This window comes from Colius striatus, chromosome 20, assembly GCF_028858725.1.
Source record: "Colius striatus isolate bColStr4 chromosome 20, bColStr4.1.hap1, whole genome shotgun sequence".
In the NCBI taxonomy this organism is placed as follows: Eukaryota; Metazoa; Chordata; class Aves; order Coliiformes; family Coliidae; genus Colius; species Colius striatus.
Genome location: NC_084778.1, coordinates 8578542 through 8795805, shown reverse-complemented (window position 1 = coordinate 8795805; position 217264 = coordinate 8578542). Strand labels below are relative to the sequence as shown.

Here is a 217264-nt window from a genome sequence, read left to right as displayed (position 1 = left end):
TCAGGTTTTGGCTGGGACAGAGTTAATTTTCCTCCCAGTAGCTGCTACAGGGCTTTACTTTGGGTTTAGCTGAAGGGACTGTTGCTAGTACAGCATTTTGGGGTTTGGGGTATTGCTGAGCAGTGCTGCACAGCATCAAGGCCATTTCTGCTCCTCACTCCGCCTACCAAGCAAGTGGACTTGGAGTAGGGGGAGGCCAGTGTGTGCACCAGAGCTGGGAGGGAACATGGCCAGGAGAGCTGACCCCAACTAGCCCCAGGGCTGTTCCATACCATAGGCCATCATGCCCAGTATAGACACTGGGGGGTTGGCTGGGAGGGGGGTGGCTGCTGGGGCATCGCTCAGCGGGTGGGGAGCAACTGCTCTGGGCAGCACTGGGCTCTCCTTGGGTTTGGTTTCTCTTCATTACCATTATTATACTTTATTCCTCTTACTGTTATTATATTTTCTTTTAATTTAGTTATTATACTTACTCTTATCTTAACCCATGAGTCTTGATTTTCTTTTCCAGCTCCACTCCCCATCCTACAGCAGCTGTGAGGGAGCAGCTGCATGGGGCTGCACTGCTGGTTCACCTTAAACCACGACACAGCTTCATGATTGCACAAAGTCAGGCTCAGCATCCTTTGGAATAGTTGACACCATCTCCCCATCACATATTTCCATGCAAGATACTGCATTCTCCCGTGTGCTACCAGCCTCTTCCAACACCACTTGAACTCAATGAAGTGCTGCATCTAAAACCATACACAAGCAACAGGGAAACCACCAGCAATGCTCTTGGGCAAACCCCAGTATGATGTGCCATCACTGACGCTAACTGAACAAACTAATCATAGAATTGTTTTGGTTGGAAAAGCCCTTTAAGCTCCTGCAGTCCCAGCCCTCCCCTCACCCTGCCCAGCCCACCACTGACCCACAGCCCTCAGCACCTCAGCTCCACGGCTTTGGGATCCCTCCAGGGCTGGGCACTCCCCCAGCTCCCTGGGCAGCCTGGCACAGGGGCTGACACCCCTCTCAGGGAAACAGTTCTGCCTCAGCTCCAACCTCAACCTCCCCTGAGGCAACTGGAGCCCTTTTCCTCTTGTCCTGTTGTTCATTACTGGAGAGAAGAGACCAAACCCCAGCTCCCTGCAGCCTCCTGTCAGGGAGTGTCAGAGAGTGCTCCTGTCTGCCCTCAGCCTCCTCTTCTCCAGGCTCAACACCCCCATTCCCTCAGCCCCTGCCCAGCCCCCTTGTGCTCCAGCCCCTTCCCCAGCTCTGTGCCCGGCTCTGGCCACGCTGCAGCCCCTCAGTGTCCCTGTGGCAGTGAGTGAGGGGCCCAGCATTGAGCACAGCCCTGGAGCTGCAGCCTCCCCAGGGCTCAGCACAGGGGGACAATCACTGCCCTGTTCCTGCTGGTCACACTGTTGCTGATACAAGCCATCAGTTTTCTTGGCCACCTGGGCACGCTGCTGGCTCCTGTTCAGCTGCTGTCCATCAACACTCCCAGGTCCTTTCCCACCAGACAGCTTTCCAGCCCCTCTGCCCCAAGCCTGTAGCGTTGCAGAATGAAGCAGATGGGGGGCAAATCCACGGTGGACACCTGCCCTTTGCACCAAGCTGAAGCCCTCTCCAAAGCAGCACCATGCCAGTGTGGCTCACCAGTGTTTGAGCAAACTCACCCATCAGTGGCTCAGGAGCAGCACCTATGAGAGGAGCTGGCTCAGGGCACAGGCTGTCACACAGCCAGAGCGAGGCATGAGGATAAATGTGCACAGGCTGGAGGGTGGACAGTGTCAATAGGATTAGTTTGTTCTTTTATTTATCACGCCATATGCCCCAGAACTGGATCCACAGATCTGAGCCATCAGCTGTGAACACCTGTCAAGGAGCTGAGTAATTTTCCAATTTCTGAGAAGAATAACTGGAGACAATGAGGCTGATTCAATCAGCATTACTTAGCTCTAGAAACTCAGTGGCTTAAAAGAAAAAGCTCACTATGGGGTTTTATTAAACCATGAAAGCCATTTTGCATTAGAGATAACCCAGAAAACAATCTCTAGTAGGTGTGTTGCAGTACCATAGCAAGGCAGGTATTAGCCAAATGCATGATGCAAAGGAGACAACACCACACAGTCTGTGTCCTGCTCGTCCACAGGAGACAAACTCCCCATTTAGGAAGCCAAATGAAAATATACTTCTTTTATAACAACTGTATCCACTGTATATTGTTTCTGTGAGACACCAGCAAAAAAAAACCCCAAGGAAGTGACTCTGAAGTCCTTCAGTGCCATCAACAACATATTTTTCTTCCCAAAGTATCTCATAAGTAGCAAAAAAGGATGGGAAAAAAAGCATACTGAGTGCTACCAGCTGAAGCAGATGGTGTGCTGTGAATCCCCACAGCCTCATGGCACTGTGAGTCAAGGCACTCTGCAGAATGGTGAGGGGAAAAAAAGAACTTAAAAGAAAGGAATCCATTTCCAAGCCTATCAGGCTTCTGAGAATCCATTTGGACATCCCAACAAAAACAGGAGGGTTTGGTTTGGGCTCAAAGCCAGAGTGCCCCTTGCTCTCACATCACGTGCATGGAGATGGTCTGGATGCATTTTCATCAGCACAGTCCCACAAGATGTTTCCCAGGGAGGAGGGTTTTACTCTAGGATTTTAGTAAGGATCCTTTTACCCTTGTAAAGACTCCCAAGAAACATGCTGGTTGCTGGTCCCCAGCACAGCCCCCACTGCCCACCCTTGGGAGCTGCCAGTATCCCTCCCACCCACCTCCCGGGTTGCCCGCAGCCCCCTGTGCCGGCTCACCCCTCACCAGGAATGGTTTGAAATGAGAAAAGCACTTGCCAGGAGGGAAATTCTGGTTGTCTGCTTCTCTGCTGCTGCTCCTCCTTCTCCCCAGGAGAATCATCCCCTCGACCACCTTCATGCTTGGGCTGCCCCTCTCCACGCTCTTCGATCAGCCCCATCAGGCAGATGAGACGGCAGGTTCTGGGAGACGTGTGAGCTCATCATGGGGACATCAAAGCTGGAAGTGTGACTCTGTAAGGAGAGGACAGAAACTTAACTGCATGCACAGTACCCATTTATCATTTATTTAAACTCAATCTTTCAATAATTCATGCCAGCCTTTCACTGTGGAGCAGGACAACAATGGCAGGAGCACAGCGAAGCAGACAGTGAATAACCACATCTGGAACAGATGTTCAGTTCTAAATAAAAGCTGCTTTTGCAGAGAATGTGAAATGCCATGGGAATAGTGTGCTCTGGGACACAGCTCTGCTCCTTCCAGGGGGCAACAGCGATTTGCTCATATGTTTTGCAATGCAGTGTTGGCACAGATGGAATGACACATCCAGGGCTGGCTCCAGCTGCAGCCCAGTGGTCGCAAGAGAGTGGAGCTGCCCGGCTCAGGCACCTCCTTGGTAGCACCAGGCACACGTGGCACCATGGCCCTGCCTCTGACCATGCAAGGCTGTGAGCCCTCCCCATGGCAGGCACGTTACCAGGGTCCCTGCACGCAGCCAAAAGCGTGCCCACCTCCCTGCCATGGGGATGTTGCTGCTGTTCTCGAGTGAGCTGTGTCCAGCTGGTGCTCCTGTCTTACAGGGGTGAGCACCTTGCACAAATAAGCCCTTGCCAAGAGCCATGAAGGTATCTCTGCAGGGAATCCACCACAGGTATACCCAACCTGCAAGCCCCCAGCTCTAGGTGGGGTATGCTCTTCAATGAGCATCTCTCCTCCAGTCATGACACACAAGACCTTATCTGACCAACACCTTCTGCACCATGTCACTAAGCTCCTGCCCATGCCCATGTGCCACCTGCTGCAGGACTGCTATTCCAAATGATGCCTCCAAAAGTCATTCCCACCACTGTGGGCACACCTCTCCACACTGTCTCTTCTCCACCACATCCAAGACAAGCCAGCATCGTCACTGCCAGCACCTTACAGGCTTGAACCTGACTGACCCACTGTCAAATTACTATTGTGATGTCCATCAACCACAGGCTTGAGGGCAGGAAGGCTCTGCAGAGGGCCCTGGCCAGGCTGGAGCCATGGGCTGAGGGCAATGGGATGAGGTTCAAAAAGGGCAAGGGCCAGATCCTGCCCTTGGGGCACCCGAAGCCCAGGCACCGCTCCAGGCTGGGGCAGAGGGGCTGGAAACTGCTGGAGGGAAAGGGCCTGGGGGGGTTGGTGCCAGGGGCTGAACAGGAGCCAGCAGCGTGCCCAGGGGGGCAAGAAGGCCAAGGGCATCCTGGCTGGGATCAGCAGTGGGGTGGCAGAAGGAGCAGGGCAGGGATAGCTGAGGTTATTATCAACTGTTATTATCAACTCTGAGGCTCTACTTGGGATCCTCATACAGTCCTTATGTTTTCTGGGCTACCTGGTTTAGTCTGTGTCTTGCCACACCCTCTCTGATAGGCAGGTTCCACTCTTGGTCTGAACAATGTAAATCTACAGAGGGCTTTCAGGGCAAATTTCCTTGCTAATAGTGTCTTGCTCTTACTCTTAAACATGAACCTTGCACTATACCCTGCTAGCCAGCCACTTAATGCCAGGGAGAAACTGCCTTTTTATTCTTCTAGATAATGGCTGATCTTCCAGATTGGTTGGATAATGAAATAAGTAATAACATTAGGAGCCCATTAATCAGTAGCAAGCAGTGAATAACACAAAGTGCAAGACTGTCAACTGCTCCTGGAGGACAAGCTAAGGGAAACTGTGGGGAAATGGTGAAACCACTCAAAATCTGGTCCACACCTCCTTATTTTTTACTATCTTAAAGTGGCTGACAATCAATTCTTCACATGGGGGACCTGGAGTTGTGCCAGGTAGTCTGCATTCAGATTAGCACTCAGGAGATCCCCATTGTATTCACAAGCCACCTGAATTTCACACTTAGCAGGAACTCACTCTCAGCAATTTCTTCCACTCCCTGGTGCAGGACATGAAAAAAAGACGGAAGAAAGAAGCCAGGAGGGCCCTTCTCTGCAATTGCATTAATGGTGGTGGTGGTAGGACACAGCTCACACCTCCAACAGCACTTTCCCCCTCTTGAGCATGTTCTGACTTGAGATACATTTCCCCAGAAGCATCCCCAGGAGGGAAGGGCACGTTGTGCTGGAACAAGCACTTGCAGTTGTCATGCCAGCGGGTGTGTAACAGGAGATGCTAGAGCAGACCTCGGAAATAAGTGTCTGAGCAAAGTCACCCCTCAGAGAGCAGCCAGCAGGGTCACAGCCAAGAGCACAAGCATCTCTATCAGTGCAGAAGTTGATTTATTAGTCTCACTGTGTGTTTACACCCACAGGCAACGTGGTACCCTTGGGGCCCAGTGTCTTCAATCCACTCCCAAGGGACTGCTCATCCGTGTTACATGCAGCTGATGACAGCTTCCCTCTGTCTCTATGAAAGGTACCAAGAGGCATGAGACAGGGATCCTAGGGGAAAAGCCATCTTGCTTAAATGCCATCCTGAGCTGCTGAGGAGCACTCCCCACATGAAGCCACGTTTCCCCACATGAAGCCACGAGCACTCACTGCAGGACAGAGGAGGATGAGGAACAAGACCACCTTAACCCAAAGGGAGCCAAAAAGAGAGAAGAAATGAAACCCTTTATAATCCTCTGCCTAGGACATGTCCTCATGGATGGGCCTTCAGCACATCTCCCACTACCCCAACGAGGCTGTGAGCACGTCTCTGCCTCGGCAGCAGCTGCATCACTGAAATGGTTAAGCAGGAAAGCATCTGTGCCCCATCCCCCCTGGCTGGCCAAGCACTGCAGTGCTCCTGGCCTCCAGTTTACTTTCCTCTTTTGCTTCTGGCTCTCTCATGCCAAGCCCAAGAGCCTGGCCTGCTCAGCAGCCCTCTCTGCCAGCACGAGCACACTGACTCATTCAACAGCTCTTCATCACAACACATTCTTTCAATGGGGCTTCGTTTTGGATGGCACTTGTCTGCAGAATCCAGTGCGAGGGAAAGGCAAGGGAGGCACAAACACTGGTGCAAAGCAAACAAGGGGGAAGACTGGGGTTGGGTCAAAACTGGTGGGCTGATCCTGATTTTGTTTATACCTCTAGGAGCAGATAAGCAATTTTGCTAATAAGAGGAGAAACTCAGCTCAAAGGAATAAGAAAGGCCCCTCACGTCACTTCTTCCATCAGACTGACACCTCTTCATCTTGGGGAATTTCACATCTGTTACATAAATCAGAGTACATGTGGTTATTTTTCCAGGCTTATTAATAGCTCAAACCCTAAGACTTCTAATGAAAATCAGCAGCTGCTCCAGACTTCATCTCCCAGAGAAGTAGGTGAGAGCAGGTACAATGGCTGGCTGGGGGTCAGGGCTTTCACTCACACCAGTGCTCCTCATTACAAGCCATAAAGGACACAACTTGGACTAGTGCTGAGACATCTGCATTGCCAGATTTTCCTCTACACTTTTTTCCTTTTACATCTCAGTTTTCTTTCCAGTGGAGGCAGAGGAGAGGAAAGAGGATCACAGATATGAGAGTGGGCTGAAAGAGTGCAATTGGGAGGGGAGGGAGGTACTGCATCATTATCCCCTTCATACACAAAGCACTTCCATTCATAGGGTGCTCAGCAATGCCCAGGATGACTAACACTGTTCACAGGCACTTGCATGTAAGGGTTTGTTTCTGAGTGCATCTGCTGCCCTCAAAGTTGCAGAACAGGCTGAAGAAACACACTTGGAACATAAGAGTAGTGAGAAGGTTGGTTGGAGCTTGGTGTGCCCTGATGAGAGTGGAAGTACATCACCATGAACCTATCTCTCCACTCAGTAAGAAATGCTTTAGATGCTCTCTGGGTAGGATTCAGGTCTTTGTAATGACAAGGCTGTGACTGATATACACACACATGTACCTGGCTGCTGCCAAAACACAGAACCTGGAGCTTGTAACTCACGTCAGACAGCAGGAAAGGCAAAGTCCCCCAGCCCTTGCCATCCCTTCAGCCCACCAATGACTACACAGGGTCATCCAAATGATCTTATCACTCTCTTGGTCTTCTCAAGTTCACCCTGATTCAATCCCAACTACATGTGCTGCTTTTAAGCCAATGAAGAAAAATCAAGCCTGATAAAAGACAGTGACTAATGCAAAACATCTCATTTTCTGGCACTTAGTAAAGGCCAAGAACATTTGACAAGAAAGACTGAGATCCCCAGGCACCACTGGCTGCTGCAGGGAGGAGGTGCTGTGATGCTCTGAGCCCCACTGCTTTCAGACAGCCAAGCAGAGGTAGGTGACCCATGCTCAAGAGCTCAGTCAGAACAGAAAAGTGCACAGCTTGAATTTCAGGCTATCAGAAATCAGGAGTTGCTTTGGCTCCAGTTATTAGAAATGCTTAAACAGAGAGCAGAGCTCACCCATCTCATCCTACCAGGAGAAAGAGTTATTCCTCATGTCCAGTGAACATCCAACTATTTATACAATGCAAAGCAGCAGTAGAATATCAGAGAAAGCCATCCAAAGGCATGATACAATCTTGGAGGCAACTTCCCTAGGAGGAAAAAGTCCTTGGCTCAATACTTTCTCTTTCAAACTGAGTAGAGAGATGCCTCCAGCCAACACATCCCACCTTCTGACTCACTGCTGGATCAAAGACTGGAGTGCTTCCCTCAGGCTGCAAAGCACAATCTTCACATGGTCAAGAAGCACAAGACATCTACTACACCCTGGGAGATACAGGGGAAGGGGCCTGAAGCCAGGCTGTGTTTGTGGCTGACACAGGCCTCTCCAGCAGATCTTGCTGGCTTCCCTGCTTCCAGCCCAGACATACAGATTACTCAGCTCCTCACTCCACCCCCTGGAGAAGTTCCCATGCAAACTGAAATGGTGTGCTGCAAAAGAGAAAAAGATGAAGTAAACCATTCCTTTAAATCCAAATTCACCAACTGCAACAGACTTCAGCTGATCCAAAACTATGCCTTCAGGCCAAAACCCAAAGGTACCATCTTGCCAGAGGAAAAGAGCTGTCAGCTTCATTATGACTGGGAGCTGCTTCTTTCCTCCCTGTAGCTGCCCTTTTCATCCCCATCCACCTGAAAGTTCACTCATTTTACTTTCATGGGCAGCACTTTGTGTTTTTCCTGTCCACCAAGCCATGTTTATCTGAACACATGGATCTGCAGCCATCATTTCTCAGCCCTCTCTCTGTACCTGGGCTGATTCTGTAAGCTTTTTTGGGAGGACTTTCTCCAACATGCTACTTCTCTATAAATCCAGACATCATAGGATTCTTGCACAGGATATTCCAGTCCATCTGGTCCTGTTTTGCTTTCAGATACTGTTCTCCAAACCTGCAGGGCAGCAGTTCTGGGGTCCATTGCACACAATTCAGCTTATTAACATAAACACAGAGCCACAGGATATTTGGGAAGCAGCATGTTGAGTACTCCAAAAGCTCTTGAAAATTTAGAAAGCTTCTGATTGTGACTGTCCAAAGCTTTGGTACAATGTTCAGAGTCCTCAGAAAAAGAAACTGGCAACATCAGAAACGTTATAAATGGAGGAATGACCTCCTGTTCCTATGATGCAATTGCCATGGAGTGAAAGGAAAACAGGAAAGAGTCTTGCCAAGGTATGGGGAGGATAAAAAACCCAACAAACATGAAAGAGATTCTGTTGGCAGAGCTTGCAAATTATTTCTGCTCCCTTTCACCCAACTTGTGTAACATAATTGCTGTGTGTCTCAGCCAACTCACCAGAGATGACCCTGCTGCAAAGGTGGAACCACAAGCCTGTCACCTTGCACAGAGCAAGATGCTCCCATCCCCAAAGACCCAACTGGGGGTGTGGGCAGCAGCAAGGGAACCAAAGAGAAGTTGGGCTCAGGTCAAAATGCAGCAGGTTTGGATCTAAGCTGAGCTTCAGCAGGTGTTTATCATAGAATCATAGAGGTTGGAAGGGACCTTTAGAACTCATGTAGTCCAATCCCCCTGCCAGAGCACTGTGGGTTGTGGACTATAAGAATGGCTAGATTAGAAGGCCAAGGAAATAAATGTGGGACAGCAAATAGTTACTTGGAACTCAAGAGCTGCAGACTCTGTCAACCAGAGGTTACACAAATCAAGCCCCTGAAATAGAAGAGATATCCAGACTTACTCAGATGGTGCTAAGTAGTTATTTGAGCACACAGATGTGCTCATCTATCCAGCAAAGGAACCCTCTCCAACCACATTTTCACATCTTCCTCCTGATCTCCACAGCATCTTCAACAGTGCTCCTCTGAAAGCTGCCCTGTGCCACGGTGAGGGTAAGATGGTGCATGTTACAGCACAAAGCAACATGTTCCTGTTAAAATCAGCTGCAAAGCAGAGACCTGTCCAGACCCACACATACACCTGCTCCTTATAAAAACACCAATGAACTTGCTTAACCCCAGGATGTGCTCATGTGCCACTGATTTAAGCTGATGGGGGTGTAATTCAACAGCAGCTGAACAGGAGTCACAGAGTACCCAAGTGGGCAAGAAGGCCAAGGGCAGCCTGGCTGGGATCAGCAGTGGGGTGGCAGCAGGAGCAGGGCAGGGATTGTCCCCTGTGCTGGGCCCTGGGGAGGCTGCAGCTCCAGGGCTGTTCAGTGCTGGGCCCCTCACTCACTGCCACAGGGACACTGAGTGTGCCCAGAGACAGCAGCATGTGGGAGGGGCTGGACTTGAGGAGTTTAAAGGTCTTTTCCAACCAAAATGATTCTATACACTGTATATATGTAGGTATACACACTATACATCCCATACAGTGTGTGTCCATATGCACACACTATATATAAAGTGCATTAAAAACTTCAGAAGCTGTTTCAAAAGAAACTGTTTAAAACTCTGTGTTGGAAACCTGGAACCATCACCCACTGCCACAGCAGCCAGAGGTAAAGGGAAAAGCTTTGTGCAGCTACCCAGCAGAGTGGCAGGGTTAAAAGGTGCTTCCCAAAAAGCAGAAGTCATGTTCAGGGGGGAAACAGGTCCCTGAATGTGACAAATTGCGTGGAGAAGAACAATATGGCAGGCCACAAAGGGTTTTGAACAACAACTTTCCAGAGACATAAGAGGTAAGAATAAAACCTGTTCAGAAACATGAGGGGAAGGAAGTTTGCCAGGGAGGTGCTGTGGCTGATGGACGATCCCTGAGTAAAAAGTGTGCTCTGGAGAGACAGGTCACAGCAGAAAGGTTAAGTGGATTGTTTGCCTTGATTTTTCATTATGAAGGAGATGGCAAAAGAAGGCAGGAAACAAAGATAAATACTCTGTTTTCACAATGAAAGCAATTTCTTACTGCAGTCCCAGAGAGACCTGTGAAATGGATCTACTCATCTATTAAGGAATTACCTGGGGACTGGAGGTGTGTGAAGAGTGAGGTGACAACATTTATTAATGACACAAAATTCATCAGGATAATCAAAACCTGAAGCAGTGGCAACAGCTGCCAAACCAAAATAATCTCACTAAATCCACATCTGAAGAATAAAGCAAGAGCTGAACTCCAGTGCAAAACCATGCACAGCAGAAAACCAGCCTGCAGTCTCCCTACCAGACAGAGCTCTGACCCAGCTGTTACCATCCAGGAGTGAGCTACAGGGAGGAATCACAGAATCACAGCATCTTAAGGGCTGGAAGGGACCTTGAGAGATCATCCAGTGCAACCCCCCTGAGCAGTGTGGACTGTGCAATGATTCCTCTTTGGAAACATCCACTCCAAGCTCTGCATGGCCATGGGTAAATGTAATGTGAGACATCTCTGGCAAAAAAAAACCCCAGGGAATCAAATGGAAACTGTTGTGTGAATCCATTGTGCACCTTCATGACAAACATTTCTGCTCAGTGCACTCGAGAAAGGTGATAACAGAAGGAGGGTGAGAGGAAGGAATTGAGCTTGGATGGAGAGAGGGTGGTTGTGCACAGAACCAGACTAACACATCAGGGCCCTTCAGCCTGGCAAAGAGGAGGCTGAAAGGGATGTAGGAGACACCTGTTAGAGCCTCTGCACATTCTCAGGGTGAAGGTGAATAGGGAACACTTGCTGTTTCACACAGCACCAGACCTAAGAGCTACCCAATGCAATCACCAAGAGAAGATCTAAACAAAGAGCCAGAGGGAGTACTTTTGCAAATAATGCACCATTATGTGATTGAGTTTTTCCTGGAAGACCTCCCGTTCCCTAAAGCAGAACTGGGTTCAAGGAGGAATAAAACAATGCACTGAGAGACACACACAGCCTTTAGCTCAGGAAGGGTGAGCTCAGCTGAGTGACTGAGACAAGCTGGGAGGTTTGAGGCAAAGGTGTGTGCTGCACTTGCCCTCCTCCAGGATATCAGGTGAGAAGGGAACTTGTCCTCACTATTTATAGAGGCTGTGGTAAGGAGCTCCCATGCCATTGCCCTGAGCCTATGAGGATGTTTGTCTGCTGACAGGGAAGAAAATGTTTCCTCCTGTAGCTGCTGGCCACTGAGAGCTGGAAGACATCCTCCATCACACTGCTGCACTTTTATGTGGATCTCATTTTTGACATAAATTGTTCAACTAATGGTCAAGAAAAAGCCTGGTGAATCATCAAATGTGACCCTGTGCTCTGCACAGAGCAGCTTCTTTCCATAATTCACCCTATTAAATGCAGCTAATCCAGTCTTTAAAACCCTCTCTGGTGAATCTGACTTAGGCACATTGTCACAGAAATAACTATCTTCTTCTTCAGGGACTTTCATGGGCTTGTCTTCAGGCAACTGCAATTCTGCCTTGTCATGTACTTCTGCTAGCATTGTCCTTACTGATCCATGCTCCCAATACAGCCAGGTGCCCCTGGCAGGCCTCAGAAGCTGTAGAGAGCCTGGAGGAGCCAGAAGATGCCTTTGTCCCACCAGCCCTGGTTTCTCCCAAGTCCCTCCTGTCTGCTCCAACCTATTGCACGTGTGTGGTGGTGGCTGGAGGAGGTGGCAGGAAGGGGAAGAGGGAAGCCACCATGGCAGGCTCTGCCTTCTCCAGGCCCCAGAAGAAGTCTTGGTGTCCTATCATTAGATCAAGAGCCTGCTGTGCTGTGCTGTGCTGTGCAGATGTGTGGTTTACAGCACAGCACTCTCTTCTCCACCCCTGCTTGGGGACACATCTCAGGAGCAAGGAAACAGCAGCATGTGCCTCCAGCTTTGTTTCCTTCACAGGCTCCTCTCACACACCCTACCATGGTGTTTATAAGCAAACCCTATGTTTATCAAGGTTTTTTGCTGTAGCAGCACATGAGACCACAGAAAGGGCACACACAGGGGGGACAGCCCATGTGACACGGACAGAGCCACAGATAACCTTGCTATTCTTCACACAAAGCCCACTGCAAAGCTCTGGTCTGTGAAATGGGGGTTGGTTTCATTTAGAAAGCAAGTATTTCTGGAAAATCCCAGAGCAATCTCCCCAGCCTTCCCCTCTCCTTCCACCCTGTACCAGCAGTGCCCATCAGTCCCTGCACTGCCCACTTCCCTCTCCTCAAAAGCCAAACCATCAAGAGAAATCAAAGGTGGCTTTGGGAGATCCAAATGTCCCTCAGGTCAGACCAAACCAGAGGTGTTCCAGCACTCAAGAAGATGACCAGGGGACCTATGCCAACACACAGCACACTAAAGTGCAGGAGACCAAGCTCTGCAGCCCCAGACCTGCTCCCAGGCACTGCTGTGCCATCTCATTCATGGGTAGTGGCTGCTCTCATGCCATCCTTCCTGGGACTTGCTCATCTGGACACTCAGCATGTGATTGCCAAAGCTTGTCCACTGGCAATTTGCAGCTGACCCTGGAGTGCCCTTGAGCAGCTCAGGAGGTCCATCACTGACCCAGAACATCTGCTGGGGTTCCAACAGCTGCCATGGGGTAACAGTGGGGTCAGTGCTACCAAAGGGATCAGCAGGAGTGTTGAAGGTTTCTTGATGCCTCTGGCTGCTCTCAGCCTGTCTAGAGCTGTAATTGTTTTCTCAAATGAGACCTGAGGTGGAGCCCCTGCTGTCTTTTGTGCCATGAATGATATTAGCCCTTAGCACTTCATCATAAAACCTTACTGAAGTCACACAGTTCAGTAGGTTGTGAAGAGCAGGGACAGCGTTGTCCACAGATCCATCTTCTCATACCCCAGAGACAGACCATACCTCTCATAAATGATGTTTCAGGAGGGAATAACATATTTACCAAGCTTCCCAATGTACAATTTAATCTCTTCAATCAGCAGGTCACAGGACAAAACTGCACCTTCAGTCTGTGGCCCAACCTGATGGAGAAAAGAATCAACCTACTCTTTTGGCTTGTTTTTCACAAGTAAGGATTATCCAAAATGCCTGAATGTCCTTTCCCACTCTGTGCAGTCATCAGAAGCTCAGAAAGCAAAACATCCCCAAGGCTGGGCTGCATTGGATGGGAGCAGGGAGTCTCCTGGCTGTGTCTCACATCCCAGCTGCCCTACTATGGCCCAGGGTGGAGTGTGTGCTCTCCAGCTGAGATGGGTCCTGCCCCATCAGGCTTTCCTCTGGATTGTTCTCTGACGCCAGTACTAGCTGGGATTAATCCTACTGCTGTTACTAACACTGCAACACGTCTTTGATTTGCAGATTTTGTTCCAGAATATGGAGTTTTGCACAAAAGGTACCAGAAAGGGACTTGTAAAAAGAACAGAGTTTTTCATGGAGTGCCTGTGTAAGGAGCAATGGCACCCTCAGAGCACTCAGCACCCTCACAGCTCACACATTGTGGTACATTGCCATGTCTGATACTCATGTGTTAATCACAGGATCATTCTGGTTGGAAGAGCCCTTGAAGCTCCTGCAGTCCCAGCCCTGCCCTCACCCTGCTCAGCCCACCACTAACCCACAGCCCTCAGCACCTCAGCTGCACATCTCTGAGATCCCTCCAGGGCTGGGCACTCCCCCAGCTCCCTGGGCAGCCTGGCACAGGGGCTGACATCCCTCTCAGCATTACAACATCATCTCCACCACCAGCCTGTTGGCCACAGCAGAACTTCTGCCCTTCCCAGGAGCCGCCAGCCTGCAACCAATCCTTCCCTGTGCTGACACACTCCTGCCTTCTCCAGGGCACAGCTGCACAACTGGAGTTGTTCTGTGGGGCTGCACATGGGTATGAACAGCAACCATCCATGTGGCAGCCAGGCTCAGTACCTCCTCCATGCCAATGCCTGTCCCAGAGCAACAGCAGCTTTCTCATTCTTAAACCTTCAGTCTCCTCAAGTTAATCCTTTCCCACCTTCACAGGCTTCTTTTGCCACACATTATTTATGAGGGAGCAAAAAGAAAAACACATTTTAAGTAGATTCCCATTTCCTTTACTGTTCCTGTCTTTCCTCTTGCACTAGAAGCTCCAAGAGAAACCTCTGCAAAATGACCTGGGGGCACTCTGGCAGCTGCCAGCTCCGAGGGGCTCATTAATCCACTTGGAAACAGTGCCAGAGGCTCCCAAAGCACTTGGGCAGCTCTGGAGCTGCAGTTAATGCTCTGGTTAGAGCCCAAAGTAACTCAGAGTAATTCAGTTCCTGAGCAGAGCAGCTCACAGCACAGATAGATTTAAAGAGTGAAACTTGTATCAGATTGGGCAAAATCTGTCCATGGCTTCCTTGAAAACCTGCTTTCAAGGATCTCCAGGGCTCCTCATACAATTTGGCTTAACTTTCTTTCAAATCCAGCCTCTAGCAGGCAATTGATTTGTGGCAGTCTCTGGGTGGCCACACAAAACAAGGTTCACATTGTCTACAGCTCTGACCTCCTCCCATCCAAAGGTAGCTCTGAAGGAATACACCACGAGTAGCTCACGTTCAAAGGGGGGGAATCATGTCCCAAAGGGAAGGGGAGGAAAAAGATCCAAAATCAAAGCAGAAAGAGATTAAAAATCAAAGCAAGAAAGTCCCAGAGCAGATGGTGGATCAGCCTGCTCAGAGAGGCCACCTGAACCAGCCAAAGCACCCAGGTGACCAGCAGGGATGATCATCTGGATGCTGCCGAGTGCCCTGGCTGTGGCTGCTCTCATCCCTCTGGACTGATGTGCTAATGATGTTTCTATCCCAAACCCTTCCCTTCAGAACTAGGCAATTCCATCCCTGGGATAAAGCTTTTCCCATTCAAGATGTCTGCTTTTAATTTCTCATACTAATTCCAACTGCAATATTCTGCCAGAGCTGTAGTGTGCGGTTGACACATGTCCCTTGCTCTGAATAGAAAGATATATCAGGCTCCAGCAGCTAAAGGGAGTAATTTGAGGTTTTATCTCAGTCAGATCCATTCTGGTCCCTTCCTGGACCCTTCCTGGTAGCTGGCAAAGAAAAGGCAACAGTGAGTGCTGTGCCTTGTGTATTTGTGCTCCTTCAGTGGATAGAGCATGGGAAGTGGGAGAGGTTGTTACCTACAATCAAACCAGAGTGGTTTCTCTGCTTGTTCTTCAGTGATTCAGGTCTGGTTTGTAGGAGGAAAACCTTGTGTGGTTGGTGACTGAGGAGCAGGGCAAGATGGAGCAAAATGCCTTTGGGGACTTTTCTGAAGCTCTGATCTTGTGCTCACCTGGTATCTCATGGTGTTATCAAGGTGTTCCTGGAAGGGAGGAAAGGGCCCTGGGATTACAGAGAACCTATGGCCTGGATAAGTTGTGCAGGACATTGGTGCCTGTGTGTCAAAGTTGCTGAGAGCTGGCTGCTCAACGTTCCACTTGTAACATCCTCAGTGCCCAACTCAGCTGCCCAGATGGGCACAGACAAGCTCAGTGCTACTCATCATTCATAAGTGGGGGGGGAAACAACAAAAAGAGGGAAAAGAGGCCTTTTCATCACCTCAGTGTCACAAAGAGGAGCCCAAACTCATTCTTCTCAATTTAGCAAAGGAAATCTTATGCAGGTCAGCTTTAATTTGAGTGATGCCAGGTGAGTGGTTCCCTGCCCACAGCTCCCTGCCAGTCCCTCTAATTCCTTTTGTCATCATAGTTCAGGGGCCTTAGTGAAATGCAGGATGCAGAGCTTAATGCCTGAGGACAAAGCACTGAGTTACACTCACCACTGGTCTCAAAAATGACTTCTTCACACACAGCCCCCTTTTAATCTCAGTGTTCAAAGAATTAGCATGGTAAAGCCAAACCTGGTCACCCACCCCTCCCCTGCCACAGAGTGCTGCTCCTCTCAAAGCTCAGGCTGGCGTCAGGAGGCTGGCGCCAGGCTGTGCTCAGTGATGGCCAGTGATAGGACAAGGGGCAACGGGCACAAGCTGGAACAGAAGAGGTTCCAAAGAGACACGAGGAAAATCTTCTTCCCTGTTGAGGTGAGGGAGCACTGGCAGGGGCTGCCCAGATGGGCTGTGGAGTCTCCTTCTCTGGGGACATTCCAACCCAGCTGGATGAGTCCCTGTGTGCCCTGCTCCAGGTGGTGCTGCTCTGGCAGGGGGGTTGCACTGGATGAGCTTTCCAGGTCCCATCCAGCCCTTTATGTGTGTGACATAAATCCAGGCTTGGGCACCAGAGGCTAAAGTTGGAGCTGACATTTCAACTCCATGCCCCAGGCAGGCTGCAGCTCCTGGGCACTCTCCCCCTGGCCAGGCTTTGCTGGGTGTCCAGGCTGCACACTCGGGAGTGCTGGAAACGCAAAGGGAAGTGTCAGTCCAAGCCAGGATGCATTCCCTGAGAGTCAGCAAAACTTTGCAGCTCTTCATTTCATTCTATTATTTCTGCTGATGGCATACAAATAATGACTTGCCTCCCTCTGTCTGCTTGAGAGGCGTGAGTCACTTTGCTGAACCGAGATGTTAATTTTGTTCATCTCTCCTTGCCCCACTTGTATTTGTCAGTGGTTTGCAAATCCTGCTCTGAGTTTTCCAGCTCTGCAGGGTAGAGGAAACGGATCTCAAGGCTTTCACCCAAGAAGAGTTTGTCTGCAGCCCTGCTCAGACCACAGGAACAGGTTTTTTTACTTTCAGGTTTCGTGCCAGGTCGCTTGCTCTCCCACTGCAAGCTGGAAACAAGGGAGCTATTATCCCACGCCTCAGTCACAAGGGCCAAGCTCCTTCCTAATGTCACCAACAGTCACAAACAGTTAATCACTACCAAAGAGATGGGAGCCACTGGTGAAAGCAGCAAAGCAATAAATGCAAAACCCCAGGGTACACATTCCTATCCCTTGGCAGCCCCACACCCCTGTGAGTTCACCACGGAGCTCGTGCTGCAGATCCCACTCTGCCCTTTGCTCTTCTTGCAGGCACCACACCTCCTCCTCTCCCAGCTTCATTCCTTCGACCGTGGACCTGCTTCAGCAAGGGGGTTGGACTAGATCATCTCTAAAGGTCCCTTCCCACCTTTAGCACTCTGTGATTCTGTGACTGCCCAAGCTGAAATATCTCACTGCCCACAGACCACCTGATCCCTCCAGGTTCCCTTGCCCAGCTGTTCACACACCAATACAGGGCTCGTTTGCACAAGGGCCCCGTCCCATCGCTCGCTCTCTTACACCAAACGCTGTCAGGGAGAAAAAAGCCCATGTCCCTGGCCCTGCTGGACCCTGCTTTGGGCCACCTGAGCTCAGAGCAGTCCCCAGCCCAGCTCACTGCCCTGAGAACTGATGGCACAGCAGAGCTTTTGCTGGAGGATTAACAGAAGGGGTATTTCTGCTGTGCTAACGTTTCCCCACGCTGTACACAAACAGCCTGTCTCCTGATTTACTGAGCACGCTGGCCACCATCTAGCGCTTCTCAACAAGATTAGTGGCTGCTTTTTCAACCCTATTTCAAGCCTCGAGGAGATCTGCTGGTTGTCAAAAGTGTTATTAACTGCAGATAGGCACCAGGAAAACTGTTTGGCTGGCAGAGCCTCTGTTCCCCTCCAGGGATCCATGTGGGAGAGAGGCTCCCCGGGACCAATGCTTACCTGGGACCTGGCTGCAGAGAGACAAAGGGGTTCTCATTAAGGTCAGGGCATCCTAAGGATGCACCAACCCGAGACAGCCACGAAGGAACAGCAACACATCATGTAAAGAAACTGCTGTGTTGCCTGAAAATACAAATGAAGAGGTCACTCAGCTGGGAGCAGAGGGGGAGAGCAAGATCGATCAGTGAGTGGGATAGTTAGCAGTTAAATGTTCTCTGTGCACAATGTTCCCGCTGAAGGGCAATTTATAAGGCCAGATAAAGCTGCTGAGGGTTACAGAGCTGAGGAGATGAGAGTCCAGAGTGAATACAACGGCGTCTCCCCGAACCCCGGTCCGCGAGGCTCTGGAGAAGCGCGCTGCATTGAGAGTGCAATGCGCAGGGAAGGATATGGCTAAACCCTCCCAACCTGGTGCCCTTACAGGGGGAGGCAGAGGGGAGAGGAGCCGTGAGCAGAGCTGCTGGGGGTGAACAGCGGTGAGAGAGCGACAGGGACCAACTTCTCCAGTGATTTATGAAACAAGCATCCCAACTTATCTTCTGAACAGCACCTCTTGGATTTAAGCAGCGAGGGGGGAAAAAAAGCAGAAGGAACAACTCTAGATCATGCACTTAGTTATTGGGAAGGGAAGGAGTGGGGAGGGAAGAGAGTGGCGGTGGCAGGACGGGCAGCCCCTTGCCCCCAGGTAGGCTGTGGGGCTGATGCCTCCTGCCACCATCCCTGCAGCCAGCACTTTCCCTCCAGCAAATGAAAACACATGAATAAAGAGAAAGAAATCAAAAAGAGGGAAAGCCTGCAGCTGCAAGCAAGGAGAGGGGAGAAGGAGAAGCCATGCACGCAGCCCTGTCCCTCCACACATACCTCCTGCCGCTGCTCCCAGGTGAGCTGTTGCCCACGTCCATGCCGCCGAGCCGCCGGCCGTCCGGAGGGAAGCGACAGCGACTGCCGACACTTGGGAAGACAGAATATGGTACAAGCTTTAATTAAAAGAGTCTGAAGGCTCTCTCCTGCTCGCTCGCCCTTTTTTTTTGCAGTACTGGATGGGATTTAAAGGGCTAGAACCCCAATTTGGTGTTGCTGCTCCCCCGGGGCAACGCTCTCCCAGCCCGGCCTGCCAGCTCCAGCGGTGTCTTGTTGCCTGTTGAGGGCATCCTGGCAGCCGAGCAGGTCTGTAGGAAGCTGCAGCCGGAGTTACAGCAGCAACAAACTGTAGCTCAGTGCCCCAGGGAGCAGGTACAGGGGGTGGTGAGTGGGGATGCCGTTGGCAGCTGGAGGGTGAGGGCACCCCGAGCGCTCCTGCCGATGCGGGGAGGAAAGGTTTGTGCTCTACTGGTGAGCCGGGAGGAGGGTCGTGTCCCCTCTGTCCTGGTGCTGCCACCACTCTGTGGCAGGGCCCAGAGGCATTGCCCACACGCTGCCAGCTCCAGCTGGGTGCTGGGGATGGGTTGTCACCTCAGCTCAGCTCTGCAGGACGGGGTGCTCGGCCTTCTCCTGCCTATGGCCAGCGAGCAGGGCAGTGGCTCCATTCGCATCTGGCGGCTGCTGCACGTGCCGGGGCAGCGGGGACAGGAGCTGCTGCAGGCAGCTGTGCAGGCAGCTGTGCAGGCAGCACTCGTCCCTCCTTTGGTTTCATGATCCTCCAGCCATTGTCCAGACCTCTATCAAAACATCCCTCTGCAACAGTCCAGGCTCTCAGAGCATCCTGGGCTGCTCAGCATGGCAGCTGCAGCCAAGACACGCTGTCAAGCCCGGACAGGCTGCTTTCCCATTCCTCTGCAGCAAAGAGCTACTGAAGAGCGAGTGCAGACTTTTTACTGAGCACTACTTGGTCCAGATTTTGAGTTGAAATGATACGAAACAAGGGGACCAACCAGGAAGGAAAGAACCTTACCTCCTCCTCCTTTTCCCTGTTTTGGCCCCAAAATGCAAGCCACCCTTGCATCCCAGCCACAAGCTGCGGCGCTGGCTGTCCCTGCTCAGTCCTACCCCGTGCTCAGGGCTGACCCTGCATGTTCTGGCTTTCTCTTGTCTTATTCATTACACCAGGCAGCTGATGCCAAAAGGAAAAGCTGGGTTTAATTCCATGCTGCAACCCAGTTCCAAGCTGCTGAGATAATTAGCAGGTCTTTAATGAATGAGAAGACTATCAACATGGAGGAAAGAAAGATGGGGAGGGAGGAGAAGTGCAATTTGTGCCTGGTTAGGGAAACTGCATTCAAGTCAAAGACTTCTTTCTTCAATCCAATGCTTTGGGCCATCTTCAGCATCCACCCAGATGCTCCAGGGCCCGGTGCTGCCAGTGGCTCTGCACTGAGGGGTTTGCTCAGCCGGGGCGCTGCACAGTGAGCAAATGGCTCCAGCTCTGTGTCACAGCTCGTTGCCATCAGCCTGGCTCTGGGGAGCACAGAAGCAGCAGTTTTGGACACTGCTTGTTTGCAAGTCTTTGGCAAAGCAAGTTGCAAAGCAAGTCAGGTTTGCCAGAGCATCATCATCTCACTAACAGGGTTCTGCTGGCTGCTGAGAGGTTTCACCCCGAAACACATCAATTCAGATTGGTTATAATCAATACAAGGGCATCCACATCCCCCTTTGAAATAAGCCTGATAACAAGCACAGATACAATTTCTCAAGCTAAGGCTGAGGTTAGCCATCAGCTGCAAACTGCTAGGTAAGAAACTCCTGGGCAGAGGTTGGTGGGAAAGTGCTTTTCTAAATAAGGAGTTATTCCAGGCAGGGGTGAAATGCCAACAGAAGCCCCTGGAGCCTCCAGCCTCAGCTGCTGCTTCCTTGTATGTATCTTAGAGACATGTGGTTGTCAGTCCTTTAATTATTCATCCTTGCACTGACGTATCCAAATGTGCACAGGCTTCTAAAGGATGCTCCAAAGAGAGAAAAGGAACACCCCCAAGAATCAATTTCCTTCTCCCCCTTAAAACTCGCCTCAAGGCCGTGACCAATTTCATTGCCGTTCTGCTCCAGTTTTAAATCTAACGAGAAACATTAAGGCTTTCAATTAAAAGATGCCTTCCTTGAGAGATTGGAAAGTAGCCTGAAGTAGAGACCACGTGTGGCATTTTTCATCGGGATGGTGTGTGCTAGATCCGATTCCCACGTCGAACGCCTTGGCAGCGCGACACGGGCTGGCTCAGCCAGGCTCAAACGGCGGCGCTCAGCCCTTCAGCTTCTGGAAGATCCTCAGCCTTGTGGTGGGTTTTCAGCCACAGACCTGTATTTCTCAAACAAACCTTGCCTTTATCTGTTTTGCTCAGCCACAAGTCTACAGCGAGGGGTAAATAAACTCTGTCACTCTGGATTGTAGGATTTCTTGGGGGGCTCTTGACTGCAAAATATGCATCTCTTCCCTTTTCTTTACATCAGGCTGAGCCATGGTCACAGCACAGGAGGATCTCCTTCTGCAACGAGCTCAAAACCCCTCACTGAGCTCAAAACCCCACCTTGAGTGTTGGGATCACTGATGCCATTGAGCTTGAAGTTTGGTTCACCGAGGACTTTCTCACGTCTTCTTTTCTCCAGCAATCTCAATCTTGTACTTGACCTCATTTGGTCTATCCCTGCAGGGCAACAAGTCTCCTGGAAAGCTCTCAGCTAGGCAGATCCTTGATGTGAGGCAGCAAGCAGCGTTTGCAGGTGTCTGCATTACTGAGGAGCTGCCAGTGCTGGACTCAGCTGGGCTGGTGAGGCTGCGGCGGTGCTCGGTTCGTGGTGCAGCAGCTCGTTCCACTTCTGGTGGGTTGCTGCTTTCTTCATAGAAGCAGTGTCACTTTGATTTCATTGCTTAGGAGGATGTTAGAGGAGAGCTTCCCGTGACACTGGGGAAAACAGCAGGTTCCTGAGGATGAGATGAAAGGATAAAGCCGGGTGTTACAGCAATGTGTAGAAAGCACCAAGGCAAAGGCTCTTGAGGTGAGGGGAGCTGCTGGACTGCTTCAGACCCTGCCCCCAGAGCACCCAGACTCTGCAGCACGTGGGGATGCTGCTTGTTCTTGCATGGGGCATCTCTCTGATTTACACCAGCTCACCTGTCCTTCCCCACAGCCTTGGCTCTGGCTGCAGTTGGGCAGAGTGTGATCCAAGCAGTGTGGTGGCAGAAAAGCTCACCCGCCAGACGCAGAGCTGTGCAGGAACTTGTCCCAAAACCACACAGTGTTGCTGTCAACTTCCTTCTCTGACTCTTGGTGAGGATGCCTGGAGAGCCAGGGATGGTTGAGCACACTGGTGAGCTGACTACTGCTCTCAAGCCATAGAGTGTTAACTTTTGCCATCCCTCCAAGCTTTTGAAGTATCTTGCCTCTCTACAGTACATTTTCTGAAGAGCAAATCATCTTCTCACTTGCACAGGTTCCAAGGCTGGGAAACCCCCCCTCCTTGCTCTTTTCTCATTCAGAGCACTGATATATTGCCACTGGACAGCTGTGCTGGCCAGAGACCCTGAATGAATTCATAATCCCAGGAGGACTCTATATGATAGCACTTTTTCTGCTGACATGGCAGTGGGATTTGGTGTTATCTGCTCTGAAGAGACGAGTGTGTTAGGCCAAGAAAACAGCCATATGCATTTCCAATTAATCACACAAATTACAGCCCTTTAATAAAGATAAAAAGCAAAGAGAATAAAACATGCTGGAAACCTACAGGCAGAGTTTTGCTCTCCTGATTTCAAACACAAAGCTTTGAAAACCTTGTTTGCTTTCACCAAGTGTCACTGGGGATTATTTAGAACTTCAAAAGGAACTTGGAAACAAACAAAAAACCAAGTTAACCATGGAGGAGCTGATGCTTAATCCACTCTTGTGTATCTGCCCCCAATCTATTTGTGCTGACTTTCCAAATCCCACTTGGATATTGATGTCCAAGCTCAGGCCACGGAGCAAGTTCTCATCCATCTCTCAGAATAAAGGGGTACTTAACTAATTTAACCACAAATCATCCTTTTAACCCAGATCTGCAAATGAAACCAGATCCATGCCACGTGGATGTGCATGTGCCCACCTGTCTCAACAGCTTCTGCATCCCTGGAGGCAATTTAGCTACATTCAGCAGGGACGTGCTCAGCTGAGGAAAGGCTTCAGTCAACCCTGATACGTGCCAGGCTGTCCCCTGAGCAGAGGGCCCTTCAAGAGGTGCAAAGATAAACCCTTCACCTGGGATCCTGAGACAGAAATCCACAGGACACTAAGTTCTACTGGGTCTAGTACAAGGGGAAGATGCATAAAAGAAATCTGTGCTCCAGGTAGTGGCTGTTCAGAGCTGGAAACTGAAACAAGAATTAGTTTCCACAGTTAGTGGGTGGTTTTGGGCAAGACACACTGACAGCAAGGGCTCAGCAGGACCCTGGGAAGCACCTGCAAACAGTGGGAATCCCCGTTTCACTGGTGAACAGTCTGAAGGAAAAAGGTGAAGGAGACCTAAATCATCCTGCTTCAGGACATAAATCAGCCTCTAGCTAACAGCACAAACCACAGACACCTTATTGATGGGCTGGTTTAAGTTTTCAAAATACAAAGGAAAAAATGGGAAACTGTTTGCTGACAGCTTTCATAACTGCTCCTTATTTTATGGCTGTTCTGAGCTTCAGTGTAAGGAAAAGCCAAGGTCATGGAGCCTGTGCAGCCACTCGATTAACTCTCCATCCTTCTTCACTAAAAGAAATGTTGCAAATATTGGTCAACTCAAACACAACTTCATCCTGGAGCAGAGATCTCAAAGATCTGCTCCCCCAGCAGGTTTCATGGCAACTAGACAGAGCCGAATTCAACTCTGCCCTGTACTTACTGTCTAAGGCAACACATCTCCTGCCCAGCCCAGCAGCAAACACACAGCTCCAAAAAAGCAGCAGCACCCGGTGCCACCTGCCTTGCCAAAGCACTGCCAAACTGGGGACAAAGGAAGGAGCTGGGAGTTCAGGGTAAAGAGTTTAAAGTTAGAAATCCATAGGAAAGCAGGTCCTGTTGATTCTGATGCTCACTGAATGAGTGAACTGCTTTTTTCCATCTCGACTTAGATACACAAACTTCAAATTGCCTTGAATCAGGAAAACAGTTCCAATGAAACCCACCAAGGCTTGCTCCACACAATCTGCTCTGCTCCTGAGCGTGACCTCTCTGTGCATGACCTCTCTCTCCTGCAGGACTGGATGGATTTGCAGAGCTCATCCATCACAGCAATTCCTACCTGCCACCCTGCTCTGCGGCTGTAACGTGATCACCGTCTCTTTATCACACAGATTAGGCTTTGTCCAGTGGAGAGGAAAGCCAGAGAGAGCCTCTGCAACAAGCCAACCATGTCTTATCCCCATCACATGTTTCATATTGTTGTGGTCATTCTGTTCTTTTCTGCAGAGAAAAGAGACAGAGCAGCCTGCACACACACGTCTGATCAACAGCAGCTGAACAGGAGCCAGCAGCATGCCCAGGGGGGCAAGAAGGCCAAGGGCAGCCTGGCTGGGATCAGCAGTGGGGTGGCAGCAGGAGCAGGGCAGGGATTGTCCCCCTGGGGAGGCTGCAGCTCCAGGGCTGTGCTCAGTGCTGGGCCCCTCACTCACTGCCACAGGGACACTGAGGGGCTGCAGCGTGGCCAGAGCCGGGCACAGAGCTGGGGAAGGGGCTGGAGCACAAGGGGCTGGGCAGGGGCTGAGGGAATGGGGCTGTTGAGCCTGGAGAAGAGGAGGCTGAGGGGAGACAGCAGCACTCTCTGACACTCCCTGACAGGAGGCTGCAGCAAGCTGGGGGTCAGACTCTTCTCCCAAGTAACAAGTGATAAGAGGAAACGGCCTCAAGTTGATCCAGGGGAGGTTGAGATTGGAGCTGAGGCAGAACTGTTTCCCTGAGAGGGGTGTCAGCCCCTGTGCCTGGCTGCCCAGGGAGCTGGGGGAGTGCCCAGCCCTGGAGGGATCCCAAAGCCATGGAGCTGAGGGCTGAGGGCCATGGGGTAGTGGTGGGTTGGGACTTGATGAGTTTAAAGGTCTTTTCCAACCCAAACGACTCTGTGATTGTCCGGAGCAAGCCAAGACACTGCTTTTGTTACGAGACCACATGCTTTTACCATGTGCTGTTTCAGCAGCCTTACATCCAGCGTGGCCAAACTCAGCTCTTGAGCAGTTCCTACCCTGCTCCAGAAACCCTGTCCTGGGCCTCCAGTCCCACTGAGAACCAAGAAACAGGCTTGGTAACATGCTGGAGAGGACACGAGCAGCAAACGGGTGCATGTGTCAGCAGCCCCTGCTCAAGCTCCCTCACCACTACAGACCTGGTCTCAGCATCCTACTCTGCCTGTCTGAAAGTGTTCCCTGAGAGACTTGAGAGACTTTGTCTCCCCTCTTCCTGAGAGAACAACAACCTTGCAGCCCCTCTGTGCATGCTCTCTGCTGTGGTGGTACCTGAATCCCTGCACAATCTCACCTGCTAAATGGTGTAACCTGCACCCAGCAACTCACATCTGCCTGCTCCTGTGCAGCTGGAACGGGAGAGGCACCAGGCAGGAACAGGGGAGGTTTTGGCCTGTGCTTGAGTATTCACATCCCTTACAGAACTGAGGTGTTTGCTTAAAATAAAAGCCCCAGTGCTGGCTCCTGTGAGTGATGGCACACTGTGTGTGCAGCTGGGGAAGCGCCTTGCCCCGCTCTCCCCCGGCAGATGCTCCTGCTCCCAGGAGCCGTGTGGCTCCTTACCTTGGCTTTCTGTCTCCATGGTAATGGCTCTGCGTCATCTTTTTAGCACAGCAACCTCAACCTATGCAAAATCTGGCCTCATTTTGGGATCCCAGGGTGGAAACAAGCACAGCTGAGCTCTCACCACAGCACGCTGGGTGGAAGGTCCTGTCCCGCCAGGACGCCAGCAGGTCCCAGGCTGGGGGCACACACGGGAGGGATGGCCAAACCCCACAGGCCAAGGGGGTCTGCAGGACCCCATGGGGGGCTGCAGTCACCTCCAGCATCCCCTGCTCTCACCCCACAGCGTTTGCCACCCTTTACACCTTGTTCCCTGCAAGAGCAGTGCCTGGAGCTCTCTCTCAGTGGAGCTGCTTTCCAGTTCATTGAGCCCTGCAGATCTGAACCTTGTGCTCACCAAAAGTACAAAGTTACAACTGGCTTTTTTTACCTCTACCACATGCAAAGAAACCATCCAATGCAAAAGCAAAGCAGCAGAGACCTGCCTGACCTGCAGCCAAAGGAAGCCCAGGGGCTGTGCAATGGGCTGTGCCATGAGATAAGCCCTGGGCATCCACATTGCCCCTTCCCTGCAGCTCTGCCTGGGACCGTCCCAGGTACCACTGGGTCCTTCCTGCTCCAGCACCTACCAGGAGATGCAGAGGGGCTTCTCAGCACAGCTGAGGAAGTGTGGGGCAGCAACAAGGATGGGATGATGCTCCCTCATCCTGCACCTGGCGTGCAGGCAGATGTGGCAGAGGTTTCTCTGCCTCCATCCATATGTCAGTGCAGCCCCAGAAGAGATTTCTGCTCAGGCAAAAATAAAAGGGGGAAAAAAAAGCTAAAACCACAAAGTTGGGAGGAAGAGCTTATTAAAGGGTCTTGGAGGGGAGAGGAATGAGAAGAGAAACACGTTGGGCTTGTTCAGAGCAGGTATCAGTGACTGCCATGGTTGCCCCAGGCCACATCAGCCCTCAGGCTGCTGCCACCCCTCATCTGTATCCTCTCCTAAATCACCTCCCTTCAATCACCAGAGTGGTTATTTGGAACACATTTTAGATTAAAACCAAAGAGTAAGAGATTCCCCCTCCTAAACCCTCGTTTTGGGTTAATCCTGTATTTATACTAAATGTGAATGAATCTAATCATTGAAGGACTCGGACACACCATCACACAGAGCTTCCCATTATTGTATGTGGGATTACAGCGATTCAATTCAGTCCTGGAGAGAAAAGATTAACCCTCACCTCCTCATCAGGCCTCTGGGAAACCTCCCTGATGGCTGCCCTTCACTGGCCACCCCAGAGACAGAGGGAGAGCAGCCCGTGGACCCCCAGCTCTCCTTTCTGGGGTAGGGCAGGGGCCAAATTGTTCTGCTGGATCCTGAACAGGAGCAGATGGGGCAATAGGATGGCAATAAACTTAAATGACTTGGGGAGAACAGGCAGGTGAAATGGTGCCCCACTGACACCCTTTGCTCAGCCACTGACCTTCTGGCCATGCTGCAGCCACCTCAGAGCTCCTTGGGGATGGAGGACATAAGATGGACTGTTCTGTAGGCAAAAAGGCTTCAAACACACATTGACTTGCAGTTGTGGTAGAGGAGCTGGTCAGAAGAGACATCTAAGCAGGGGCAGACCCCACTGTGGAACCAGCTGGGTTGGCTGTGCAGAGGAGCTCAGAAGAGGGACCTGCACAATGAAGCCCCTCCAGCCTGGTCTCAGACTGCCAGAGGGACCATCCTCAGCTGGGAGGAGGACTCTAAAGAAAGATAAGGACAAAAGGCATGCTGGAGGCGATGGGGAAGAGAGGGCACCAGGAACAGCATAGTGCAATAAGGCAGGAGGTGGGAGACCCACTTGATGGGTTGATTCCTGGGCCAGCTGTAGCTGCTCCTTCCCAGCCCACTCTCATGGCACAGACTGAGCCAGATCACTTGAGCCAGGCTCACCTGAACGGCCTCTGCGGGGCCACTGCGCAGGAGCTGCACAAAGGCCTGGGGGCTTCTTTCCAAATGGATTTCCAGGCACATGCACAAGCATCCCCAGTGCATGAGCACATCTTTCCATGCAGGAAATCCCCCAGCTAGGAAGGTTCTTAGGACTAATCCCTTGGCCTCTTCCACGAGCAGAGAAGGGGGGGTCCCACTCCTCTCCCCGTAGGATTATCCGAGGAGACATCTGCAAGTCAACCCTTGCAAACACCTCCTTCCCCAGGAGCATTTTTCCTCCCATGGCTGTTCAGCAAGTGACTAAAGGCCTCGAGATTTTGCCCATGAATAATATAACCCAGGTGCAGGAGTGGGGGTGGGTTGCCAGCTCTGTTACTCCTCTGTAGCTCCTGCTGGTTCCAGAAGCAGTCTGGCTTCGCACGCTGCAGGACTGTGGTGTGCTAAAAATGCAAAGCCAGTCCTAGGGGGTTTATTTGTACTGCAGGAATCCTCAGGGCCAGAGGAAAAGCTGCAGCATGCAGCTCTGCCAGGTGACCTGCCCCAGCCCCTGCAGCAGCACAGCCCTGAGCCACGCAAACACCAACCAACACGGCGACCCTGGCATCAACAAGCAGCACACTTCCCAGACAGAACTGCCAGGGCATAGTTCTGGGCAGTAGCCCTGTTCCAGTTTCCCACTTGCAGTCCTGATGGCATTGCTGTTTACAGAGGCACTCTGCATTAGCCTCTTACTGACATCCCCACAACACAGTGCAGGCAGCCTGTAGCCTGTGCTGGCAGCGTGGCACGGCTCTGTGTTACCTGTGCAACTTCCACGGAGTGATTAAGGGTCAAGAAAGGCTGCTCAGATTCCTCAGCCTTGTCATCTTGCTGGCACAAGCCAGGAAAGTCTTCCCAGTCATGTCTTCAACACTACCAACCACAGAAACACCTCTGCTCAACTGTCACCTCTGCCCAGGGCTCACACTGGTGCACAACTAGTAAAGATCAGAGAATCACACCAAATCTCATCAATGGGGGTTGGAAGGGCCCTGCAGAGCTCCTCCAGCCCAACCCCCTGCTAAAGCAGGTTGCCCTCAATCAGGTGGCACAGGAACGTGTCCAGGGGTGTTTGGAAACCTCCTGAGCAGGAGCCTCCACACCCTCCCTGGGCAGCCTGGGCCAGGGCTCCCTCACCTCAGCACCAAAGGAGTTTCTCCTCCTGTGCCAGTGGAATCTCCTGTGTTCCAGCTTGTGCCTGTTGCCCCTTGTCCTGTCACTGTCCCCATCCTCTTGTCACCTGCCCTTTAGGTATTTGTAAGTGTTGATGAGGTCCCTCTTCACTCTTCTAGGCTAAACAGCCCCAGGTCTTGCAAAGATGGAGGGCACCAATTTAGAGGAAATGATGGAAGTGGTGGCACATCACATGTGAGCTCAGCAGCTAACAGAAAAAGAGAAAACTCTGGAAGAAATGAAAGGGAAACAAATCCCAGACCTAGGGCTGTGGCAGAGGTGGGCACCCAGAGTGATGGGCAGGCACCTAATGAAACTGCAGCAAGGGCAGGAATGGGGTGGCAGTGTCAGCAGTGAGCCCGAGCTTGCAGGATGGTGCTGGGGGGAGGCTGAGTGCTCAGAGGTGCCCTCAGGGGAGATGTCTCCCACAGACCATCCTTCCACAACACCCTTCCTATCAGCTCTCTTGGGGACATGGTGCCACAGCAGAAGTGCCCTCCCCAAAAGCTTTTGCTGGAGCAGGCAGCAATTGCAAGCAGCTGGCTCAGTAGAGGGGAGATGAGACTTAGAGGCACAGGGTGAGAAGGGGCCTCACAAAGCCCTGAGGGGATTTGGCCAAGCCAGCCCAGGACAGCACCCTTCCCTCAGCACAGTGCCAGCGTGGTGAGATGCCTCCTGCCAGCAAAAGCCAGTCCCACTGTGCCAGCATCCCTGTCACACGCTGGGGCAGAGCAGGAGCCACCACAGCCTGGGGCTGCAGTTTGTGCCCTCGCTGTGGGACGGAGCCTGTGGCCACATCAGGGCCAGCAGCTGGGCTAAAGCTGCTGTGATGGCAGCATCAGCCCCGGGGGGATGAAGCCCTCTGCCACCTCTCCCCAGAAGGGGAGGCACATCTCCAAGTGTGAGTACAAATGCTGCCTGAATGCAAAAGCACCCCAAATCCTGGCGAGAGGCAGTTGTGTCTGTCCTGCTGCCAGTGCATCGTGCAGTGCCCTCTGCTGCACACTCCAGTGAGGGAGCTTTGGGGTTTGCAACACAACCTCCCACTTCCAACACCACTTCAAAACCAATTCAACCTTCATTTAAACTGAAAAAAAGGCCCCCACCCCAAATCCTAATCCAAAGAGCTGGGTTTTTTGCAGGAGCTCAACTCATTTAAGACAAGAGCTGTTCCAAAATGACAGAAACTAGTCACCATTAACAAAAACTGTGTCAGAATATTTCTCCTGTTCCTGATGGCATTACAGGCACTGAGAGAGCATTAGACACCACATCACACACTTCTTAAAGGGACAAAGCCCCCCCTGCTCATTCAGCAGTACAAGACAGGGTAAGGAACCCAGCTGCAGCCAAATTGCTCTTGGCTTCTGTCAGAGTGATGGGGGCTTTTCAGATACATACAATTTCCTTTCCCATTAGGTTAGGGCTGGAGAGAGACATGGTGTCAACATCCACATCCAAATGACCAAGCTCTTACAGAGATAGCAAAGGCTTATCAGCTGGGGCTGTCATTTAGCCAACAGCATCCCTCAGGGAGCAGAAGTGGGAGAGAAGCTGTGCCCTGCTGCTCCCTGAGCTCTGCCCCCCAAACCTCCTCCACTCCCATAGCTACCTGAAAAACCTCCCCTGGGAAAGCCTTATGTGACTGGGAGAAACCCCACAGCAGTTCTTGCCTTCCCTGATCTCTGGAGTTAGCAGGAGGCAGCTGAAGGCTGCTGGTGCTTGGCAGCACACTGTCAGTTAGATCTGGGATATAAAGCACAACAAGCCAGAGTGAGCATCACTGTTTGATGGGAGGGAAGTATAAAAGAAGGGTGAGCAATCAGGCTCCTCAGCCAGGGGGTAAAGAATTAGCACCTAAAATGAAAAGGGGCCAGAAGCTGAAGATGCCAGGAGAGTTAGAAAAGAAAACTTGCTCAGGGAAATAGAAATAAAGATGTCAGTAGAGACAGTGCCATTTCAAAAGTGGTTTAAGAAGCCTAAATTCCATTTTCTACAGAGCTTTTAATTTCTATGGGGTACCAATGAAGTCTGAGCTATGAGAGGCCTGCCTTGAATCATACTTAAACACCTAAAACAGCCCCGAGCTCAGGGGCTGCAAGCCATTCCCTACCAAGTCCCTCGGTGTGACCAGCAGCTGTAACAGCCTCTGGCCAGATTCATGCAGATTGATTCCACCCCTGTCCCAGGAGCCTCAGCCACTTCAGAAATGGAATATGTGACAGTCTGAAAACTTCACCCCAATTCCCACTTCTACAGGCAAATGCTGCTGAGAGTTTGGCTCAAGTGTCACTTGGGAAAACCACCCCAGGTGGCTCCAAGCCACAAACTGAAGCCCAGCACAGTCTGGGCAGTGGTGTACTTACAGCTGGTCAACAGAGTGCAGGAGCAACAAACAGCCACAAAGGATTTGAAGGTAGGGAGCTACAGATGAGCTCATATAACATGAAAAAGGAGAATACAGCAAAGGCAGAGAGGACCCAGATCCTGCCCAGGGACATGTGAGCATCGTGTCTGTCAGTGACAGCTGTGCACCATGGGGCAATGCAAGATCAGAGCTGACCAGCAATTAATAATGGCAGAGAAGATGTTTAGAGTGCATGAAAAGGAGGGATGGCAGGAGAAAAACACTTCATTACTGTGACTCACAAAGTGGGTGCCCAGGGTGTGATCCAAGCACAGCTCCTTCCTTCAGGGCCCCATCTGTTATCTGTCCATTGCTAAATCAGTCTCACAGCAGAGGCTGTCTGGTAATGCTGCCTGATATCCCAGGTACAGACAGTGAGTTGAGGTGCTGCTGTCAAGGAAGCTTACTCTTACCCACTTGATCTCCTCTTAGCCACCCAGGACACAGGCAACTCTAGAAGTGCTGGCTCTACATTTCACTCCAATTTGCATTCCCATTCATCCAGATGTTTTCTCCTCCAAAGGAGCCCCTGGCCTACCAGGCAGCAAATGCACAGGGCACCCACAGGGTGTTTTGTCCAGAGATATCCATCACTGACAGTCCCCTGCCACTCATCTCTTCCCAACCACCTGCAGCCAGCTCAGCCCAGCACCAGCATCCTCAGAGCTCCACACCAAGGGCTTATGGGGATGCTCCTGGCTGAATAAACCACGCTTCCAAACATCCTGGCTTGAACGTGACACCCTGATGGGTTATTAAATCCCTTCCAAAAGGCTACTGCACACACTCAGTGCAGGTGAAACCACCCTCAGGCACCACATTTTGAAGCCCATCACAGCTTCCACAGACCATGGACTTCCTCAGGAGGCTCCATCACCCAGAGCCAGCAGCAGTGCAACATGTGAGGGGCAGAGAGGGCAAAAATAAGCCAGGTATGATTCAGCTCAGGGCCTTCAGGATTTTGGCTGGCTCTCACTTGGAGCTGGCACTGGGCATTTCTCCACCTTGTCCTGGTCCCTACAAAGCTTTCTTTTCTCATGCCAAAGTTACAAAATAAGAGAAGCTCTAGAGGACTGAGGCTTCACACACCCTTGTGTGGCTGAGATGTTTGAAGCTGAGGAAGGACTTGAAGGAAGGTTTATTCCATCCTTTCACAGCTGATCTTGAAAGAACTTTCCCTGCAGCCATAAGGCCACATTGCCTCCTGCTTTCTGTCTTTAGGATACTTAGGAGTTATATCCAGGGCAAAATGAGACGTATGCCCTCTCCTGACACTTCCTCAACCAGGCACCAACTAAACCAATCTCCACACTTGAAGGTTTTATTCTGATTCTTGTTTTCTGTTGGGAAATTTGGGATGCACCTGAGGGGCCTGAAGTGAAGTCTTGATGTGCCAGACTCTCCACACACCCATGAGAAATAACCACCTCCAGCTGAGCAGCTCCCAGCCTGTGGTTACAGAGCCAAGGCTTCCAGGGACATGATGGGCAAAGCTCAGTCTCACGGGCACAGAGCTCATCAGACAACCCAGCAGCCTCCCTTCCCTCTCCTCTCCAAGACTTCATATTTTCTTGCCTTCAGGTGAGAACATAACACCTTGAGTCCATCATTTCCATCAGAGGCAGGGATGATGTGGCTGCAGCCCCAAACTGTTACTCAGGGAATGGTGTCCATGACTCAGCTTCTGGTGGGAAGCTGGACAAGTCTAGAAAGAGCCTTCTGTCTCAGTCTGCTGCCTGCAAGAGCAGGACAGGCAAGGGACTGGTTTTCTCCAAGTCTCTGCTATTCTTCTATATTAAAACTATAAAGTGCCATGGTCAGAGATGGTTCAGACAATCACACCACCTCCAGGCTTTTCCTTAGTGCTAATAAATACTTCCATCATGGTGGTGGTAATCCAAAGCTCAATAATGCTGACACAAGATCAATAACAGTGCCTTACGTGGATGAATGTTAGAGTTTAGGATGTTTGAGCAGCAATCCCTTATATCAAAGCTCTGGGATTTAACATACCCCTCTAAAAGAGCCCCAGTGAGGACCCTTAGCAATCTGTGAACAGGCTGACAGTGCCTGGTAGCCATCAGTGAACTACTTGGGTTGCCATGTGTTTGGGAACCACAGACAGACCTGGCAATTCTCCTTTGATAGGTAAAGGTGTCAAAACATCCCACCTGATCCAGTCTAGCTCTGTTATTACAAGTGTAACAAACAACCAGGTGCATGCAGGTAGCACCAGGATGATTTATGTTATTACTCCTACAATTATTATTAGAGCTCATAAGATCCTTGGGCACAGCAAAACCATTAGAGGGTAAAATGGGGAAGCAAATTGCAGAGGGAGGCAAAATAAAGCAATAAGTGAAAACACACAATGCACTAGAAGATACTGTAATCCACCAAGGACTTTCAGTGATGTAAAACTAGAAGGCTGCCATGAGAAGAAAACCAAGGAGCACCCATTTAGGAGAGGCTCTATAGTGCACAAGTGTTTCTGGGAGCTTCAAAGCAAGCAGTAGAAAGTAATTCCAAGCTTTGCCAAGACAGAAGGGTCACAGGTGAGGAGACATCACCTCTGGGTCTCTGCTGACTCACTCAGCCTCAGGGCAGAAGCAGGAGGGATGCAAACCTGGCCCTGCAACCTTCCCCAAATTCATGGTTTCCACTGGGGCCCCAGTTACACCAAGGGGAGCTGCCTGGGGAGTCCTTAATTCAGTCTGGGGTGAAAACATCCACACACATCTTACCTTTCTGCCCTTTGCTGCTCTCCAGGCTTGCTGGGCTCCTCCTCAGTTCAGGGACCACAACATTCTCCACTTTGCATCTGATCCTGATGATTAATTGTCATGGTTGGGGCTTGAGAGATGCTCTCCCACTGAGTCTCCTGAAGAAGCAGCTCAGCCTGGGTTGTTAAAGCACATCCCTGTGGCCTGAGCAGATGCTGCAAAGCAGCTGCAGGCTTTGCAGTGCCAACCTCAGCAGTGCTGACACTCACAAGGAAAGGTCCCCACAGCCTCTGACCTTGCTCCAGCTTTTCAATTCCACCTGAAGCAGGTCTCAGGCTGCATCATGCTCAACACAGGTTCCCAACAACTCAGAAAAGGAGAAACACCCAGGGCAGAGATGAAGGACTCACTTGTCACACCTGCAGCACCAGGTCTGCAGTGGTTATGGGTACAATGAGTCTATAGAGCAAGGTGCTAAAAAAGAGAGTAAATGAAGTAGAAGCCAAGAGCTGTGTGAGTTCCAGGTGGAGAAAGACACAATTTTCTCTTCACAGTGGAGGTGTCTCTGAAGATTTACTGCCATTGCCACTAATCTCTTTACTAGTAATGGTGTGGCACTTCAAATGATGGGACAAGAGCACCTCCTGGCATTTTAAGGATCATGCAGAGAGACTTCTTGTTCTCCTGGGGGATTTCTTCTCCTCCTGTCTCCAGGCAGCAGCAGGCACAGCAGTATGTGTGTCAGGGTTATGCTCACAGGTTTTGCAACTGCCACAAGAAATCAGAAACAAATGCAGCTTGGGCACCTTTTCCCAAGGACACTGATGACATCTCCTCTGCTTCCACTGCCATCAGTGGCACTGGCAGGGGGTCACAAGCAACCATGCAAAGAGCACCTAGGAGCAGGTAGGAGGCTGGTGATGCTTTGGTTCTGCTCTTCCCAGATGCTTTACACCCTTCTACATGGGACTGGAAGGGTTTGGTCTTGGTTTGAGCTTCACTTCATTTTAAGCCCTCCAACTCTCACCTACAAGAAAGGACCAGCAGCATGCTGTGGGGCTGGGGGAGTAGGTGGTCTTGCCTATTCTGAGGTTCAGGTGGCACTCCTGGACCCCATGGAGAGCAGGCAGAGTGATCCCACTTGGTTATACTCCAAAAAGGCAACCTGTATTTTAATCACAGCTTTGCAATGCAGGTAGGATTCCTGAGTTGACAGCAAAATAAGCTGTCCTGGCTGAGTTCAAGCTTGACATTAAGTACTTCTTTCAACTCAGTGAGGACTAGCATTTGCTCTTGCATAAATGTTCTTTGTGATGAGTACAGGGGGACTGGGTTTGGTAAGAGGTGAAGTCAGCATCCAGCAGTCCCTAAAACCTGCTCTGAATATAGAAATGAATCCTCAGGGGGTGTGTGGGGTCTCTGCTGCCCAGTGCCAGATGGTGACAGCAGCTTCTTTGCTGGGAAGGTCCTTCTTCCCTTCGTTACTGTGGGCCAGCAAGACTTCATTTTAACAAAAAAAAAGGTTCTAGATGATATCAGAGTTCTTCCTCTCTTCTTGGCTTTGTTGGTTGGATTTCAGGGAGTTTGCCAGTGTGAAGTTATCAGCAAAGCTTTGCTAAGCTTACTGACACAGTGCTGAGGGACTGCTCAACAGCAGGTCATCGTTTCAGCCCTTCCATGGTGGCTGGTCTAACAGCAAGGCAGAGGACTCCACAGAGTGAGTTTCTGCACCTACCTCTAGGTAGGTCTTTGCTCATTGGCTCAGTCACTGCTGCTGTCTGCACATCAACACACAGGCTTGGCTGGATCATGGGCTGAGCTGCATCAGTTTCCCAGGAGAGCAGGTCATTTCTGGCACAGCTGCATTTCTCAGGAGCTGCAGGCAAGGACACAGGCCTATGCTCTGAAGGGCTAGAGGCATTTTGCCTCTTGCTACAGTGAAGATGGCAGTGGGCACATATGAGCAGGACTCTGGGACAACTCACCTTCCAGCCAGGTCTCCAAATAAACCTCACTTTCAAACAGCTGTCTGCCAGCCTCTGATGGGAGGCTCAGACAGATGTTCCATGTGCAGTATGTGCACCATGTGCTTTTGGAAATCTGACCTTTCTGGGTTTAATGGGGTTTTTTTGGTGAAGAAATGAAGCAGAGGACAAAGGGAGAGCAGTCAAAAAGTCATTTTCCTTAAGATACTGAGAAATGTGAACTTTCCAGTGATGATGGCATTGCAAATTGCAGTGGGAAGAATGAAGTGCAGGGACTGAGCCTGACTCCTTCCCACAGCATTACAGTTATAAACAAATCACTCCTATTTTCTCTCCATTCCCTTTCTGTGATTCCTTTGTTGCTGGTGTTTTGCTGTGACTTTAACTGCAGTGCCTCTTCACCACCAGCACACAGCTTCCCAAACTCTCTTGGAGACCGCTGTGAGATCCACAACAGAGGAGTGATGAGCATTATCACAAGGGGCTTTGCATTTTTAATCAAGGAGCAGAGCCTTGGCCAAGCCTCAAGTGCAGCCTGCCTGCCTTTGGGACCTGGTTTTTAGAGGTGAGCTTAATTCTGCCATCATTCATTCCTGCAGAATATGCTGTACCTGTCACTCTGGAATACTGGAGTTGACACCTCAAACTCCCACCCAGCCAAAGCACCAGAACTCACCCACTGTGCAAAATCTACAAGAGCAAGCCATGCCCAGCCAGTGCTCTGGGACTGCTGGATGCATTCAGACAGCATTTGCAAAGTGAAGAAGTGCTGTGCCACCCTCCTTCCTAGACAAAAAGGCTGTCGAGGAACTACTTAATAATTAATGTGGTCTCTTAACTCCACTTAACTCCCATCGTTAATATTTACAGCCAAGACAAGACAGGCCCTGGAGTAGAGCTGTGCAGAGTCCAGACTGGGCTGGGGTTGCTTTACTGGTGCCACACACAAACTGGGGTGCACAGACTGAGAGGCAAGTGCTAGGCCCACCACCAAAAGGCAAAGCCAGGTGTAAAGGTCCCAGAGAGAGCAAGAGCCAAAGATCCAGGAGGCCATGCCCCAAAGCACGTGTCCCAGATGAGGCCACTGTGCACCAACCCTGCGCAAAGGGGCTTTAGTGTCAGAGGGGTTTGGCAAATCTTAACTGGGTGCTCAGGGAGAGGGGAAGGATCAGACCCAGTGACTGCAGCTGTTCCCTCGCTGCCCACCTCACACACAGTCATGGGAAGCAGAGCCCTTGCTCCCAAAGCCCCTTTTTAGTGTTTAAGGTTTAACATCAGCAGAATAAATCAACAGCCATCAGCCAGCCAGCGAGTGCTAAGGTCAGCTGAATTCATCCAGTCCAGGGGAGTTCAGATTTCACAGCAATGCTCTTTTGGATCCATTCCCTTGGCTGCAGCACAGCGGGGTCACAGCCCCCCAAACCAGCCCAGGCAGTCATCCAGCCACACACCCTGGTGCAGGCTTCAGAGTCAGGGGGCAGGGAAAATACCCCCCTCCAGCCCTGACACCAGGGCACAAACCCAACACCAAATCCTGCAGGAGCAGCTGGAACCCCTCAGAGATGGGGCCAGTCAGGATGTAAAGTGTGTGAAACGTTTGATAACCTGGAGGCCAGTAGCACAGAGGTTTATGATGACAGAGTGGCTCCTGCAGCACAGTAAGGGATGTGATGGATATCCTGTAGCTACTTCCACTTGCAATGCACACCAGATTTACAGCCTCATCTCCAGACATCCCTCCAAGGAGACCAGCTCTGTGTCCTACAGAAGGACAGCCACTGCCTCTCCTCCTCAGGCACCAGCTCCTTCCCTGGCAGTAAGAACCCACTGACACAGCCACAGCCCAAGCTCTTATCCCCCCTTCCCTCCAGTTCAGCTTTTCACTGGTCCTGATAAATCCTTTTCACTAGTCATCCTGAGCAACACCAGCAACACTGTTTGCTCTTGCAGCCCCTGCTTCTCTCTTGTTTTCACCTCTCCCTCCCCAAGGCCCCATCTCACTGCTGTACCTTGCAAACCTCTTGTACCACATCCATGCCCACAGGCATCTGTCTGCATCCTCCCTGCTTGAAGGAAAGGTGACTTTGGGAGCCCTTCCCTGAACTTCACCTTCTGCACTATACACACATCTTTAGATCATGAATGCTGATGAGATTAATTGTTTTCAATCTAGCAATTTTCAAGGGCCTGAGGGCTCTCAGCTCCCTTTATTTTCCCTCCCCACCCTCACAGCCCAGAGGAGCCCATTTAGAGATCTGTGTGCTGCTGGCCTGGCTGGGGGCTGGCACCTGCAGGCTGCCCCAGGCAGGGCTCAGCAGAGCTCATATGTGCAAAACAACTGCAAACAACATCACTCAAGCCAGTTTATTGAGCCCTCATCCCACCCACCCACCCTCAACGATGTTCCCCAAGGCTCAGTGGAATTTTTACCACCAGGTGTTTAGTTTTGTGGATTTTCTTTTCTGACAAACGTGAAACATGCCCTGATAAATGACATCTCAGCTTTTATGGCTCTTCCCCTTGTCTCTCTCATATGTTTTCCCCATTGACACAACTTTCTTCCCCCTCCCCACTGTCCCTAGGCTCTTCATCTTATGCATCATTCATCCCAGCTTACTTGTCTTGTAAAAGGCTTCTGGGAGATGCATATCTCCTTGAATCCCTTTTCTCCTTCTGTCTTGCCCTGATTTGCACTCACACACACACACTTTCCCATCTTTACAGCTGCCTGCAGCCTTACTGGGAGCACTACATCCACCAAAGAGCAGAGGGGAGGAGAGCAGCCTCAAAGCACCTTTCACCAAACCATGCCAGAGCCCAGCCCTGGTTTATCCAGAGGGATGAGCTGCTGCTTAGCACCATCCACCAGCACCAACACGTGGGTGATGGAAAGGGGACAAGGCAACAGAATGGGGTTAAGTGTGGTGAAAGACAAGGTTAAACTGGCAGGAGAGCTGCCAGGCACATCTCACCAGACTCTGGGTCTGCTCTGACACCAAGGGAGAGTGCAGCAGTGCTGGGGAGGGCACTGCATCCCCCACTGCAGGGAGATGCTCTCACCTACCCCCCATAGCTGCTCCTTGCCCCAGCAGCATCTTTTACCAACAGCCACTGCAGATGCCATCCCTGAACCTGCCAGCTGGGTTTAGAACTGTGGCTGAAGCACCCTCAGACCCCTGCAGTGCCCACCACAGCAGTGCCCATCGCAGCACACGCTGGTATTTCCAGCCTGGCTATTTCTAATGCACCTCCCTGTAATTAAACAGCTCTCAGCAAGGGACCACCCAAGGTGTGGGCACAGCTCTGGGATAGCTCAGTCCCTCCTCTCCCCCTTTCCCTGTGCTCCCATTCAAAACCATGGCACAGATTTGCCAGAAAATCTGAGTCTTCCTTTGGTGACATCTGCCACACTTGCTGCCTTACAGCTCACATCTCAACAGCCCAGAAAAGCCCCTCAAATTCCCCAAATGCTCTTTCTTCTGAACAAAAATTACCATCTTGGGTAGCATGGACTGAAAGACCAAGGCAAGGTCAGAAGTAAAAGCTTGAGAAGTGATTTTGAGTCCTTTTGTGAAGCCTCTCATTTTTCTGTCAGCTACAGAAGCCTGTAAATGTCCCACCTCCTGTTTCTGACACTGGTTGAAAGGGTAAAAGCTTCTGAGAAATTACCACCTACACCCAGGGCTGTCAGGAGAGCTCACAGCTGGGGATTTCACCTCTTGCTGGTGAGAAAGAACAAGACAGAGCCATCTCCTGTCACCATCTCCTGGCCACCTCCTGTCCTGGCCCCAGTCACCACGCAGGGTGTTTTGCTCCAAAGGGCCAATGCCTGGAACTAGCATGTGGCCAGCACCTCCCTATGGGGCCATCAGTGCACATCAGACCTTAGAGGCAGAGCACAGCAAACTACTGCTGAGGAGACAGAACAGCTTTTCAGATGCTTTTTGCCTCTACTGAATGAGTTAACACAGAAAGTCCTTCTCTCCAACAGCTCTTCCATGTACCAATAACTCAAGAGTCCTTTCCCAAGCAAGTCCATCACTCTCGTGCCTTGTGGAGCACCTTGTAGTGTTTGTGTAAGTACCTATAGGCAGGAAAAGGTAAGTGTAACATGGCTTTCATCATTTCTTTAGGGTAAGGCCTTTGACTCTCAACCTGCCAAAGCAGAGACAGCAGAACCCCTCTCTCCCAGCCCCTCGGGTGCTGTGGGGCAGAAGCAGAGTTGCATCAGTGAAAAGCATCAGTGAAGCTGGATCTGAACGTGGGGCAGCTCAATGCCAAACCACTGCTGGAGACCTTCAGGGAGGGATGGACCTTCACCAGGGTGAGGAGATGCCTCTGGAGGTGATTAAGCCATACCCCATTGCAATTCCCATGGCCTCAGGGGATCAGAAACACTTGGGCTCCTCCCAAAGCAAAGCCATCAGGATTTACCCAAGGCTTGACATCCCACTGAAGGAAGGAGGATTCCTGCAGCTGCTTCAAAGTACATCTCAGGAGAAAAGCAAGGGTAACCAGCCACAATGGACACCAGGATTCATCCAAGGGCTGAACCCACCTGGAGCATCCCATCCAGGCATGAGGTACACAGCTGAGTGGGAGCCCAGGCCACTGATCAGCTCACAGTTCCCTTACTCAGCATGTGCAAAGTGCAGTTCACTTCTGAGAGGATTTCACATTAAGCTCTTTAAGCAACAAAGCAACGTTCCTCTTTTAAATCTCTGTTTAATCACATAATCCTGAGGGAAGACCTCTCCTCCACTCGGGGAGAGAAAGAGAAGTGGATTTGCTGAGGGAGATGAAACTACTTTATCCCCATCTAATTGGATGATATTTGCTGATTACATGTAAAAGCCTTGGGGACAGTTTGATTTTTGATAATGGATTAAAGATCTTTAAGAAAAAACAGATAGTCTCCCCCCCAGAAAAAAAAGACCCAAGTGAAGAAGAGACAATGAAGAGGCTGGGGGAAAAAAGGAGTCTTCTGTTTGCAACGGAGTGCAAGCAGCAAAGAATGTTCTGTCTTTGCTGCAGGAGGATGCAGGAAGGACTCAGGATGACTCCTGTTACTGTCCAATGTGGTACAAAGCTAAAACACCCCAAACCTTGTCTAGCTGTGGTGAGAAGCAGCAGGGCTCAGCACCAGGGAGGCTGGGCTGTCCTTCTGGATGACCCATGGCAATGCTCAACTCTTAGATGAAGAGATCATCAGGTATTTTGGGTTGGCAGGTACCTTGGGAGCTTTCCAGCCCAACGTTCCCCTCAGGCTCCAAGGAGATGCCTGGTGACTCCCCCAGAGCCACAGCCTCTGCTGCCACCGTATCAGCAGCACTCCTGCAGGTGATCCCTGCAAAGCCCCTTCCCTCTGCCTGCAAACCTGTGTGACCTGATCTAGGTGGGAGCTGCTTCTGCAGGGGGGTTGGACTAGATGGATCTCTAAAGGTCCCCTCCAACCCTACCATTCTATGAAACCAGGTGGCATCAATGGCCAGAAAAGTGGCACCCAGGGACAGAGGAAGCAGAGAGGAACCTCGTGAGTATCCCGGGTAAGTCAGGACCTCTGCTCCCCCTGCAGCAGCAGTCAGCCCCAGCACTGCACCAGCAACATCCCACCCCCAGCTTCGGTGACCCCTTGCAGGAAAACCTGCACAGCATCATTTACAGCAGACACCAAACAGGGCCTTTGAAGAGATCAGAGCTTTACAAGGATAGCTCAAAGCGCTTTGGATGTTCCTCACGTTGTCTGTTTCGAAGGAGGAGAGAGAAAACAGGGAGGAGAAATGCAAAACCAAGAAATACCTGCTGCACGGGCTGCGGGGGTAAGGCACCGGCCTCGGTCCATCTGCAGTCTGCCAGGCAAACACTTCCCATCCCCTTGCCACCAAACCAATGCCCAAACTAACCCCCTGCCTCGGCTGCAACTGGGAGAACCCAGCCCCATCCCTCCTTGCTCTCGGTGTGTGCTGACCGAGCGTGTTCCAAAGCCGCCTCAGCACAGCGCGGGTCGGCTGCTCAGCGCTCGCAGCTCCGGCCCATGCAGGCACAAAGGAGCACAAGCACTCCCCTACCCAGTAACGACGGGCTGGGCTGGGCTGGGGAAGGGCACCTGAGGGGCTTCGGAGGCCGCTAAAGCCAGGGAGGGCTCAGCCGCCCCTGCCCGTCCCGGGCGGCACAGCCGCGGCTGCCCGACTAACGGGAGAAAAGGGGCTGAAATGAATCCGCCACCAACCAAAACCTGAACAAACAGCAAACACCAGCAAGAGGCACGATGATGAAAAGGCACAAACAGCCCTTTCAGACCACCATCCCCCCCCCTCAGGCACCCGATGCCGGTGCCGTTCCCTGCTCCCCTCAGCGGTGCCGAGGGCGGGAATGGCGGCGGCGGCAGGAGGCCCCTCAGCGATGGCTCCTGCCGCTGCTCTCACCTCAGGGCGGGCGGCTCCTGGCCTTTGCCCTGCTCCAGTGGGTCCCTCACACGCCGGACAGTCCCTCACGGGCCGCTCCCTGTGTGTTCATCCCCAGGGCTGCAGCTCCTCTCCCCTCCCGTGTGTGCTTGGGCCCGCGGGCTCTGCAGCACGGCCTGCACCATGGCCGCCTCACACAGTCCCTGTCCGCCCAGGCACACTCACCCTCCCTGGCTCGGGGTCTTCCCTTGGCAATTACCCCCCACGGGGCCCTCAGCAGTCAGCTCCTCACCCCTGGCACGACCCTGTGTCACGAAGGCACAGCTGCTGAGGCCTGAGAGGGGTCTGGCACTGCTCCTCTGACTGTGGGGTCCCCATGGCCGCCTCCATCTCGTACCACACCTTCACCTCCTTTCCCACTGCAGATTTCCCTCCTTAATTAACGCTGGCAGGGCCCAGCCAGGCCAGAGGTGGGTCCTGTCAGAGCTGGGGTAGTTTTGAGAACTGCTTATGGGGACCAGCACTGCAGCCCCCTCCTCCTTCCCAAGCAAAAAGCAGCTCCACACAAACCCATCACACCAGGCTGCCAACACGGGCAAAAGCCTTCTTGACCCTTCCTCACACTGAGGAGACCATCTAAAACTCATCTGAAAAGCTGTAGTACCCAAGGCCACTTCAGAAAGACAGAGCTGGCTGTACAGAGCTCATGATAGTTATGAACAATCATCAGTTTGATGCTGTTGGTTGTTAGAATATTAGCAAGAAATACACACCTGAGACAGGCTGGCCACAGTGAAGCCAGTAAGGGAACACTCACCTAGAAATCATCGTCTGAAACTCAAATGTTCCACACAAACATTGGCAGCTTTGCCTTTTTTTTCTTCACTGAAAGCATCACCAGTGCTGATGTGCTGCCAGACCCTGAATTTGGGCCAGGTTTTGGAAAAACAGACAATCTGGTATGTCTGGGCTGAGGTCAGAGGAGGCCTTAAAACTGCATTTGGTGGTGGCACATGGGGTGGGTGTGCCAATGCCACCACAGCCCCAGCCTGAGAGCCTGACTGCTGCCCATGGGGGAGGCTGAAGTGTTGCTGGGGGCTCTCAGCATCCTTTGGGACAATTGCTTACAGGCTGGAAAGAAACACCCAGAGCCCAACCTTGCAATTGCCTTTCTACAACAAAGGAGAGCAGCACGAGCTGCAGAGTGCGAGCATCCAGATGGGACAAAGGGAGAACCAGCAGGATGAGATGAAGCAGTGCCAGGTGTGGGAGGGATAAATAAGAGTTTAAATACTCTAATATACACTTATATAGACATATATAACCTCACCAGATTGTTGGCTCCATCCCCCACCCTTTTGAGCGAGGCTCAAAGCTGGATAATAACTTCAGTTTCTTTGGCCTTGCTTTCTCACTGCTGCTTCTCCACGGTGTTTGGCAGCTTTTGTAGCTTATTTGTTTAAGGAAACTAAAGAGCTTTGTTCTGACCAGGTGTTGGCAGAGCAGCTGCACAGGTATTCCAGTGTTACCCACATGAGCTGAGCAGAGCTCAGAGCAGCTTTTCTTGTAGCACTGTGAGTCTGAAGCCAAAGAACAATATTTAATGATGATCTGGTGTTTGTGCCTCAGCTCCTGCCCACTGAGCTCACTGCAGCTCCTCCTTCTGCATCAGTCTGGAGAGGAGATTTCCATAATGCACTGTACCTTTCACAGGGTGGTGTGCTGGAGGAGACCAAAGCACACCAGGAATCCCTCCAGGAACCCCACGCTGTGCTGAAACACACCAGGCAGCATCAATCCTGTGCAAAGGTACCAAGGTGGGGGTTTATTTATTAGCTCTCTGGCAGGGACCAACAAACCCTCCCCTCAGCAAATGTTGGTGAGGACACTCACCATATAACCTGTATCACCTGATCTCCAAGCACAGCTCCTGGTTTCAGATACCTCACCAGCCCCTGGTCAGATTTGACCATGGCCAGAAGCAAAACCAGACCTTGTCACACAGCATTTCACAGGCAGAGGGCTGGATGTTAACCAGAAATAGGACAGATGGGTTAAGGCTTTACACACCAAGCCTACACCTGGGCAAGAAACAAAAAAGGAAGGAGGAGAAAGTCCAAGTTAACTCCCCAGCCTCAAAAAAATATCTTCACTTCTCTGGCTTGCAAGCATAGAGAGACTGGAGCTGGTGAGGGATGGAAGAGCTGTGCCCAGTCTGGAGGGGCTGGAGCGAGGATGGGAGCTCCCCAACACCCAAAGGGTCCCTTAGAAGCATGGAATCATTTTGGTAGGGAAATATCGTTAAGCTCATGGAATCCCATCCCTCATCTCACACTGCCAAGCCCACCACTAACCCATGTCCATCAATATGCTGACCTTCTCATGCTGGCAGTGATGAGGGGGAAGAGGCAAAACCTGAAGCCAAAGACTTGTCCCAAAGTGGCAAATGGAAACTATAAACCACAACTAATTCTCTCTGTTATTACTGGGTTACTATTTATTGGTTCACTGTATTGTTGCTGTTAATTAAGCCTATATTCTCATTAAAAAGGACTTGCAGGACCTCAGTAAATGATACATAACCTTTGACTTACCAACAAACCCAAAGAGTCAAGGAGGGTTATTTCCTTTCATCTGTGCAGCCTTAATGCCCTTTATAAATGCCCCCTGACACTCCTTGATGCCCCCTGAGGTGCCTGTCCCACAGCACAGGCACAGGGCTGGGCCCTCACATCACCACCACCCACCTTCTGCCAGGCAGCTGGTTTCAAAGCAAGAGGTCCAGTAGCAAATACCCCTCTGAAATCACTTTCATTCTGTGGGACCACGCTGCTCATGAGCATCACCTGAGGGATGGAATAAATATGGAGCTAGTGGGGGCATCACTGCCCATGCTAAGCATGTGTGTCTCTATGTGCTGGTGGGTCTCTGTTTCTGGGCTGGATTCCTGCTTTTTATTGAACATAAACCTTAAATGAACATATTTCTGCTCCCCCCAGAAACCTCCCCCACAACAAGGGGCTGTTCCTCAGCTGGTGCAGGGAGCTGGACAGGCTCACACCTGGGCCAGCCAGGCTCCATCAGAGCCAAAAACCAGCACCACATTTTCAGGGGTTTCTCCCATCAACAGTTACCCCCAACTTTAGCCAAGCAAGTGCTGCTGTTCTCACATTTTTGCAGGTGTTTTGGGGCTGGATTATACCCCCAGGCCCAGGGGAGTGCTCCCGGCCCCTCTCTGACCTGGCCCATGCCAACACTGCCAGGATAAGGGAGTAGCAGCTGCAGCTTGTTCCTGTCATGACAAACCCTCTCACACTGGAGATCCAGCAATCTGGGGCATCCTCTGTGTTGCAGCAAGCAGGTGCTGGTTCGTCTTTCTTGGCCAGGGAGGTGAGCAGACAGAGATGGAGCAGAGGAGGAGGAGGGAAAGGAACTCTGAGCTCCCACCTTGGGGAGAGTTCAGCTCCAGCAAAGCAAGAGCTTCCTGTGAACTATCCCAGGATTAATTGCCTGCCCTGCATCCCAGGCAGCTGCCAGAGCAGTACACGTGCTCAGGGCTGGGTCAGCTCCCCTCCCACAGGGCCCAGTGTGTAGTTGACAAAATGAGAAAGATGCCCTTCTCTCAAACAGCTCCCATATCTGCTGCCTTCCCCCTCCAGGCACAACAGTGGCTCTAACATCATAAATGATTTAGGAGGCAAGCCAGACGAAGGCAAAGTTGATGGATGACTGTTCTCTGTTTGGGGGATGTTTTCCTGCTGGAGAGTTTTGGAAACAAATATATTTGTCCTCCTTCAAAAATGCAAAGCAACCCCTCTCCCCCAATGACTCACCCCTGAGTCAGGATGTAAGGCAGAGCCAGCCTGTGCCCATGGAGGGGCAAGCAGCAGGGCCAGTGTTGGCTGAGCAGGGGAGGAGATGGGGCCCCTCCAGCTTTTGCCAATGTTGCCTTTGGGGTGGCTGTGGAAACAACAGGTCCCACTTCACTGGCAACCCAGGAGACACATCGTGCTCTGGCTTTGGGCAAAACCACCTGAAGTGGAGGAAGGGCTTGGGGGGAGGGTCCTGGGGATAGTGAAGAGGATGGAGACCCCCCTGCAGCCCGGCAGCACCACAGGCACATGCTGCTGGAGGGTGGCTCTGGTCCAGTTTGAAATCTACAGGAAGGGGTTGGCATGAGCCAGTCCCTCAGTCAGAGTGCCTAAGCTGCTGCTGATCTCAGCCCAGCCCAAGGAGGTTGGCAACAAGCAGGCAGTGAAACACTTTCAGACCTTTATTCCTTATGACATGAACAACTTCCGTTCCCATGGTCCACACTTTGCAAGAGATCAGACAGAGGACCAAGGATGACACTAGTCCCACAGCTGACCAGAAAACAAGGAAGATGACTACCTGAACACGTCTGGTGGCCTGGGAGAGGCTCTGGGACAACTGCCTGGGCTGGCAGATGTGAGACAGGTCTTCCAGAGTCTTGCAGAGCAGAGCTGATGGCTGGAGAGGTCTCTGCATCTGCTAAACACATGTTCAGGTCACTCACCCCTGGTTTTCTACTGAACCTGCATTAGTTCTTCAAAACAAGCCCAGAACACAACAGTCTTTAACTCAAATGTGGTTGAACACTGGGAATTTCGGAGAAGTCACCTTCTCCACACAGCATCAGAAGCAGGAGTCAGAGTACAGGTCTCACTAGTACATGTATTTTCTCCTTTTAACAGCTTTAAGTCTTTCAGCACAGAGCATCTGGGCTTTCCAGCTGCTAACCTTCACCCCAAAGCCCAGATAGGACTTAAATGGTGTCAAACGTGGCCTAGAGAACAGAGGAGTGACTGAGCAGAGGGTGGGAACACCCCTGCTGAAGCTGTACTGGGAACAGGACAAATCCTGCTCCCCAAAGGGAAAGGAGAGCATCCTTTTCTGTTGTATCCAGTGACAGGACAAGGGGTGATGGGAAGAAGCTGGAACACAAACAGTTCCATTTAAACATAGGGAAAGCTGTTTCAGTGTTTCAGTGAGGGAGCCCTGGCCCAGGCTGCCCAGGGAGGGTGTGGAGGCTCCCGCTCAGGAGCTTTCCAAACCCACCTGGACACATTCCTGTGTGACCTGATCTAGGTGGGAGCTGCTTCTGCAGGGAAGTTGGACTGGATGATCTCTAAAGGTCCCTTCCAACCCCCACACCATGCTGTGATTCTGTGAAGCAGCACTGACAGCCCAGAAGATGGTGGTGACTCCTCACCACCTCCAGCACCTTTAGTGGGGAGAGGAACCTCGTGCCTACTCTGTTGGAGAAGCTTCCCATCAGCCCAACCCTTGCCATTGACATGCAGACAGCCTCCCTTCCACAGATCTGCTATCAAGAACAAAAAGATACCGTGCAATGTTTGTCCTTTTGATCTCCTTAAAATCCCCTCACAGCATCCTGTCCTGGTTTAACCCCAGCCAGACACCAAGCACCACACAGCTGCTCACTCACACACAGCCCTCCCTGAGGGGATGAGAAGTGGGGGGAAAGAGCACAGCCCATGGGTTGAGATAAGAACAGTTTACTAACTAAGATGAAATAAAATATAACAGCAACAATTAAGATGTACAATAATAAGTAATGAAAAGAAACATAACAGAGGGAGAGAGAAAAATAAAACCCAAGGGTTACAACCCCAACCCCAGGGATGCCCAGTGCAACTGTTCCCAAGTACAGCCCCAGTGCCCTCTGCCTGCTCTCCCTGAAAGGCTGTCTGGGCACAGGGAGGAGGGCAGCCAGCACTGCCCATGCCTTGGGGGCTGCCAAGGGGTGGAAGCCTTGGGCAGAGGCACAGGAGCCAGTTGGGAAGCAAAAGCCTCGTAGCCTAGTTCAGCCATTGGGTAAGCAAAGGCCCAGCCAGACCCCAGGGCTCTGCCTGGCTGGAGCCAGATCCTCTGCAGCTCACCAGGGCCTGCAGCTCATGGGGATGTGCATGAACAGAGAGAAAGCGTGTAGGCTCCAAACATGGGGATTTTCCCCAACTGAAAACAACCACCCTTTGTATTTAAATGGCATTTTCTGGCCAGGCCACAGTACCTGGAGCATCAGGTGTGGCCCAGGGTCTCCAAGAGCAGCACGTGAGGGCACAATGCTGGATCTCCTGTCTGAACATCATCTCTCCAAACTAAAGAGTTGGTTTCTTGACACAAGAGATCTCAGCTGGCCTCAGTTTTCATTTACACCAGATTAGCACCTCCACCCAAGCCACCAGCCAGGCTGCCCACTTGGCTGACTGAGGCAAAGGAAGCCACCTGCTGCCACCCAGGCCTGCTGGCTCCCCACAGCACATCCTCAGCACCAGCACGAGTCCAACAGGGCTCTGAAGAATTCTACCTGTTGTTTAGGGCTGCTGAGGGAGTGGGATAAAACCACTTGGAAAATATTCACTGCCAAACCCACTTCGTTGGAAAACACTTGGAGAGGTATCAGAAGCTGCAGATGGTATCAAGAGTGGGGCTGTTACTTCCACCATCCCCAAGCTTCAGCTTCTTGGGGTTGGGGTCCTGATGGGAATTGGCAGCAGTGTTTGGCATGAGTCTTTGTTCCTGGATACTTCCAGCAGTGCTCAGGCTCTTTGATCCAGCTCCATCCACGGTTCCACCTGCACAGATCCGATCAGCCTGTGGCACTCAAATCCCCCGAGCGCTTATATCCTTATGGACTCAGAGCATTTTGCCGCCAAGGTGAGTGCCAGCACGTGCCAGGCTCTCCCCACAGCAGGGCACACAAGTCAAAGGGATGCTTCCTCCCTCCACAGCCAACTCCAAACACTCTGTGGTGTGGAAGCCACAGCCGCTGCCCCATCAGCGCTGCCAGTTCCCATCAATTGCTGCCACGCACCATCTGGGACACATCCTCAGGCAGGGAGTATCACAAATATTTGCAGCCAGGAAGCCCTTAAAAACAAGAGGGATGTCTTAAATAAAGGCTTTACCTTCTTTCTCAACATCAGATGTCAGGAAAATCTAGGTGAATTGATTAAAAACCCATCAGTGTTAGGGGAGAAATGGAGAACAAAGCTCAGGGGCCAGCCCGGCCGGGGATGGGTGAGGAAGCCGGGACTTCAGCACCCAGAGATGTCCCTGGCTCTGTTTTTCCGCTGATATCTCACGTCCACGGGGTCAAATCCCCTTTCCCTGGACCCAAAGAGTGCCCAGGGCGGGGTTGTGGCCGCGTAATCGGCCGCTGTGAAGGTTCTGGAGCCGCCGCTCCGCTCGTGCTCTCGCGCCAGCTCCTGGAAGCGCTCGTAGTCGATCCACGTGCACCACTCGCCCTTGATCTTGAACTGGAAGGAAAAGAAAGACATCACTGAGGCAGGGAGCAACAAGGAGCACCAAGCACTGTGCTTCTGCTGAGACAAGCTGGGTGGGTAACGCTGCAGTCATTTCTCTAGCCACATTAAGGTGAAACCTTCCAGAAGTTAGTGCAGGAGAACTGCTTGAGCAGAAAGAAATTCAGGTGGACAAATACCCAGAGCTTACTGCTTCTGAGCCACATCTCATACACAGGGTCTGACAACACACCCAGGTGCAGGACAGTCATTTGTTCACAGCTTTAGTCATCTTGTGCAGTCTACCAGCAGATAATCTCCATGAGGGTTTGTCTGCTGGGTGCTTTGCTGGACCCTTCAAGTAGCGGATCCTACCAGCCCTTCAGCCTCACGTTGCCAGGAGGAACCGTCACAGACTCATTCAATTGTTCTGGTTGGAAAAAAACTCTTTAAGCTCATTGAGTCCCAGCCCTCCCCTCACCCTGCCCAGCCCACCACTGACCCCTGGCCCTCAGCACCTCAGCTCCAGGGCTCTGGGATCCCTCCAGGGCTGGGCACTCCCCCAGCTCCCTGGGCAGCCTGGCACAGGGGCTGACACCCCTCTCAGGGAAACAGTTCTGCCTCAGCTCCAACCCCAACCTCCCCTGGGGCAACTTGAGCCCATTTCCACTTGTCCTATCACTCAGGAGAATGGTGCATTCCAAAGCCTCCCCAGACACGTGTGCCTTGCCAAGTGTCACTTGTACTCAAAAGACCTTGGTTTGGGGAACTGGGGAGCTCGGTAGGAAATGTGGAAATCTGAGAGCAATGCTCTTGCACCCCTCGATGTAGGGACCTTTCCAAGCTTAACCAAAGCCCCTGTTCAGAGTGTGTGACACTGACTCCAGGGCAGCCACAGCGTGGCAAAACTGTACAGGAGCAACAACAGAGCGTGTGTTGCAGTAATGGGGATGGATTTGGGTGATTCTAGCAAGGGGCAACAGAGCTGTGTTTGGGAACAGAGGCAGATAAAAAGGTTTAATGACTTGAATCCTTGCTCCATGTGAGAATTTTAAGAATTGCTTATTTTGACAAGCTGAAGCTCCATCTGCCTAACAGAGATGCTCTGCTAAATTAGCAACAGCCTTGACTGAATCCTCAATGAGGATTTATCTGAGCTAAAAGCTGCTTATACACTTCATCAAAAAAAAACCCCTCCACAAAAAAAGCCCAGACTCACTCCTGCTTTTGTCAAAAGCCTGATGGCTCTGTTCAAAATGGCACTTGACTTTCTGCCCAAGAGCTAAAAGCTTTTTTGGTTGGAAAAACCGCTGACACCTGCAAAGTTTTGCAATCAAACACTGCTAATGCTCATCCATTGCTGCCTGTGTAATTAGAGCTGACTCTGGAGCCGGCCTCAGCACGGAGCCTCAGACTGCAGAGTCACAGCAGCGGGAAGGAGTCGCCAGGAAGAAACGTGCCCGAGTCCCTCCTGATGCTGAGGCAGGGCTGTGTGCCAGCACAGAGACACAGGCTCCAGGTGAGAGCTTCTGCTGTCCCTCAGCACGTCCCAGATGGGCTCAGGGGGCCTGAGCTGCCCTCCCAGCACAGACAGGTGACAAGGTCACACCATGTGTAAGACTCTCTGCCTCCCTTAGGCTCAATTCACTAACACTCAGCACATTCTCACATAAAAACCCCCCAACCCAGAGAATCCAACAAAGCCCCTGACACACAAGGCACAGGGAAGAGCTGTTCAGCACATGAGCTTGTTGAGCTTATTCCCATGATGGGTCCTCGAGGTCAGCTACAAGAAACCTGGCACACTGAGAACAAAACAGCTGCCATGAACTCAGCTGATGCTCAGGGGTCTGGACTGCAGTCCCCATCCCAACCCAAACACAGCTGTACATATCTGCCTCTCCAGACTCTTAAAGCACAACAACAGCTTATTATTACCTGCAGGAGACACAGAACTGTGTCTAGACAAAGCCCCACTCAGTCCACTGCTGTGTCAAGTCAGTCAATGGTGATGCAGCTCCACTCACAATCTTAAATGGGGAAGGGTGGGTAAAACCCACTGTTCTATGAACGGGCTGGTGCCTTCATCATCCCCAGCAGCTTCATCAGCATCACACTGTCACTGCCCAGCTGAGGGCAGACAGGTCTTGTCCAGAGATTAGAGGCTGACACCAGTCTCTGGGACACAATCAGATGGTTTCTCTCTTTTTAGAGGCAAACTGTTTCTCCCTCTGTATCATGCTGGGCTTGTCCCTCACCACATCTGCCATGGAGCCAGAGATCTTAGATGAAGCTTGTGGCAGAAGGAAACAAAACTGAAGGTCTCTCAACACCAGTTCCCAAAAGTCCCTGTCACCTGGAGCTGGGCAGCAAAGCTTTCAGAGGCCACCAGTGAGTGAGTGAGGATGCAGCACAGTGAGTGAGGATGCAGCTGCCCAGACCCAGCAGCTTTGGGTTGTGCTCCTGAGCAAGGTGGGAAGGAACCTTTGTCCTTCCTCTCCTCATCACTCTCTCCCCTTCACACAATGCACATAACATACAATGCACACAAAACATACAATGTTTTCCTGGGGCTAAAAGCACTCCCTCCAGTGACTGAACCCTCCAGCCTTGCACAGCCCATGCACATTGCTCTGCCTCCCCAATTCAGGTTTTAAGCTGTTTAATTTTGGCTCTGTGCAGGTCCTGACACAACAGAGCCATTCCAGCTGGGAATCACCTGCTGCAGACTGTGCTGATTCCATTCCCACCAGAACAACCCCAAGAAGCTGCCTGGGATTCAGTACAAAAGCAGATTAAGTAATATTCAATATTTTTAGCGCTGCAATAACACAGCTGTAAAACAAGAAGAAATGGGAGCAATGCTTTAAGTGTGTCCTGGAAAGCAATTACCTCTGCTGAGGAATAAAAACCAGGCAAACATGGGGTGGGGGCAGAACAGTCTCGACTGCCCACAATATTTACTGATGGGATGTGAATGAGTGTGTGATTTTTCTGTAGATAACAGGAGATTTAAGACCCAAACCAGTTTCCCCACGGCCACACAACGGGTGAGCCAATGCTACACATCAGTGGCAGACTAATGCAGTTGGGCTTTGTACTGTATTTGTCACCTGGGGAAGTCTTTTAAGGTGATAAATACAATGAAGAGAGGAAAAATGGCTGAAACCCTCCCCTCATCTCTTTTTTAAGCTAGCATGTAATAAAGCTCCTTCTGGGAGCTCTGAAGCCAGGCTCTGCTGGTGAGAAACATGAAAGGAGGACTTTGCTCAACAGCTCAGCTGTTCTAAGGGCAGCAGGTCAGATGGTTCCCAGTCCACACTTCTACATCCCATCCTGAAAAACAAACTAAACCCAACTACCAGCTCTGCTCTTAGATGTTCAGAAATTAAGTCTTCTCCCTGCCTGTTAAAATCCCAGCCAAGCAACTCAAGCTGGCAGCTCACACATGGACTCTTTGCTGGTGGGTGCCCCACTCTATCTCCTATCCCTACAGGGTGGGTGGATGCAGCCCTAGCTGCACAGTTCCTTCCCGGCTGCCACCCCCAAAACAACCCCCAAGTGCCCACCCCAGGTGCTGCCAGGGCTCTGGAGACCCAGAATCATAGAATGGTGGGGGCTGGAAGGGACCTTTAGAGATCATCCAGCCCAACCCCCTGCCAAAGCAGCTTCACCTAGATCAGGTCACACAGGAACATGTCCATGTGGGTTTGGAAACCTCCTGAGAGGGAACCTCCACACCCTCCCTGGGCAGCCTGGGCCAGGGCTCCCTCACCTCAAGGAAAAACTCTTTCACTGTTTCAATGGAACTGTTTGTGTTCCAGCTTCTTCCCATCACCCCTTGTCCTGGCACTGGATACAACAGACAAAAGTGCTGCCCCAACCTCCTGACACCCACCATTCAGATATTTGTAAATCTGACAATCACCTTGTGCACAAAGACTTCTTTTAAAGAGCAGTAATGCACTGGGAGCCTGCAAACATCACACCCTGCACCTCCTGAGCATTTAAACACACTGAGGGATTTAAAAAACCCCTCCTACTGCACTCCCTTTGTATTCCTTCCTGAGAATACAACTTCTCTTTGAATGATGTGGAGAAGCAGTGAAGATGTGCTCAGTCTGTCAGTGCCTTTCCTTGAAATACTTCCTTTGCTGAGCTTGTATTATTTTGCTGCTGAGGAACAGCATTGTTCTGGGGAGATGGAGGGTGCCTTTCCATAGGCCTTCAGCAGATACAGAGATTTTTAAGTCCATGTTTACATACCTACAGTCCTGGAACTCAGAATCATTTTTTCAAGGACCTGTGCAGCCCCCTGCCAGGCTGCACATCTCAGGTGGGGTGAGCTCAGGGCCCACTGGGTCACTGCACACCCCTCATCCCACGTGGCAGGGCTTGTATGAAGGGTATTTTGAGGGGAAAAAAATCCATGTGTAGTAGAAATGTTCCTCTCCCTAGAGCCCCTGGCAGCAGCTGGAACAACTCAACAGCATCGAAAGACTGCCAAGTTTCATCAGGCTGCAGTGATATATGTGAATATGACTCCAAAAACACCTCTGTCCCCTTTACACTTTGAGCTGGCCACAGCATGGCAGGGCAGCAGTTAACATCCACCATCCCTTTCACTTCCTTTTACACTTTCAATGTCACCAAAGAGAGCAGAGGACACTTCACAGCCCCCAGGTCTGCTGCACTATATTGGTCCTAAAGAAGCAGCAGGGTGCTTGCAGACAAGGGCTCTGTGCTGCACACCCACACGTTCAGTGGGTAACAGACACATTTGGCTTTTCCATCAGGGACAGACAGAAGCCTCAGGAGCTGTCTAGACTGTGCAGCTGGGCTCTTGCAGGCTGCAGGAATTTCCACACCACAGCAGCCAAGGACATGCACCAAGCAGGGCTGGGCAGCTCCATCCCACTCTTGCCAGTCCTTACCCTTATGATTTCTCCTTCTGCAAAATAAAGTTGCACCTTCCCCCTTCACCACACTCCCCAAGGCTGATGGGCTTGGGAGAGTTTAAGGCTGAACCAGGAGATGTCTGAGCAGAAGGTAAGGCCATGTCAAGTGTGTTACTGGGAAATGAGTGACCTCTCCAGGGTTGCAATGCAGCAGATTTCAGCTGCTGCTGTCACTGGGCTCCACTGTCAGCCTCTTCTCTGGGAGTGACATCAAAAAGGCAGCTGGAAAAATGATCCTGATGGCTCCAGTCCCGAGCTCCTTAATTTAAATGTGAAGACAGCCCATCATTGCAATAAGCAAAACAGCTTTTACATTCTCACAGGGGGTATCATTAACCAGCTCATATACAATGGGTGTGCAAAGCACTTACCTTATGCAACTGCTATGGCTATTGCTGCCACCTGCCAGTACCCAGCTCTCCAAGTCAAACAAATAATTCACTGAGCCATTACACAGTTTCTCACCTAATTAAGGCTCACAATTATTTAAGGCTCCCTTTGTTTGATAGCAGAAGTGACTGACCTGCAGTCACTCAGAAAAAAGAAGAAATATTGTAGATTAATTTATCTTAACAGGGTCATTTTGCTTGTTAAAAAGCTAAAAGCCTTTTCTTTTTAATTACCACTTCTAACTGCAGGCTTTAGAGGAGCAAATGAAGATTAATCTGGTCATTAAGTTACACATGTGTGCAACAGAAGGTAATAACCAACGCAGCAGGACAGCAGGCACACAGAGGTGAGAGTCTCACTACAGCCCATGTCCATGGGGCTGAAGGAAAATCCTGCCCAGTGACACTGAGCCCTGGCAAGAACTGAGCTTTAAACCCCTCCACAGCCTTACAGACAGTATCTATGGACAGCTGATGGTACCAAAACGTTCCATCCATTACAGATGGCAACAACAAGTAGCCTTGGAGTTAGACATTCACTGACTTACACACTCCTCAGCACTCAGGCAGGTTGAAGCAGATAAAACACCTCCCAAAGCTGGAAACTAGAATGCCTGGAAACAGGATTCACTGCTGTGTTTTCCAAGAGTGTGAAGCAGAGAGGTGAGCCCAAAGCAGAGCTGACCCAGCCCAGCATGGCCCCGTGCCCATGGGACCCTTCCTCTGCAGCACATGGTCTCCCCTGTGTTCCATCTCATCTCCTGGGAGTTCTTCTAAAGAAAAGGTTCATTATTGCAGGTTTTTGTTGAGTCCCTACCCACTGCAGAGCAGAACATCTCTGCCAATTAAAGCAGGGCTACATCCAGACAGTTTTAATTCTGAGGGATGAAAAAATGGATTACTTTAGCATGACTGGGATCTTCTTTTAATAACTAACAGCTCAGGCACAGCAGAGCCACCTTCCTATTTGGGAGGAGATACCAGAAATGAAACAAAACCCTTCAGGAAACCCTACCTTTTGTACTGAGGCTCTTCTTTGGCTACTGATACAGCCTGTCCTCAGCTGGGGAGTAACCCCATTCCCTGCTGCAGACATGGGGATGTTGCTCCCACTTGGTGGCCAAGAAGGCCAATGGCATCCTGGGCTGGATCAGAAGGGCTGGGGGCAGTAGGTGGAGAGAGGTTCTGCTCCCCCTCTACTCTGCCCTGGTGAGACCACATCTGGAATATTGTGTCCAGTTCTGGGCCCTCAGTTCCAGAGGGACAGGGAGCTGTTCTTCCAAACCCAGATGGATGAGAGGTGGTCCTGCTCAGGCAGAGGGGTTGCACTGGATGAGCTTTCCAGGTCTCTTCCAGCCCTAAAGATTCTGTGAAAGTTAACACCTTAGGAGCCCTCTGCCCCTCTTGGATTTGCTCTATGTGTGTTACCCTGCTCCACTGTGGCAAAGCACTTCCTGCCAGTTCTCTCTCATTCCATCCATTTCAATATCCACCTCGCTTTTGCAGGTGGGTTTTTCTCCAGGCACCTTCTCCCTGTTGCTTTACAGCTGTGAGTTTCTTGTTACTGCCATTTGTACCATGTGCTGCTGCCTGGTCTGGTCCTTAGCTCTGCCAGTACAGGTGAGCATCCCTGCCTCTCCCCTGCCATGCTGGGGTTGATTTCCCTGGCAGTTAGCCAGGCACTGCACAGGGAAGAGTCCTGGAATCATGTCCCTTTTTGCATTCTTTGGAGTAGTCAGTTAAGAGGGTCAAATGAATGGCTGGTGAGCTTAGAACATTGGCTGCCATCCTCCTGTTTTGCCTTAATAAATGGATGTGCATGACTTCCACCAGCAGATCTGAATCCACACCCTGCACCCAGATGTGCCCTCATGGTGTGGGTGCAGTCCTGTGCCCCAGAGCTGCTGAGGGTACCCAGGGCACCTCCACAGCTGGTATCATGGGTAGCTTGAACTGAAATGAGTTGGGGGGGGAGATGGCAGCCTGGCCAAAGGTGCTCTCATCACTCTCCACTGACCAAGAAATCTTATCAGCAAAGAGGGACTTGGCCTTTTCCCTTGCCCTGGATGTTCCAGCACCCCTGTGTCAGAGCTGCAGGGCCCTGGCTGGGCTGTGGAGGCTTCGCCTGCATCGTGCCTGCGCTGACAGAAGGCTCGAGAGGTTGGGTGAAAGGCATTGAAGTTGTTCCATGCTGAGCATTTCAGCTATATTTAGGGAGGAAAAGGAAGCACTTAACTACCAGCTGCAGATTGACTAACAAGGGTTATATTAGAGAAAAATAGTCCATCACATTTTACTTTCTTCCTGTCTTGCAAATCATTTGGAGAGTGTAAGCTGTCCTTGGATCCAGCATCCCAGCTCTACAATTGGGATCACGTCCTCTGCCTGCTTGTCCATCAGCTACCCCATACCTCTGACAGCTCTGCCCTGCAAGGGCAAAGCCAAACTTGGGTTGCTCCTTCATGTTAGGACCACAGAATCTCAAGGGCTGGAAGGGACCTGCAAAGCTCATCCAGTGCAACCCCCCTGCCAGAGCAGCACCACCTAGAGCAGGGCACACAGGAACTCATCCAGCTGGGTTGGAATGTCTCCAGAGAAGGAGCCTCCACAGCCCATCTGGGCAGCCCCTGCCAGTGCTCCCTCACCTCAACAGGGAAGAAGCTTTTCCTTGTGTTTCTTTGGAATCTTCTGTTGCAGCTTGTACCTGTTGCCCCTTGTCCTGTCACTGGCCATCACTGAGAACATCCTGGCTCCATCCTCCTGACACCCACCCTTTATGCATTTGTAAACACTAATGAGCTCACCCCTCAGCCTCCTCTTCTTCAAGCTGCAGAGCCCCAGCTCCCTCAGCCTTTCATCACAAGGGAGATGCTCCACTCCATCATCTCTGTGGCCCTGTGCTAAACTCTCTCCAGCAGCTCCCTGTCCTTGAACTGAGGGACCCAGAACTTGACACAACATTCCAGTTCCAAAAAAAAAACCTTTGCTCAAGGCCCCTGCAGCACATTCCCCTCTTTAGCACTTGTTGTGGTCATCTCAAGGATACACATACTGTTACAGCCCAAAAAAGCAGCTGCTTGAGGTCTCTCACTGGAAAGGTTACTTGAATTAACTGTTCAGTTATGATGTTGCTGCTGTCTCAACATCTCAGCCAATTAGTTCGAAAGCACTGCAATAAATCTGATTTCTTTTGCTCCATGGTGTCTGTAGGATTTGCTACAAAGCAAATACAATTACTCTAAGAATTGAGCATTGTTGCTAAAGAAACAATCAAAGTGGATGGTGCCAAAACACAACGGGCACTTCTCAAGGAGAGATGGAAACCAGCATGCAGCACGGAGCAGAGAGCTGGGAGAAGGATGCAGCAGAGTTGGGGAAGAGGAGTTCAGCCCAGCCCTGCTTCTCTCTGCTTGTCCTTCTGGCTTAAGAAGCTGATGCCCAGTTGGTCCCCCAAAAGGTGGAAATATCAGTAAGTAATGCTTTTGCAGGTCACTGAGTGGGGCACAGGCGTTCTCTGTGGGTGTTTTAGGGCTATGTAACAGGAATACAACCCTTTTGCTGTAAATCTTCAGTTTATAAGGCTTTTCAAGCTATCCTTGAATAGTGCAGGAGTGCCAGATGCTGAGCTCTCTGAGCTAAGTGGGACACATCTCACTCCCTGAGACCCATCACATCCTGAAGGCCTTCACAAGCACCTCACCTGTAACTGCAGAAGGACACTCAGACAGCAGGAGAGCACTTCTGGCCAACAGGTTAAAACAAAGGAGAGTATCTGGGAAAAGACTTGAAAGCCTAATAGTAGATTTTTCAAGACACTGCTCCAAAATCCAACAGCTCCTACCCCTGTGTCACCTTCTCATTTCCCAAGAAAATAACACTAGTCATACAAACTGCAGCTTCCTCTGCCTAAGATCCCTTTTTCTACCTAAATCCCTGTCCTTAAGAGCCTAAATCCTAAGTAAGCAGGTGCCAATCAATGATTCTCCCCAAACCAGAGGCTACAAGCAGGCTGCTTCTTTCCCTGACATTTCCAGACTCTCTCATTCCAGGATGACATTTAAATATTGCTGTTTGAAATTATTCATAGGAGCATTGTTTGAACACCTCAAAAAACCTTCAAGACCAAGCAGGACACCGAAATAAATCAGATTTCCTGATGATTTTTATGACCACCTTCTTGCAACTCTAACTTTTTCAGGATGCCTTTGATTCTGCAATTACTCCCTGCAGTTTGGCTGTTCCCAGGGTGCAGATCTTCTGCAAATAATACACCCTGACAAATTTTATTCTCCACTGGAGCCTGAAATACAGAATTAAATGTAATAGAAATAAATTTCTTTTTTATTAGTTGTTTTAGCACCAGGTACAGATTGTTTCCAAAGGAAAAGGAAGCAAAGCAGCTGTTGGATTCCTCCTGGGTCAGCATCAATCTGTACTTGTTACTAATGGTGTTACTTAAATTATACAGCAGTAAGTTGGGTGGCAGCCTGTCCCCTCTCTGTCCCTGGGCCTTTCACCTCAGAGCAGAAAAGAATAATTGGCTTTCAAGGATTTGCTCAGGCACAGTTGCCAGTGGCAGCACCCAGACAGACTGTAAATAAGGCAACTTTAAGGTGAGTTAAAATGACAATAATTCCAAATAACCTGTTCTTCCCTGGCCTGTTTCTACAGCTGTTCCCATAAACCAGCAAACCCCCAAAGCAACACTTCTGTAACCATGCAGAAGTTTTCAAGAGCAAAGCTCTAAAGCATCCCCAAACACTGACTTCAAATGCCTTGGATCTCATGGCAGTGGTGGTGGGCTGGGGCAGCAGCTATCCCTGTGCTGGGACACACATTGCTCCTGAGAGTGCTCATGACTTCAGCAAAGAACATGCAAAGAGTCAAATGATCACAATTAGCACGACAAGCAGCTCCTCCAGCACTTGCCTAGTTGGCACATTATTAGACATTTTTATTATGTTTCAGTACTTAATATTTGTCACAGCTTACATCCTTTACAATGAGGGTGATGCCTGGCAGTTCACTTGGGTTTCACATTATGTTGATGGTATTTATGAAGGGACCCAAGTTTCAAACAAATCATTTGACACACAGGCAGGCTGCTGAGACATGCTTGGCCTGCAAAACGCTGCAGGAGCACAAAGGATGCTGGACTGGTGTCAGGAGGCAGCACCATCTCTCTTCTCAATCGTTAGGATGGAGAACTCAGACAAATGTTCTGGCTGCTTCATGTGTCCTGCAAGAGTTTTGCCAAAAGGCAGCTCCAGATTCCCAAGCAAAGCATCCTCAGTTAACATTCAGATTGTGTCTTTTGCCAAAATTATTTCTCCAAAGGAACAAAAATACATCATTTCACAGAATCACAGAACCTCAAGGGCTGGAAGGGACCTGGAAAGCTCATCCAGTGCAACACCCCTGCCAGAGCAGCACCACCTAGAGCAGGGCACACAGGGACTCATCCAGCTGGGTTGGAATGTCTCCAGAGAAGGAGACTCCACAGCCCATCTGGGCAGCCCCTGTCAGTGCTTCCTCACCTCAACAGGGAACAAGTTTTTCCTTGTGTTCCTTTGGAAACTCTTCTGTTCCAGCTTGTACCTGTTGCCCCTTGTCCTATCATTGGCCATCACTGAGCACAGTCTGGCTCCATCCTCCTGACATCCACCCTTCATGGATTTGTAACCATGAATGAGCTCACCCCTCAGTCTCCTCCAAGCTCAAGAGCCCCAGCTCCCTCAGCCTTTCATCACAAGGGAGATGCTCCACTCCATCATCTCAGTGGCCCTGCACTGAACTCTCTCCAGCAGCTCCCTGTCCTTCTGGAACTGAGGGGCCCAGAACTGGAGGTCTACAGTTCTGGCAGATTCCATGAAGATCCAGAAGAAGACAAAACACAGCCCTGCCCTATTCTGGTGTAGCTTCTCTACCACTGGAAATCATGAAAACCACAGAAACAAGACAAACCAGCTGACACAAGATCTGTTCTTGCCTTTCTGAGAAGGCAAAGTATGACAGAACATGAAATACTGCACTGAGCTCCTTCTGCAGCTGTTAAATGCTTCTTGTCTAGATTGCCATGGTCATGCTGTGAGTTATCACAACTGGCTGCAACCTGCAGCAGCTTCAGTAATGATTCCACAGTTCCCCCTGCAATATACACTCTGCATTTCTCTTCCCCAAAAAGCATTCAGCTAACTCTAGAGAGAAAACATGCTGGAACATGGCAACTAGTGCAACACTGCCAAGGAGAAGACACAGTGCCTGGTGTCACCCCCCAGCAGAGCCTCACCTTTTTGTGAGCTATCAGGAGACAGTTGGAGTGTTCATGCTCACAGGCAATTTCGTAGTCAGGGATGAGGCTGGCCAGCTCCTGGACAAAGCCCACCACCTCCTCATGCCAGGGGACATTGGCCATGGTCAGGCTGCTGGCTGAGCTTTCACCGCAGTACGTCACACCCTGAGGAGAGACACAGCAACAGTCACTGGCAGCTCAACCCCTCACAGGCTTGGGGCAGTGGCAGCACGTCAGCCACAGCAAAGCCTGGAAACAGTCTGGTTTGTGCCCCTCCCATCACACTGTATTGCATGGAAAGGTAAAGTAGGAGATGGTGTCCAAAATCAGTCTGTCTGTCCCTCAGTGACACGTCCCCAAAGGTCTGTGTGCCCAGGCTTCCCCAGCAGCACAACACACGTCAGACTTTGTCCCAGAAAGTCACTTCTGCAGCATTCAAATGGAGGATGCTCATGCTCCTCAACTTCAAGAAGGTCACTTGGCTTGGAAACACAACATGCCTGGAAGGAAGTCCCACAACCAACCAACCCATTGTCCTGTGTGCTACAGAAGGACCTCTCTGCCTCCAAGCCCTGGCTGTGCTTTCACACACTGTTCTCTAGCGTCCATACAAACCTCATTCCATCCCCTTGTAAAACCACCTTACATGCCTTCCTCCCTGAGTGTCTAGGGAAGCTCCCCCAGTTCCACAGTGCTGCTGGCTCTCTATGCTTCCAGCTCATCAATTCAATTACAACAAAATTAAACTCATCTATTGTAGCTGTAGACAACTGCTGTAACTCCCCCAGATCAAGATCATTTTGGCAATCAAGATGAAAAGACAATCTCTGTTTGTTAAAACAAACAAAACCCATAGAGACTGGAGGCACTTGTCCAAACTGCTCAATAATATCCCCCTTTGAATATCAAGAGTCCTGAGCTAGATGTAAAAATAACATGGGCACAGTAAAGCCAGTGCAAAAGGTCTGTAAACACACAGATTCGTTTTCAGGGCTGGGTATGCAAGATAACACCCAAAATATAATGGCATTTGTAAAAAGTCCCTTCAGCTCACCTCACTCAGTGTCTTTTGTTTAAATTAATACAGTAAACACTGAGAACTGCTTGGGAAAAAAAGCCCATCTCTGCCTGCAGCTCCTGCACGTGCAGAGGGTGAAAATCCAGTTGGTGCTGTGGAGAGACTCTGATTGTCTACTGATGAGCAGAATTGACTTGATGACATGAAGAAGTAGCTTGTGTTGTTCTGGTCAAAGGCCATGAGAGCAACTGAGGAATTTCTATAATCCTGCCACTCCATGAAGTGTCTGTGGCTCTGTGAAACACTGAGAGCTGAAGTAACCAGCTCAGGAAGCAGCGTGGGGTTGTCAGACTGCCTGGCCCTGAGTGCAGATCTCCCACCCGGGGCTCCCACTGCTCCTCACCTCCCCTGACTGGCAGAAGCAAAGTCATGCACTGGCAGCACGTTGTACCTGCATCCAAAACTGCCAGGCTGTGGGTGTGAGGTACCCAGCACATGGGCTGATGTGATGAGCACTATGAACATCCCTTGGGCACAGCACAGAGAAGTTTGCCTGCAGAGCTCTGTAGCTCATGGGTGTCAAGAGGCAGTGGCACAAGTCTTTGGGGAAGACAGCTTTCCTGATCATTTTCTGGAAGCACACTCAAAAGTAGTTGCTAATTTAGAAGTGGCATTGTTCAAAAGACACCTTCAGCTAGGATTTAACTGCATTAAGTCAGCAGATACTGGGTTCCTGCTGCAGCTCCCTTCCCAGCAGGTGCAGCAAACAGATGGAAGGAGAGCACATCAGAGCAGGACACGTGTTCCTGCTGGGCCCTACAGAGCCAGGGCACGAGCACTGCTGGTTTGGGTGATTCACTTGCAACAGAAGATGAGGTCCCTCAGGTCACTGAAATGCCCAACCCTGCAGCAGTCAGCTCTGTGCCCTGCAACCAGCACTGGTCAGTGAGTACAACCCTCCAAGTTCTCCTTCATTCCAATTCACCCAACTTCAGTCTCATCAGTTGGATATCATTTGCTCTTCATCCAGAGATTTGATCACCTGAACCTCCTGAATTACTGATTTAGTCTTAGCTATGACCTCAAATTTACCACTGCCTTGGCTCCATCTTTAATTAAGTTAATTAGCTCAGCAGTATGTGGCTTGCTGAGATGTATTCTTGCTTATTCCTTTCTTTCCAGATCAAAATCATTAAAGGCTCATCCACTTAATTTAACCTCTGGGATCACAATACAGGTCACAGATACACTGGCACCCTAAAGGGCAAACTCCCACAAGAAACAGTTTGTCCTCTAAGCAAAAGCTCAACTCACAGAATCTCATAATGGTGAGGGTTGGAAGGGCCCTGCAGAGCTCCTTCAGCCCAACCCCTGCTAAAGCAGGTTCCCCTCACTCAGGGAGCACAGGAACATGTCCAGGTGGGTTTGGAAACCTCCTGAGAAGGAGCCTGCACATCCTCCCTGAGCAGCCTGGGCCAGGGCTCCCTCACCTCAGCACCAAAGGAGTTTCTCCTCTTGTTCCACTGGAACCTCCTATGTTGCAGCTTGGGCCTCTTGCTCCTTGTCCTGTCACTGGCACCACAGAACAAAGGCTGGTCCCATCCTCTCCACACCCATCCTTTAGGTATTTCTCAGCACTTAAGCACCCCCCCCCCCCCCCTCCAAGGCTGAACAGCCCCAGGTCCCACAGCCTTACCTCATAAGGAAGATGCTCCAGTCCCTGATCATCTTGGTGGCCCTGCACTGGCTTCTCTCCAGCAGTTCCCTGTCCCTCTGGAGCTGGGGAGCCCAGAACTAGACACAGGACTCCAGATGAGACCTCACCAGGGCAGAGTGGAGAGGAGAATCTCCTTCAACCTGCTGCCCACACTCTTCCTGAAGCCCCCCAGGCTGCCAGTGGCTTCTTGCCCATGAAAGCACATTGCTGGCTCATGGTTATTTGCTGCCCATGAAGACACCCAGGTCCATCTCCATAGAGTTGCTCTCCAGCAGCTCACTCCCAGCCTGTCCTGATGCACCTCTGTAGATCCTCTGTACCTCTCTAGGTGGTTTCACCACTCTTTGGCTGAGCTGTTTTAACCCAGTCACCAAATCCCATCCAACACCAGTCTTTGAAACAGAGGCTGCACAATTTTATGGATGATTATGTTTAGCTGCTTTATGCTTCTGGCTCTGTGAAGAACACTTTTACATCTTTCCAGTGGCATTTGCACCCACACTACACTTACAGGACCCAGCTGATGCTACACTCCCCCAGCCTAATTCACCTACACTGAAGCTGAACACGGCATGTCCAGCAATAAACAGAGAGAGAGCATTTGGCAAAATTAGAGCAAGGTGAATCACACAGTGCTTAAATAAGGCTACAGAAGAAACAGGCTCTCACTAATTAGAAACACCACACTACACAAGTTTTGGAAGCAATTACTTTCTTGCTGGTAAATTTATGAGGGTTCTCCTCTATTAATCTGCCCAAGCAGAGGATATTAGAGCTGGACTCGGAGCCAGGCTGGAAGTAGGTTGACTGTGCACAACCACAGGCAAGTCAGGGGAGTGCTAAACAGAGAAGTACATTCATTTTTTTAAGCCAAGCTCTTAAAGTCTGAAAAAGACATTAAATGTTCTTCTGCTATAGCAGGCAGCCAGGCAGATAATAGGATATGTATCTCCAAAGTTCATCTGTATAGACACAGCTCCATATAGCAATATTTTCCCTGCATTCATTATACAGATTATGATTTGAGCAGCATGAAAAATGTATGACTACAGAGGGGAAAGTTCTTAGGGAGCTACAACATGACTCATTCTTTTAATAAACCTCAAAGATATCATTTACAAGCAAAGAAAGCACAGAGGCAAGTGGGATAACTCAGCGCTCGGATGGCTGATTAATTCACAAGCACAAATCGATGGAAATCAGCTCAGCAGCACACCCAGCGAAGGCACATCAGCTTTCCACTGCCCCAACTTCTTAAAACTTGAGTTAATTAACAGTGCTGATACCATTTAAGAGATGTGAGCTGCTGATTAGGATGGTCACGTTCTGCTTCTCAGCAATGCACGAAGACAGTTATTAAGACATCAAGTTATTACAAAGGAAACCATTCTATTGCACAGCCTAAACTCTTCCACCAACATCCCTGTAATAGCAACACCAACCATGCTGCCTCTCAACTAGTCCCTAATAAGGGTGCTTTCAGCATCCTCATCATGCCACATGCTCTGGGCAAATACCTTGGAATGCAGAAGCCTTTTGAAAAGCATCTTGGTTACTCTCGCTTGTGCCGCTGTGAGTCTGGAACACTCTCGTGTTCTGGGCATCCACGTGCTGAGAGGCAGCCCCGTGGACAAGACTGCCTCTAAGCAACACCTTAGGCCAAGATGATTGTGGCTGGAGAGAGGAGAATGAGGAGAACATTTCCTCCCTTGTGCTCTGGCTCCTTGCCCAAGATCTCGGCAGCCAGCGATCGCGTTAATCCACAGGGCGATAAAGGAAAGATTCCTGGGGAATTAAATATGACAGAGCTTTGTTTCTCAACTCTGAAACTCCAGGCTTCCCAACTTAATTACCAAACAAGAGAATTTGCTTAACTCCTAGCTCACAAATTGCTTAATTGAGGCTTGTGTGAATTACTAGAAGAGCAAAGTGTCGGCCAAGCTGCTGAGTGACAGAGCCACTGTTTAAAAACTGGGCCAGCCCTTACCCAAGACAAATACAAAAAGCCTCAAATGACATGGTGATAGATTGCACACTCTGCAGTAAAAATCCCTGTGATCCAAGCATCAGCACTGGCCAAATCACACACACAAGCTCTCATGCATGTCTGCTGCTCGCTGGGGTGCATTCAGCCTGGTTGCTTGTTTTTGATAAGCACCTTCAAGTTGATTTAATGAAGGACATCAGTTTATTTGTGCCACTCAAATCTGAAAAGTAGGAATGGAAATGGTTAGTTACACAGCATAACCCCCACACCTCACAGCAGCTCTCCAGAGCACTGCAGGCCTTGCTACGTGCAGATGATGTTACAGCAGCCCAAAGGCTCTTCTCCTGCAAGCACTAAACACTGGACACAGTGTTTCATCCCAAACAAGCCATACAGCTATTGAGGGAGACATGGCCACTGTTAAATCACCCACTCCCTGCTCCTTGTGCCCTCTTAAAGAATGACTGCACAGAGGGAGGTGGCAGGAGTAGAAAGACAACTGGAAGGCGGGAGGTGACCTGCTCTGCTACAAACCTTTCCTACTCCATCTAAGTTTCCCCAGCTGCAAAACACAGTCCAGAGCACTAACCCTCTCCTCCCAAGCAAGCACTCAGAGCCACAGACAGGAATGTATCCCTACAGACTGGTGGCTGAGCTCAGCCACGTTAGCCCATCACACATCACCAGTCTCCCCATGCTCTCTATTTCCTACAGCTTCCCTTGCTCCTGTCTAAAAGCCTCACAAGCCCAGTGCAGTTTCCATACCCTGTACTCCACACTTCTTCCAGATACTCACCTTTATGGACACCAAAAAATAGATTGAAACAATCTATTTTAGCTTGGATTTTCATCAGGCTTACACCTGCACCCAAACCCAGTGCTGGACAGCCAAAATTCCTCCTCAGTTTCTGCAATGTATCTGTATCAAGCACAGGCTGCAACTAGAGATGCCTTTTCAAGGAAACTGTATTCACCTGAGAATCCAAAACACAATCATTCATGTATGCTGGCAATGAAACTTCTTATCAAGCCTTACTGTGTACTCACAGCATGAAAAAACCCATTGATGTCAAGCCAAGCTCTTCAGACACATCTATTAGGAACTTGCAACCTTTAGCTGGATCAGCAGCAACAGCAGGCTGAGCTCCTGCCTCTGTCCTCACTGATGCTAATCAGAGGAGGAGCAGCTTTGGGCAGAAGCTGCTCAGGACCTAACTGGAAGCAGCTCCCCATGGCAACCCAGGGTGACCAGGATGTGTGCAGTGGGCCAGTCCCCCTGGGTGCCCAACAGCCCTGGAGCTCTCCAGCACAACCCCAGCACTGCTCACCCTGCACCAGCCATGTCTCCTGTCCTCTCCTTGCACCCGTGGCCTGCAGTTCAGAGCACTTCAAGTGGTCAATGGGGTTTTTTCAGCTGTGGAAATTATACACTGTTAGGATTTATTTTACAGCAGGCACTAGGTCAGGAGATTTTAACTTCACCTTCTCTTCCTCTAAATGTAGACTGGGATGGCAGCAAGACTCTCAACAGCTTTGACAGCTGGGGGCAATGGCTTCTTGCTGCATGCAATTAAAAACTCATTAAAGCAGAGCTCATTCTCCTCATTATTCTAAGCACTTAAATAATCTTTACTGTTTAATATGACAAGATTGAGAAAACTGGGAACAGACACTTCCCTCTGCTCTTTCCTTCCAGACTCAGTCATTTCAATTCCATACCAAGAGCAGGAGCTGCAGTCCCAGAGCACTGTCTGGACATCAGGTCCATCCACCAACATGTGCTCAGCACAAGGGTGCTGGGCTGGAATTGCAGAAAAAAAAATCATCAGGGACAAGTGCTTTCAAGTGGCTGAAAGCTGATTTCACAAAGGCTTGAAGAAATTCTGTGCAGTGCCATGACTCATCTTCACTCTGCCCAAGTCCTGCCCCAAGATAGCACCATGGTATGAACAGCCCTTGAACAAAGGACAAGGCAGGCAGGCTTCCTCCCAACATGCTCTTCAATTAAAAGGGATGGAGAGAAGCAGCAAAGCTCTGCTCAGGCAGGAAGCAAAAGCTAAAAGTTGAAGCTTCAGTTGTGACAGGACAAGGGCTGATGGGAAGAAGCTGGAACACAAAAAGTTCCATTTAAACAGAAGGAAAAACTCTTTCAGTGTTTCAGTGAGGGAGCCCTGGCCCAGGCTGCCCAGGGAGGGTGTGGAGGCTCCTTCTCAGGAGGTTTCCAAACCCACCTGGACACGTTCCTGTGTGACCTGATCTAGGTGGGACCTGCTTCTGCAGGGAAGTTGGACTAGATGATCTGTAAAGGTTCCCCTTCCAACCCCTACACCATGCTGTGATTCTATGCTCTCCCACATCACTGCAGGAGCAGCTCCAGAGTCAAAAGCCATGTTGGGAAGGTTGAGCACCCTGACATGCAACCATGAAGCTACTAACAGTGCAGAGAGGATGGAGATAGCCACCTTTGTGCAAGAGCCTGCAGCACACTCCCTGCCTCCAACGTCTGAATGAGGCCTTAGGGCTCGTTTGAATTTCATATGAAAAATCCCTTTGCACCTTTGGTTTAAGAAGAAATAGAAATGGCAAAACACTGCATGGCAACAGGAGCCTCTGGCTTTGCAAACAAAAGACAGTAACACTGAAAAGAGATGAGTTCCATGTTCTGGATCTTAAATAGAACAATCAACTTTGTACAACTGGCACAATGACATTAGTGCATTCAATCAGACTAAGGCAATAAATAAAAGGGATGTGTATTTAATAACCACATGACTGAATCTTCCTTCACTTGCATTTTACACAAGGGTAATCAAGGCTAATTTCTATTGGCTTAAATAAGAGAACAGGGTCCCACAGAGTTACATTGCTATAAGACACTCATGTACATGAGAACAAGTACTAAGCCCTGCAAGAATCTAAATCTCTATCCACTGCACCCCATGAGCCTCTCCAGAGCAGCAGTGGATCAGCTACATTCATTTAAATGAACACCATTTATCTTGAGTATTTAACCAGCAAATCCCACTGAGATGAGCCTCATTTTCTGGCAGATGCTTTGGAATATCTTATAATGTTTCTGTTTGGTTTATTTGCTTTGAGCAGGACCTGGTCTTCACACTTTGACCCTACCACACTGGCGAGCTGAAGCAGCAAAAAAAGCTGAGCCCTATCCCCATGCCAAATGGACTCTCCAATGTGCTTCACTCTCACAGGAACACAGGAAAGTTACTTCTCTTAAAATATCAAGTCTTTTAGGGAAAAATCCCAGGCCACAGATACTGTTTGAGCACTACAACTGCTAGGGCTGGACTACAGGCCAGTTACACAGTGACAGGAGCTTTTGTTCAAAGGCAGACCAATGCACTGTGTGTGTGCGCAAGGGAATACTGACAGCACTGATGGCTGCTAGATTTAAACACACCCCCACTCTACCTATCTTCCTTTGAGACAGAATTTAACTCCTGGCTTTATGTACTATTGTGTCAAGCATCACTTCGAATGCTGTGGGATGGTATCAGTGATCCCTCTGCTCTTACATACTTTGCATGCAGCATCACAACCTCCCAGGCTTTGAGGAGTATGACCACAGAATCTTAAGGGTTGGAAGGGACTTGGAAAGCTCGTCCAGTGCAGCCCCCTGCCAGAGCAGCACCACCTAGAGCAGGGCACACAGGGACTCATCCATCTGAGTTGGAATGTCTCCAGAGGCACCTCCACAGCCCATCTGGGCAGCCCCTGTCAGTGTTCCCTCACCTCAACAGGGAACAAGTTTTTCCTTGTGTTTCTTTGGAACCTCTTCTGTTCCAGCTTGTGCCCATTGCCCCTTGTCCTACCATTGGCCATCACTGAGAAACCCTTCATGTATTTGTAACCATGAATGAGGTCACCCCTCAGTCTCCTCCAAGCTCAAGAGCCCCAGCTCCCTCAGCCTTTCATCACAAGGGAGATGCTCCACTCCATCATCTCTGTGGCCCTTGTGTTGAACTCTCTCCAGCAGCTCCCTGTCCTTCTTGAACGCTTCAGTCACCAAGATCCTGCAGCGAGAGGAGAGAAGCTGTTGTGCTTCCCTACAGAGCCAAATCTTCTGCCCCTTAGACATTCAGCAGGAACTGGCAGATGAAACTGAGAAACAATTAAGGTCATTGACTGGACTAATACTCTGTTCACTGTGAGCTACTTCCCCTCTGCAGAGTGTCAAGTGCCCACTTTCGAAACACTACACTGGCTCCAAAGAAGAAGAAAGGCAATTGTTACAAACACCCCTGGCTCACATAGAACCCAGGCAAAAACCTGTGAGCAAGACCTTTCATCTGACTTGGGGTCTATTCAAACAGAACCCAGTGTCAAGCAGATCCCCTGCTCCAGGGAAGCAAACACAACGTTCTGTGACTTTTTAAAGGGATGGAAGTGCCCTTTAAATCCCAAACGTTGTTCCAGCACAGAGTTGCATCGTTTGTTTCAGTGATAACATCAGTTCAGCTCCTGCTTGGCTCTGCCAGCAACATTGCAGCAGCATGCTCCATGCTCCAGGTATGAGAACCTGCTCTTATCTCTTCCCAGTTCAGGTGATGGGACAGCACAGCTCCATTGAAAAGCTCAATTAAATAGGAAAAAATGGAGACTCATTTCAGAGCTTGTTGGTGAATGAGTCCTGACAATTCATTTCTGCTGCTGAAGCTGCAAAGGAATTAGTGTGTTTTCTTGTACTTAGCTGCTCCCTTCTGTCTTACAGGGCTCAGCTGCTGTCAGACTCACTCTGTGCTTCTGAGAGCTTTTGAGAACTCAGCCTCCCTTCACTAGACTGGAAACAAAGAACAAACGATAGAAGACTTTTTTGGACTTTGAGTACACAGACTGCAATGAAGTTGTGACATGCTGTACTGTGCTTTTTAATGAGAGCTGTAGCCAGGGAAGGGAAGACTTTCCCATCGCTCCCAGCCTAAGCACAGCAACTAGCAGTGATAAGGGAGAGAGACACTGCATCCTTTGAAAAGGCTTAACTCTGAGTTTCCCTGTGCCCCCAAGAACTGCCCTTGAGGATGGAAAGACAAGGGACTTCCCACATGCCACTTACAGACTGGCTTTTGTGACCATAGGACAGGCACAATGCTAACCATTCACAGAAGAAACTGAGGAATGAGATGTTCTGCCCCTTAGCTTGAAGGCACCATGATCTGACAAGGGTCAGCACCCTGGTAGATACTTCAGCCCTCCAGCACTTGCAGAGCTTCACCCACCTGCTGGAATATTTCCTGGAAAAACAACACTTGCATCAAAGCATCCCACTTGCAAATTTCACTGTCCTATTAAACATTATATATCCCTTTAAAAAAACAAACCACAAACACACTGCAAATTTACATTCACACCAGTCCACAAAAAGACCCAAAGCCACTCAGCAGCAAGTGATCATTGGATACAGCCCTCTGCCTTCTTTGGTCTCTACCTCTTCAAATCCCCTTTGCAGCTGGTGGTGGTGGGTACAGGAGTGATGCTGAACCCCTGGCAACCCTGCTGTGCTTTGGGAATGTCACACAGCCTCTCTCTGTCTCGCTTCATACTTTTGTAAACAGGGTGGAACACTCAAGACATATCCCTTCCTCAGAGAAAGCACTTGCTGGTTGAGTTCTGATGAGCACTTGGAAGTACTCAGAGTACAAAGATGGTATTTTCAGCTGAAGCACTGTGAGCAGGAGCCTGTCAGCAGTACATCTATGGCCACCTTTGGAATGCTTCTACAAGTACCTCTTCTCACCTATTTCCCTGGCAGTCCAAGGCATGATTTTGCCAGGGAGAAGTCATTGGGAAAGCTGAGCTCCACGGTGGTAGGGAACCATGACCGCCAGGCTGAATCCTTCCCCAGGCAAAGGGAACAGCAGCCCTCTGCCTTGAAGGAGACAGATGTTCACCCTGGAAAGCACTCAGAAACACTGATTAACTTACACCTGATACATTTTACTAATTAAAGTCACTACACATGAGAGAACAGCCTAAGCAGCACATACACTGAGTGTCTCATACTCCACACTGGTGTGCACTCTCATCACTGCCCTCCTCACACACTGCAAGAAAGGATCTTGTAGAACCAGGCTGCAGTAAAAGCCAGAGGATGCACAGTGGGAAGTGCCCCACAGGAGCACTCCTCCTGCTAGGTTTTACCTGAGGAATATAAAGCAGTCTGATACACACTGTAAAACTGAGGCTTCTTCCCCAAACTATACTTAAAATCTTCTTTTATATTAAGCCATCAGCCTCAGCAGGACACTCAGAGAGAAAGAGACCTCTCCACACTGCTCATATCAAAACCTTTGGGGTTTGTTCCATAAGGAAATTGCAGCAAAGTCCAGGTTTTTATTTCAAAGCAGCAGTTAATAAAGGTTAAAAACAGAAAAGAGAGAGAGATAAGAGACAAGAGAAAGGACAGAGAAAGACCAGAAGTAACAGAGCTACAAAAATACAGACCTGAGACAATGTGCTGGTCTGCAGAGGAGCTGCTGGATGAAAACATTGAGAGTCTTCACAGAACACCTTCAAATGCCTTTTTTTCCACATTTTCTATATAGTGAACTGATTAATCCAAAGACAAATCACCTCCTGTCCTGCTCTCTCTCACATGCTCCCCTTTGCAGCTCTCTCAGCCTCAGAGAGTGATATTTTCCCCTGTTTTGCACAGCCTGACAAATCCCAACAGCAGTGAGCCAGACATTGTCACCTCCTCCCCTGGAAGGATTTCAGACCAGGATGGGAAGAATAAAACAACAAACTACCAGCTGGGCCCAGAATACTTTGTTTAAAATGGTGGTTGACATAAAAGAAGGAACATCTATTTATCAGTCTGTGCTTTCATGAGAAAGACAAAAAGAAAGACCAGAGGGTTATGATTCTGTTGAGCAGCAACTGATGCCAGCTGGTACAAAGCTTGTCTTGCATAACACTAAAGACTACTCCAAATGCACACATAAAATGTTAGAAACTTGGCTGCCTAACTCTAGAAGCAAGAGATAAGTTCTTTATGCATCACCAAAATCATTGGAAGGATTATATTTACTCATACAAGTTTAAGATCAAGGTGGAGACTGGAGGAATGGGGAGGGGAAAAAGTAGAATAGGTCCATAGAGCTTACCTTGACCTCGATGAAATCTGGTTTCCCAAGGGATATCAGGTCAGCATAGGCTTTGAGTTCATCCACATTCCAAGCCTTCACCAGTGTCAGCCTATACACCGTGCGCTGTTGCTGGAATCAAGGAAAAGTTACATTAGCAACACGCTCTGCCCCAGGGAGGATGTCCCAGCCTTGCACACAGCTCCACACTGGTGAAAAACAACACCAAATCCACTCATTTATTCAAAGAATCCAGTGGCTAAACCAAACCAGACCCAAACAAGGAGCCCCTTCCCTTGTTCTTTCAAGGAAGCTACTCCACAGTAGCCATGAGCTGAGACACCTTTTGCTGTACAAAGGCTTTCTTCCCTCTATACATCCCTGGCACTTTGTTTTTACAAGAGCTTTAACTTAATGGGAAGTTTCTCTCTCTTTCATTTGCTTCCCCAGAATACAATCTCAGTGTTAGTTGCTATACAGGTATTTTTTTTCCTCCAGTTGGATCATCTGCCATTGGTGACTTTTGGCCAGCAAGAACAAGAACAGACCATTGTTTGCCCTGTTCTTCAAACTCTTCCAGCACATTAGGCACAGTATGGCAGGGGAAGTGCTCTCCTGTGAGCAGTTATGCAGAACCTTGTATTGGAAGCACAAAGCACCAATGGAAATCACAGCCAGGAAACATGGCAAGCACCCTGCTTATGACCTAGCATTTAAGAAGCAATGTGGAACAAACAGAGAAGCTGCAGTACTCATGACTCCAGGAGCAGCATCTGCCTCTGGCCACCCTCTGCAGCAGTGCAGCTGAGTTCTGCCAGCAGCATACTCACTCAGACCTGTCCTCCCCATCCCACAGCACCTCACCACACCACTGCCTCTCCAGGATGCCCAGACATGACTTATTTCTGTACGCAGGGGCAAATAGGACTCAGAGAACTTCTTTCCTTGGAGTTATTCTGATGACCTCTCTAGGAGCTGCTCACCAAAGAAGTTACTGGTGACAAAAAGACTTCTATTATCAATACAAGCACTTGGCCATGGAACAAATCCAGCCTCTGTACATACATCTGCTTGTTTCCATCTTTCCTCTCTTCCTCATCTTCCACTAATGTTTTATTTCCCTTATCTCTAGAATTTATTTATAGAGCAATCTTCCAGCAAAATTGGTTTTTGAGTTAACTCATTTTCCTTCCCTGGCACATTGCAGACTGTAAAACGTGACAGAAGCACCAGCTTAACTGGAGTGAAGGCACATGGTAACAAAGCCCTGGGCACTGAGAGCCCAGGGCTGGGGCCTTGCAGTGCAGCAAGGCCTGCAATCAAATCCTCCTGCTCCAGAACATCCCAGCTTAGATGCAGGATGAGTTGAAAGAGTGTCCTTTACTTATCACCCGTGGCATGTCCCTTGCACAAGGTTACCTGAACTCTATACCCTATGTTAGAAGCATGCACAGTAGTCAGTTTGGTACATTTTTCAACCCAGAAGAGAAGCTCATAAAGGAGATCTGCTACCAAACTGAACACGTTCTCTCACTAAAGCCCAGCCTGCTTCCCACTGCAACACCTCTGCCAGCATCCCCTGGCCAGGCCCAAAGCAGGGACAGATCCAGGACCCCGAGTCCCAGCCCAAGGCCAAGCCCAAAGAGGTTATGCTATTATCCCTCCCCAGCTAACACCAATTCTTCCCAGTATCAACCCTCAATCGAGCTACATTTGACTCCTCACAACCTCTGACTGCAAACCATGTAAGTGAATTTTGCCTTCTGTACAAACATCAAAACATCCCTCACTTAAACCACATTTCTATGTTTCTACAGGGTGGGGGTAGAAGGGGAGATATTTTCTACCCTAGTTTGCTTTGTGAACACTCCAGATTATTTGCCATCAAATAACTACAAACAAGGACAAACAAACCAAAACCAGGAGCAGCTTCTTCCCCCTGCCAACATCTGCACACAGCCAGGGGAGGGCTTTAGGGCACACACATACACAGAATCAAACCTGGAGTGGGCAGAAGCTTCCCAACACACTCACTGCACATTGTCTGTCATCCTGGGAGCATGAATCATTGAATGGTAGGGGTTGGAAGGGACCTTTAGACATCATATAGTCCTATCCCCCTGCTAAAGCAGGTCCCACAGGAATGTGAAGCACCAGGTGAACCTGCAAAACCCTCCAGGGAACAAACACAAAGATTTGATGCCCACAAGGAGTCAGAGTCTGGAGAAAACAATTAAAGATAGAGCTTCTTGTTTTAAAAGTCTGAGGAGAGTAACTGTAAAGAATTGAGAGAATGATTATTGAAGGCCAAATATTACAAGAATTAAACCAGCTGGCCTCTACTTCAAGCACAGCATGCAACAATGTGTTTCAGAATGAGAGACTCTTAGGATGGGAATGGATAGGCAGAAGCAAGGCCCAGGCCAAGCAACAACAGGCAAGTATGAAATCAACAGCTAATTACTGAAGAGAAGAAACACTGAAGGAACTAATAAAAACCCAAATGCATTTGCCATGTAACAGGAAAAGAAGAAACCAGAGGGAGAAAAAAGCTAACAAGAGGGAAAAACTTCAATACACACCTGTCTGTCAATGGTCTGAAATGATTAGACACCCAATTAACTGAGAAATATCTCCCCAAAGGTCACCTCACCGTGGTAAACAAATGCAGGGAGCTTCAAGGTCTCAGAAAATAACAGTGATATGGGCCTGACCCTGTGGAGCTCTGCTTCCCTCTGGGACCCCAGGCACAGCCTCCAGCACTTATCAGCTTTTTACACATGCATGGTTGTTTCCCAAGCAGTGCCTGCAACTGCCAGAGCAGATGGAGCACATTCAGGGAAGGCCACAAAATACCAATGGCAACTGGAAGAGCTCCCAGTGGCTGCCACCAAGGGAACCACAGAATCTTAAAGGGTGGAAGGGACCTGGAAAGCTCATCCAGTGCAACCCCCCTGCCAGAGCAGCACCACCTAGAGCAGGGCACACAGGAGCTCATCCAGCTGGGTTGGAATGTCCCCAGAGAAGGAGCCTCCACAGCCCATCTGGGCAGCCCCTGCCAGTGCTCCCTCACCTCAACAGGGAAGAAGCTTTCCCTCGTGTTTCTTTGGAACCTCTTCTGTTCCAGCTTGTGCCCGTTGCCTCTTGTCCTACCATTGGCCATCACTGAGCACAGCCTGGCTCCATCCTCCTGACACTCACCCAAGTGAGAGGAGGTTGTTGTGCAGGCACATGGCCACCAACAGCTGCTTCTGGTGTGGAATGAGGGAGGACATGTACTCAGGCAGACATGATCAAAACCCAACTGCATCAGCAAAAAGCACTTGCAAAAAAATCTCCTGTTGTCAGAGGACATCCACATGCAATGCTGACTGTCAAAAGTCTGCCAGTCTTCCTTCCCCTTTCCTCTGCTGTCTGAAGTCCAGCCACTTATCACCTTAGGTGCCAGGGTGAGTGGGAACACCCTTTGCCCAGCATCTTGGTCCCTGCAACTGCTGGAACCATCTTACTTCTTCCCTCTATCATAAAATGAAGTTTTTAGGGGCTAATCCCCAATCACCCCATGCTTTGTTCTTACTATGCTAAGAGCTTGTTCTCACTGCTTTGGAACTGGGATGAAGCACTCAAACACTTTTTCTGAACAACAAAAAGTCATCATTTATTCATTTTACACCCATTCTGCAGAGAGAATAAACAAATGCCACCAAAGCACATCATTCAAAGCTCAGGCCAACAGGCTGAACACAAGAGGAATGCTGTCAGAGGCAAGTAAACACAAGAGCGGGTTTGTGGAGAGGATGAGAAGTTACCAGTTTACTCCCATCACAACGTTTTCTCATGTACATTAAGTACAATGCTTTGGCAAGTTTCTCTTCTTACAGCAATGAAGGCTTGTGTGAAGGGAGGTGGGATTTTTTCACTCTAAATAATCTCATCTTTAACATTCTCAATATATATCCTACATCCCTTTAGAAGTCTAACTTTAAAGTTCAAGTACTTCATAAAACTAAACCTGCTACAAATTGCATTAAAGGGCTTTTCCCCCCACAGGGCAGCACCAACTGGCAAGTAATAACTGCAGCTTGTCTGTATTATCCTTCACTTCAATAACTGAACCAGCAGGAAAACTGTATTAACTAATCATGACCAGTGTTGAAAGAAGGAGGTAAAGAAACTAAAATACTGCCAAAGGGATACAGAAGAAAGGAAAATCAGAAATGAATGTTGCAACTGAAGGAATCTCTGTCCAGAGGGCAACAGCTCTCAAATATCTGAGCAGAGAAGAGACATCTTTTAAGTGGAGTAAGAGACCGCTCAGATTGACTAAGGGTCTAATACCACAAGATGTTGCATACCAGTAATCCTTACAGACTGCCAGCAGTACCAACACACAATTCTGTTTTATTAATGTATTATTTGTATTTGTTGTACAACAGGGCCTCAGGAGATCCTCTTACAAGCACTAAAAAACAAGAAATAAGAGCTTAAGCCTTGAGAATTTAATGATCTGAACCATCAGGATATAAAACCAAACTGCAGTGCCTCATGCCCTGTGTTTCTAGGAAAAGCAACCATTATTTCCCTTCAGACAGCCATCAACATTAGGGAAAAAGTGAATGGGATAATGAGCCTCTCAAATGGATGAAGGTTGAGGGTGTAGAACTTTTACACCAAGAAGTTCTTTATGATGCTTTATGACCAGGAAGGAGCAGCTCCAGCCTGGCAGCAGCCTGCATACCTGTCAGGGGCAAAGAAAAATAAGAGATGGGAAAGAAAAGAAGAGAATATAAGAGAAATAAATAACCTGTGAGGGGAGTAGAGTGGATGGAGCCAGACCCTTCCCAGCAATGCCCAGGGAAGGGACAAGACAACAGACACGGACTGAAGCACAGCAAATCCCATTTGCAAATGAATTTCCTACACAGAGGGTGACTGGAGAGACTGTGGAGTCTTCATGCTTGGAGATGTTCACCATTCAATCCACCAAGATGATCCCCCACTGTGAGCAGGCAGACTGGACTAGACGATCTCCAGAGGTGCCTTCTTCCCTTGACAGCTCCCACTCTGCCCATCTAAGAGCTACAGGTTTTCCTCTGGAGCCATCCAGGAGGAGAATCCAGGGCAGTGTGCAGACCAGCTACACAAGGAAGGATTACAAGCAACAGCTGCTACAGAAAGTTCCCTTAGGTCAGGTGAAGCACAAGCCAACACTTTGGGAGGGCAACAGCCAGCATACACTGCAGCCAAGCAGCAGTTGCAGCAGGAGCCCTACCACTCTTCAGGCTGTCATCAAGATAGATTAAATAATTCAGCAACTCAGAGCTCAGTGAAGAGCTGGGAGCAGAGGAAAGCACACTTGAGTACACTGAAGCAAGTCTATTCAAGGCTGGGGAAGTCAGAATAACTTTTACAGTAGTACTATGGAAAACATAGAGCTCATCAGAGCAGTTATATAGCAAGATGCCTGCATGGGATGCATCCCTGCTCCCACTGCTCTGAGCACCAAGTGAGCTCATCCAGCCCAGGCACTGGGACAGTGTTCAGCAGCCACCTTCAGCCTTTGCCTGATTGAGATCATGGCTGAAGAGCATTCTCTGCAAAGTGCTGACTGCTGAAACAGAGGAACTGACTATTTAAAGGGCTATTTTCTTCAGTTGTGAACACCTGAAAGTCAAACGAGGCTTCTTTCTCTGCACTCCAGGCCCAACTGGCCTCCTCATAAGGCTGCAGCAGAACATTGCACTGGACTTCTCAACACTTCTGCTCTGATCTGCAGCTAAGCAGTAGAAAAGAGGTCATCTCATTTTCTGTCTCTGCAAGGTACATAGAAATGTTGCATGGTTGCAGGTCACAGCACATTCACCATGCAGCTGGGAGGGTGAAGTCTGACCCTATCAAAAACCACATCAGCCTCCCAGGAGGTTAAGTAGCACAATTGTTGGGAGTCTCCAGGCACCAACACAAGCTCTGTGTCTCAGAAAGCAGCATCCCTGCAGGACCACCCTTCTCTACCAGGAAATCCCCTCTGTGTCCCAAAGCTAAGGTCAGCAATACTTTTGCTCTTGCCCCTGGTAAATCAGTTGACTCACGAGGAGCTGCTACTCTGGCAGAGCACAGCATCCTTATGACAATGTGCACAGGTCACAATAGATGCCAGAAGCACAAAGCCTCTTGTTAAGTGCTGTCTTAATAGCAGGACTTGCACTGCTGCTTAAGGAGCATCACATCGAGTACACACAGTGCTCAGTCCTCAGGAGCAAAAGGACAATGGGTGTTTCCAGGCTCCTGCCCAGTTCTGGTGAACTTCAACTCTCCAGCCACAATCTCAGGTATAGAAAGTAGTTAGTGAGATGCTTTTGCCCACACAGGACACCAAGCATATGTGTAGAAATTGAGTGATTTTATACAGAAACTCCTTTCCTTACCAAACCCATGCTCAGGTGTCATAGCAGACTTCTCTGTCACACAGCCTGCCAGCACCTCATGCCAAAACACCACCCCAGGCCCCAAAGCTGCTGGAGCATGGTAAGGTGACCCCCTGAGCCACCTCAGCATGTCCAAGCCCAGTGCAAAGCCCAGCTCTCACAGCAGGACACAGCAGCACTCACACTTCTGCCCCTTTCCAAAGTGCTGACATTTTCTTTTGAAACCAGCCTAAAACCTTTCCCTTGGTTCTGTCACATCTACAAATGAACATTTTCTGCATGTGCATATTTTGCTGATGGCCAAACCCCAAAGCCAAACCCCTGAACACCCCTCAGACCAAGCCCATGAGGTGACAGTGCTTTCAGGGCATCCAGGGGCCAGAAGGTGTTAATACAGGATTCATGTGTCAGTTTGACAAAGTGCTTCCTTCTCGCTTCAATAACCACGAGGGATTGGAGCTGCCTTTTTTATCATTTCTTTTTAATTCCCTCCTCCTCCAACATTCATCTTTTTGTAACATCAAATATAACTATTCCTCATAAAACATCCCAGGTCTGGTCTCAGGAGGAAGAGGGAAGGGTGAATACATGGTGTGATGTAGCTGGACTGATGTAAGTTTGGCTGAGGCAGGGGAGTATTTCCCTTCTCCAGGCAGGGCAGGGGGGCTGTAGGAACAGGACTGGAAAATGCTGGGACAAAAGGTAAAAACAGACAAACCTTCTCCTCCCAACCAGATACGGAGGTCCTACAAGATCCTTACCTTGGATCCTTCCACTTGAACCTGCTCTGCCTATAAAGCACAGTATGACTTTCCTACTGCCTGTAGTGAATAAAACAACCCCCAGATTTTTATTTCAGCTTGCTAGCTTGAAGTCAAATACTCCAACCACTCATGTCCCTTCCTTAGATACAGAGAGAATAGTTTTGTTGTTAGAAAATGACATTTCATTCACAGACTCCTCAATGTAAACACATATTTTTACAGCTAATGAATCTCAGGTAACCTAACAAATATCATCAATAGAAACACTGCATTGCTGCTTGGGAAATGTACTCTTGGGGGAGAGGGGATTATAGTGTAAATTCTAACCAGAAGTAGTTGTTCTCTCACACAACTTCACAGATCCTTTGCAGGTATTGAGCAGGAAGCCACTTCAAAAGCCAGCTTCTTAGTTTCATTAATATTTCTTATTCCCTTCAAGGGAAAGCTCAACTTGCAAACTACCTTCACAACACATTTTCAGAGCTTTCCTGCTGGTGAGGACCCTCTCTGATCACGACACAGAGCAGCCTGAGAACTGAATCACCCGTGTGGTGCCATGGCCTGGCCTAGGGACAGGCCTCCTGGCCGAGGCCTCTGCTCACTCCCAGGCTCGGGGTATGCAATGCCCTGCTAAGTGAGCACCTCCTGAGTAAAGATACCCAAGCAATTCTCACACCTGGAATTTATTTGTCACAGGGGTGTGATCACAAAAAGCCTCTGATCTATTCACCATAGAATCACAGAATGGTGGGGGTTGGAAGGGACCTTTAGAGCTCATGCAGTCCAACCCCCCTGCAGAAGCAGGTTCACCTAGACCATATTCAAGAACAAGCACTGTTATATGCAAAACACCACCAAGGATAAAAGATCCAAAACACAGCCAAAGGAAACCTCAGATGCCAACACACCTGAAACTTCACAGCTTTCCAAACCCTCCCAGTTCAGCCTAAGACAGAGTCTACATAAGAGGGCTGGAGATGGCTTGTCTCTCCCGAATCCAGCACTCCTGAGCCTCTGCAGATGAGCTGTGGCACCCATCGTGCTCCAAGAGAACATCATCAGGGAAAGACTCGATGTCCTTGAAAGGATGGCAGAGTAATCTATTCTTTTGGCAAGCAGGACCCTCCTCTTAAATAAAGGGCTCATACTCCATTCAGGCTCATCTATCACTGCACAGGCACCAGAGAGATGACATCCTCCTAAAAGTCACATTGTCACCAAGAGCACTCTGCAGAGCAGAGGTAGATTTCTCCCCTTCAGTGATTAACTCAGCACAGAGTACAAAAGTTTTCAGCTTCCTTTCTTCAGGTTAATACAGTCATTAAAGCAAAAAACCTGAATAGGTTATGCTGCATAGGTATCAACTAAAACCATACATTGTTCAAGCATTTGCTATTAATACACCAACTCAAAGCACATTGAGGCTTTGTCTTCATTGCTAAAAAAGGTGCCTATTACCAGAGGATAATTAACACATTAGCTACTCTGCTGTAAAACCAGAGCAAAGCTCAGAACTCTGATTTTACTGCTAGGAAAGCAAGAACACTCAGCCCCAGCATTTACCTGCAGATTGACACCAAAGCCCTTGATTGTTGCCCAGCAGCTGAACACACGGCAGTTGTCCCCATGTCATCCACAGCACAGAGGAGAAAAACCAATCGTGTCACCACCACCATCCTCTTTTTGGGCCCTGTGCCAGTTCCAGTACAACACTGAAGTTATGATGCCAAAGAAAATAGGATTAAAAAACCCCAAAACCCCATACCTTTAAATAAACCAAACCTGGTACAAAGCTGGGACACAAAAAGTTCCATTAAAACAGAAGGAAAAACTCTTTCAGTGTTTCAGTGAGGGAGCCCTGGCCCAGGCTGCCCAGGGAAGGTGTGGAGGCTCCTTCCTTGGAGGGCTTCAAGACCCATCTGGACATGTTCCTGTGTGACCTGATCTAGGTGGAGCTGCTTCTGCAGGGGGTTGGACTGGATGATCTCTAAAGGTCCCATCCAACCCCCACCATGCTGTGTGATTCTGTGGTACTATCTTTTCATGCAAAACCCATTCCTGTTCTTAATGAGGATGAGGGATTGGTCCTACATCTCAACACCTGCATCCCAAGTCAATCCCTTAGACAAAGGCCAAAAAGCCAAGCAGACTGTAATTCTTTTGGTTTCAATATACTTGTGTGAGAAACAGAAATGTCTCTATAAAGTATTACTACTCTGAGGCCAGACAGTATTCCTTATTCTTCTAGAGCCTTGAAAATACGATGAAAAAAGCTGTCATGAGTTATAATTACAGAAACATGAAAGTTGAACTTTTTGGTTTACACCATCTTTGTTTAGAAGACAGATCTGTCAACACAGCTGTTGTCAGATCATCCCAAACTGGTTCATATTGACCAGCTTTGAAATTCTGCCTCGGAGTAAAACCCTGAAGTGAGACAAGCACATCAGCAGCAATTCCCAAGCCAGCATTTTAAACAAGAAGAGCCTCTCAGCCTGTGAGCAGTCCCACTGATAGATGAAGCACAAGAAGCAGCAGCCCAGACTGGGAAGCAAAGAGAAAATAAATCAAGTTTCATTATCTTACTTTCCTAAAAGCAGCATCCTAAGGCACGTTGCCTTCCACAACCATTCTTCCTTTACTCACCACCTATTGCTTGGAATCTCTGGCTTCACACTTCAGTAGAAATTAATCAGTTCACTTAAAAAAAAATCTCTAGATATAAACCAAAGTACAACAGCTTTATTCTGAGACCTAAATGTGTTGTGAAGTAAATCCAGAGCCATAACTGCTCCTTATCCATTTCCATGGATTTGTTTTTAATGCATTTGCTCTTGTAAATCAGCACAAATGGCATCCCAGTGATTTATTTCTCTTCAATATTTCTAGGGCAGTTTCAAAGAATAATGATGTAAAATTTATACCAAGGGAAACAAGTCAGATGCAAATGTAACTTAAAATAGACAAACATCATTAAAACAGATCAAATCACCACCAGAAATCCTCTTTCAAGCTTGCTGTTAACAGACCACACAGGCTAATGATATTCCATCTCCTGGGGAAATGGAGTATGTTTAACATCAAATGCCAGAAGCAGCTTTAGCATGAGTCTGGGTGCTGCTCCCACCGAGCCCAGTGCCAAAGGCTCATCACAACCAGACACGGGCTCAGCCCTGAGCTGAAAGTCAACTTGTGAAACTAAAAAGTCCTTTCTCTGAGATAAAAACCTTCAGCAACAATTCAAGTTTGTGCCCAGGTCCCACTGACTTTGAAGGGACTCACACCAGCAGCTGGGAGGGCACAGAGGGAGCAGCACCATGTCCAGCTCCTCGGCACTGAGTGAGGATGAGTGGAGGGGCTCAGCCAGCAGCTGACCTGCCTGGTCACCTTGGCTCTATCCCAGCTACAAAAGAGCCCCTTTGCCAAAAAGATGCAAAACCCAGGAGAGTGGTTGACTGGCTTTGATCTGACCAGAAGAATGATTGCTCTTTAAGCTGAGTAGGCACCTCTACTTTTGCCTGGGCCAGCACTTTGTATGCAAGGTCACAAGATGGCACAGATATATTTGTGTCTGGTCACGTGTGGGTAAACAAAACAGGTATTAAGAGCCAGTCTTGTGATGGAGAAGAGCTGAAACAACTCTCTGGGACTTCTCAGAGCCCACTTTCCTTTCACAGTCCCTAAGATGTGCCAGCTCCAGCTCCACACTGTCACGTCCCTCTAGCTCCAGTATCTGCTGTCTTTGGCTTGGCTCTTCAGCCAAAGACAAGGCTGGGCTGCAGCACCTGGTGTGGTGGTCCTGGAGAGGCCACCATTTCAAGCATGTCCCAACTGTGCACAGTTGTAACTCCAGCAGCTTAAGAAAGTCCAGAGGAAGACAGTATTAAGAACTAAATACCAAGTCCATGAGGTGAGCCCTAAAGAGGGCACCAAGGAGGAAAGTCTGCCTCAAACAATATTGTGCAAAGCAACTCACACACAGCCTGGGGAACAGAAAAACCAGCATTTGGATGTGCAAAAAAAAAAGTGAGAGAGAAAAGCAGTTTAAAAAAGGAGCCCATCATTAGCCAAACACTCCTGGCTAAAGAATGAACTGAACATTCACCACAGTCATTTGGATCTAACAGTGGAGCCCACTCTCCCTCTCAGCTGCCAGGTATACAGTATTTTTAAGCCACTGCAGCAGCTATTTAGACACACAGCCAAAGGCTTGGACATTTCCTTATGGACCTCTGTAGCTGGAAATCTCAGCCAGGAAAACAATGTCCCACTGAAATTCTGTAGGGCTCTAAAAGAACATTCCTCAAAATCAGTTCTTTTTGCTCAGCAATGGAGGATGCAGGACAGAGGAACAAACTGCATTTTAAATAATCCTGTAATTATGATGGTTTAAGTGAGCAACTGCAGGACAATGGAAAACAAAAGAGGCCTCATGCATGTAAGATAAAGAGAGCACATTATTTGGCAAAATGGCAATACTTTCATGGGTGTAAGTCCCAGAGAGCAGCAGCCAGTGGTGCAGACACCACAGCCCTGAGACTGACAGCACAGCACACAGGCTGGGCCACAGCCTGGGAAAGGGCTGTTGTAGTTAAGAGAATGAACTGCCACTCGTTATCTCAGGAAGCAACAAACCAGCAAGGCAACTTCAAGAGGCAAATGATGAAAGCAGAGATTAATCCACCATAAAAACATAATTGCCTTGTTAAAAATCACTCTTGCAGTCTGCTGAAGCAATGGATTTATAATGTTTTTCTTCTGGGCTTTGTCCAAATAATCTAAAAATAGAACTGAAAGACCCACCACAATTTGCTGAAAATCCTGCCCATTTCATTTAACAAAGAACAACACAAACAAGGAGTTGCAAATAACTTTCTCATTGATTATGCAATCCTTGCAAGCCTGCTGCTCCTGTAAAGCCCTAACTCAGGAGATGGGCTCTAAAGTGAAAAACATTATGGAACTGGCAAGCAAGCTTTAAAGATTTTAACTGCCTGTTATATTAAATCATTGAGCTCCACCTTGAGCTAGGGACTGAAAGTCCTCCTGCATGGTGCTGGGCCAGAGCAACACAGGCCAAGAGGTGACATGTAGAGAGGGGACATTCCCTATCTGAGCACACATGGGCATGATGCTTCCACATAAGCAGCTCATCAAAACAGCCCCTAAACAGCCCCTGGATTGATGCTCTGCAATACAGTATGGAGATGAATAGGTATGGAGATGAATCCTGCTGCAAGGCAGCTGTTTGCCAGTGGCCACTGTTGACCTCCCTCCAAACAAGTCTCACCAGCACCACTGGAGGGCTCTGATGCAGCCCTGGCAGCCTTTTAGCAGCTCCCACAGACTTTGTATCTGCTCTTCACTTCAAGCAGTTACCCTCTGAGCTTTGGCATCAAGCAGATGGACTCCTTCAGTTCCCACTGGTTTACAGGATTACTCCCTAAAGATACAGTCTAGGAAAATCTGCAGAGCATCACCACTTTGGAGCAGGCAATGACAGCTGAACTCCTCAGCCCTTGGCCCATAATTTCCATCTGCTGAGAAATTTTCCCCTCCTGGCTATCCCAGTCTCACAGCCAAGTCAGCATCGGGAAGCAGCGTCTGCAGAGTACAGACTGGCAGCTCACAGGGCAAGAATCTCTTCTGCTTGCAAAAGAACTGCCACTATCTTTATGTGTAGCACTCTGGTCCTCCTGTAGCCAGGCAAAGATGTGTCCAGCAGTGAACTGCAGGCAATCCTCTCTCCTGTCTCTACATGATGAAAACCACTGCAAGCCTTTCACGTGTCCCAGGACCACTGGGTGACCACCCCAAACTGCACCCTGAACTGAACTGCTTATACCTACTGGTGGGACATCCCCACATACAACAGCCCTGAGAGGAACAGTCATGGGCAAGGCTCATCTCTTCAGTCACACTCCTGTCTGTGATGTGCTCTCACATGCAGATGTAGGAGCATGAAGTAACTGGGCATCTCTGAAAGCTACCAGATAGGATGCTCTTGAAGCATCACACAGAACATTGGACCTCTCACTCACCACTGTGCAGCCTCCTGCTGCTCCTCCCTCACTTCATGGAGTACTTCTCCACTCCATTCCCAAGTCAGCTCCCCACAGACAACACCAACAGAAGCAGAGCATAAGAATGGAGTATTGAGAGCAGACAACAGGGGCTGGGTGAAGGAGGAAAGAAAGTTAACCTCTTAACACAAATTGTAGAAGTAATCCAAAATCCAGGGTCTAAATGCCAAGTGGCACCTCCAGGGAGCAGCCACTTCAGAGCCTGCCTGGTCACAGGCCTCAGTGCCAGGCACCATGCCCCACTGCTCGTGAGCATCCCCTCCTCACCTCATCCCACTGAGGCACACATTCAATTGGGGAACTACACCAAAGCTGTGGAAGGTGGGCATCTGCCTCTCCAGCAGCCTGAACAAAAATGGCAACTGTTTGGTCAACTGCTGGCATGGCCAGAGCCTTTGGCAGGAGGGCTACCTAGCAAACGCTGGAAGTCAGATGGTTGTGCTATGCAGTCTTTACCTTCTGTAGAGGAGTGCATCCCACATGAAGAGTGCAAGACTTTATTCTCTATTACAAAGGTACCCATGAGCCCAACATAAGGATTTTAAAATTATCTTGCTTCTTACAAATAAACATAAAATATCACACCAAAGAGTTTGAAGTCCCAAGTGTGTCTGGACATACAGTGCAGCTTCTGCTCCCACTTGAGGAGCCTGCCTTCATGCTTGACACTACCTGAAACTCCAATATCTCAAACTAAAGCATCCTTTAGAGACACCTAGTCTCTACACAAAGCCTTCAGATCCTCCAGCTCTCCCAGAAAGTTGGGCTCTTCAGGACATAAGGCTCCTTAAGATTGTTGAGCAATTTTCAACACAAAGTCAGAATGAAATGAAAGCAATGAAGCAGACACACATTTTTACAGGCCCATAAACAGTTGCATTAGCACTATGGATCATCAACTCTCCAGTCCTATGGCTCATCAGCATCTATACTCTCCTAACTCCTCTCTTCTTAGAGCTAAACAGTTAGAGAAGATCATTGACAGTGCATCTAATATCAGTTCCTCCACCAAACAGATTTATGAGCAGCCAAGTACTATTCTGGGATAAAAAGAAAGGTTGATCCCTACATCAGTCAGCACAGTAGCTGTACCCAACTACTGCACTTAGAAATGGCTGAACAGATTGGGCAGAAGACAAGCTCACCCATCACAAAGGCCTTAACTGTGTAAAAAATGAAAACAAGTCACCTTTGATTTACCAGTTTGCTTTGACCTTTTGTCATTGTTATTAAATTACTGTCTTTCTGTATTCAAGTAAGTACAAGACAATAAACTCCACAAGTTTATATGAAAGATGCTCCAGCAATTTAGCAGCTCCAGAGGAGACTCTGAACCCATGTGCTGGAGTTCCTACATTTCTTACATTAGCAAACCTAAAGGCAGTTTCATCCAAGAAGAAAATGCAGGACTTGGCTCTCAAGCACACAACTTGCAAGTCAACAAGGCTCCAGATGTGTTACTTCAGTAGCTATGGATATGATGGATGGGACATGTGGTTTGGGAGGTTGCAGACCGCCCCACTGACCACAGCCATCATCTACACCTACCAGCAAGTGTGCAAACATCCAGCTCACACCACTAGCTCCCTTTAGTTTTTAAAGGCAAGAGCCACATCAAGGACAGGGCCAAGGTAAATGTCTACATGCAACAGGGAAAAATAGCACTTCTTTGCATGAGCTGGTTTATTGCTGAAAGTCAATCTGATAAAGGAAGTTTAGGGTCAGATTCTGCTCTCACTGGCACTCAGGTAACCCAAAGATGTTGAACTGGGAGCTGAGGAAGATTACTGACAAGTAGAGCACTGACAACAGAAGCGTTTCCTGAGCTCTAACTCCTGCAGGATCCCGCCCTAAAGCAGAACCAGAGGAAGAGGCCCAGCACTCCTCAGCTGCTTCAGCCCTGCAGTAGTTTGAGCCCAGCATGCTAATCCCCTCTGAAGCAGTGAGGAGCCTTCCCAGAGCCTCCCAACCAGGCACCATACAGCACTGAACAGCCTAGTGCCACCACATCCACATCACTCTGGCTACATCTGCAAGCCTGGACCCAGCAGCCCAGCCTCTGTCATCCAAACACACCTGCACACCCATCATAGCTAATCCCTTATGAGAGGATTCCTCACCTTCTCCAAAGCAGTACATCATCTTGATTCTGCTTTGCACAAGTCCATGAGTATGTTCCCTTTGCTTTGGAGGAGCATCAGCATACCCATTACCACATTCCCAGAAAATCCATTTGCTTCTCTGTGGAGTTTTTTTGCCTCAATTATACACTCACTATTCAAGATGAGAAAATAGATCATTCCCACAGATGCTTTGTCAACTCATCTTTCCTGAAATGTCAAATGAAGAGGATTCAATGAACCCAATAAATGCTGCTTCTCTGAATCATCAGGCTAGAGCCATTGATAATCAGTCAGTGAGGAGAGAAATCCAACAGCTAATACATTTAGCAGAATGGAATGTTATGCAATGCTCTGTGCAATCCCAAGCTATGGCATTTGGCCCAGTTACTTCAATTCTATAGGCTTAAAGAAGAACACATTTTAAAATAAAGTGGTGATACAAGTTCCCTTTGCCTAGTTGACACAAGCAGGATTTTAGGTTTGCTCTTTAGGAGCTCACATAAAAACACACTTGTGCTCTGCCCACTCCAGGTGCTCTCGCATGCAGATTGCTGCTCTACCTCACAACTAGAGAATGGAAACGTTAAAAGTCCCCAGGACCACAGAGCCTCTTGGGGTAGTTCTGGTCCCTAGCACCAGGCCACTGGAAACAGAGCAGCCCCTTGCTAGTGACTGGGTTAATAACTAACAGAAGGGCTGGAAGGGGGAACAGAGACTGCTTTGAATCATGTTGTCTAAAAGCCCAGTGTGGCATCTCTGGTGCAGCCCTTAGGAAGAGCTAAAGGCAAAAGAAAGATCATGTTTACTAAAGGGTAAGAATAGTAAATGCTTCTTAAATGTAAAGCAGCAGCAAAGCTAGGCAAGCTCTACAAAGTGTGCTAGTTAATGAGTGAAAGAAAGTGAACTTGGAAGAGGAAGATGACCATCTGTTTCTCCTATTTACACTTCACAGGTCAGAGCCTAAAACGAGAGAAAGGGGAGAAGTGCCATCTACCAACGACAAGGGCAGCAGCTGAGCAACCTCTCTGCAGCCATACCCACTCCCCTGATGAGAACAAGCAGTAACAAGTAGCCCACAGGCCTGGCTACCACAAAACCAGCAGCAATAAAGAGGGCATTGACATGGGATAACAGATAAAGCATTGGACAAGGACTAAGACAACACAGATTTTACCCCCACCCACCTCAGGCTCACTGGGAGGCCAGGTACACCTTGCCTTCCCCCCAGCCCCTGTCTTCCCAAGACACACAGGAACAACCAGCAGTTTGGAATAAATTATCATTTTGATTGTAGAGTGTGTTTATGAAACATTTTTCCCCAATACCAAGAGCTATTGGAACAGACTGAAGAAAGAAGATTTCACTCCCTCTGCAGCCAAAAAAAATCTCACAGCAGCCTCATTGAGGTTGCTGCTTGCTGTAAGCTAAACTGAAAGGAGATCATGTATTTCAGAGACAATAACTTAATATTAACCATCATACCTTGGTAACACTCATCACATTGCATTTCAAAAGGCTTACACCAGGAACCTCATTAGCAGAAGCATTAAAACAAGCACACAGCTGGTAGAGAGCATTTATTGTGCAGAAGAGTCAAATTCTTCTAAATTTATAGTGGCAAAATTGATTACTGATCCTAACATCTGTTGCAAATTTTACATTTCAATTCTCCTTTAAAAGTCACTTAGCTCAGAAACATCAGACCAGGCTCTACAAACCAGCTCCCCCCCCAGGCACCATGTAAATCATTGCCATGCAAATCAAACGTGCTCTTTTCATGAAAGCAATTGTTACTGTCATATATTATATCATAAGCACTAAAACATGCTTCAGATGTAACTCAGTGCATTTACACTACCTTTGTAATCACACAGAAGCCAAGGGCAACTTTGAAGGAAGGATCACATTGCAAAAAAACCCACCAACCCTAAGGTACATCAGATACAAGCCTGAAAACATATAAAGATGCAAACTGACATCCTCATCATCCAGACACGTAAAAGGAATGACCTGTAAGCCACATGCAAATGCAGACCTGGAAGAGGGTAACAGGATACAGCTTTATATTCCATGCCTTTCTCTGGACAAACCATTTCTAGCACCTTCCAGCATGGAGTACATACCACAGGTGCCAAACATGATATCCTAGGACAAGCAGAGCTAAGAATTTCCCTTTTTGCTTCCTTTTTTAATAAAGACATTTGCTACACCTTGCCCAGAGAGCCAGGATCTTGTTTCTCTGTGAGATCTTAATTCTTTTGAGGTAGAAAAAAAGATTGAGGGCAAGGTTTTACTCAAGATCTAAAGCATCTGCATCTGATGTCTAAAGACACAGGTCTAACTGAACTCCAGAAAGCACAACTAAGCTGTTTCTTTTGCTTTTAGTGACCCTGCTCGAAGGACAGGAAGGATAAGGTTCTGCTTCATCATCAGTTCCTGCAGTGCCACAACATCCATTAACCTAAAGGGTTTTTAGCCCAGTTTACTTTGTGCATGGCTTCAATCTGTTTAAGAGAACATTGGCACTCGTCCTCTGAAAGTTAAAGCAGTTGAGCAGTGCCACCTTGGGCCTGGCAGCACAGCAAGTGCTGGTAAGGAACAGCGTATCGAGCAGACTCAACACAATTCATCACCATTAGGTCAAGAAGATCCAGAGCACACAAGTGACACCAGGGACCTTTTGCCCAGTGGTCATCAAGGCCATGAACATCCAATGGAGCAGAAAGCATTTTCCTTCAAAAAGTTGTCTCACTCTCTCAACAGGTGTAGGAAAAGCACACTCAGAGATGTGGCAAGGTAACACTGAACCACAAACCAGGCTTGTTCTGTCAGTGTGTCCAGCAGCACCTTTTCCCCACTTATGTTTCACTGTGCTTGAGTAGAAACCTGTGAGCTCTTTTAGCCAGACTGGGTCACTGCATCCCCACTGCATCCATCAGCAGCTCAGTGGGGAATTCCCATTTGTCTCCATTGACCTCCCTATTGCTTGGGAAAACATTTGGTGATTTATGGATGATAATAACAAACAGTTTTCAAAGTTTCTGAGTCTGGTTTAATAACACTGAGGGAAACAGCACAAAGTCAAAGCACAAATGCACCACAAGTCTGATCACTGGTGGATGAGAGCTCACAGAACATCAGTTCCTTCTTTTCTTGCTCAGACAGCACAGGTTTGGTTAATGGGATTTAAAAAAGCATCAACTTGGTCATAGAACTTCAAGAGATGGAAAACCTGCTTCTTCCATCCTGAGCTTCTGGACTCTCATTACTAATTTGTACCTGACATCTCATTTGGATGTAGCATTATGAAACAACACTGGCTGGTAGGAATACCTTCTAACCACTGGAACAGATATTTCTCTCCCTTAGGAGGAAAATAAGGACAACCTTTCCTCAGTGCTTCCTCCAAGCACTTATCTATCAAAGTCAAGTCACCTCTCAATTGTTCTTACGAACTCAAGACTGTCAGAGGCCAAGTCAAGACTTCTCAAATGTGATGTCTGGAAAGGGCACATTCTAAATTTGCACATATCAACGTCTTTTTCCTCTCAATTTAATTTGGAGGGCACAAGACACATGACAAGAAACAATGGAGCCTTCTGAGAGTCTACCTGCTATTTAACATAAACACTTCTCTCAAACATTTCTCAGCATAGAAAATTTCCCATCAAGATCACCTCAATGAATAAAGAAGGGGAGTTTCTTGCTGTTTGCTACAGAAAGATGTTTCTCTTTTATTCCTGAACTTCCATTGAACATGCTACAGCAACTGATCACCAACATGCTGCATGATGCTGTCAAATCACACTGGGGACAATTCATTGTTAAATTCACTCCTTTATAAGAGGCTCAAGAAGTTTGTGCAGAACTTCAGGTAAAATAGTGAAATCCATTATCAGCATAACCACCTCACTAAGGCAATGGATTTGGACTCTGTCTATTTGTCCAGGCCCTTCCATTTCTATTTTTAACAAGAATTAACCTCTTTTTGGTGGCACTCAGAGAGGATAGCCTCACTTCTTTCTCCCATTTGTCTGTCTGGATTATCAATGTTTTGCAGCAGGCCCTGTCTGCCTCTCCATCCCTGCAGCACTGAGCATGGCCCCAGGGGCAGCCAGCAAAACAATCAAGCAGGCTAACTGCAAGAGCAGCACTTGCCAACCGCCACGGTGGCAAGCACAGCAAGGCACAACTTGTGCCTGTACAAACTCTCTTTGCCCATTTTTATTTTTCAGAATGTGCACAGATGAAATCTACCCCTGGTTCTTATTAGCAGTGACTCACCTCAGCTGCAATGCCAGCCTGTCTGAGGCTCAGGAGAAGTGAATAAGCCTGGATGCTTTGTCAGGCAGTGTGAAAATATGGGACTTTTGTTTTGTTTCCAGATACATTAGCATCACTTCCCCAACACAATGCATCAGCACCTCCCCACCTATTCTGAAACAGAAGCTGTACTGCTTAAGAATCAACATGCACTTTCACCACCTTCCATTCATCACAGTCCTACAGAACTGTGCTTAACATCACACATGAGCACCAGGCAATGTGCTCAGAGGGAAAATGGAAAGGGGCTTTTGCCCAGAAGCAGTTCAAGATAATTCTGGGTACAAGAATCATGTGAAAAACTTAAGAAATGGCACGTTCCCCAAGACTTCTTGCTGTCCCCCATGTGTGGTGATGCAGTGTGCAGCTGAGCAGAGGCTGGCAGAACAGCATGTTGCCAACAGGATCAACTGTTAATTGTCTCTTGTGTTACCAGTGTTTCAAGGACCCTTCAAAGTGCAGTTGCTTTGAGGAGAAAATGTACCTGCTAGTTGAGCTTCTTTTTCCCCCTTCTCTTCACCTTGACCAGAGTATTTTTAGCTGTATGGACAGACTTGCCAATACTTTCACCTTCAATTCTTTGCAAGGAAATTTCTGACAACACACAACAATAAATGAACTGTAGCTACCCAGGGTCAGGAGAGGCAGAAGGGAAGAAATGATGGGCAAAAGCAAGCTCCCAAAAGACTTTTGCAATAATTCTTGCCTTCTGTATTTTCCCTCCCCTTCATTCCACAGCCTCCTCTGCTCACACAGACAACTTGGTAAGTTTGGACCTGATTTCAGCAAGCTCAAAGGTAACCCTGAGATTTTGCTTAAGGAGATCAGCCAGCACACTCACAAACAGCTTGAGCAAACCACTCACGTGCCTTTGCAGAAGAAATTGTCACTCAATTACACTGAGTCTCCCAGATCTACATGGAAGCACATTTGGCAGAAAATGGCCCAATATTGTCATCTCAAAAGGCAGAACACTCATTATTCAAATAAGTGTCTCTTGTCTGTTTATCTCAGCAGGTAACATGTCACCTTCTGTCAAATTGCTAAACATAAGTACTTGCTTCCATCAGAGCACAGTATCAGTAAATAAGAGAGGGAAGACATGCTCATGAGCATTATTCTTATTAATTCATGTGATGCTAGGACTGTAAGTACTTCATTCATTACTACAAAAACTGCTCCATGGTAGACCAAGCTCTGAGCTGACAGCAGCAGCCATGATCCCACAGGCCTTCAGGTCACTGTCCAGCTGCCTCAGGTGGACAGAAACCACTAACAGAGTAAAGGGTCACTCTTACTGTTATGCTCAGATAGACTGTTTTGAGTAAATCTTCCAGAAATAAGCAGATTTCTATGTAGCAGGAGAGTGATCAGAGCTAGTACACTCCAGCACACACACTTTAATGTCCTTCATGTACTGCAATGAACCAGTGCCAAGTGCCACCTGAGGATTCATGACTCTCCCCAGGCTTCCCTGAATTTCCAGTTTGCCTTCAGCAGTTGCTTTCAGTGTAAATGCTTCATTAGGAAATCTCTTATTTTAGAATCCCTTCACCTCTTACAGCACCTTATATTCACAACAGAGTTTACTGTCCCATTTGACACACATTCTGCACTCCTTTTACCATTAAGCTTCTCCCCACATGGAGAACTGATCAAACTTACTGCATTTCATATATCTTAATGTACAAAACATGTAACTATGCTCCCAACACACCCAGAACCCACTCCACAGTCCATCTTAAGTCTCTCAAGTCTTCTTTGTTTGTCCCAATAAGGTAAAGTGCTGAAGGAAGAAAAAAGGAGGTCTTAAAATATATTCTTAACTGGGTACCTTTTCAGACAAGGCCTTTAAACTGTCTAGAAACCTCTGCCAGAAATCCTTGAAGAGGGGACGATCAATTCTCTTCAGGCTTTCTTTGGTGCTGGCATCCACGCTGACATACAGCTGTGTTACTGGCACAAGGTTCCTGGGGAGTGAAGAGAATTGTTGTTTTCAGACATTACTGGTAGCTGAATTTGTGTTTTCCTACCAAAGCACACATGAGCCACCATACTGGTCCAGTAGTTACAGGAACTATATGATATTTGGAGGGAAGACTACTCTCAAGTCCAGTGGTGGTTCTTTGCCTAGGGAACATCATCTTAAGAGCAAGATGTTACAACCTACCTTCAACAAATAATACACCCTGAAGCTAAGAACTTCACATTCAGAGGCCTCAGCTGACACTTTAATTACCTTCTCCTCATTGAACTGGAATATATTTCACTTTGCTGTAGCTCTAAGCTCCAGAAAGGTTTCCCAAAGCAGGCAGACAGGGGTTCAGGTGAGGGACTGGAAGGCTACTGCTCACCACAGCTGCCATGGTTAAAAACCATAAAGCTCAACCCTTCCTTCAACTTCTATTTGTCCTGGCCTGTGGAAAAATAATCTCCTTCAATAGAAATGCAGCCATAATTCAGCCAGGTTCTACTGCTGGAAACGTTGAACTTACCTGACCTGCAGCTGGCATCAACAGTTAAATATGTTTTTGAAGGGAAATTAAAGCTAGTTAGAAAATAAAACCAAGCACAACTCCCTCCACTTCCAAGGCCTTTTTCATACAAACCCTGCAGCATAGCCTTTCTGGTCACACACCACCAGTGAGCACAGCATCTGTGAGCCCAACACTCATAACTTCTAAAAAGATTAAGCCTCCTCCACTGTGTGAAGAGCCTGGGTTGAGTCTAATCCCTTCCACAGACCTCAAGGGTATAAAGGAGGAACAGCAAGGCTGTGGTCCATTAGCAAAGGGATAATGAAGGGCATTAAGAGGAACAAGCTAAAACAAGCACCCTCCTCACAGACAAAACTGACAAAGCCAGTGAGAGTAACACACATCCACCCCTTGTGCCATCTTCCACCCTGGGGTCCCGAGGATGAAACAGCAGCATCCTAATTGCACCATGTAACTCTTCAGCTCTGAACAGTTTTAGGACAACATTTTGCAAGTGTTTTTTGTGAAGTCTGTTAATGAGCAGGCTCCAGTCCCAGCTTGATTTGCTTCTTTATAGGAGATGAGAAGAAATTAGAAACTATTGTTCAGCTGCCAAACAGTGACACCTAAAAATACACCAAGCCCCTGTCCTCCCTGAAGGTGACAGTGGCAAGAACTGTTCAGAATCAGACCAAGCAGAGCCCTTAGTGTACACTTTAGGCCTTATTAAAAAATGGATTTTTAAACATAGGTTGTCCAGGGAAATGAGGCACAAAATCTAAAAGCTCCAGTGAAATAAAATATGTTAAATTAGGCTTGGCAGTGTGAGGTGAGGGGTTGGACTCAATGATCTTAAAGGTCTTTTCCAACCACAACGATTCTGTGATTCTGATGCAAAGAGAAATCCACTTAACACAGACACTCAAACAACCTCTCTGAACATGTTCTCTCTGTATGTGTTTAGCCCAGAACAAGTTTAACATGTTAGGTTTTAAAAGTCCTGATTTTGTAAACAAGCTTGTCTGGACTTGCAGCCCAAAGCCTCAGTCTTCAAAAATGACCCAATGTTCTAGGTGTAAGTGGACAGAAGTATTCAATGCTGTATTTGCCTAATTAAAGGGGCCCCACTAAAGGTGGTATAAGCATTTTTCAAAACATGAGCTGGGAAAAATCATCTCTTCTCTGAAGATTCCAATCCCAAGGACAGGCAAGAGCCACTCACTGTTAAAATGGAGAAAATTAAAGAACTGGAGGAGATCCCAGGGGATTTCTGCCCCACATTGCTCCAAAACAGAGTGGTCCACAGGTCTGTGTCACAGCTGGGACTGGAGCCCAATGGATGTTATGCATGCTCTGCCAAAGGGAAACAAGGAGGAAGGGCAGCCATGGTCCAGACAGCATCAGGGAAAACTAGAGCACAAACTGGTGTTCCTGGAACACAGCTACATTTTACAGCTAAAAGGAAATCTATTTGCATGGTACTAGGATGGATTTTCCAACATTCCTCCTTAATTTTTGGGTTGTAATTTCCAAGCTAGCCTAGACAGCTGAGGTCACATCCAGGAAATTAAATTCATGGCATTTACCACATAAGAACTTGGGCAGAAATCATGACAAAGTAGCACAGCACAGCTCAAGAGCAATACACTGACCTCAGGCCACCAGCCATGAGGTGCTTCAGCAGCCAGACAGGACACAGCCAAGTCAATGATACAATGAACAGAAACACCAATAAAAACCAGCATTTGCTTGTGAGCAATGACAAGCATCTGCTCATTACTATTGATGCTGAGAAATGCACATACATAAGGGTTCTTGGTCACAGTCACTAATCAGAAATGTGAGGAAGAAGAAGACTAGAGCCCAGTAACTGGTCAATATGAGCTCATGTGCTTTAAAACCTCCTTCACTTATGAAGACACATGTGTGCCATGGAAACACGGAGGCAGGTGAAGCCACAGTGTGAATACAAGAGAAGGAAGAACAGAAGCATGGGCAGCAGCATGCTGGAGAGGCAGCCAGGGGCTCTGCAGAGCCAGACAGCCCCTCTCTTAGGTACTTAGGTACAGCCCAGGCCACAACTTAGGTACAGCCCAGGCCACAACTTAGGTACAGCCCAGGCCACAACTTAGGTACAGCCCAGGCCACGCTCCCCCTTCACATGCTGAATGCCAGAGGTCATGCTGCCTATTTTAGGATTAACTTTTGGGACTACAGCTCCCCTCTGCTGACAGTAGAAAAGTGCTTTTGGTGCACACTTCAGTTCCCTTATTAAGTAAATCATTTGCTTTGATGAGCCAAAGATCAGATGCCATTTTTAAGACAGCAAGACTAGCATTTCATCACTTTTTGTTTCCTTATAAAAACATTCAACAGATCCTAAGAAATGCAGCTTCAAAATATAGCATGTGCTCTCTTTTTAAAATGCTATTTTTAGGAAAGAGCAATTTCTGTCTATCAGGCACATAATACATGACTTAAAGTAACTTGATTACACAATTATTCAATCATTTGGAATGCCTTTGTAGTGTATAATTACTCACTCAAAAATTGCATGCCCTCCTCTCCCCCCACTGCCACATCCAGACCACGAGAAGGAAGCAAAGAGGAAGCTCTACCATCAAGTGCTAACACACAGAGGCACTGAGCTCAAAGGACAAACTAAGTGATGCATCAAAGCCACCCTGGGCACAGCTCGAGGTGCACACACAGCCCCCAGGCTGGGCTGGGGCAGTGCTGTTGGCTGAGGCATCCACAGGGCTCTCAGCACCCTGTGTGTCCCTGCTGCATGCCCTGTAGTTCAATAGAAGCAGCTGGATGTTTAAACACACCAGGAATGGGGGTTCTTTGCATTTGTAAAGACTCTTTTAGAGTTCATTAAAACCTTTTGAATGCTGAGCTCAAGTGCCTCAGAGTCAAGTTAAAAACTGGAGATGCTGGGCTGGTCAGAGCTTTGGTTTGTGCCCTTACAGAGTTACAACAAAGATCACACTACAAGAGAAGCACTCAGAAGGGCAATTTATGAGTTCGATCTCCTGCTCTAGCTGTCAGAAACACTCACACCAGTTATCAATGTCCCTAAGAAGAAAACATAGCTCACTTGCTGCTCTTCCCTCACACCTCTGGGAGGTGCTGCATTACATTCCCTTCACTCTCAGAAGTAATCACACTTCTCTTGAAAGACACAGAAGAGAAAAATCAAACTTGGTGAAAGAAACAAGGAAGAGCACAGATAGATTAAGGTTCAAATCAAACAGATGCCAAGTGGGTTTTATTGTTGCCAGTGCTCATGCAGAGCTGACTCTGATGAGAGATAAAAAACAGAATTAAAACACAAGTCAGCACTCAAATGTTTTAGTAAGAGTTAGGTGAAATATCTCCTCACCTAATTTCATCTGGGAACTGTGCATTTGTAACCAGGAAACTAGAGATGCTGTGCTGGTGCAGGAGCTTCACGAAGCGGTTGATGTCAGGGTACATGATGGGCTCTCCCACCAGGGACAGGGCACAGTGCTTCACTGCCAGGGCTTCCTCAAAGCGATCTGCCTTCACTCCCGACACACCTGCAAGAGGCAAAACAGGCTTAAATCAACCAAACCCCCTCCCACATCACACACCCTGGCTCAAGGAAGACTGAGCAAAACCACTTGGAGCCTTCCTGAACCAGAGAGACCGGGGCACAGGCAGCGCCCACTGAGCCAGCTCAGGAGCCCACGGAACAGCGTATGGCCAGACACAGTGCCTGGGTCTGTGTGTGCCCTGCTCACTGCTGCAAGCAATTTTCTAGTAAAACTTGAGCTTTCCATTGCTAAGACCTCAACAATGCTACCTGAATGCTGAGATAGAAACTCAAGAGCCAGTTTAATGCCACTTCAAGCAGGCATCTTAAAGAAAATCAGGTTAGTCTGTCTCCACTGCTGACCTCCCTTGGGCCCCCAGCCCCATCAAGACCATCTCGTCAGAAGAGTTGGACACTCTTCACCATGCAGAGCACTAATCACCAGGTCTGAATCCACCCTGACAGCCACATGAAACACAGCTCCATAGAGGATGTGTTCAAAAAGAAAACCCAACACATGACATGGTCCTGAGGAGCGAGAAGCATTTCAGAACAAAGTGAAAAGCACAAGGAGCCCAACTGTAGCATCCACGTGAAAATGCTGTCTGCAGGTTTAACCAATCTGAGTCACACTTGTTATACCCAGGGGGTGTGCAGGGGAGAGGCAAATGCTCCTCCAGCTCATCCATAGCCAACCAAGTGCTCAAGACCCTGTATGAAATCATCTGACTACAAACAAGCTTTTGTTCCAGATGTGTCACTTCACATTTGCTTGACGTGCCTTGATGTACTCGAATCGTATCCGAGGGTTTAGGTGGGGGGTTGGTCTGCTTCAAAAAAACACAAAGACTTCAGCTTGAAAGCTGGTCCTCAGCTCACCTCTTGTTGCCTAGACGCTGGAACTCAAGCAGTACAGCACATTACATGCTACACTGCAAAGCCAAGATAAAAAGAGGTGTTTGTGGCTATTGCTTCAGCCTCACATAGAAAAGCTGCTTGGCCATCAGAGCCAAGCTCAGTGTTTGAAGCCAGGCAGGCTCCGGCCTGAGTGAGCGACAGGACTAACGGCTGTTCTGCAGAAACTCGACAGTATGAAACGAGAACTTCACTTGAAAAAACAAACCAAACCATCAAACCCATCACACTGAGATTAAAGGACTAACTTTTGTGTCCCTGAAACTACTGTAAGTCACTTGTTGAATGAATTTCTCTCTCGCAGCATCTCGCACTTGGACTCTGGTGATTACCCTGACAGCTCTGCAAGCAGACAGGAAAATACTCCATCACATGGAGTTTCAGAGTAACTTTCTGAAAGCAGTTTACAGCCAGCCTGGCATATGGTAAATACAGTCCAGAGGAGAGCAGGGGTTTTACACACAACCATTTGACCATACAAATCACAAGCCAGACACAGATAAATTAAACAGGATTAGGGGCTATCCCAGGGAGCGCCTGAACTCTCTCCTACTCTTTTGGCAGCCACATCACTACAGCACTCAACCTCTGCTCCTGGGGATGAGCCTCCTGTCAATGAACTCCAGCAAGTTGGAGCCTGGGCAGATTTAGTATGGCATGCAGCAGGTCCCACACAGGCACCAGAGCTTGGAGCTGTAAGAACTCGAGAAGCCTCTGCGTGAGGCAGTGGTGCAGAGCTCTCAGCTCCTGTCCAGCTCAGGTGTCAGCAGAGCATGCACCCAAGACTGGGGAGGAATTGGGAGAAGTTACCCTTGAACTGCTTGATCATATTCTGATGGTTCTCAATAGCCTCCTGCAAGATCATTTCAGGTTGGTCCATCTTCCATCGCCACTCTGTGCCCACTGGATTGGTGTGATGCCTGAAGGAAAGAGACAGAGCTGTTCTAACACACAGGGAAAGGCCCATCTGTCACCTTGGGAACTTTGGTATTGTTTAATAATGAAAGCAACAAGAAACTCTCAGCAATATCCTGCTTCTGATGCAACCTTCAGATGTCCTCTTTGACCACTGCTCTCATACCCTTCTCCTTCTAGGCTCTGGTCTTCCAGAAAGAAGAATGGATCTTGCAGTTTATATTAAACTTAACATACCTATTTTGAATCACAGGCAAAAGGTTTCTAGGCTAAAATGACAGTCTGCAGCAAGAAAGACCTCTATAGAGACAGGAGAATCAGTTCTGCCTCCTCTTCTGACCACAGCTGTGCAGAGCACTAGAAAAGGAAGGCCCCGAGCCACTTTTGGTTCCATTGTGAAGGTACCAAGTGCCACCCTAAGGGCAACAGGATTTGTTTCTAATCCAATCTTTGTGTAATGCTCTAGTAACAAGACAGATGAGAACAGATTCCTTCAAACTCTGTGAAGTCTGCAGTATACCAGAGCTGCATTGCTGGTGGAGCTGGTTGATCACCCAGAGTTACTTTAGATGAGCCTCCCATCGTTGTTGAGGTCTGCTGGCTACTGCATTACTGAAACTCAGATGCAAAAAACCAACATCAAATGTTGATTTCTGAGCCAAGCAGATTACAGGATAAAAATATTGACCATCTGCAGGACAGCTTGTGCCACATGGGGGTGGGAAGCTGACCTTGCCTACCCAAAAAGGACCACTGTACACCCACAGTTAAACACAAAATGCCTATCCAGGCAAATCCACTCATGCACCTGGAAGGCTTCTGGAGTTTCTCCCCATTCCTTATTTTATTAGCATAAGAGGATGCTACAAAGACATTCAGTCCATCTGGAAAAAAATGCCTCCTGACCAGTAAATGAAATATTATAAACAACTAGCAGGGTGGTCACCATGCTCACACCTGGACAACCAGAACCCAGAGAAAGCCTGTACAGGCCTCCCTGCCAAAGGGACTTTCTGGCAAACAGGGACAATTCAGCCTTTAAGTATCATCCTAAGAAAAATCAGTGAATTTCTGTCCTTTCACCTCTTTGTTTTCTCCCCAACTTCTGGGTTTTTTTTCCAAGGTCTGCTGCAAAAGCTCCTCCACTTTTCTCCTATCAGTTCTACTGTAGCTCTTAGAATAATTTACAGATAGAAGAGTGGCCCATTTTGCAGTGCCTTTCAAATCAGCACTAATAGATTAGCAAAGCTCTAGACAAGAAAATGAGTTCAATTAATAGACATACTCCTGAAAGCCTGTTTTCTGACCAGCTGATCTCTGTTTCCTCTACCACTCTCCATCATCCCTGGAAGTCAGTCACCAGGAGGACTGAAGATACCTGCTGTATTCAGCCTTCCAGCTACAAGAGCAGTAGGACAGGACACATAACTAAGGGAGAAAAAACAGAGCAAAGCACTTTCTCAGGAAAATAACTCCCATTGGCCTCCTCAAGTGAGAAAGACCTGCAGCTCCACACTTTGACAGTGCTAACACACACAAATTCTACACCTGGCATCAATAAACCAGCCCTTTGGCCCAAATGTTGCTTTTGAAGTGGATGAAGTAGTTTGAGAGCAGTGTTTGAATCTCTTTCTCATCTCCTCAAACATCCTTTAAGCTACAACAGCTTTGCTTTCTAAATTCCTCCCTCCCCTTTCCTTCCTGACTGCCAACTCCAAAAGGCATTTATCAATATATATTATAAATAAATTGCATAGAGCTACAGCACTTGTATCTTGTACATTTCACAGGGCAAGCTGACACAGAATCAATATGGTCCTGATGCACACTGGACAGTTATTAATTATTACTGTTCCTGAATTGTAGCACATTCTAACTTTAATAAACAAACCAGGCAAAAGAAGTTTCTCCTCCAATAGGGGGGATGTATTGGGCTGATGGGATTGTTTCAGTCCCTGGCACAGAGGAGACTATTTCACTGTCTCTTTCCCATTGCCCTGCAGGCTTTGACTCTTTGCATGATCACCTGGCCACCCAAAAGCACACACACCAGAAAAACCTTTAATTTATTAAGAGATTCAAGGCATGAAATAGGTTTGATTTGATCCTTCAGGGATCATCCCTCACTGCCACAGCACCTGACCACCACAGAGCAATGTAAGACAGCATAGAACATGATGGGTAGGGCCCAGCTTGCTCCTGCTCTTCCCTGGTGAACAATACTGCTGCCAGTCCATCCTCCCTTGCCTTCTCACACCTTTCATCTACCAGTATTATTTGCCAGCATTATCACAGTGTTGCTGGCAGTCAGTCAGAGCTTGGTGAAGGTGCATTTTTCAATGGGGCAGCACATCCCTCTCCCCAATCCCTTGTGTTTTCCTTCAATAAATCAGCTTTTGCTTTACACAATCTTAAAATGGTTGCTCCCTTCTGCAAGCAATGCTAAGTGTTATGAATTCTTTCAAGAAACACTGAGGGCAAATGCAGCATGGGTATAGAGTATCACTGACTCCAGTGATCAACTGGGGATCGATGTGGGGAACATGAAGGTGAGGAAACACTGGTGGATCATGAAAGGACAGAGCAGGTGGGTCCCAGGAAGGGACGACAGAGAAAACAGAATAAAAACAAGAGAGTTCAGAAAACAGATTTCACTGAACCCTGAGAAGTGGTGGGCAAGATCCCAGGGAGAGTTTAAGGGCAAAGCAGTTCAGGAGAACTGGCAGGTTTTTAGACTCTGTTAAGGTAAAAGTGCAAACTATGACAATAAATCTCAAGGATATGAAGACTAACAAGAAACCACTCTGGCAGAATCACAGGCTCTTCTGCAACTTTGCAATCCTCCAGCTAAAAATAAAAGGAAGAGCATAAGAACACAGGGTCATAGTCAGAAAGGTCAAGGCAAAAAGAATCCAATATAAACTAGCAAAGGACATAGAAAAGGGCTAACAAGAACTTTCCCTATAATGATCTAAAGAGTAAGGGGAAGACCAAGAAAAAAAGCTTGTCCAATGCACAAGCAAAGAGTGTTCCATGTTTCTCTGATGACAAGAAACCTGTTTGCACTCTTTCTTCTGCCTTCTCCTGATGGCAATGGGAAGAACCCAGATTGGAAAAGGAAGAGGACAGCTTAGAGCTGTTTAATCTAAGTGAAATGTTTGCAATAGGATAGTTTGCCCTGTCCTAGAGCGTGCTGGATGAGTTGGCTGACAGCATCAGAGGCACTAGCAACGAGTTGAAAGCTTGTGAGGAGTACTTAAACTGATTTAAAACAGACCCCTGTGTCCTTGATGCAGACTCAGGAGTTCAACACAGTGTCTTCTGCACTGTGGGGGGTAACAGAGCAAACCATCTGTTTCTTGTCCTCCAAAGAAGCTGCCACATCATAAACCTGCATCATTGACCTCTTGGTGAGCTCTCCAACAGCAGAGGCAGGGAAGCACAAGCCAGCAGTCACACTGGTATGGCAGGTTTGGTATCTGCCAGGGAGAAGGAAGATGTCCAGTGCAGAGTCACGGTACATTGTTCACCCCTCTTTGAGGGTGTTTGGATGCTGGCTCCACCCATGGTTCAGGGCCAAAAAGTGTCAGTCATGACCAGCCAACTGCAATGATATCCAAGTCAGGGAAAGCAGCTGAACTACAGCATTTCTTGCCAAAGTAAGGAAGAAAAAGCAAACAGGCTCCTTGGTCTTTTTCTCAGCAATCCTGGGAGAGCTGCAGTGGTTATGCAGTTGGAAACATTGGCAGACTCTACAAATGTCAAAAGCCTGAAAGAAGAGATCAAGAGAGAAAAAGAATCACAGCAGTCTTATCTGCAACTGAGTGTACAGAGCTGCAGGATGAGACCAGCAAGGCAGAAAACCTGGATAAAAACATTTTGCCAACAGTAGATCAAAACTATTGCTTCATATGTCTCCAACAGCACAGATGGTAACTGCTAATAAGGTAACAGACTTACCCTACCCAGCCACCACTGCCTGCAATGCTACATTTAGTCTCACATGATTAACAGTCTGCAAGGTGTGGTAGGTTCCAAAGCTGAATCTGACCAGCAGAGCTCACAGCCACTCAAAGGCTGCAGCAGCCCAAGAAAAGGACCTGAAAAAGCAATCCAAGTGAAGAAGGCTTCTTTTCAGCAGCAATTCTGGTTTGTGGCAAGCTCAAGGTGTACAAAAAGCAAGCCTTGGGATAAGTCTTAAACTGAGCTTTAAGTCTTCCAACATGACAGAGGTCTGAGGAGACAAGAGAGTGCTGCAGTATGGAAGAATTCAACAACTGCAACCCATTTCACCTGCAAAAGGCAAGTAAATGAGAACGTTTTTCAGCACAGTCCCCTGGAAAGCTGTTTCTTTGCATTCAGGTTGTTACCATGAGCAAAATAAGCATTCTAACATTTGTTATCATTAGGGCTACTGTTTCCAGGATTCCCCTTAAAAGTGACAAACGACAGTTAGAGGGTGATGAGTTAGAGGCACACAGAATGCATCTCACGGTGCTTTATCCCAATTACTGCATTTCCCAGCTTACACTTGCATGGCTCCCCTGACTCAGCCCCATACACCAGACACAGGCTGCTGCTGCTGCTCAGAAATACTGAGCTGGGTCATTTTGAAGAGGAATGGTGTTAATGGTCTGCAGTGTAACACTGGGAACAAAATGCCTCATTATGACCATGATAATGTTTTCCATTTGCTGTTCATGATGTACCTTCTGCATAGGGACAATAACAAGCATGGCAACCTCCTTCCTACCACTATAGTCACCATGCAGATCTAAAGGCACCACTGACAGCCTACAGAAGGAAACAAGACATGAACAGTACACTTTTTTGTCCCAGTGATTAGATTACTCTGAAGAAAAGCAGTAAAAATGCACAGAGAGTGGCATGTTTAATGTGCAAGCCAGGGTATAATGAAAACCCATCCAGAGCATCAATTAACATTTTGGAATAGACTCCCAAATGCAAAGTTAACAGGATGACCAGTATCTAACACCTACACTTAACATGGGAGACAGCTTCAAAGTGCTGTCAAAGTTACAGCAGTCCTTTTGCACTGACACCAGCATTTAAATATTCTCATGAAAAAGTTGCATTATTAAGACTTAAAGACAATGAAAGACAGAGTGGTACTCAGAAATTTGCCTGGTTTTGCATGGCAATATTGGGATGCTGGACACACAGGCTTAGGGATGGGTTGAGTGTTATGGGCAGCCAGCTCCTGGGGAAGGCAAAACACCAAAGGAAGTGCAGCCCCCATGGTTTGAATTACCTAGCAAAGGAGAAGGCAAAAGAATAACCTCCACATCTTCCCACTCAGTACACTTTCATGTCACTGCTTTTATTTCTGCTGAGCCTCTCAGTCTCTCATCCATCCCATCCTGCACTCCCCCAGCCCAGCAAATGCCTCCCTTGGAAGCCCAGTCATTTTGGTGAGTGAGCAGTGCTGGAGCAGCTCAGGGTTCAGATCCAGGCAAACTCATTTCTTTTAGAGAATTGACACCAGTGTAATTCCTCTGAGAAAAGGGGTCATTTCACTGACTAAAATGGCAAGTAATTTATTAGCTATTGGTTTAAGAAGGCAACAGTTACCATCATCACTTTTCACTCACTGAGAATGCTGCTGAATTGGTGGGAGTGAAGGTACCTTAAGAAAAATGGTCCCATTTCAAACCCAAGATACATCTCTTAGCATCTTGGTGGCTTTGCACAACATGAGCCAGTTCATGTTCTCCAGAGCACCAGTAGCCATAGGGAATCTCAGTGATCTCCTGAGGGAACCAAATCTCTACCAAGTGCTCAGCTCAGGTGTCAGTGGGAATTGGAGAGCAGCAGATGGAAAGGTGTCTGTCTTCAGCCTCCCTGATTCCTCCGTCCACTGCTCCCCAGCTATTCTGAACTTGCTGAGGCTCAAGAGCTGGTTGCGTGGGACACAACTCTAGTGGAGGTGGCACTGGGGAGCCCTCAGATCCTCTTCAGCCACCCATCCAACTGACCTCCTACCATCCCTGACCCACAGGCTCCACAGCTCTCAGAAGGGGAGAAGTACAAGCAGGAGAAATGCTGCTCCCTTCCAAACCCTCCCTCCTTCAATTTCTAAGTGAAAAGGGTACACAAGTAACACTGCCCTGGGTTTGAGGAAGACTGGGACAGAGTAGAACATAGACCCTATTCCAAAGCAAAACTGGCTCAGGATTTTACCTCCAGCAGAAGACACATTTGTTGGCACAGGCCAGGCTCGGTGTGGCCTCCATGCAGCGGTGGCTCTCAATGCCATAAAACGTGTGCTTGTAGCAGCCTCCTCGGCCTCGAAGCATCGACTACCAGCAGAGACAGACACAAAGAAACAGCAAGAGAGTTAAAAACACACCATTTGTAACCAAATTTGAGTGCAATAGCTTAAAGTCTGCTCCCTGAGTGTATCTGCAGTAACTTGAGTGTTCAAAGTCAGCTGTGACAGCCTCTGCGAGCGAGGTCAGGGCTGCAGAGCGGCTCTGAGCAGTGACATGCAGACTGCTGTAAGGAATTCCCAGCACACAGACCAGGAGAGGGTGTGACTGTTTATATAAATCCTCACAGAAAAATAAACCTTAGAGAAAAAAGGCATTTATGATGTAAAGTTTGCAACTCTTAGAGGAGGGAAAACTCCCCATCACCAGTAACTCATTTGCAGCACGACAGCGTAACAGCAGCTTTCTGAGGCTCCCCACTGAATCAGGCCACAAAAGAAAGCAGGTGAAACCATTTAAGCTGCAAGAAATATTATTGTAAAAGCTCACTAAAGAGTAATGAGGATCAATTTCAAGGCTGCCCTCCACAGAACACTCAATTCTTTCCATTTGTCTAGTAGACTGTATCTTCTAGCACTAAATTAAATAAATACCCTGACCTCAGAAACCCTCATTGACACCAGTCAGCAGCTCCTGCAGGATGCTGTGCTCTCCTCCACAGCAGAGCCACACAGCAGCCCTCCTCTGGGACTTAACTCCTGTTCAGCATGCAAGGTGCTTGGGCAAAGCTTGTCTTTCATTAGCTCAGTTCAATAATAATAAATTAGAGAGAATATTGACTATTCTCAAGAGAAAACTTTTAAATATGACACAGTAGCTGTTAATCTACTTCCCTCTACCTGGAGAGTCCTGGTGATTCAAAAAGAGAGTCTCCACTGAGCAATAGGGAAAGAATACACAGGTTACCCTTGGCATACACACAGTCTGGTTATACAGTTGGATTATTAAACAAAATGGTTTAACTCTACCCATTCCTCAAGCAACAGAGATTCCACATGGAGAGTCACAAACTCTAGGAGAGCCAAGTTATAGTTTGAATTTCACAAGACAGGCAAATCAACAGACTCTTCCTAAAACTGTCAGGGTTTATGCTCTTTTGCAGAATATGTCAGAACACGATCATTTTGATCTGAGATAGCACTCTGAAACTTTACTTAACACTAATCCTTCTACCCTGCTCCTGCTTTCTGCTGATAAACATCTCAAACAAGCCTCCTGAACATATTCAGACACTGGTATGAATCTGAATCAAAGCCACTGCCTGTAACCAGTTTCAGCTCTATTTATTAGAACACTTTACATTCAATTCCTGCTTAAGCTAAAAATAGCATGGTCCTATCTAAGCACACAGAGCTGCTATTTATTTTATGAAATGGCTTTACAGTGCTGCTTGAAATTCTGGTTCTTGAATAAAAATAGGTTCTCTGGCTTTCTCTCTGTCACAGCATTGACAAAGTTTGACAAGTTTCATCTTTAAACATTTCATGGCATTTTCTGACACTAAAAACAACAGAACAGAGAAATATTTGTAAGAGTGAACAGCAGAAGCATCAGCAGGACCAGTCTTCCAAACATTCATGACAATACAGCACTGGGCTCTTCAAACCCCTCAGGAGAACAGGTCTTTTATTGAAACAGCTCATTGATTCCAGGCACTGCAGTAAGAAAGCCTTGCTGCAGCACCCACTTTGGTGATTGCCCATTCAAAGAGCTCTTTTCAAAATAAACAGAGTTAATCATGCAGCAGAAAAAAAAGAGCTGGGAGACCAAAGAACTGACACTGCCATAGCACAAGAATTAGAGGTGTGCTGGCATTCTCATGGGGTGACAACTCCCATCAGTTCTCATCCCACAAATGCTGAAGGCTTTAGTACCACTGTTCTACCAAATGCACTCCCCAAACATGGAACAGCATAGATCAGCTTTTAACTTCTGAGCTTCTCAGGGACTTGCAATGCACAGCTGAAACAACAAACATTCTGAAGTGGCTGGAGCTTGTCCTCTCTGTCTCTGCTGGGAGTCTGCAAACTACTTGAAGTCCTGGCTTACACAGCCTACTGGACACAACCCTAGGGCTGGGAGGATGATTTCTCATCTGTATGTGTGTGTACACACACAGAGATATTATGCACAACTCTACACACACATCCCTCCTCACAGAGTGATTCCTAACAAGTCCTAGCACCACCCAGTGACCATCACCCCACTATCTACATCCACCTAGACAACTGCTGAAACCAGTGGAGAAGCACAGACTGTCACAGTCCAGGTCCAGCAGTCACAGAACCACAGGTTCAGGGGCCCCTCTGTGCCCATCTGAGGGTTGTGACAGACTTGGGTTATCTGTTTCAGAAGACTACACACCAGTGACATTACCTCCCCACATTTCCCTGCAGTGCTCTGCTCTTGCTGTACATTTCAGTAGGCAGGAGATATTTTAGCAGACAGTAGAATAACAGGAACAACAACAAAAAATGATGTTCCCAGCTCTTTGCCACAGTCACATTCTCACTCTTTGCAGTGGGATTTTAATAGCTTGAAATGAATCTTGGAAGATTCAATTTGGTTTTATGCAAGCAGTATCCCATTTTTAAGGGGCATTCCATCTGGAAATTGGAATACCTGAAAGTCTCTAGTTTGATGTGGGTTTTTTCCTGTGTTAGTTTATCAAGTGGAAAGGATGGCATACCTTTGTCCAGCGGCAGAGCTTCACCCCAGAATGGCCACCGATCAGTCTGTAGCCTGAAAACAAACACAGAAATCACAGTTCATTTTGAACCTGCAATAATCAGTACACAAAAAACATACTAACAGGTACACCAAATTTTTAGGCATCAGTCTCAAGGCTGCTCTTCCCAATTGGCCCAAAGGTGAGCAGCAAGATCTATGGGCCCACTCACAGCACCCTCCATTTGATTCTGAGAGCCCACACATCAGAGCTAAGGCCATGGTCACCCAAGGCACTTGGGCCACCTGGAGACAGTTGCTTGTCACAGCAGTTTTATTTATATTGCTCAGGCTTGTTTGAACCAACAAGGAGAGGGGCAGAATAGCTCTCCACATAACAGGATGGCAGACCAACAGGGCTACCCCAGTGATATGGACATCTCCCTGACACAAAGGGACAGCACATGGGAGGGAGCAGGATGAGGAACCAGAAGCATGTCCCTGGCCCTAGGCCATCACCCTACAACAGGCACTTCCCCAGAACCAAGGAGACCTAAAAACCACTGCTCCTTGGAAGGTCTGGCCAAGCCTGAAGAACATTTGATTCATAGTGAAGCTGGAAGGGCAGAGGAAGAGAACTGAAATGCATGGCTTAGCTTGAACCCCAACTTGACAGCTTCACCCATTTCCTCTCCACTGGCTGTGGTGGAGTCAGAGTGGGGGCCCTGCTCCTCCATGCCAAGATAGTTGGTTTCACATCACTTCCCTGTTCCCCAGCCAAGATCAACACAGTTTCATGTAAATGGATTGGTCCAGGAGGATTAATTCCACAAGGTTCATTAAGCACTAAGTACAATTACTACCCAAATTGCTTGAGTTGGTTACTTTCCTCTTTGAAAAACAGTGCTTAGAGACCAATATGTCTGAAGGATTAGAAGTCACTTCGAAATCAGCATAAAAAAGTAAGAGGGATTTGAGAAGCATCACTGTGTCATTCACACAGTAGCATTTGTGTGTCAGTGGCCTGGCTGTCCCCAGACCCAGTGTGTCTCAACTAATTGCTTTAAGCTGATGTTTCTATTAACACTTCCAAGAGAAAAATCAGATTTTAGGTATCAAGTGTCCTTCTTGCCAACCAGCATGGCCTTAACAGGTAAAAATAAGCCTCTGCTAAGCAGAAGAGCTGGCTTTCACCTCCTACAACAAAAAGCAGCACAGGTACCCTGCCCAGCTTGTGTGCCACCATGTGCCTCTTGCATGGCAAGATCCCAGCAGACTGCAACTGCATCCCAGAGTCTTCCACACCTCCAAGGACACCAGGCCAGCCAGGAACTACACTGATAGGTGATGCCACAACAGCTGCACCAGCTAAAAATGTTGGTTAGACACACATGGCTAACAAGGAATCATGCAGCACCTAGCTCGTGCTGATCCACCTACCCTGCCAGTTAAACCCAGCAGAGATCTGCACAATCTCCACTTCTTGACCTGAGGTCTGCTCCTGTCTCCTCACACCAGCTCTAACCTTGGTGAGACATTTGGACATACACAATTTTAGCCTGATGTGCTCACCAAGGTAACTCTCCAGGAGACTGTACAAACACTTGGGCCAGCACAGGGGACGTAGCTGTCAGGAGCAAGCAGTGGGGACCTCCTACTAGATGACAAAGTGGCTGATTACCAGATTAAATAAGGCTTTGGGGACTCCAACATCAGGCTGCTCCCTGAGCTCCCTCTCCAGCTCTGTGAGAATGGATAATATTCCAACATTTTCCTCCCTAAATGAATAAACCCCAAGACAGTAAGGAAGAAAGAATTGCTGCAAGCCAACAATCCTCAGTATTTCACATAGCAGATCATCCAATCCTCTCCTGGAGAGCATATCTGTGTAACCCTGACCAGCACTTCTGACATTGAACTGAAACTTCAAAGCCACATGCAATATGGAGGATACCTTTATCTAAGACTGGATGAGAACCAGAAGACATTGTGTCAACTCTGGCTGACACTTGTCAGAGGCACAGCCATGGACACACAACTGCATTTGCTTCATCACATCATCTCTCCCTCCCTGGGTCTATGTTGCCTATTTCTTCAGCATTTCTTTGCAAACAGGCTTGTCCAACAAGGTCTAACCTCAACTGAGGCCTCCCTGCACTGCTGGAATTTGTTGTTGCAGGATTTCTTCAGCAGCATTGAAAAGGTGCTGCACTCCCCTGCCTGTAATACAGCTTCTTTGCTGTTGTCAACCAGCACAGTCTCAGCCTTCTTTTTTCCATTTCTCAGTACAATTCTCCATATCAGAACTGCAGAGTGCCAGCTATCTCAACGTGGCAAAATGTCCAGAAGAAAACTCAAAGACATCTTCCAGTTCACATCTCTACAGCACCAAAAGCTTTCTGCAACAGAAGACTTTGAAAGTACAAAGCAATAGATTTCATTCTGAAAGAATGAAACAGATCAGTGGCTGAAAATCCCCAAAAGGTACAAGAAAGATGATGTAGCCATCCTCCTCCAAGAGTGCAGTCATCATAAGCATCTAAAAACCAACCTGATGTCACGCTGTGCTTCACAGACAGCTTTTCTTCCAATAAGAGTAATATACAGTTGACAAACCAGCGTGGTTCTGTCAAGCAATCTTCTTAAATAAAAGCCTTCTGGTTTGAAGCAATAGTTACATGTTAAAGCTGAAACTCGGTGCAGAAAGGGAAACTCCACACTAGGAGAACGTTTACAGGGGAAAAAAAAAAACCATCTCCAGCCTCCTGCTGTTCTGCAAAAGTGGAGTTCAAAAGAGCCAGAGCTGAAGGTCAGAGATACAGCAGTAATCCATCACCACCAGTTTAAGAGCCACCTTCAAAACTGTAACACAACTGTTGCACCTGAGTCACCACCCAAAAGAGAATTTCCTGACTAAAGCTAGAAAAATAAGAAAAAGCAAGAAATACCACTGGTGAAAGAAGGAAACTGTTCAAAATACATTCATGGTTCATATAAAGGTAGAAATAAGTGGAATCTGGGCAGGGCAGTTTCAGATTGCCCAAGCTTCGTAGGAGAAACATCCAATCTCATTCCTGACACTGTGTGTGGTTTAATGAGTTGCTCTTTTTCAGTCATTCAAGGCAATATCTTTCTCTCTATTTCCACTTGTATAACCTGTCCTCTTGTTTGGGGAGAGTGTCACATTATCAAGAAAGGACAGCAAGTTTTACTCATGTGTCAATATATCCTGTATTTTGTTCCAACTTAAGACAATTTCAAAGACCAATACTCTCCAAAGTCCTTCTAAAATGTAAATAAAAGAGGTGCACTTCAAATATAGATGCATTTATGCTTCTTTTCCTCCATTATACATGGGGTATTTTTACCAGTAACCCCACGAGGGAAGAATCAGACCTGCAAAATCAGGCTTTCACCATCAACTCTGTGCCTGATAAGCTGCTACATGTGTGCCAGCAAAGTAGTACAGCAGTGAGCTCACCACCAGCTCCTGGCAGCTCACTTACTGTGGGACTTCAGTGTCTTCTGCTTCCTGGATTCTTCCCCTTTAGCTGTGGATTTGCTGGTTATTTATAAAGACATTTTCAAAGGAACTCCAAGAAAGTTTAGTTGGCTTACCTGTGCCTAGTTTTGCTTCTTGTACTCATTCTGCTTACCAAGAATCATTTGCTATTTTGCAAACTAATTTTTAATCTTCCTATGGCCAGTCTCTGAATTCTGTGGTACCTTTGGGGACTGCATCGGTGTCACTACTCCCTGAGCCAGCTGCGAGCTGCTGGTGCCACCTGGAGTTGAATGGCTGCATCAAGCACTAGAGATGCGTGCAAGCATTTCAGCACACAGCCTGCAGCTACATTCAGCAGCACCAACCTCTGTGTAACGTCTTTGCACAGTGGATCTCGTTTCCAAAGGCTGGACACACAAAAAGTTCAGCACAGTGAACCAGGTTGAGGTGGTCAGGAGAGCTCAGAGCTGCAGACTCTGGAAACTTCAGCAAAAGCTGCCAAGTACTTTTACCAACCTAATCTCAAATAAGGTTGGTGAGCACTTGAAAAGCCCAGTCTTCAATATTTTTCTCTTTATTACCCATACACACTGAAAAAACATAGATCAAAACATATCTTTGTCAACTATGAAGTCCAAGCATGAAAGTGAGCAGTTACTGAAACAGCCCATACTACTGCAGACACAAGCAGTCTGCTAATACTCCTTGCCTCTGGATACAAGTAAAACAGGGGTATCCTGGACACCTGGTGCTAAGATGTAGGCTTGCTTAACCAGTAAATACCAACCAATCCAGCTGGATTGCAGCAAAATTCTTCCTGTGGTAGCAGAGACACCACAGACTAATTAATGCAATGTAAGTGGAGTTGGTCTTTGGGTATCATTAATCTTTTCCTGTCCTGTGGCCTACCATAAAGGAGCTTTATTCCATAGTGCCACAGTAGAAATGCCCATGTCAGAAACAGTGTGAGCAGCCTAAGAAACCCAGGCCCACAGAATTTCCTAAGCAAGCAATCAGCTCTTCAAGGTCTTGAGCCTGTTTTTCCTCTGTTTTACTCTTGCATATTCAAGAGGAACACAAAGACAACCCGAAGCACTGCTAAATACAACTGTACCTTGGTAGGGATGATGAAACTGGCTGCTACTGTGCTACATCATGTTCGACCTCCAAACATTTCAAGAAGTCAGCTGCAGTAAAACCATGATTCTCCCAGCTGCCAGCCTTTGCTTTTGTATTCAGCACAGCAATTTGCTTGGCTTCCAGTTTGACCATGACTATCAATAAAACATTTGGCAAATTGAAGAGCAGTTAAGACTAAGGATGGTTAACGAACCAAACACAGCACAGGTCTTTGTGCTATTGCTGTATTGGCTTTATAGCAGCAGGAAAGTGTAAAAGATAGTCAATGTTTTGTACTTTGAAAATAAGCACAGCTGATGCAGGGAACACTGAAGGAAACCCTATGGATTCACAGTGGGGTTTTGAGTCACCTTTGCTATTAAAACAACAGCTGAAGACTCCCTCTAAAGCTAAAGGAGAATTTAAATGCACTTCCTGAAAGGCAAACTTCAGCAGGTACAAAATCCTCCCAGTATCCAGGCCAAGCAAGACACCTTTCACTCCAACAGGGATTGTTTCAAGAACCTACAAGCAACTGGAGAAAAACCACACAGACCTGTTAGGCTTTATCTCCCAATCACCACAGGAAACATTAACATGAAAAGTTAGCTTCTATTTTCAGTTTATTTCATGCCATCTACTTAAGCAGATGAAATTGCTAAAGCATTAACACTGCAAATCTAACACACAAAACCTCAACTGCCTCCCTCTCTTCCACTTTATTTGTTACTGAGGCATTAAATAGTTTGTGCTATATTCATATTCTATGCAAGACTCAGGGTCTTCTCACAATAGAAGGTTGGCTGCAACTTTAACTGATCACTACAGAGCATCTTTTATAGAGGTATTTGCAGTCAGGCAACTTCAAGGGCTAATGCCTGTGCAGCCCAATAGGTGAGCTAGTGTTGAGCTGAAATTGAGCACCAGTACTAAAATCAAACCATTGGTTAAGTAAAATTCAATTTACCTACAGGAAGGTAAATTTATCTGACTGAAATTAAAAGGAGTGAGCACTTCAGTGATGTCAAGAGATACTATTCAAAGGCAAAGTTATGTTATGCAACTAGCATTTAAAAGAACAGCTGCTGTCTCCTGAATCCCTAATACTGGGTTTTCCTTCTCTTGGGCTAACTACACCCTCAGGGATAATCTTGAAAAGACACAGAACCTACAGCCAAAGCAACCAGTGGTTGCTAAATAAATCATCTTATCTTTTGACTACATTGCACTCATTCTTTTGGAGGCAATGGTGCTGAGGGAAGGAAGGAGTTGTATTTTTATAGCCACGTGAGCCTGTCTTGATGTGTCATTTGGAGTTATGACATGTGAATAAAGAAAGCAAGCTTCTCTCCACTGTTGAGTAGCCATTAAAGAATTAGGTAAGCAGCAGAGGAAAGGAGGGGAGAGTTGTGCCAGCAAGAGGCAGATTTAACTGTAAGGAGCCAGGCTTCTCTCAGTCATGTCCAATGACAGGACAAGGGGCAATGGGTCCAAGCTGCAACAGAAGAGGTTCCAAAGCAACACAAGGAAGAATTTCTTTCCTGTTCAGGTGAGGGAACTCCTTCCTTTTCTGGAAAAAGTGTCAGTAACAAAATCTAAGATTGAAACTGAAGTAAAAGTAGAGCACTGAGATGTAAAACAGATCCAAAGCTGATCTTTAAACATGCTGTGAGAAACCTACACCGCAGGAGCTACAGCCATGAGGGACCCTCTGATGCTGCTCCAGCAGATACACTCAAGACCATGAACTTTGATACACTCTCCACGCATGACAGTATGTATCATGCCAAGACACACAATCCAGCTTCAGATTCTTCCCCAGCAACAATTAGGGACAAACAGTCCCTGCCTCATCTCTGTCCTCCCTCTGGTTAAAGCCTACCTCAACCGAGGGTGCAGAGCAGCCTCTTTAACATAGAGCAGTCTTTCACTTGCTTTGCCAACTAAGACTTCAAAGCCTGGTTCAGCATCTGGTCTCTGCAGAACCTCACCTTGTTTTGTGAGTGCTTCTCTCAGAGCTGGGGTTATCATTTCTCTCTTTTCACTCTCCTCCTTCCTCCCACTGTTCTCTCCAGTCAGGCTCATTCCAGCATCTCCTTCCTCAAGCTCACGTTCTCTCTGTTTGAAGACAGCAAAGTACAACCATTTAGATCCAAGCATGACATCTCAAACACCGTGGCATGGCTCAGCCAGACCTGCTAAACTTCAAATGCAAGAGACCACAGATGAATTCTTGCATTCCTGCACTTCATCCCTCTTCCCATCAGACTCTGAGCCTTCAGTAATTTAACACAGTAAATTAAACAAAAGAAACCCACATCACACCACAACAGTTCTAGTAATACAGCAATAAGATTCTCTAGGACATTTTAAGAAACCAGGTGTTTGAATCTCATGAGGACACTCCAGGATTTAAGCCCAGGTGTTTCATGACTGCATAAAACCCTCATCTCTAGGCAGAACATCACACAGAGAGAAGAAACTTCTTTGTGCCTGACACACAATTGCCTAGAGTGACAAGCAGCTATTGTCCCAGTTATTTGAGAAAGGTTAGGGAAGAAAGTCACATCACTGTAATGACTTAGCTCAGGAGACTAGAGAGTAGCTGTGCTCTCCACAAGTCACCTAAGGCAGTAGCTAGGCACACCACCAAAATTCACAGAATCTCAAGTGTTGGAAGGGACCTGGAAAGCTCATCCAGTGCAACCCCCCTGCCAGAGCAGCACCACCTAGAGCAGGGCACACAGGGACTCATCCAGCTGGGTTGGAATGTCTCCAGAGAAGGAGACTCCACAGCCCATCTGGGCAGCCCCTGCCAGTGCTCCCTCACCTCAACAGGGAACAAGTTTTTCCTTGTGTTTCTTTGGAACCTCTTCTGTTGCAGCTTGTACCTGTTGCCCCTTGTCCTGTCATTGGCCATTACTGAGCACAGCCTGGCTCCAGCCTCCTGACACTCACCCTTGATGGATTTGTAACCATGAATGAGGTCACCCCTCAGTGTCCTCCAAGCTCCAGAGCCCCAGCTCCCTCAGCCTTTCATCACAAGGGAGATGCTCTACTCCATCATCTTTGTGGCCCTGCACTGAACTCTCTCCAGCAGCTCCCTGTCCCTCTGGAACTGAGGGGTCTAGAACAGGACACAATATTCCAGATGTGGTCTCACCAGGGCAGAGTAGAGGGGGAGAAGAACCTCTCTCCACCTACTGCCCACAGCCCTTCTGATCCCCCCAGGATGCCATTGGCCTTCTTGTCCATGAGGGCACATTGCTGGCTCATGCTCATCCTGCTGCCCACCAGAACCCTCAGGTCCCTTTCCCCTGTACTGCTATCACTGAAGGCCAAGCAAGAAAGGCCCAGAGTCAACCCAGACCACGCTGCTTTATAGACACAGTTAAGCCCTTGGAGTTTACTTAAAAACAAAACCCAGGAATATCACATATTAGCATAAAGTTACAAGCAGGAGAAGCAAACCCTGGCACATAAATTGTGAATCCCCCACGGTCCAACGGTCACTTCTGAGACTTTATGGGTATTTATTGTTTCATGTCTGCACAAAAAAGCATCAAAGTGTAAGTAATTACTTTGATATTTCATGCAACTTCTAATCTGTCAGTCCTTTATGGCTTTTTTTGAAAGTAAGGAGTTATGGATAAACAACAAACAAAACAACCAGAGGACATTTTGTTGTCACAAAGCTGAGGCTATTTCACATCCAGCCTCTTCTGTGCCAAAGACATAAGAAGTTCATACAAACACTTCCAGTTTGAGTCTGCCCACCAACTGTTGGCATCACTAAGGAAACCAATGCTCTCAAGCTTGCCAAAATAAGCTCCACAAAGAGGGAAAGTAATCTAGCCATTCCTAATGACCAGCAAGACAATATGCTCCTTACTGCAGGAGAAAGCTCTTTCTGGCCTCTGCTGCCTTTCTCTCTGCTTGCTGAGTTTTCAGGAAGAATGTCACTGCTTCCTACAGTGCTTCACAACTTCCCTCAAAGGTTAGCTCTGTTAAGGGCTTGCCTTTTTTTGAGGTTAAAAGCTCATTTCTTGAGACTTGGTCTTCATTTCTCATCAAGATGCTTCAACAGTAAAAGATTCATGTTACTGGAAAAAGACTTATGGTCATGGATTAGGCCCAGGCCAGGCACAAAGCCCACACAGTCACTCACTCCCCCCTGCCCTCTCCTTCCCCCAAAAAAGCAAGTTCTGGTGATTTAGTAGAAAGCCCTGTAGTAAATCCAAAGCAAGTTACTGTCTTTCCGTAAGAAATCAAGCAAGTAATGACAAGAAACAGCTTTTCATGCCCTTGGAATACTTCACTGCCAAAACCTGAAGAGTCATCCTTTGGCCTGTGTTCACAACCAGGAGAACCCAGGGACATGCTCCAGCTCCCAGGAACCACAGGGCCCAGCACAGCTCCAGCTGGAGGGTGTTTTTGCCACTGCCATTGAAGCAGATCTGAATGACAGCAGTCCAACCTCAGGCCTAAGGACTTGCAGTCACCTCTGATAGGGGAAGGGAAGAAGTCTCTTCCCTTTGACTGCAATTCAGGCAGCACAACAGGCAGAGGCAGCTTATCCTTTATCAGCAGGCAGAAGCTCATTTTTGATGGGTCAAGAGCAGAGGGCACAGACACACACACAAGGACCTCAGCCTTCCATGCCAGGGCAGTGGCATCGCTGCCCCTTTGCAAATCACAGTGCTTCAAAGGATTTCCTGCAAAGATGCCTCCCAAACTCATCCACAGCCACATCTAAATATGACCAACACAACATGCTACTGGTACTTCCTCCAAGAAGTCAAGGTTTCCAATACCTCCCCGTGTTTCCCATTTTATTTCATTAAACACTCTTCAAACTAATATTGCAGAGGCAAGAAAAACAGAAGACAGATCTAAACTCCATACAAAGAAGTAGTCCCTAAGTTAACTTCATGTTGCATTTTTAGCCTCATAGCTCTATTTATTGATGTGCCACAGTTCAAAGAGATACGTTCCCCAAGAAGTTTTTACTCCCAGAAGGAAAACAACACCAAGAAGATGCAAATTTTGGCTAAACTTCTGTCCTACTTCACCTTTCAGTGGTCAAATGACACAGAGACCCTGGCTGAGTCATGAGTAACAGCCTCATCAATCAAAAGGCTCCAGGATCTTTGAACAAGTGAAAAGACACAAACATTAAGCAAACAGTAATACACCAGGGGCTGGAGCCAGGCCTAGCAGAACCAGAACTAATGGAAAGTGTTGGCAAGGTTATCAGGAAAAGACTGACTGGCAGCAAGAAATTCTAGTACAGCTCCCAGAGGAGTCATTAAGTGAAGGAGTAAAGTTCATAAATTACATGAATGAAGAGTTGACACTAAGCAGAGCTCTGGAAGCAACACTCCAGTGGCAAGAGGACAGCTAGAAAAGCTGACAATTTTCCCTCGTTCAGGCTCATCTGGCAGTGGCACCACAGGCAAGAACCACGTGGGGCTTTTCTAAATATCAGCTAGACATGAGGCTGCCCACAGGAACAGCACCTCTTCCTTCACAAAGCAACCTTCCTGCAAGACTAAAACAAACATGTGGCAAAAGAACAGGAAAGGGAGCAGCCCTCCACAAAGAAACCCTTGGACACAACGCAGGAGGAACAGAAGCCCGTCAGCGTAGTGCAGGAACTTTCCTGTTCCAGGTACAGAGTTCTGGCTCTCACAATGCAACTGGAACAAATGCAGAGCTGACCTTCACTCAGTCCATGGATGAAACACCCTGCCAGTCACACAGGATACTCCAACTGCTGCCAGTCACCAAGGCAAATGGCTTTAAGCATTTGCACGTGAGCACCAAGACAACTGCTAGGAACCAGCAATGGGCACAAGCTGGAAAAGAAAAAGTTCCAAAGAAATACAAGGAAGAATTTCTCCCCTGTTGAGGTGAGGGAGCACTGGCAGGGGCTGCCCAGATGGGCTGTGGAGTCTCCTTCTCTGGAGACATTCCAACCCAGCTGGATGAGTTCCTGTGTGCCCTGCTCTAGGTGGTGCTGCTCTGGCAGGGGGGTTGCACTGGATGATCTTCCCAGGTCCCTTCCAATCCTTAAGATTCTGTGAAACACTGAGTGGTGCAATTCACAGCCCCAGTGCTGGTAAGCTGCTAACACAAGATGGCTTTCTAGGGAGGAGTGCCAAAGGGAATTAGAAAACCTCCCCTGGGGCAAACTGACGTGCTCAACAAGTCAACAGAAGCTTCTTGAACAAACTCTGCAACACCGTTTGTCTCCTGTCAGCTCAGTCTGGCTCTTGCTCTCTCACACACTCCTCCTCTGTATTTACATTGCAAATGTGACTGTGAGCAGCATTAAACTTTTTGGTTTAGAAAACAAGAACATTAATCTCAAGACTGTGTCAGCAAAATATGCCCATCTGATTACACCTAACCCATCTAAAAGAATTAGGGCATTATTATTACTATTACTCAGGTCTGCAGTTTATAAATATGAAGGTTAATAAAGCCATCTCATTCCCTGGGAACAAGTCTGGATTGATCTGTCTTTCCAGTTTATCACCATCTCCCAGCTGGGGGAGATAATCTACATTGAGAAATGCTGTCCTTATGATTAATAGCAGTCTTGCAGGCCACAAACATACCCATTACATTTCACATTTTATCTGAGAAATACATTTCAGGGGAGTAACTCTGGAAGACAGGCAGAGTGTGCCACACTTGTAAAACTTAAAAGCCCACTTAGTTATTAAACCCACTGTGAACCACCACTGCCTTTTCCTGCTGCATAAGAGCAGTTTGGAAAACAGGCCCAGGTTCCCAGCCTAGAAACAGGCAGCTGGAGGTGTAGTGAATGCAGAGAAAACCCAGGCCTGAACCTCCCAGTCATGCATCAGCCAGCCCTGCCTGGCACCACAGCCACGGATCATCAGGCACCTGAGAGAAGCAGCTCTGAGCTGACAGCCTCAGACCTCCCCAGCCCTCCTTCAGGCCCTGGCCCCATTATGCACTGCTGGACTTTCATGCCCAGCAATTCCCTTCATGAAAGCACAGGCATTGCCTGCACTGACAGAAAGGTCTGGTTCCAGTTCAGGACCCCAGTAGGCATCACCTCGACAAATTCTCAAAGTATAATTACTCTGGGAAAAAAAGAAGGGCTGGATTTCAGCAGCAATGAAGTAGCTGTCAGCACATACTATGAGATTTCACTCGCCTCCACAGCCCCACTCTGCCATCCCCTATCAGGACAATGAGGAATTATGATGGTGACTGCAGTGCACATGGGGCTTATCTGCTGGCAATTCTGCCTGCAAAAAAAAAAGAGCAAAAGTGGACCCTAAAACATTTCAAGGTAACTATATTGCACAAGGGAGACCTGCTGTTGTGTCTCCCATATGAAGAGGGGTTAATACACAACGCTGACAGCCACAAATCCCAATGCTGGATATGAAGTGTGGCTCAGTTTAATTAAGTGCATATGAAGAAACGTCTGTGACAACACCCTGAAATACACAAGTGTTCTTCAGACTTGCTAGCTTGTGTATGGATAGTTCAGATCCAAAACCCACACATTTGCCTGTGCTGGGAGGGATTACTGTGAGACAGCAGATGACAGCAGTGTGAAACAAAGGTGTCAGATTAATTTTACACTGTTCAGCATTGTGCCAGAGACAAAAGGGACGTGTCTCACCTGAACATGAAAACTCCTTGCACAAACTCAGAGCCACTGAAGGGAGGATGTGACAAACTGAGATGCACTGGGTTTAAACAACCAAATCTTTCTGCCTGGGAGCAAGAAAGCCTGATTGTGATAAACTACTTCCATAAGTGCAGATCATCCTGCTCTTTCATAGCAAGTCTTTAGCATTTGTTTTCATTATAGCAAATAACTGAACCTACAGAATCATTTTACAGCTCAAGTGTTTGCATAAAGCTGCTGCAAGTCAACGTGCACATACCCCAGGAGATTCACCATCAAGACAAAGTCATTCTGTCTCCCATGTAACAACAGGGACAGCTCAGGCTCCCCCATGAAGTATTTACACCACCATATCCTGCCATTGCTCTGGAAGCAATACCCCCAATCCCAGACCTGAGGAGTTAAAGCCACCACTCAGGACTCCTTCTCTGTTACCAGGTCTGGCTACAGAGGCATGAAGCAAGGAGCACAGATTGCAGTTGTGCAGATCAACCAAGCAGAACAGGAATAGGGAGGCCAGTAAAGAGAACTACAGCATTTAAGGCTTCAGAATTAATCTCAAAACCTGAGACTACTGCAGCACAGTTCAGTGGCATCAGCTACAAAGAAAAGCTCCTCCAACAGTTTAGGGCCTCCTGTCTCATCAGCTGACAAGAGCTCACATCCAGAAAGGCCAGGACCCCTCCAGGCAGTGCACTCCCACACCCACTCACACTTATGCTCTCCAGGTTTAACCCTTTGCAGAGGTGAGAAGGCAGCATTGAGCTGCCACAGCAGAACAACTCATTGTCATCTCCTCAGAAGAGGCAGCAAATCAAAACCTGCTATTTCCAGATCCAGGTGAGCATCTGGGCTTAGACAGAAGCTGCACCTCAAATCAGAGGGCGGCTCAGGTCAGAGCCACAAGAGACTGACCTACACAGAGATTCCTGCACTTCTGCAGCAACTCACAGCACACAGGCCTCTCACTGCTCAAGCACAGCAACAAGAAAGCTAAGCAGAAAGTATTTCAATGGATCACACAAAGTCACTGACAGCAATGCAGCCTCATTGCATAAAACCATACCACATTGACTTCATGCTCCCCACCATAGCAACAAGCAGGAGAAGCCAAGGACAGGAAGCATTTTATTGCTGTGCTCACTTCTGATTCATAAATTGGACTATGACATGGGGATTTCCTGGCTTACACTACTCTTATCATGGCACTGCCACCTTCTGTCAGTCAGGGAAAATTCAATATCTCATTTTTCATAAAGCTGCTGGAGGACACCTCCTTCCTTCCCTGGTCCAAACCATCCCCAGGTTTTGCTGCCTTAGAAGACATGGTTCCATTATTGCCCATGACCTCCAGTGCTGAGCACCTCTGGGAGAAAGAAGCAGGACTACTTCCTGGCACAGCTGCAAACCTTTCTCCTTCCAAGGCTCATCTTCCTCCCTCCCAAGGAAAGCCAAAAGGTTCACCCACTCATCTCTTGCAAGCTGCATGCACAAGTCCATATAAGCTCAGGGACAGGAGCTCCCACACAGCAGTCTGCCCTGTCCCCAGGTCAGTGGAGCTATTCTCCCAACAGTTTGGTTTTTTTACAAGCAGCAGGAAGTATTTTGCCTCCTTCCACCTCCCAACAGCAGAGGCACAGTCACATCTGAGTGGCAGCTCTGGAAGTCAATTTTTCCTCAGATTGAACACAACAGGTAACTACTGCAGCATCTGCTGAATGAACAAGTCAGTTAACTACATCCAACACACCTCCAAGGATGTTCTTTTTCAGGACAGGTTCTGCAATAGCTCATCTTTTACTCTCCCTCTAAGCTAGACTCTTACAGGTTCAAAACCAGCAGGTAATATTTTAACCAATTCAGCTGACCAGTGACCCAGACTCAGCAGTTCCAGGCATGCTGGAACAGCAGTACCTTTGCTTTCTTCATGTGGCTCATGATATTGCCGAGATCTTCAACATCAACAACAGAATTTGTGCCACCATGCTCCTCAGCATCAGCCTCCTCCTCACTACTGGTTTCAAACAACTCCTCAGCCTGTGTAAGAAATGAGAGAAAAACAGGAATTAGGAATGTACCTGAATGTTAAACAGAAGGCTTTCATCTATGCTAGCCAGTGAAATCAGCTCTCACAATCAGAAGACTGCAGAAAAACAAGCAATAGTAACCTGCATAATGTATGTGAGGTGCATTTAAACCTGGGAATTTCATCAATGTGTGTGTTTAAGGGCTCTGAAATTGAGCCCAGGTCCCCTGCCTCCACGTTGCTCTGTTGTCCTCATGGGCCCATCTGATCACAGAAGGAGCAATGCAGAGGAGTCCAGCTCCCACTGCACACTGCAAAGGTCTGGAAGCCTTTAACTCCTCTGACTGCCCATCTTAAGGAACAGAGAGTGACAGAGCTGTTATACAAGTCAAACTCTTCACAGGCAGAAGAGTTGTCTCCACTTCTGCACACAGCAAAGGTCCAGCACCATAGTGGGTGCTTGTCCCTCTTGTTTCTGCAGCAGCTGACACACTCAAGCCCACCCAGCCAGAAGAGCCCCTGTTTCCCCACAAAATCCAACACAGCCACAGCAACTACTTCCAACCCACAATAAATGCCCTGCAGGGAGGAGCAAAGGGCCACAGCAGCTCTGGGTCTTACACTCCAGAGCAAGAGAATTTCCCTCTCAAAATCTGCAGTCAACAAATACTCCAGAGACACCTCAATAATTACAAGCAGACACATTCATTGGAAATACAGGACTTGCTTAGGTAACACTCTCCAAGGTGCCTCTGGAAACAGCTTGGGATGCAGGTAAGGCACCTAAGCTTCAATGGAATGGAAGCAGGTGAACAGCTCACAGGGAACTGCACAGTTCATTTGGCCATGAGACAGCAAAGACTTTGATGAGAACCCAGCCAGGCTCCCTGGAGCAACTGTCACAACATATACCTCCCCAATTCAAGACAAAGACTCCCTCATCATATAAATGCCACCTGGACTAGGCTCAACACTAGTTCTTCAGTCCTTTTTGAGTGGCTTATTCTACTTATCTGCCATAGGATCTCATCCCTCTCCCCATTCTGCTCCAAAATGAAGAAATACCAAGCTCCCACAACAGCCCTCAGGGCTGCAGGAGAAAGGAGAGAAGACAAATGATGCTTTGAAGGGCACTAACCCAGAAATAAGGCCCCATAAGGACTTTGACTACCTCAGTTTTCTTGTATTCTGATGCCTTGTGTTCATGATCTGAGCTCTCCTTGCTCTGCTTCCCCAGAGATTTGCACTTCTCTTTCTTGCACTTCTCACTGCAGGGCTTCTTTTCCCCTCTGCAGAGGGCCTGGAGTCGACTGAGGAACTTGGCTTTCCAGGCTTCAAAGTCAGCCTCAATGCTGCCGTGCTTGCTCTGGGCCACGTTGCAGTCGCCCTCGGCACGCGTCATGATGCGGCTGGCACTGAGCATCCACAGCCACCTGTCAATGTTTCTTCCAACCTAAAAGAAGATGAAAGTTAGGGAGAAATTAAAGCCTAAATTAAACAACACAGGCAACTAAGAAAGCAAGGACCAACCCTGGAAACCAATCCAGTAAGCTGCTCCCTCACTGCAAGGCTGGGGCTTCTGGACTCCTCACCCACTGACTCAGAGCAGACACCAGCCTGAACATCACCTTCCACCCTCAGAATCATCTGAAAACATCTCTGCTGCCACACTGATGTGGTAAAAGATGAGCTCTGGGAACAAGCTTCAGTGTGCAACACTTGTTGGTCAAAATGGCCACAGGCCTAACACATTTCCTGGGGCCCTGGCAATACAAACATCACCACCTGCTGACAAGTCATGCCCTTTTTCTGACTGGGATGAAACCAATTCCCAGGGTAAGATAATGTCATATTTTACACCAGGAAATACAGCTAAAATCCACACAACACAGCAAAGCCTGTAAGTTTGAGACAAATGCTCTGAACTAAAAGGCAGGAGGTGAGAAGGTTTACAGTACTGTGCCCTCAGGCACTGACAGAAACCTTTGAAAGCTGGGAATTAACTCAGTAAGGATTTACCAGCCACATTACTGTACATCCCAGGTTCATGCAGTGCTTAGGGGACTCCTTTCATAGAATCATAGAATGGTAGGAGTTGGAAGGGACCTTTAGAGATTATCTAGTCCAAGTCCCCTGCCAAAGCAGCTCCACATAGATCAGGTCACATAGGAACATGTCCAGAAAAGTTTGGAAACCTCCTGAGAAGGAGCCTCCACACCCTCCCTGGGCAGCCTGGGCCAGGGCTCCCTCACTGAAACACTGAAACAGTTTTCCCTTCTGTTTCAATGGAACTTTTTGTGTTCCAGTTTCTTCCCATCACCCCTTGTCCTGTCACTGGGTACAACAGAAAAAAGTGCTGCTCCAACCTCCTGACACCCACCAGTGAGACATTTTAGATAGTTTATGTTTCTCATCTAAGTGTGCAGCACAATGGTTTCCAAGCCCAGCCCCAGACCAAGCCCACACAAGAGCTGCAGCTCTCACACAAACTGCCAGCATCGCTCAGGTTTGGAGTCTTTCAGAAGAGCAGAAGTCAAAGCAAGCTGTGCAAGAGACACTTACTGTGTTGTACTGATCAACATAGACAGAGTTTCCCAAGCCAAACACAGCGTATCTCAGGCCTCTCAGATGTGTTTTCCCAAAGCGGAAGTCGCTCGCAGCCTCCTCTAACCACTTGCAGAACCAGGCGGCGCTCTCGGGGGGCTGCCCGTCGGTGTATGTCGCCACCAAGAACACGCAAACATTCCTGCTGGTTGTCTGACAACGTAAACAGAACAATCAGTGCCTTTTCTTTTCAGAATGAGCCAGGAGAGATCAAGCTGTCTCTCTCCTGCTAAGAAGTGGTAAAACAGAACTGGACATCCACCTTCCCCACCCCAGTCAATGGTTAGTAAAGGATTTGGAGCATGTTCCAGATGAGGAACAGCTGAGGGATCTGGGGCTGTTTAGCCTGGAGAAAAGAAGGCTCCAGGGAGACCTTATTGCTCTCTACAACTACCTGAAAGGAAGCTGTAGCGAAGCAGGGGTCAGTCTGTTCTCCCCAGTAACAAGCCATAGAACAAGAGGAAACGGCCTCAGGTTGCACCAGGGGAGGTTCAGGCTGGATGTGAGGAGGGATTTCTTTGCTGCCAGGGCTGTCAGGCATTGGAACAGCTGCCCAGGGAGGTACTGGAGTCCCTGGAGCAGTTTCAGAGCTGGGTGGGTGTTGCACTGAGGGCAATGGGCTGGTGCGGGATAGGGCTGGGACACAGGCTGCACTCCATGAGCTTAAAGGGCTCTTCCAGCTGAAATGACTCTATGTTCCTGTGCTAGCTTCTTGACAGGCTCTTGCAGCAATAGTCCTCCATGGATTCAGAGAGCAACTGCCAATTTCACAGAGGAAAAATCTATCATGGATCACTCAATATAAACACACCTCACCAGAGGCTTCTGCTCCACCTGTGAAGGCTGGAGAAGCACCAGTATCTCGTTTCTCTGGTTCTGAACCCTTCCCCAGGCACACACTGTCAGAGACAGGCCAGGGGGAACTCAGTGGCACCCAACAATTCCCAGGCCAATGGCATCCTGGAGTGGATTAGAAGGGCTGTGGGTAGTAGGTGGAGAGAGGTTCTCCTCCTCCTCTACTCTGTCCTCTTTCAAGGTCCCTTCCAACCTTTAAGATTCTGTGAAGGATCTTGGAAGGGACCTGGAAAGCTCATCCAGTGCAACCCCCCTGCCAGAGCAGCACCACCTAGAGCAGGTCACACAGGGACTCATCCAGCTGGGTTGGAATGTCCCCAGAGAAGGAGCCTCCACAGCCCATCTGGGCAGCCCCTGCCAGTGCTCCCTCACCTCAGCAGGGAAGAAGTTTTTCCTTGTGTCTCTTTGGAACCTCTCCTGTCGTGCCCGTTGCCCCTTGTTGTACCATTGGACATTGGTTGTTCCTATTTGTGACGTACCTACCTCCTCTGATAAACAATCATCTGGATCATAGTCTCCCATGCTAATGGCTTCCACAGGCAAATGAAGGGAAGTAACTGCTTCAGCCAGATCTTTGGCAAATCTCTAAAGAAAAAAACAAAAAGAAACACAGAAAAGTATTGATTACTTCAACCCAAGGGTCAAACAAGCCCTGCAACACCCCACCACCAGACTACTCTGAGCACAGAAAGGACACTGACACATGAGAACAGGCAAGTGACACACCCAAATCTCAACAGTATCTCAAATCAACTCCACCTGTGTGAAAAAAGTGACTTATACCTTTGCTGTGCCAGTCTGAGACCCATAGAAAATCTTCACCCCAGCAACATAGACCTCCTTGGCCTGCAGGGTGGCACATCCATTTACAAGCTTGTCTTTTACTCTTTCAGAAGCAGCAGGATTCCCCTGGGATATTCCAGCCTATGAAACAAGCAGAGTTGCACTCAATCACTTTTCAAAGCAATGTTAACTCCATTTTCCCAAAAGCATTTAAAGCCAAATCCTGTGACCAGACTCTCAGCACTACACAAATGCAACAGCCAAAGCCTTTGAGTTTCTGTCAAATCTTGAGAAACACATAACTCAATCTGTGAACTGGGCCATGCTACAGCCCAGTAGCCCATCTCCCACACCAGGGAGGATCCAGTCCAACCTCATCAACATCACTGGAAACACTGAGCATGAGCAGAGTGATTTACATGAAGTGACAGCAACCCATGCTGACACATTCTCAGAGCAAATAGTATCCAGCGGAGAACTGCTCCACATCAGAGCAACAAGGGCATTCAGCTACTCACAGACATAAGACACTTCAGCCTGAGGACTCTAGCCAGCAGATGAACTCAACTACATCTGGGATTTACAAGAACCTCAGTGGGCCCACAGTGAAGTTGCACATGGCACTGCACCAGTGGGTCCCTCTACCCAGCAACTACTCAGTCCCACACATAGGTTTCTGGGGTCTTCTCAGACAAAACACTTACATGTTCAGTCACTTTCTTCTTGAGTTTGATGGTGGTGAACTGCATAACAATCCAAATGCTGATCCCAAAAGCAACAGCAGAATAGATGTAGAATCTGTGCAGCCAGAAGGACACCAGGCAAGTATAGAAGAAGTTCCACGTATCCATCGAGACATCCAAATCTAAAATAAACCAGATTTAACTAGGGCAGGTTCCTACAGCATGAATTTAGAAGAAGCACACAAAATGATGTAAATACCCATAGTCTCATGCCATTAGCTATCCTCAGGCTCTGCAGGAGACAGCTTCTGGCTAAAGACAAGACATTACAATTGCATCAAGGAGCTATCACCTCCTCAGAAGTGAGCCAGCTGACTTTCACCTGTGTACCCAAGCTAACATTTTAGGCTGTCATACAGAAACTCTGGGTTGCTCTTGAATAGGGCAGGTTCTGTGCTAAGGAAAGGCAGAAAACACCTGTGCTGTGTAAGACTCTGAAGGTAAAAAGTCCTTGTGAAATACCCACTGTATCACACCAGCCTTAGCTTTGCACAGGCCCACCACAGGCAGACCTGTGGAGACAGAACTCCAAGGGGGAAATCATCTCCCCAGGTCTTGCTGCTGAACCTTTGTATGCATTAGATGCCACGCCAATGACAATGGCTTTATCCGAAAGTTTTCAGGCCAGACTGAAAAACTGGAAGTACTTCAGAGATCTGTCACAAGTGAATTCAATTCAGAACAACTGAGACTTTTCCAGCTGGTTCAGGACATGGGGGGCACAGAATGCTGCAGCTGGAGGCACACCTGCACAGAGCCCAGGATTACCCATGTCACAGGAAACACAAGGCTCACTTATGACACTTGTTGACTAAGAAACATGGGTAACACCCGATTTCTGCAGTCCTGCAGGATCTTGGTTGTGCAGACAAGCAGAGAAACAGAGTATTTCCCAGAGGCTACAAACTGTCTTCTCTTCCCGTGGCCTTGGGCTGTTACAATTCAGGTCATATGCTGAGGGGGTGTCCCTCACCCCTCCCCCCAGCAGCCCCCAACATCCCAAGAGGCAAGAGCTGAGGGTGCAGGGTGTCTGCAGCCCCAGTGCTGCCGGCAAAAGCAGCGACACCCCGGGGAGCTCCAGAAACCTGCAGCAGCCCGGGCAGCCCCGCTCCGCCTCCCCCTGCGCTGTCCCCTGGGCCCGCTGGGACTGCTCCCCAGCCCAAACCCTGCGCCTGCCCCCCGCAGCCCCGAGCCCGCCCCATCCAACTCCTCTGCACCGTCCGCCCGTGGAACTGCCTCCAGGCCGGGCCCTCCACGGCCCCGGGAACCGCACACAGCTACGGCTCCCTCGCACCGCGCTGCCGGCCACTGCCCCTCACTCCGCGCTCCCTCGCGGTTCTTACCCCTCTCACTCCCGCGACTACTGTCCCCTCACACATCCTCGCCCTCCTTGCCCCTCTCATGCCTCCCTCCCTCGCGGCCACCGCCCGTCCCCTGCGGTCGTTACCCCGCTCCCCGCACCGGGCTCCCGCCGCTCGCACCGCCTCAGCCCTCGCGTTCTCCTCTCCTCTCCTCTCCTCTCCTCTCCTCTCCTCTCCTCTCCTCTCCTCTCCTCTCCTCTCCTCTCCTCTCCTCTCCTCTCCTCTCCTCTCCTCTCCCGACCCCCGGCTCCGCTTTCCGGCCGCCCCGTTTCCTCCCGGACGGCTTTTGCCGGAGCGCGCGGGGCGGCAGCCAATGGGGAGGCGGCGCGGGGCCGTGTGGGGACTTACCACAGCCAATGGCGAGGCAGCGCGGGGCCACGAGGGCGCGGCGGCAGCCAATGGGGAGGCGGATTAGGGAGGCCCCGCCCCCCGGCGCGGCCCGGCGCCAGGAGCAGCGGCCGCCGCCATGTCCATCTTCACCCCCACCAACCAGATCCGCCTCACCAACGTGGCCGTGGTGCGGGCGCGGCGCGGCGGGAAGCGCTTCGAGATCGCCTGTTACCGCAACAAGGTCCTGGGATGGCGCAGCGGGGCGTGAGTGACGGGCCGGGCGGGAGCGGGACGAGCCCCGGGGGCCGGGCCGGGCCCCTGCGCTGCTCTGGGCGGCCGGGGAGGGTTCCGGGCCGCCCCGATCCGGGCCCTGGCAGCGGCACTTGCTCCTCCTCGCTCGAGCCTCCCCGTGTCGCTGGCTCCGCGTCTCTAACCCGCCCTTCCTCGGCAGGGAGAAAGATCTGGACGAGGTGCTGCAGACGCACACGGTGTTTGTGAACGTGTCCAAGGGCCAGGTGGCAAAGAAGGAAGATCTCGTTCGAGCGTTTGGGACGGACGACCAAACGGAGATCTGTAAGATGGTGGGTTCCACACTCAGCTATATCAAAGCTTGGAGATCTGCTCCATACAGCACTGCTCAGGGAAGCACAAAGGCATGAGCTGAAGGAAAGAGTAGACAAGGGTGGAAAGCATGAAAGCTGAGAGATGGGGCACTTGGCAATCCCATCACCTTGCCATGACTGAAATAGCAGCAAAAATCATGAAGTGTGTTGTGAGGAACTGTCCTGAAAATGGGGAAAGCCCCTGGGAAGTTCTGACTGAGTAAAGAACCCAACCAGGCACCTTGGAAGCAACACTGAGGGTTTCTCATGGAACAGAAACCTCTGTGAATTTTCAGTAAGGGGCTGGAAGTCTCCATCCACATCCACCTCACCAGGCTGTAGAACAACACAAGATCCCTCGTGTTACCCTCAGGCAGCAGGTACCAGCTGCCATCCAAAGAAAGGATGCTGTGCCAACAGACCTGCAGCTCAGGCCCCCAGAGGGACTCTCACGTCCTCTTCTGTTTGGAAAGTCAATGAGGAGACTTCTGGACACACACCCCAACATTTTTAAACCCAAACTCATGCAGACATCTGATGGCAGAAGGCTTATGCTGCTATGCACTGTGCACCTTCAGTGAAATGCAGAAGGAGAAATCCCACCAACATCCATTTTGTTGGAGGTTCAGCATTGGCCAGAATCTTTGAGGACAAAAAAAAATTCCCAGTCACAACTCTAAAACCAGACCTGCAGGGCTACAGTGGGGTTTCAGATCCCTGCACAGAGCCACATCATCCCCACATTGCTGGGGGGAAGGTCTTCAGCAAGGTGTCATTGAAACAACACTCCATTTCACACCCTGCAGCAGCCAGGTAATGTGATTTCACATGTGTGCTGAGATGCCCAGCCCAAAACCAGTGAGATTTCCCACTCCCGTGGCCCACACTGTGTCCAGAGGCAAAGCAAGGCTGGGAAAGAAAGCCAGTGCCAGTGTGTGAGGAGCCACCAGCATTGTGGGACATGCAGCCACCACTGCTGAGCCCACCTAGCAGCCACAGGGCTGGTGTCCCCCAGCCACCACCAGCACTCTGCTGTGCCCCCACACCAGCACTACCACAGCTCCTGCAATAAAGATGCCAAACTCCCACAGTCATGGTCCATGGGTCCACTGGGAGGGTGTCCCATGAGTGCACATGTCCAGAGCCAGTCTCCAGGGATGGAAATGCCCAGAACCATCACCAGCAGTGAGCCCTCCCTTGCCCTTGTCTCCATCCACAAGTCCTTGGGGATCTTTTCTCCTCCCATCTCCCTGGGGCCTCCCCCATGCTGTGGGAGGTGAGTGAGCAGCTGTGTGGTGCTTTGTTAGCACAGTAGGTGGTTGTGGTTGTAATGTTGTCAACATTTGGGATGAACCCTGAAAAATCTTTCTAGCACTTGGTCTGGTCTTTCCACTCTGGCTGTGGAGAACAGAGAAGCCACAAAATGTGTTCAAGACTTGTCTGCCAGAGCTGCATGAATAATCTGGTCTGTGGCCCATTTGCCTGCTGCATGGTAATTCTGGGATGTTTTAGCTGCCTTTAAAAGAGATCAGGAGCAGTGGCATGCAATAGACTAGAGGCTTTGATTGTACTGACATCACCAAGTTGTGAGCAGAGGGCATCACTAAATGCATTCAGACACAGCATCCCAATCACTGTTCCATGAGGGAGGGGAGGGGAGGGCAGCCCCCAGGCAGCAGCAGCATCGTGTGCTCCTGGCACAATCAGACCCACTGCTGCAGCCTCACTCTGCCCCAGGAGAGCAGCCACTGGAAATGGATGTGACAAGCAGCAAAAAAGCACAAGGGTGGGAAGAAACCCCAGACAGTGCTTTGGTTTCTGGGTTAAAAGTAAACCAAGCGTGGATGTCTCAGGAAGGCAGCAGCAGGGGCAGGAGCAACACCCAGGCAGCCTCCTGACTGACCCCTGAGCCAGCCCACACCTCCCTGCCTGGGGCAACCTGCCTGTGACGGGCAGGGGAGCTGGGCTGGGCATGGCAGGGCACTGACACCACACAGAGACCGGGGAGGAAGCTCCCAAGCTGCTGCTCACCCCATGCACACAGCCCCCGATGCTGGAGAGAGAGATGAGGCTGCCCATGGCTCTCCTAGATGGGAAAATACAAGGAAAAATAAGTACAGGGAAGGGGTGTTTAGACAAGACAGGCCAAGGAGGCAAGGTGGGGGAGCTGCTGTCTGTGGGAGGCAGCAATTAGAGTGAGTTGAGCTCTGCCTGGGGGGTGAGGGGCAGGCTGAGTGTTTGTGGGTGATCCTAGGGTGGGAGTTTGCTACAGGCCACCTGATCAAGAAGAGGAAGTGGATGAGGCCTACAAACAGCTGAGAGCTGCCTCACTGTCACAATCCCTGGGCCCCATGGAGGACTGGTGTTTGCTGGAAAAGCCACTCAGCCAAGCACACAAACAGTGCAGGAGGTTCCTACAGAATGCTGGTGACAGCTCCCTGGCACAAGTGGTCAGGAACCAAGGAGAGGTGTGTGGCTGGCCCTTGTGCTGGCACACAAAGAGGCTCTGCTGTGAAGGTTGGAGGCAGCCTCAGCTGCAGTGACCATGAGATGGTGGAGTTCAAGGTCCTGTGTGGAACAAGCAGGGCACCAGCAGGATTGTGACCCTGGCCTCCAGCTGACCTGACTTTGGCCTCTTCCAAGCCCTGCTGGGCAGAATGTCATGGGGTAGGATCCTGGATGGTAGGAGCACCCATGAGAGCTGCTTCAAGTGCCAGTTGCTCCAAGCCCAGGATCAGTGTGTCCCCACAAGGAGAAAAAATCAGAAAAAAGAGGCAAGAGGCCTACATGAATGAACAAAAGAGCTACTGGAAGTGCTCAAGGAGAGGAAAGAAATCTCTGCAAGGTGGAAAAAGGGCCTGGTTGCTTGGGAAGAGTACAGGAACATCACCAGAGTATGCAGGGACAGAAGCAGGACAGGATAGCAGGGAGGGATAATGGGGTGCAGGTGGGTGATGCCTACCAGAAGGCAGGTAAAGACACAGCTCACCCATCCCAGTGCCACTCCTCACACAGCCCTTCACCCTGCCAGCTCCTGGTGAAGATGAACTGGGGTAACTGGGCATGGATTCTCTCACAGGAGGCCCAGCTGTACCCAGTGCCCATGGTGCCTCCCAGCAGCATTCACTCAGCCATGGGGATGCCCAGGGGCAGCACATGGAGGGAAATTCCATCCCCTGACTCAAGCTCCCTGCTCTGCCCAAGTTCCCATCATGGTCCCAGTGCCAGCAGCATGCAGGGCCATGGGACCCCAAGGCAGCGCATGAGATGAGCCAACAGCAGGCATGGGACACCTCATCTTTGTGCCCAACCCCCCAAGCTGGGCCCTACAGGGTCCCTCCACCTCCCCTCACTCCATGCTGGGTGCCCAATGTGTGGTGCACACCCTTCACTATCCATTTTTAACCTTTGCCAAGGAAACGGGAGCCAGAGGCCTCAGGGCCAACCATCATCAGCCCATCCTCACCCCTTTCCCGGGTGATGGGGTGCCCACATGAGGAAGCCACTCGGGGTTGCAGACAAGCTGGGTCAGCTGTATTTATTGAGAACAGTTGTAGAGGGATAAAAATATTTCCATTAGCTCTATAAGAATTTATAAACCTATACTCTGCTTAATCCTTTAACAAATGCCTCTATGACCATCATGCAAAGGGCAGGACTTGTGTAAGAAAAGAGCAAGATTAAAAAAAGGGAAGCGCTAACGCAGCCTGCAGGGCCCTGGCCAGGGGAGCAAGGGAGCCCCAGGCTGGCACGGGGCTGGGGGTGGCACGTGCCACACAGCAGCTCCCTCCCAGCCCCAGCAGCACAGCTGCCTGGACCAAGAGAAACCTCCCCACAGGACCCTGGTGAGGGGACACGTCTCCATGCCAGTGAGCTCCCAGTGATCCCACTGCTCCCAGTTCTGCCTTACCCTCTCCTTCCTCTTCCCTCATTGTCAGGGGGGAGCAGGGAGCTGGATTGAGCTCCATCTCCTCCACTGGACAGGGGGTTGGGGCCAGGGCTCACCCCAGGGACACACAGCAGTGCTTTGCCAAGAAGCAACAGAAGGACATTCTGAAGGGACAGAGGGACACAGAGGGGTGCTGGGCAGGAAAGCACCACAGCTGAGGAGGGGACACAGCACAGTGCTCTGCAGGGCAGCAATACGATGGGGACAGCCTGGGGGCACACAGGGACACGCAGCAGGGCTTTGCTGGCAAGCCACAGGGACAATGACATCCTTGGGGACACACAGGGACACTGGCAGGAAGCAGCAGGGACAAGGACATCCTGGGGACACCACAGACAAGAAAGTGGCACTAGGGGCTGAAATGTCAGCAAGAGACGATGCGGTTGCCATGGGTGAGAAGTGCTGTGGCCATGGGACAGTCCTTATTGCTTTGCAGGGCCAAGGTCAAGCCAGGGGGGTGGGGGTAGGGGGGCAGACTGGGGCCAGGGCCCTTGGTGGGGTGTTTAAGGGCCTTTCTCCAGGCACTGCAGCTCCCCCATGCTCCCGGGGCCACGGGCCTCCCCAGCACCCAGGGTGCTCCGAGGGGCAATGCTGGGTGGGCACAGGGTCACGGACACAGCACAGGACAAGGCTGAGCTTCAGTCCCTCCTCATGCCAGGGCTGGCAGGGAAGCAGCCCCAGGGCCCACGCTGGCCCTGCTGAGGGCTGGCCCTCCCTCGCCTGTCACCTGCAGTCCCCAGCAGCTGCTGTGCCAGCCAGCACAGCGGGGACCCATCCTGTCCCCCACAGCAGGGCCATGCAGGGGCTCTCCCCCTTTCCTCTTCCTTTAAGCCAGGGCCAAGCCACGTGTAAAGGCTGTAAGCAGGCAGCCCGAGGTGACAAAGGGACAAGGGACATGATGTGGGGAGCAGGCTGGCTGGTGGCCCTCCCTAAAGCTGTGGGAGAAACAGAGCCAAAGCTCAGGGGACAAAGCAGTCCCGAGCTTAGGGGAGAGGCAGGGCTGGGAGATGGCTGGGACAGGGGACTCCCAGGCTGGGTGCCCAGTCCCCTTGCTGCCCCCAGGACCCCCAGGCTGAGTGCTCAGTCCCCTCACCGCCCCCAGGACCCCCAGGCTGAGTGCTCAGTCCCCTCGCTGCCCCCAGGACCCTCAGGGCAGGTGCCCAGTCCCCTCACCGCCCCCAGGACCCCCAGGCTGAGTGCTCAGTCCCCTCACTGCCCCCAGGACCCCCAGGGCAGGTGCCCAGTCCCCTCGCTGCCCCCAGGGCAGTGGATAAGGCGATACCGCAGCAGTTTAAGGTGGCGGGTGCAGTGTTGGTACCAAGTCTCACAGCAGGGCCAGGGCAGGATGGAGCGTGATGTAAACATTTCTGATCTGGGAGGAGGAGGAGGGAAGGGGCTAGTGCGAGTCCTTCATCTGCTTCTGGATCTTCTGGAGCATCTCCTGCATCCGCCGCAGCTGGAAGGGAGCAGAGTGGGGGTCACGGGGGACACACAGCCCCAGCCACACCGGCCCCCCTGCACCAGTTGGGTTGAGCATCCCAAGCAGATGGGGATCACCAAGAGCTGAGGGCTGGGGAGGGGGGACAGGGCAGGACTGGGACAGGACCTCCTTGTGATGCCCCTCCAACACCCTCCTCACCCTGGCCTGGGGAGAAGCAGCTCTGGGGTGCTGCAAGAAGGACCAAGCAGCTGTGCCATCACCAGGGCTGGGGACAGGAGGGGACAGGGAGGTGCTCAGGGGTCTCAGCCCTCCCTCACACTCACCTCCTCATCCTTCTCCCGGATGAGCTTCTCTGTCTCTACATCTGGCACTGGGGGGATGACAGGGATGGGAAAATCAGTCCCACTCTCTCGTGTCAGCTTGCTGTGGGCAGAGAGAAGGGTGAGGATGCTGCCACAGACCTCCTGGCCCCTCACAGGGGACATTCCCCACAGGTGCTCCAGCCCTGGAGACCCCAAACCTTCCAGATACCCACCACATGCCTGCACAGAGCCTAAACCTCCCTGGCCAGGGCTGTGCTCAGCCCTGTTCCTAGCAGGAACACAGACAGCTCCAAGCACCCCCCTCAAACCTCAGCACACCCCCTCAAACCTCAGCACCCCCAAGCTGCTGCAAACCAGTCTGAGGGAAGCCAAGGAGACACCACCCCAGCAAAGAGCACCAGGGACCCCCCAGGGCAGAGCCTTGCCCACATGCTTCAAGCTGGGGTCAGGCCTTCCTTGCCTAATATTTTCTCTGCTGCTTTAAAACATCTTAAACTTGCCCTCTCCCTCCGCTCCTCCAGCCACAGCCCCACTGCATGCTGGGGACCCCACTGCCCAGCCAGCCCCAAGGATGCTCTGCACCCCTTTCCCCAGCCCCGGCTTCCCTCGAAGCCCATCCCTGCTGGAGGGAGCTGTGGGCTCCCACCACACAGGGCCAGGGCCAGCGTGATCGATGGCTTGTCCCGTGCCCCAGGCACTGGGGGGATGCAGCTCTCCCAGCCAGTCCCTGCAGATGCCACGTGCTGCCTGGGGGGTGACACGGCTGGGACAGTGGCAGTGTGGCTGAGGGGAGGTCACACGTGCTGCCACGTGCCACCACCACATGCCATGGCGGGTGCAGCCCCCTCTACACGCAGAGGGGTGATGGACATGGCAGATACAGCGTGGCTGGGCTGGACCAGCCCTGCCCTGCAGGGCCCTGTGTGCCAGCAAGGCTGTGCCAGCCTGTCACAGCCAGAGATGGCTTTTGGATGTGTTTGGAGATGCTTTGGGAGTTGTTGCCCGTTGTCAGGGCTCCTCACGCTGGGGGGACCCAAGGCAGGGGCTGCAGCGAGCTCCTTCCATGCCTTGGTGGCAAGACAAGGCTTGAGCTGGGCAAGCAACTGGGCAAGCATGGGGCAAGCAGCTTCACCAGCCCAGGAAGGACTGTCCACTGCTGCTGCCTGTCCCGAAATCACATCCCCCTGGGAGGGCACTGTGATGAGAACATCTGCCCACAGCATCCTCCCAGCACCCCTAGGGCAGCTTGTGTGGGCAGGGGTGGGTGGCCACAGCACTGGCTCTCCCCAGGAGTGGCTGTCCAGCCTCTGCATGGGCACAGAAGGACCAAGACAGCGTTGGGTGCCAGCAAGTACTTTATATGAGGCAGAGGGGCGGGCAGAGGGAGGAGGGTCCCGGCTCAGTCGGCAGAGCAGTCAGCGCAGCACAGCCTCAGCGTGGAGGGATGCCTCCTGTGCCAGGGAGGGGGGAGGGAAAGATGGGCTCAGAGGTGCCCATCGCTGCCACTGCATCGGCTCCCCCCACTCCCAGAGCCTCTGCTCACTCCTGCACACTCCAGCCCCCCAGGGACCCTGCTTGGGGTGGATGCCCCCAGCATCTTGGGGTGGCTAAAGGGGATGTGAGTGCCATGAGCTCAGCTGGTACTAGGGGCAGAGCCTCAGCACCAGCTGCTTGCTTGGCTCCTGCTCCAGTCCCAGAGCCTGCAGGGACACAGGGTCCCTCTCACTGCTGGAGCACCACCCCAACATAGGATCCCCTCACTGCTGGAGCATCACCCTGACACAGGGTCCCTCTCACTGCTGGAGCACCACCCCAACATAGGATCCCCTCACTGCTGGAGCATCACCCTGACACAGGGTCCCCTCACTGCTGGAGCATCACCCTGACACAGGATCCCCCTCACTGCTGGAGCATCACCTCCCAGGGGGAGGCATGGTCCCCTTCATTGCCAAAGCATTTCTCCTAGACCTGCCAGCCAGTCCCAGCCCTGAGGGGAAACAGGGTCCCCATTGCTGCTTCAGCATCACCCATCATCCCCCAGCCAGGCTGGGGGAACTTGGAGTCACCCCTTGCTGCTGGACCATTCCCCACCCTGAGACACCCAGCCTTGGGGGATGCAGGGTCCCTCCCACTCCAGAGCAAACCCCTTCAGCCAGCTCTAGCCTGACAGCACAGCAAGTGCCCCTCACTGCACTGTGGCACCACACCAAGCTGCTGAGGCTTCCTCTCCCAGCCCCCCACACCGCCTGGCATGGTTCCACACACAACCCCAACCCCTATCCCCTCAAGATCCCCACTCAACCTGAGCCAGGGTCACCTCCCTGAGTGGAGCCTGTCCCCCACGTGCCCCTCGAGCCCAGCAGCCCGCTGGCAGCCCGTACTTGCGGTTCCTCTCCTTCACCACCATGCGGGTCATGCTCTGGATGCACTGTGTGCGGTAGTTCTCGTAGTGCGTCTCCCGCGTCACGTCCTTCAGGTCCTGCATGTGCGTCCTCACCAGCATCGTGCGCAGCTTCACGAAGTCGCAGTGGGACGGGTTCTCCACTGCAGGGGAGCCTGGGGTCAGGGGGCCACAGCCAGCCCCCTGCATCCCCCTAAGCCCCTCCGGGCTGGGCAGCATGGAGATGGGGCACGTCCTGTGCCCGGCACACGGCCCAGCGTTACCTTCCACGATGCCCCAGGGGTAGAGGCGCCCACGGACACGCCGGCCTTTGGCCTCCACGATGGTGTTGCTGCCGATGACGGCGAAGGGGATGCTCTCCTGGCAGAGAACAGCAGGGATTAGCAGGGCTCCATCCTGTCCATGACCCTCACTGTGCATCTCCTCACCGTATCCAGCATCCATTGGCCAAGACCCCTGGAAGCCCTGGCTCTGGAGTGCCCCAACCATGACGTGGGATTCTCCATCCCAGCCCCCTCCCACCAACCTGCAGGTGGCACCATGGGGGTCTTGGTGACATGCCCAATGTATATTAACCCCACCACACTGGGGCTGCCAAAGGGCTTGTGTGGCCCTGGAGTCTCAGGGGTACTTCAGGATGACACATCCTCTGGCCATGGGGCTTTGCCCCTCCAAAGATGGAGCTGGAGGAGCTCAACTCTTTCCAGGCAGGTTGGACTAGGTGGCCTTTGATGGTCTTTTTCAACCCCAACTCATTCTATGATTCTGTGACCCACCTTTAGTGCCTGGTCCTGCAGCTTGAACTCCTCATCTTCATCCGAGTCACACTCAGGGAACTGGTAGATGCGGATGCCATACTGGTCGATCTCCTCCCGGATCTGGAGGGAAACAGCCCACTGAGGGCAGAGCTCTGGCCCTTGGGAACAGGGCAGGAAGCACCACACAGTCCCAATGTCCTGCAGGGACCCACAAAACCCTGTCCCCTGCAGGATCCCCCACACTACATGCCATGGACACCCTCTTGAGACCTCAGCCCCCAAGGTATGCCCATCCCCAGGGAGCCACTGGCATGGCTCCAGGCTGGGCTGACCTCTCTTTACCTTGTTCTTCATACGCTCCACCTCGGCGGGGGTCAGGGTGTCAGCCTTGGCCAGCACCGGCACGATGTTGACCCGCTGGTGCAGGGCTCTCATGAACTCCACATCCAGGGGCCGGAGGCTGCAGGGGGTAGCCTGGTGAGCACCAACCCACCGAGCCCCTTCCCCAGCCCCCTCATTCCAGCAGCAGAGGCAGGGGCTGCCCGTACCCGTGGCCGAAGGGGGAGATGAAATAGATGCAGCAATGGACACGGTTGTCCTGGATGTTCTTCCGGTTCAGGCCACTTTCATCACGGAAATACTGCTCGAACTGCTGGTCGATGTAGTCAGCCACCGGCTTCCAGCTGTGGGGACAAGGACACGGCTGTCTGGAGTCCCCTGAAGGCCCCCGGGGGCTCCCCCAGACCTCCAGCTCAACACTGCAGCCCGAGGAGCTGCTGGCCCTGAGGAGACCCCCCACACCCTTCCCCAGGACACACCACTCGGTGTTGTTGACGGCGTCGCCAAAGCCCGGCGTGTCCACGATGGTGAGGCGCAGCTTCACGCCCTTCTCCTCGATGTCCACCACGTGCTTGGTGATCTCCACAGTCTGTGTGATGCGCTCTGCAGCGGCAGGAGACACCACAGCAGGGACACCCCGGGCAACAGACAGTGAGGGTAGCACAGGGAGATGCTGCAGCCTCCCACCCAGTTGCCAACCCATACCTTGGGGGGTCAGGGTGACTTCACAGGGTCAGCCACAACACGTGCTGGGGTCCAGCACTGAGAGATGATGCTCTGTGCCACGGGCCCCTGCACCCATCCCTCAGCTGCTGGGACCTGGCAGCCCTGCAGGAGCATTCCTGGCTCCCCATATCCCCATGTGGGACTCCTCAGCTCCAGGATTGCACATGCCCCTTTACCCCCAGGACCTTTCTGTGTCCCTGCACCCCAAAGAACACTCCTGTTGCACTGTGCACACACAGCCACGTGTGTTGTGGCTTTTGCCCCAGGCAACCGAAACAAAAACAAATGCCTTGAACCCCGGGGCATTTGGACAAGTTTGGGCAGTGTTACTTTAAAAGCCGTCTACAGCTGAACCAGCACTGTGCCCTGCACCCTGACTGCCACAGCCTCCCAGACCTGCTGCAGCTCCAGCCCATCCCCAACGAGCTGGGGTGTATTTTCCCAGAGGACACAAAGCCCCAGGGGGTTCCTGTGCCAGGCATGGGGGTCCCTGCTGCCTTGGAGTGGCTCCCAGCACTGTTGGGCAGCTGGAACCTGCCCCACACAGCTTCAGAGGCCCAGAGGAGCCTGGCTGGGCATGGAGAGGAGCTGCAGCCCCTGGGGCTCTGCCACTTCCCAGGATACCCAAGACCCCCCACCCCAGGGACTGTGCCCATACTCACCTTCAGCATTGAGCAGCTTGCGGTCTCTGTACATGTCCGTCAGGAAGAGGCTGTTGACCAGGGTGGACTTGCCCAACCCCGATTCCCCTGGGATAGGGGGACAAGGGTGAAGACAGGGCAAGGGGTAACCCCCTGCTGCATGGTTTTGGGGATCCATAATGGGGTCACCATCCCACATGCCAGGCTCAACCCCCCCGTACCTGCCACCATCAGGGTGAAGTCAAAGCCCTTCTTCACCGACTTCCGATGGACCTGGTTGGGCAGCGTGGCGAAGCCCACGTACTCCTTGTCATCCTGTGAGCAGAAGGAATATGGGACAGGGGACACCACCACTCCACTCCCATGATTCTGGTGGGCCACCCCCTTCCCCCCAGCCCCTCAAGGCTTCCCCCGGGGTTGGAGCCCACACGTGCCCAAATCCCTTGAGTTGGAAGGGTGGGATTTTCCCCCACCATGACTCCTGCAGCCCCTTGCCCTGGGTCCCCCCCACTCCCCACGGACACGTCTTGCACCTCAGAGGAGTCGTAGGGGTCCAGCTGCCCCCAGGGGCTCCGTGGGCGGTTGGGGCTGGGGGGTGGAGGAGCAGCGATATGTTGCTGGAAATCCAAGGGCCGAGAGTGGGAGAAGACCCTGGAGTCCCTCTCGTCAGTGATTTCCTCAGGAGGGACCCTGCCCACACTGCTGAGGGGGTGTCCAGGCTCCCGCCGGCTCTCCAGGGGCTCCACCTTCCTGGGGCTGTCAGCTGGTGGGCAATCCCGCAGCAGCTGGCTCAGCTCAGCCTCCTCCGAGTCCTCCTTCAGGAAACGCTTTATCTGGGGACCAAGGGAAGAGGTGACACTGACGGTGGCAGCGCCAGCCCCAGGTGGCATCGCCCGACTCGGCTTCACAAAGCTCCCTAGTCCGCAGCAGCCAGACACATGCACCCCAAGGATGGAAGAGATGGGAGGAGAGAGGGAGCACGGCCACCCCAGGGGACCAGCCACCTCCCTGGGGACAGCCGTGGGGATGGCAGTGGGGACAGTCCTGGCCCCATGCACCTCAGGTGCTTACAGCTTGTGGTGCCGGAACACCAGGCAGCTCCCGGCAGTCGGGGGGACAGGGACCTGCCCCCTGGGCACCCCACTGCTCCTCGAGCTCTTCTGGAGAAGCCAGGACCCCTGCACAGCCCATGGCCTGCCGTGGAAGACAGGGAGGCGGCACCAGGGAGAAGGGAGAGAGACCAAGAAGAGATGAACAGTAGTGATGACAGAGCTGGCAGGGAGGGCAGAGCGAGGGGGGAGGCAGGCAGTGGGCAGGGGTCTGCCTGTGCCCCCGTCTGCCTGCTCACAGAGCCTCAGCACAGGCTCCCATCCCTGCAGCCCCAGGGGACGGCCAGGGCAAGGGGCGTCCCCTCGTGCAGAGGGGCTGCAAACCCCATGGCCACGCTCAGACCATGATCTCGCCTGCCCTGAGACTCCGACCCCCCATTGCCGCAGCTCTGCCCATCCCGGAGCCGGTGCCGGCAGCAGCCCCAGGACGGGGGGAAGGGGGCTGGGGGCAGCAGACCCCCGAGCCAGCAGCTCCGTGGAGCGGCGGGGGCGGGACAGGGGCCGGGACAGGGGCCGGGACAGGGGCCGGGACAGGGGCCGGGATGGCTCCGCATCCTGTTTACAGGCGCTGGCGGGAGGAGGCGCGTCCCCAAGGGCGCGTCCAGCCGCGGGACCGAGCCGTCCTGCCAGCCCCCCGGCACCCCACCACCACGGCTGCCCCGCACCCGAGCCCCGCGGGCAGGGAGAGCCCCAGAGAGGGGGGAACACGGGCTCTGGGAGGGCTCCCGACCCTGCAGTGCCCCCCCCAAGATTGGGACCTGGAGGCGAGGTCTCCATGGAGACAACGTGTCCTCCCTCCCCCCGTGCCGTGTCCCCGCGATGTCGACGGGGCGGGAGCTGTGCCGGCGGCAAGGTGAGCCACGGCACGGAGCTAACGGGCTGGAAACAAGGTCACGGCGCTGCCGGGGCTGGCTGCGCGCTCACACGCCCGCTCCCCGCTCCCCGCGACCCCTGCGGCCACGGGCACGGGGCGGGGGGCAGCGGGTCCCCCACGGCAGGGGCCGCAGAGCCCCCCACTCCGCTGTCCCCCAGCACGTCGGTGGGAGTTCAGCAGGTCTGTGTGACCGCAGCCTCTCCTCCGTCACCAGCCGTGAGCTGGGGCCGCTCAGCACCAGCCCCCGCGCCAGCCCAGCCCCGGCAGGGGAGATGATGCCACCAGCAAGCGCTGCTGGCCCCGCGGCCGCCGCACCCCGGGGGCTCCAGCCATTCGGGGGTCCTCCCTGTCCCCCACCCATAGAGAAGCATCCTTGGGGCCCTGAAAGGCTGTCCCAGGAACAGAACATCGGTTGTGTCACGTTCCCACAGCACCGAGGTGCTCCGGGTACTCCCGTCCCCACCTGCCCCCTCTGTCGCCCCGCCGGGCAGGGATGCTGCCCCCGTACCTCTTGCCCAGGCTGCAGCTCGGGACAGGTGGCCATGGCAGAGCTGGCATCCCCTGTGCCCAGGGGAGGATGCTGAGCTGCACCGGCTGCACCGAGGGATGAGGAATTGGCATTAGCATAACTCCACCCCGGGCAGGCAGCGCAGGCACCCGGCACCAGGCACGGCCCCGCGGGTGCGGGGCAGGATCAGCGCGGGGAAGGGGAGCACGGGACGGGAGGGGGAAATCTCGGCGCAGAGCCAAGCCCAGCTCCTGACTGATTGCTGCGATGTCAAAGACCAGCAAAGCACTGTTGGCTAAGGAGGCAGTAAGACGAGGGGCTTGCACGACCACCAGCCCCCTGTGCCAAGCACACAGCTTGGCTACAGCCCAGGAGGACTTTCAGCTCTTGGAAACACCTCTAATCCCAGAACAAAAACCTCCTCCATCCCAAGGCACACCAGGTCCTTTCCTGTTCCCCACCCTAGAGTGCCCCACAGCCAGCCTGGCAGAGGCCTTTAGTTTCTCCAAAGGGAAAAATCTGTTTCCCATGAAACTCTACTTGAAAATTCAACCTCTTTGCACCAGTTAAAACTTCTCATGGAGCTGTGGCCCCATGTCACTGCTCTGGCTGGGAAGGACCTGGGAGAAGCAGAGATTGTGCCTACCACAGGGATCCCTGGCAGGAGCTGCAGCAGACCTGCCTCAGCTTCCCCAGCTCATCTTTGAGGAGCTGAAGGGTTAACAAGGCCCCAGGAGGAGCTGCAGGTGGGATGAGGGCACCCAAGCTGTCACTGCTGGGGGTCACCTGGGACAGTGATTCACCTTGACACATGTCAGGATGCATCAGAGCAGCTCAGGCACAGAGCCAGGGTTGCTCAGCCATGGAAGGGCAGCATTTGCCAGAAAAGCACTAGAAAGCCCCAAAGCCTCAGCTGATGCCAGGGCAAGTATGATGACCACTTCTGTGCCAGTCCCCTGCACCCCTGGGTCCCAGCCACACTCCCAACCCCAGCGCTGAGGCCACCTCAGGCCAGCAGCAGAGGCCCTGCTCAGCCTCACCCCACCATCCCCTGGCAGGGAGCTCCCCGATGGCTTTGTCACCCCTTTACCCCATTCCAGCAGCACCCCACCAGCCTTGCCAGCCTCTGCACCTCATCTACAGTGCTCCTCACCCCCTAAAGCCCCCCTGCCCAGTGTAGCTCTCCTCCAATGCCCACCACTCCCCACCCAGCCCAGCCCGGAGGCAGGAGCGGGGATTTACCGCAGCGAGAGCCTGGGGCTGCCCCTGTAAGCGGATTACACACACCCGGCTGAGCCAGCGCTCCGCGCCGCGCCTGCCGCCAGCCCGGCGGCCCCGGTGAGGTGACACACGAGCTGCCTCGTCCCTGCCTGTCACACTGCATCACACCTTCCCTGCACAGCGACAGACCCAGGGCCATGGCAGGGCAAAGTCTGAGCTGGGAAAGCTCCCGGCAGCCCGTTAGCATCTTTCTGCCCTGCACCACATTCCTGGTTTTCCCACACTGTTTGTGCAGGGAAAGGAAGGGAATGTCCCAGGGAGGTGTTGTCCCTGCAGCCAGGCTGGCTGAGGCATCTCCAGCCCACCCAAAGGTGACATGCAGATGTGCCACCTGTGGCACAGCATTCACTGCTCCACTGCAGCACAACCATGGAGCATCCCAAACAGCACAAACACCCCATCCCCAAGGCAAGAGCTCCACATGGGACAAGGGCACCATGGCCTTCACCAAAGCCTGGCTCTACTGGGACCAGTCTGGGAAGCCCAGCTCTTCCCTGGGCAGCCAGCACATGGGCCATGTCTGCTCTAATCTGCCTCCAGATGCACGGGATGCTTCCCACTTGCACATTGGAGTTTCTTACTCCCAGCTCTCACTTCCCACTCCATCAGCAGCCCATTTGGGAAACAGATTCTACCAACAGCTTTAACAGGAGCAGGGTGCTGAGCACCCTATGGGCACAGTGGCAGGCAGAGGCATGGGTCCCCAGGCTGGGGAAGGTGTCAGCACTGGGCAGGTGAACATGTGGGACAGGAGCCTTTCCAACACAGCAGCAGCAGCTCCAGCCCCTTTTTTGCAGGGAAGCCTCCAGCTTGAGGGACCTGCAAGTGCCTCCATGGGGAGCCCTGGATGGGACCACACAGAGCAGTTTGTCATGAGCTGGGAAGTGACAGCAGGGCCTGTCAGGGCTGGAAATAAGGTGGCATCTCAGCACATGGGGATGAGGGAGAAGATCCTTTCTGCCGAGAGCTGGGAGCAGAAGTTGAGGGACACCACGGCTCATCCCACTTCTCCAGGCAAGCTACAGGCTGCTTTGGGGATGCAGCACTGGGGTCAGGAGGCACCAGCTCCAACCCCGTGGGTCCTTCTGGGTGCATCCACACCCACCCCCGGCTCACCGCGGCTGAGGGAGCCCAGCTCCCCTCCAGTACCCAGCTGCTGCTGCCGTCCTCCCCCCGCGATGCTGGCCAAGCCTGGATCCGTCCATCCCCAAAGCCACAGTCTGGAGCGTTTGCGGAGGGCGTTCCACGACGCCGGGTGCCGTCTCCGCCAGCCGCCCTGCTGCTCGTTCCACCGCCGCCCGCTCCGGAGGAACGCGCCGGGGCCGTTCCCACGGCGGCTGCCGGGCCCGCGCCGGGCCCCGCCAAGGGCACTTGTCCCCGCGGCCGCAGCGCCGGTGCGGGGCGAGCCACGGCCACAACCCGCCAGCTCCATCGCGCCCCGGACACCGCGGGCGCCCCGAGGTCCCCGCGGGGACGTGGCCGCCACGAGCGGCTCCCGGGGACCGGCCAGAGCCGGGGAGGGGTGAGGCGGGACGGGCGATGCGGGACGGGCTCCCGCAGCGCCGGGAAGGCCGGTGGCGGCTCGGGCCCTTGCCGGGAACTGCAGAGACGGCTCCAAAGAGCGGCCGGGCTCTAGGCGAGCGCGACTGTCCCCGCAGGAGGGCCCGGCCAGCCCGGCGACACGGCGGGCTCGGGAACCTGCCGAAGGAGCGGCTGCGGGACGGATGCTCCGGCCGGAGCCACCCGAGAGCAGCCGCCCAACCCCCGCCCCAGCCCACGCAGGGACACCCCGAGGCTGGCGCGGGTCGCGGGGACGCGCAGGTGCCTGTCGCTCCTTCCCGGGAGCGCCCGGCCCGGGGCCGCGGTGAGGGGCGGCGTGCAGGCGGTCCCGAGCTGCTCCCCCCGGGGCAGGTGCCGCGCTACCGACCGCCGAGACCGGGCAGGTGCTGCCCGTCCCACCCCCCCCATCTCCTCTCCTCTCCCTTCCCCGCTGCGGCACCGGCGGCCCCGGCCCGCTCCGCCCCCGCCGCACCGTCACCTTCACGGAGGGCACCGGGCGGCGCGGTGCGGTGCGGTGCGGTGCGGTGCGGCGCGGTGCGGTGCGGTGCGGTGCGGTGCGGTGCGGTGCGGTGCGGCCTCCCCAGGCAGCGGGTCCTTACCATGGCTGCGGCGCCGGGCGCCGTCCGGGAGCGGCGGCTGCAGCGGCTCGGCCGGGCCCGGCGCCGGGATTAGCAGAAATAGCAGCCGGCGGGGGCGGGGAGGGGCGGGCCGGGGGCGGGCGAGCGGCGGCACCGGCACCGGCATCGGCACCGCGGCCCCGTTCAGGGAAGCAGCACCGGACACCGGCGCTTCAGCATCGGCACCGGGGGGTCAGGCACGGGGGCACGGCAGCGGGGCTGGGTACCGGCAGCAGAGCACCGGCACCGCGTACTGGTGAGGAGAGATGGCCCCAGTACTGGGGACACCAGTACCAGGCATTGCTCCAGGTACTGGGCAGAAGGCACCAGGTACTGGACACTGCACCCCAGTCACTGGGTACTGGGAGTCCTGGGCACTGGGTACCACTGGGTGGGGTTTGGGTACCAGGAGCCACAAAACAGAACTTTATTATTACAGAATAAGATGGTCGTTGGGATTGGAAACACTTCATATGCAGTCTAAATTGGGATAAGAAGAGGAGTTTTCTGGTTTAATAGGCAATGGATCAGGGACACTACACGATATTGGTACTGTAGCTGCTACTTATTAACTGAATGAAGTGGTTAAAGCTGGCTTACTTTATAGAGGACACTTATTTCAATAGAAAATGATGTTACCCGTGTCACAGACAGCAGGGGATTCTCTTTCAGCTCCGGGGGGTAACCTTGAGGGGTGTCCCTGCTCAACGGGGGAGATTTTCAGGCACACTCCAAAGGAGGCTGTGCAGAAATCCTCTCCCACCCCACAGAATGGGACTGGGCTTCTATGGAATAAAGTGGTTGACTGTCCATCATCTTCTTGTTGAATTTACATCTCTGGAGAGGCAGCAAGAACATCTCGTTTCCAGCAACAATGTTATCTCTGAGATGGCTGTTTCGCTGCCCACTAGCTCAGGAATTTCCTCATCCTCCCAAGTTATTCATGGAGATAGTCAGGTCAGGCTGGTCTGTAACAGCCTTCACTGCTGGGAACCAGCACAACCCTCAGCTGGTGTCTTTGCACTAGGGAGGGTGCCCTGCTGCCCTGGCCACTGGGCAAATGTGCTGGCTTTGCATCTGAGGCATGGCGAGTCAGGACTGCACTGGGCATGGGCCACTGCATCCCAGTCTTTCCCAGTTCTCCCTCTGCACAATCCCAGCCTGCTTCCTCCTCCTGGAGCCTGTCCCTGGGCTGATGCCAGGTGATCCTGCCTGTGGCCCTTGGCCCAGCTGCTACTGGAAATCTGGCAGGGGGAACCAGCACCCCCATGGGCTGTGTCCCTGTCCCTGTCCTCATCCCATGCCAGGAGCTGCAGCCCCTTCCCGGGATGCCCCTGGCACCAGGCCCAAGCTTTCAAAGGCAGGGAGTGCCAGTGGCACGTGGCTGTATGCCCCTGTCAGTGCTGAGGGCAGGGGAGGATGCTGGCACAGCGTGGGGCATTTGTGTTCTGCCCATGAAAGGGGCCAGGGCAGTCTTGGCCCGTGGTGGCCGTTTCCCATGGAGAGCAACTGGCAGAGGCTCAACCTTCCCCTACTTTCAGCCTCCTGGTCCAGGTGCCCACTGGGCCCATCCTCACCCCTTCCAAACACATCCCACGCTGGGGCAGGATCCCCAGAGTATCCTGCTCATGGGCAGCTCCTCCCTGCCTCAGTTTCCCTACTCATAGAATGAAGCTGCTGGTAGTTCCCCAGTAGGAAAAGCTGGATCCAGCCCCACACAGAGACTCCCACCCAGACTGAGTGACTCCAAGGGGACTATCTTAGCCTTGTCCCCAAGCTTGTCCCCACCCAGAGCCTCACCCCCTCCACGTTACGGGGTCCAGGCTGTGGCCAGATGGCTGCACATTCCCTTCATTCCCATAAATAACTGACACACACTCAGTGTGGTGTGGGGGACCCCCAGCAGCCCCAGGGCCAGCCCAGCTGGGGCAGCGAGCCCATTCGCTTGCCCACTCACTTACCAGCCCTTCCCTGCACGCTGCCAGCCGGGGGGCTGTGGGCAGGGGCAGGGAGGTGAGGGTGCTGCATCTCTAATCCCCACAGTGCTTTCCTCTGATTACCAGGGATTAAGGGCTTGGGTGCCCCAGGAGCTCAGCTCCATCTCTCCTGCCCTTCGAGGCACAGCGCTGAGCTCAGCGGGGGCATGAGGACAGGCTGGGCACTGCTGTGATGAGCTGGCTGCTCTCAGCCTGCTGGCAGCCACTCAGGGTGGCCACTGGCTTGCCACGGCCTCGCTCCAGTAGCCTGGTTCCTCCCAGGCTGGTGAGCTGCAGCCCAGGCTTTAAATAGAGCATTAAAAGCTGAAGGGATCAGTTGCAGAGCGGGAGGGGGGATGCAAGGGGCCGCATTCTTCTCAGCGGGGGGATGACGCTGGTTGGTGACGTTGGCGCTGCTTGAGAGGTTCCCCGAGGTCCCTGAGGCTCCCTGATGTCCCTCCCCAGGCTGGCAGCGGGGTTACCAGGTCCTGGCCTGGCACGGCGTGGCCAAGAAGCCACCACAAGCTGCTCCCGGGGACCTGAGCTCTGTAATTACCATGGGAGGCTGAGTTATTTTGGGAAGCAGCAATGCTACTGCCAAAGCTTTTATTCCTGCAAACCAAAACAAGATGGGAAGAGCCCAGCCCAGGATGCTGCATCTGGGCGTGGGGAGCTTAACCCTTTGCCTCCCTGCTGCCCACAGCCCGGGGGGCTGCCAGCCCCCAGCATTGCCCCCATGTCAAGGTGGGTCTGGGTGGCTTGTGTTGTGCTGGGGGAGGTGGGAGAAGTAGAGGAAGGAAGATTTGGGGTTGAAAAGGCCACAGGGGGTCTGTCAGGCATGGGACAGGCCTGGGGGTCAGCCTCATCCTCAGCTGCTGACAGGTTCAGAGGCCACATGTTTGCTTTGCTGCATCTGCTGTGAGAACTGCTGTTTTTAGCTCTTCTGCTGCAACGGGTCCAGTTTTGGGGCCTTCCCAGCACAGAGGCTGTGCCAAGGAAAGGCAGTTGGACTGAAGTACCTCGCTGCTGCTCCAAATAAGACATCCCAGAGGACAAACCCCCAAAGGGTCCATCCCAGAACCCACCCCAAAGGACAGGCAGCAGCAGCAGCCAGGCACGGAGGCTGCGCTTTCCCATCTGAAGCAGCCCAACAGGCTCAGAGCTGGGGACAAACTCATTTTCCCAGCACAGAGAGGATGAGCCACATCATGTACCTCACAGTGCCCCCCGAGACCTGCTCCATCCATCCTGAGCCTGGGTGCCAGCTGGGCTGAGAGTCTGTTCTCAGGGTGGCACCCTGAAAGCTCAGGGCTTGACTCCTGCCTTTTGTCTTCTTTCCTTTGATCTGAGCTTGTAAGAGCAGCCCTGTGCCTGGGTTGCTCCTCACTCTCGATGCCTGCAGGGCAGCAAATAGCCACCATGACAAACCAGGTGTCTGGTGACTTGTCCCCATCATCATGGCCAGAGCTGGAGCTCAGTGCAGGAGGGCAGTGGGGGAGGCTCTGGCAAGCAGCACTGGCAGGGCCACGTCCTGGCTGGAGCCACCACTGCCTTTGGCTACCACCTCGGTGGTACTTGGCTGCTGGCCTGCAGGCCATGAGCACACCTGGCTCCCTGCCCACAGCCAGGGCCACCACTGAGCCTGGGCTCAGCGTGGGCAGAGCCCCGCTGGGGATGTCCCTGGGGACCTCCTCAGGTGGGGATAGAGCAGGCCCCTGGGGAAACAGGGGGCACAGGGGCAGCTCTCAGTGCACAGAGCTGTTATTGGCACCGGCCACAACCAGCCCCATCCTGCCCTGGGGCTCAGCCAGCTGGGTGAGGGGCTGTGGGGGAACTGGGGGTCTCACAGGGATGGGGGGCTGGTGTTTCCCAGGGGTGATGGCTGTGGCACATCCCCTGCCATCCTGATGCTCCTGAGGAGCGATGAGTGTCCAGCTGCTGGAGCAAGGAACTGTCACAGTGCGATGTCACCGAGGGAGCAGTGACAGCACCGTGACCCTGGCAGGGGGTTTTCCCCTGTTCCTTCACTGGGGTGACATGGGACAGTCAGACAAAGGAGCCACGCTGGGGGGGCACAGTGCCACCATCACCTCCCCAACCCCTCCCCAGTCCTTCCCAAGCTGAGGCTGAACATTCCCACAGCAACAAACCACGAGGTTTTCTAGATTGAGGAGTTCAGCCCAGATCTTGGGGGCCCTTTGGGCTGTGCTGTCTCCTTCCCTCCCTGACAAGGTGCAGCATCCCCGGGGACATCCTCAGGGACATCTCCAGGTCACTTTCCTGCCAATCCCCACCATGAGCTCCTTGGGTTCCAGGTTTTCTGTAGCCAAGGCTCAAATCCCCTCAAGGACGGAGATCTCCCACCTTGGGGACCTTAATTTGGGTTAGGAATATGATGAAGAGAGAGGGACAGCACGAGGCAGCCACAGGCCACTGTTGCTGGGGCACGAGCCATCTCCCTGTACCCTGGAGCATGGTTCACACCAAAAGCCAAGCTGCTCCCAAGTGCTCATGGCTGTGGGCTCCCATCACCTGCCTGTCACCATCGCCTCAGGTGACAGCAGGCAAGGCCACCTGGGGCCTGGGGAGGGGACATGGGGCTTGGGGGTCTTGGATGTCCAGCTGGGTAGGGGTGACAGGGCTGAGGGAGAGCCGTGCTGGGGTGGGAACAGCACGAGAAGGGACCACAGTGATGGAGCTGGCGGCTGCCACCCAGCCTGGTACCACCCCGAGCAGGGCGACTGGCCCGTCCTGCCTCAGTTTCCCCAGGAGCTCCCAGCTCCCCCCGGGGGGAGGCGAGCGATTCAGGCCGGGCAGCGAGCGGGGAAGGATTTATTGACTCACGGCTCGGGGTACATCACAGTTTGAGCTCCCTTCCCGCCTCTGGAGAGGACGTCGCCTTGGACTTCCCGGGCAAAAGTGCACGGAGAGGCTTCACAGTTTCATCCCTTGAGGACAGCAGAACCGAGGCAGTGACAAATGGCAAACGCTACGTCGTATGAAAAAATAATACAAACTCTTCTCTTTAAATATCTTACAGAAAAATGAACCTGAATAAGGAGCATGAAAAGCACCGCGTGGCGCAGCCCCCCAGCCGCCCTGGCCACGGGACCGACCGGAGCCGCAGCCCCGCAACCCCTGCGGGCTCCCCCGGCCTCGTGCCCAGGGACGCACGGCCGCGGCTCAGCACAGGCACTGGGGACGTGGGGGCAGGGGGGGCTACCGTGTGCCTGTCCCCAAGCCACGGCGGGGTCGTCCCTGCCGCCCCCAGACCCCTCGCTCGGCCAGGGGTGCCGGCAGCCCCCCCGAGCCCGGGGTTCCGGTAGAAGCAGCGTGAGAGGGTCCGGCTGAGGACGAGGCCGTTGCTACGAGGCTGCCCTGGAGGGGAGGGGGGCGCTGGGGGCCGTGTGCCCCCCTCCCAAGGAAGCGGGGAGTCCCTCCTGTGTCGCAGTGCAAGTTCACGGAAAGCCAAGGCACCGCCGCGAGGCCGCGGCTCTGGACGGGGGAGCCCACGGGGCTCGTGTGGGTGCGGCGGCCGCGCGGCCCCGGGCGTGCAGAGGCGAAGCGAGCCGGCACACGGGCACGGCCCCGCGCTGGAGCTGGCCGGGGGGAGAGAGCGAGGGCGTGAGGTGGGGGGCACAGGGGCCGTGCAGCCCCGGGAGAGCCAGCTCCCAGGGAGGGCGCAGGCAGGCGGCGTGAGGGGCTCGGCGGGGACGCCCCGGGATCCAGCCCCGGAGGAGGCGCGGGCGGTGGGCGCAGCTCCTGCTCCCGTGGCTCCAGGGCGGTGCGGGGCGCGGGGCTCTACCGGGGGGGCGCGGGCAGCCCGGGCTCGGCCCGCCGGTGCGTCTCCCCGAAGGCTCGGTCCAGCTGCTCCAGCTGCGCGCCCAGCGGCAGGCGGATCTCCAGGTGCATGCGCAGGGTCTCCAGCCACTGCTCCAGCTTGCTGAAGGGCGGCCTGAGCGACAACGGCGACACGTGGCAGCTCTGCTGGCCCACCCTGCCGCCCCCAAACCCCTGCCAGCGCCACGGAGGGGGCGTCCCAACCACTCACCGCTTCTCGGGGTCCAGGTCGCAGCAGCAGACAGCGATGGGGAAGAAGCTGGGAGGGCAGGCGGGGGGGCAGTAGCGGTCCAGGAAGCCCCTGACATTGAGGCCGAAGTCAGTGGTGCGGGGCAGATAGTCCGGGTCGGCGCTCACCCGGCCGATGATCTGGGGGACAGCAGGAGGGAGGAGCGGGCTGAGCCCCAAGGGGCAGACCCCAACCCCAAGGAGGGTCCCCAACCACAAGGAGGGTCCCCAACCCCAAGGGTACTCACCTCGCACAGGACGATGCCGAAGGAGAAGATGTCCACCTTCTCATCGTAGCTCCTCCCTGCAGGGAGAGACACGTCAGGCTGTGCCCCACGTCGGGTCTCTGCCCCAACAAGTGTCCCCTGCTTGGAGCGAGAGCCCTGTGTGGCCGCGTCCTCCCCCAGGCAGCAGGGCCAGGCTCACCATTGATCATCTCGGGAGCCATCCAGTACGGGTTCCCCACCACCGTGTACCGCTTCTTGCGGTCCGGTTTCTTCAGGTTCTTGAGATGTTCAGGTTGGTTCTTCTCATCCACCATCAGCCGTGCCAGGCCAAAATCAGCCACCACCACGCTCTTGTTCTGGGGGTTGGAGATGGGTGAGGCACAGGGGAAGGCACTGCGGAGGGCTGACACCCCGGCCTGTGCTGGGGGTGATGTCACCACCGGGGAGCACTCACCTCCCGCACGAGGCAGTTGTGAGAGTTGAGGTCACGGTGGATGATGTTCATGGAGTGGAGGTAGGCCTGGGGAAGGACTGGATGAGAGGGGACGGCATCCCCACGCCACGGCCCCCCACCCCTCCCTGTCCCTTGGTGACACCCACCATGCCGGCGGCGATGTCCTTGGCGAAGCTGACCCGCTGGCTCCAGGGGTAGTGGCTGTCCTGGGGGCAGGAGGGGACGTTCACCAGAGAAGGGGGCAGAGGGGGCTGTGGGGTGGGGAGGGACCAGCCTGTCCCCCAGCACTCACCATGCTCTTGATGAGGCTCCGCAGGGTGCCTCCCTTGATGTACTCTGTGATGAAGTTGAGCCTCTTTTCCTTGTACAGCACCCCGATGAACTTCAGCACGTTGGGGTGCTCCAGGCAGCGCATCACCTTCACCTGCAGGACCCCCCCCGTGCCTGTGACACCCCCAGGAACTCGGCACCTGCCGCTCTCCATCAGATGGGCAGCGACCTGCACCCCACAGTGCTGGGACGCTCCAGGGGCCGTGCCCAGCATTGCGAAGGGGGACAGGACCTGACAGCCCCATCCCTCCTGTGCCCCCTGAACCAGGAGGACTGGAAAAAAGAGGCCACTCACCTCTTTGAGGAAGGTCCTTTGTGTCTCCTCATCGAAACGGATCAGTTCCTTCATGACCATCACCTCGCCCGTCTCCCGATGCGTCACCTGGCGGCGAGCGGGGGGCTGAGCCACCGCCTCTGGACAACCCACCCCCTTCACCTCAGGGCGCCGAGACCCTCACGCTCCTGACACTTGTGGCTGCCCCAGCCTCACCTTGATGGCCTGTCCGAAGCAGCCCTTGCCCAGCACCTCGCCGTGGATGAGGTCGGAGGGGCGGAAGATGCGATGGGCGCGGGACACGACGCGCAGCGACTCGGAGCGGCCGATGTCCTTGCGCTGGGACGCGGGCGAGCCCACCGAGCCCACCGGAGACTTGTCCGTGCTGCAGCTCCTCCTGAGGGACACCCACCCCCAGGGTCAGAGGGGAGGGGGCACCCCAGAGGGACGGGGTGGGGAGCTTGGGGCTGAGCCTCACGTGACAGTCCGCTGGCGCATGGCGCTGGGCTCCGCGCAGGGCAGGGGGGCCGGGGAGCGCAGGGGGCTGCACGGCGCGGGCAGGGGGCTGCAGGCAAGGCCCGGCTCGTGGGCAAGGGGCTCGTGGGGGTCGTGCTCGATGGTCAGCTGGAGCAGGCGGCTGGTCTCCTGAATCAGTAGGTCGATCTAGGGGCAGAAAATGATGGTGGGGGCGGTTTAGGGGGCGGCCTGGGGAAGGGGGCTGGTGCGGGGGGCACGTACCTCATCCAGGGGCACGTGGCCGATGGGGGTGCCGTTGATCTCCAGGATGCGGTCGCCCACGTGGATGGAGTTCTTCATGTCGGGGCTGATGCAGTCTGGATCCACCCTGCGGAGCCAGCGGGCAGCAGGGATCAGCCCCACGGCCCCAGCACCGTCACGGGTGGGGATGCGCCCACAGCCACCCCACAGCCAATGGGGACAGGCTGTCATGTCCCCTGTGAGTCACCCCTGCGACATGGGGACAGGCTCTCGTGGTACCTGCGAGTCACCCCTGCAGACAGGGGCACGCAGGCACGCCGCCCACAAGCCACTCTTGCTTGATGGGGACACACTGTCACAGGAGCCACGAGTCATCCCCGCTACATGGGGACATGCAGGCACCCTGCCCACGGGTCACCCCTAGCAGACAGGGACACATGAGCATGTTGCCCATGAATCCCTCCTCCTGGACAGGGACGTGCTGGCACAGCACCCATGAGCCATCCCAAGCATTCAGGGACACATCAGCCTGGTACTCACAGCCCACTCTGGCAGATGGGGCAAGGCCAGTGTGTCTGATCATAGGATCATTCTGGTTGGAAAAGCCCTTCAAGCTCCTGCAGTCCCAGCCCTCCCCTCACCCTGCCCAGCCCACCACCAACCCACGGCCCTCAGCACCTCAGCTCCATGGCTTTGGGATCCCTCCAGGGCTGGGCACTGCCCCAGCTCCCTGGGCAGCCTGGCACAGGGGCTGACACCCCTCTCAGGGAAACAGTTCTGCCTCAATCTCAACCTCCCCTGGGGCAACTGGACCCATTTCCTTGTGTCCTATCACTCCTTACTGGAAAGAAGAGACCAACCCCCACCTCACTGCAGCCTCCTGTCAGGTAGTTGCAGACAGTGCCCCTGCAAGCACCGTCCCCACAACCCACCCCAGCAGCTGCGGACACGCCAGCACAGTCCCGTGCAGCTGATGGGGCCATCCCAGCCCCATCCCTCCCCCTCCCAGCCCAGCAAGGCCCCGTGGCGGGGCTGGGGGCCAGGGTCCCCGCAGACGCACTCCCTGACGCGGACGGTGCGCGGGTGCTCGGCGCCGCAGCCCTGGTCGATGGAGACGGAGAAGCCGCGTTTGCCGTCGGAGCAGGCGGGGATGGAGACGAGCGTGACGGTGTGCGGGATGCGCGACGCCGGCGACTCCGGCAGGAGCTGCTCGATGACCGGCGTCACCACCATCTGGTAATAGCAGTGGCCGCTGCGGGCGAGAGGCGGCGGTGGGCGGGGGGCGCCGGGCCGTGTGCCACCCCCCCTAGTCCCGGCGGGGACGTACCAGTAGAGCTTGGAGCGTTCCACCAGCGCGTAGGTGTCCCCGTCCCCGATGAACGTGCGGCAGTTGAGGCAGCTGAAGCACTCGGGGTGGTATTTCTGCTCCCCAGCCACCTGCGGGCAGATGCCGTCAGCCCCGCGGATCCATGCGGCCAAGGCACCCAAGGGTGGGTGCTGGCAGCACCCATGGGTGCAGCAGCGACAAGTGAAGGGCAGGCTGATTCACAGCCAAGGTGGGGGATGATCATGCCACCAGGCTGAGGATGGATGCAGGGACATCTCCCCCACCACTCTGAGCCTCTCCCCGCTGCATCCAACGTGGATGTACACCCTGCTCCTCCCTGGGTCCCCCAAAAATGCAAAGGACACCCCTGAGCCCAACCTGTGCTGCGGGTCTGCAGCCCCTCCCCATCTTGCCACCTTTCCAAGGAGCTTTGAATCATAGAACCACAGCACGGTGGGGGTTGGAAGGGACCTTTAGAGATCATCCAGACCAATCCCCTGCTAAAGCAGCTTCACCTAGATCAGGGGGCACAGGAATGTGTCCAGGTGGGTTTGGAAACCTCCTGAGAAGGAGCCTCCACACCCTCCCTGGGCAGCCTGGGCCAGGGCTCCCTCACCTCAACCGGGAAAGAGTTTTTCCTTATGTTTCAATGGAACTTTCTGTGTTCCAGCTTCTTCCCATCACCCCTTGTCCTGTCACTAGATACAACAGAAAAAAGTGCTGCCCCAACCTCCTGACACCCACCATTTAGATATTAATGAGATCCCCCCTCAGCCTTCTCTTCTCCAGACTGAACAGCCCCAGGTCCCCCAGCCTTTCCTCAGAAGGAAGATGCTCCAGTGCCCAGATCATCTTGGTGTGGATCAGGACTCCATGACCCCCCATGTAGACCCCCAGCACTCACCATGACCAGCCCCTTGGTGATCTGCTCAGAGCAGCCGTGGCAGAGCTCCCCAAAGCGTGCCCAGTAATCCTTCTTGCAGTACAGGCGCCCATCCTTCTCGTAGTACTGGTGGGACAGCGAGGCCCCGCACTCACAGCACCTGCCACAGGCCGTGGGAACCCCTTGTCACCATGTCCCTACTGTCACCCTGTCCCCATCATCATCCCAGGCAAGCTGCTTCCCCTCTTCCCTACCCTGCTGCAGGGCCACAGCATCCCCGTGTTAGCATCTCCCCAGGGAGCCAGCACGGGCTGGGGTGCAGGGACATGCAGGGACAGCAGGGTGGGCAGGCTAGAGGGGACACGGGGCAGGGACAGTCGTGGGGAGGGAGGTGCCAACCCTGCATGGACATACCAGCCAGGTCATGGACACATAGGGATGTGCCAGACTGGTCATGGACCTGCCACCCTGGCACAGACACGCCAGGCTTGAGGCTGTGCCACCAACAGGGTGTAGGGGGATGCACCTGCAGGGGGGGCTGCAGTGGGTGGGGGGAGCTGCTCTGGGACTGTAGGGAGGAGGGGACACAGGGGGTGCAGGTGGGGAGTTTCTATGGGAGGGTCGATGGGGGAATGCTATAGGGGATGGTAAAGGGGATGCTGTAGGTGATTGTTGTAGTGATACTGTAGGTGATTGCTATAAGGGGGATGCTATACTGGGATGCTGTAGGGGATGCTGTTTGGGATGCTGTAGGGATTGCTGTAGGGATGCTATAGGGATTGCTGTAGGGGGATGCTGTAGGGGGATGCTGTAGGGATGCTGTAGGGGGATGCTGTAGGGGGATGCTGTAGGGATGCTGTAGGGGATGCTGTCGGGGATGCTGTCAGGGGATGCTGTCAGGGGATGCTGTAGGGATGCTGTAGGGGTGCTGTAGGGGTGCTGTAGGGGATGCTGTAGGGGATGCTGTAGGGGGATGTTGTAGGGGGATGCTGTAGATGCTGTAGGGGTGCTGTAGGAATGCTGTAGATGCTGTAGGGGTGCTGTAGGGGGATGCTGTAGGGGTGCTGTAGGGGGATGCTGTAGGGGGATGCTGTAGGGGGATGCTGTAGGGGGATGCTGTAGGGGTGCTGTAGGGGGATGCTGTAGATGCTGTAGGGGTGCTGTAGATGCTGTAGGGGTGCTGTAGGGGGATGCTGTAGATGCTGTAGGGGTGCTGTAGGGGTGCAGGGGCCCTGCCGCAGCCCCCCCGCCGCACAGCACAGGGACCAGGCGTGATGTCACGGCGCGGAGTTTCCCCACCCCATGACGTCACCGCGGGGACTCCGCAGCCGCCAGCGCAGCCGAAGCCCCCTCGGCTGGGCAAGGCCTCGCCCCCTTAACCCCTGCGCTGCCGCTGCCCCAGACACAGCCCTTCCCATCCCTCCCTCCACGCGTGGCTGAGCCCCAGCTCCCCCCACAGCCGCAAGCGGGGGCTGGGCCAAGAGGAGGAGGAGGGGGCAGAGGAAGGCTTTGGCAGCAGCAAGCTCAGGGCTTCCGGAAGCTGCTCTCCCGGGCTGGGCCGCGGGGGGGGGGTGGAAGGCGGATCAGCTGCGGCCCCGCGGGGCTTAGCCCGGCTGACGGTGCAGGGAGAGGGGAACCGAGCGTGGGGCTGGCTCCGGAGGGGACGGGCCGAGCACCCCGAGGTCCGGCGGGCTGAGTTCGGCCCAGCCCACCCTCACTCACTTGGCTCCGACGCTCAGGACGCGGCTCTTCCTCAGCACCGCTGCCAGCATCCTCCCTGGATGGGGCCCACCCAGGCCCCCCGCCGCTCTCAGCACCCTCAGTCCCACAGAGACCCTCGCCACGTCCTGGCCACTCTTCACACCCCACTTCCTGCACCCCAAGACCCTCCTCCTCCTCCTCCTCCCCCTCCGTGGCTCCCACAGCTCGAGCTGCCGGAGGGTGCGAGCGAAAGAGGAAACAGGGAGGGAGGGGGCTGGGTGACATCAGCAGGAAGGGACAGCACGGGGGGACACGGGGTACGGGCAGCAGAGCCCTCAGACAGGGCTGGTATCACCCGGGAGACCCCCGGCCGGCGCTGCCCCACAGGCACACGCAGCCACGCTCTGGGCACCTGCCACGGTCTGGCGCTGTCTGTGCCACGGCTGCAGCCGGGGGTCCGCTGGCCCTGTCCCCACGGAGCTGGCCGGTGCCCCCAGGCCTCACCTGAAGCAGTCGGCGTGCCAGTCGGCGTTCAGCGCCTGCAGGTACTGCCCGTCGTAGATGCCCTGCCCGCAGCTCGCACACACCGGCAGGTCGGCCCCTGCGTGGTGGGGGGACACGAGGGGGACAGGGCTGTCACCCTGTGGCTGTCACCCTGCCTGTCACCCATCCTCCCCGCACCAGCACCCAGCATGAAGTCCCTCTGCCCCGGGTGACAAATTCTGTGCCCCAGCCCGCTCCATCGATCCCATAGCAGGGACAAGGTCGTGGCACTGACGTGCCCAGGCTCAGAGTGCTGTGCCAGGCGGGTGCTGGGTGCCCATGGCGGTGGGGGGACACACAGGGAGGCTGGGGAGCGTCCGAGGGGCAGGGGGTAGTGCTGGGGACCGGGGGGTGTCCCATGGGGGTGCAGGAGGGGTGTACAGGGGGCTGCTAGGCTGAGGGGTGCAGGTGTAGTGGGGGGCTGGAGACACAGCAGGATGGATGTTTGGAGTGCACAGAGATGTGGATGGCAGGGTGCCCGGGAGCAGGATGGGTGCACAGAGTGGTGAGGTGCAGGATGGAAAGGTGCATGGGTGATGTGAGAGTGCAGGATGAGGACACAGGGTGCAGGGAGAGTAAAGGGTACAGGATGGAAGTGTGGGGGGAAGATGAAGGGAGGCAGGATGGAAGGGGTGTAAAGGAGGGATTCATGAGCCATAAAATGCATGGGGGGCAGAGAGGGTACAGGATGGGTGCTGGGGGATGCAGGGTGCATGGCGGGGCACAGAAGGTGCAGGATGGGAGCTGGGAGATGCAGGGTACATGGGGGGGACATAAAGGGTGCTGAATGGGTGCTGGGGGATGCAGGGTGCATGGTGGGATATGAAGGGTACAGGATGGGAGCTGGAGAATGCAGGGTCCATGGGTGGGACATAAAGAGTGCTGAATGGGTGCTGGGGGATGCAGGGTCCATGGGGGGTACATAAAGGGTGCTGAATGGGTGCTGGGGGATGCAGGGTGCATGGGGGGTACATAAAGGGTGCTGAATGGGTGCTGGGGGATGCAGGGTGCATGGGGGGACACAGAGGGTGCAAGATGGGAGTTGGGGGATGCAAGGTACATAGGGGGACACAGAAGGTGCAGGATGGGAGCTGGGGGATGCAGGGTGCATGGTGGGACATGGAGGGTACAGGATGGGTGCTGGAGAATGCAGGGTCCATAGGGGGGACACAGAGAGTGCAGGATGGGTGCTGGGGGATGCAGGGTGCATGGGGGGACACAAAGGGTGCAGGATGGGAGTTGGGGGATGCAGGGTACATAGAGGGACACAGAATTGGCAGGATGAGAGCTGGGGGATGCAGGGTGCATGGTGGGACACGGAGGGTACAGGATGGGTGCTGGGGGATGTAGGGTGCATTGGGGTGACACAGAACGTGCAGGATGGGTGCTGGGGGATGCAGGGTGCATGGGGGGACACAAAGGGTGCAGGATGGGTGCCGTACTGGGAACTGCAGGATAGAAGGCAGTGCAGGGACAGACAGGGGTGCAGTGGGGGGCTATGGAGGTGCAGGCAGGGAGGGGGAGATGCAGGGTGGCTGCAGAAGTTCAGTGGGGGTGTGGGGAGTGATTGGGGGTCTCAGGGATGCAGAGTGCAGTAGGGATATGGAGGTGCAGAGGGAGGTCAGTCTGGATGGGGTGCAGAAGGGGGATGTGGGGGTGCAGAAGGGATGCAGGCAGGATGAGAACTACAGGGAGAGATTTGGGGGTGCAGGGGGCATGCAGGCTGGAAAGGGGCTGCAGGGGGGCTGCAGGGGGTGATGTGGGATGAATGAGGGGTGCAGGGGGGGATGTGGGGGTGTAGAGGGGACGCAGACTGAATGGAGAGTGTATGGTAGGACTGGGGATGCATGCTGTGGATTTGAGGGGATGCAGGCTGGAAGTGGGGTGCAGTGGGGGCTGCAGAGATGCAGAAGGTGATGTAAGCCGGATGGAGAGTGCAGAGAGGAGATGCAGGTTGAATAAGGGGTACAGGGGAAGATGTGGGGGTGCAAGGGGGATGTGGGCTAGAACAGGGGTGCAGTGGGGGATGCGGAGGGTGACGTAGGCTGGGTGAGGGGTGCAGAGGGTGATTTACGGGTGCAGGGGGGATGCTGGCCGGAGGGAGAGCACGGGGGGGATGTGGGGGGGATGCAAGCCGGGCGAGAGGCGCAGAGGACGATGCAGGGACACAAGCGGGATGTCAGGGCGCAGGGGGGCTGCGGGGAGGGCGCAGCCCGGATGGTGGGTGCAAAGGGGGACTGCGGGTGAGCTGGGAGGGGGGTCGCGGGGCTCCGGAAGCGCTGAGTCAGGCGGGGGAGGGGGTGGGCTCGGGGAGCGGGGGAAGGGGGGGTCACGCACCTTCGTCCTCTCCCATAGGCTCGTCCCTCCAGGTGCAGCACAGCAGCATCAACCTCATGCAGCCGCGCTGCCCGGCGCCGCGCCAGGCCCTGCCCTCGGCCCTGCCCCTGCCCTCGCCCCGGCCCGGCCCGGCCCGGCCCCGGCCCCGGCGCTGCCGCTGCGGCTGCGGGCGCGGAGGCCCCGGGCGGGCGCACGGCGCCGGCGCGGCCGCGGGGGGCGGAGCCGGGCGGGGGACGGCCCCGGCCGGGGCTCGGCAGCACCGCCGCGTCCCACGGGCTGTCACCCGGGGCAGGGACCGGCCGGCCCCCGACTCCCCGTCCCTCGGGCCGGCCGCACGGGACGGGGCGCGGTGTTCCCTCAGCCCGGCTGTCGCTGCGGGACGGGGCCGCAGTGTTCCCTCAGCCCGGCTGTCGCTGCGGGACGGGGCCGCAGTGTTCCCTCAGCCCGGGCTGTGGCAGGGGCGCTGGGCAGCCCGGCTGTCGCTGCGGGACGGGGCCGCAGGCTGTTCCCTCAGCCCGGGCTGTGGCAGGGGCGCTGGGCAGCCCGGCTGTCGCTGCGGGACGGGGCCGCAGGCTGTTCCCTCAGCCCGGGCTGTGGCAGGGGCGCTGGGCAGCCCGGCTGTCGCTGCGGGACGGGGCCGCAGTGTTCCCCCAGCCCAGGCTGTCGCTGCGGGACGGGGCCGCAGGCTGTTCCCTCAGCCCGGGCTGTGGCAGGGGCGCTGGGCAGCCCGGGCTGTCGCTGCGGGACGGGGCCGCAGTGTTCCCCCAGCCCAGGCTGTCGCTGCGGGACGGGGCCGCAGGCTGTTCCCTCAGCCCGGGCTGTGGCAGGGGCGCTGGGCAGCCCGGGCTGTCACTGCGGGACGGGGCCGCAGGCTGTTCCCTCAGCCCGGCTGTCGCTGCGGGACGGGGCCGCAGTGTTCCCCCAGCCCAGGCTGTCGCTGCGGGACGGGGCCGCAGTGTTCCCTCAGCCCGGCTGTCGCTGCGGGACGGGGCCGCAGTGTTCCCTCAGCACCGCCACGGACAGCACCTCAGCCGCCACGGACACCCCCCGGCACGGGCAGCGGGACAGCGACACGAGGCACAGACAGAGTCCTTTAAAAACTTGTCCTTTATTAGTCTGTTGGAAGCGAGTCCCTCTGCATAGGGCGTCCCACCCCGTTAGAGCAAAGTGAGTAACAAGAAGGCACCGAGCCCCTCCTGCCCGCCGGGCCCCCGGGCCGGGGAGGTGCGAGGGCCGGGGAGGGGCTGGACCCCGGGCCCACAGAGACATGCCCCCCCGTGCTGCCCCCACCGTCGGGACCCCCTCCCCTCTCCCCGCCCAATGCGGGGTGCCCCTCGTGCCCTCCCCCCCGCCGCGAGGTCAGCTCTGGAGCTGGGAGGGAGGTGACACCCCCCCCGCCCCCCAAATCCCGCAGGGAGCGATAGCACCAAGGGGGACGGCTGCTCCCCGCAGTTTATTCCGCACTCCCTGACGGGTCGGAGGGGCCGGGGAGGGGGGCACGGGTCGTTCCTGGGCACGCGGGGCCGGGGAGGGTCTCAGCTTTGCTCGGGATTTACATTCTGGCCCATGCAGTAGCACCAAAGTTCATGAGGTCATCGGTGACGGCGGGAGTTACTTCCGCTTCCTCCCGCAGTACTTCCCTTGTGCGCAGCCCACGCCGCCTGCAGGGGATGCACAGCGTGAGCCCCCTGCGCCCCCGAGCCGCGCGGCCCCGGCCTGCTGCCTGGCACAAGCGCAGGGGCTGCAGGAGCCGGCCCCACCGGCGCTGGGGGGCTCACCTCTAAAACCCAGGGCGCCGAGGGCTCCTCCGTAGGTCTTGGGGGGTTTCCCTGCGGGAGGAAGGCAGAGCGGGGTGAGCGGGACCCCCGCCCCACTCAGCCACTGAACACAGGGGTGATGTGCACCCCCCCCATCCCCAGAATGTGCTGTTCGGAGGATGGACACTCACCACCGAATCCCAGCTGGCCGGCAGCCCCACCTGCAAGGAGAGCAAAGCCCTCAGCACCCACCAGACACCCCTCATTGCCCTGTGTCCCCCAGCCAAGCGCCCGGGCAGCCCCCTGGGTCCCTCCTCAGGCCTGGCCCTGTCTCTGTGCCCCAGCTTTGTGCCAAAGTGCTGAGCTTTGTACCTGGAAATATTGGTGACACACCAAAGCCGGGAACTCCAGCTCCTGGGGAAAAAGCAACGGGAGGTGACAGCCCGTGACAGCAGTGCCACCCACCTCTGCCTGGCTGGGGACACCCTGGCTGGGCACCCCTTGCTCACCACAGGCACAGGAGCCTCAGCCAGAGCCCCTGTCCCTGCCATGGATGGTTGTCAGGGTGCTTTCCTGGATGGTGCCCAGCAGGGGATGGCAGCAGGGTGAGGACAGCAAGTGGGGATGAGCCTGACAGGGTAGGGGACATGCTCACAGCCCAGCCCCAAAGCACAGCACTCACCTGGCTGCAGCCCCCCAACACCAAAACCTGCAGGATAGGAGAGCGCTGGTGAGGGCAGGGGGCGTGGGGACAGGGATAGGGACAGAGATGGGGGTCACTCCTCCATCCCCCCACCTGGAATGACCCCTGTTCCTTACCTGGCTTGGGAGGTTTCCCAGCAGCTCCTGGATACAAGATGCCTGTGTCAGAGAGGGGTGTCAGTGCAGCCTCCCCAGGGCTGTCAGACCCTGCTATGAGCCCAGAGGGTCCCCAGGCAGGGACCTGCATCTCCACACATTGGGGATATGATACAGTACCAATCCCTGTCCCCATGGAGTGGGCAATGCTGGTGCTACAGCCCTTGGTACTTGCTCAGCAATGGCTTTCCTTTCTGATCACACCTCAGGAGCAGGGCAGGGACACAAGACAGGGCACAGGACACAGTGACAGTGTAAGGTGGGACCTCATCATGGGACAAGGAGGGGACAGAGTGACCCTGCATCCCAGACATCCCCTTTCCTTTTGGCACTACCAGCGTGCTGCTGCTGCTCTGCTCCCTGCACCCCAGCCCTGGGTAGCCCTGGTGACAAGGACCAGCATCACTCACCAGCACCGAGCCCACCAGCTCCAAGGCCACCGATTCCAAGGCCACCAACTCCAAGGCCACCTATGAGAGAGACCCCAGGTAAGCGCCAGCAGGGCTGATTCACTTCTGACCCAGCCCCACGAGTGCCTGTCCTTCCTCAGCAGCCCCACGGTCCCATGCCCTGGGTGAGCATCCCTCTGCCCCCATCCCACTGAGGGAGCATCCCTCTGCTCCCATCCCACTGAGGGAGCATCCCTCTGCCTGCACAGCCATACTTCCTGGGCTTGGCTCCTGCCAGCACCTACCTGGGATGCCACCAACCCCTGGGACTCCAGCCCCGGGAACACCTGCCAAAGAAAGATCATTAATCCCTGTGTCCCCCATAGTCTGGCACCCCCAGATCAGGGCACCCCCAGCCAGTGCTGAACTCACTAGGGTGTCCCTGGAACCCATCTCACAGCACCCAGAGCAAAAGGACCTGGAGAGGTCTCACCCCTTGCATGACACATTGCTGCAGGCAATGCACATATGGACAGAAATGTCCCCAGCAGGTTCAGGGAAGGGGGTATGGGTGGCACTTTGCACCCACGGGTGACAGTGTGCCACCTCCCACACGTGGGCCAGCCTCTGCCAAAGCACCAGGGTGCATGGAGGGGACATGAAGCGAGCCCAACACCCTGATGGCCTCATGAGAAGGGTGGCCTCTGGATGGTCCAAGCTGGACCTGGGGCAGGATATCAGGAATACATACCAAATTTGGGAGGTTTAGCACCAGGCTGCACCCCTACTTGGGGGATGCCTGCAAAGCAAAGGAGGACACTGTGGTTAGAATGGTCACCCCTTCAGCCATGTGCCACCATCCCACCTGCACTCCCCTGCCACCGCTCCACGTGGCTCAGTGCCTTTTGGCAGCCGTGGGCACTGCTGTCCCCACAGAGGATCCTTGAGGGGGAGTGATGAAGCACATACCTGCACCAGGGAGGATGCCAGTCCCGGGCACTCCCACGCCTGGCACCAGCCCAGGCACACCACCAACACCGGGCGTCACTCCTGGCACTCCGGCAATACCGGGCACCGCACCAGGCACCGCGCCGGGCACCGCGCCGGGCACCCCTCCGACCCCCGCGCCTGCGGGCAGAGCGGGTGAGGCAGCGTGGGGAATCCCTGTGATCCCACCCTGCCCTGGGGTGATGTGCCCAGCCTGGGGTGCCCACCCCCACAGCCTCCCCAGTTCCCCCTGCGCCAGTGCATGCCGTGCCAGGGCCTGTGGGGAGCCCCTGCCGTGGGCCAGGCCCTGAGCCACCGGCTTCTCCGGCCAACTCACCGAATTTGGCTGCCTTGGCTGCTGCCTTCGCTGCTGCGGCCGGAGCGCCGACCCCTGACAGAGACAGCAAGAGGGGGATCGTGGTCCCTGAGGAGATCTGCTCCAGCAATGCTGGGCACAGCCCGGCCCTCCCTCCTTGTCTGTTCCCCAAGGCACGGCCATGAGTCGAGGGAGACCATCGAGGTCCAGCTCATGCTTGTCCTGCCCCAGACCCGCCCCCACACCAGCCGGGCTGCCACCACCACCCGCCTTCCTCCTGCTCACCTGGGACACCTCCAACACCCGGGGCCAGGCCACCCACTCCGGGAGCAAGGCCACCTACACCTGGAGCAAGGCCACCTACACCGGGAGCCAGGCCACCCACGCCGGGAGCAAGGCCACCCACGCCGGGAGCAAGGCCACCCACGCCGGGAGCAAGGCCACCTGCACCTGCAAGCAGAGAGGGAAGGACTGGGGCTTCATCTCAGGAAGAGAGGTGATGGGAGGAGCTGGCTGAAAAGGCACATCAGGCTGGGGTGGATGGATGGATGGATGGGTGGATGATGGATGGATGGATGATGGATGGATGGATGGATGGACAGGTGAGTGAACAAGTAGATACTGATGTGGCTGGCTAGCTAATGGTCTGTGTGGATGGGTGAGTGAAGGGAGAGTGGATGGACTGATGTATGAGAAGGTGTAAGGATGGAGAACCTAGAACCCTATGAGCAGACCAGCTCTGGAGAGCACTCCTTGACCCAGCTAGAACCTCATCCCACATACAGCCCTGCAGAGAGCTCATCCCTACCCCAACCCACAGGGACCCTGTTTAGGGCCAGGCCCCAGCCCTGATGAGGGCAGCAGCCAGGGGTGGGGGCAGCAGGAGGTAGAAAAGGAGGGATGACCCCAGCAAGCTCCCACTCACCATACTTAGCTGCTTTGGCAGCTGCCTTGGCAGCAGCAGCAGGTGCTGGAACACCGACTCCTGGGGGAGAGGCAGAGTGTGAGGGGCAGTGACCGGCCACACCAGCACCTCAGCCGGCGCCCTGGGGACATTCCGGGCATCCTGTAGGCACCATCTCACCTGGCACTAGACCAGGAACACCAACACCAGGCACACCAACACCAGGCACACCAACTCCAGGGACACCAACTCCAGGGACACCAACTCCAGGGACACCAACACCGGGAACACCAACTCCGGGAACACCGACACCGGGAACACCGACTCCTGGCACACCGACACCGGGCACGCCGACACCGGGCACACGCCCTGCTCCTGCAGAGAGGTTCAGGATGTGGCTGAGCAGACTGGCTCTGTAGGCAGGGGTCCTGCTGAGCTCCCCACCATCCCCAGTGCTAGGGGATCCCCGTCCCTCCCTGTGAAGGGATGATGGTGACTCACCATATGCTGCCGCTTTCGCTGCGGCCTTTGCTGCAGCCGCTGCAGCTCCTGGAACACCCACTGTGGGCACAGAAGGGACACTCAGAGCCAGGGGACTGACGAGGCCAGCACCACCCCATTGGCTTGTGCCAGCCCATCTGCTCACCTCCAACACCAGGAACCCCAGCCACGCCAGGAACTCCAGCCACGCCAGGAACTCCAGCCACGCCAGGAACTCCAGCCACGCCAGGAACCCCAGCCACGCCAGGAACCCCAGGCACTCCGGGGACAGCAGGGACACCGGGGACAGCAGGGACACCGGGGACACCTCCAATGCCAGGAACACCAACACCAGCTCCTGCAGGCAACAAGAGGAGAGAAATTAGGTCTCATTGCAGCAGCAGTTGACAGTTGGGACCTCATTGTAGGTGTGCTCTTGTCGTTGTGCTGTGGGGGGAGAGCACCCCACCATCTCCTGTGAGAGAGGAGTATGGGGATACAAGGGTCCCACGTCTCTCAAGAGGCCTCAGTGAGGATGGCAAATCTGTTGTTGTAAAGGAGAGGCTGGGAAGTCATCAGCACAGGGGACTGTGAGGATCCTCATCGTCACAGGGGATTCCAGATGGTCCTTACTATGGGACATCAAGCCATGCAGCCATGAAGGAGAAGTGTCTGCTGGCTCCCAGCAACTGCCTGGAAGGGCTGGGTGCCCTGGGCATTGGCCAGACTGGGAAGCTGCCCAGAGCAGTGACAAACTTGACCTGCTGGGACTCATTAGTGCCACAGGAACGAGCATCAGGTCACTTCTGGAAGGACTGAGTGCCAGAGAGGTTTTCCTCATAGTCCCCTGCTTGGCAGGTACCTGGCACCTCAGCAGAGAGCACACCTCCATTAACCTCTCACTGCCAAATTCCTCCCTAAATCCCATCCTTCCCTGGGCATGTGGTGGGATTTCTTTTTTTCTACGTGATGCAGAAGAGAAATGGAAGAAATGGCCAGTAATGGTTTAGCCCTCAAAGGAAAGCTTCTATCAAGCATGGCTGCTCCCAGGGGACTTCCAGGGCTCTCCAGTGATGGTGCAGGAGAAGGTCCTGGAGCCTGGCCATGTAACTTCTGACACTGCCTTTTGGAGCAGCACATGGATCCCCCAGCCCTTTATGGAGCCTCAGGGCCAGTTCTGCCTCCTCTCTGTGCCCAGGCTCCCAGCTTCCTTACTGCTTGTCCCCTCTGGGCTCCTCCTCACTGGAGTGGGTTATGCCTGCTAGGCACCTCCATCCTGCTGGACCAAGTTGGATGCACTTGCTGGGTCCCACCAGGTGTTTGGAAGGTGGTGACCCTGGGCAGGGGTCCTCCAGCCAGGGATCTCTGCTCACCCAGACATTGAGGCTGAGCCTGTGAGAATCAGACCCTGCACCGGGTCTGCTGCTGGAGAAATGGATTTGGTACAAAACCCAAGAATTCAGACAAGGTCCAAACCCATGAGTTTGGTCTCATCTGTTGACCTCCAGGAAGCAGCCTGCAGAGACCCTGCAGAGGGAGAAGCTCCTGCCCTAGGGCTGAGGCCAAGCCCGATGCAGCAGCTGGGAGCTGGGGTGGGCACATCCCATCCCTGGCTGCTTCCCTGTGCTGAGCCCTCAGGAGTGATCCCAGGAGAGACCTGCCTGCCTGGAACACTGAGTGCATGAGTGGAGAGGGTGGGCAGAGCCCTTGGGAGCTGCCAGGGAGCTCTTTGTGCCACGCAGCACGTACCGTACTTAGCTGCCTTTGCTGCTGCTGCTGCCGCCGCCGGCGTCCCGACTCCTGGGGACAAGGGAGAAAGGGACCCTCAGCCCCCAGTCCCCACACACCATGCAGAGCCAGGCAGTGGGGACAGAGCTCCAAGGAACAGTCACCTGCTACCCCGGGGACACCACCAACGCCGGGCACCAGGCCGGGGATGCCGCCAACGCCGGGCACTGCCCCAGCACCTGGAGGGAAACAGAGCAGTCAGATCCCCCCCAGAACACCTCGTGTCACAGCAGGCTCTGGGGCTTTGGGGTGGGCTCCCCACACCTCCCAAACCGGCTGTTCAGGGGACTTGGGATGTGTCCAGGGTTGGGATTCCCAGCTCTCTATACCCAACCCAGTGATCTGGAGCCCACCCAGCCACCCAGGAGCTTGGGGAACCCCGAGGTGCCCCAGGGCTGTGGCTGTAAATCCCTGGGGCTGATGTCTTTCCTCTGGCTGCTCCAGTGAGCTGTTGTTTGCTACTTGTTTTTCTCCCACTGGAGCCAGCGAGGGGAGCAGTGGGCACCAGCTCTGCCTCACTGAGCACGTCCCCCCGCCAGCAGATGATGGCTTGTTACAGACAGCTCCTGCCCAGACACCCCACTGGGGCCTGGCGCAGCAAAACCACATCTCTATCAGAGAAGCCACATGTGATAGGGAGCTCCTGCCCCATGCCAGGCTACTGTGTGCCAGGTGGCTGGCCAGCCCTCCAGCCACTGCCCAAAAAGCTGCTCTTTGTAAATCAGGCTTTGCTACACCCAAGCTCAGCTCTCTGCCAGGCTGCTGGAAGGTGATCCCAAGGGCACGAAGCCCCTCTGCAGCCCTGGCAGAGGTTTCTCACCTTACTACCTTCCGCCTGCAGGAGCTGTGGGCTTATCAGAGTGGCTACACCTCTCCCCAAGCTCCAGCAAGCGGCCAGGGCAGGGCTCTGGGGCTGGGAGAGCACCAGGAGATGAGGCAGAGGGTGCTGGAGCAAGCGGGGAAGCCTCCCAACCCCTGTCACCGGCACACGGGTGCCTGAGCCAGCAGCAACTCACCGAAAGCTCCCGCCTTCGCCGCTGCCTTCGCCGCCGCCGCTGCCGCTGCCGGACCACCAACTGCTGGCACAGAGAGAGTCAGAGCTGGGGAGGGCAAGGGAACCAGCCCCCTGCCCCAGGGTCCAGCCCATCGCCTCACCTCCGGCTCCTGGGACAACACCGACGCCGGGCACCACTCCACCGACTCCTGGGATGGCACCAGCCCCAGGCAGGACACCAGCTCCTGGGAGGGGAGAGGGGACCCTGAGCTTGGTGGTGCCGGGACACAGCCAGCATCCTCCCAGCTGGGAGACAGGGAGCTGGGTGATGGATGTGCCCACGGAGGGCAACTCACCATATTTAGCTGCTGCTTTCGCTGCTGCTGCCTGTGCTCCAACTCCTGGGGAAGGACGTGGGCAGCCATTGAGGTCCCAAGACTATTCCCACCTCAGCTCCCCCATCCCACAGGGACCTGGGGCCTGAGCCCTCCTGGCAGCATCTGCATTGCTCACTTTAGGAGGTGATGCACCCATCTGGGCTCTCCCTGGGGTGGCATTGCCACCCTGAGGTCAACAGACCACTGGGCAGGGCCCAAAACGCTGTCATCACTGGCAAAGTGGCTGAGGTGCCCAGTCCCCCACCATGCCCATGCCAGTCCCCCCTCCCCAAGGCTGAAGGGAGTGTACCTGTGCCAGTGGGGTACCCGGCCTTCCCTCCGACCCCGAGGCCAGCTCCAATCCCACCAGGCCCAAAGCCTGCAGACACAAACAGAAAGGCAAAGCCAGGTCAGGTGCTGGTCCCAGGAAGGGGGACAAAGCAGAGAGACTAAAGGACTTCTCCCCTAGACATCCAGGAATGGGAGCTGGAATGCAAGAGCCAGTTCCTGCCAGTTGAGATGCCAGTTCAGACATCCCTGCCTGGAGCTGGGGTTGCTCCCAGCTGGATCCACAGGCATCATGGCAGGGAAAGGCACGGGTCTCCTTGAGGGAACACCTCATCCTGAGAGCAGGATGCCCCTCACACTGCCCTGGGGGTCAGTGGTGTGAGTCCACAGCAGCAGCTGACAGAGCCACGAGGAGCTATGACCGCAGACAGAGGGCTACGAGCACTCGCCATGGGGCAGCTTACCAGTGCTGTAGGGCAATCCATAGCCACCTGCAGAGGAGAGAAGGGGAAGGGGGGTTAGCACCTGGCTGCTGCTGGCCAGGCCCCCTCTGCCCCGTGGCATAGCCCCTCTCTGCCAGCCAGCTGCACGGCACCAGCCCTTGGGGCTCCTTCCATCGGGACAGGAAATGCTCCAGGATACAGCCCCCTGTGACAGAGCTGGGCCAGGAGATGCTTTTCTCTACCACCTTGGCAGCAGCAGCTCCAGAAAGAGCCATTGTGTCTCAGCCCTGCACTGAGGGCTGTGGTGCCTGCAGTTGGCTTTGCAGGAGCCTCCTGTGACCCCGCTGTGGCTGGGGGTCCCCCGGGAGCCCCGCGGCAAGAGCTGTACCCAGCCGCTGCGCCACGGCCGCTCCAGGGAAAGGTTTGCATTGGAACCAGGGCCTGGGAGCCTCTGCTGGAGCGTGACCTCGTTAGGAAGTCGGCACAAAGGGAGGGGGGAGGGATAAGGAGAGGGAACATCACAGCCAGGGAAATGTCTCCTTGTGAAAGAGCGGGGTCCCAAGGCCCGGTGCAGCATGGGGATGCCTGTGGCTCTGTGGGGCCCGTGCGTGGCTGCCACTGCTGCTGGTGGTGGCCTGAGGAAGGGTGATGTGCTGCCACATCCCCAGTGGGGACACCACAAGCAGTGTGTAGGGTGCAAGGTGCCTCACACGCCAAGCCCCTCCACCAGACTGGCTTTGGGCGGGGAGGTGGCTGCCTGCAGCCAGGATGACATTGCTCATGGCAAAGTGTGTCCATGGCTGTGGAATACCATCCCCTCCTGGCAGGCAGCGTGTGGGGAACAGATTTCCCTTTGCCAGGCTGTTCCATCATGTCCCACAGCACTGTGGTACTGCTGCAAGGTGGAGGCTTCCCAAGCTATTGCGATCACAAGCCATGCCAAGCATCTCCCACCTTGGAAAGACCCCTGCCCATCCCAGGGCACTTCATCAGCACTTTGCTCACCCCAAAGCTGTGGATGAGTCTCTCACTGGGTGACACACATGGAGGTGACCTCAGGGATCAAGAGTCCAAGCCCTTGGGTCTCCCAGGGATTTGCCAGCCCCAGCTCCCCACTACCCCCAGATGTATACAAGAGCAGCCCCTGCTGGCACAGGGATGCCACCAGCACTGCCAGGGCTCAAGGCCAGTGGGTACATCAGCTGTCATGGAAAGGGCTTTGCACAGACCAATGCCACCCCAGCGTGGCCAGGCTCTGGAAGCAGTCCCCATCCCCATGGCACTGGGTGAGCAGGGTGGCCCCAGGGCCACCTTCTGAGCAGAGACAGCATTGGGCTGGGGTGTTTGGAGCAAAACACCCAAACAAGGAGACTTTCCATGGTAGATGTTATTTTCCCTGCTGTCTCCTCATCCCCTCTCATCCTGGATCTACTGCAGCTGGGACATGGCACAGAGAACGTGGGGATGCGTGGCAGCCCCCAGCTCCATCTGCAGCATCGATGCCAGAGCTGCGATGGGCAGCCCAGTGTGTCCCCACACTGCCAGCCCCAGCCCTCAGAGGTGACAAACCAGCACCCCCCGTGCCCTGGGAAGCACCAGGGTGCCAGGCAGCACCCAGCACCTGCAACCACAGCCAAGGACACCAGCAACCACCAGAGGGGTGATGCACTGATGAGGCTCCCTGGCCAAGCACATGGGTGTCCTGCCCTGATTCATTTCACAGGGGCTCCCCACAAGTGGGGCAGCTGGCAGCAGTGTCTGCCCAGGCCAAGGGCCAGTGGCAGGGCTGCTGAGGGCTAGAGCCAGGCACAGCATTCCATGAAAGGCTGTCAGGGACTGGGCTGTGTCCAGGAGGCAGGATGGTGTCTGCTGGCCCTGAGTGGAACTGCCCCTGTGGCAGGAAGCCAGAGCGGGACAAGCGTTTTTTACTGCTGGTGGTGCCAGGTAGCAGCTGGGGCTGTGCCCATGTGGGGTGAGACCTGCACCCTGGGGGTGGTCTGCCCCCTGACAAGCCTCTCCTGCCTGCTGCAACTTGTTTCAGGGAGTAGGATAATGTCCCAACATCCCCAGGATGTGGGTCCCTGCCCAGATCTGGCTGCCCTCCCCCTCCTCCTCTTCCTTGGGGATGCTCTTGGGACTGGTGAGATGGCAGCATGGCCCTTGGAGGGCACAGCACCTGGCAATGGCTGCCTGGCCCTGCCTGGCCTGTCCCTGTACCCTCATGGGTATGGCTGGTGATGGGCACAGGGCTGGCAGATGGGGGTTCCTAGAGCAGCCCAGCCTGGGAAAGGAGGGGCTGAGCATCTCCAGGCTCCCCTGTCTGAGTGGGAGAGAGACCTGCATAGGGCTCCATCCCCACCACCCTCCTGCTGTTGGTGGCCTTTGCTACAGGTCCTTAAGCCAAGACATGTGTGCCAGGTGAATGCCCAGAAACTCACCTGGGCACAAACCCAGGAGCCACAGAAGGCAGACAGTCCCTGCAAGGGCTGTGCCTTGTGCCAGGAGGAGCCGTCAGGAACAGCCTCAGCTGGCCTGGCCCAAAGTATGTCCCTAGAACATGCTCCTTCCTAGCTTGGAACAGCCAGAGAGAGGCTCAGCATCATCCTCGTGGGCTGGGGCAAGACCAGCAGCAGTACCCAGACTGCTGCCCACGGGGCTGTGAGAGGCAGGGCTGCTGTGGGGCTCCCCTGCCCAGTGCCCTGCTCTCTGTCCTGCTGTCCCAGGGCCAGCACCGGCACTGCCAGGTCCGGGGGACCCGGGGGCACCGCGGCTCAGCCCTGGGCAATGGTGGGTCCTTCTCCTGGCACTGCTGGGGGTCCTCCACCCCTAGCCCCATCGGCTGTGGCAGCTTACCTGGGAGCTTAGGAGCTTTGATGGGATACCCCAGAGGGACACCGGGCTGCTGACCTCCAAAACCTCCCAGTCCTGCAAAGCCAACAGCAGACTCTCACCTGGAGCCCGCGCCCAGGCTGCCACCGGTCCTTGCGGGAGGGGAGTGCCCCGGGGCACCCCGGGAGAGGAGAGTGGGTGGCTTGGGAAGCCCTGAGGCATCTCCTGGCATGGGAAGGCCGTGGCTGTGATGAACAGGCTTGGGAAGGAAGAGAAGGATGAGCAAGAGAGACAGCACACTCACCAGGGATTCCTGCGAAGGCTCCTGCTCCTAGGCAGAAATACAAAGACACCTGCGTGAGCCCCCAGGCTGGTCCTGATGGCCCAGGACAGCACATGGGCACAGCCTAGGCTGGCTCTGCTTGCCCACGTGCCCTGTGGGGCTGCAACCCTGAAGGATGGGCTGCAGCCAGCCCCAGCAGGATGGCAATGAGGGCAGAGCAAGAGGCAGCTCGGGACCTGCCCTACACCCTGGTGTTGCCAGGACCTACCTGGGCCTTTGGGCTTGACTCCAGCACCAGTGGGCACTCCTGGCAGCACCCCTACACCAGGGAAGCGGGCACCTGCAGCAGAGACCCGAGGGGCCTGGTGAGCATGGTGAGGTGTTGCTGGCACCCAAGACCCCTGTGCCCAGCACCCATTCCTGGCTCAGCACTAACCCTCATACCCTGAGACAGGGTATCCTCATCCCCAAGGGCTTGCTGAGACCCCTCCTGTGCCAGCCTCCCCTCACCCCGGGGCACAGCTGTCAGGGAAGGGTTTGCTCCAGCCCTGGGGCTGCCTCTGACTTGTGGGGCTGCACAGTACATGGCACCCACGAGTGGGTGCCACTCATGACAGCAAGGTACCAGCCCATGCTGTGGCATGGCCAAGACCCAGTGATGCCCAGCAGCTTTGTGCAAGCTGGGGCTCTTTGGGGAGTGTGATGGGGGGTCCTTGCTGCTGAGCCCAGACCCTCCAGGGGTGACAGGCAGCACTTTGCCCTTGCAGGCCTTGCACTGGCTCTTTGTGTTTAGGGTATTTTTGGGTTTGTTTTGGTTTAGGTTGGGTTTTTTTTCCTCTTTTACAAATGTCTTTCATTATAACTCACACGTTTCCAGACATGGAAAAGGCATTCCTGAGCAGCAACACACTTCTCTGACAGCCTTGAAACATCTTGTTTTCACAAGTTTTCCTCCCCCAAATTACTTTGCAGTGAGGAATTCCTCTCCTCCTCCCACCTCCTCCCCCTCCTTCCCACGGCGCCTTTGGCTGGGCACACCAGCCCCAGCGTGCTCTGTGCCAGGCCCTCTCCTGCTGCCAATGCCGCCCGCTCCTGTGGAGCTTGGCATGGGACCCCTGCAGACGCCAGGTCCCTCTGCCTTTGGCACAGTGAAAAGGTCACTTCAGCCCCAGTGAAAGGGTTGAAAACTGCAGGCAGGGACTGAGCAGGAGGCAGCACAGGGCTGCTCTGCCTGCCTGGGCAGTGGAGAGCCATAATGCCCAGCTGGCCACAGACTGGGGGTGTGTGGGGAACCCCTCAGAGGTCAGGGGGGGAACAGCCCCAGCTCACCTGCGCCAGGGAGCACGCCACCCGGGAACGCTCCAGGGATGCCAGCACCTGCCAGGAGAGAGACACAGGGATGAGCACCCGGTCAGAGCCAGCCCAGCCCGGCCCTGGCTGCGGGGCTCTGCACCTACCTGGCACTTTGGGGGGTTTGGCTGCTGCGCCAACCCCAGGCTGCACCCCACCTGGTACCACCACACCTGCAGGCAGCAAGACCCCCTGAGGCTCGGGCACTGGCCCCTGCCCACCCTGGCAGGCATGGGGACAAGTCTGCCCTGGCCTTGGATATGCTTGGGATGAGGGTATTTCTTACCTGGGGCGACCCCAAGGCCACCAGGACCACCAACTCCACCTATGCCGCCGATGCCAGCACCTGGGGGCATTGGGAAGAGCAAAGTACCAGTGTGAATGCCACTGCTGGGCTACAGAGTGGCCAAAGTGACACCAAAGGAAGAGACAAAGCTCAGGAAGGCTCTTGGGGATAAAAGGGGGCACCCTGAGACAATACCAGGGATGGGTCCCCAAGACCCAAGCACAAGGACTGGGTAGCTCAGTGCACTCTGAGTTTGGGCAATGCCCCTTTCCCAGCACTCCAGGACATGCCAGGGTCCCCCCAAACTGTCAAGGATCCCTAGAAGAGCAGCATCTCCCACTTGCAGCCCCCCAGCTCCATGGGGGAAAGCACCCTGGCACCAGACAGCCCCGGCTCTCACCAGCCTTCGCGGCAGCTTTGAGTGCGGCGGCAGAGGCGGCGCCGGGGAACACACCACCAGGATAAGCAGCTCCAGGGAAGAGACCTGCAGCACCTGTGGGGAGAACAACCCAGCTGAGCAGCCCCACATTGCAACTGGCAGGAAGATGTGCTGGCTGCCAGGGAGTGCTGCAGCGGTGCCAGGGCTGGCATGAGGCTGGGCAAGGTGGGGAGTAGCAAGCGCTGCCTTGTCCTGCTCCAGCTTCTCCTGCCTCTCCCTATACCTGCACCCACCCACGTGCTCCCCAGCAACACCCCCAGGGCACCCTGTGCTGTCACCCACTGCTGCACACGCAGGGGTCCCTGTCAGAATGCCAGTCTCTGCTGCAGACCCCATGGGGACCCCAGTCCCACCTCCCCTCTCCCTGCTTAGAGTCACCCAGCCATGGCAGATATTAGGGGACCACAGGGCTGCTCGTTGGTGGCTGCCAGCGCCTCAGGTTTGGGAAGGGCACCCAGCTGGGACTCTCCAGGCAGAGTAGCCGATGGGGACAAGACAGTGCTGTCCCCAAGGTGAATCTCTGGGGACATGGCTCAGAGAGGGGTGGCCAGTGGCCTGTGCTCACCTGGCTGCAGGCCAAGCGGGCCGAGTCCCCCGAGGCCTCCGACCCCTGGGAAGAGAAGCGGGGTGAGGTGGGGTTGGGCAGGAGCACCCTGCTTGCAGCATCCCCACGGGACAGGAGCGTGCTCTGGGCCAGGCATGGGGACAGGTGCCCAACTTGCCATCCACATCCCTCATGCTGTCCTGCCTCCACTGCCCCCACCCCCACACACGCCCTGCCAGGCCGCAAGGGGACGAGCCGAGATGTTTATGGCTGAGGAATGAGTCCCCCTGGCTCCGGCCAGCCGCTGCCTCCCAACATCTGGGGCTAATCAGCCTTTGCTCCCTCCAGGCGCAAATTCCAGTGCCTTTGGCTGGGGGCGGGAGCGGCTCCGGAGGCGGCTGGGCTCGGCTGGGCCTTGGCTGGGCTCGGCCGGGCCCTCGGCTGGGCCTTCGCGGCGCGGCGCGTTTGGTTTTAATTATGCCAAAAGAAAGGGCCTTGTTGTTCTTTCCACAAGCTGAAAGCCGAGTACATGGAGGTTGCTGGCCCTGGCCTCGGCCTGGCGCTGCTGGGCGGCGCAGGGGGCTGGGGGGTGATGAGCCCCTGCCCTGGGGCACACACACACACACAGATACACAAACACATACACACCCCCCACATCACACACACCCCCCACATCACACACACAGACACACCCCTCCACACACAACACACACACACAGACACACACCACATAGACACACACTGCCCCCCACACCACACATACACACACACTGCCCCCCACACCACACATACACACACACAACATACACACAACATACACACAGACACCACACACACACACAGACACACCCCTCCACACACAACACACACACAGACACACACCACATACACACACACTGCCCCCCACACCACACATACACACAACATACACACCCCCCACATAAACACACACCACACCACACACACAGGGACACACACACAACACACACAACATAAACACACACCACATACACACACACTGCCCCCCACACCACACATACACACACACAACATACACACCCCCCACATACACACAACATACACACACACCACATACACACACACTGCTTCCCACACCACACATACACACACAACACACACACACCACATACACACAGACACACACCCCCCCCACAACACATACACAGACACACACCACATACACACACACCCCACATACACACACACTCCCCCCCACACCACATACACACAACATACACACACCACACCCACACAGAGACACACAAACACATACACACCCCACACACACACCCCACATACACACACAACACATACACACCCCCCACACACCCTACACATACAGACACACACACAAAACACACGCCCCCCCCCCAACACACACATACACACCACACACACACCTCCCCCCGCAACACACAAGCACAACACACACACAACACACACCCCAACACCACACAAACACAACACACACCCCTACACCACACAAACACAACACACACACACACACACACGGGCCAGCTGGGAGTGAAGGCCCCATGGAGCATCTCTCCCGGGGCCACCACAAGCGCTGGCACTATCCATCAACACCAGATCTGCCCCTACACTTTCGGTCCCTGCTGCTTCAGCACCTCCCAGCAATGACCCTGTCAGAGTCTCATCTCTCTCCCCGTGATGCCCCTGCTCACTCACCCCTCATTTCTAGGCCAAACAAGCTGCAGGAGGCAGGCAGAGGTGCTGGCAGCTTCCCACAGGCACCAGCTCCCAGCCAGCAGCACCCAGCTTTGCACCCTCCTGAGGAGCTCTGGGGTGGGTTTGCAGGCAGTGAGCACACCAAGGGCAGTTTGTGGGGGCTGGAGGGGGAGGGTAGGAAGGGAGGAGGGAGGAAGGCTCCCCTGGGGTGCTGGAGGCTCAGCGGGGTCTGTGGCAGCCTGCATGGCCATGGGGGTGCTGGGGACAGCCAGTGCCTGGCCATGTGGGGGAAACATGAGGGCAACAGGTGCCACTGGTATAGACAGAGATGGCAAGAGAAACAAGGAAAGGCCTCTTACCTGCTTTGAGAGGTTTTGCTCCAGCACCAAGTCCTAGAGGAGGGTGAGTGGAGAGGGGTCAGAGCTGTTCTTGCCCTGAGCATCCCCTGAGGAGGGGACATTGTGCAGGACTGAGCCAGTCTTGCAACAGACCCCTTGCACCTCACAAGGCAGCTCTGCTGGGGGTGCTGCCCCCTCCCCATCCCAGCACTCACCTGCTCCCAAACCTCCAACTCCAGCACCTGAAAGCAATAACAGAGCCTTAGCATCCATCCCTGTGAGCATCACTCACCCACAACAGGCTCTCCAGGGTCCATGGAGAGGCAGAGGGAGTCTCAAGGGTGCAAGGGGATGAGATATCCCCCCAAGTATGTCCCCAAGCTTTTGGCTGGAACACTGGGGACAGACTGTGAGCTCTGAGCACTTCCCATGGCCAGGGCTGGGCAGGGTGTAGGTGCCAGTATCCTGGGCTACATCCCATGCCATGGGGCTGGCACTGAGGCAGCCACCCAGCACTGAGCAGCCAGGCAGGGTGTCTCAATGTCCCCTGATCCTGGCTGGCAGGTCCCAAGCTCTCCATTCTGGCTCAGAGGCACCTGGGGACCCCCAGGCACCTGACCCTTCCTTGCAAGCACCACCCCCCCTGCCTGGACCCCCTTACCTGGGAAAAAGCCTGCTCCTGGGACTCCTCCTGGGATAGCACCAGGGACCCCTGCAAGAGAAGAGACTCTCCTTCAAATCCCCTCAGGGATCCAGGGGTTGGTGTAGGGGGCTCCTCTTGGGGCAGGGAGCTGTTCCCTATGGTTGGAGTGGGATGCAAGCCCCAGGGTGAGGACTCAAGGAGAGGTCCCTGCCTTTCCTTGCACATCTCAGGTTCACCAATGAGGCAGCAGTGACAGGGCTTGGAGGGGGCTGAGGTGGGAGCCAGGGAGAGCTCAGTGGATGTGTCTGCAGGGCTTGGTCCTGCAAGGGAGGGAGGGATGTGGGGCTGGCACAGAGTGGGGCTGGCTGATGTCCAGCTCTGCTTCCCAAAACCCATCCCATGGCACAGCCACTGCTGTTCCCATCACCTCCAGCTTCACATGGCTCTGGGGGGATGGGTCCTAGCATTGGTCATGCCAGGGGTGGGGAGGGTGCTCCAGTTCATCCCCACAGCCCATGCTGGCCCCATTTAAGCCTAAGCATGTGTTTGCCCCATGGCCATGCTGCCAGCCCTGCCGTGCCTTGCCCTGCCTGCCTCCTCAGTAGGACTGGGAGGATGAGAGGACAGTTGGATGGGAGGACAGTGCTGAGTCCTGCCTGCATCCCTCTGCCTATCTCTGCAAAGCTGAGATGAGTGCCCAGGTCCCGTCACCTTCCAAGGCAGCTGCAGCTCAGGCTCAGAGGTCATGCTCAGCCACCACAGCAAGGCTTTTGGGCTGGTTTGGACTCTGGCAAAGGTCTGTCTCCTGCAGCACACCAGGCATTTGTCTCCTGGGGGTTGCCCCTGCTCCATCAGGGCTGTGGATGGGGTGGGTGAGCAGCACGAGGAGGCTGCAGTGCAGCAGGATACTCTGCGTTTCCACTTGTGGCTGGAGCATGTCTTTTGGCACCAGGGGCTTGCAGTGGGATTTGCAGGATGGCTGGCAGGCCTTGCAGTGAGGCTGGCAGGAGGATCAGGGGGTTGCCAGAGGCCAGAGCAGGGCTGGAGTGGTCAGCACCGCTGTGGCAAGGGGCACTCAGTGCTCCCCACTGCTCTGGGCAGGGGTGATGGAGCTCAGGATAGATGGTGCCACAGCTGGGCTCTGAGGACCTGCTGTCCTGCTCTGGGGCTGCAGCGGTCTCCTCCACATCCCAGTCAGGAAAGAGGGAAGCCAGCACCCCCAGGAGCTGGCTGCATGCAGTGGCACAGCTCTGGCAGCACCACAGCAGAGCCCAGTGCCAGGGGCAGGACAGGGCAGCCAGCGCAGGCAGGTGCCAGAGCTGCCATGCCACAAGCAGCTCGTGCTGCACATCCCTTCTCTACCTCAGACACGGTGCAAACCCTGGGGATCCCCCCCCTCACTGTACCCCAGAGCCCCCCACTTCACCTCAACAGCTGCAACGTGGCAGAGACCAGGGTGTCCCCGGCACTCCGGGCACCTGGCACGGACCCAGCGCAGCGCCCGGGTGCCGGGATGCAACCCCGTGTGCCGGGACACGCGTGTGCCAGCCGCCCGGGACGCACACCCACAGCCCGTGCCAGGGCCCGTCACACGGCCCCCGGAGAGGGGCATCCACAGCAGCCCCCTCCCAGGGCTCGAGTGTGGCCCTGGAGCAGGTGCTGTGCGCCGGAGCTCGGTGCCCGCTCGGTGCCTGCTCGCCCCTCTGGCCCGGCACGGCACGGCACGGCCCGGCTGCCGGCCAGCGGCTCGCGGAGCTGCTCCTCTTCCCGGTACATGCCGCCGCCCCCAGCTTGCAAAAACAAATCCCAACAGCTTGTCTGTTTCCGAAAGGACTCCACGCAGCGCCCGTCCCGCCCCCATCCTGCCCCCGCCGCCCCGGAGCGGGGTCTGCCCACGGCCCCCCGTGCCCACGGACCACCCCCTGTGCATCATGGCTGGGGACCCTAGAGAAGTCCAAGTGGCACCTGCCTGCAGCCACAGCTACCACACACTCAGCCCTTCATTATTGTCACCTTCCTGGGCACTGCAGACCCTGGCAGGGAGGTGCCACTGCATGCCACTGTCACTGCCCCCACCCCGGGCATTCCCCAAACACCCTCCCAGCACCAAGACACCGTGTTCACCCCAGTGCCTCGTGGCAGCTCTGCACCTTTTGGAGGATTTCAGTGGATGTGCTGGTTTATCAGCCCTCTCCATGCCACATCAGGAGGCAGAAGGGGTCAGCAAGCCCTGGCCAGAGCCGGGATGGCCAGGGTGGGGATGCCAGGCGGCTTTGGGGAGCAGAGGCTTTTGCTCAGGAGCGTTGCAGGCGGCTGCTGCCCCCTTGCCACTCTCCCTGAGCAGCTCTGCTGTCAAACATGGACAGCTCTGCTCTTCTCTTTAAGCTCTTTTACAAGCTGCCTTGGCACTGAGCTTGTCCCAGGGGGGAGGCAGTGCCTGTAGCCCAGCTCAGGGTCTGCTCCCTGGTGTGGGCACTGCCAGAGGCACATGGCTCTCTGATCCCCTCGTCTCTCAAGGAGCAGCCTTGAGCAGCCAATTCATCCACCATCCCCAGTCCCCCTCATCAGCCATGCCAACTGTTGCCAGCAGCTCACACCCAGTACCAGCCACACCATGGGCTCCCCGAGGCCACCCTGGGCTGTGCCAAAAGCTCTCTGGCCAGTCTCCATCCTTCCACAGCCCTGTCTTTCCCCAGCCCATAGTCTCCTGCTCCCCAGTGTGCCCCTCTGGCTTCTCCATCCTGCTTCTGGCTTCTCTTGGCATATCAGGGAAAGGGAAACTGAGTCACCACCCTCCCAGCACCGAGGGAGCTCTGTGCTGCCCCTGCCCCTGGGCTGTCAGGACCCTGGGAAGGGAGGTATCTCCTGTCTCCCAGCCTGTCTGCTGGGCCAGGGCTGGCTGTAAGCCTGCAGAACATGGGGCTGGGCCCCCAGCACCCATCCCAGGGGCTGTCTTCTCAAGCCAGGGGCAAGAGAATTTGCACCCACCTGGCAGCCCCAGCTCCAGCTGTGATGGGGTTTGGCCACTGGAAGTGCTCAGGATCTGCTGTGGAGCTTTGTTTACAGAAACTGACTTTTTTCTTCCACGGCTTTGTGCTACAGGCCACTACTTGCACTCTCCCCACTCTTCCATTCCTTGTGGTATTTCAACTTGGCCACTGTTAGTATCATCTGCACCATTTCTACCTGCACCACTGCTCACAGCTTCCCTTACAAACCAGAAATACAGATGTTTTCTCTATTTGACAGCTTTCAAGACCAAGACTGAGCTGCAGAACCCACAGCAGGACACGAGCTCACACCCTGACGGGCTGCCAAGGCTCCTTCCCCGCTGCCCCCCTGCCCCTGTGGGCGACCGCTCCCGGAGGAGCCTCAGCATGAAACCACACCAGATATTTCCCTTCTTCCCTCATGCTGCTGTTTGCTTTTTTTTTCTTGGGAGAATTGGTTTTGGAAACATGCAGTCTCCAAGCAACTTGGAAGCTGGGCTGCATCCCGGCCTGAACTCGCTAGTAGCAGCTCCAGGGGAAGCAGGGCCGTGGGGGGGCTGCTGTGGAGAGCCTGGCTCTTCTCCAGCCCCCTCCCAGGCTTCAGCTTTCATCTCTGGGTGCTGCCTGACAAACTGCACCCTGCAAGTTGTCTGGAGGAAGGAGCAGCCCTAAACTGCTCAGACTGCTGTTTGGGGAGGTTCCCAGCTGGGAAGGGGTGATGCCATCCCAGCCCCATAGCCAGCACTACTGGCCCTGGGGCAGCTGGGCAACTCTGGGTGCCCTCAGAGGGTCTCCATGGTGCCCAGGCTGTGATGCCAGAACACCCATTGCCAGCCTTTCTGCACCCACCCCCTACACTCACAAAGCCTGCAGGCCTAGGACCTCCTAGGGTCCTGCTTGTCTCCCAAGGGGTGTTGCTCCTGGAACATCCCCTGTGCCCCATCATGAGAAGGGATGGAAGCACCGAGGGACAGATGCCGTGCTCCAAATGCAGGACACACTGCACTTGGCACCTCTCAGAAAAACACAGCAGCTTCCACCAGGCAGCAGCCTGGATCTGGCCATGCATGTCCTAAGGCACCTAGCTCAATGTTCCCGGGGTGCAGAGAAGTGAGAGCTGATGCTGGGAGTACTGCCAGCGCCCCTGGTCCTGCTCTGAGGGGACATTCCCTGTGTGTAAGGGAGCTCCCCTCTTTTTTCCCTTGAGGATGTCTCAAGGGTCTCTTTTCTGCCAGGCTGGTTTAGAACTACAGTGGCAGCAGGTGCTGGAGGATGCTGCCCAGAGTCATCTCCAGTTTGGGTGCACCCTGCAGCAGCCCAGCATCCTCCCCACACTGTGGCATTGGTTGTGCCTCTTTCCCAGCTGTGTCCCCACAGGCTGGCAAGGCAAGGAGCATGGCTGAGCCTGCACAGTGCCAAGCAGCACACCAGGGATGCATTCTCCAGTGTCCCCATCAGCACTGGGGCCATCTCCAGAGCCAGGGCCACCTTGCTTATGAGCTGCTTCCCAAACCAGCAGTACCTCTGGAGATGGAGCCAGGGACTGGAGTGAGACCAGCAGCCCCAAACTGTTCAGAAACTGCCACAGGATGTCACCCAGGAGACAAAATCCTGTCCCAGCTGGCTGCTGCTTCAGAGCTGGGGAGCAAAGCCTCTGTGGTTCACCAAGCCAGCACTGAGCATCACTGCCACAGCTGGAGAGTGCCCAGGACTGAGCTACATCCAAGTACCTTAACCCTGAGCTGTAGCTACTCAGGATCAGGCAGCAGCTTGGCTTCAGCTTAGCTTGGCACCACTCCGGGGTCACACTGCCTGCACAGCCAGGGACAGAGCAAGCTGTGGTTGGGGGTCCCAGGAACCCGCCACACCAAGGAGCTGCTGGGCACTGGAAGAGGGAGCTGCAGGGCACTGGAAGATGGAGTTGCTGGGCACTGGAAGAGGGAGATGCTGCCTGCACAGCCCTGAGGGCTCTCTCTGTCCCAGGCAAAGACTGGCCCAGCCTGCAGCTGCCTGATGCCACACACAGCCCTGCTACTGCTGCCTCCTGCTCACAGGATCCTGCCTGCTCCTCTACTCTGGTCCCCAGTCCTCTGTGGCCAAGAAGCCTCATGTGACAGCTCTGCCACCAGCCCCATGGCCGATGGTGTCTGCCCACTGCACGCTCTGGGTGGCACAGCACAGGCTGAGCACTGCTGGGCTCTCCGGAGGCAGCTCTCCCACTCCTCATCACACCATCCCCACCTCACAGCCCTTTGCCCAGTTTGGCTATTGCAATGGGCTACAAACCTATGCCCAGAGCTTCTCTCCTCGCCTCTATGTTGTGCTCACAGCCAGACCACGAGCCACGAGCTGTTCGATGGGCAGCACCTGCTGTGCCGGCTTCAGCATGTGGCACCGTGGCACTGTGGCACCCTGGCACACACCCACTGCTGCCTGTCTGCCACCCCCGGGGCTTCACTGCTTGTGCCTGTGCTGAGGGGGAGATGTGTCACCCAGCCCCTGTCCCTGCCCGGCCGGCCAGCCGTGACTGTCAGAGGGACCTGACGCCGATGACACAGGGAGGACGGCGCAGGGGTGGCCCCTGACACCCAGAGCCTGCGGTTCGGGCGAGTCGAGCTGCTCTGCAGCTGCACCAGCCCCGTGGCCACACGCTGCACAGCAGCTCACACACACCGACTGCGGGATGCACACCCCGAATCCCCCGACTGCCCCTCCAGCTCACACGGGGGGTGGGCAATAGGCACCAGCTCCTCCAGCCCCTCACACTTGTAAGCCCCGTGGGAGCTCGGTGGCCACCCTTGGCTGCCCTGTCTGCACGTCCCCGAGCCTCTGGTGTCACCGAGCCTCTCGGGGCCCCGAGCCCTGGCCAGGACGCAGCCCCTCACAGCCTCCCCTGACAAGTGCCTGGTGCTGCGGTGCCATGTCCAGAGCGCCCTGTGCCACCACCCCCGGTGACATCCCACCCTGCCCGGGCCTGGCACCCGGCACCCGCCAGGCTGGGCGCATAGAGCCCCCCGGGAGCGTGCCCAAGGCAGGGCAGGGGGCTGCCCGTCCCTGCTCGGCGGCTGGCGGGAGGCTGCCCGGGAGGCTGCGGCGGGCAGCAGCCGAGCCCCGGACCCCGTGGAGGTCCCCGAGAGCCGGAGCCAGGCGCTAAGGGGAAAGAGCCTTTTCTTTCCTTACCTCCTTGCCGAGAAGCCGGGAGGATGGCGAAGAGGAGGAGGAGGACTCCGGGGAGGAGGGGTGCAGCTGCCTGCCTTGCCATCTCTTGAAGCAATGCCCCGTGCTCCCGCAGGCGGAGCGTTTTATCCCAGAGCTGCTTAATTGTTGCTTCCAAGGATGCGAGGGGAAGGGGCGGGGGGGGAGGGAGGGGAAAAGGAGCGGGAGAAGGGGGGGAGAGGCGCAGGACGCTACGTCATGAGGAAAGGGCAAACACACACGAGTGTCTCCAGCCGATTGGGTTGGTTGGGTTTGGGGTGGGTGGGTTTTTTTTTTTCCCTTTCTCTTTTTTTTCTTTCTCTTTTTTTTTTAATGTGTTTTTTTGTTTTTTCCAGTCCCGCTCCCTCGCTGCTCCCTCCAACCCGCACGCGCCTGCCAAAAACGATGGGGAGGGGGGAGCTGCCCGGGCAGCCCAGGGGGATGGGGGCGAGGGGAGGCGGGGGGAGTGGGCTGCATCCACCCCGTCCCCGGCGGGCACCGGGGGAGGGTCCTGGCCCGGGTGGGAGTCTCGGTCCCGGGTGGCTCCGGCGGGGTCTCGGTCCCGGGTGGCATCGGGCAGTGGCGGGGAGGGGGAAAGGCGAGGGCGGAGGGGCTGGCGGCGACGGGCTGGGCAAAGGGATGGGGGTGTCGGGGATGCAGCGGGCTGGCCGCGGCGGGGCCGGACCCCCCGGCAGTGGCCGTTAGATGGCGAGCGCGGGGCGTCCTGAAACCGGCCACTCTGCGGGAAAAATCCCTGCGTGGCCCCGGCAGCCGAACCCCGGCCCCGGGGTGTCCTGGGGACACGCAGCGACCAGCCCGGCCCGGGCTAGTGACGGCCGCCTCGGTCCCGGGCCACCCGCAGAGCCGGGGGCCGGGGCTGGCGTTCTTGCGGCTGGGCTGGGGTCATCTCCTCCCTCCACTCCTCTTCCTAACCGCGGTTCTTTTGCGGTTATCCGGGCAAACCCGGGCACTGCCAGTCCCTGCTGGCCCCGTCCCCCTCCGCACGAGGTGGCTCTGGACAAAAGTCGGGCGGCAGCTGGGTTAAACGGGGGAGGTGAAGACCAAGGAGCAAAAAATGCCCGTGTCCCCTTCCCGGGGCTAACAGTAACCGTAGCCCACAGCACCGGCCACGCTCAAGCACCGCATGCCAGGTCCAACACGCTGCTCATCGCGGTGCCTGGCTCCTGCCGGGTCCCAATGCACTGCCCAGGGAGTGAGGGCACGTGCAAGGCGATGCCCTGTCTGCAGCCCCTTCCCACGGAGCCGTGGCAGCAGCCCCCCTCTTCCCCAGGCTCCTTCCACGGCTGCGGAAATTGGCAGCAAACTATCTGCAAATCCACCCGGTTCCTCTCTGCCTGTGAGAGGCACCAGCTCCCAAACCTGGACACCCACTGAAAGGAGCATGAGCTAAAGTCCCAGCCCTTCTGGAGCCCCTCTGTCTGGCTTATCTCAGCTCCCACTTTATTTTAGGGAAAGTGTTGATGGCCTCAGGAAATCCGGGAGGTGGAAATTACGGAGCGATTTGCCCCCCACACCCTGCACTGGGACACATCACAGGCTGGGGGAACACGCAGAGCCACTGGCCCCTTGGTGGGCTCTGCATGCATGCTCATTTTCTGTTCTGTTTCACCTGCCTTTTGGCAAAAAGCTGAGGGCTGGGGACCACCCCAGGCTGTCCAGGGCCATGGCAGCCAACTAGCCCGTCCGGCTGCAGCGATGGTGTTGCCCAATGACGTAATGCTCCAGCCACAGCACGTGTGGCGGTTAAACACAAGCTCCCTGTTCAAGGAGAGCGTTGTGGGAGATGATGGATGTGGGGATGAGCAGCTTTACAGCCGTTCCAGAGGCCTCAGGGCTGTGATGTGACCTGCAGGGGTGCAGATCCCTGGCTGGGGCTGGCCAGGGGTCCGGGCGATGCATCCTCGATGTGTGTGTCTGCAAAACATGCAGAGAGCAGGGCTGGGAAAGTGGCCTTGCTGGAAATCATAACTGGGGCAGCTGGCCGTCTCCAGAGCTTCCATCTCTTGCCAGTGAAACAGTTCTGACTTTTGAAAGCTGTTTTGTACCTAGAAAGAATAGATGTGAGGCAAGATCTCCCCGCCCCTGGCACTTGCACCAGGGAACGGGATCCAAGCACTTTGCGACTCGGCCAGGGCAGAGCTGAGTGTTTCAGGAGCTGCCCGTGGGGAAGGGCAGGGAGCATTCCCCAAAGCTTGCAAAGTGTGGGGGAAAAGCTGTGCAGTTTGGTCTGTGAGGGGAAGGCACAGTACATGGGTATAGTCTGGCAAGAAAGGGGAAAAGCAGACAACATTTCCTGCAGGGTGATCTCCTTGGGAAAGAAGGGGCTTTGCAATAGCTGCGTGAGAAAACCCACACGAGGGCTGGAGCAAAAGTACCTGGGACTGCATGTGGGACCTGCCTGTACCACTATGGAGGCAGGTGAAGGACTGGGGGCTTTGCTGGGAGCTGTGGCAGCTCTGGGGAGAGCTCTGGTGTGGGTCCCACTGTGGTTGTTCACAGGTGTAGGTCACACACAGTTCCCCCAAATGCTGACATAGTTGCTGAAGGAGATGCCGAAGAGCCTGACCCTGCTGTTGCACACCCAGAGAGCCACTCCGGGGCTAACAGTGACACAGAAAACAGAGAAGTAAACACCCCTTTGCCATAGCTACGGAGGAGCCCCTCACCTGCTCCCCCAGGAGCCAAACTCTGCTGTTGATGGCGTTGTCATAGGAAACGGCGCTCGCTAACGGGGTGTGAGGAGGCTTTATGGTGCCTGTGCCGGAGCACACGGGATGTGCTCAAAGGAAAGGTATGTGTGAGGCTCAGGCCACAGAAACACCACTGCAAAGGGCCCTCCAAGGCCTCCAGCCCCGAGAGGCCTGTCACCAGCGCTGCCTCGGGCCAGGCTCATCTACCAGTCCTCTAAGGATGGGGATCCCCCTCCTCTCTGGAGATCTGTCCTGGGGCTGTGGCACCCTCCTGGGGAAGAAACCTTCTTGATGTGGATCTAAGATGTGTTTGGAGCTGGGGATACTCTGAAATGCTCATGGGAATCCCTGCCCTGCACCAGCTCCTGAGAGGAGAGGTGGGGAGGAGAGATGCTGTGTGGGTGATGATGGAGATGGGGCCCAGTGAGTTTGGATGCAGATATCCTGGCAAGTTGGAGGAGACAAGACTGCTTACCCCAACAGCCACTTGTGTCCTGTGGCTGCACTTCTGCAAGGGACCAGCCACAGCAGGCAGTGTTGGCACTAGGAGAGCAGTATCTGCAGGGACCCAGGGGCTGGGAGAGGCTGGGGACACAGTGGAGCCATTGCAGGTCCTTACTGGTGCTGTGCACTACTACTGGGGTTGAAGTAATGTGGCCTTGTCATGGTCTGGGGGAAGCTGAGGCTGATCAGTGGGTTTGGGCCAGTCAGCCTAACATCAGAGGGGCCAAAAAGTTCATCTCACCTGCCCATCCTGCTATGGAGCCAGTGCTGCGTGTTTGGCCATGGTGTGTCTTCCAGAAAGGCTTCATCCAGAGCACCAAGGGACAGGGAAGCTGCCTCAGCCTATGGCTGAGCATCCTTATGTTTTCCTGCCTTGCCTCACCAGCTGTTCATTGTTAACTAACAGGTTATCACCCCTAGAAATCTGCAAAGAGAAAACTCCAAACTCAGGAGGCTGCCTGAACTGGAGATGTCTGTATGTCTGCCTGCTACAGAACCCCAGAGAAATGCTCCCCAGAGCATGGGGCAGGTTGTGAGGCACAGGTGAGGCTCTATGGTACCTGAGAATCAAGTCAAGTCTCTGTTCTGTCTCATTTTTGGCAAGCCAAACCTTCAGGCTCATCAAGCCCTGCATTTAAAGGTGTTCTCACCAGCTCATAGTTGTCTCCGTGAGCCTCTCCTGAAGCAGCTCTGACATTTGCAGCCAGGCCCAAGCAGTGGGCAGCAGGGAGGTCACCAGCCAACATCCCAGCATGTGGCTGGGGCTGGAGCTCCAGTGACTTCTGTCAAGAAATTTGCATCAGTCATCGTGCACAGCAGGGGCAGCTGGGCAGGACAGCACAGCAGGGAGCTCTGGAGCAGGGGAACATCACCCCCTGCACACATCAGCCACCTGAGTCACAGCCAGCACAAATGGGTGGCTGTTAAAATACCAACATCCCTTTCGAGGACTGCTGGTTCCTCTGAGCCTGCTCTGGGGATGGGAGTCTCCATCTCTCACTCTCCATTGCATCAGCCCCACATGTTCTCTAGGGGGGGGCATTCAACTCCCACCCCATGCTGCAGCCCCACGGGACATCCATCTGGCACCCACCCAATGCCTGGCTGATGGAGCCGTCCCGACCCCGGCAAGGGGCTGGAAGCCAGTGTGGAGCCCTGTTTCAGTGTCATGGGCAGGATCTCAGCTCTTCCCATGTGCATGGGGTGCTGGGGTGGCTCTCAAAGCCTGAGAGGCATTGCCAGAACTGTGTGGGCACCGCAGAGGCTTGGGGAGCCTCGTTTACACCGTGTCTGAACTCTCCAGTCACTCTCCTTTCTCTGGCAGTCGCTCCTCATGGTTGTTATGGGGAGAGGGTTTTGCCAACACAAAGGTGCTGCTTTGGTGGGACTATGCTGGAGCTACAACCATGTGTGGTGGTGGGAAGCTCATCCTTGGCATAACCAACAGAAACAGCATCATTCACCCCCAGCCACGGAGGGACACTGAGATTTGTCATGTTTGCCATTGGAGTCAGGGAGAGCAGGGGAGATGCCATCCTCAGCCCCTTGGCTAGATGCCTAACCCAGGCCCTTGTCTGCTGCCCTGCATGAACACTGTGATGGTGCCTTCTCTACAGGCTTTGTCTCTCCTTCTCGCCCCCTCTCCTCGTGCTATGAGGACAAATGGATGTGCAGCATCTGTGAGGCTCAGGTTGTGCTGTGAGTGCTGCAGCCTTGGGACAGCCATGGCAGGATCTCCATCCTTGGATATGTTCAAAAGATGCCTGGACAAGGCCCTGAGCAGCCTGACCCAGATTTAGAGTGCTAACTTGCTCAGAGGCTGGGCTGGAGACCTCCAGGCATCCCTCCCAACCTAAACCCACACATGATTTATATCGATTTCTCCTCAGTATATATGTAGTTCTGGGAAGCCTTTGGTGATGTATCTTTGAGCTGTCATAATGTGATGCTGGCCAAGGAGGGATTTAGTGGTCCTGGCTCCATACATCTCATTCACATCGTCCTTCTCAAGGACAGCTGAGCTGTGTGGGGTGGGTAACTCCAAGCCATGGTGTGGCCCCACTCCCAGCTCGGGCACTAAACATCCCCTCTGCCTCATCCATCCCCATGGGCCCTCGGTCAGCTCTCTGGAGTGGCTGTTTTCATCCTTCTCTGTGCTGCTTGTGAGCTTTCCAAGTGTTGATTACAAGGTACCATGGCTGCAAAACGTGCTGTGCCTGGGTGGATGCGGCTCTCAGCAACTGCAGCACACTGTTTACTGGAACGCGCTGTGGTTGTTCTCGGTCAGGACTGATTCTCTGCCAGATGTCAGTTCTGACCCCCAGCAGTTTCAGCAGTAGAGACACTGAAAAATTGGAAGATTGTTTTGTATTCTTGAAAGAAAGGGAAGAAAAAAACCCCCTCAGGTTGTGTTTATTATGGAGATGTTGCTTTTCGGTGCCTGTGCACTCTGCAATGGCCAAAGCGTGTTCAAAGAGACTTTCAAATCGCCTTTTGTGCAGAGGCAGAGGCTGGAAAACATCAACCCAGAAAGGGGAAAACTCAAGCAAGTTGTGGGCAACTGAGCACAGGGATGGAACTGGTAACACTCAGCCAGAACATGAACTTTAGACACTGCCTGTGCTCCAGTTTGTGTCTGCAGCACAGAGGGGCCCTGAGGAAAAGGCGGTGGAGCTCTATTATCTCACAGCCAGATCCTTGTGGTGTTGAGGGGAAACACAGAGCAGGCAGGGCTGGGCTGCCTCCCTCCCCTCCCAATGCACCCTGCACATGCCACTCAATGGCTCCCAGAGCCCAGATAATCCCAAGCATGAGTCAGAGCCCAAAAATCAAGAGCAGAGCTTCAAATTAAGAACTATTATTAAAACAACAACAAAAAAAGCACCTACTCTAGTTCCTCGTGTTCTGCTTTTTAAGACACAAGATTTATGCCTCCAGCTTTTCTGTGCATCCAGAAGGGCTTAGCATTTTGCTTTCAGCAGAGGGAAATCCAGTCTTCCCTCCCCACTCCTGCACATGATAGGGATTAAAAGCCCTGCAAGGTGAGTGATGGCTAAAGGCCAGGAGGCTGTGGTTCTCCAGAGGCAGCACCCTGGGTATGTCCTTTCCCAGAACCTCTCTGAGGTTAGGGGACACTGTCCAGCCAGCTTCAAGGTGACCCAGAAGCTGGGAGGGTCTGGTGACCTTCAGGTCAGCTCCCTGTGCCAAAACACTTGTCAGGGAGGGAATTTGGTTCAGTAATAATCTCCTGCCTTCTTGTCTGACTCCCAAAGAGGTACCACATGTGTGATTAAAAGCCCCACAATCCTGAGATCTGCAATTTCATGATCTCCTTGCTGGGAAATGACAGAAATCCTTCAAAACAAAGCTAAAACTGTGCTTTGCAGCAGGGCTGCAGCTGGCTACGTGCATGCAGACCAGTGGCTTCATCCCTCTGCCACCCTGCCTGGGCTGCCCAGTGACCCACAGCTCCCCATGGAGGGTTTCCCCTGCATCTTTCCCCTTGGAAAGCACCCACTGCAGTGTGGGGTGGTCACTCACAGCTGATCTGGCTCTGCTCAGGCACTGGGAATGTGACTGTGGGGTTTAATGGCTCTAACAGCAGGATGAGGAACCCGGAGAAGTGGTGGAGGAGGTGGTGGGTCTGTGGGACAGATGTATTCGGGGGTTCCCACAGTGATGCAGGTGTGAGGACAGAAGAAAAGGGCCAAGGGAATTAGGGGTTAGCCTGAGAAAGTGTCTGGACCAAGGGGAGGAGGGTTGGAGCAGGGCTGCAGCCAGCAGCCAGCTGGCATGACCTGCAGTGAGGGCACACGGCTGGCATGGCTGGTTGGGCTGTCTGCAGCAGCAAAGGGGTCGTGGATACAGGAGAGGCTTAGGGGTACAGGAGGGTGAGGGAACCAGGTGCCAAAATCAGGGGAAAGACAGAAAAGGAGAGCATTGTGGAGGGACAAGGAGAGGACTGGGTGGCAGAATTGCAGAGCAGTGACCAAGGAGGGGATGCTGGTCTAGTCCAAGATGGGACAGTGAAGAGGAGAGGTCAAACACCTTGCAGGGTGAAAGGATGCAGCTCTTAGCTGGCAACTGAAGGAACAAGAAGGGCTGAGATGCTGTGACAGTGAGACAACATGCCAGAGACAGCAGATGGGTCTGATCAAGGGCTGGTGACACCAAAGCAGAGGTGAAGATGGGAAGGAGACTCAGAAGAGTGAGCTGAGCTGGGGTTAGAGACATCAGGGATGGGAGCTGCAGCAGGGCAGAGGAGGTTTCTGATGGGATCAGGAGCCTGTTTCATTCCAGCACCATCCTGGATTTTCTCACACCTCCTGGGGCTCCTCCAGAGCTACGTCTCTGAAAGACACCTCCAGTACATTCCTGCCCATCTCTGGCCCATTCTTCCTGAGTTGATGCTGTTCTTCCATCTTTCTCTCTGAGCAGAGACAACCAGATCCTCCTGCAGACAAGCCCTGCCCAGCCCAGCCTGGCTGCCTTTTCCCATTGCTTTGTGGCCAGCAATGGTCCAGTGACCAAGCTGGAAACTTTCCTCCTGACACATCCTCAGCACAGCCTATGTTTCTCTTTGAGTATCTGCTCTGTGGGACTGGAAGTGGAAGCCTGGATAGTTTACCCTCAGGCTGCAGGCTCCCACATCTCCAGACCAACAATGCCTGGCACAGTCAGGAGGGATCTCGTTGAGGAGCTGCCCCTGTATCCTTCCCAAGGACAGAAGGGCTAATCCAGGGCCTCTTCTTCCTACTTCCTCTGGGAGATGAAGGCAAGAAACACTGCAAGACCTTTGGTTTGGGGTGACAGGCAGGCTGGTAATGGCCCATGGGCAGCATGCATGGCATTTTATGGGCTGTTTGACTGAATTGCTCCTCTCTTTACACCAACCCCTACTACAGGTCTCTGCTTCCCAGGGGAAGCCATGACTGTCTGTTGGGGTTTGGCTTCCCTCCTGAAAAGCCCTGTGAGCTGCTGCCCAGACCTAGCAAGTCTCAACGTCCTTTGGTTCCCATTGGCCTGTCTGGGCTGAGGAGCAAGCCCCAAAGCACAGCCCCCCGGGAGGGATCAGCCGTTCGCCGTGCAGTCTGGCAGCCAGCTCCAGCACAAGCGAAGCCCTGGCCCTCCACCAACACACGCTGTTTCCTCCCGGCAGGCTGGCCAAAAGGAGTCAGATGAGGACAAGAGAGGAGCTGGGAGTGCAGGCAGTGTAGGGGAAGCGGTGGGTAACAGGGGGCATCGGGCTGGCTTCGGCAGCTGGAAGGTGCCAGGGATAAGCCTCAACAAACAGGAGCGGGAATTGATGCCAGAGGGACCTGGTGCCGGCTGTGTGGCTCCTCTCCTCCTCCAGGCTTTGGGCTGCCTCTGGTTCTGTCCATTGCCGAGGCCCATCAGCAGCCCCTGGCATTTGGGGCTTTCTTCTAGTGTCAGAACTTCCACACTTTTAGATGCAAACAACCCCTTAGCTCCAAATTCTCTGCTCATTGTCACAGCCATCACTAAGTTACTCTCCCAGCCACAGTTTCACCTGTTGCTTGGTGTCTCCATCCCTTGAGTCCTTTATTCCTGCTGAGATAACAGAGCCTTCACTATCTCTGTTATTCCCAGGCACAGGGTCTGAAGAGAGACAAGTCTTCTTGCCACAGGCTCCCGTGTTTGAACCGCCCTCTGCCCATGCTGCGAGTGCCTTGGCATCAGCCATGTGCCAACACCAGAGCCTGCTTGCCTTGGGGATGCACATGAGTGAAGCTCTTGAACTGCTTTCAAGTTTGCCTGTGCTCTGCCACCCAGATCCCATTGCCCACAGTCATTGCTTTGGCTTAACTCAGCCAATTCAGACGTCATTTGTAACTAGCACATGGATAACATTTCAACTTAATGAATACTTCTTTGACTGCAGAACACTGCCTTGGGCCAGGTGAGCTGCTTGCTGCAGAGGCTTCGGACAAAATGAGCATTCATGAGTAAATTTCACCATTACAAGGCAAAACTGGGGGCATTTTTCATTCTAGCATGGAACTGGGTTAAGTTTTGTGGCTGAACAAAAAAAGAGCAAACCCAGCTGTCATGTTTCTGACTGAAACAGGCACTTCAAACTGAAACAGGCACTTCAAACTGAAACAGGCATTTCAGACTGAAACAAACAGGCATTTCGCTTGGAATCCACATTATTAGGGATTCAGGAACAGAAATCACAGAAACACAATTGTTTTGGTAAAACAGAGAAACATCAGTCTTTTGGCTCTGCTGGAAATGCTGAAGGTGTTTCCCAGTCCCAGAGGTGCCCCAGTCTGAGCCAATGAAAGGGTGCTGAGTCCTGTAGGTTTAGGAAGATCCCCACCAGCCCCTTCGTGCAGATGTGATGGATGAGGGACCCTCCATGGCAGATGCTGAAGGGCCAAGGTACCCCCTCGCTACCCTCACGTGTCCTGCTGGATGCAAAGAGCATCAGAGTGCAAAAGCAAAGAGCAAACTCCCAGCAAAATGAGACTGAGGAAGAAACAGCTTCACCCCTCCTAGGGGACAGCTGCCTGAGAACATCCCCTGCCTCAAGGTGGTTTTCATGGGACAGGGGTTTTCCGGTGGTGCTGTGGGTGACGGGTGCCCTCGGACAAGGGCGTCTCCCCGGGGCTGTGCGAGGGCTGCCTGGCAGAGGCAGCAGCTCAGCTGACACAGGCTCTGCCATCTCGGCTGGAGCTGCTTTTCCTCGAGCTATTTCACAACTCAGCACTCTTGAGTTAATTAGAGAACCATATGCCCCTTTCTCACACATCATAAAAGCGCCTGTTTAAAGCCGAGTGATAAAAGGGAGCATTAGCCCGGGTCACTGCGAGGCTCTGAGCTCAGCTGGGCTCTGCACGCTGCTCTGCTCTTCTGGACTGCTCTCAGACCAGGTGGAAGCAATGTTTGAGTCCATCTGAGCTCTCTTTCCTGCCAGCTTGCTGGAGAGACTACCAACTATTTTACAGCTCTCTCCCAGGCACGGTTTGTTCTCTAACAGCCTCTTACAGCCTGCCTGTCCCTGCTTCATTCTCCTGGCTCCCTCCTGCTCCTGGTTCTCAGTTTCTGTCTCCCAAGAGAAACTTGGGACCAGGCTCGTGGCAGCAGCCAGCAGATCTATCCCTGGTTTTGGACTTCAGATGTCCGTGGACTCGGCCCCAGGGCACACAGGGAGCAGGGCACGTTCCTGAGCACATCCCAGGGGGATGCAGGAGCTCGGGGCAGTGAGCACACACAGGCAGCTGGTCCAGCTGCTTTTGTACCAGTCACTGTTTATATCCAGAGATCTCTTTCCTCCCCTCTGCCTGGTTTTGTCTCCCAGCCTCATGTGCAAGACAGAATAACATGCCAGATGTTTCATGTTAAAAGCTCCCTTTTTTCTCCTTTCCGCTTTCTTTAGCGTCTCAGACAGGGAGGTGAGGACCCTGTCTGCTCTGGTGAGGACCACCTAATCTGATCAAGTCCCTTTTTGGCACATCCAGGCTACCAACAACCCAAAATCTGAACTTGAGATGGAATACAGGCCTCAGCAAGGAGATGTGGGGGCTGCACATGTCTGACGAGCAGGAGAACTGTGGAGCTCCAGAAAGAGCTTGTGGATCCTGTGTGGGGCTCCCAGAAGTTTTCTTGCCTGTAAACCCATGGCACCATGACTTCCCTTTGCTGAAACACCTGGACCACATTCAGTCTGAAAGAATCATAGAATCCCAGAATGGTGGGGGCTGGAAGGGCCCTGCAGAGCTCATCCAGCCCAACCCCCTGCTAAAGCAGGTTCCCCTCCATCGGGGGGGCACAGGAACGTGTCCAGGTGGGGTTGGAAACCTCCTGAGAAGGAGCCTCCACACCCTCCCTGGGCAGCCTGTGCTCCCTCACCTCAGCACCAAAGGACTTGCTCCTCCTGTTCCCCTGGCACTCTCTGTGTTTCAGCCCGTGCCCATCATCCCTTGTCCTGTCACTGGAGACAGCAGAAAAAAGTGCCACCCCATCCTCTTGACACCCATCCCTTAATAAAGTACTTGTAAGTGTTGATCTCTTCTCCAGGCTGAACAGTCCCAGGCCCCACAGCCTTTCCTCATAAGAAAGATGTTCCAGTCCCCTCAGCATCTTGTCTCCACAACATCCCCAGAGTATCCCTGGTACTGGTCTGCTGGGGAAGGCTCTGGACAGAAGGAAATCGCTCCTTGCCCTCTCAACAGGGAGAGGTCAATGACAGCACCAGTCCTTCTGGGACAATGTGCAGAGTGATGGAGCCAAGTAGAATCCCCTTCACACTCCTGGTGTCATTGCAACTCCTTTTGACGTCTGTTTCTGACTCTCCAAGGCTGGTGCTGTCCCAGTCGCAGTGCAGCAGAAGGGCTCAGGCAGGGCTGTCACTACATCCCTGCACAGACAGCCACCCATCATGCCCCTGGCTCCAGGCAGCTCTGGTGTCCCTGGCACCTGCCTGCAGGGAGGGAGAGGAGCCTGAGCTGTGCTCAGAACCTTGCCCTACATTCCTATTTCCTTGTGCCACGTTTAGCAGGACACTGGATAATCTCTATCTTGCACATGGCATTGTCAGGGCTCGAGGCATCCTATCATAATCTGCTGGATGAGGCTTTGCAGGAGGACAAGGAGACTGTGGTCACCTCACATCCTTTGCTCTTGATGCTCAGTTGGAAGAGCAAAGTGGAGAGCTCAGGGGCACATTTCTCCCAAGTCCTTGCATGGGGTCTCTGCCAAGCTCGTGTCTGTTTGAGGGAACAGCCATGCCTGGCTCTCTGTGCTTGCTGAGGCCTGGCAAATGGGGTCACCTTCAGGAAGACAAGTGTTAAATGTTCTCCTTCCTCCTCTGGCTCCAGCGACTCATCTCTGCAGTGCCTAAGTGGGGAGATTATTAAGTGAATATGAACATCCTTGAGTCTAATCCACACGCAAATGCAAAGTTAAATTGAAACCAGAAGATGGCTTTAGCAGCACAGTTTATAAGCTTTAACCCTTGGGTGACAAACTGGACTCTCCCTGCAGTGCCAGGAGAAGGTAGCACACCTGCAGCTCCAGGCATGACCTGGGGAGGAGGCCCAAAGGACTGTGGCTATGGCCATGGATGCTGTCTGTGCTGCATCTCCACCTGCCAAGCCCTGTGTCTGAAGCTGGGCCTGCACTAGGACAAAGTCAGGTAGCTGGTGTGCACAGCTTGGGCTCAGCAGCATCCCAAAGAGGAGATGCACCTCCCAGCCTGGGAGGGCTCCCAGCCCCATGCATGCCCTGGGGTGGTCGTGCTGTGCACCCAGAAGGGCTCCCTGCTGCCCTGCTCCCACCAGAGCCCCTTGGAGACCCACAGACCTCTTTGGAGAGACTGAGAGGAACAGAAGTCCTGACACACCTTGCTACAACCACTTTTAGGGGATTCACCTGCAGGGGATGCCCAGAGGCACTTGGTCATGGTGCTGCTCTGACTCTGAGGGTGCAGAGTCTCACAGGGATGGACAGGGCAAACTGTCTGGTCACAGAGCAAGGGAAGAGGGTCAGGTGAGGAGAGCAGATGTCAAGGTAGTGCAGCTGGGCCACGGTGAGCTAGATGGAGCAAATGGAAGAGGAGAAGGCAGGGAACCATATAAGGGTGACTGTGCCCAAGGACGGAGTCGTGGGACAACTGTGTGTTCCCAGTGTGAAGGCAGAGCCACTTCAGACCGTGCTCATCTACCTGCTGCCTCGGGCTGTGCCTGCCTTCCCTCTCCCCTTCACTCACCACCTTCTCCCTTATGGTTCCCTGCCTTCTCCTCTTCCATTTGCTCCATCTCTCACAGCTTCTCCAGCCACCCACGGTCACCCCAATGCCCAGCCACCAGAGCAAAGCTGGGACCACAGCATCAAGCTTCCCCTCTCCATCACACCCTGACCTGTACAAAACCCCTCTTTGTATCCCCAAAAATCTCCCTGGGGCTGGGATTTCTTGGAGACACCCAGCTCCCCAAGCTTTCCCCGCCAGGCTCGTGCCAGCAGAAATGCTTGGCAGGAGGCAGGGTGAGCTCAGAGCGAGCGCAGCGGCTGCCAGCGGGAGCCAAGGTGCACGAGGGGGAAGGTTTAGGACATGGTTGGCAGGGCCACAGCTGCCCCTGCTCCAACAACCACAGAAATATGTAAATGAGAAACTCAGTCCCTTATTTATGAGCCTTCGCGATTCATTTTTCACTCGGGGAATGTTGAACAAAGGAAAGGATGAGATGTTTGTGCCATGACTCAGTTCCCACCCCAGAAAGCACATTCCTTGGAGGCCATGGCCGTGTGCACAGGGGCCACTCGGGACCCAGCCTGGACCGTGGGGCCGAGTCCCACGGCAGAGCTGTGGTGGGAGAGCAGAGAGGGCCCTGCTACACTGAGAAACCCTGCTGGGGTGCTGGAAGGAACAGAGCGAAGAGCAGGGGACACAGCTAAGCTGAGCCTGGCCCAAGGGGAGAGGGGGCAGATTGCACCTCCTTGTCCTTCTCCTTTAGAACTAGAGCAAGGATTCAGTCTCCTGCTGCACACTGGAAAGAGACTTTCTCCTCCCAGTATCTAGAGAACACTCGCTCCTGGCAACGCCTGAATTTCCTGAGGATGCTCAACTGTCCCCATTTATCACCTTAACAGTTAAAATTCACTGCCAGCAGGCTCCTCCAGGTCAGTGTTTCCATGTCCTCCATCAGCCCCACAGGGAACATCCACAGCACTAAAATCTGTAGTATCTATGGATTTAGTATCCACACCATAAAGACTGTGATCTCACAGGCCAGGCCTTGCTGCCTCCCAGCAGCATCAGAACCTCATAAACCAAGCATGCTCTGTCTTATGGTCCTCCCTGTTTCCTCGCTGTTCCCTCTTGGAAGGTCTGTTCTAGCTCTGACCTTCTCCTAGACCCAAGGCAGCAGAGAGGTGTCTTCCACCTTGAGCCCTTCAGTGCCCCTTCCAGCAGCACCCTGCAGCTGCTGCAGAGCCCACTTGCCTACTGCCACACAGTCTGATCCCCTCCAGCCTCTGCAACAAGCCATGCACTTCTGGTACCCCAAGTCTTAGAGGGGAGCTGTCTCTTTCTGCCAGCCCTATCCATGTCTGCTGGACTCTAGAGCTGAGTCAGACATCACTCCTTCCCAAAGAGCTCACACAAACCCCTGGTACAATTCACGGCTGTTTTCTTCTGTCCCGACTCTTCCCCTGTCTGCTGCTGTCTCATCATCACATACAATCAGTCAACATCCCATCATGCTGCTCCCCTGCCTCAGCCTTTTCCCTAATTGCCTTTTCCAACTGAGAAAATAACTTCTCTTCAAAAACCTCCCTGATAGTCCCACAGTGCAGGACCTTGTTGTCTGCATCATGGAGTGTCACCCCCACCTCCAGCAGCTGCTGCCCTGAGAGTCTCCTCACAAGGACAGGGAACTCCTTGTGCTCCAGGGAGACTTGTCTCAGGGTTGGGGTAGGCTGATGAGCCCCCCACAGCCCACACTAACATGTTGCCATGGGAACTGCATTGAGTGGGAGGCAATTCCTCTTGTAGGACTGGGGTAGGTGGGTTTCCCTGGGCTGAGACCACTCTTGGGTTTGGTGTTCTGGGGATATCACCATAAGCCACCCTATAGTGGGTGCACCTCTCCAGAAATGCAATGCATTTAGGATGGGGGCCACCCTCAGATTACCTTTAATCTTTCTTTTCCCTGCACACTGATCACTTTATTAACTTAGTTAGAGAGTGTCCAGCTCTCTGAACTGCCTTTGCAAGGTGCAGCTCTGCCTGGCTTCAGGCAGCTCTCATTTACACTGAGCACTTCCAGGCCTTCAGACCCACTTTCCCCTGAAGATCTGCCTGGTCTGTTTAAGCTCTGTTCATTCTCACTGTGACTTTTGGTGGGCAAGGGATCCTGTTGCAAGGGATGCCAAATAGTTTAGTACCTTTGCCTTGAAAACGCTGTCATCCTCAGGCACGTTCAGCCTCTGAGCTCTTCAGTTCACTTGAGTGGCTGAGTCCCTAAACTTCTCCCAATAGGGGAAAGGAAATTGTCCACCTGAACAGCTCATCTGGCAGAGCTTAGTTCTTCAGTCTGGGATGGAATCTACACAGTCAACGTGCACATTCTACAACTGATTTTGCTCTCGTGTCTCCCCAACAGCACAGAACAAGTCTAAAATAGTAAATTCTGCAGCCATCTATCAGCTGCCACATGCCAGAATACTTGGTAGCATTTGTACTCCAATCTATATCTGGAAGTGAAGGGCTCCCACTGTGACAGCAAGATTTATGAGCAGTCGTGATGAAGGGACACATCCAGACTCCAGGGCCTAAAAAGGACTTGAGCAAAACCTATATGGAGTCCTCCAGGCCGTGCTGGGCTCCTGTTCTATGGGCCTGTGTTAGAAACACAACTCAGTGCAGCACTCCATGGGTCCTCTGTGCCCCAGCTCCCCAGGGATGGAGACAAGGACTCCATCCCACCCATCACATTTCCTTCAGCGTGGTTGCAATGACTCCAGCACAGAAAGCTTCTGAGTTGAGCCAGAAATGCTTGAGCACCACTATGCTCAGGCAATGCTTCAGTCCACAGTCTCTTTTTATGAGCTGCAGATCCCAATCTGGAGGCAGCCACAGTGCTCTGGATATGCCTGTTCCTTTACACAGTCCTTTCTCCTTCTTCCAAAGCAGAGCCTTCAGCCAAAGTCAGTCTAGCCTCAACCACATCAATCCTCAAAGCCCTTTCATCTGAACAGGTTTCTGGCATATCCACAGTGATGTATTATGTTCGATATTGCACTCCCCATCATGAGGGTCATCCCGTGCCCCTCACTCATCCCCTGTGCCTCCCTCACTTCTCCCTTCACCACAGCTACATTCCCCACCAGATAGATGCCTTGTGATGAGCTACATGGGCTTCTGCTGAAGCATACACATCTCTTCATGGTTTTTACTTCAGTCACATCACTTGACAAGCCCAGCATTGTTCTCCCTTTAACCCAAACGCCTGCTCAGCTGCCCATCCCCTTGAGCTGGGCACTTGGCTGACCATGGTTGCTGGGAGCAGAGCTTATGGGCATCAGGTGGGCACAGCCACGGTGATTTGTATCTTCACTAAGTTATGCCATGCCAAGTTGAGCTCTTGGTGGGACCTGGTATTATGTTTGAATTGGGATGACTATCAAAAAGGGACATATGGGAAGAGTCCAGTGCTCACCGAGACTGCAAGGGGCTGGAGCACACGATGCACGAGGGGAGGCTGGGGAAAGTGAAGAAACCCTTCAGCTAACAGGCTATCTAATTGCTGTCTTCAACTGTCTAATGAGTTACAAAGCCAAAGCCAGACTCTTCTCAAGGGTGTGCAGGGAAGAGACGAGAGGCAACCGGCACAAGCTGCGGCGAGGGAAAAATCCAGCGTGACGCAAGGAAAAGGATTTTCACACCAAGGGCGAAAATCCTCCTTGGAGATGTTCACAACTGGCCTGGACAAAGCTCAAAGCCACCTCGTCTCTCCTTGGAGCTAGCCCTGCTCTGAGGAGGAGGCTGGACAGAAGGCACCAGAGATCCCTCCCAGCCCGTCGTGTCGCACTGCGACGTCCTGCGCGCCGGGGTGAGCGACGCGTGGCCTGGGCTTTCCTTTCAATTAATGGAGCTTTTCCCCCCCTAAATACAAACAGTCTGCTCTTTTCAGGAAAGTGTGCCGGCCTCTGCTCCGAGCCAAGGAGCCACATTGCCGCTTATAGCCCGGCCATTGATTCACTGGTGTGACTACAGCCAAGTTGGACAGCGTCACTGTGCCGAGATCCAGCGTCCTCCACAAGCAAGAGGGACCCACTCTATCAGCTGGGCCATCTCATCCTCATCCAGCACAGGGCCTTCGAGTGAGCAGTGTAACAAGCTCCGAGACGAAAGCCACTGGGGGAAGGCATCCATCATTGTTAGCCTGATGAGAGCTAATTCACAACACGGCGCTTCTCTAGAGGTTGTGTCTTTGCCTCTGCCTCGCTTCCTGTTTGCAAGCACGTTGCAGCAGTCTTTCATTAATTGTGGCTTGAAATTATTCAAGCACTTCTCAGGGAATAAATCTTCCCTGACTGAACAGAGTGTATTGCAGCAAAGGCCCAACCCAGAGAGGAAAAAAGACCCGTCTGCCTGGGCAGGGTTGTGTCTCTGTCCGAAAGCACTTGCCCTGCCTCTGCTCGGTGCCAAGGCCTGGGGCTGACCTCCATCCTCTGCACGTTTTGGAGCTGAGCACTCCTGTTCCTCCCCTGTTCCAAGGGCTGGTTGTGGACGGGCGGTACAAAGCGTCTGCATCCCGGGCTGCCCGTGGAATCCAAGTGAATTTTCCTTGGGAATTACTTTCACTACTCTGCTGTTGCTGTCAGAGGGCCACGAGAAGTGATTGCCATGATGATGGTTGAAATCCAGTTTCCCTTCTTAAGACCTTTTTTTTTTTTTCACGTTATTTAGAGCTCAAATCAACTCTTTTTTGGTTGAAAGTTTCCACTCTTGGGCTTAAGCCAAAAGCAGAGTTTTCAAGAAATTGGAACCGACTGGGTTCAGTCATTTCTGAGTCACACACATGGAAAAATACACATTTCCCCCTCGTGCTCCGCGGAGACGCTTTGGACATATACAACTCAAAACCAGCTGGAGCAGGAGACTTCAGACTTGGCTTGTTAGAGAGTCCACACCGAGGTGTAAAAACCAAGCCAGGTTTGGAGAAGCTCATATTGGCATTTTCCCGCTTCCCTCCCCAAAAGAGCCATCAGCTGTCGTGCAGTGGGCAAGGAGACGCACTGTTCTCTTCCCCCATTGCTTTACATTGCTTTCTCCAATGGGATAATCCCAGGGGATTAGCATTTAAAGTAATGAATGTTTAAAGTTAGCAAGAGAAGAATTTCAGCAATGTTCAATTCTTCCTAAGCCCCTTAAATGGAGCCGAGCTGAGGGGGCCTCGAGCAGGGAGACATCAGTCAGCTTCAGAAGCCAAACAGAGTCAACACAGGCGATAGTCCCTTCCTTGGGGTGGGTTGGGTGCAGGGGACCATCACCTCAGATGGCCAGGCAGCTTGCTCAGGGTTGGTCTCACCAGCCCCATTGCAGACCAGAGCAGTGAGGAGTGGTTTTCTGCACAGCCTTTGTGCCAGAACAGCCTGAGGGTTTCGTGTGACTTGCCTGGGACTGAAGCGTGGCTGAGGCAGGAACAGAAGCTCATGTCTTAGACACAAAACTTTTAACCACAGACTCCCTCTTTCTTCCCTCAATGAATTGTGTTGAGGCCACACAAATCTCATTCCTAGAAATTTCAGCCTTCCTCTCCTTGGCTGCCTGAGGCAGTTGCTGGGCATGGGGTGAGCAGCCACCCCAAAACACGTGAGCACACTTGTTCAGATGGGTCATGTGTATGGTTGCCACCAGACTTACCTTTTTGTACCTGAACAGTCATCTGGGGCAGTCAGTCGCCAAACATGAAGCACCTCCAGGTGTGGAGCAGTGCCAGGGGGCTTTTCTGAAGGAGGTGGCCAATGGAGACTCGAGGGTTGAGGATTTCCCAAGAGGCCACTCTCTGGAGGCAGCTGCATGTGCTCAGGGGATGGAGGGAACAGCTGGGGCTCATCTGCAGACCCATCTCCCTCCTCAGGGTGGTGTGGAGTGGGAAGGTGGCTGCACATGAGAGGCACAGGAATCACTGAGGACCCAGGCCATGATAAGCTGGGTATTTCACACCCTTCCCTGCCAAGGAGGGAGAGGTCAGGAGGTGCAAGGGGCTGGGAGAGGAAACGAGCTGCTTGCAGCTGATGGGCTGGACAGCCGCAGGAAACACCGTTTCCCCTGGATAAGGTGCAGTGGGCAGGCTGGCACCAGCCCAGGGGCACAGGTTGTTCTGAGCAGTGCTGGGGGCAGGACACACGCACCAGCAGCAGACTTTTGCCCAGCACCGTTGGTGCTGATGTGCTGCACTGGAGGTGGTGGGTTCCTGGGTGCCTCAGGACCCCTCTCATGACAGATGCCTTGTGCTGGGCTGGGTTTGGTGCCCAGCTCTGAGGTGGCTCAGCTGCCTGTCGTGGCAGGAGCGTGTCACGGCTGGTCAGCCGTGTGCCAGGGCTGAGCGTGCAGGGGGTGCATGTGCACACTTAACTGAGGGGCTTTGAGCAGCCAGCCCACCAGCACTGACAGGACACTGAGCAGCCTCCTTGTCCCTGCAGAACTTGCATGGAGTGGCAGTGCCCTCAGCACCCTGAGCACTGGCCCAGACCAAAGTACTGCTCATCTGCTCCATCACATCTGCTTCATGTGCACAGACGTGCCAGCAGCACACAGCCATCCCCCTCAGCCCCTGCCAGGCACACAGCCAGAGGATGCTCACAGTGTTGGTCCCTGGCCCAGCATGGCTTGCACACTGAGGGTCTGGGCAACTCAGAGCTCTCCCAGCCCTGGCTGCAGCATGGCCTCAGGCCACTGTGCGTAGGTCATGGCTGGGACTGGGATGGAAATGCAGGCTGTGTAACCTGCAGAGGGCTGAAGGCAGGTAGGGAAGCTGGGAGCAGTGCATGTTGCCAGTGCAGCAGCCCTGGCCACAGGGGATGAGCCACTGCTTGTCTGGTCACAGGCCCCCTCCGCTTCCCCAGGCCAGCTCATCCCACACCCCATCACCTCCCATGGCATCTTCTGCAGCAACCTGGCCAGGACAGAGACCCCATCACAGTTCACAGGCCGAGGGAAAGAAGTGTCAGGATACAAACGTGGACAAAGCAGAGGAGATGGAATGAGCAGCATGGCCCAGTAAAGCCAGCGCTCACATTGATGTCCAGGGATGCCCACGGGATCTGAGAGGGATGGCACAGGGTTGGGGGGGTTATTGAGCAGTCTGCCACCCCTCTCTGCCCCATCCCCAGCCCCAGAGTTGGGCATTTCCACACTGGCAGAGCTGTGCTGGCCACTTAGCTCAGAAAGCTTTTCCCAGTGTACAGCCTGACTGTCTCCTGCTCTAACTTCAGCCCATTTGGTATCCCGTCTGCCACGAGCTGGGAGAACAGACTCTTCCCTTCCCCTCTGTAGCTGTTTTGTGTCTTCAGAAAGACCAGCACATCCACCCTTGCCAAGGCTCTGTGAGCCCCATCCTGATCCTCAGAGCCACTCACCCCACGAGCCGATGCCCTGTCCCCTTCTCTTCCTTACCACGCCACGGGCAGCGTGGGCAGCACCCCGGCACCCGTCCCGGCACACACACATCAGGATGGGCAAAGAGGGCATTTGCTGGAGAACACCCCAAAGCACGTCATCTAATGCAATGAAATGGCTTGAACTCCCCACTGCTGCCAAGAGCAGGCTGGGAGCATGTGTGCCACGTGAAGCCAAAGAACATGCAGAGGTCCGAGCGGCGCCTGGCAGCGCCAGGCACAGGCACCGCAGGGGGATGCGTGGAGGGATGCTGGGGAAGAGACACCGAACAGCCACGCAGGAATGACTCCTACAGACAAAAACTAGCCTGGAAAATGGGTGTCAAAAGCTGGCCTAACCCTCTGACCTCCTGGGCACGGCCACAGGGCCGTCCCCGTGCCACCAGCCGCGTCCCTGCTCGTGCCTCTGGCTGCAGTGCCGGGGCAGAGGGCAGCGGCGGGGGCCACGCGGGGCCCGGCGGGGGGAACGGTGCAGCCACAGTTCCTACAGCTTTTGGTCTTTTTCCACCAAAGGGTTTTGGGGCGGGGGGTGTTTTATATCTAGATTCTTTTGGAAGGGTTTTGGTTTGATTTCCTGCTCCGCCAAGCACTAAGCGATCGCTCTTTCCCCCCTTGGCAGGAGCTGCCTGTCTCGTGGTGTTGACCTTGGCTGGGCTTTCTCTGCGGCTGGAGCGGACTCACACCATAAATTCCCTGTCTTCTAGGAATCTAGCATGGGAAAGAAAAGAAACACGAAAGAGAAATATGGATTAAAATACTTTGCATCTTAGCACATTACCAAAGGGGGGGTTGGCACCCAGCAGCCTGATCACTTCCCCGGCTGCAGACGCGCTGCCTGTGGGCACCGGCAGGTTTGGGTGCTGTCAGTGCCAGTGTCTCGTGGCACCCACAAAGGCTGTGGGACCTGTGGGGCTGGGAGGCCCTGCTCCATGGAGATGGCATCAGCCTCGGGCATCCCACAGGGCACTGCTGCCTCTCAGTCCCAATGCACAGCCCAGGGCAGCAGGACAAGGTGGCTGCGGTGTGTGGGGTGGGATGCTGACTTATGGAAGGAGAGGGAGCTGCTGCTGGGAAAGGGGCAGGGCTGTGCCTCTGCCACCATCCAAGGTGCAGGGCACACCTGTCCCCAGCGCTGTGAGCTTCCCCTGGCAGTGTCCTGTCTGGCATTTGCCACAGCCTCAAGGGTGGCTTAAGCCACCTGGCCCAGCCCCGGTGCAGAAACCCTGGCAGCAAGGCTCTGAGGAGAAGCAGCAGGCACCAAGTGTGCCAAGCCCTGGTTGCTTTCACAAGCAAGGGAGATGCAGCACTGCGTCTAATTGAATCCAGCAGAGCTGTCTTGGACAGACAAAACACACAGGAGTGAGTCAGAGCACCGGGATGAGCAGACACAGCCACCCCAGTGCCCAGGGAGATGGGCTGGCACCCTGGCCTGGGGGAAGACCCAGCCCAGCACAGCCCCATGGCTCCAGGCTATGGAGGAGAGGGCACCCCCTCCATGTGTGAAGTTTTGAGACAAGCCCTAAGCCTGGAATGTCCAAGGTCATCTTGGGTGTGCAGGAGCTTGGAGGAGCTGGAGGTGCTGAGGACACTCAGGTGATGGGTGCTGTGGAGCAAGAAACCCACCAGTGCTGCTGCTATCACCAAAGCCCAGTAGTGCACGGTGCTGCATGGAGTCCATGCAGGCTTGAACCTGGACCATGAAGCCAGAGATGCCTGAGCAGCCTGGGACAGGATGTCAGAGTGCATGGGTGCCTCACAATGGTGGCTGCACGGAGGGTCAGGACTCCTGCAGCCTGACAGTGCACGTAGGGCTCCCTGGCAGGCTGGTGCAAGGGGCAGGAGTGGCTGGTGACTCAAAAACCCAGCTGCCATCCTTTCCCACCCTGCTCTCCACTGCTTGGGCTGGATATTAGCTGAAGCATGTCATGCAGACATGAGACAGGGCCATCTGAAGGTCCCCCAGGGAAAGAGGGACACAGTCACAGGCCACTGGCAGCGTGAGCACTGATGGGAGATAAAATCCTTCTTTATTTCCACATGGGAGATAAAATCTCTCAGTGCATCCCTGTGCCTGGGAACTCTGCAGAGTGCTGATTCCACAACAGGCAGGACCCATCCTGAAGAAGGGTCTGTGGGGGATCTGGAAGTGATGATGTGTGGGGACAGCAGTGTGCCATGCTCGGGTAGCAGGTTTACATCTTACGTGTTCTGGGAACGCCAAAGCACTGTGGATTTGACACTTTCAAAGGGCCTCATTTCCCAGAACTATAACCTGCTTTAAGCCCAAGCAGCTGGAAGGAGGCCCTGAGTCCCCCAAGTGTGAGCAATACTTCTAATCTCTTTTAAAACACTTTATTATCCAGAGCAGAGTGTCAGCAGAGCTCGTTCCTGCTTCCCCTCAGCTTCAAGAGATGGGGAAGGGGCAAGTCATTAAAACACTGTCCAAATCAGCTGGGAGGAAAGAGGAAATTGCTACAAAATGTGAAGGAATAGAGTCAGAGGGAGTGAGTGGTGAAGCTGTGTGGGAATCTCCCGTGACACGTGGGGAGTGGGTGAGACTGGGAGCACCCAGGAGTGCACAGCCCCATCCCTGGGGCTTGAAGGGGTGAACACTGGCTGTGCTTGTGCCAGGTCTGCATGTCATGGTACACACCATACATCAGCCACCATGGATGGTAACAATTGGCTCCCCCATCTCACCAAGCATCTGGAGGGGCTGGGTGGTGGGGACCAGAGCAGGGGGACTTCCCATTGTGCCTGGGGATGCCTTGCAATGGGGACCAGAGCAGAAGGACTTCCCCCTGTGCCTGGGGATGCCTTGCAAAGGGGACCATAGCAGGAGGACTTCCCATTGTGCCTGGGGATGCCTTGCAATGGGGACCAGAGCAGAAGGACTTCCCCCTGTGCCTGGGGATGCCTTGCAAAGGGGACCATAGCAGGAGGACTTCCCCCTGTGCCTGGGGATGCCTTGCAATGGGGACCAGAGCAGGGGGACTTCCCACTGTGCCTGGGGATGCCTTGCAATGGGGACCAGAGCAGGAGGACTTCCCCCTGTGCCTGGGGATGCCTTGCAAAGGGGACCAGAGCAGGGGGACTTCCCCCTGTGCCTGGGGATGCCTTGCAATGGGGACCAGAGCAGGGGGACTTCCCACTGTGCCTGGGGATGCCTTGCAATGGGGACCAGAGCAGGAGGACTTCCCCCTGTGCCTGGGGATGCCTTGCAAAGGGGACCAGAGCAGGGGGACTTCCCCCTGTGCCTGGGGATGCCTTGCAATGGGGACCAGAGCAGGGGGACTTCCCACTGTGCCTGGAGATGCCTTGCAATGGGGAAGAGGGATTATGAGAAACCTGAGAAACAGCAAAAAGCTGTCAGGTGGATAATGATGGCCCAGCAAAGTGAGTGGTAGCTCGGTGAGCCTGACCCAGTGCAGGCAGGATGAGGATCAGGTGCAGGGTCTCTCTGCCAATGTGTGTGGCTCTTGCCCCACCTCTGCATCACTGATGCTGGCTGAGAGAACAGCAGTGCTCGTACTGACCTCCCCCTGGGGAGAAATCTGTGCCTGGGACTGTGGAATCCCTGCCAAAAACCTGCTGAGAGCCACGATGCAGCTCAACAGCCTCACCCTTCACCTCACCATAGTCAGGGAGGGCTGTGAGGCAGCCCAGCGTGAAGGCAGTGGGACTGGCACTGAAGCTGCTCCACCAGAACATGGCTGTGGTGGGAGGACAGGAAAGGAGCAGGTGGGATAGGGGAGTATCAGTATCTCCATGCACCCTCAGCACACAGGCAGTGCTGCAGCAAGGGGGTATTGCATGGCAAAAGGCTGCAGACATCCCCTGAGTCAGCACATGGAGGGAAGGCGAAGGGAGATTTGATCCTAAACCATGTGGGGAAGGGAAATGGGATAGCAGAGGCTCTAGGCACAGCAAAGCAGAGAAAGGAGAGAGCTGGAGGACAGAAACAGGACCAAGGAGTGGGAGTGATGTGCAAGGTGCCCTTGAGCATCACCATTGCATGGCTGTGCACAGAGCAGTCCCAAGCCCCTCCTGATCATCACCTACGTGACCCACCTGCAGCATCACCTTCCCAGGCCTCGGGTGCCTCTTCTTCCCCTCTCTGCTTCCCAAAGGGTGATTTCCCAGGGCTGGCCCCTGCAGCCATGGGGCAGGGCTGGTGGCACAGGGTCCTGCAGGAGGTGTCCAGGCCACCGCTCCCAGCCTGGCCATGGCAGATGTTTGTGTCCTCGTGTGCCGTGCTGCTGAGGGACCCATTCCCATCCCCTGCTGCCACAGGCAACCGCTCCAGTAATCCCTCCTCATCCATTTTTCAAGCTCCATCTTGAAAGCAGTGGGGCTATTTGCAGTGCTGGCCAGGCTCCAGGGTTTCTAGTTCACCAGAAATGTCGTGTTTGTTTGTTTTTTTAGCCTGGGCTGGGGCCAAGCTGGATCTGTCCCAGCTCTGGGGTTTGTTTGAAGTTTCCGGTGAACCACAAGCTTCCCGGCCCCACAGCTGCTCGGCAACTGACGTGCCTGTCAGCTTCACAGCTCGCACCAGCAACGAGAGTGGTTGCATCTCAGCTGTGATGGCATCTGAGGCTCTGAGCATCATCCCAGTCGTAGCCACAGGAGACCCCGCCAGGTACCTGCCCGGGCTGGTCTCACCAAGAGCCTTCCCTTCCATGGCCACGCTGATGGCACAGAGGTATTCGAGGCTATGAAGATGCAATGTGATTTTTGATGAGGCTGGTGGGCTGTAGGTTTCCACTGAGCTGTGGGGTTTGCCCCTACTTGACCCCAGAAGAGGCTGTCTCGGGGTCGGCCTTTGCGAGGAGACCGTTCCTCTCGCTCACAACGTAACCGTGTTCACGGCCAGCTGATAGCCATCTGCTTCTCTGCCAGCACTATCCTCTGGCCTAAATTGCTCTTATCCCTCTTGCTGTTTACTCCCAGATGTATTTATAGACCAATTCTCTCCCAGCCTTCGTTTTCCTAGACTAAACAAGCCAAGCACTTTCAAGCTCCTCTCATAAAACCATCCCTCCCTCCACCCCCCTGTCCCACCTCTCCCCGTGCTGAGCCCTTCATCACACCTGTGGGTGAGCACAGCTCTTGATGGGACAGGTATGAGGCAGTCCCCATTGCAAGTACCCTGACAACAGCATCTGTCCTTCCCAAGGCCATGTTGGTGTCTCATTAGTCCCCACTCTGCCTCTCTGTCTCTGTTCTGACTTTCACGGCCACCTCTGAGGGTGCTGTGCAGACACCTGGCCATGCCCTACCATTTCTCCCAGCCCAGCTTTTCCAGAAAGCTATTTTGCTGCTTCTCTGTGTCTGTGATCCTTTCCCATTTGGCAACCCAGCAAATTTCATTAGCAAGGCCATAATTTCAGGACCAGCTCCAGCATCTGCCTTCAAGCCATAGCTCATCTTTCAGCATACCCTCTTGCTGCCTTCCCTTGTTTGGTTCCTCCTCATGCAACAGTCCAACCTCTGTCCCCATTTCCCCACCTTTCTGCTCCATTTCCACGCAGTCCTTTCCCATGCACTTTGCCAAATGAAGGGCAGATGGACAAGTTTTGATTTTGATGGACAAATCCTGGCAGCAGCTCCGGGCAGATGCAACGAGCACGTTGCTGTGGTGCCGCAGGGAGCATGGGCAGCCTCCTAGGACAGGCTGTTCCAGGGCTCAAAGAGAGTGTGGGCATTCCTGTGCTGCCCTGGACATGCTCTGATGGAGGTCTAGCTCCCAGTTACTGATGCAGAGTGCCAGGCCTCCAATAGTGGGGGACTAATTCCCAGTATCCAGTGGCAAGTGTTGGCTGGAAGGAGGCTGATGCCTCCGGTGCAGCCTCCTCTCACAGCTCCACCCTGGAGCATGGGAGCTGCTGAGGGAGGACAAAGGACCTGAGCTGGGTGGTGCAGAGGAGAGCAAAGGCAGTGTAAAATACTCCTCAGGGCTTAGGTGGTGCATTTATCAGCTGTTCTAGCTCAGATCCTCTGGCCAGATATTGTCAGGATGCATTTGTAAAGGAAAGCTGCTCTGATGTAATCAGAGACTGGGAAGCTCAGTTTAAGGCTGCTGAAGGCTCAGGGTATCACATGCTGCTGCATCACTCTCCTGCTGGGGAAAGGCAGAGGTCTTTTTGACCCTGGGAAGAAGGGACAGACAGTCCCAGAGCAATCCCAGGCACAGCCTCACGCCGCAGACACTCAGAAGTGCATCGGAGGGTCTCCCCACCGCCATGAAACACCTGTGGCTCTCCAAAAGCCAGAGGTGATTTCTGAAGCCAAAACATTTCTACCCAGCACAGAGGTGGTGCAAGTGTGGACTTCACACGGAGAGGAAAAGAGAGGTCACTATCTGGCCTGAGACTCTGCAGTAGCCCGAGGCACAAACGTGGTTCAAAGGAGCTCGCTGTGAGCAGGAGGAATACAGTCCCAACAACCAACGATGTTTTCTGGGCCTCAGGAAGAGCCAGTTTCCTAAATCTGAGAACAATTACCAGTGAGATTGTCTCGGAGGAAAAAATTCAACCAGCACACAAAGGGAGCGATGGCTGGAACGGCTCAGCAATACTTTCCGAGAGCCGGAGCGTTGGCCGGCGGCAGCGCGCGGAGCCGCAGCCGTTGCGAGACCCAGCCGACCTCCCTGGGCTGGCAGCACATCCCTCCCCCCCAGGCCACAGCCCTTGGCAGCTCTCCTCACACGGTGCCCATCTGGATTGGGGTCTGACTCCGTGGAAAGCGGCTCAGAGGAGCAACAGCAGCAGCCCTTTGCCCCCAAGGGCGCACCGGAGTGGCTGGCTCGGCCGTCCCCAAGCCTCCCCAGCTCTGCAGCACAGAGGCTGCTTCCCCAGACAAGTTTTGCTCAGACCTTCCTTCATGCCCTCGAGCTTGGGCAAAGCTTTGCTGTTCATTAGGATAAACAGCCACAGCAGGGGATATGTTTTCTCTCGTGTTTTGCCATCCTTTCTCTCAGCTCCTGGCTCTGTCTGCGCTTCTGTTTGCAAAGCCCCCAAGAGACGCTGCCCTGCAGGCAGCTGGGCAGGGGCCGCTTTGGGGTGATTGCCCTGCGTGTCCCACCTGGGCAAGTGGCTCCCAGCAGAGCTGACTCATCCCCAGGGTCACCCTGTGTCATGGATAACCCAGACCCACCACAGGATAATCCCCAACGCTCCGTAGGAGGGACGTGCGGGTGCAACAGCACCCAACGGGAGCTGAAGACACAAACACAGCACAGAGGTCCTGTGCCTGTGGGGAAAAGAGAAACTCATAGCTCTCAGCATCATATTCTGGAAGGAAAACAAGCAAAGACACCAGCTTTGGGGATGATGGGGGGCAGTCAGCTCACCCAGACTCAGCTGGGCCGTGGGAGCAGCATCTGGGTGCTGCCATGGAGAGACTCCAGTGGGCACCGGGCAAGACAAAACCCCTCTGGACTTATTCTACCCCTGCTACGTGCTTGAGACAGCTCTGGGTTAACCAGAGCCTGGTAGAGGCTGGGACAGCATGATGCCATTGGGCATCCAGCTGCAGACCCCAGGGACAGGAGCTGTGTGAGTTTAGACAGAAAAACACTCGTTTTCTCTGCCAAAAAATGTTTGTTTCGTTAGGAAAAAGGCAGAAGGGCTGAACTTTTCCAAGGCAACAGAAGGTTTCTGCTCATTAAGCTGAATTCATTTCTATTACAACATTAAAAGGAAAAGCAAGGAGTTGAGGAGACTTCAGACCCCTAAAGAGCTGCTGTTCCTCCAAAAGCAGAAACTGTTTCAGGCCAGACTCAGAGGCCACTGAGCTGCCAGTGTATGAAGAACCCTGTCCCTGCTGTCCTCCATGGCAGCAGCCGTGTCCTCACACCCAGCTCCCCTCCACACTGCAGGAGTGGCTGGATTTGGGTACAGCCAGGTCTCCTCCTTGGGCAGAGGGAGCTGCAGGAACCTGGTGCAGTGGCACCAGCCAAGCCTTTTCCTCCCCAGTGCGGGTGCCATGGCAGGGAGGTGGCTGCAGAGAGCCCTGGGTGCTGTTGGAGGCAGCAGGTGGTGGCTGCCAGCACTGCAGCACTGCCCCTGTCCCTCTGCCTGGGGTGGGGGCAATTCCCACACAGCCATCAGCAATGGTCCCTTCCCTGTGCTGCTGCCAAGAGTCCTCCTGGGAATCCTCCCAGTCTGAGCCTGATGGCATTCTAGTAAAGTCACTTTGTTCACCCAGCATGGATCGAGCATAGAGGCCAAAGGCTCCAGAATTTCTCTTCCTACCTTTCTCTGGGGATAGAAGGGCTGGCACCTGCCTCTGGAAATCTCTTCCCACAGGAGCCTGAGCATCCGTTGTGCAGCTGCAGCATTTGCTGCCCATATGTGCTCTCCCGAGGCTTGGACTCCCCCTGCAAACGTGCATCAGACACTTGCAGGGGACAGACACCAGAACAAATGTAAACAGGACGAAAAGCTGCAAAGATCTGTCTCTCAGCTGCTCTACAGGGACACCATTTATTTCAGATACTTAAATGCAGGTTGACATCCTGATGACACAAGGTCGATCCTAGCTGGAGGGGTGCTGTGCTGGTGCCAAGCACCGCTGCTGTCCCAGCAGAACGATGCACTTGTGCCAATATCCAGACCAGCACACTACAGGGAAGCCTGTATGTCTGATCTGAGCCCTCCTCTGTGCCTCCTTCAGCATGCCATGCTTCGAATCCCCGTTCTGGGTTGGAAAGCAGAGCTCTACTGCTCCATGGTCAATGCCAAGTGTTGTATAGCTGACCCCCTTTGCTGCTGGCGAGACTCAGAGTCTGAGCTGGCTCAAGTGACAGGCTGTACACTAAGGCAAGTCAGAAGACGACTTTACAAACCACTCTGGTGGTTTTCCTGATCTCCTCAAACACCTCCTTGTTACTTACAGCTTGGAAGTTTCCAGCCAGGAACATACACCTATTTTTTTTCCCCTTCCCCTCCACTGCTCATGGCCATAAACATCAAGACTGTCTAGGATCTGTATTCATTGCACTTTTCCATTTCCACCTGCAGCTTTTCCAAACCTCTTCACCTCTGGAAGAACTACAGAAGCAGCAAAAGGAAAACTGAAACCCAGGAACGCACGGCTGTGCGACTGTGCCAAGCGTGAGGACTTTCTGTCAGCGGGACAGAGGAAAAGGCCCCTTCAGAGTTGTTTAGAGAGAAGCAGATACTCTTTCCCACAAGAATCAGCTGTGTGACTCTGACTTGCAGCCAGATCAAGCCCTTGACCCCATAGCTTGAAGATGCTGACCCCCCTGTGCCTTTGCTTCAGGCAGCAGGAGTGTTGTTATCCCCCACAGTGGTATCCTCAGCTGTTTTGTGAGGATAAAGGGGTGGCTGCTGACTCCATCCCAGAGCAGAAATCCCCAGCTGTGTCTGTTGGGACTGGTATGGGCAGGAACAGTGCTGCCTGTGGAAAAGGAGCTGCTTGGGGATGGATGACAACCACCCCAGGCTGGCACTAGGGTGTCTTGGGGAGGAAGGTGAAGGGAGAGGCAGGGAGAGCCTGAAACTTGAGATGGCAAAGGTGAAGCAGACAGAGAGCGCTGCCCATCCTCCCTGGGCTCTGAGCTGACACTGAGCACCCAGCGCCCCTGAGCCCACATGCTGCCATGGCTCCACCAAGGGCATTCCCAGAGGAGCTCATTCCTGGGTGAGCCAGGGCTCATCCATACCCAGGGTACTTCTGCTCTCTAGGGGTCCTGGTGCTCTGCTGCCAGGCAGAGAGCAGCTCAGTGCTGGAGAGGCTGGGTAGGTTCCTTGCACACGGAGCTGGGGGGACCTGCAGGCTGCACCTCGAGACTCAGCCACAGCAGGAGACCTCCACGCCACATCTGGCCACATCTGTGGGTCTGAGAAGCCCCGTGGGACTCGTGCTGGGGACGGCACTGCTGGGCTGAGCACGGTGGAGCCACAGGAACCCCGTGGCATGTGCTGCGGATGGCCGTGGCCCAGGCTAAACACGCGCCATCTGCGTTTGCATCAGCACCGGGGGCTTTGCAGAGAGCGTCCCAGTAACCAGCCTGCAGGCTGATGTTATCCAGATGATCCTGTTGTCTTTGGAAAGGCTCCTAAACACTTGAAAAACACCTTCAGCCGTACTCCAACGCAGCAGAGCTGGACTGAGCTTGGAAATTGCACTTGACAGCATTCAATCTGTCCAACGGTATTAAAACCAGATCCAGTTCACGTCTCTGCA

At 53.2% G+C, this 217264-nt stretch overlaps 5 protein-coding genes across 17 annotated transcripts; 1 reads left to right on the top strand and 4 right to left on the bottom strand.

The window, feature by feature from the left end:
* Positions 1-47764: 47764 nt before the first annotated feature.
* On the bottom strand, positions 47765-130382 carry TYW1B (tRNA-yW synthesizing protein 1 homolog B). Of its 11 annotated transcripts, none has more exons than XM_062012264.1 (17): positions 130303-130366; positions 129041-129093; positions 128803-128963; positions 128099-128239; positions 127799-127900; positions 126419-126613; positions 125028-125309; positions 123745-123867; positions 116144-116270; positions 109551-109603; positions 106773-106891; positions 100467-100576; positions 98568-98745; positions 94540-94675; positions 73009-73119; positions 61160-61327; positions 47765-49538 (listed from the first exon to the last, which is right to left on the bottom strand). In XM_062012264.1, exons 2-17 carry the CDS (start codon positions 129042-129044, stop codon positions 49317-49319), a joined length of 2232 nt encoding a protein of 743 aa, XP_061868248.1. In that variant the 5' UTR covers positions 129045-129093; positions 130303-130366; the 3' UTR covers positions 47765-49316. The 11 variants fall into 11 exon arrangements, with proteins under 11 accessions (XP_061868248.1, XP_061868250.1, XP_061868249.1 ...); XM_062012266.1 differs by having other exon boundaries at positions 47765-49532; XM_062012265.1 differs by having other exon boundaries at positions 130289-130361.
* A 245-nt stretch (positions 130383-130627) lies between these two features.
* LOC133627352 (ribosome maturation protein SBDS-like) lies at positions 130628-134781 on the top strand. Its single transcript, XM_062012276.1, has 2 exons — positions 130628-130796; positions 130984-134781. Exons 1-2 carry the CDS (start codon positions 130669-130671, stop codon positions 131189-131191), a joined length of 336 nt encoding a protein of 111 aa, XP_061868260.1. The 5' UTR covers positions 130628-130668; the 3' UTR covers positions 131192-134781.
* A 1532-nt stretch (positions 134782-136313) lies between these two features.
* On the bottom strand, positions 136314-147698 carry LOC104560806 (septin-4). 2 transcript variants are annotated; one of them, XM_062012097.1, is made up of 12 exons: positions 147644-147698; positions 142246-142545; positions 141934-142027; positions 141734-141820; positions 140825-140948; positions 140555-140689; positions 140349-140466; positions 140025-140126; positions 139512-139608; positions 139229-139391; positions 136848-136947; positions 136314-136539 (listed from the first exon to the last, which is right to left on the bottom strand). In XM_062012097.1, the coding sequence occupies exons 1-12, from the start codon at positions 147644-147646 to the stop codon at positions 136480-136482; spliced, it is 1383 nt and encodes a 460-aa protein (XP_061868081.1). In that variant the 5' UTR covers positions 147647-147698; the 3' UTR covers positions 136314-136479. The 2 variants fall into 2 exon arrangements, with proteins under 2 accessions (XP_061868081.1, XP_061868080.1); XM_062012096.1 differs by lacking the exon at positions 147644-147698 and adding an exon at positions 144204-144287.
* A 4938-nt stretch (positions 147699-152636) lies between these two features.
* LIMK1 (LIM domain kinase 1) lies at positions 152637-162615 on the bottom strand. Of its 2 annotated transcripts, XM_062012194.1 has the most exons (16): positions 162499-162615; positions 160123-160219; positions 157939-158077; positions 157035-157144; positions 156768-156959; positions 155729-155834; positions 155469-155653; positions 155207-155387; positions 155012-155098; positions 154679-154810; positions 154533-154592; positions 154387-154452; positions 154132-154288; positions 153954-154009; positions 153689-153846; positions 152637-153592 (listed from the first exon to the last, which is right to left on the bottom strand). In XM_062012194.1, the coding sequence occupies exons 1-16, from the start codon at positions 162554-162556 to the stop codon at positions 153439-153441; spliced, it is 1938 nt and encodes a 645-aa protein (XP_061868178.1). In that variant the 5' UTR covers positions 162557-162615; the 3' UTR covers positions 152637-153438. The 2 variants fall into 2 exon arrangements, with proteins under 2 accessions (XP_061868178.1, XP_061868179.1); XM_062012195.1 differs by lacking the exons at positions 160123-160219; positions 162499-162615 and adding an exon at positions 159640-159784.
* A 1239-nt stretch (positions 162616-163854) lies between these two features.
* On the bottom strand, positions 163855-186815 carry ELN (elastin). Its single transcript, XM_062012584.1, has 35 exons — positions 186672-186815; positions 180520-180570; positions 180074-180100; positions 179880-179912; positions 177832-177876; positions 177228-177320; positions 176828-176887; positions 176649-176714; positions 176521-176568; positions 175460-175531; positions 175213-175239; positions 174933-175004; positions 172101-172127; positions 171659-171727; positions 171328-171372; positions 171133-171216; positions 170994-171053; positions 170082-170156; positions 169939-169989; positions 168356-168547; positions 168211-168270; positions 167890-168084; positions 167731-167790; positions 167091-167255; positions 166827-166880; positions 166472-166630; positions 166254-166301; positions 165808-165849; positions 165524-165583; positions 165075-165116; positions 164938-164964; positions 164628-164669; positions 164447-164476; positions 164277-164327; positions 163855-164159 (listed from the first exon to the last, which is right to left on the bottom strand). Exons 1-35 carry the CDS (start codon positions 186751-186753, stop codon positions 164110-164112), a joined length of 2364 nt encoding a protein of 787 aa, XP_061868568.1. The 5' UTR covers positions 186754-186815; the 3' UTR covers positions 163855-164109.
* Positions 186816-217264: the final 30449 nt, after the last annotated feature.

Coding starts and splice junctions, on each gene's coding strand:
- TYW1B (XM_062012264.1), bottom strand. Junction 106,892..109,550: donor AGCTCTGCCGCTGGACAAAG/GTATGCCATCCT, acceptor CTCTGCTGGTAG/TCGATGCTTCGAGGCCGAGG. Junction 94,676..98,567: donor CAGTTCCCAGATGAAATTAG/GTGAGGAGATAT, acceptor TTCACTCCCCAG/GAACCTTGTGCCAGTAACAC.
- LOC133627352 (XM_062012276.1), top strand. CDS start 130,669: ATGTCCATCTTCACCCCCACCAACCAGATCCGCCTCACCAACGTGGCC. Junction 130,797..130,983: donor CTGGGATGGCGCAGCGGGGC/GTGAGTGACGGG, acceptor CTTCCTCGGCAG/GGAGAAAGATCTGGACGAGG.
- LOC104560806 (XM_062012096.1), bottom strand. CDS start 144,239: ATGGCCACCTGTCCCGAGCTGCAGCCTGGGCAAGAG. Junction 140,467..140,554: donor ATCTCCCCCTTCGGCCACGG/GTACGGGCAGCC, acceptor TACCCCCTGCAG/CCTCCGGCCCCTGGATGTGG. Junction 136,948..139,228: donor GTGAAGGAGAGGAACCGCAA/GTACGGGCTGCC, acceptor CTCTGCCCACAG/CAAGCTGACACGAGAGAGTG.
- LIMK1 (XM_062012194.1), bottom strand. CDS start 162,556: ATGAGGTTGATGCTGCTGTGCTGCACCTGGAGGGACGAGCCTATGGGA. Junction 160,220..162,498: donor GCCTATGGGAGAGGACGAAG/GTGCGTGACCCC, acceptor CCCACCACGCAG/GGGCCGACCTGCCGGTGTGT. Junction 155,835..156,767: donor CGCACCGTCCGCGTCAGGGA/GTGCGTCTGCGG, acceptor CTGGCTCCGCAG/GGTGGATCCAGACTGCATCA.
- ELN (XM_062012584.1), bottom strand. CDS start 186,753: ATGGCAAGGCAGGCAGCTGCACCCCTCCTCCCCGGAGTCCTCCTCCTC. Junction 176,888..177,227: donor CAAAGCTGCCGCGAAGGCTG/GTGAGAGCCGGG, acceptor CAATGCCCCCAG/GTGCTGGCATCGGCGGCATA. Junction 166,631..166,826: donor AGCCAAGGCAGCCAAATTCG/GTGAGTTGGCCG, acceptor CTCTGCCCGCAG/GCGCGGGGGTCGGAGGGGTG.